At 38.1% G+C, this 288,358-nt stretch overlaps 7 protein-coding genes across 12 annotated transcripts in view; 3 read left to right on the forward strand and 4 right to left on the reverse strand.

Annotated features, from left to right (window-relative positions):
• Positions 1–2,496: 2,496 nt before the first annotated feature.
• Positions 2,497–6,905, reverse strand: LOC307174242 (Rieske domain-containing protein-like). Of its 4 annotated transcripts, XR_013823966.1 has the most exons (7): positions 6,717–6,845; positions 6,560–6,650; positions 5,969–6,177; positions 5,481–5,515; positions 5,072–5,378; positions 4,456–4,547; positions 2,817–3,010 (listed from the first exon to the last, which is right to left on the reverse strand). XR_013823966.1 is itself a non-coding variant. In XM_079897974.1 (5 exons), the coding sequence occupies exons 1-4, from the start codon at positions 6,565–6,567 to the stop codon at positions 5,097–5,099; spliced, it is 534 nt and encodes a 177-aa protein (XP_079754100.1). In that variant the 5' UTR covers positions 6,568–6,896; the 3' UTR covers positions 2,497–3,010; positions 5,072–5,096. The 4 variants fall into 4 exon arrangements, 3 of the variants coding, with proteins under 3 accessions (XP_079754100.1, XP_079754101.1, XP_079754099.1); XM_079897974.1 differs by lacking the exon at positions 4,456–4,547 and having other exon boundaries at positions 2,497–3,010; positions 6,560–6,896; XM_079897975.1 differs by lacking the exon at positions 2,817–3,010 and having other exon boundaries at positions 4,093–4,524; positions 6,560–6,905.
• A 2,829-nt stretch (positions 6,906–9,734) lies between these two features.
• Positions 9,735–53,184, forward strand: ncs1b (neuronal calcium sensor 1b). 2 transcript variants are annotated; one of them, XM_079897038.1, is made up of 10 exons: positions 9,735–9,891; positions 11,748–11,865; positions 12,690–12,837; positions 30,067–30,091; positions 40,076–40,214; positions 44,434–44,512; positions 48,101–48,189; positions 48,297–48,374; positions 49,592–49,714; positions 50,320–53,184. In XM_079897038.1, the coding sequence occupies exons 3-9, from the start codon at positions 12,774–12,776 to the stop codon at positions 49,688–49,690; spliced, it is 573 nt and encodes a 190-aa protein (XP_079753164.1). In that variant the 5' UTR covers positions 9,735–9,891; positions 11,748–11,865; positions 12,690–12,773; the 3' UTR covers positions 49,691–49,714; positions 50,320–53,184. The 2 variants fall into 2 exon arrangements, with proteins under 2 accessions (XP_079753164.1, XP_079753163.1); XM_079897037.1 differs by lacking the exons at positions 9,735–9,891; positions 11,748–11,865 and having other exon boundaries at positions 12,290–12,837.
• Positions 53,185–58,354: 5,170 nt separating this feature from the next.
• Positions 58,355–149,907, forward strand: hmcn2 (hemicentin 2). The gene is made up of 81 exons (XM_079897114.1): positions 58,355–58,928; positions 61,369–61,439; positions 62,692–62,850; positions 63,074–63,196; positions 70,545–70,716; positions 70,842–70,948; positions 71,065–71,185; positions 71,415–71,678; positions 73,109–73,253; positions 74,019–74,140; positions 75,366–75,638; positions 76,524–76,665; positions 76,994–77,121; positions 78,100–78,213; positions 79,121–79,279; positions 80,718–80,912; positions 86,656–86,751; positions 86,836–86,963; positions 87,070–87,214; positions 87,835–87,947; positions 88,447–88,606; positions 88,702–88,861; positions 94,567–94,694; positions 95,779–96,024; positions 96,765–96,848; positions 103,300–103,497; positions 105,024–105,154; positions 105,672–105,819; positions 106,049–106,175; positions 106,263–106,420; positions 107,351–107,629; positions 107,703–107,845; positions 108,671–108,821; positions 108,911–109,144; positions 110,607–110,720; positions 110,846–111,033; positions 111,209–111,305; positions 115,049–115,210; positions 115,302–115,415; positions 115,502–115,698; positions 116,211–116,292; positions 116,409–116,540; positions 116,642–116,785; positions 116,901–117,060; positions 124,889–125,013; positions 125,093–125,276; positions 125,388–125,485; positions 125,894–126,172; positions 126,317–126,510; positions 126,612–126,693; positions 130,955–131,091; positions 131,171–131,312; positions 132,803–132,947; positions 133,039–133,166; positions 133,261–133,417; positions 133,608–133,729; positions 134,022–134,186; positions 134,301–134,408; positions 134,520–134,654; positions 135,227–135,361; positions 135,489–135,758; positions 136,221–136,411; positions 136,504–136,717; positions 136,799–136,933; positions 137,116–137,306; positions 137,910–137,991; positions 138,090–138,260; positions 138,770–138,922; positions 142,164–142,301; positions 142,437–142,558; positions 143,520–143,760; positions 143,856–143,915; positions 144,018–144,137; positions 144,394–144,528; positions 144,759–144,878; positions 145,855–145,980; positions 146,063–146,191; positions 146,377–146,688; positions 146,817–146,936; positions 147,065–147,191; positions 148,476–149,907. Exons 1-81 carry the CDS (start codon positions 58,673–58,675, stop codon positions 148,852–148,854), a joined length of 12,642 nt encoding a protein of 4,213 aa, XP_079753240.1. The 5' UTR covers positions 58,355–58,672; the 3' UTR covers positions 148,855–149,907.
• A 7,590-nt stretch (positions 149,908–157,497) lies between these two features.
• Positions 157,498–171,432, reverse strand: LOC307174170 (uncharacterized protein; the record flags this gene model as incomplete). The annotated part of the gene is made up of 2 exons (XM_079897884.1): positions 171,368–171,432; positions 157,498–158,829 (listed from the first exon to the last, which is right to left on the reverse strand). The coding sequence occupies exon 2, from the start codon at positions 158,827–158,829 to the stop codon at positions 157,498–157,500; it is 1,332 nt and encodes a 443-aa protein (XP_079754010.1). The 5' UTR covers positions 171,368–171,432.
• LOC307174172 (uncharacterized protein) lies at positions 166,564–171,996 on the reverse strand. The gene is made up of 2 exons (XM_079897886.1): positions 171,707–171,996; positions 166,564–169,616 (listed from the first exon to the last, which is right to left on the reverse strand). The coding sequence occupies exon 2, from the start codon at positions 169,614–169,616 to the stop codon at positions 168,285–168,287; it is 1,332 nt and encodes a 443-aa protein (XP_079754012.1). The 5' UTR covers positions 171,707–171,996; the 3' UTR covers positions 166,564–168,284.
• Positions 171,997–189,902: 17,906 nt separating this feature from the next.
• The window catches only part of ralgps1 (Ral GEF with PH domain and SH3 binding motif 1), a 114,570-nt gene continuing 16,114 nt past the window's right edge, over positions 189,903–288,358 (reverse strand). The window contains exons 6-21 of the mRNA XM_079897883.1: positions 277,869–277,952; positions 274,369–274,458; positions 271,403–271,495; positions 262,831–262,957; positions 211,237–211,374; positions 210,075–210,168; positions 205,161–205,228; positions 201,152–201,278; positions 200,293–200,447; positions 199,891–199,939; positions 199,684–199,764; positions 199,413–199,518; positions 198,382–198,474; positions 196,412–196,517; positions 192,793–192,884; positions 189,903–192,706 (exon numbers count right to left, since the gene is read on the reverse strand). Of these exons, the coding sequence (XP_079754009.1) occupies positions 192,677–192,706; positions 192,793–192,884; positions 196,412–196,517; positions 198,382–198,474; positions 199,413–199,518; positions 199,684–199,764; positions 199,891–199,939; positions 200,293–200,447; positions 201,152–201,278; positions 205,161–205,228; positions 210,075–210,168; positions 211,237–211,374; positions 262,831–262,957; positions 271,403–271,495; positions 274,369–274,458; positions 277,869–277,952 (1,533 nt within the window). The 3' untranslated portion in view covers positions 189,903–192,676. The remainder of the gene's footprint in view (positions 192,707–192,792; positions 192,885–196,411; positions 196,518–198,381; positions 198,475–199,412; positions 199,519–199,683; positions 199,765–199,890; positions 199,940–200,292; positions 200,448–201,151; positions 201,279–205,160; positions 205,229–210,074; positions 210,169–211,236; positions 211,375–262,830; positions 262,958–271,402; positions 271,496–274,368; positions 274,459–277,868; positions 277,953–288,358) is intronic.
• Positions 240,012–260,499, forward strand: angptl2b (angiopoietin-like 2b). Of its 2 annotated transcripts, none has more exons than XM_079897039.1 (5): positions 240,012–240,823; positions 250,452–251,313; positions 257,173–257,366; positions 258,486–258,756; positions 258,852–260,499. In XM_079897039.1, exons 2-5 carry the CDS (start codon positions 250,464–250,466, stop codon positions 259,049–259,051), a joined length of 1,515 nt encoding a protein of 504 aa, XP_079753165.1. In that variant the 5' UTR covers positions 240,012–240,823; positions 250,452–250,463; the 3' UTR covers positions 259,052–260,499. The 2 variants fall into 2 exon arrangements, with proteins under 2 accessions (XP_079753165.1, XP_079753166.1); XM_079897040.1 differs by having other exon boundaries at positions 240,183–240,834; positions 258,852–259,923.

Below are 288,358 nucleotides of genomic sequence, written 5' to 3' on the forward strand. Positions count from 1 at the left end.
TCATCCTAGGTGTATATGGCATTCTTCTTTCAGATGAAAACAATCGAAGTTATATAAAAAAAATGTCCTGGCTCTTCCAAGCTTTATAATGGCAGTGAATGGCCGTTTCTGTTTTGTCCATCAAAGTGCATCTATCCATCATAAAAGTGCTCCACGCCGCTCCGGGGGGTTAATAAAGGACTTCTGAAGTGAAGCGATGCTTTCGTGTAAGAAAAATATCCATATTTAAAACTTTATCAACTAAAATAACTAGCTTCCGGCAGACAGCCGCATCGATTTACGGTGAAAGAGTAACCCTTGACCTGACGCATGACGTATTGACCATAGACTGTAAAAAATATGGACAAAGCGTCTGTGACGCCACCCATAGACTTTCTGAAGAACGGTTTTGAAGCCGTTTATGGGGGGTATGGGTGGCGCCATCTTGGAAAATCTTGGGAAATCCTAACCCCGCCCACCTTCTGGCCAATCCATATATGGGTAAAGGACGCGAGTCCGGTTATTCTGCAAATGGAACAGCGCGCGTCACTCAGCTCGCTCTGCTACTCCGGTTATCTCTGTAACGTTATGTATATTTTAGGCAACAATAAAACGAAATAAGTTATAAAACACCACACTGCCTCTTTTCGTTTTCATTTAAAGAAATCTTAAACATTATAGCCACACAAATGTGGTTCAGGCAACGCGTATTGATTATATTCACTGCATATAACGTTAATATAAAACTAACCCTGCCTCTTTTCGTTTAAATATAATATAAAAATATTAAACATTTTAATATGGTCCAGGCAATATCTGCATTTGTACTAAACAACAGATGTTGCAGTAAACAACATTACAGATCATCTTCGTTGTATTAAAATGACAAAACTCAACCCAGTCTCTTTTTGTTAAATTTCAGTTTTATCAATATTAGCCATTATAATAGTATAAGTAAAAGGTACAAGAAGCTATACAAATAAAGCAAACAGTTCAGTCAAACATACAAAGTCAGCGCTCTAGTCTAACCATACAACGGTAACGTTAAAGTTAAATAGCTTATAAAGTTATGACATTTCACTCAACTTAGCCCTCAGCCAAAACGATTGGCCAGGGAACAAATTATAGATTCACGAGACCAAAAATCGGCCCCGTTAGATATACACAAGACGAATTATATCTCATGTTTAACCACTACAGAGACGCCAGAGTCAGCGGCAAATGTCAGAACGACTAGCCGAGGAAAGGCTGTTCCAGGCGGGGTACATGAGCGCCGAGCGCCCGGTGATCACCTGCATCTCACAACCTGGATACAAATTTCATAAATCTTTATAAATAAACCACAGATTTGAGCTTTAAACAACTACATTCTCGCCTGAAAAACTCTTAAAACTACATTTCATGATACAAAAACAGTAGTATTATATTTCAACTGTATATTAAAAAATGGCGCTTCTTATGTTGTCATTCTCCTTGGCGCAGCCCATGCTCGTTATCAGCTGTTAATCAAGCTGTCAATCAAAGTTAACCACGCCCTTATTTGGCATATATTTTATATCTAAATACGATCTAAACTAACGAGTTAGAAAAAAATTCACCCCCCTCACAGTTGTCAGGCACTCGTAACCTATCGAAAAATACAGTAAAAGTCCATGGGACCAACCTGTAAAAACATGAATTTATGCTGTGAAAACGGACATTTTAACATGGGGTCTATGGACATTTGCTCCCTTTTGGGACCTGCCCCTAGCGGATTTTCGATGTATTGCAGTTTTTCGCACTTCCGGTATAGGCTTCATTTTTCAGATTAGAATGTTGCCCCTTGGTATTGACGAACTCAGAAGCGCAGAGGATAGAGCGAAACAAAACACCAGTCACAAATTAGAAGTCTAAAACGACAATTTTTAAAGAGAAATGTTGGAGGAGCTTGATGCCCAGCCCTGTTTGTTTGAACAGCGAGAGGCGTCAAAGCTTACGATACTCCTTCATCTTACATCATATGTCTTCACTTCAGAAGGCCTTTATTTAACCCTCCAGAGCCATGTGGATTACTTTTATCATGGATGGATGCGCTTTTATAGACTTCAAAACAGAAATGTCGATTCACTGCCATTGTAAAGCTTGGAAGAGCCAGGACATTTTTAAATATAACTCAGATTGTATTTGTCTGAAAGAAGAATGTCATTCGCCTAGGATGACTTGAGGGTGAGTAAATCATGGGCTAATTTTAATTTTTGGGTCAGCTATCCCTTTAAACTGTGTAGATGACCAACATGTTCATTTGAAAATAAAGACAGCCTGGTTTGAAAATGGAAATTTTGTCTTGAAACTTTGTTGGAATCAGCAGATTGTTTTCATAAGTACAGCTGGGAACTGAATGCCATTACTTGGGGCTTTATAGATCAAGACAGATAAGGATTAAGTCAAAGGTTAAAGACTTTACGTACTTTATACATTTGGGCCATGACAAAGAATATTTTGTTATATCGGTTTCATTTAAACATTGAAACAAGATTTTAAAGCAAGATGGTTTATTTAAACAAGACTTTTTTCTTCTCTCTAAACACCCACAAAATTTGCAATATCAAATCCAAAAAAAAAAAAGGAAATTGCAAAGAATGTAAACAAATCACTTCTGAACTATTAACAAATACTAGAATATTGCTTTCAAAATCATCACTTCTCAGGTTAATGAAAGCACACAATTTTATATCTCAACAATGAATTCAAACGCTCATCAAAAGATATTTAAAGCTGTATTTAGGGCATATGGTCTCATTTTAAGGAATGAAGTATCACATTCAATATCAATATATTTTTTAATCTTTTGTGTTCATCTGTACCACTTACAGTATTGCCTTGCATGGTCATTTAGACATTTATCAACAGGTAATTTGTTATGGAAACCTGGTCTTCACAGCAAGCTTCTGCATGAGTGGCAGGAGTAAAAGCTTACAGTCATCCTTGAAGCCTTCGACCCCTGAAGAGTGAAGCCTTAATAGCAGCGGTGTCATTTTACATACGTTACCCCCTGAGGATTGAAGAAAAGTTTGTTTAAACTTGCAGTCTTTGGGTTAAACAAAAAAGTATGCATTTATTTTAAGGTGTGTTTAAGTTGCTATACTCTTAATTTTCCAGGATGTTCTTAAAGCATGAACAAATTAAAAAATATAAGAGTCCTATAATGTGCATCCATTCACTGGGTGAGATTTCCTTTCATCAAACCTGCTTAATAGAAAATAAATTACTTTCTGCTTTTTATCCTATTTTGTAATTTAACTACAGATCTTTTTTTGGTAAATGGTGTTGCTGTGGAATGTTATCTACGCTTAAGCACTCTGCCACCCCCAAGGCTAACTTAACTCCTATTTACACAATTACGAACCCCTTTCTCTCATTCAAACACCCATGTTCACATCCATCATTGGTTCATCATTTTTTCAAGTCACCTTTGACCCCCTGACTCACCCCACCTTTAGTTCACAAACTGTCATCACTAACCCTAACTCAGAAGACAGCACTTACATTGAACCCCCACTAAGACCGCCCTTCTGTTCACAAATCTAAAAATATTAATTAAAGGTACTGAACACAGAATCTAAGCAAGTACTGTTGATATTCTTTATTTATACACTACGTATTTTGGCCCTCTAGCGGGTAAAAAAAAAAAAAAAAACTGCATGCATTTTGCGAAAGAACATTGTTTTGGTTGTGTTTCGGCTCTGTTGTGGATGAATATGGAAATTCAAGAATCATCTGGGCAAAAGTGCAATATTTTATGCTGTTGTTGACTAATTGGGAACACAGGTATTTTTAAATTAATGACGTTACAAAAGTTATCAAGACGATTCTCAGTCTTATATGGCCAAACGTTGCATTTTTTTAAAATATCTGATATTCTGGCCACAGAGAGAGAGATTAAACCCTTACGGAACAAAAATAAATATACTGCAAAATATAATGTGATATATTACATTATACATTTCCATGGGGAAACTAATGCATGTATTTTTCAATATACTGCAATATATGCATTGACCATGCATATTAATACATATCAAATATTTATAAATAAAATATTTATTATAAATGAAGACAAAAATAGCATTACATGTAATATTCACAAAGTTGTATTCTTTATTGTGTATACATTGCACATACATGTTCCCATATAAATGTGAATGTATGTTCACACACACATATATATACACACACATTCATGGAATGAGTTACAACAGTTTTCTAGTTCCCAGCATGCTTTGCTTCTATTTTAAGGGAGAGAAATTGTTAAAATTAAGTGTTATTTGATGTGTTTTGCTCAATGTTAATATAGGGGGAGTTAGTTTTCTGGTATGTCTGAGTTTTTGGGGTTACCATTGTGCTGAAGAGTATAGAGCCTGTGGTTCGGTTGACTTGGTTGAATATCATCAAGACTATAATTATTCTATAGATTATTAAACAATTCTTCACACATACCAGCGAAAATCCCCCTTTGGATACTTTTTAGGTGTCTGTTCCACTAAATGTCTTTTTCTGTCTGTGCACCTATCACCAAACCAAAAGAAAATCTGATGAATAAAAGCCAGGAATTCCATGAGATTGCATACAAGTGATCTGATACAGTGATTTAATGACAATAATTTACTAAATAAATAAACAAAAAAAGATGTACATCATTTAAGCATTTATGAAAATTCTATCAAAACATAAATAAATAAACTGTCCATTACGCAAGAACACTTAAAAAGTACTTGGAAAGCACCAGAGTGCATTGGAAAAACTCCCAGACCAGTTTTAAAAAGGACTTTAAGATCAGAGACTGAATCTGACACCCCTGCTGGAAAGACTGAAAAACTGAACTGTTAGCTGTGTTCTGGGACACTGTAACTAGTTTATAGTTGGTAGACTACCATACCAAGGTGGTCAAGCTGGTTTTTGAAACATGCTGACTGCAGTCTACTTGAGCTAATGAACAGCATAGACCAGCTAGACCAGCTTAAAACAACTTAACTAGATTTTCCAGCAGTGATAGATGAAAACAGTCTCAGCTGAACACATTCAAAGCCTTCTGCTGATCAGAGCAGACACTCACCCATCTCATGTCTCTTCCTGTGAGGTCAATTTGTTTTCTTCCGGCCTTCTTTCAAGATGGTGTCTCTATATTTCTCAGTTTGATAGTAATCAGAGTCAATGGCCCCTGGTGAGTTGTTTAAGGTGAGGAACACGTCTCCATTAGACTCCGTCACTGTGTGGATTCTTTGTTTAATGCCTTTAGAGCACCAAGTTGGTTTCAGAGGCTTCACAGAAGGGTCCACTGCCTGATAGAGACCCTCACCCTCACCTAATGTAATTTTATACTTATGCCATGGGCACACTATGCATGGCCGTCCATCAAAGTCCTTCAGTGGAAAAAGAGAAAATTTAAAGTTGAAGCAGATTTGTGGCATACAGATATAAATAGGAAGAGAAATTGCCTGATGAAAGGCTTTACAACAACCCACCTCTATATCTCCTTCCTGAAGTGGACCTCCAGAGTCTGCAACAAAATAAAAGCATAATGGAAAGCATAAAAGCAATGTAATGTAAACATATGTCTGATAATGTCAAATATTAAAGGGGGTGGGAGGACGCGCATGGCCTTCAATCTGTATAAATTCTGAGTAAATAAAAGAATTAAACACTATTTGAGTATGGTGAGGAAAAGAAAATGATATGGGATTGGAATAACATGTAGGGCGGGACTCGATTTTATCCATCCTGAATTGATTGGATGGTTGTGGTTTGCTATTGCTGTGATCTCATGGGAGTGACAGGTTGTCCCGCCTTCATGCCAGTAAACATGTCATAGCAAGAAGGAAGGGACGTTATTCTGATTAAAGTTTACAAGGGCACAAATGATGCCCTCCAACGATAAATCATTTAAGAAATATAATCCCAAACAAACAATAATTGTCAAAATTTGATTTCATGGTAGCATGCAGAAGCTTACGGTAGCAACGTGCATCAATAGCATAGAAGTCCCCCTGGTGGTACATCACTAGAACATCTCTTCCACCAACTGACTTCAGCACTCGTCTGGCTTGAATTATGTTTTCTTTCTTCCCTATAAAATAAGGTCTGGATGCAGCCGCCACCTCTTCATCAGAGCTCATGTTTTCCCCCCACACTTTTTCTGCACTCTTCGACACATCGTCAGAACTGTACAATAATAATACAATAAGATAAATAAAAAACACACAATAGTGCTATGTGATGAACAATCTTAAATTGCAATCTCTATTCAAGTGAAATAATTGAGAAAATAATGGCAGAACTGTCATTTCGGGGGTGAACTAGTACCAAAAAGTACCGAGAATGGCCAGATCAGGATTCTTTCTCTGGCGCCATAAAGCATTATGGGGTTTTGCAAAGCCACAACTCATCATACATCAGGAATTCTTTTAAATCTATTCTTTATTCATTGGTTCGTGTTTGCGCTGGTGCGTGCATTGACACGTGACTTTGGAGATGCCCAGCTGGTTAAAAGTTGTAATTACGATTTCTACGAGGAGGACGTACAAGTTAAAATTACGGTACTTACGACGACATGGCGCAAATGACGTTTACTCTCTCCAGCGGCCCGATTGTTTACATTTGATGAGATCCTGTGGTAGTTTTAATATCAGTAAACTCTCCTTAACTTTGTCAAATGTGAAAAATCCAATACAGGTAACTTAACGTTAGCCAGATCATCACACATATTGTGCGTAACTGTTTAAGCATCCAGAGACTCCAAACGAGTATTTAAAATTTTATCTCAACATGTGATAATCTACTTTGACATATGTCTCTATTTTTTGCTTGTATAATTTTAAAAACAAGCGATTAGGTAAGTGGAATCCACGAAACGAAACCGTGGATCATTTCCGGTCATATCCAGCTTTTGCGTTTCAAAATAAGAGTTTAGACCATATGAGAGTTTTTTTTTTCTTTCTTTTTTCTAAACGAAGATCTTATACAGTGATTTAAATGATTTATGTAGAAATTATGAAAGACATAATAGATGGTGCTGTAATTTTAAAACGCTTAAATTGATAGCAGTAGTTGACAACATTCTTTTGATCATAATGCTTTCAACAGACTCCATTTCTTTAAAGCTGTATATATATATATATATATATATATATATATATATATATATATATATATATATATATATATATATATATTAAACATTTTGCCTTAACCAGTCATTTTCAAAGTACAAACTGTCTATAGACTATAGTCTCAATTAATATGAGGTAATAAATGCTGCATACGATTGGCATATACAATTTTAAATTGAGTAGCCTATAGTAGGCTATGTCACACCACAGGACATGTCATCTATCCCTGGTATTTCATGTCAACAGCCCGTATAAATAAATAAGTAAAAGCTCAAAACACCGAACAATATTAAACAAAGTGTAACGTAAGACCTTTAGGGGGTGCTGTTGATACGCATTAAAATGCAGTTCAACGACTTCAATTAATATTGAAGTTTACAAAGCTTCTTTCTGTCCAATTATAGTGTTTTATGTTTTCTGAGAAATCCATTTTTATTTATTTTAACAGGCCGACTGTAAGAATAAAATTCGAATTCTAAGGCAACTGGCTTTAGATGGCACATAAAATAAACAATAAATACAAACAGTAAAAAATGCAACACATATAGGCTCGAAATATAGCATATAATGGATATGCAAAGGCCTAGCACATTTTAATAGGGAGAGAATGAATTGAATAGATAGTTTGGGTAAAATTTAAACCTATTAGATTTCAGTCAGAAGATAAAAGTTTAGACTAATGTAAAAAAAAAAAAAAAAAAAAGAAAGCTCAGTAACACAGTGACTTTTTCTAGAATGAATCTCCAACACAGGCCAAAACAGATGTTTACAGTTGGTAATAAATGAACAGTTGCAGCCAGCACTCAAGTTTTCGGAAATTATAAATGTACAAGGGTTTTAAAAAAAAAGGTCATTTATTGTAAGTTAGGGTGGCAATATCCTCTGCCGTGCCTGTTTCCCCAGTAATCATGGGATACATCTGCTCTAATCATTCAAAAACAACAAAACAATAAAACAGTCTTCTTCAAATAGCAGATGGCATAATTTTAAAATGCATTTCATCATTTGACCTGATGCGTTTGGGTATAAACATTTAATATTCATGGAAATTAAGTGCAGTATGTTTTTATTTACATCAGAGAGCAGCAAAAGTGATAAATAAGTTTGCACCCATTCCCTGAAACTGATTATCCATAAAAATAGAAAAATAAAGTACAGGTATACAAATGACAATATTCCATTGTAGACCTCCTATTCTTTTCCATTGAACTGTATTGCTCCACGTAACCATTAGTATACAGTAAATCTAGAATCTGTGTAAAATTAGAATCTGTGGAATACTTAATGGCACAGGCAATCTTGAATAGCAATTAAAAATATAAATGAGGGTGCATTTGTAAATATAACTGCGCAGCTAATTAATGCTTTTGGTTCATGTGAAACTGTGAACTTGCTATAGCCAATAACAAATGGCAAAGGGGCCGGAATCCACACAGTACACATGGCTTGGCAGTTGTAACTTCACAGGCTGCCGTGCAGCCCCTCAGTGTTACTAAATGGCTTTCCTATAAACAGGGAGCCAAAACGTACGTTCATTCTCAAGATGCTACAGTAGGAGGTGTTATGAAATAGCTTTAGCTCATCCATGTTCGGGCATCTGCTGCTACTTTAAAATCATGTAATTAGTATGTTGCTTTGAATTTAAGCCATAATATATAGCATTTTCCACTAATCTGGACAAGTTAGCATTTATAGGGCTCATGTAGTCCTCACACACACACACACACACACACACACACACACACACACACACACACACACACACACACACACACACACACACACACACACACACACACACACACACACACACACAGTTTTTTTCCCAAAATAACCAATTAGATAAAGTCAATATATGTTTTTGTTGTTGCTATGGACTAAATTGACAAGAGTGATGTAGAAGTATTCACTGTGAATCTTACACTGGTGACGTACCTGAGAGAAATCCTATTTTACAGTAAGTGATCTAACTTTCCCCCCACTCTACCCTACCTTTTGTGAAGAATAGTCTATTAGTTTTAGTCATATTGAAAAAAAATGTTCAAAGGAAAAAATGAATGTACATGAATAATAAAAGGTACTTAAAGTCAATCTCAATCTTCATTTGCTTTACATGTTATACACTATAACACAGAATAGTGGTGTAATTTATGCTTATTTTGACACAATAATTCACAACACTTGCTTATGCAAGACTGTATGATATTATAGCCTATTAAACACATGGTACAATAGGTGACAGTCCTCTCTCTCATTATCTGAATATTTTGAAGCCTAATAAGCAAGGCATAGGATGAGACATTTTTGTTCTGTATTAAATAGCAGCTTAACCTGATTTCCTGGTCTGGCTATGTAGGTCTCTCTCTTTTCTTCTTTTTTTATCCAGGTTACAGACGACAGATGGTTCTCAGTAAGAGGTGAGCAGCATTTGCTGGAAAAAAAAAGAAGAAAAAAATTTGTATATATATATATATATATATATATATATATATATATATATATATATATATATATATATATATATATATATATAGGCTACACACTGTAGTATATTATTATTATAGCATTTAAAAGTCCCCTATGAAGAAGTGAAGGTTCTCTACACCAAGAGAAGCACAGGGGTTAATGGAGAGTGGTGAGTTTAGTTTGTCCAGCCTCTGGAGAGTCTGCGGGAAAAGTCCCGTCTGACTAAAGGTAACAAATACTCAGAGAGAGCAGGAGGAAAGCCAAACACACGCTTGACGATCTATGAAGAAGAAACGTCTCGGTAAGTGTCATATGACGTCGACTTTCATTCAAAAAACATTGCGTTTGGTTTCAACAGATAGACACTGGAGAAGGACGACACGTAGCTTGGATGGCAAGATGCCCTTATTCACCGTGCTGGTAGAGTTGTTCGTATGGTTACAAGTCATCTATCAAGTTTAACAGCTAAAAAGTTTAAGCTTTCAGTGAAAGAAAATACAAGGTATCGGTTTATTCAGTCCAGTTATGTTTTAAAGATAACGTTTGTTCACTATACCAGTTGTTGATGTGATAGCGGTCGCTGGAACACCTGTCAAAACGTGTCCCGTAGGCTATTATCGTTTTAATGACTATAAAAGTGTAAACATACATCGTTTCATCAATAAACCTCGGGTTGTTGTTAAGTCAAATCCCAGACTTCAGCATGAGAGCGCCCCTTCCAACAAAATTGCCATGGGCCAAGTAGGCTATTCAGCAAAAATAGGCTAAGTTAACGTTACCTTATTTAGACTATAGGCTATATAGCCTAACTATAAATCACAATGTAGTATGTTCTTCAGACAGTATAATACAGTTTTGTCATTTATTTATTTAGATGTCATTAGAATTGCAGATATTGTGGAAAATATGCCATAGTATAACATTGAAGTAAAATTGTAATGTCACCATGATTGCTTTATTATGTTAAAAAACTGATGTGTCATGAATTTAGGCATGGGCCATGAACACGGAGACACACACCTCTTTTACCTCGAACGTTGCTCATTTTCTTTTTACAAGAGTGAGAGAAGAAAGGGAGAGCTTGTCACACACGTGTGACGTGTCACACACATAATTCACAGCTGGTGATCATACAAAGATGCATTCCCAAAGCGCTTCAGCGCAGCACTTTTGAAAGGATAGACTTGCTAAACCTTTTGCAATGACATTTCCGTTTTTGTATTGCATACATGTTTGTGTAAACCCCATTTATTATCATTAAATTGTATTGTGTATATTGTGTGTGCTATATCGGCGTAAGCCATTGCGTTTTCTATTGGTATGTATCACTAAATGGCCATTACAAACCCATATTGCTTGACAAAAAAAAAAAAGAAAAAAAGAAAAGAAAGAAGACAGCAAGTCATTTCAGCTATGTTGTTTAGTTTTATTATTTCTCCCCGATGTCACAGAAATTAAAGATGCACAATATTTACATGCTTTATAAAGAAATATAGCTATTTATTATTTCACTTTCTCAGTTAATAAGGTGAAGATCTCTTCACCCAGCTACAAGATTGTTCCAGCATTTTATGGGTTGTGCCGGCAGTTATCACACACTGTAAAGAGTTTAAAGTGATTGTAGCAGATGTAAGGAGGTTATTAGCTTTGGTGCTCAGTGTTGCATTGAGACTGTAATGTAATATTTGGTCTCACCACTTGTTTTGGTTGGCATGTGTGAAATTATTTTATGTGAACTATTTCTGTTAGAAATATCTGATTCATGATTGTTTATCACCTCTTAGCTCCCAGAACAAGCAACATTTTATTGTTTTAAACATACTGTAGTTGAATCAGTAACTGAACTCTACAACTCTTAACCAAATATAGAATCCTTCAGACTGCTTCTAACATAATTTGACTAATTCAGTTTGACCCCGGTTTAGGATATCGATGCACTTGCAGTGCTGGCAGAGGAACAGTGCATTGTGCCATCCTTACACAGGCTGAGGGATAAAATCATTCTCATGAAAGTCAAGTGTGAGAGTTATTTGCATGTAGAGTGTGTGGTCAGCGATTTCCCCCTCATCTCTCAGTGGGTCTATCAAGATTGCTGGTCTCATGACACTGTTGTTATCCTCCAATGCAGTCTGACCTTGTTGCTGTTTGTTCCTGCAGTGTTTGGAGGTTTCCCTGGACAACCAGACCTTGGCGAACAAAAGTTGCTGCTTTGAACTACAGAAGGTGTGAGGAAGAACAGGCCTGGAGATAAGCAAACAGCGGTTACTAGGAGAAGGTGAATGTCTTTTGTCTGATAGAGTGCCATCAGCTGACTGAGACACTGAAAAATTGGTTATCTCCAGCTTCCATGTATTGTCTGATGTTGTTAGTGACGGAGGATCTGAGCAGCCCTGTTCACCATATGATTTCGATATAGCTTTTTTGCCATCTTTACAATATTTTCACTCAATAATCACAGCCAGGGTTTAGTAGGATTGTAGATCCTTGTTGGCTTCTACCAGAACGACATCAAAGCGTGAAATGCTAAAAATAAGCAGGAATAAGTTTGTCCTTCTCTTTTAATTTTACTAATTCCCTCATCTCAGCTGCCAAGACAACTAGAGCAAGGGATCTCCTTTAAGAGTCTATCAGAGCTAACAAGACAGGCGTAGGGAGGGAGTAAAAAGAAAAAGAAAAAGAGGAGAGGGAGGGTGGGTGGAGAGCCAGAGAGAACTGGCGCTCAAGTGTGAGTGAGAGAGCAGGCAGAACACAGCGGGCGAGGGTCTCCTGTAACCATTGGCACTTTGATACATTTCAAAGCCTTGCTTTCTCCACTGAAGAATCAGACTGAATACGGTTAGCATCTGAGACTCGTACTCATGATGGCAGCCGAATGAATGGCTTTTTTTTTGGAGGATTGATACTTGTCAGAGGCGGCCGTAATTGAGGATGGATTTTTGAGAGACCTGCTGGGTAAGAGGGATCCTAACAGTGACTTTAGATCTACAACAGCCCACAAAGTCAAAAAAGGAGAGGAAAATTCACAATGGATGGATTTCCTTGGATTTGTTGGCAGTGCTGATCTGTTTTTCACTTTGTTGATGTATTTGGGTCTCTAAGATTCTGCCTTAAGTGGTAAGGAGTTCAGGTATACCTCAGCTCCACGCTGGACCACACAAACTATCTTGAGGAGGTCTGGAGAGCATGGGGAAATCAAACAGCAAGCTCAAACCAGAGGTGGTGGAGGACCTGACCAGGAAGACATACTGTAAGTACTTTCTGATTACACCCTTAAAAATAAAGGCTCCAAAAGTTTTTTTTCTTCTCCCTATAATGATGCCTTTAAAGAACCAATTTGGGTTCCCCAAATAACCTTACTTGGAACTTTTGTTTTTTTTTAGTGTGAAGGTGTTTTAATAATCTGAATAACCTTGTTCCACTAAATAACCTTTTGTGGAATGGAAAAGTTCCGTGGATGTTTAAAGGTGCCGTAGGTGATTCTCTGCAGAAATTGTTTTTTTGTTAAGCTGGTTGAAAGTCTCCTCATATCCTGATAGCAATCACTCTGTTAAGGGGTCTAAATGTATTTTTATGAATATATGTCATCTGTGGAAGGCGTAGGACCATATAATGTTCGTTCAATCGTATCGTTTGGTCAGAACAGTCCTATAGCATGTGTCCCCTGTCGGTCAATGTGTGTTTGCATACCACTGCGCAGGCTGTTTACGCAGACATATGTCAACAGCGCGTTCACATACGCTGTGCAGACAGAGTGAGAATGGCAGGCAAGCAGCAACCACATCCAGACTCTCATCGTGGAACCCCTGGCATGCAGGAAATATTAAAATACTCTGATAAGTTTTGCTAGTTAAAAAACCCAAAAACTTGCTGCATCTAATTCCGTTTTTAAGAAGTTGTTTACGTTTGGTATTGTAGTACTGTTATTCACTTTACTGTAAATTTTTCTCACCGGTGAATGACACATGATGTATTGCAGTAACGTCTACGGTCTTCTGGGCTGTGCTCGTTCATGCTTTCAGGAGGCTGTCCTACTGCACATTTAAGGTTCTTCATGGAACCATAGATGCCAATAAAAACCTAATTTAAAAAAAATGTGTATGTAAAAAAAAAAAAGAAGCTGTTTCATACCTATTTGCATGTTGTTTATTAGTGTTAATTTGTTCTGCATTGTTACCGTGATCTTTATTTTTTTTCAGCTTTTGAGGGAAAAGTCCATGTTGGCTATATTAAAAGTGATTTGTATTTATCTGTTATCCACTTGGGTCCAGCACATGCACTAATTAATAGTGGAGAAAAATGAGCTAAGTTGTTTGAAAACAACATTGTTAAACTGCAATCAAGATCCTGCGGCTGATACCACATATGTTTGATCACAAGAAATCACAATTCTCGTGACATTGCAAATTGTGATTAGCAGATGCCTGGAAGTGGGCCAAATCAGCATGTTTTAAAAGCCCCCCAATTGGGACTCAAGCTTTATGAATATGCAAATTGGTCGGTCTTGAGATATGCAATCAGGCTGGTGGTTGCCCAGAGAGATATCAGAAAGCTTGCTCTCTGCCAGTGAAGCAAATTGTGTTTCCATGGATGCATAGGCTATATATGTAAACACATTGAGTCTTGATTCTAAAACTAGCGCAGTGAAATGACAACAGAATGGACTAAAACAAAGGACACAATTCACTGTTAACACAATTCATTAGTTTGCACAGTTAACAGTTCATTAGTCTTTTTTTGTGGAAATCAATTGTTATTCATCTTATTTCTACGGTGGCCGAGAAAGCTCAACACTGCAACTAAAGAAAATGCATGCAAATAGAAAAAACCACCAGCAAATTAAGACAACATCTTCATCGGTTTGACAACACATGCGCTGCAAATACTCACATAGCAACCAAATACAGAAACGCGCTGCAGATACTCTCAATGCAACTAAAAACAGAAACCCGCTGCAAATAGCACAGCTCAGCGTGCTGCAACTGAAGAAAATGCATGCAAATAGAAAAAAAATAAACACCAGCAAATTAAGAAAACATCTTCATTAGTTTGATAACAAATGCGCTGCAAATACTCACCATGCAACTATATACAGAAACTCGCTGCAAATACTCACAACGCAAACAAGTACAGAAACGCGCTGCAAATACTCACAACATACATATGATCAGGATGTTCAAATAATTAAGATTTTACCATTTATTTATTATTTACAAACTGATGAAGATGTTTTATGAATGTGCTGGTGTTTTTTCTATGTGCATACGTTTTCTTCAGTTGCAGTGCGTTGAGCTCTCTCGGTCACAGTATATTTCTCTTAATTGCTATATGCTGGCATAAAAACCATATCAACCAAATCATACTTTAGCAACTGTTGCCATCCAGAATATTATGAAACAAGTTTTGCTATTTGCTAATCTATGGAAGCTCTCTTTTGCTCTTTGCAAGTTCTTTTGTAATATAAGCATGTGCATGACGTCATCGTATTCACAAGTTCGCGTTTTTGTAGTTTACACAGAGATGCTAATGTTATCGAATGTTATAGTTTTTTTAAAAACTTGCACTTTGAAACCTGTTTTCAGCCCCCCAAAACGCTGTTGTCAGTTGAGAGCACAAAGTGTTTAACATTCCATACTTGGATATTTCGAACACATAACTCCCATTTTTTTTACTACAAAAAGAGTAGTGCAAAAGTATGCAAATTTGGACATACCAGTGTAACCAGTGCACACCTGTATAAGCTTCAATAGAAATTTAAAATGTTACTCAGTATTGATTTACAGAAAAATTAATCTACGTATGTAACATTACTGTTTCAACCCATGATTGGGTCAAATATGGACACTGTTCCAAGACACTGTTAGTAAATACTGTCTGTATTAATAAGCCTAAATGCAGTAAAGTAGGCAGTGCTGGTTTGAAGTCATGCAGATAAAGAATGGGAAGTGACAGCCAATGGCTTCCTAATGATGGTGTGTGCTGTGCATTGGGCTCAGTGGTGGGCGCTACATGGAAAGGCGCTGGGCAGGAAATTGCAGCATGCAGGGAAATGTGCCTCCATGCTGGGATGAACTTCATGCCCCTCGTTTTCTTTCTTTCTTTCTTTCTTTCTTTCTTTCTTTCTTTCTTTCTTTCTTTCTTTCTTTCTTTCTTTCTTTCTTTCTTTCTTTCTTTCTTTCTTTCTTTCTTTCTTGTCATGCTCTGTCCCATTTCTTGTCATGCTCTGTCCCATTTAATTGCCTCTCTGTGAGCATGGAATGGAATACTGTAATTAAGGCCTTATCAGCTCTGCTTTGCAATGAAGGACATTGCATTTCTCCTTCTATCCATGTATCCCTCTTACCTACCCCTCTCTTTCCTTAGCAGTCCCTTATCTTTTGCCTCTTTCTTTTTTTCTTCTCATCCCCATTTGTAACCTTTATCAGTTTCTTCTCCCTTTGTTCCTCCACGTCTTTCAAGTTTCTATGTGCTCGGCTTAAAATTACGTTTTAATCAGAAAGAAGTCTTCAATTGTCTATTTTTAGGATTGCCTTAGCTCTATTGTCTGTGACTACTGTAAGAAGGTGAAGTAAAGCTTGAGAATGGAACATTCAGGCTTTAAATACACTTGTTTTTGCAGTATAGGATGACCAGGAAAGAACGATGTTGATAAAAATGTATCTAAAAAATATATAAAAAAAGGACAGTAATATTGCAACTTATGATTGGCTTATTTACTGCAAATTATGACGGTGCTTGTTAATGGACGCGCACGCTCGGGTTGTTATTCACTGCAATGTCCACACACAGGTTAATATGCTTACATTGTAGATTTATTTTACCGTGACTGCCTGGTATTAATTTCTGGTAAGCAAGAGTCCAACAAACAGTCAATAAATCCACAGTTCCAAGACCTTCACCAGTACAGATTTCCTCTTGCACAGCGTGGCATAGCATAACTTAGCTTGGCATAGCATAATTTAGCATAGCGTAGCGGTCAAAAAACTGTGTGCAGCACCTGTCATCTGAAGGAAGGTTCCCGCCTATATTCAGTAACCAATTACCCAAAGAGAGACCCCTGCTGGACACACACTTAGGCCCTGTCCCAAATGGCGCACTTCATGTGGACTTTCGGTCTTGTGGACTTAAATTGCGCGTGCTCGCTGAGGCTATGAGTCCGTAGGCTGTCCCATTCAGCATTTATTTTATATTACAGAAAATATTATGGTTTTTATGACCTAGATGTACATTTTACCAGTTGTTACCCACAGTTTATACAAACATTATGGTCATTGAGCAGTGGTTGATGTCTCAAACATAATAATGGCGCGTGGAATAATATGATCGCATTATGATTCATTAAATAAATAGAACTGAATGTCAGGGCTTTACTGAGTCATATGTAAACATAGTATGAATATTGAAACCTGTAAATTCATCTGAAACTCATGCATTTTCATTATGTGTTAAAATTGTAATCTTAGTTCAAATGGAACATTATGTATTATTATGTACAACTGTATACATCATCTAAATAAGCATGATGTATCTGTTGTCTAATGCCCAGGTGGCATGCACAATATCAAAATATAGAACTGTAAAATTAGGCTGTGTAGTTGACATGGAGATAAGACGTTGGATCGCAAAAAATTGATTTCTCCTGTCCAACAACAACCAGACCATTATTTCCGGCGTGACGATCGAGTCTGTCCCAAAAATACCTCTTAACGCACCCTCGTGGACTCGTCTGCACTACATGACGTCGCCAAAGTGTGGACTCTGAGGAAGTCCACAAGTCTGGAGTGTGCCATTTGAGACAGGGCCTTACATAACTAAAAAAAAGTTTTTTATTTTTATATTTTAAAAAATTAAAATAAAGACAAAATGGCTCTTACATACCGGCCTCTAATTGGTATGAATCAAACATACCAATTCGCGACACATAACAAAGAGTCACTCATAAATACAAATAGTGAGCACAATAAACACACATGATGCTTATAACAAAACCCCTTAGCCCATAGACTTGTGTAAAAAAACAAAGCTTTCCTACAGGCCTGTCAATAACACTGGTCTTTATATTTGTCCTTGTGTTTATGTGAATCATCATAATAAAACCTGATATAGCCTGGCAGGAGTTCATATGGCGGGGGAACACAGGACCTTTATGTTCCAGAAACTTCCATTTGGAACCATATTTTTTGGCTTTCTTTTTCCTTCCAGTGGAATCTTTCTTTCCCTTTTTTCCTTTTCTTCTTCTCATTCTTCACTTTTACCTTTTTGGGCTTGTGTTACTCATCTTCATCCCGCACTCTCTTGAGTGACTTCTCAAGTTTGATGGAGTGATGATAGCCATTATCCTCTTCCACTTTAGTTGACGGTGATCTTACAAAGTCATTTTATTTATCTTGATATTTCCCATCAGAACTATGGAACTTTTCGCTTTTCTTTATGCTTAAGTTGCTCTTTTTCTATCTCTTGATGCTTCTTCTCTGAAGAGCTTTTGTGTTCGCTTTTGCCGTTCTTTGAATTTTCCTGCTGTTTTGCCACAGAGAAATTGTTAGGAAGATACACATTTTCCTTTTTAAATGGCAACTTCAAGACATAATGATTGTTCTGAAGCTTGGCAGAACTCTCTGCAATCTCCAAAAACCTAATAGCCTCTCTTGACAATCCTTGCTCTTCTGCAGCTCACTCACTGAAGTCATGGTTGTATTGTTTAAACAACATCTCCTCCAATCTACACACAGAACTCCTTTTAACCACTGCAGAACAGTCTTCAGCCTCAAAGCTGCCTGCATGCAAAGGACCATTAATGACCCAACCTAATGCCGTTTTCATAGCATAAGGGCCATCCCCATGGCTGTTTATGACTTCCCAAGGCTCCAACATCTTAGGAGCGTCCACTTAGACAAATTTCCTTTAGACACAATGTTGTCAGAACTTACAGGCATTTGTTTCTGTGTGAGCGTCTGTGGAAGCTGATATAAGATGTTACCATCAATAGCAGACACTTCCAAACCTGAGAGTGCGTATGCTGATACAATTCTTTCCTGTTCCATAGTTTGTAACAGAAACGGAGTTCCTCTACCAGGAAGATTAAGCCGCTGCATAATACTTTCAGTACAAAAAGTCGCAGAACTGCCAGGATCCAGGAACGCATACGTCTGGATTATCTGATCTCCTTCACTGGCCTTGACTTGAACTGGTAAGATAGAAAGCAGACAGCGATCTTTTCCGGCCCCTGTATGACCACATGTTTCGGCAGATCCTAAGAATTTGCATACCTCCGCCTCCTCTGAATTGGCCGTATATCTGTCAACATGAAGCACAGTGGGATGGTGCTGACTAAGTCAGCCGCTTGCCACAATTACGACTCATGTACCCAGCACTTAAGCAACCAAAGCAAAGCTCTTTCTCCTTTAGAAAGTCCATCTTTTCCCTTTGCTTCTTCCTTTTTAATTGTTGACAGTACTCCAATACATGATGCTTAGCACACCACACACATAATGGAATCTCTTTAGAATTGTTTGGTGGCAATTCTGTCCTCATATTCTTAGAGGTTTCCCCAGATTCCACTGGTCCATTAGTGGCAATAGCCTTGGTCTATTAACAGGTCTCGTGATAGTTGGCAAATCCCTAATAATAATAATAATAATAATAATAATTCATTACATTTATATAGCGCTTTTCTAGGTACTCAAAGCGCTTTACATGAAAGGGGGAATCTCCTCAACCACCACCAATGTGTAGCATCCACTTGGATGATGCGACGGCAGCCATATTGCGCCAGAACGCCCACCACACACCAGCTTACTGGTGGAGAGGAGACAGTGATGAAGTCAATCAGTATATGGGGATGATTAGGAGGCCATGATGGACAGAGGCCAAGGGGCAAATTTTGGCCAGGATGCCGGGGTTACACCCCTACTCTTTTTCGAAGGACATCCTGGGATTTTTAACGACCACAGAGAGTCAGGACCTCAGTTTAACGTCTCATCCGAAGGACGTGCTCATTGACAGTGTAGTGTCCCCATCACTACACTGGGGTGTTAGGACCCACACAGACCACAGGGTGAGCGCCCCCTGCTGGCCTCACTAACACCTCTTCCAGCAGCAACCTGGTTTTCTCAGGAGGTCTCCCATCCAGGTACTAACCAGGCTCAGCCCTGCTTAGCTTCAGTGGGCAACCAGTCTTGGGCTACAGGGTGATATGGCTGATATTACCAAAACAAGGGATCCATTAGGATGCCAACCTGTCTTTCAATAAATTCCACAAGATCTTTGAACAAAGCTCTACATTGAGTAGTTTCCAGAATGTCATGTGCGCCTCCACCGCCTAATATTTTTAAATATAATTTATTCCTGTGATTGCAAAGCTGAATTAGCGGCCATACCGATCTTCAGTGTCACATGATCCTTCAGAAATGATTCTAATATGCTGATTTGGTGCTCAAGAAACATTGCTTGTTACTATAAATGTTAAAATCAGTTGTGCTGCTTAATATTTTTCTGGAAAGCGTGATACTTTTTTCAGGATTCTTTGATGGATAGAAAGTTCAATGAATACCATTTATTTGCATTTATTACATTTATTTATTACATTTATTAAATAATTTTTTTAATAGAATTTTTTTTGTAACATAAATGTCTTCACTGTCACTTTTTATCAATTTAATGCATCCTTGATGAATAAAAGTATACATTTTTCTCTTTTTTAATCTTAAACCACAAATGTTTGAATGGTATCATTATGACCGCCGCTAGCGTAGCTAGCGAAAGCGGTCATATAGGGATTGTCAAAGTTTTTTTTTTTTTTTTTTCCCGTCACCTTACTGAATTTTTCGTCAACGATACCAGGGACACCGAAGCACCGGGGAACATGAAATTTGGTGGGCATGTAGCCCCACTAGACTTCTAAGGAAAAATTTCGTTTGGTCCCCGGGGGCCACTCCCCCCCCGCGCTGGGCCCCCCCAAACCCAAAAAAATGCAGTTTTTCCTAAATAACTACCTGAACCGTGGCACCGAGGATGAAGAAATTTTTATGGTATGTTGGTCTACTAGACTTTTACGGAAAAATTTCGTTTGGTCCCCGGGGGCCACTTCCCCCCCCGCGCTGGGGCCCCCGTAAATTTTTCGTCAACGATACCAGGGACACCGAAACACCGGGGAACATGAAATTTGGTGGGCATTTAGCCCCACTAGACTTCTAAGGAAAAATTTCGTTTGGTCCCTGGGGGCCACTCCCCCCCCGCGCTGGGCCCCCCCAAACCCCAAAAAATGCAGTTTTTCCTAAATAACTACCTGAACCGTGGCACCGAGGATGAAGAAATTTTTATGGTATGTTGGTCTACTAGACTTTTACGGAAAAATTTCGTTTGGTCCCCGGTGGCCACTCCCCCAGCCGCTCTGGGGCCCCCGTAAATTTTTCGTCAACGATACCAGGGACACCGAAGCACCGGGGAACATGAAATTTGGTGGGCATGTAGCCCCACTAGACTTCTAAGGAAAAATTTCGTTTGGTCCCCGGGGGCCACTCCCCCCCCCGCGCTGGGCCCCCCCAAACCCAAAAAAATGCAGTTTTTCCTAAATAACTACCTGAACCGTGGCACCGAGGATGAAGAAATTTTTATGGTATGTTGGTCTACTAGACTTTTACGGAAAAATTTCGTTTGGTCCCCGGTGGCCACTCCCCCAGCCGCTCTGGGGCCCCCGTAAATTTTTCGTCAACGATACCAGGGACACCGAAGCACCGGGGAACATGAAATTTGGTGGGCATGTAGCCCCACTAGACTTCTACGGAAAAATTTCGTTTGGTCCCCGGGGGCCACTCCCCCCCCCGCGCTGGGCCCCCCCAAACCCAAAAAAATGCAGTTTTTCCTAAATAACTACCTGAACCGTGGCACCGAGGATGAAGAAATTTTTATGGTATGTTGGTCTACTAGACTTTTACGGAAAAATTTCGTTTGGTCCCCGGGGGCCACTTCCCCCCTGCGCTGGGGCCCCCGTAAATTTTTCGTCAACGATACCAGGGACACCGAAACACCGGGGAACATGAAATTTGGTGGGCATGTAGCCCCACTAGACTTCGACGGAAAAATTTCGTTTGGTCCCCGGGGGCCACTCCCCCCACCCCCCCCCCCCTCGCTGGGCCCTCCCAAACCCAAAAAAATGCAGTTTTTCCTAAATAACTACCTGAACCGTGGCACCGAGGATGAAGAAATTTTTATGGTATGTTGCTCTTAAGGGCCCACATCAACCTAGCCCATAATCACTCATTTGTGATTTGCGCCCCTCCCATAAAAAATAAAAATGCAATATTATTCTGCTTTAATCGCCCCTATCTTCAGTGGAGATGTTCAGAACTGCACCATATTTCATGTGTATGATTAACTTGACATCCTCTGGGGGTATCCTCTGCTAAGTTTCGTAGAATTTCATCCATGGGGGGGTATAAAATAAATTCATTTATGTGCACATTTAGTGACTGTACACTCATCGGCCTGTAGATGGTGCTGTTGAGCGAAGGGTTGCTGGTTTAGGATGATACTGTCACACACACACATGCAGGAATACAAACAAACGCAAGCATGCACACACACTGACATCCACACGCACAGACACACACCCATACACACACATACAAATCCACATGCACAGACACACACACACAAACACACACGCGCACACATGTACGCACACATACATACACGCACAGACACACACACACACACACACACAGACACACACATACACAAACACACACACATACACACACACACACACACATGCACATACTACTACTTTTTTTAGGTATATACATAAACACGCAATACAGCCAAATTACTCCACGTCATTTATTTTTGTGGATTTATTTTCAGTGCAGGCCTGAGCGGCGGTCATATTTTGTACCGCGATGCGGTACATCTAGTTGTTAATGTTTCCACAAAAATTGTAATCAGCAAAAACTGTTTTTAATATTGATAATTATAATAAATGTTTTTTTGAGTAGCAAATCAGCATATAATGATTTCTGAAGGAGCATGTGACCCTGAAGTCTGGAGGAATGATGAAAATTCACCTTTGCCGTCACATTAATAAATAACATTTTTGGTTAAATAAATGCAACCTTGGTGAGGATAAGAGCTTTATTTTTTCACAAAGGCAAAAATAAAGTACGCTCTGAATATTGGAACACTAAACATAATTTGGCTTATCTCTATTTAACTCGCAGTTTAGTCTGAATGTCATTTTAACTAAGAAACCACTAAGCTGGTTTATATTGATTCACCATGATTTATCCATGTAAATCTGGGCTGAATAATAAGCAAATATTGTATGTAAAACATGTTTAAGAAGCTGAAATCATCAGTTCCATACCATTTTTTATTTTTTTTATTTTACACAAATTTAACAGCTGGCCTCGGTCTCTCTCTCTCTTCATTGCCATCCCAGATGTAACCGACTGATTAAATCTACGGTTTCAGCCGTTTCACGTCTGTATTTTGCACATGTTTATGGCAATTAAAGGACAGCTTAACTTGTTTTACAGCTGTGGAGGCTTGCTGCTGCAAGTGTTTATTTCTCATGAGTGGGCTACATGATTGAGTTTTTTTTTCTTTTTTTGCGTGGCGAAGAGCAAAGGGAAGCGTGCATGAATAAAGACTAGATTTTAATGTAGGCAGAAGAATTTTCGTTCTGCCAGGAAGAACTTGATTAGTCAGCTCACTGGCTCGTCTATTCAGTGTTGTAAAACAGATTGGCCATGGAATTTAACAACAAATATGAGGCATATCTCTTCTGTCGGGTTATGTAACATTGGTTGATGGCATTTTCATAGCAATCATTAGATTATTTCATGGAAGACATATCTCTTGGTATTGATCGAATGTAAGCTATTGTAGCAGCTCTATGGAGAACTGTAGCTTCAAAGAACTTGGGCATTAGAGACCTGAATGATTTAATGAAGCAAATTTAAACTAAGGCCTATATCACAGCCATTTCATTGCCAGCTCACATCTCACTGAAGTATTAGGCTCCAGTAGCGCTTTCTTTGGAGAGATCCTTAAGCGCTTAGAGCAGTAGCGCAATAGCCCCATTAAAGATTTGCCCTTTCAGTTAGGAGATTTGCATACAATTGACATTTTAGGTTCCCTTCAGAGTTTTAGTGGCTATATAGTTCAAATTAAAAATGAGTGTGTGAACTCTTAAATGACTAATTTACCAGAACGAACCAAATGAACATTCTATCATCATTTACTCTCATGCCCTCATATGACCTCATATTCCTTCTTCTGTTGAACTCAATACATTTTAAATCATACACGGGTCACTCTTTTCTGTGCAGTAACAATGAAAAAGGACTGGAGTTCTCAAGCTTAAAAAACAAAACAAAACACAAAAGGACCTTAAATCTATCCTAAAAGTATAGTGCAAATAAATGAGTTGTTTCCTATATTCTATGGGGTGTGTTCATACTTGGCAGGTTTGGTTTGATTAAAACGAACTCTGGTTCAATTGCATTTAAGTACATGTTAACGCTTCTATCTGAATCCTGGTGTGGACCAAACAAGCAGACCGAGACCCATATTTTCAGGGGTTCTCAGTCCATTTGTCAAATGTTCTCTGGTGCAGTTTGACTGAAATATGAACACAGCATGGACCAAAGACATCTAAATGACAAAAACGGGATGTGATGTCACAAGATGCAGTGCTAAAAAAGACAGAATGCTCAAGGATCTTCTCATCATTAGAGCAATGTTGCCCATTACAGTTCGGTTCAGGCGTGAGAACCGTGTTTCCTTGCAGTAGATCTTCATTTGTGTGTGTAACAGAGGAATACCTGGTGCAGTTTAGAAAAATACCACCTTATATGTACATGCATATAACAAGTGTATTTTGCACACAGCAATGTTTTGGATGTTCAGAGTAAGTTCAGTTGTAAAATACACATCATAAAAGCTGTCCAATTAGGTTGTGACCTTACCTCTGATCCCTTTTTGTGTGTGTCGAACTACAAGTGTGAGCGAACATACCCTAGGTGTCCTGAAGTCACAAGATTTGTGATTAAGATTTTTTTAACTGCATTAAACTCTTCTTTTAAAAAAACTGGATTCAAAAGAATACTTTCTTTTTAATTCAAATCGAAGAGTTGAAAAATAGTTTTATAATAATTTTGGAACTGGACAGCCCTCCTTCCTCATTCTGTCCTTCCTCATTTGCTTTTATTATATTGAGTGGTCACCTTTTGTGTTCCACTGTAAACCAAGTAAATCAGTAAATCAAACTGGGTTGCAAAGTATTTTCATTGTTTGGGTAAAATGTTCCTTTAATTGCTCACAGTTATTTGTGCTGTGTGCCAGTCATTTCATTCTCCGTCACGCTTTTCTAAATCTCTTTTTCCAAAGCTTGGAAATACAAATGATTTGTGTACCCCCATCAGAACAATCCGCCTCAACAATGAGTTCCTGTGATTTTGCAAGGAGGCACATCACAATATCTGAAAAGATCTTGCCACTGTGTGGTTTCCAAGCAATTAGTGGTCTTAGCACAAAGAGAGTTTGGCTGAAGAAGCAGAAAAAGACATTCATAAAATGGAAGGACGGTTGTTTGAGTGGTTTCGGTATAAAGCAAGAATCCAACATGAGTTCACACAATTTCCACTCAGCAAACCATTTAAAAATGTGTAACGTTTTAGACATGCAAATGTTAATGTTTAATAGTGACACAGGACGGTCTGCACACATTGGCTGTGTCTGAAACCTGAAAAATGTTGACTTCTCAGGCAGAATACTGGTAAGAAGACATCAAGGCAGGTTCGAGACCAATGTTTGCATAACATCCTACTAAAATGCCTCCATCTGGTCGATTTTTCTAAGGGCAGGATTAGATGCATCATTTGTTGACTACAGCAGTCCCAGCAGGATTTCGCCGAGCTTATTTCTAATCATTGCTGCCCAAAATCACAGTTGGCTGTGGCTTTTCTCAACAATTCCAATTTGCTTGTTGTTGTTATGCAGTGAAAACTCATGAATAATCATTATGTAATTGTGAAAATAGTGTAAGTGACATAACCTTTATACAAAAACATGTCTGACTAATGGGCCAGCAAGGCCTGACTATTGAGTGACGGCATAAGGTATTGGCTCTATAGTTTCTTCAATTGGTAAAGGATCGCCCACTTAGGTAGGAAGAGGCCTTCTGACTAACATGTAAAGCGACCAATAACAATCTGAATTAAAAAGCATACTAAATTAGTTTGAGATGTCTGTTAAGTTTGTGTTCAGATTTTTGATCCCTCTAAAATTAATAAGCACTAATTGTCTCAATGGTTTGCATTTCGTCAACAACTATCTCACACACTCTTGGTATACGTCTGTTTGGAGCATGTCTCTAGTTCTCATAAGCCATTCAGGTTATCCAAAAACAACACAAAATTTTCAGGCTGTGAATATGAATCAAGAAAGAGCTGTCAAATTGCGGGTGATATTACTTTTGGCTCATCTGTCGCATTGGAAAGGAAAGTTGAGCACATTGCCTTGTGGGAGACAATATTCCATGCAGCAAGCTCTGTTCACGTTATCTCAGTGTGCTATTTGAATAACCAAGAGAGTTCTAACTGTTTTTCCAGACACAAGGTGTCCACGTCTCTTGTACTTTGTCTCTCTTAATCTCTTACTCACTTTCTCTTCATCTTTTTCTCACAAACATTCCCAAAGGAGTTTTTAGAGAGATAGAATGAGACAGACATTGCCTACTCGAATTGTCAAATGCTTTTCCTGCCTCTGTTATAGACTTAAGCCCCTCACTGCATAAACAGCCATATTTTGCTGTTAATGATTATCAACAAACAATTAATTCCCTAACCAATTAAATAGAAAGTAGTCAAACATGACAGAAGAAGTAAATGTATAATTTCTTGCATGCGTTGCATGCATTTAGCATATCTAAACTAAACCCATGTTGTGCTGGATTTGACATCCTGTTTCTGGCTATGTGTTGTGTCATTGTGTTGGTTACGTTTTTTGGTCATTGTTTTCAAGCTTCTAGGTTACTGCTGTTTCCCAGCAACAACTGTGCTATCTCAGCACTAGGGTTGTGTGGGTACAGTTTCATATAGCCTACTCCTTATAATGCTTTATCCAGAATGACATCTGTTACATGAAGGAACGTGTATTTTTGACAAATCCCTGCTCTGTTTATGAGGTTGCCCACGTCTGTACTCAATCAGTCAAATATACTTGCCTGTTCTATAGAGGTGGGATGCCCAGGGAGAACAGGAGGATTTGCCAAGTGAAAACAAGAATACTTTTTAATTTGTTTAATTTGTAAGAAACTACAGTATTACGATTTAATCGATAAATAATGTAATATGGGGCTGTTAATGTAATATGTTAATTTAATAGATTAAATGTTATTAATTTGAATTAATTTAAAATTATATGCACCCTGACCCATACGTAGGGTACAATGGGGCAATCCATAGTGCATGATTGCAGAAAAAAAATACATACAGTTTGTTTATATTGAACATTTATGGAGCAACAGATTTTGTGTGAAAATAAATCATAAAAGTGGTTTATTTTGTATATAAATCTTATAACTGTATGAGGTGGCGAGACCTTTGATTAAAGGGTTAGTTCACCCAAAAATGATAATTCTGTCAGTAATTACTCACCCTCGTGTTGTTCCAACCCCGTAAGACTTTCGTTCATCTTCGGAACACAAATTAAGATATTTTTGATTAAATCTGAGAGGCACGCAGTATTATACTCACGGTGTGGTGCAGGTAGAAGACGAGGGAGAATCGTTCCAATGCAAAAGTTCCAATGCAAACTTTTACTAACAATATAATTCAAACAGGAACAGACAGAAGGCAGAAGGTTCACACACACTTAGTAGGACGGAGATCGGACGAAGACTGACTGAACAGAATGGAACTAAATATAAAAACTGATTAACAGAACACAGGTGACATAGCCTAGATGATGACTAAACACAGGTGATACAAATTAAGTGATAAAGGTTGTCATGGAATCAAATGAGTGGTGGGAAAACAGAACAAAGGAAGACATGTGACTAATACAAACAAACACTGGCATGAGACAGTACTCCCCCCTACCGGTAGGGGCGTCCTCGCGCCGTAGATAGACCAAGGATAGAGGGAGGGGACTCAGGAGGAGGATGAAGAGCAGGTGAAGGGCAGACAAAAGGCAGGAGGGACCAGGGCGGAGCAGGCTGTGCAGGCGGCCAGGGCAGAGCCGACGGAGGGAGGAGCCATGGTGGAGGCAGGGCTGACGACTCCAGGGGGCCGACTGACGGGGGCGGAGCAGGTGGGATGCCCTTTTCATCCGGGAGGAGACCCAGATGGAGCCGGAGAGCCGACGAGCCAGGGCGATGCTGAGGATCCCAAGGGACATGGCGATGTCGACGGCTCTGGCGACCGAGGCGCAGGCGGGGATCCAGAAGGCTGCGGTGGAGCCGGAGCGACAGAGGACCAAGGTGGAGCTGGAGGGAGTAAGGAGCCCAACGGAGCCAGAGGGACGAAGGGACGAGCGAAGCCAAAGGCGTTTAGTCCCGAGGCGAGGGCAGGCCGACGAGGGAGCCCGGCGGGATAGATCGACGGGCCGAGGTAGAGTCCTGGTCACGGAGGTTAGAGGCGGAGACCTGGGACCCACTAACCAGGCTGGAGCTGCTGGCTGGCAGATCCATGGCGACCCCATCTCCCCGAAGGTGGTTAGAGGAGCTGAGGGGCTGACAGGCAGTGGCGGAAGAAGGGTTGAGAGGAGGTGGGAGAGGGAGGCTGGGTGGGAATTCTGGAACCGATTCTGTCTCGGGGACAGACTCAGGTTCAGGCTTGGGAACTGACTCAGACTCAGGCTCGGGAACAGATTCAGATACAACCGAAACAGATTCAGATACTACAGGAACAGATTCAGATACAGGCTCAGGAACAGATTCAGATACAGGGTCGGGGACAGAAGACACAGGCAGGGTGGTCTCGGCGGGATGAGACTCTGGACGGGCGGTCTCAGCGGAACAAGACTGGAACAGGGACAGAACAGGTCTGGGAATATGGACAGTCCTTGGGGCAGGAACAGGTCTGGGAAAATGGACAGTCCTTGGGGCAGGAACAGGTCTAAGAACAGAACGGGGAACAGGAAAAGTTATCAGCGTGGCAGCGGCCATCCAGGCTGAGGGCTCAGGTGGTGAGGAGGCGGCCATCTTGGCTGAGGGCTCAGGCGGCGAGGTGGCGGCCATCTTGGCTGAGGGCTTAAGCGGTGAGGCGGCGGCTATCTTGGCTGAAGACGAGGACTCAGGCATGACAGGCATGACATGAAAAAGCTTTGGGTCTGGCTGTGTTCCGGATCGAGGCACAACGCTCTCCAGACACCGGATGCCGGTCTCCCTCCAGTCCAGTCCGGTGGTGTCTGCAAGGTCGATTTGATGGTTGAATGTGGCCCAGATCCGGAACAAGGTGCTCAGGCTCACGTCATCGAGGGTGCTGGTGACGGCAAAGTGGCAAAAGTCCTTAACAAATGAAAAATTTTTTTGACAATCATTTTAACCCTATCGTCCATTTTGGGCGGTCCGATCTTCTGTCACGGTGTGGTGCAGGCAGAAGAAGATGAGGGAGAATCAAAAGTTCCAATGCAAACTTTTACTAACAATTCCCTTTTCTAATTTGCCTGTGTTCCCTGTGATTATTAGTTTCCATTGCTCCTAATTAATTATTCACCTGTTTCTGTTCAGTTCATTAGTTCTCCCTTGTTTTTAAGTCCTCAGTTTCCTTTGTTCAGTGTTCTGTGTCATATTTGCTTTATCTCCTGAGTTTTGTTTCTGTTGGATTTATTAAAAGACTGTTTACTGCTCTCAGTCTTCTGTGTCATGTGCTGACTACAGCCACACACTTTACAGAAAACGGAACCGAGAATATAAAATGGACTTACCGGCTGTCCAGCTGCACTGTTAAGAGTAGAAACAACTCTAGGACCACAAGATACTTTTTAGTATGTCACTTTAGAAAAACTAGTGATTTATAAACATGTCATGTTTCATAATATTTGCATTGTTTTATTTTTGGTCTGTGGATTTTTTTGTCCAGTTTTGTTTTGAGGAGGCACTGCCACCTTTGCTTCTTGCCTCCCTTGCTTATGATAGTTGGTTAGTTAAAGGGGTCCTATTATGAGGCCCCCCCCCCCCCCCCCCCCCCCCCCTATTCTTTAGTGTGTAGTGTCTTGTCACCATGGCCAAGAGACACTGATTTTCCACCCCTGCACATGTCATGCTTGCAAAGGTGGTTCCCCTTTAAGTAGCAAATAAAAAACTATCAAATGAGACTGTAAAAAGTATTAATATTGCGCATTCCAGAAGGAAACAGGCTGAATCACATGAGGCAGTCACTATATTGATCATGTTTGCCTGACAAATCTGTTGTATTTTACTTTAGCCTTTAATTCAATAATTTGTTAATTGTGTTCTCTCCTATTTCCCCTACAGTTACAGAGAAAGAGGTTCAGCAATGGTAAGTTTATTTATGCATTATTCTATGTGTCTGTCTATCTGTCTGTCTGTCTGTCTGTCTGTCTGTCTGTCTGTCTGTCTGTCTGTCTGTCTATCTATCTATCTATCTATCTATCTATATATCTATCTATCTATCTATCTATCTATCTATCTATCTATCTATCTATCTATCTATCTATCTATCTATCTATCTATCTATCTATCTATCTATCTATCTATCTATCTATCTATCTATCTATCTATCTATCTATCTATCTATCTATCTATCTATCTATCTATCTATCTATCTATCTATCTATCTATCTATCTATCGTCCATCCTTTGTTCATCCTACACATATAGTTGTATAGTTCCTCTCCTCTCCTCTCCTCTCCTCTCCTCTCCTCTCCTCTCCTCTCCTCTCCTCTCCTCTCCTCTCCTCTCCTCTCCTCTCCTCTCCTCTCCTCTCCTCTCCTCTCCTATTGTCTTTTTTGGCACACTGGGTACATCATGCTTTTATATCTCCATCTGCTTTGGCCAGCATCATTTTGTATTTCCTCTCATCATTTGGTAGTTTTGCTTCCCAGGGGAAAAATCTCAGTGTCTTTGAAACACAGATTTGACAGTAACTTTAGTCTGTCCTTCCATTAATTTGCCCAAATGTCAGCGAGCAGGAGTGTGTAGTTTGGCACACCTCACTTAACGTCAGTCTGTGCTGGCACCTTAGCTGGCATGCCCAAGGTCAGTCCAGCCCTGGCACTGTGTGTCCCTGGGTGTTTGCCAGGCTAAATTGTTGACTCATTTCTGCTGCTGCTGCTGGTAGACTTAAAACCAGTGAGGAAGGACGTGGATGTGAGGCTGCAGTGGGACGTGAGCTTAGGTGCTTTTGAATTTCCTGACTAAGATCTCACTCCGCCTATCAGAGTTCTGTACCGTTGTCTTTTCAGTACCCATCATTCCTTTAAGGATCCTTCCTGAGGGTGAATGATGTCATTAAAGTAACACAGAGCTGAAGGTGCAAAAAGATGCTTTTATTTTCATGGTTTTAGCCACTGTACTTGTTTGATGCACAAATGTCAGAAGTGTGTGTATATATGTAGATGTAAAAACCTACAAGTATTACCATGCATACTATATACACAAGTCTCTTATGTTCACCAAGTCTGCATTTATTTGATCAAAAACATAGTAAAACTCTAATACTGTGAAATATTATTAGTTTAAAATAAATAATAACAGTTTTCTGTATTAAACTATTTTTAAAATGTAATTTATGAACTTTTATTATTATCAATGTTCCATTATCATTATGCAGTTGTGCTGCTTAATGTTTTTATAGAAATATGAATGAAACATGAAATATTAAATGAAATTAATCTATTATAAATGTCTTTACTTTCACTTTTGATCAATATAATATATCCTTGCTGAATAAAAGTTTTTGTTTCTTTCAGGAAAAAAAGACCCCCCAAACTTTTAAACAGTATATACAGTCATGTGAAAAAGAAAGTACACCCTCTTAGAACTCTGTGGTTTTACTTTTCAGGACATAATAAAAATCATCTGGTCCTTGGAATGTCTTTAACACATGAGTCATATTACTCTGTGTTATTATTTATTTAACAAAAATAAAGCCAAAATGGAGAAGCCATGTGTAAAAATCTAACAGCACCCAATGATTCAATAGCTTGTAGAACCAACTTTAGAAGCAATAACTTGAAGTAATCGCTTTCTGTATGGCTTTATCGGTCTCTCACATCGTTGTGGAGGAATTTTGTCCCGCTCTTCTTTACAACACTGCTTCAGTTCATTGAGAATGCGGGTATTTGTTTATGCACAGCTCTCTTAAGGTCGTTTTCCTGTTGCTTGACCCAATTGTGTCCAAGCTTTAGCTGTTGGACAGATGGCCTCACATTTGACTCTATACTTTATGGTTGACTCAATGACTGCAAGGTGCCCAGGTCCTGTGGCTGAAAAACAATCCCAAATCATCACCCTCCACCACTGTGCTTGACAGTTGGTATAAGGTGTTTGGGCTGATAGGCTGTGTTTGGTTTTCACCAAACATGGCACTGTATATTCTGGCCAAACATCTCCACTTTGGTCTTGACTGTTCAAAGGACATTGTTCCAGAAATCTTGTGGTTTGTTCAAATGCAACTTTGCAAACCTAAGCCGTCCTGCCATGTTATTTTTAGAGAGAAGAGGCTTTCTCTTGGCAACCCTTCCAAACAAGACACACTTGTTCAGTATTTTTCATTATACTGTCATGAACTTTAACATTTAACATGTTAACTGAGGCCTGTAGAGTCTGAGATGTATTTCTTGGGTGTTTTGCGACTTCTCTGAACAGTGCACAGTCTGACCTTGGGGTGAATTTGCTGGGACGTCCAATCCTGGAAAGTTTTGCAACTGCCGTGAATGTTTTCCACTTGTGAATAATCTTTCTCACTGTAAAATGATGGACTTCAAATTGTTTGAAATTGGCATTTTAACCCTTTCCAGATTGATGGACCGAAACAATGGCTTTTCTTAGATCATCGCTGATGTCTTTCCTCCTTGGCATTGTGTTAACACACACCTGAATGCTCTAGACCAGCAAACTGCCAAAACTTCTGCTTTTATAGAGGTGATCACACTTGCTGATGATCAATTAATCAAAGGCATTTGATTAGCAGTGTATGACTTCTACATACCCTCTTAATTCCAATGGAATCAGTAAGAGTGTACTTAATTTGTCACACATGGCTTCTCCATTTTGGCCTAGTTTTTATTAAATAAAAAATGACACGGTGTAATATGTCGTGTTGTTATTCATCTGATGTTGTATTTACCTAATTTTAAGACCTACTAAGGACCAGATGTTTTTTTTTTTTTATGTCCTGAAACGTAAAACAGTAGAATTCAAAGTGGGTGTACTTTCTTTTTCACATGACTATTTTGGTTTTATATAGGTTATTCTAATCAAGAACTCCACCCTTAGGAAGAAACCACCGGACCGACATATAAAATTGGAGTCTGAAATTAAATCTGAAATGAATTATATAAAATATTGACACACACACACACAAACATAACATATTATAGTGTTTGAATAATGGCACAGCAATGTCTGTAACTAATTGGACAGAAGAACTTTTATTAGAAATTCTGTCAGTTCAAAAGTAATAAGGTCAAGTTATTTCACACAAAACAAAGCAGATTAGACAGTTCTGGTCATGGATATCTTTAGTTAAATTGCTATTAAAGGAACACTCCGACTTTTTGGGACTTTAGCTTATTCACAGTATCCCCCAGAGTTAGATAAGTCCATACATACCTTTTTCATGTCTGTGCGTTCTGTAAGTGTTATTTGACGCACCCACCGCTAGCCTAGCTTAGCACAAAGACTGGATGTAAATGGATAATGGTAGCATACTAATCCCAATAAGTGACAAAATAATGCAAACATTTTCCTATTTACATGTTGTGATCTGTATAGTCACAGCGTGTACAAATAACAAGGCTATATGAGACAGAGACCATTTTTAATCGTATAAATACTGGGAACTATATTCTCACTAGGCGTAGGAGCACAGCTAACGTTACTTGGGCGGAGGCTACTTGGGCGGAGTGATTAGCGCAGCACACGAGACGCCCTGTTGATGGTTCCGTAAACAAAACAAACGTGACTAACTAGCTAGACGTGACTTGTGATCATGGCTGACTTTTAGGAATTGTCAGAGGAATTTTACTGTGTATCAAACCAAGATCCCGAACCATATAGTTTTGAGCCAGAATACACAGACGAGGAGTTACAAACTTTGGAAGCTGTTCATTAGCAAGTTGAATGTTACAGCCCTGAGAGTTACATTTAGCGCCGCTCATTTGTTATTGAGCGATACAGTGTGTTCATGACAACACAATAACAATAAAGGGGATACACGGAGCCCCTATTCACGTAATAGTGTCACTACTAAGTTTACATTACATCAGCATGGCACTGTTACAGTATGGCTAATGTTAGTCATCTCAAAACATAACGGAACACTTACCGCAGCAACAGGTGATCCAATTTGTCCTGTCTTTATTATCGATGGGATGGCTGTAACGTATCCTTTAGCACACGTTTCATGGTCCGTGTGGCAACTTGCATTTTTTCAAAATATTCGTCTATAGTAAAATGTTCAGAGCAAACTAAATACTTCTTGATGCTGTTTACAGGTGTGTTTGGATCTATACCCAGAACAAACTGCGGTCAGCGTTTTTGGTTGGAATTCTATGAAACATCATGGTATTACCTGGTCTCCCCTGTTTATTGTCGCAGCTCTTTATAATAAAGCGAACGCCCATGATTGTAAACTATAAATTTACTATCTAGTAATTGCTGACTCTATTACTCCAACTCTGAGTGAACTCTCTGCTCCTCACCACAGGGCGTCTTGTGTGCTGCGCTAATCACTCCGCCCAAGTAGCCACTCCGCTCAAGTAACATTAGCTGTGCTCCTACGCCTAGTGAGAATATAGTTCCCAGTATTTATACGATTAAAAATGGTCTCTGTCTCATATAGCCTTGTTATTTGTACACGCTGTGACTATACAGATCACAACATGTAAATAGGAAAATGTTTGCATTATTTTGTCACTTATTGGGATTAGTATGCTACCATTATCCATTTACATCCAGTCTTTGTGCTAAGCTAGGCTAGCGGTGGGTGCGTCAAATAACACTTACAGAACGCACAGACATGAAAAAGGTATGTATGGACTTATCTAACTCTGGGGGATACTGTAAATAAGCTAAAGTCCCAAAAAGTCGGAGTGTTCCTTTAAGTTTATTGCTAAAAACGGTGTGTTTACTTCCAGTAGTTGGATAAAGCATGTGGAACTGATGGTTTTAAACCAGTTAGCAATATTCATCTGATGATCAGTGAACGGACTGTCAGGCATGTTTGAGGCTAATCTTTTTTGTGTGATTTTAATCTTTGTCTTTCAATCTCAGAGCTGAAATGTAATGCAACTGACATGACCATCTTCCTCCCTGATCTCAAAATGAATTAGAGAACAATGACATTATCCTGGCAGAATGCATTCTCTTCGGTATTGGCTACAGCATTTATTGTCCTCTTATACTAGACCTAGACATTCTGTCGCTGGTAATTCATACAGAAATAAAATTCCCAGTATTAACCAGGAGTTCCACTCGCTATATATGCAAATAAATGGCCATTTTTATATGCGCTTATGTGTATTGATCATCCAACTATTGCCTTGCGGCGGCTAATAGTCCAGTGGCTGAATTAATGGCTGTGCATGGGTTAACCAACAGCCGTGAGAGATACAACTAAAAATATCTGAGCGATTAATTTAGTCATTTGTCTTCCCCTGCAGGAGCTAATGGACTCGTGTGTGCTGGACATCACAATGAAAGTCTGTATTTGAATATACTGCAAAGGTGGCGAAGCTTTTGTCAGCAGCCTTGCTAAACAATTATACACACACACAAGGTCATATGATAGCTTTATGTGGGGAATAGACTGAAATTTAAGTCATTATTCACAAAATAATCTTCCCCTCCAGTAGGAGGACTGGATCTGCAACCAAATCAACAAGTTAGTGATTTGAAATTGAGAATCTGTTCTGTTCAATTCGTGAAATAAATAATTTAGACTGGTTTTGTGATCTTTAGCAGCAGATTAATTCAAAAGAGTTGACTCACATTTTGCTCACAAATGAAACATTGCTACTGCTCCCACGTACTCCTGAGCTGGGTGTCAACATTTTCAGCTTATTCTTATTCAAGTTTTGGTTTTATTGTATGACTTAAGAAGACTTTTGTGTCCATTGTAAAGCTTAAAGCTTCAGTTTTTATATTTAAATGGCATGGAAAAGTGTTTACATGTTTTTTTCACCATGGCAGTCAAACCTGGAATGAGTGTTATATACAAATGTCGTTTTTTGGACTACTTTGTTGTTGACACTGACTGCTTACTATATTGCACAAAATGCCAGTTTATAGATCTGAACTTATTGTTTTGAGAAAAATTTCATTTGAGAATTGAGCAAAAGTGATTGAGGAAAGACTGTAAGTGTACAAGAACACAAACAAGTTACAAAAATTATACGCTTTTTGATACGAGAGAGAGAGAGAGAGAGAGTGAGTGTTGGGAATGCTCTATATAGTGTCATGTCTTCATTTGTGCATGTGTTTGTTCTTGACTGTGCCAGATTTGATTTATTTTTAATATTAACAATACTTGTTATATATAGTATATTTGTTACTATTTTTATTACAACCACAACAACTCCTTGAATATAGTCAATTTTTTTGTGTGTATTCCCATTTCAAGTGTGAACATTTGAAGCAAGCTCTTAGACCACTCAGATGAACACCTGATTTTTAACGTTTTTAAATGATTCAAGGAGAGGAGTAGGGTAGTTGACTCAAAAATTCTGTTATTATTTACTCACACTCATGTTTACTCTGTGGAACACAAAAAAAAATATAAATTTTGATTTTGAAGAATGTTTCAGCTATTTTTTCCATACATCAAAAGTCAATGGAACACAAAACATTCAAAATTTAGGCCTAAGCCTTTATTCATTATCAATAAGTGTATAACCAGACTACATCAAATATGATTAGCCAAACCACAAACGCCAACTGACATCAAACCTTAGTATTTGATATTGCCTGCCACTTAGACCTGCACCAAACCTTAAAAAAAAAACAGCTTGGACCATATTGGTCTTTTCAGCAGGGAAATGGCATATAATTATTGATTTTACATCAGTGATCCAGACTGTCTGGACTGATATTATAGGCTGACATTCATAGTAGTCAAAAGTGGAACTTTTACAGACAGTTCAATAATGTGTAATTAGAGAACGAGGCGACTTTTCTTAGAAATTAGAAAGTGCCTTTTAGACACTGAAATGTAAGATTCCTACAGTTCATTATTCTGTCTAAATGAAAGCCAGTGTTTGGGGACAAATTTGTTTTCATTTGAAATCAGATTTTTTTTAAAACTAGTGCTGCATTTATGCACGTCATATTTGAAGTGTACTGTAAGTGCTTTGCATTCCTCGCTTTTCAAAAAAATACCAGGCGTTGCTTTGACAACAGCGGCTCCCTCAAATTAAGCGGCAATCAAGTCGGATTAACCGAGAACGAAATGCTGTTACCCTTCTCGTTTGCTCTGTGCTCACTCTGTGCATGCTTAATACTGTGGAGAGTTTGAATTCTGTGTGTGTGTGTGTGTGTGTGTGTGTGTGTGCGTGTGCGTATGCGTGTGCATGTGCGTGTGTGTTGAGAGGTGGCAGGTTGTTCAGGGCTCACTGACAGAGCGCAATAGTCCCCTCCCAAACCACCTACAGACCCCTTTGCCAATGAATGGATAAAGCATGAATCATACTTACAGAGAACATTTTCTCCTTTCTGTTTTCTTGAAGCTTTAAAAATAGCCCAAATTGATTTGTGAATCATCCGACTATGCTTGACTGAGTGTTTTTTCCTGACCAGTGTGGTGTAATGGGGCAATTGCTGAGACATTACACAGTTGGCATTGCTCTGCATGTGGCAATAGTATGGCGTCATAAAGCCACAGGAGGCTATACAGACCAATGACCCTCTGCGAGATGCTTGTGTGAGCATGTGGCAGAAAATATTTTTGACTGGTTTTGTGGTTGTGTACAAAATCTTTCTCTGGTACATATAAATGCTGGACTTAAATGAGAAGTGATGCACTTTTTTGGGCTTCAAATTTCTTCCAGCCATTCACTCCCATTATAAAGCTTGGAAGAGCCAGGACATTTTTAATATAACTCCGATTGTATTTGTCTTAAAGAAGAATGTCATGTACACCTAGGATGACTTGAGGTTGAGTAAATCATGGGCTAATTTTCATTTTTGGGTGAACTAACCCTTCAAACACAATCCCAGCAAGCTTGCATTCACATCTGTCTCCATCCAATCTACAACCAATGATTATGATCTTTTTTAATAATCCCAAAATTGTTTCACTTGGATATACGTCACAATACAGAACACATGATCGTCTGCTACTTCTGTAACATTAAGAAATTGAGGAGTCCGATGCTTTTAATAGACCGATATACTCTGCCTATATGCACAGAGGTGGTGACAATAAAACTGATGAAATCAGTCTAAAGCCACAGTCACAGTAGACTTTCAGCACACAAATTTCTATGTAATTTGTGCATTTCTATGTTAACATGACTGCAAATCCTACGTCTTCACGTGATACGAATTTGCAAGTCAGCGTTCATCAAACTTAGGAGCACAGTGAAATTTGCTAAAGCTTGTGTTTCCTGTCTCCTGCATTTGCATGTATATGAATGGAAGTCAGAGTGTTGTGTGACTGTCCCTTAAGATTTAAGTTTTCCTGCTTCTCTTAGCAGTCTGTTGGCTTGTTTGGCTTGTTTTACTTTACAGATGGTCTAGCAGGGAAACCAGCTACAGTCCTATTTGACTATTTCATCCATTGTTTAAGGCTGTTTATTAGTTGTCTGGTACTGATTTTAGTATTGAGGTATCAGAGTCTGGAGCCAAAATTGGTATTAGTCCAAACCAAAACAGCTATGCAAACAGACCCATATGGCCTTCCGCTTGTCCTGCTCTCATGTAAGTAGAGTCTTCTTTCCTACAAGAAGGAAGTTCCTGCCACCTATCATTAGGAAAGGGAGAGAAAAATTGACAAACTGAGTAAGAGAGAGGCTGATGAGAGAGTTTGGTAACTTATGACTTATACCACACTGAATCTCCATTAGAATTTTCCCAGCGTCTCTTTACGTTCACGTCACATAACAGCATGAAATCACATTCTATGATAAGCTAAGCTGCACTAACATTCTACTTGGGTGAACTTGACATTAGTGGTTATAAATGTAATGCAGCGTTTGAGTGTGACAGGCAGCTGCACAGGTGAAAATTAGCGCTTGATTGGAAGGTGTGCATTTATGAGAGCTTAATAATTCAAAGTGCAGGTCTGTTGTACCCTGAAATGCAGCTCACCAGTCCTGCAAAGATTATCTAAAAAAATCTTGAAAAGGGAAATAAAAAGTTCTATTCTTTAAAAAAAAAAATTCACTGCAAAATAATCATATTTTTTGTTAGTCTTGTTTTCTATTTAAAATATGTAAACATCCTTAAACTGAGACACACACACAGCACACACACACACACACACACATATATATTATTCCTGTGATGGCAAAGCTGTATTTTCAGCATCATTACTCCAGTCTTCAGTGTCACATGATCCTTCAGAAATCCTTCCAGTTTGCTGATTTGTTGCTTAAAAAACATTTTTTTTTTTGTATCAATTTTGAAGTGCTGCTGAATATTATTGTGGAAAGTGTTATACATTTTTGTTTCAGGATATTTTGATGAATAGAATGTTCAAAAGAACAAAGAGCATTTGAGACAGAAGTATTTTTGTAACATTATAAATGTTTTGACTGTCAGTTTTGATCAGTTTAATGCATCCTTGCTGAATTAAAATATTAGTTTCTTTCAATAAAAGTAAAATAATAAAAAAAAACTAACTGACCCCAACATTTTTAACCATTTTGTTAAAAGTGTGTGTATATATATATATATAAAATTAAAAAAGGAAAATATAACAGAATAATTTTTTTTGCTCCTTGAAGTCAAAGTACGACCAGCAGGTCATAGTAGACAGGAGACATCTGTCTTATACCTGTAGTTTTGTGAAAGTTTCATTCTTGTTTAATGTCATTCTCAAGTCACTGGGGATTCAGGAAGCTGACAGATCTAGCCATAAATTATTTCTAACTGTCAGAAAGTGAACAGACTTCAGAGATCTCCTGAAGCAGGAGGCAGATTACAAAGGCATGAGCAGACCAGTCAGGTGCTGTGCTCACATACTTATCAGTCTTCTCTTTCTTGCCCACTTTTCATGAGTGCCTTGATACCATAACATATACCGGTAAGAGATATCAAAGACATCGTATGAAAATATAATGTTTTGTTTTTCCTCTTCCAGGTACAAGGGCTTCATAAAAGACTGCCCGAGTGGTCAGCTTGATGCCGCAGGTTTCCAGAAGATCTACAAACAGTTCTTCCCCTTTGGCGACCCCACCAAGTTCGCCTCATTTGTCTTCAATGTTTTTGACGAGAACAAGGTGAAGTGCACATCACTGTTTGGTCTTGCACAACAGATTCTTCTTTAGGGTTGGAGACATTCTTTCTATGTCTTTTTTTCTTTCTCTGTCTTTTTCTTATGTCCCATTCACATAGACAGTGATTTTATCTCTAAAGGTCACGGGTTACTTTTTTTTTTTTTTTGGTTAATAGTACATGTTTCTGCTGATAGATGCCCTAATGAACTACATAACTGAGCAAAGTTATTAAAAGAATCTGAACACAAATGAGATATATTGCCAACATCAACAAAAAAAATTAAATAATAATAATGATAAATATGTAAATAAAAGAGAAAAGTAATTTAAACAGTATAAAAAACATTTCCTTGCTGATAAAAAAAAAACATTCTGGATGGAAAAGCATTTGTGTGCACTTTACAGCAATAATGCAATCATAATGAACAATTATTAATGACGTCAGATCACTATGTTGCTGCATAAATGGCTTTTTTTACAGACTTTCATACACGCATAGGAATACATTCACAGTTCCAGCAATGATCAAAATACTGACATGAGTCGACCATGTGAAGAAGACAAAAAGTGGTTTATGACTGGATGGTGCTTGTGAGAGTGAACCATCTCTCTGCTCAGATGTTAGTGTCATTTTTAGGTGTGTTTCTGTGTATGAGCTAGGAAAAAAGATATTTGTTAAGTGTGAGATAGGTGTATGTTAGTGTAAAAATGAAACTGGTGCTCTGTCTCAAAACCTAGTGCATCATAGAAGCTCTCGACACGAATGCTGTCCCAAAATGTCGGCAACTTAACGCTGTTTTCTAGATACGCGATTTTACTAATTCTGCAAATGAAATAAGAGAAATGTTTATTATAAACATACATAATTAATTAATTAATAAATATATAAATATTGTTTAAAATATTGAATTTGAATTATTATTAATATTAAATAATAATATAAAATTTTGCTTATTTTTATGTGTATAATTATAAGTTTCACATCATTCCTGTTGCCTCACTATTGCAATCAGTTGCAAATCGAGTCTCTAATGCAGAGCAATATTTGCAGTTGATGTCTATGTAGAGTGTTCTACATCAGTCACTTATTAGGTTCGTTGACTGTTAGGATGCTGTCTAAGTAGGCGAGAGACAACAGGCTTTGCAACAGAACACGTATGAATATGGATGGGAGGTGAAAAGTTAATTATTCCCACTCTCTTGGGAATTGTGCTTGGTTCCCATTATAAATTATTTATTAAATAGCCTCGTTTTGCTATCTGTGCAATCTGTAATGTGATTAGAAGCCAGTTAGCCCAGCCAGATAAGAGTCGTCTGGCAGCAAAACCACTTTCAGAGATCACACACACAGTCAAACAAGTCCTTAAAGTTAATTTATAGGTTTTGAAAGGTATCACTGTTGTTAGTGAGACACATTAGCCCTGGCCTTTGCTCTTTTCTAGTAATCTGGACTATTCTGCAATGCATTTCACCTCAAGTTCACTTTTTCAGCCACCGGCTCATTGTCAGTGTTATGGAGATGGCATCAGTCTGGGCTTGTTAAGAGTTCCAGTAATGTCTTACAGAACAGACTCAGTAGTCTGACTGTAGAACAGAGGTCAAAGAGGCAAAACCCAGACATTAGTGCTCCAACAGTTTGACAACAGCTTGAGTTTTGTATTTTGAGTGTGTGTTTCTATGATATTACATTTACATTATCCTTTTAAAATGTGTATTATGTTACAGCTGTACGATGTAAAAATGTAGAAATAGAAAATAATTCATGTTTATTTGTTTAACTTATCAGCTTGACATGAGAAATACTTCTGAAGTAGCAGCTCCCAATTATTTAATTGCTTATACTATCATTCAAAAGTTTGGGTAAGAATGTTTTTTAAGTAATTATTAATACTTTTATTCTGCAAGGATGGATTATATTTATTAAAAGTGACTGAAAAGATGTTGATAATGTAGATTTCTCTTTCAAATTTGAATAACTTTCTATTCATTAAAGAATCCTGAAAAAATATATCATGGTTTCCACAAAAATATTAAACAGCACAATTGTTTTTAACATTGATAAGAATCAGGATCTGATCTACATAATCTGAGGAAAGCTAACTCCTCCCAGTCCACTTCATATCAATGAAAGATAAAACACAGGGAAAAATATAAGACAATTTCACACTTTTGAGAGCCCTCCAAAACAAATCCTGCCCTGGTCAAATATCTACTATAAGATAAATGACTTTTAAGTATTTGTGATGTATGCAAATTGTGTAGTTTCAGCATTCACCAGCAGGGGCTGATGGGGCCACAATGATGAGCCAAACCTCAACACCCTGTATAAGCTGGAACAATAAACTTGACTTGATCCCAACTTTGTGCAGTTTCAAGGAAACACTAAACCATTACAGGCAGATCATATAAAATGCAAGTCTGTAGGGATATAATTAATAATGTTTTACGTTGTGGTACACAACTCAGAGCACATTGAAAGCCATCCTTTAAAGTGAGATAAAAGATGGACTAAATGGCTGTCCTCCAAAACGTAGTGCTCAGAATAGTGGAAGCATTGTAAGACATTAACTATTGTTATTGTTCTCCCTGAAAGACTGCATGAGACAATGGAAGTAAATACAGTTCACAAATGGAAGGGTGGCAAGAAAGTTGAGTCACCTAGAGTTTGCCCGAGGCGTATAGGAAATGCAGCAATTTGGTTTAATGAAATTCTGTGGTCTGGTGAGACAAAAACTGAACCTTTGGCCCTCAAGGCTGTATTTGACTGAAACTTAACACTGCATGTTAGATTCAGCTCTATAGCAGGGACTGGAAAACTCATAAGGTAGAAGTGAAAAATGGATTGAGGTAATACAGAGGAATTCAGTAAGCTTCATATTCCATCAGCGAGCCAGAACACACTTGGCCACACTGTAGTGAGTTAAATGTCAAAATTAACTTATACTCTTATTATTATATTTTTACAATTATTTTCTCTTAATTTTCTCTTTTATTTATTATCTATTATTGTTTATCTTGGCATACAAAGTTTTCTTTTTGATGTTTAATTCCCAAACAAAAGTAAAGTAAAATGGAGGACGGTTGATGCATGTTATGTTGAGCTGCTTTATAGTAGAAAATGAAGTTGTGCTTCTGATGAAAGGAGACACTGACACAGTCTGAAATAATACATTGCAAAAATAAATAAACAACTGCAAATTGTTTTATTTGACAATTTTATTCATAGGAACTAAATGTTGTCTGTCATTGTTAGTGCCTCTTCAGAGGTTCCTTAAGAACACACAGTGCCTAGGCGTGAATAATAAAAATTCACACAATAAAGTAAGGTTTGAACAAGCAAGTTGAGCGTTTTCACCCCTTGAGGTTTTAAGAATTATTTTGGAAGATTTTAAACCTGTATGAAACTGCATTCATTTACCTCTCTTGCACTAGACTAGAGAGGTTTCAATAGACAAATCAGAAAATGTGTCATAACGTATCTGCTGGATATTTGGCAGCAGAATGCATCTTGTAATGGCTAGTGGTGCCAGCATGTAGCCCCAAGGAAGAGCAGGGGGTGGGATAGGAATAGCAGTCCACTGGCCCATTTTAATCTGCCAATCAACTAAGGCTTCTGGGTAACACTTTACAATAAGGTTCTATACTTTAAATTTAGCTGTGCATTAGATATCATGAACAAACCATGAACAAGCATTTGTTCTTTAATTGTTCATTGTTAGTTAATAATGTATAATCTAATGTTAGTGCACACAACGTTTAGTGTTAATAATGATGTATGGTTACAGTTTACAGTAAGGTCCTATTAGTTAATGCATTAACTAACATTAACTAATGAGTAATACATTTATTACAATATTTATTCATCTTTGTTAACATTAACAATGAACAGTATTTTGATTAACTAGTTCATGTTATCGCAGGTTCATTAAATAATATTTACAGAAACTTTTGATTTTAATAATGTATTAGTAAATGTTGGAATTAACATTAACTAAGATTAATAAATGCTTTAGAAGTATTGTTAATTGTTAGTTCATGTTAACTAATATAATTAATTTAGGTTAAATGGAACCTTATTGTAAAGTGTTACTAAATGTATTAGTGGCCTACTTTTAGAAATGAATTTCAACAAAGTTTAATAAAATCGCATGGTGTAAAGTGTTACTGGGTTTTGGGCACCTTGATGACAGGGCAATGAAATATCTTTCTTTTTTTTTCACAGGATGGACGGATTGAGTTCTCAGAGTTCATTCAGGCCCTGTCTGTGACCTCACGTGGGACCTTGGATGAAAAGCTCCGCTGTAAGCAAGTATTTGATTAATAAAAGCCCATTCAAGCGATAATCAGTCAACAACAGAAGCAGTGAAATACCTTTGTGAGATGTGTCATAAAACAGGAACCAGTCTTAAAATACTAAATCCCTGTAATTAATTTAATACATTCATTTATCTCTCTAGATAACATACAGTAGTGGCCCCAAAACATATTTGGACACTTAAGTTCCACTTAAAAAATCCATGCACTTCATTAAATAAAATATTAAACCAAGTGGCTTTTCCATACAAATGATGCTGGAGCTTTTTATTAGCAATTCTTTATCACATTATATCATATTGTCATGGTTATGTTATGTTTCAATGTATTTTTGTTTATGTTCCTTTGTTTCCTTTCAGTTTAGTTCCCATTTCCATAGTTACTAAATTCTCCCTGTTTGTCACATAGGTTACTGATTAATCCTACCAGTGTCTTGTTTAGTTCTCTGTGAATAAGTACTCACTTTTTTGTTCAGACCTCTGTTGTTTCTCGTCATGTTTTAGTGTTATTAGCGTGATTATTCTTTGGTTATTAAAGTATCTCATCATGCATCTCTTATCTACCACCATACTTGTGACAGAAAAACTAAGCCTCAAAATGAGTAAACTTGAAATGGACTGCTACTCACAGAACGGCCGCTCACTTGAGGAGTATGTGGAGGAGTTCCTGAAACATTATCACGATGCATGCTGGGACAATGAGACTTTGAAACAGCTCTTCTGGAACAGAATGGATGGCATCATCTGGCAGAAGCTACTTTTGAAGGAGGATCATCTTCCTTTCATCGAGTTCATCGATTATGCCTTGTGGGTTGCGGATCTTCCCTCACCCTGGGAGTCATTGAGGAAGACACCACCATCAACTCCGACTTTCTAGGACTCTCAAGACAACGCCCATGCTCCCACAGAACCAGAGCCCAAGCCTGTGTCCGATGCATACCACATCTACATTAACCACATAACTACATTATGCGTAACCTAAAAACTATATAACCCAGTCCCACCCAATGTCCTAACCACCCAATTGTCGCAATCCTCACCGCTGGCTCCGTCAAATTCCCTTGACATACCTGCCCTGCTGGTGCCTCTCAGCTCCTCGGCTACGCCCACGCCGCGCAGCCACGCCAGCTTGTCGGGTCCACCTCAGACCCCCTCAACACCAGTGCGACACTGTGAAACAGATCCCCTGGCTTCACCTTGGACCTCCAGTCCCATTACTCCACCTCAGCCTGTCAGCCCTTAATCTCTGCTTCGATTCTACGCTCCTTTAGCTGCACCTCAGCCCTACACCCCTTCGGCTCCACCGGGTTCCTCCTTCCCTCAGGTTCCTGTTTGGTCCTCACTCTCTCCAGTGCCACCCCGTTCTGCCAGGCCCTCGCCTCGTTCCCTCAAGCCAGCGGCATTGCCTAGAACTTCTGGGCCTACAATGAACCGTCGCCCTCAAGGCTTTGCAGGGGTCTCGAAAGTTGTTAGCTCCGCCTCTGATGATCTGCTCCAAAGCTCCTCTAAAGAGGTCCGTCATGGCTCTGCATTGGCTTCTCCCTCCTTCATCTCCACCATGGGGTTTTCCACACTAAGCTCTTCCATTTCCGGGCCCTTCACCAGTTCCTTGCCCCTCCCTCCCCTCACTCTTGTTAATGGCGCATGGATGTTGCAGTCATGCCATGTTTCATTGAGTCCCCTCACAGACGACTGTTGCACACATATGAAAAGTCCAGGCCCAGGACAGAATGAGGCCAGAGAAAAGGAGACGGAAATATGAGGAGCAACAGAGTTGCAACAATCTTGGTCTGGTTCCCGGACCCACTGGAGCTCGGTCCTCAACCAGTCAAGAGACTCACTCGCAATGCCATGCTATGGTACTGGATGTTCCTCGGTGGACAGCTAGACACTCCTCCGGCTCCTGGTGGCCGGCGATGGCTCCTCCGCTACAGCGGCCCGACAGCAAGCTCGCTCCCCGTTTCCTCGATCTGCTTGCTCCTCCCCATCATGGCAGACGGCAGCAGGTCTGGCCTCCGGAGAACGGCGGCAACTTCTCCATCCCCTCACGGACGGCAGCCACCCCACCTCGACCCAGAAAAAGTTCTCCAAGTTTTTTGTCTTAGCAAAATATCTATTGTAAATACAAGGAATGCAAGAAGTGCTGCACGGGGTGTAACTTCTGTATATCGGTGCTCTTTGGGTGTAGGGATGGTTTCACTCATAAGAAAAAACAATCCAAGGCACTTGAATATTAGTTTTTAGAAAAATATACAAATAGTATTTCATGGCTAAAATGCGTTGCGGCCAATAAGCGTTCATCAGGGTGTGAGTAACAAACACAATCAGAGCTCTTTTAAACAGCAATCAAGTAGTCACACGATGATCACCTGGTCATGCGGTACAGGAAAAACAGAAGAGAGAAAGTTTAAATATTATAAAGAAAATATATCTCACCAATAACATGACTAAACGAAGCAATATAGATATATAAAAAAAAAAAACGGTTTAAGTGTCTGAATACTTTTGTGGCCACACTTTTACACACTGGTTGGGTACTGCCCTCTTTCTCTGTTGACTCTTCACCCCAGGCATTGACCTGTGTTTGCACTCTGCATGAGTCGTAGGATTGTCTCTTTGCAGGACTCTTTGTTGTAGATGAGTGGAATGAAAAAGTGCTGTATGGGTGGGACGTGCCAGAGTCCTGGAGTGAAGAGAAAGCCATAGATGGCTAGATGAAAGAGTCGCTCCTCACTGCTGTAATTGCTGTGCAAAGATTTGGCTCATACAAAGCATGCCTTCATCACTCAATCCTGCATCCATTATTCATTGCAGTGCTGATAAGCTTACATGTCTGCACTCTGATAACATTGCACTTCAATTCATAATCAAAACTCAAAAGATGCCTGTTGGTGCTTTTTCAGGGTTTTCTATGTTGAATGAAATGTATTATGGCAAATTTAAACATGACCACTCTCGGTACAGTACACTTCATGGTCTTTATTTATTGATTTATTTTGATTTATTTTAGGCACAAATCCCACATTTTATTCTGAAGATTATTATTGTAGATAACCTCAAATAAAATCAACATAGCATGAAAAACCTGTGCTACACACACCAAACATCCTATCAGTCTTGTTTTAGTATTATTTATATACTATTATAGTATATATTCATATTTTTTTATTTTTATATTTTAAGTTTTCATTTAAATATTAGTGTTTTTTATGCTTTGCCATTTCATTTGTTTTATACATTTCTATTTAGCTTTAATTTGTTTTAATTCAGTTTTAATTTATGTATTTTTAGTACTTAAACTTATTCTACTTCAGTTATATTTTTCATTTAAGTTTTTCATCTAATATATTTTATTTCAGCTTTATTTCGATTAACGAAAACAATTTTTTATAGTTTTAACAATATCATCAATGGTCTGTATTGCTTCTTAAATTGGTGATTTTTATGTAAATGTTTAATACCAACCATTTGTTGAAAAAGAAAAAAATGTGGATGAATGTATATTTGTACTATATTTACGAAAAGTGCTATAATATTTCTACACACACTCACCATGATTCTTGTTACACGCTTTAGGGGCCTTCAAGCTCTATGATCTTGATAACGATGGATTCATCACACGTGATGAAATGCTCAATATCGTAGACGCCATCTATCAGATGGTGGTAAGTCACCATTTATTTCAGCTGTAATTACAATCGGATCATATGGCATTCGTTTAATGAGAAAAACATCTCTCAGATGTCTTATATATTAATAATATTTGTTTTAGGGAAACACAGTGGACCTTCCAGAAGAAGAAAACACGCCAGAAAAGAGGGTGGATCGCATTTTTGCCATGATGGATAAGGTAAGGATATGTTCATTTTTGTTTTGACTGCAATCTCACCGATTAAGTTAATAATCCAAACCAAAAATTAATGTTATTATGCAGGGGACTGTTTATTATATTTAATTCATGGATTTGTTTAAAGAAATTACTTTAAACTATTTGGATTGTCCAACCAAAAATAAAATTCTGTCATCATGTACATCAAAACCTGTATGACTTTCTTCTGAGGAACATAAAATAAATTATATTGAAAGAATGTTGGTAACTAAACAATTTCGGTTGTCACTGACATCCATTGTATGGACAAAAAATACAATGAAAGTCAATGGAAACCAAAAGTGTTTGGTTATAAACGTTCTTCAAAATATTTTCTATTGTGTTCAGCAGAAGAAAGAAATGCATAAAAGTTTGCAATGCCTTGAGGGGTGAGTACATGATGACATAATTTTCATTTGTGGGTTGACTATCCCTTTAGAACTAAGGATTTTTATGCAGTCGAGCACAACAGTATTAGCAATCAACCATCACCAAACCCATTTAGAAAAATCGCTCATTTATAGCTCTGATTCAGTTTACTAACCGCATCCTCATCATTAATCCAGTGCAGGACAGAACAAGGATACAGTTGGGAATACGAGCTCATTTCTGTGGTAAAGCTAGCGTCACTAACGCTGCCCTCGGGTCTATAAACGCCAGTGTGGCATGCGCTACCGCTATCATTGGAGCCTAGCATAAATGCCAGCTCAAGCCCACTTCAAGCCCTGAAAGATGACATCAGGACTTGCTAGGGAATGTTCACAGAGATTGTATGCTCTCACCATAGCAATCTCAGATCAGAATGAGTACGGTTACTCTCCGGAGTTAGATAATTGCTAATGCTTCTTCAAACAAGTACCACACTGAGCCACATAAGGTGAAAAAAGCATTTCCATTGCCTACTCTGCTATGAACGTTTCCTCAGTGGATCAGCCTGTTAGCACTTGCCCCCTGCTGGGCATGGGAAGCAACTTAAAAGTGTGAGAGTTTTTTCCTAATGCATAATTGAAAATCCTCATGGCTGTTTTTTTATCCTCTAGTTTGTAAACAGATACAACCTTCAAGTCTATTCCACATTATTTTAAAACCTCCATGCATCTGCATAAAACCACAAACAGCATTAAAATAACACATCTAGTTGTTTGTACTCAACATTTGGGACAGTTGTGATTCTAAACAATGTTTGCTTGTTTACCCAGAATGCTGATGGTAAGCTGACCCTACAGGAGTTCCAAGAGGGATCAAAGGCAGATCCCTCGATTGTACAAGCTCTGTCACTCTATGATGGCCTGGTATAGTAGCAGCATGCCTTAAGGATACAGGTATGTTGTGCTGAATAGAAATGTATTCTACTTTCAGGCTATCTGTTGGTTTTATTAAATACAGAATTATATATATTATATTATATTATATTATATTATATTATATTATATTATATTATATTATATTATATTATATTATATTATATTATATACATTTAGACTTCTTATATTGGTTATTTGATTGAATACATAACAAAATTTAATTGTGTTATTATTTTATATTTATTAGGATTAAATGGACCTATATAATAATTAGATTCAAAATTAAAATGGTGTGTATTTTGTGGTGCTTTATGCAAAAATGTAAATTGTTTTGACACTATTGAAATTTTAGAGATATTAAGAAGAATATGCTGTATGTCTTACAAGTTGAGAAAACAATTATATTCTATATGACAGGGGATAAATCATCAATGATGTAATTATTTATTTTTATTATTTGTGTTGGACTTATGACATTTCTGTATTGTGGTTAGTTTTTTAGAATTGCAATTAAGTAAATTCCTCTTCCTTTTAAATTCCATTTTGAACATCCTGTTGTAGCCATTTCTCGAATAAAATTACCCAACCTGCTGTGAGCATTTTTTTTCATGGTTGTTGTACAGGTACTGCAAAGGAGCCCGTGTGGTGCCATTCCAAAATGCCATGCAAGGAGATGAGTCTTCTTCATTTGAACTCTCATTCAGGACACTTAAGACTGAGAAGTACTGGAGAGAAGAGTTCATCCTTACCTTCTTACAACAACAAACCACATTTCGGCATACAATAATGACAGAAAAGAAGAAACTGTCCTCCTGAAACGTGTGTGTGTGTGTGTGTGTGTGTGTGTGTGTGTGTGTGTGTGTGTGTGTGTGTGAATGCTATACTGCAGGTTTCCATGGGATTTCCACAATGCTTGTTTTCTGCTGAACAAACACACTGGAGACTATATGGATGGCACTGATTGTTATAGAAAAGCACGCTGACGAACCTAAATTATAGATGTAAATATGTGTAAACATTTCATATTTTTTAATCATACTTCGCTGATATATTGTGGACGTGGCTCTTCATGTATAATTTAAGAAACTGCTGATATTTTATTTATTTCTTGTTTGCCTTGAAGTGTATGGATTGCAGCTGTTACAAGCCTCAACATTTTTAAAAGCCTCTTGGAATGAAAGACTAATCCTTTTTTCTTTTTCTTTGGAACTATGAATGTGAAAGAGATTCATCTTTTATATTTGCGTTATGCAGCTCCCATTGTGAATAGTGTGCTGCTCATCCGTTGCTGGCAAAACTCATTGCGAAGTCCTCAAGCTACTTCCTAAGCAAGGCACTGTAACCAAGCAACATGCTACACTGTTATTCCTGTACAGTTGCACCTCAGAACAGATGTAAGTACCTCTGTAATGGAGAAGCAAACAGTCCAGCATCTGCTAGTTTAAACTGCACCTCTGTCTTTGTCTTTTCCTGTGTCGTTTCCCTGTCAAACAAAGCCGTAGACTTGAACCATGACATTCTCCTCTCAAAGCAAGTAATTCGGTATGTGCTGGGCGGGTTTGAGTGGGACTCATGCTTTTATCAGTCGCTCTCTGGCTGATGATTAAATTTGAGTCACTGCATAATTGCCTCTAATTTTATTTGCCGTTGGTAAGTAAGATGGAGGTTTTAATATCTGATGTTTCCCTTTTGATATTTCAATAATGGCTGCTTCCATTCTCAGCACCGTATGGTATGTGTAGAATTGTTGTGCTCACAATCGGACAGTATTCCAAAGGTGCATAGACCTTGTATTCCATCAGCACAATGGATTCGCTGGCACTCTTTCAAAAGAATTTGCTGTGGTCAATGAATCCCTGATGTAATTAAGTCTGTCACCCAAAAGTGAAGTATAAATCAAATTCACCATACAAAACACATAAAATAGAGCGCCAGTCTCTGCATATACCAGTCTTAGAGAATCGAATCACAAAAGCATTGCACTTGCTCATTTACTTCTATACTGGTACAGTTATATTGCATTTAATACACTGCCTTGCATTTTACATATTGTTTTCTTGCAGCCTTATGCTAAGCGGCTTTAAATGACTTCTTTTCACATCAGCCTACACTCCTCACCCCATAATGACAAAGCAAAAAACAGATTTGTGACAACTTTTCAAATTTATTAAAAAGGAATAACTAAAATGAATACATTGCATAAGTATTTGTACCCTTAACTTAACTGAAACACCGTTACAGCCTCAAGTATTTCTAGGTATGATATGACAAGCTTTGCTCATCTGCATTTGTAGATTTTCTGCCATTCTTCTCTGCAGATCCTCTCAAGCCCTCTCAGGTTGGATGGGGAACATCAGTGGACAGCCATTTTCAGGTTTCTCCAGAGATGTTTGATTGGCTTCAAGCTCATGCTCTGTCCATAAGCCACTCTTGCATTGTCTTAGCTGTGTGCTTAGGGTCATTGTCCATTTGGAAGTTGGACCCTCTGCCCTGTCCGAGTTTCTGAATGCTCTGGACTAGGTTTTCATTAAGTATATACTGTATATTTTGCTGCGTTGAGATTTCCTTCTACCCACTAAAAACGGGGTGTTAACTAAACACAGCACGATGCTTCCTCCACCACGCTTTATTGTTGGGATAGTATTGGTGCTGGTGATGAGCAGTGCCTGGTTTCCTCCAGACATGATACTTGGAACTGAGGTTCATACTTTTTTTTTTTTGTGCAAATTCCAAGTGGGTTTTCATGTGTCTACACTGAGGAGAGGCTTGAGCCTGGCCACTCTGCCATAAAGCCCAGAACGGTAGAGTGTTGCAGTGATGTTTGTCCTTCTGTAAGTTTCTCTGATCTCCATGTATGTTCATAAAGCTCCACCAGAGTGACCATCAGCTTCTTGGTCACCATTCTAAAAAAAACCCCTCTCCGTCAATTGCTTAGTTTGGCCAGAAGGCCAGCTCTAGGAAGACTCCTTATTCCAAATTTCTTTCATTAAGAATTAAAGGCTACATGCTTTTTTTTGTAGTCTTCCCCAGATCTGTCTTGTCACAATCCTGTCTCTGAGCTCTACAGGCAGTTCTTTTACCTCATGGCTTGGTTTTTGCTCTGATATGCATTCAGCTGTTTGACCTTTTTTGAGAGGCGTGTGCCTTTCCAAATCATGTCCATTTAATTAAAACATCTTAAAGATGAACCTGCGAAATTGGAATACTCATCTAAATTTAAGCATACTTATGCAATTTTTTCCATTTTTTATTTTTAATAAATTTGCCAAGTTACCACAAATTTTTTTAGCTTTGTAATTATGGTATAGAGTAAAGATTGATGTGAAAAAAGTAATTTAAAGCAGTTTAGCATAAGGCAGCAACATAATGTGAAAAAAAGGAAGGGATGTGAATACTTTTGCAAGGTACTATATTTTAAAATGGCTTAAAACATGTTTAATCACTAGAGCAATTCAATGTATTCTATTGACAGCCTCAAATTTTTACAGAAAAAACAAAACTAAAATTAAATTGTAGAAAAAAAATTCTTCATCTATCACGTCACTCACAGAAGGGAACAGACAGATGGTAAGGTGAAAAGTGTTTGAGCAGAGTGATGGGACAACATGGGAACTTAATGCACGTTATCAAGGAACTCTTCAGCATAGTCCTCGATCGGCCGACCATCTTGAAAGCGGGTGAGAAGAAAGTTAACTGGGTTTACTAGGAGGATGTCCATCCTGTGCTTTGTGGTCTGGTCTTGTTACACTCACAGAATGGAACAGACAGATGGTAAGGTGAAAATGTTTGAGCAGAGTGATGGGACAACAGCGGGAACCAGACAATGGTGACTTGAATATTGGAGACTTAGCTGGTGATGACTGAAGTGGATTCCTCTGTGCAGGATGAACACGATGACTAGAGATCTGGATCAGGATGACGGACAGGAGACAGACGGACGACTTGACGATCTCAGGTGAGTGTTCAGGTAAGTCTGACTGTTTACGTAGCAGTTATGTTCATAGTAACGTTGACGAGACCAGACCCTGATGTGAGGGTGATGCAGGTTGATATAGGCTGTGTTGATGAGGGAGTGCAGGTGCAGGGAATCAGTATCTGGTGATGATCAGCAGCAGGTGTGGTGATGGCTGACTGAGTGCAGGGGGGGCCCACAAGGGATGCTGGGAAGTGTAGTGCAGACAGGTTACAGAGTTGGTGAATGAGCTGGTGACTGTGACAGTACTTCCCCCTCCCAGAAAGCGAGACCTTGCGCAACAAATGGTCCAGTGGGAAGGATCGTGATCCATGGTGGAGCCGACGGAGGGTGGAGCCATGGAGGCTGAAGGGCTGAGGACTTCAAGGCAGTGAGTGATGGAGGCAGAACCGGTGGGAGAGGATGACAGGGTGGAGACGGAGGTCTGACGGGCCATGGTGAAACTGATTCAGAGGGACATGGGGAAGTCGATGGCTCTGGCAACTGAGGTGAAGGCAGGGACTCAGAAGGGCGCGGTGGAGACAGAGGACCAAGGAGGAGTTGAAGGGATTGAGGAGTCCAATGGAGCCAGAGGGGACGAAGGAACGAGGTGGAGCCAGAGGAGTGCAGTCCAGAGGTGAGGGCAGGTCGACAAACGACCATGGCGCATCCAGGGGACGAGGGAGCCGGCGCACTGATGGGCCACGGTGGAGACGAGGGAGGTAGGAGCAAAGGCTGAGTCAGTGGAACGATGGGCAGATTTAGAATCCTGGCCTCGACAGGCAGAGTGGAAACCCAGGGATCCCCTGACTATGATAGCACTGAGGGTTGGTAGTCCCACAGTGAGCCCTCCTCTCCAAAGGTTTTTTTGAGGGTGAGATGCGGGACTAACAGTGGGCAGTGGAGATGAGGGCTGGTAGACAGGAGGAGGTGGGAGAGGGAGGTTGGGCAGGAGTTCAGGGTTCTGGAAGATGGGGACTGGAGTCGCTTCCAAACTCAGGGTGAAGACGGGAGTCGTTTCCAGACTTAGGGCAAAGGCTAGGGACCGAGGCGTAGTAGCGGCCATCTTGACTGAGGACTCAGGAGGCGTAGTAGTGGCCATCTTGACTGAGGACTCAGGAGGCGTAGTAGCGGCCATCTTGACTGAGGACTCAGGAGGCGTGGTGGCCGGCATCTTGGAATGAGGCTTTGGAATGGCGGCGACCATCTTGGGAGGCTCTGGAAGGGTGGTCTCGGCAGGACGAGACTTTGGAGCGGATTCCTCTATCGTATAAGGCGATCCACATAACCATAGACCAAGGCTGCAACCATACCTCTTCAAGGAAACTGTTGTTGCAGCTGCAGGAACTTGCTGATACAGGTGATCGTCCAACCCACACCAAAAGACAGTCTTTAATGTGTCCTCGTTCCAGGGTACTTCATGCACGTGATCAAGGAACTCTTCTACATAGTCCTTGATCGGCCGACCATCTTGAAAGCGGGTGAGAAGAAAGTTAACTGGGTTCACTGGGGTTAGGAGGATGCCCATCCTGTGCTTCTTTGTGGTCTGGTCTTCTGTTACACTCACAGAAGGGAACAGACAGATGGTAAGGTGAAAACAGTGTTTATTGAGAAGAGTGATGGGACAACAGCAGGAACCAGACGATGGTGAGAGGATAGTGACTTGATGAATATTGATGGAGACTTAGCTGATAATGACAAAAGTGGATTCTCCGCTGGATGAACAAGATGACTGGAAATCTGAATGACAGGGGCAGTAGTAACATTGACGAGACTAGACCCTGATGTGAGGGTGATGCAGGTTGATATAGGCTGTGTTGATGAGGGAGTGCAGGTGCAGGGAATCAATATCTGGTGATGATCAGCAGCAGGTGTGGTGATGGCTGACTGAGTGCAGGTGGGGACCAGAAGGGATGCTGGGAAGTGTAGTGCAGACAGGTTACAGAGTTGGTGACTGATCTGATGACTGTGACATCACACAATATAATGGGTTGTATATATAACATATACAGCTGTTTTTTGGGGGTCTTTGTCATTAAAAGTTTAAAAACCTTTAATATATAGCACCATTTTAATCTTGACTGGAGTTTCTTTCTTTTTTGGGATGCATGGCACCGCTGTCTTGAAACAATTCATAAAGCCACACACAGGTTTAGGTATCAGCAAAGTCTTGTTATGGCTTGTTTTTGCCTCTTGAAAGTTTATGTCTAGCCCTGTTGTAATTGAGCTCTCATTGTGCATCTATGGCATGTCTTCCATTTCATTACGAGGTACTCAAGGCCGGTGGCCCAGTCAACGCGGCATTTGGGGCTTCTGAATCAGCAATAACTAGAAGGGTTCTCCCTGACTAAAGTAAGACAGACCTCACGCTCAGCTCCAAGGCTTAGTTTCCAGATATAGCACTAAATCAAAACAGACTTCACACCCTAGTCACACGGGAAAGCTAGAGAATAACAGAGAGTAGAGGAGGACAGGAATGTAAGTTTTGCACAGGCACAAATTGTTACATGAAGGGTCATAAACATGGTTTTTGCAGTGAGGTCTGGATTATTTATCCCACATTGTTAAGTGCAACGGGGTGATGAACCAGCTGTTTGGAAAAATGAGAAGACTTGGACAGAAGCAGGCAAACAGTGTGTTAGAGTATTTCATTTTAACAGACACGTTTTTCTAATGGTAAACTGAAAATATGACTTTTTTTGTCTTTCGATTAACATTTTTGCCCTCAGTAATAAAATATTTTAACCACTGTAAAGTAAAAGGGATAGTTCACCCAAAATGTATAATTTACTCACCATTATGTCATTACAAACCTGACTTTCTTTCTTTCTGGGAAAGAAAAGAAGATATTTTGAAGGATGTTTCAATTTTGTTGATAGTATAATGAAAGTCAGTGGTGTCCAAACAAAACAACATTGGACCCCATTGACTTTCCTTGTCTTGACAAAAACCATAAAGGCATTTTTTTGTTCAAAATATCTTCTTTTGTTTTCCACAGAAAAAATAGTCATACAGGTTTGGAATAAGATGAATGTCAGTAAATGGTAACAGAATTTATTTTTTTGTGAGAAGTATCCCTTCAGAAAGTACTAGGTAAAGACTCCAATGGCCAAACTTTTTTAAACGACATGTCCATCCTAAAGATGAAATCATTTCCTAAGTTAAGTGTCTTTGAATTGCAGTGTGTCATTTGGCAAGGCTATTTGGGTGAGTCTTGATCATTTGACCAACCATGTGCTGACCTGAAAGCAAATGCCTTGTTGGTTTTAGATCGAATTATCACAAAAACAACATCTGTATACTGTCATAAACCCTATGCGATTAGTTTTTGGTGTGATTCCAGAAAAATATAATGGCTACCATGTAAATAGAACTAACTGCAAAATTTCTGAGGTTACAGGGTCATTGACATCCCCCTTTCCTTCCTTTTTTTGTAATGTTATGTTATCAACTTTTTCTTAACAGCATTTGCTGCCCCCATATCAAGTTAAAGCAACAATAAATGCTTGATGACCAAATGTTGCATGAGGTTTGATTGATGTATCTGAGAATTACTGATAGCAACATAATTTATCCGGATATACAAACGGGGTGAAGGCATATCCGGAGTCTTTCCTTTCAAAAAGCATCTGGGATGCCTTTACTGGAGCCTTGTCATTTATGCCGCACATTAAACCGAGTCCAGAGAACTGCATGTATATTATTAGATGTGTGGCAGCTGAGTATAAACTCACTCTATTAATAAACCTAAATTATTTCAACCCATCCATGCACTAAATATTACTCCTGAGAAGAATGTCAGGAAGGTTGGGGCTAGTTGTCACAAAAGCTTTTAGTATGTGTATTGTTTTAAGCCAAAGGTCTTGTTGTTTAGAAATGTATGTTTTCTATATTATCATTTATTTTAGTTTGAAAACCTCTTAAATTATAATAACTTTGGTGCATTCTGTCCTCTAAACTCCACAATGGAATGGAAAGTGTTTTTTATTGTGTTTAACAAGTGAACACAATAAAAACACACTGGCATACATTCTGACAAAAGTCAATTATTTTGTTTGAAATGTTTTAGGACAAGGACATTTTTCATAAATGTCAGCTCAGGGTAAGTTGTTTTAAATCATGCAAATATAATCAATTTATTAATTTATAAAAAATATTTATTTATTTATTTATAAGTTATTCATTTCATTCATTATTTTGTTTCATAATTGTTTTACTGTTTAAATTTAGTTTACAGGCCTATAATAAACGGTTTAATGGCAGGTTAATTGGTGACAACATGCCCCGCTATTGTTTCATTATGTGTTGAATGAATCTTGAATGAACAAAATTCCGAGGGAAATAACAGTGGAACCACTTTCTTGTTGCCAAAACTTTAAGGTGTGTGTAAGGTATATGTTGACTTTCAAAATCAAACCTCATCATAGCCTACATATTTACTGGAATAAATCGTGTGACAACTTGGCCCGTTTTTACTATGCAGTGTCATCAATTCCTCCAGACATTGTTATTGTAATATACAATAGTTCCATTACATCTCTGTCTCATGGCAGTTGGCACGAGTTTCTTGAGTGGCTCCCTGGTAAACTGGAGCAGGCCATGTGGGCTGGGGTTGGGAGTCACAGTCGGGTCAAGTTACACACACAAAAAATCAGGTTGTAAGGACTCCTCACACCCCTCCCCAACACTGCAGTGTTCAGCTCCAGAGGGTCCACGCGCTTCTTACAAGTTTTCTCCAAAACTCAGCCAAGGATGGGACAAGACATATGGAATTTACTCCAAGTAGCGTTTATCCAGTGCGAGTAGGATTATTTACACCGACCTTTTTATAATAACTTTTATAAGAACGACTGGATTGATTTTTTTTTTTCTTCTTCAGGAATTAACTGATTTTCTTTATTTTTCTCCCTCAATCATCGGGTTTAATTCACTTACATTTTTATCATTCATGTTACGGTGATTTTTTTTCTTCGTATGTTTGTTTGACACGTTTAAAATACTGGTCTAATGCATTTCAAGCAAGAATGAATAAGTTTCTTGCAAATTTCCTCATCTTGGCGCTGACTATCAGCGCGCGCTCCTCATCCGTTCCCCCCGCGAAGAGTCACTCCGGCGCGGATGACAGCGCTTCAACACTGGCCTTTGTCTTCGATGTTACCGGCTCTATGTATGACGATCTCAAACAGGTGATAGATGGTGCGTCTCGGATCCTGGAGAGAACTCTGAGCCGCAGAACGAGACCAATCAGGAACTTCGTGCTGGTTCCTTTCCATGATCCAGGTATTAGCCTACAAAATCCCATGTTTCAATCTTATGATTAATGTGAATTATAATTCATTCTTGTCAGTTACTTACGTTGCTTTATAAAAGTGATTCCAAAGAATGAATAACTGCTGATCGAATATCTATGCCTAAAGTTCCATATGGAGAAACGCTTGATAAAGTTTTGAGAAGTTTGTTTGGCCAAGCACTAGAATGTCAATGAACTAATTTGAACAAAGGTGTTTGGGTTGCTAGGAACATTTTCACCACCAGGGACCGCTGAAAGGTTGTGATCGGTACAAAATTAAAAGTAATTTAGAGAATGTAGAAGATGTTTTATTATTAATGTCGCGGGTAGCCCCTCATGGGTGTCGCCATTAACATCACATGATCAGCCATGATTGAGTTAGGCCTTATACCATGACAATAATAATATTATAATTATTTGTAATTTACTAATCGAAGGAATAGTAAAAAAAAAAACAAAAAAAAAAAACTGACAACCCACAGCTCCCATGTAACGAAAGGAACAAAACAAAAGATAAACAAATAGCCTAGCTTTGGTGTGAATCTTCAAACCATGTCACCATTTTTCAGTTTCTATCACTGTATGTTGTCAATGCTCATAAATCTGTTTAAATTCCACATCTGCTCACAGATGCAGCGAGAGCACTGTGTTCTCAGGTACACTTACACAATCTAGCCTGGTTCAAACCAAGTATCTGTTAGCCTTAAGGGGGTAGGGTGCCCATGGAGCTGATGAGAAGCACATGTTGTCTGGTAGTATGTAATTAACACAATCACCCCCAGTCCTCCATCCAATTCTCCGGAAGAGTCAACCCAGCCCCCCAGTCAGAGGAGAGACGTCAGTGCTAGACTGGTAGGGGGGATGGTGCCAGTCCTTCCCTCACCTTTTAATGTAGCGTTCCCTTGAGGACCTTGTAAACCGCTGAGATCACAAAGACAGTCGGTGACAGACAGAAAGGCGTGACAGCAACACAACTTAATGGCCCCTCACAGCAGAGAGAGGGATGGAGAAAGTGCAGAAGATGAAAATGAATAAGGAACCTAAACCAGCCTTAGTTGGTTTGCTGGTCTTGGCTGGTTTAAGCTAGGCTTGATGCTCTCCTAAGGTGACTTACAGATGGTTTAACTGTTTTTTCTAATGCCCTAAACATCCTAAACCAGCAAATCAGCTTGTTTACAGCAGAAAATATCATAAATACAAGTTTATATATAATATAATAAGCTGAAAAACCTTAGTTGTTTCTTAAGCTAGTCCAAGCTGATTTAGAGATGCTAACAGGTTTTATGTTTAAGAATGTCCAAAACCCCTTAAAACGTCAAAACAGACCAGCCTGACCATGCTGGGAGAGAAGGGAATCATGCTGTTGATTTTTTTTTTCAGCAAAGAATGTTTCTAAAATATTAATATTATTGTCGACACAATATTATTAATATAATATTATTTTATTATTTATAATATACTCTAAAATAATAGGATTCAGCATTGGATCAGGATTCATAGGATGTTGGCATTCAGTGCTGAAGATCATAACTTAAAAGTTTTTTATTTTTATTATTATCATGTAATGGTGTATTGATCTGTCCTATTTGCTCTCAGAAGAAGACAGACTACCCTCAGACATGGTCCAAATTTTTCTCTTCTGTCCATTCTCCCAAAGCACTGTCAAAATTGTAATCCTCCTCTTTGTCTTCTATTTTTTAATAACCTTTAAAAGTAAGTCAGAGTAATAAATAATGTGGGGATATCAGACCCATACTCTGACCATAAACAATGTATTTTGTGTATGCTGGTTCATCCATGTGCTGTATATTCAGCTCTCTAATCAATCAGATTCTGAGTGAGTCCAAATAAATGCCAAATTCAGGGAGGACACAATTCATCCTGAGACAAAAGAAAGGGAGAGAGATAAAGTAGAGAAAGGGGAAGAGGTCAGAGATTATCTAGCTGGATGATGACAGTCCTAAAAAATTAATGAATGAGGTTATGAACCCAGTTTGGTATCACATGAGGACTGCTGGAATTTTGCATGGTCTATCATTTATTTTCTCAGCTGTCAAACGTTTCAGGACAGTCATTTGTAACCGCAGATGTTGATGAGGTAGAATCCGGGACAAATGTGTTTCATGATTGGGAGTTGGCTGGGTCTGTATCTAGAAAGAGACTTGAGACACTCGTTAGTAGGGTCGTATCTGAGGAAGGGGCTTTAGTTGGACCTAATCCTCACTGTTTCAAATTCATTAATGAGGGTGAAGAAGGTTAATCTTTTCAAAACTCCTACTCCCCAGGGATTTGTTTGTTGAAGTGTTGTGATAGACTTTCCAAGCACTCAATGAAGGGCTCCAAAAGGACGGTAACCTGAACCTTCAGATTGTGCACACAGTTGATATTGTAAAATAGATGCTTCTTGATTTCTTTGTTTTTCCTCACCAGACATCGGTCCTGTTTCCATCACTACTGACCCTAAGAAGTTCCAGAAGGATCTTCAAGAGCTGTTTGTTCAGGTGGGCAACAGACTATAAAAGAGCAACTTTTCAGAGGAAAAATATCCCTATTGTAATTTATTTAATAGGGATTCACCTATGGTTTGCTGGTCTAGCTATTCTCCCAAGCTGATTTTCAAATGGTTTAACTGGTTTTAAGTTTATGCCCCAAATCCCCTTAAAACAGACCAGCAGAGAATGTTTATAGAATATAATTAATATTTATAACGCCCATTTATACGTATTAATAATTTATAACACCTTATTTGTTTAATAGAGATTAATAATTTTTATTTGATAAGGATTTAGCAGTGCTAAGAATGATTACATTATTTGATAGTAATTAACTGATATTTAAATTCAGGCTAGTATCAATAAACCGATAATTATTTTAATGGCTGATAACTGATGAATGGCCAATGTTGAAATTTTATTCTGTTTTGTCAAAATAAATTAGACATAAAACACTTAAAAAAATTGTCAAATACAAAAATCATTGTAAGTGCTACAAGGGCAATTAGACATCACAACATTATAATGTACAGTGTGAAAAATGATTAATTTCTAAATTTGCTGAAGATTACATTTAACAGTGTTATTAATTTTTTAGTTAAAGTTTTATAAGTTGAATTATTAATAACTTTGAGTGTTACATGATGGTCAACGCTGCTAAATGAAAAATAGAAATTAGATAAATAATACTCTAAATAACTGAGATAGATTGATACAATGTCAAGTTTACATATTCAAATCATCTGCAAATAATCTGTGCTCCAGTTAGCATAATTTCTTAATTTCTCAAACTGCATTAACTTGCTGAAATGATGGCCTGGCTTTAGTTATTGGTGATTACTGCAACTCAAACGCTGCTCTGCCAGCATCCGCTTCCTCTATCCAAAATGCTGCCGTCCGCTCATCTTCAACCTCCAGACCCCCCTAGTTACCTTTACTCAGGTGTTTACACTTGTGTTCTTTAGCAGCAAGAGACACAGCAGCCGTTGGCCTCTTCCTTCATAAATCATCATCGAATTATATTCTGTACTCTGTGTTCTTATTTGCTCTCTGTGGCTTCTGCTGAGTATCTTGGCTCATCTCAGCACTTGATCTGTCTTCAGCGCAAAATTTTTATTAGCAGTCTGTTCTTATTGTCCCTTTGGGCTCTAAAGTAAGTACTAGAACTTGTACCCGGGCCAATACAATATGTGCTTTTTTGTGCTCTGGTCAGTGCATAAATGTCGATGTCAACGATGAAGGCCTTGTTGTTCCCTCTCAGGGTGGAGGGGATTGTCCGGAGATGAGCATTGGGGCCATCAAGAAGGCTCTGGAGGTCTCGCTACCTGGATCCTTCATCTATGTTTTCACAGATGCCAGAGCCAAAGATTATCGCCTGAAAAGAGATGTTCTTCAGTTAGTACAGCTCCGACAGTCTCAGGTACCGACGTCAGTTTGAAAAACCTTTTTGCAGAAATGACACTTCACCTTTAAATATTGAACTTTCAGGTTGTGAAGTTATAAGCCATAAATCTAAATATCTCACAGCCCATTTTAAAAATCCATCTGCTCTTCATGGAATATACCCCAGTGTTGACATTTAATCCCAACACCCAACCCCCCAACCAAACACTCACACTCATAAACGTCCCCTCTGAATCCAGGTTGTGTTTGTGTTGACGGGGGACTGTGGGGATCGCTCCCAGCCGGGATACAGAGCCTACGAGGAGATTGCTGCCACCAGCTCCGGTCAAATTTTTCACCTGGACAAACAGCAAGTCAATGAGGTGAGACGCATGAACTCATATGACATTCATATGTATGTGAATTGCAGACACATAGGGCAGTATAGTGGTGTGATGTGTAAGTTTAGTATGGCACCATCATTTTTTTGTCTTTATTGTGCACCAAAAAAATTAATAAAATAAAAAATAAAATAAAATTAGATTTTTTAATCAATTAATATATATTTTTTGTGCTGTCAAACCGATTAATCGCGATTAATCGCATCTAACATAAAAGTTTTTTTTATATCATATATTTGTGTATGTGTATATACAGTATATTTACACACACACACACACACACACACACACACACACACATATATATAATATACTGTATATATAAATATATACACACACATATATAAACAAAAACTTTTGTGTTAGATGCGAGACAGCATTAATCAATTTGACAGCATTAATATTTTTTTATATTCACCAGCAACTGTTGCTTATCCATTGGGTTTAAACTTTTTGATTCACAAAAAAAGAAAAAAAGAAGAAAAAAGTCACAAAAAAAGTTTCTCAAGCAAAATGTTTTTAAACTCAATAGTAGAAAGAAAGAAAGAAACATTTTCTGGAAAAAAGACATTGGTTGTTTTGCTTGCAATTGTTTTGGACGCACAATAAAGAAAAAAAATAACTCCATTATCTAGAAGTACAGTGCTCATTCAGTGTGTAATGTGGCTTGGTTTCAATGATCGATGAAAGCTGCCACTCGAATGGACTGACCAGATGTGAAGGACATGTGAAGGAATTATATCTGCCACAACATTAACTGTACAGCAGTGTTTTGAATGCAAAATCCACTTGACTCAATAATCTGAAAGGGCACATATTTCTGTCTGTGTTTCATGGTATGCGGACTAAAATGAAGCATGTTCGGTCATAGTGAGACATGAAATAAAGCAGACCTTCCTCTTTGTGAGACAGTGGTATCATGCATGTCAACACAGGACATGGCAGAGCCGGAGTCTTCCAGCAACAACTATGGAAAAAGTTATCCATAAGACAACAAGGCAAAAAGGCCTGAAAAGTAAAGAAAAGCATGTTTGCGGATGTATATTTATAATTGGATATGTGTGTGTAATTGATTTATGGTCCTGTGGAGGTGGGCAGCTGATGGAAGTTGTGTTTGAGAGCTTTACCACCTGTACCTGTTGGTGAGAGTGTCTGCGCTCAGGATGACTGGGCAACCTCGAGCTGTTATCACTCTCCAACACCCCTGCTGCTCTGTGAGAATGGTCTCAAGGTCAGGGTCACACAGTTGCTCTTAGAGCTCTGACAGTTTACTTTCATCCCGCAGACATTCACCAAGAAGTCTAAAGGCCCAGGTTACTTCATCGTCCACATTCCGCTCCGGAAACAGCCTTTCAAAGTATACTACTTTGGCCATGAACTAATCCTTTAAGCTCTGTAAATTCTCTGTATATGCTACTTAAATAACTTCTTGTGTCAAATTTAAAAATCTTTTATATGGTTCGGTTACACAGTGCCCCATACAGGTTCTTCCCAGTGTTCTTCATCCCTAGTTAATACATGTTCCTAAATTCTCCGACATTTTATGTCCAAGTATGAAAACGCACTCCCATGTCAGGTGCATTTTTTACTTTTGATTAGTCTATGGGTGGGATTTTGAAAAACGAATGAAGGCAAATCCGTAAATCCGCAGAAACCTCAAGATTGCTCTCCACATCTACCCTGAATGGTTCTTCTCTGATAGGAGTTAAATAAGCAAGAGCCAAATCAAATACACACAGCGCTTTGTCATTTTTTTGGGAGGGGAAGGGGGCAAAGAGAGAGAGCAGGGCTTATTTTACTTAGTAATCCCGGATATGATCTATCATGCCTGCTCTATCCAGCACAGCTGCCTGTCCAGCGTCCAGGTTGGACATATCCAACAGACAGCTCTTTGTGGAGCTGAAGGAGGAGGCACTACTTAAACAAAGGACGGTGCTCAGCTTAATCACTGGAGTGATTTGCAGATAAAGCTTTATGAAAGCGTGTCGGTGCTTTAAAGAGTCTAATGGTTTGGCTGAAACCCCAGGCCGGCCAAAGTCAAGGTGAAGGTGGAGATTTGGGTACTTTATTGACAGAAGACTTTATTGGCAGAAGACTTTATGGTAACACTTTTTTTTTACAGTGTCCTTGTTACATGTTACATACTATATAGTAATTGCTATTTGTACATAATTACATGCAACTAACCCCAAACCACACCCTTATCCTAACCCTAACCCATGTAGTTAATTATCATTACTCAGTACTTAAATGTATATTTCACTGTAACACGGACACCTTAAAATAAAGTGTAACCGACTTTAGTATTGATGGAATATCTTGTTATGATGGAATAACTAAATCAGGGACTTTTTTCAGTTGGTGGATAAAGAGATGGAGGGAGGACACCCTGTTACATATTGAGTTTTGCATTTGAAGCCTGGCCTATATTTAGATCTGTATAGTATCAAATTTATTTATTTAAATATTGTAAAGATGCTTAATGTACATTGCAAAGCCATTAAAAATCATTGGCATCATGCAATTGTACTTTACATTTTAATTTTTAGTTGAATTGATAGAAACAATTTTGCTGAACTTTAGCTTTTCAATAGGTTTGATTGACGTTGACCCCTTGGGGTCACAGACCTGTATGAAGACCCCTGATTTTAACAATAGTGATTCTCACTAATCCACCAATTGTTCAGAAATTTGACGTAGTCACAGAAATATGCATGAATTGTTTTAGCTGAACAAAGGAAAATGTCATGTAAATCACTAAAGAGAATGGAGGGATGAGAATTTAAAGCAATAATCCCCTTGAAGCTGTGTTTTACAGTGCATTTAGAACAGCTAAGGGGCATTATTAGGCACGACGTGAAGCGGAGTAATACTAATGTAATGCGGTCACAGGTGTATGTTTGTTGAGTAATTTGCAACAGCTTCGAACGCGGCTCAACCAATCAGAATCAAGGACCGGAACTATCCGTTTTATGATTATTAATACAGTATCTCTACCTTTGCAACAGCTTATTATGCAAAACTTCCATCCAATTGAACACATTCACAGTCAAAGTGGTTCAACACCACTTAAACTAGCACATGGACATTGGCCACAGGTGTTTTCAATCGGACAGACCTAACAGCAAGAGTGTCTGTGCAAGTGTAACTAGATCCAGTCTAGTCTGGATCTCCTGCTCTGTTTTTGTCATAGGTGACCAAAGTCTTGTCTGTAATATGGAGAACCTTTGTGGGCCACCTTTGAGAGAGGAAGAAAAATGTATTGCTTTGGTGTCACAGGAAAAGACAAGCAAGTTTTAGACATTCTCCAGTGAATAGATGAAATAAAAACCATCGGAACTAAGTTCAAGACTTAATTGTCTTGGTCCCTACATTAACGCATTTGGCAGATACTTTATCTAAAGCGAGTTACAGTGCATCCAACACACACTTTTTGGTTGGATGTGTGTTTCCTGGGTCCCTATACTACAGTATATTTCCAGTAGAGCATTAAAGGGGCATTCGACCCAAAAACTAAAATTCTGTCATCATTTACTCAACGTCATGCAAACCTGCAAGACTTTTTTTCTTCTGTAGAGCACCAAAGAAGAAATGTTGATGAATGTCCTTGCTGCTCTTTACCATATAATTAAAGTGAATGCGGGGACTTGGGCTGTCAAAATAATAAAAATCAACTCCTAAATTCCTGGTATTTTTTTCACTCATGGCTTCAGATGACTGGGATCATATCGCATGATTCACATGGACTATGATACTTTTATGGTGCTTTTTTGCCATTTCAGAGTCCCCAAACTCTTAAAAAAAATGCTTCTGGGTTATTTGGCAACCCAGAGCTGGGTAAATATTGGACAGAACACATGCTGGGTTATTGACCCAGCTTATTGGGTTCATTCACCCATTTATTTTAATAAAAATAAAATAGGACAGGAGCAGTTCATATTCAATATTTTTTACGGAGTGTCTATTTACACTAAGTGCAAATAGCCCGCCTTTTTGGCAGAGGCTATTTACACTAACTCCGCCTACTGATGTCTGGTTGGGCCAAACAAAATTAAGATGATAGATTGACAATAGCAGTAATAGTGCGGGAGGTTAAAAGTTTCTGACTCAAATTGACCTGAGTTCGAATCTGCTTTTTGCCAAACTCGCTTTACTCCCTTTTCCCATCACATTGGAAAGGTATTTATTTTCAATAAAAAGGTTGAAAATATTCGAAAAGTGTAAAAAACGTGTGTTAAATAATAAAGTGTTTATCGGTTAGGTTTAGAGGTTGGTGTAGGGAGGGCTTTATTAGCCCAATAAGGTGGCATCCATATAATTTGAATAAATATGATAATTTACATTATATTTGTTATTATTGCATGCAGTTTAATGTACAACAACACTGAGGTGCAAATAGTATCTGCCACTATTTATAAGCATCTTACTACTATTTACACTTATTGTCAAATATAAATAGAATAGTAATAAAATCTAAACTTAGTGTAAATAGCAGCAATCGCTAAGAATATGCTATTTTTCACTTAGTGTAAATAGCAGCAATCGCTAAGAATATGCTATTTTTCACTTAGTGTAAATAGCTGCTGCCTATTTTTTTATTCAATGGCAAGTCAGTCTTTTACAATCATAAAATACTCTACACAAAATCTGTAGAAAGAAAATTGATATCAGTAAGCTGTTCCAATTCATTAAATGACAATCTTATATATTCATGTTTGAAAAATTACATCAAAAACAGCTTTACCTTGTGCCATCTCATCTGTCTGACATTTAAGTGAAACTTCCTGGTGGCACAGGCCACTCTTAGCTATGTTCGCTTTGAGTGTAGATCTGGTGTATGCTACGTTTGTAGAAGGCTAGTTCCAAGCAGGCGTTAGCTGTGACGTAAACAAAAAGGTAAACTGTGAGACTACAGATGTTTTCCTATTTGTACAGTAATAATTTGATAGAAATACAATGTAATACAAACCTTAATTTCATTCAGGAAATATCCCCTCAAGAAGTTTTCTCTCAGAACAGAACTACACAACATTGGGTTACATTGACCCAGTTCCAGTTCAGGTGGTTCATCATTTGTATTGACATTAAAAATGACCCAGCAGCTGCGTTACAGAAACCCAGCACCTGGGTAAAAATATTACAAATAACCCAATAAAATGACCGGGGTGGCTGAACAGGCTGAACCCAGCATTTGGTTTAAAAACATAACCCAGCATTTTTTAGAATGCATTCACTTTCATTATGAGCTGATTCTTAAACGTTGTATCCTCTTGTGTTCCACGGAGGAACAAGTCACGGAACCACATGTATGTGAGTAATTGATGACTTTTGGGTCATTTATTATTTATTTTAGGTGAACTGTCCCTTTAAACCATCAGTTATACAAACAGTGTGGGTGCTTAGTTGGAATTCGGCTGATCCTCAGCTGACCTCCACATCCTTTTCACGTATGCTTCCCGACCAACACTCCTCCACAACTAATCTTTGAAACATGACAGTTTAACTTCCAGAGGAAGCCAGTCTGTTGCCTCCCATTAAGGTTCGTCACACTGGATATGGTTTCAGGGTCCTTTTGACTATGATGTTCTCTTTTGAGGGGTACCTTTCAAACCTTTCCGGGACACACGCAGGCCGTTATCTGAACATAGTTAACCTTATATTCCTCCGCTGCTGTCTTTTTGTCTATTATCTATTACTAGTTTAATCTTCCCGACTCCCATGAGGCATCCATTGAAACAGACACTGGTGTAAGGCAGATGTAGGTCATTGGTGAGCTTTTTGCTGCTCTGTGGGGGATAGTTGCACATGTGGCACTCATTACAGCTGTTTCCAGTTGTAAACTCCGAAAGGAACCAGCTGCCGTCTGCAGCCAAAGAGAGTGAGAGAGATCTAGAGAGAAAGAAATAGGGGAGAATCTGAGTAATGAAATTATCAAAGGCTACACTCGCTCCAATTTTCTCTCTCATTCCTAAATATATAAAGATGTGTTAAATAAGCGTCATTCTCACAGGCTTACTGAAGTGATGTTTTCGTTCAGTGGTATGGACACAGAGCAGCCATTATGTCTGTAGTCAATACAAAAAGTTCAGAACAAATACACACAGCTGTCTCTAAAGAAGTTAATGGCTGAAATCTAAAAATACTGAGGAAACAGTTTAAGTTGTTTGTCTAAGGGACATAAAGTTGGTGTTAAGTGTAAATGACTTCTCACAGATCATTGTAGTGCATTCAGACAGTTGTTCTGTCAGATAATGGACATAAATTCACATTACCGGCCAAAGAAGACTCATCATCTCCTGGTGCACATTCTGCTTTTTTTTTTGTTCATGTGCACCTTGCAGTATTCAAAATGAAAAAGAGATAGCTCAAAAATGAACATTCTGCCATCATTTACTCACCTGTATGTTGTTATAAACCTTTGTGATTTTCTTTCTCTTTTGTAACACAAAATTAAAAGATGCAATACACCATAAAAGTGTCAAAAAGTGGTGCATCCAATGGCTGAGAAGGCTGAAGGCATCAGCTGGCTGAGATGACTTAGTGAATAAAAACTTAATTTGAGTAAGTTCTCCACACAAAGCTATCATATGACTTCAGAAGCATATATTGACCATTTCCATGATACTTTTATGTTGCTCTTTGTGCTTATTTTGTGATCCATGAAAAAGTCATACAGGGTTGGAAAGGCATGAGCGTGAGTAAATGATGAAATAACTTTTTTTAAACTTTCTTTTTAAGCCCTCCATGTCTATTTTTGATGCTGCTTGTCTCATCTGCAATGGTTTCAGAATGACTAATGCATTACCTGTACTTTTTGCCATGTACTGTTAATATATCTACTGTGATCCCTGTGATCGTTTAGGGTGAAAAGCAATCCTTTACTGTTTGACTGTTTGTGCTGGTCTTTGAGAGTTTTATAGCTTGTCAGCCCAGGAATAGTTTGCATTCTCTGTCTGATAGATGATCTGATCTCATTTCCTCACTGTTTAATAAGGATCTGCTTGTGACATACCTCTGTGAGACAGTCTGCATGAACAGAGATGATGTCACTGAGATCCTACCTTGCCTGCATTTAACATCTTTGAATGGATTCATGTCAGAACTTTTGGTCATAGACATGACTTTCTTTCTTATGCAGAACACAAAAGAAAATATTTAGGGGAATGTTTAAGCTGCTCTTCCCATACAGTGGAAGTGAATGGAGATCCCTGCTGTCCTTTGTGTTTTTCCACAAATAAGATTTATAATGTCCAATAATGTTATTTTCTTTTCTTTTTTTTACACAATGAACCTCTTCTTTACTTTTGACAATTCATTTGGTTTTGTTTAGGTTCTTAAATGGGTTGAGGAAACTGTCCAGGCCATGAAGGTCCACCTTCTTTCATCTGACCATGAAACTGCCCAGGAGACCCAGTGGGAGGTGCCCTTTGACCCTAGTTTAAAAGAAGTCACTGTGTCATTGAGTGGTCCAGCACCTCAAATTGAGCTCATAGACCCTCTTGGTAGGAACATGCTATTGTTTTGTATTGAATGGTTGTTCATGCCTTTTCACTTAAAGGAGTATAAGTTATTGTTTTAAGGAGTTATATTACTAAACCTTTTTAAATTGTTATTTGAATAATTATAGGCCGTATAGTTGGAGAGAGGCAGGGTCTAACAGAACTGCTCAACATCCCAAACTCAGCACGGGTGGTCAACCTAAAGAACCCTCGACCTGGACCATGGACATTAAAGGTAACACCTGAAAGCTTTGAGCAGTGATGCTAGATCATATTTAAAATTTAGGTATATACATAACACATCCTTCTGAAAAATGTCAGTGGTTGAAACCTGCTTTTTCTCTTGTCTAGGTGGGATGCAGTGGGAGACACACACTCAGAGTAACAGGTGTGAGCAACCTGGACTTCAGGGCAGGTTTCTCTAGTATACCTGTCACAGAGTTCATCAGGACCAGAGAGAGACCTATTAAAGGTATTACTACATCACCATTTGGTACATAGCCCTTTTCCACTGTTGGATGCTGGAGTGATAGTAAAAAAAAGACTAATTTATATATATATATATAATGTTTAATGTTAAAAAGTCATTTAATAATTGCTCCAGCCACATTTTGATGGAAAAAGGGTAATACTCAGTTTGTGCCAGAACTTCCTTAACTGTATTAAGAATTATATATTAAATGCATCTCATTTTCCTCCAGGTGTACCCGCTCATGTGATTTTGAAGTGTTCAGGTCTGAAGCCTCCAGGTCTGGTTACCAATATGGAGTTAGTATCTTTAGGGGGGCGCTCGTTGCGTACCATTCCTGTGCCTTTGCCTGGCGATGGAGGCTCAGGAGGTATTTGGAGCATCCCGCAGTTTCGAACACCCTCTCAGAGCTTCTTCCTCAAAGTGTCTGGAAATGATGGAGAAGGCTACAACTTTCAGAGACTGTCTAGTGTGTCATATACCAATATCATCCCAGGTGAGTCTCTTTCAACATCCCAGATGAGTGTTTTTTTTTTCCTGGGTTTTGTTTTGTTTTGTTTGCATTTAAGTTGCATTCAAAATCCATTGGACTCACTTTGAACAGTTTAGACACTGTTTAAATACTTTTTGTTGTAAATTTTTGTTTTGTTTCGTTTTGTTCGCATTCAAAATCCACTGGACTCAGTTTGAACTTTGAACAGTTTAAACTGTTTAAATACTTTTTTTATTTTGTTTTGTTTTGTTTTGTTTTGTTTTGTTTTGTTTGCATTTAAGTTGCATTCAAAATCCATTGGACTCACTTTGAACAGTTTAGACACTGTTTAAATACTTTTTGTTGTAAATTTTTGTTTTGTTTCGTTTTGTTCGCATTCAAAATCCACTGGACTCAGTTTGAACTTTGAACAGTTTAAACTGTTTAAATACTTTTTTTATTTTGTTTTGTTTTGTTTGTTTTGTTAGCATTCAAGTTGCATTCAAAATACACTGGACTCAGTTTGAACTTTGAACAGTTTAAACTGTTTAAATACTTTTTTTATTTTGTTTTGTTTTGTTTTGTTTTGTTAGCATTCAAGTTGCATTCAAAATCCACTGGACTCTGAACTTTGAACAGTTTGAACTGTTTAAATACTTTTTGATTTTTGTTTTGTTTTGTTTTGTTTGCATGCATTCAAGTTGCATTCAAAATCCACTGGACTCTGAACTTTGAACAGTTTGAACTGTTTAAATACTTTTTGATTTTTGTTTTGTTTTGTTTTGTTTGCATGCATTTCAGTTGCATTCAAAATCCATTGGACTCACTTTGAACAGTTTAGACACTGTTTAAATACTTTTTTTTGTAAATTTTTGTTTTGTTTCGTTTAGTTCGGATTCAAAATCCACTGGACTCAGTTTGAACTTTGAACAGTTTAAACTGTTTAAATAATTTTTTATTTTGTTTTGTTTTGTTTTGTTTTGTTTTGTTAGCATTCAAGTTGCATTCAAAATCCACTGGACTCAGTTTGAACTTTGAACAGTTTAAACTGTTTAAATACTTTTTTTTTATTTTGTTTTGTTTTGTTTTGTTTTGTTAGCATTCAAGTTGCATTCAAAATCCACTGGACTCTGAACTTTGAACAGTTTGAACTGTTTAAATACTTTTTGATTTTTGTTTTGTTTGCATGCATTTAAGTTGCATTCAAAATCCACTGGACTCAGTTTGAACTTTGAACAGTTTAAATACTGTTTAAATACTTTTTTATTTTTGTTTTGTTTTGTTCGCATTCAAAATCCACTGGACTCAGTTTGAACTTTGAACAGTCTAAACTGTTTAAATACTTTTTTGTTTTTGTTTTGTTTTGTTTCTTAAGATGGCATTGTTTATGTTGTGTTGTTGTTAACCCAGCTGTGATGATCCAGTTTAACCTTTGACCCCCTCTCACCTTACAGAGCCTCCACTGGTGAGTATGCCCACTGTGATAAGAGGGTTCTACATGCAGCCTGCTACGATTGACTGCTCTGTGGAAAGTGACCTGCCCTATAAACTGAGATTCACCAAAGGCGGAAGAACAATAGGAGAGGAAAGAACCTATGAGTGAGGCTCTTCTCAAATATTATCTTCTTTTTTTTTTGCTGTCCTCTTTCTCTATTCCATCTGTTTCAGTTTCTTTTGTACTTTTATTGTTGATACTTGATATTGTTGATAATCAAAATATTAACCTAGCAGGGTAACAACAATTGCAAACCTCAAATTAAGTGAAAAATAAAACAGCTGTCATAAAATGTTGTACGATCTCTTATATTTTCTAAAGGCTAAGCACCTCTTTTCAGGCCACTCGCCTTTCTCTTTCTCGCATATCTATATCTCTCTCATTTCAAACATGTACAAACCCTTTTGCAGGCATTCTCTCCTGTGATATGGCCTTAAATAAACATAATAGAGGAGATGTTAAAGTGAACATTTGCTGGGCAATTTTTTGCTCCGTTTGATACCATGTGCTGACACGGGCATTCATTTACGGTCGAAATTTAACCTAACCCAAGAAGGATTTGTGAGCTTTCACTGACATATCAATCTTGGAATGAATATGAACAGCAGGGGTTGTGTGTATTGCACAAAAGAAAGTCATCATGAAAAATTATTTCCCTATAAAGGGCACTCTGTTTTGAATTACAGTTTGAAGATGAAATAATACTGACTTATAGTGAAAGGTATTCTGTGCAAGCTAGTTGTTAGTGACATCAGAGATTTGTGAATTCACGTTATGTGAATTTCTGCGTAGGTTAAATGCATGTTTGTGATCAAAGGCTGCACTTTTGGACTCATCACTTAAACCTGCTAATTTTTTTGTAATTGAAGGTCTTCAGTTAAAGCATCATGGGAAATTCCACATGCCTCAGGCAATGATGAGGGAGCATATGAATGTGTGGCCCAGAGCACTGCAGGCATGGGACGAGCTCTCACGCAACTCACTGTTAGAGGTATTGCATGGACACACATTTTACATACTTTTTCCTGCACCATTCACAATCTTGTATTCACACCCACACCCTCAAACCTAGTTTATACTTCACACGTCCGCACAAGCACGAGGGTGCATGTGCCAAAAGTGCTATTATGTAGTGCTTCACAATGCTCTACTTCGGACCATCATGAACCACATTTTGTTTTCCAGTAAAATATTTAAACATCCTCAAAACAAGACACAAAGTAAGACTGTGTTTTCTGTTTTCAGAAGCATATATATATATATATTGGCAAATTGATTTTTCTTTGTTAAGGGGGAAAATATTTTATTTTAAAGGTTTTATTATTTTTATAAAAAAAAAAAAGGGGGTTACAGCTAAATGCAGCTGTTTTAGTAAATTGTTTTAATAGAATTATTATAATAAAATAAATAAATAAATGTATGTAAAATATTTTATATGTGAAATAAATATTAAATAAAAACATTTATTAATTATTAATTATTTTTGTATAATTAAATTATATTAAGTTATTAATATAAAATAAATACACGTATGTAAAATGTTAAATATTAAATATAAAATTATTATTATAAAATATATTAAATGTATTTGTGAAAAATTTGATATATTCAATAAAAACGAAAAATAAAAATAATAAAATAATTGTAAATATAAGAATTTAGAACCAGAGACACAGTCAGAGTATTTTGTTGGTTTCCACTTTATGTATATGACCAAAGAAAAGTAATTTACATTTAGTTTTGTTTTGTTGTTGTTTTGTTTTTTTCCTTTCTAGGTTAATGTTGACTGGGAACATGAAGTTTTCTTTTCTTCTGGCAAGGTTTATGTAAAATGTAAATACTATTTTTAACAGCTGTTTCTTGCTGGTTAAGCAAATATTTTCTGCACACTACCTTCTGTTGTTGCGGAAAATAGTTCAATGTGGAACGTGTCAAGTATAAATGCCTCTTGAGCATCGTGAACTAAGTGCACAGTCTGCAGAGAGTCATGTGAAAGTATAAACAAGGCTTCAGCTTGCTAAGGAGGGTGTAATCTCCAGAATTAAAGGAAACTGTAAATGAGAAAAGCTTTTTGCAATGAAATTGTAAGTCACTGCCAAAAAGTCTTGTATTTGACTTCTATGGTAACATTAAACTAATTAGAGATTTGTTACCTCACATACATTGTATTTTAATATCTCTTTTAAAGCATGCCATCATCGTTTCTCTTAATGTAGAGCCCCCTCCTGTTCTGCATCCTCCGGTGAATGTGACTTCATCCCCGGGGACAGTGGCAGTGCTGTCCTGCCAGGTTCAAGGCTCTGTGCGGCATAATCTGACCTGGTATCTGGCTGGTAGTGCTTTATCGTCCCACTCAGGAAGGGTGAAAGTACTGGCCAATTCCTCTCTGGAGATCAATTGGGTTCGCAGCCAGGATGCTGGACCTTACCAGTGCAGAGCCACAAACGCCCATGGAGAGAGTCAGGCTGTCGTATGGCTGGTGGTCCTAGGTATTCTACAGCACCTGGTCAAACACTCAGCCCCTGCAGCCTCATGTGTTTTCCATCACAACTCTCCAAACCACAGCGCAAGTTCTACATAGCCAGCAAGATTGAGCCCTGCATGTTTCGAATAAGCAAGATTAATGTGATTTTAGATTGGCGGTTCCTTTTGGAGACAAATACAATAACCGAACAAATGGATGTAGTGTATCTCACTGTGTGCCACTTTCAACATGTGCACCATTATTATACCATTATATAGCGTGTGGAGTTTTCATTATCTATTTGGCCATGTCTGCCGTCTGAAAGGCTTTTTGCCAAGTAATGTGTAGGAATAGAAATGATTTACTTACTTATTACCTCATGCCATTCCAAACCTGTGGGCTTTTATTTTCCCTTGATTACAATTTTTTGTTGTTTTATCTGTCTGTCTATCTATCTATCTATCTGTCTATCTATCTATCTATCTATCTATCTATCTATCTATCTATCTATCTATCTATCTATCTATCTATCTATCTATCTATCTATCTATCTATCTATCTATCTATCTATCTATCTATCTATCCATATATCCATCCATCCATCCATTCATCTGTAAAGTCTATAAACTTTTTTTTTCTATTTCAAGTTAATAATTACCATTATATCAATTGGAATTGTGAAGGCATCTCAATTCAATTATGAATGGTGCACATCATTCATCATACTATGAACTGTTACAGAAAGGAATGTAAATGTTCTTCTTTTATGTTCCATGGAAAAAAAGAATACAGCAAATGGGTTTGATTTGGAACGACATGAGGGTGGGTAAATAATGACAGAATGTTCATTTTTGGACAAACTATCCCTTTGAAAACAATGATTCACAGTTTATTTCTGTTTCCTTTACAGAGGCCCCATCTGTGGTTGTCTCTCCTCAGACACAAAGCTTCTCTCTGGGTGCAGAAGTCCGCATCTCCTGTTCGGCATCTGGATCCCCTCCTCCAAAGGTTTTCTGGAGCCATGGCAACATCTTTCTATCCAACCACCATCGGTAGTCAACCAGCTCCCCCTCCCTCATCTCACTATACATCTACACACTGTTTGAGATGGTTATTTTTATCCACTTTCCTAAAATGGATCATTTATATTTAATTTCTGTTTGAATAAACTGACCGCAAACCATTAACAGTCTGAGATTTGGTCAAGATATCAGAACAAATCTGGCATCGATGCTGTGATCAGTCAGAAGTCAGTTTGATGGAAAGAAAACACTGTTCAGTTTGAAAATACAGTTTGAAAAGTGTTAAACACAATGGTCTCTGTAATATAATCATTACATCAGCAGTCTTTGGTTAATATAACACTGGCTGTGCTTTCAGATTGAGCATCTCTGAGTCTGGCATGCTGAAAATCAGAGGAGCTGTCCCTGAGGATGCTGGGAACTATACGTGCCTGGCCACCAATGAGGCTGGCACTGCATCTCAGTCTGTTACCATCAGTTATGCAGGTGCTGGAGTCAGTGGCTCTGTTGATGAAATGAGCGCACATAGTAAATCATTCTTATATAATACTGAGTTAGAGATGGAATATATAACTGACTGACAATAACTTTTATAGAGACAGGACAGCATGCATTAAAATGAAATGAGATTTTAGGTGTTGGCAGGCATATCAAGTGCAATATACCAAAATGTTCTATAGCTGCTTCTGTTAAACTGTTTGGCACTCAATTCTTTCCGTGGAATTTTTTCAAGCCACAGAATGTCATACTTAAATCAAATGGCATACTCAACTCAACTCAACTCAGCTCAACTATATACAGTATATATGCAGTAGTCAACATTTGAAGTGGATCAAAACCTTTCATCAAAGTTATACATGAATTTTGAACAATACCCATTCTTTGATTAACTTTTTTGATCCACTTCAAATGTTGACTACTGTATTTTAGTTTGTATATAGTATATATAGTTAATGTTTTTGTGGAAACTGTGATGAATATTTTTTCAGGAGTTTAAGATGAGTAGAACGTTTTTGTTTTTTTTAAAAAGCATCAACTAAAAAACTATCTTTTGTAACATTATAAATGTGTATTTTTTGATCAATTTAATGCATCCTTGCTAAATAAAAGTATTAATTTGTTTTTTTTAAAGGAAGAAAGAAAAGTTTAATAGATGAACCAGAAGTAATGTCAGTTTTGAGGTTTTTTCTTGACTCATTATTTGGTTAGACTGCCCAATTTTTAGACATTTTTCCTTTTCATGTTTCATTTTTTATCATTAGATTAAAAATACAAAATGTTTTTGATGTGGTGATCTGATGGGGTCATGTGACAAAAATGTAACATATTCAGTAGTTAGCTAGTAGATATTCAAATGAAATCTGTCAGGAAGTAGAAACAATTTATGTGTGGTAATAAAAAAATGACATAAAGTACAGCACACAATGCTTGGTTTAATTCCTTTCTCTCTTGTTGTTGTCTCAGAGCCTCCGAGCATCTCAGTGGTACAGCAGGTGGTGATGGTCGTTGCTGGTGAAGATGCCATTCTAGAATGTCAGGCCTCTGGTACTCCTCTTCCATCAGTAAAATGGCAAAAAGGTAAACACTGCCCCTAAAGCCGGGTGCACACTGCGATTTTGGCCACGATTTTGCCGTCTGAGACCAATTTTGCAAATCCTAAAAGATTCCTCTGATCCTAGGCTAAAATCTGAAGTCTTTGATCGTTAGTTTTACATGTTCTCCAACAGCCGATTAATGGCCGTTGCGATCAAATTTGACCTCAGACGAAATTCTGGCAGTGTCAGAAGATTTTACTCACAGTCCTGCAGTGTGACTTCTCCTATGACGACCATCAAATTGTCTTTGTTTTTCAAGACAAGCCATGACCAAAATTAATGTTAGAGATTTATTTGTAGCCACCATTTCAATCCCGCATATAATGCAGCTCACTGATTGATGATGTAAAACTCCAGACAGGTTTTCTTGCGTGCGTCCATTTTTAGCGTGTCTCGACTGTCGTACAGTCTGACATTAATGACAACTCAGATCTTACAGACATGGCTTACAGCGATTATCATGTTCATACAGTCTGACAAGAAACAATCGTAAATTTCTATTATGAATCGCACAGTGTGCATCCTGCTTAAGGATAATACATGGACCCTCAAGACACCTCACATCTTTTACAATTTTTGTTGTTGTTTTTTGATGAAAATGATCATTTTTGCCAAATTTATTCATTTTTAAAAGTATTTTTTAACTAAACTGTCATAAAAATGTAGCTGACAAAATAAAATTTATAAAACATGTCAAACTTTAACCAAATGAAACGTATTAAAGATTCATCAGCATAAAGAAAATGCAACATGATATTATTTCTTCATGGTTAAGAGACTGTTTTTAATTTTCTGAGTTTTAGAGTCTGTTTAGGATATTGCGTTAGGTGTAGTGGGTTGTTACAGCAACGGCGTATGTTTTCTTTGATTCTTGCACCATCCGTCTTCAGGGGATCTGGATCTGGGAACAGTTCCATTTGCAGAGCAGGATGTCCATCGTGGAACGCTGCGGATCCGTGGGGTTCAGGAACTGGATTCTGGAGAGTATACCTGTGTGGCCTCAAACATTGCCGGGTCCACCTCTGCTGTGGTCATACTGCAGGTGGGAGGTGAGAACAAGACCTCAGCTGCATTACATGCTTATACTATATAAATATTACTGTGCAGTTTATACGGAACAGTTTCATTTTATGTGGGCTTTTATTTATTGAGCTCAATGTCGCAGTATTTCTATTGCTTTTCCAAACCTTTGAAGCACATGTAGTTCATAGCATGAATCAAAAACCTTGGACAGAACTATCTGATTTTAAGCAGAGCACACCCATAAGCCCATGGGCTTCTTAACCGCAAGAGGAAATGTTCTCCCGCTCTGTTTTAGCGTGTGAAATTTGGAGAGCGAAATTTGGTTTCAACTTGATATTTGGGAATGTGTTTTTAACAGGACTTTTAACAGCTCCTGACAGCATTCTTTGACTCTAAGTAGCTCATGGCCAGTTTATGAGCATGCTTGAATGATCCAGAACAGGGACCATAACTTTGTATAGAACTTGCCTTAAAAGTAAAATGTGTCATTTATGTGCCACTAGCATCATTAATTGTAATTGAACAAATAATGATAGAAATTTTGGTTGAATAATGATGCTGTTCCCAGAACACTCACTCTTTCTGCCATTGGTCAGACTTCCATTGGTCAGTCTCGCTCCCAAACTCACACCGTTGGCAAATAAACAGAGCAATGTATTTTCAACTTTTTGGGAGAATCAACCTACAGTACAGATGTCATAGTTAAAGTTGTTTCTGCATATTAAACTGGAATGGAAGAAAATATTTTAACATCGTAAAAATGACACACTTCAGCTTTAAGTCATAATTACTATCCTACATATAATGTGTGTGGAAAAAATAAAAATATGTTGGAAATAAATTTGTTCAGTGGAATGTTGGTTGTAAAGCGCATTTTTTTCATCTATATTTTTTTATCAATATTTTCACTTTGTTCTATAATTCAGGAGTTTTCACACTTTCTAATGGTAAGGCACCCGAAATATGATTATATCTCCCTTACGAAAAAAAAAAGACAAATATACATAACAACCCATGTATACTGTGCATGCAAAACACAAAACATGAAATTACTGTTGGCTTAAAGCCAAAACAAATTATTTAAATATTATTTAAATATTATTTGTACTAAAGTCAAAACATATTATTTAAATTGAAAATATTTTCTTTGTTAAATTTAAAGCATATTTTTTACTTCCTAATATTACACTAAAAGACGAACATTTCCAATGAATTTATTATGTATATCATCTTTCATAATAAATATAACTTCAAAGCAGCTTTACAAAAAAATAGTGGCAGAGGTGAAGAAACACCCCCTAGAAAAACACTATAAAAAGCTATTCTTGAACATATATACAATGCAAAGAAGGAGAGCTGAACATTATTTATTGTATGTTACAATACATTTTGTCCTCTTTTAGCAAACAAAATGTTACAATACATTTTGTTTTGTTTTGATGGCTTGCTTTTTTATTTTTGCAGCTGCTCCTATGTTCGTTGAGTCTCCCGTGGACATAACGGCTGCTGTGGGTGATGACATTACTCTACCTTGCATCGTCCGCGGTTTTCCCACACCTTCTCTGACATGGAGACGCCAGGACGGACGCAACATTTTTGGCAAATCATCTGGCCACGTCGGCACCTCTCAACTGCCTTCTGGTGCCCTTCAGATCCAGAGTGAGTTTCTATATCTATCTTTGAATAGATGTTTAGCGAGGTTGTCTGCTAGCACAATCCCTCCCAGATACCAAACGCGAGGATCTAACGGACATGGTCCACCCACAGGAGAATAATGAAGATGTTATTTTAGGTGTTGACACGTAGGGGAGGTGGGTCTGAAACCAACTGCTGCGATAGAAGAAATAGAAACAGTACAGCTGAGAGCTTCCTCTCTTAGAGAGTGGGCTGAGAGAAGGTCTCCTCACCCTAGGCCCCTTCAGGGGTTGGGTGGGGTAAAAAGTCAAACCGCAGGCCTCTTGAGCCTGAGCCGGAGCTTCTGGCAGAACAGGGAGCTGCATATGGACAAAGTAGCTCTAAATGTTTATAGGCTATAATGTTTTTATTGGAAGGCTGCTATAGTATTAGCACTGGGCAGTTTGTTTGTTGTTAGCTAACCAGGTTAAAAAATTTGTTCTAAGAACGTTTTGCCAACGCTGTCGTTAAGTCATGAATATGTTTTTTCTGAAAGTTCTCTGAATGTAAAAATCTTTTAAAAAACGTTTTCTCTTGGATATGCGTATGTTAAAGGGATACTTCACCTCTGGAAGGATGAATGTGTATTTAAAATAGGTCATTTATGTAGAAGAAATGTGAAGAAATCTTTGAATTTGGAGCTTTCTAGACTGAGTAAAGCCAGAAAATGTATTTTTGGCTCATGTGGATGAAAGACAACAACTCCCAGAATGCACTTGCTTCGCTGCCCTAGGAGGCCACTCCCAAGCCACGCCTACCGGTTAGAGAGCGTAGTTGAAAACAACAAGGTTAGGCTACTAGTGAGTCTCTGTGACGAGTTTGCCCGGGATTTCGAGATCGCCCAAAATGTCCGGGATTCGGCTTTTGCTTTCTACGGTCGCCATTCATCATGTTTACTGTGGCGAGCAGGACGAGGCTGAGGGGCGCGGGAGAACGGCGCGAGGCCGGTGGCGTGATTACTGTTGAGCGACACCTCTGAGACGCAGCGGTCTCGTATCTCTCACGGAGGAGCGGGAATTTTCTTAGCAATGTTAAAACGCACATCAACCGATCACTTGTTTAGCGTTCATGTAAACACTACATTCAGATTCACTAATCGGAATGAATTCAGTTAGATTGAAACAAAAGGTGTGCATGTAAACAATGAATGGTGACCGCAGAAAGCAAAAGCCGAATCCCGGACATTTTGCACGATCTCGACGGCCGGACATGTCCGGGAAAAAGAGGATGGTAACCCCTACTACTCAGCTTTCTCCACAGAACAAGAGCCTGCTAGCTTAGCTTCCAAAGAAAGATGGCTGACACTATGTGTACATTCTGTGAGTGAGATCCCACCCTCTATAGGCGGGTTGAAAACATGCGGAACAGCTCCTCCTACTGGCTGTAGTCTTTAGCCTCTGGCCAGAAAATCCTCCGATGACGCAAAATGACGATTTTTGCGTCATCGGAGGATTTTTTCCAGACAAAAAATACATAAATCTCTCATATCAGGGGGATATGAGGGTGGAAAGCACGGTAATTCGAAAATACTACAGGTTTTTACTAATACAAAGCTTAATGCTAAATCCTGATGTATCCCTTTAAGGAAACATTCTATTTAGTTTATTTTGCTAATATTATGGGAAAGTTAATTTTGAATGTTCTCTGAACATTCTAACACGGGTAGTACGATTAAAAATAACAACTAAAACGTTTCAGAAAATCTTTCACAAACGATGTATAAATAATGTTTTTATATTTGCATTTTGAGAACATTATTAAAGACCAGATAATGTCTCGGTTACTGTTGTAACCTCTTTTCCTTGTTGGAGGGGACGAGACGTTGTGTTGAGCCTGACACTAGGGGTCGCTCTTGAGAGCCCCAAACACCTCTGACGTATTCAAACACCTCTGACGTATTAGCAAGTAGAATTCGCCCGCCAGCCACTCCCCCGGACATACAGGTATAAAAGGAGCAATACACACAGTACTGTGCAGTCATCAAAAAAGAGTGCGGAAAGAGCGATACAAAAACAACACAGGAGGAGCAAAACATTACAAATTGACGGCGAGTTTAATGAGCGTTTATTCTCTTGTTGTTTCTTCATAACTTCATAACTGTTTGCAGCGGTAGAATGGTTTGCAATGGTTTGTTTGCAATACTTCCAATGGTGGAATTATTTTCTTCTCCTATCTTGGCGAGCGAATGTCCTGTTGATGACACGACTCAGTGCTGCCCTCCGATGTCATGTAGAGTATAAAAAAAATCAATTGTGCAGCGCATGTGTCGAACTCGGCCATCCGCGCTCATTCGCGGTTAAGTATACTTTGAAAGCTGTGCGTCCGGATGCAGAAATTAAAGTATACCCGGGACTTAAGGGTCCCTATACTAAACTCAACAACCAGCTGAACTGTGTTACGAGTTTTTGCGGTGCAGATGCAGGCAGGCAGGCTCTTGCTTGCCAAGTAGCAAGTGCACTCACGCTATCTTGCAGCCTTCCAATGCTCAGGGTAAGTGACCCAGAGTCTCCCATTCTCAGGGGACTTGTCCTCACAATGGGAATTGGTCCCTTCAGCCGAAGATGACCTTTTTTTTCCCCCGACCCCAGGAACCAATCGTCCAACCACGAGCAGGGCGGAGGAGTCCAACTCAAGCCCGATGCTCTTGGCCACCAGGCCAATCAGTGGCTGCCAACTTGACGTCAGCCTCAGACTGGGTTATCACACCCGAGGGTGGAAGCCCAGGCGAGTCATTCACCTCGGAAGGCATAAGCCCACCCTCCGATGCTGCGATTGACTGCTCATCTTCCTCTCGAGCCCCAAATGAGATATTAAGTTCAGCCTCAGGGTGGAACCTCCTAACTCATCCAGAAACTTGACCGGGAGACACGAACATGCTGAGGAACGAGGCCCATGGGATTCATCTGCCGGAAACTCTCCCATTGTATCCAACGTATCGCCCTCAGTGCTCACCACCCCGGGCTTATACCCCGAGGTAGAAGGACCAGTGAGAGCATGAACAAATGCTACAAATAATCCTACTAATATTTAGTGTAATATCTTCTAAACTCAGGTGATATTTATATTTATATTTATTCATACTATTTTAAAATACTGTAAATATGTTCGTAATCTGTAAATGTTTTCATATTTGTATATTTTTATTCTTAGAATTTTTATTACTATGTTTCTTGTTGTATTTGTATATGTGCACTGGAAGCTTCAGTACCAAGAAAAATTCCTTGTGTGTGCAAGCACACTTCGCAATAAAGCTCTTTCAGATTCTGATTCTGAAATGCTGTCTCAGCGTGAGCACGGCCCAGACACTGAAAACAGCAACCATGGCCATCTGAGGGAGAGAGAAATTGACAGCCCCCAGAAGAACACGGACGGAACGACATCTTTACAATGGCGCGATCCTCCATGTAGTCACTCTTTCAGAGGAAGATGCTCTTTTTGCAAGGAAATTGCCTCTTTTAGACCACCACTGAAGCACCCAAGGGAGCTCCTTGCACTTACAGTATATGTGCTCTATGATCCAGCAGCGTGTGGATGCGAATGGATTCACTTCTCTTAGCTTGAGAGATGCGATACTTCAGCTCCAAAGAACAAATCTGAATGAGTGGAGCACGCCAGCCTCTTTTTATACCCGGATGTCTGGGAAGTGGCTGGCATGAAAGTTCCACTTGCTTCATTGGCCTTTTTAAATACGTCAGAGGTGTTTGGGGCTCCCAAGAGTGACTCCTAATGTCAGTCTCGACACAACAGCAAAGTGACTGACAGATAGGTAACTTTGAACAAGCATTCAGTTAATGTTACTGGAAGAATGTTTGTTCATAACTTTAAGAGAACCTTACCAGAACATTTGCCAAAGTTCTGAGAATGTTCCCTGTTAGCTGGGCTGTTCCTGTCTGCCTCTGAGAGTGTGTGCGTTTATACAGGCCTGAAAACTTGAGATCATTCTTACTCACATAGCACTGCATATACACATAACACACACATACTTGCAAACAAATGTAATCCCACATGTAACATTGATTTATACTATTCAAAACTATTTCAACAGCTACCACTGTGTGCAAATGACTATCGTGTAAATTTCACACATGCAAAGTGTTGCACAATATTCATTACAACAGTTTTGTTGTTTCAAATAAGCTGTATATAAAGTGTGTGCGTAACGGTCTCAAACAAGAGTGGATAACAGATGAAGTCAGAACTGTCATCACAATGGAATTAATAGCTGGGTTGTAAATAGAAGCAAATCAACAATGCCATAAATTCTCTGTTTCGTCCAAAATTCCCAACATCGGCAAGAGTTGAACGAGTTTTGAACAAATCTAAAAACTCAAATGGTTAATATCTCTAACAAGCTTGCAAATGTCATCAACAAGCATTAATCATAATAGATGGCTACCACATCATCTGTAACATTCATTTTTATAGAACCATAAGGTAGAAAACTGCTGTGAAATAAAATTAGGAATGCGCCAATTTTAAAATTCTATCCGAAACAAAAATGTCATAATTATTTTCATGTTATGGCAGATGACTGATAAATGGCAGATGACTGAATTTTTAATCATGGTTCCCTGCCTGAATACATTTATTTTGTATAAATACATTAAAAATACATCACTAAAAACTAAAATCAATTAATACTCATTTTGAGACTTTATGAGACTCAAATTATTACATTTAATAATAATTTAATAACATGTAATATTTGTTGAGTCTCAGAATGAATATCAATTGGTTTTAGTTTTTTAGTGTTTTATTTTTAATGTATTTATACAAAATAAGAATGCAGTTTATCACTCATATGCCATAACATGAAAATAATTAATTAAATTAATAATTAAATCATTTTAAAATGAATTAAATTGAATAATAATGTTTTTAATATTATACATTATAAAATGTAAGACATATTCTAAAAAAAAAAATCATGTAATAATAATGATTTTTATGGCTGTTGTTTATTGTTAATAATGTTAATTTGTGTTAGATTTTGACAAAGGTAACCTCAATGTAAAAATAATAATTAAATGCATTATTACATTCTTAATTATTACATTCTTATTATTCTTAATATTATAAATTATAAAATAAATAAAATTAAATGTAATCAATAAAATTCTAAAAAGATGAAATTAAATAATAATAATGTTTTTATTGTTTGTTGTTAATTATGTTACTTTGTGTATATATATTAAAGTGAGTGTTAAATGATCAATGGTTCAAAATTGGGAAAATGAGCATCCATAATTTAAATATCCATTTTGTTATTGGTAACTACATATCCCTTGATAAATCTCTAATACCAGAAGACAACAGATATGGTTATTGTATTGTACATCTCTCTTACAAATGAGCGGCTTTATCTGTATTGCTATATGATTTCAAAATGAGTTGTCATGAGTGAGTAAAATCTTATAGGTTGTGGCTTATTATTTGTGTGTTTTGTTAAACTAGTAACATTGTTGACTGATTGTTTTGTGTTGTTTGTATTCTTTGATACTAAGGTCAAGATGAAACTTTATTAATGAAGTAAAGCCATTACCAAAAACAAAAACACACAAACACATCCATATGTGAGCTGATTACTGAGATCACATCTCTTTCACATAATTAAGCCGTAATTAAGCTTAATGCTTTGATAATGACTAAAGTATGAAATTAGATGTTTATGAGATCCATTACAAAAGAGTCTTTTATGTTCTAATCAGCATTGCTCTGATCCCTCCAGGTATTTGGGTTGATGATGAAGGTGTTTATGTTTGCGAGGCCAAAAACCAGTTTGGATCCATCAAGGCACTAACCAGAGTCACTGTTACTGGCTTAGGTATGGAAATGTGTTGTTCTCCTCATCAATATCACAAATAATCTGACCGTAAAGTCTCACTGTAATTATCTGTCCTGTTTACAGAACCACCGTTATTAGTTCAAGGTGCACCAGCTGTCACAGCGATGACCGGTCAGCCTTTGAACCTTCCCTGTATGTTATTAGATGGAATTCCTCTTCCTGAGAGAGTCTGGACACACAATGGAAAACAAGTGAGTAACGAGAGAGACGCTTCTTAGGAGCGAAATCGAAATTACCGGAAAATGTATGTGTTGTGTTCATGCTTATGTTTTTATTATATGATCATCCTGTCTCCAGGTGCGTGTTGGTGGAAGAGTCTTTCTAAGGAGTGACGGCAGTCTACATGTGGACAGAACTGTACCTGATGATGCGGGGACATATGTGTGCACCGCTATCAATGTAGCAGGATCAGCCAATATTACCGTCACAGTGGAAGTTCAATGTTAGTGGGCAGGACATTTTTACAATTGAGTATAACTGATTTTCATTTCATTGTCATATATATATATATATATATATATAACATTTAAATTTACTTGAGAAACAAAAATGTGTAACATAATAAACTTGTTTTCAGAGAATAAATCGTTTTTTTATTATTTTATTTTCCCACTGGCAGGTTTTAAGTATAAACATAAAAACATTATTGAGGTTTATACCTAATACAGTTAAGTATGTATTCTCTGAAAACAAATTATTTGAAATATTTTTATTGAAAAACATACAAAAATACTGATTAATAAAATGATTTTTTTGTTGCAGAGTTCAGATGAATATTCATACATTTACAGCTTTATATATTCTATTTATTTTTGGCTAAACAAGTCCCATCTTAAGCGTGTTTTTATTTTTACTGGAAAACAAAAGCACATATTAAGAATGTTTTGCATTACAGTAACTCATGTGGTCCCTAATGAAGCTGATATAGGTGCTAATATTAGAGTTTCATTTTTAGAAGTGATAAGCTGGATTCCTTGTGAAGTATCTTTGGCGAAGTTCTAATTGTGAACCGCTGGTTGTTAAGGCCTTGTGAACAGCTGCTATTCTGACCTACTTTTCCAGCTCCTCCTGATATCAAGGCTGGTCCCCTGCACTACACAGCCAACGAGGGCACACCCATCTCCCTGTCCTGTGAACCAAGTGGCATCCCCAAACCCACCATCGTCTGGTCCAAGGTACATCACCCTGATCACTTTACTGTGGCCCCTATTTTCAGTAATAGTGCTTCTGGCTGTGTCACCATCCCAGCAGTGACAGATAGTAACTGATTGCATTGTGTGAAGCAGTTAGCTGGAATAATTTAGCCTAATGGAAGCAGGAGAAGTGCTGATGCAGCCCATTCGTCCTTGATGCATTGCTTTCCCAATTGCCTTTCAAACGGATGTAAGCTCACGTCCGCCTGCCCCTGTCATGGGAAGTTAAGTTTTCCACCGCTGTTTCACAACACGATAGATTGGGAGTGTATTGTCCGCAGTATCCACTGTAGGCATGTAAATTGCTATTCTGGTCACATGAAAGAAGGTCTGCTAAAGCCATCTTGTTTCAGAGCAAAAAGGGGATGGGGGATATGCATGAGGAATGCCTGATTCCTGGTAACCCGAGAAGCCGCTTCAAAGGTTTTGGACAGGATGTGCATTCCAATTCAGGTTATCTGCCATTTCCTTCTCTCCCAAGGGTCGAGATCCCTCAAGTAGGCCTGTATCAGCACCTCTTGAGGCAGCTGATGGGAGTCTGTACATCCCCAGTCCCAGGGCAGAAGATGCAGGAGTCTATATCTGCACCGCCACCAGTGCAGTGGGCTACACCAGCAGAGAGATGCATCTGAGTGTTAACAGTGAGGAATCTCATGAATATAAGTTGTTTTTGATGTTTTACTCAAAAACAAATAGCTTTTTAAGAATTTTCTAACTGAGTCTCTCATTTCGATAGGCAAACCACGAATTGTTGGTTTTGACGGGTCACAGGCGACGGTTAAAATGGCCGCTGAGGTTGGATCAGAAGTCATCCTTCCATGTGAAGTTCATGGAAGTCCTACACCTCTGGTGACTTGGAGCAGAAATGGGCAGCCCATACCTCCTGTCACGGCCTGGTAAGATCATAATAACCAATCCTGTCACACATCATATTCATTACATTAATTGACAAAGGTAATTATAACATTCAGACTTATTATGGACTCCAAACTTTTGAACTGTAGTGTATTTTTTCCACATTTTCTCATTTAACCCACCTATTGTCCTGAAATACTGAGCTCACTTGTCACATTTGACTCATATTAAAATTAGTTAAAAAGTTTAATTGATGTGCCTAAACATTCACCCTAAATAGTTCATCAACAGTTTAATTCTGACATGATTTATTCACCCTCCTTTCAAACCTGTATGACTTTCTTATTACTTGAGTTTTGTCCATACAATAAAATTAATTAAAGGAATAGTTCACCCAAAAATGAAAATTCTGTCATTATTTACTCAAATTATTACCCAAAGTGTGTAATAATAGAAAACATATATATATTTAGGTACAAAATTGTGAAAGGAAATGTTAAACAATTCTGACACAGTTTGGACACAAAGCTGCCTGCTATTCTGTATGTTCTAATATTTTATTTAAAGATTTGCAAAAAAAAAAAAAAAAACTAGATAACATGCTGAAAGGCTAAAGGCCAAATGTGATGGAAGTGCTCCTTAATTGTGTTTCTAACTCTTGACAATGTCACAAAACCCAGTTCACAAAGCCAAAAATGATGTGGTATTTTTAACCGAAATCGTTTGCACGGTATTTGCTTTTAGAGCAGTGTTATACTACATAATAAATGGCAAAAATGTGTCCTGATGAGTGATGAAGTTTTCTTGCTGAGAAAAAATGGGCCCTGATGTGGTGATGTAGCCATCTATAAAAGGCTTCAGCTGTGTCAAAATTCACCCCAGCTGACTTCTCTTACCTCATTCTAACTCCCCTGGACAAGAACAAGAGCCAGCTAGGCTTCAACAAGAGCCACTGGCGCTCTGTTACAAAGGAGACACATTAGATTTCACCCTGATGGACTGATGCTTTGCATTTATTTGGCTTAAGTTAAAACCAATTCATCTGCAAGCATCTTGTCTCAGCATTTCATGTTTGAGAGTGTTTGAGTGTTTTTAATTGTATACAGAAGTACAATGATGTAACATAGGAAAGTAAATGGAGATAAGACTGTCTCATACTAGCTACAGTTGACATGTTGCCTGCTTTTAAAGGAATATTTCGGGTTCAGTAAAAGTTTAGTTTAATCAACAGTATTTGGGTTACAAAAATCTGGGTTATATGAGGCACTCATAACATTACAAAGTACTCACTGTTTCAATAGTATAGACATACGACATAAACAATATGCATGTTAACATAATTTTAGTGAGAAAAAAACACATACTAACCTTTTCTGTGCAAGTTTATATCAGTCACGGTTATCTGGACTCACTTATCTTTAGCTTTATTTTCATGGACTTCCAGTTTGTTGTCATCGGTCAAGTTTCTTTGTCTTTGTTTCCCGCCATTTATCTGTTCCCATGAACACTAATCTTCCACCACAGCTGCACATCATTTAGTTTGATACCTCTGTGTATTTAGTTCCTCTGTGTATTTAGTTCCTCTGTGTTCAATCTTTAATTGTTTGTGTGTACGTTACACACGTAAGGGTTAATGTCCGACGAGGTGTCCATTATCAGGTTTTAATGGACGACGGCGAGGCGTGAACCGTCCGACGCGCAGCGGAGAAAACCTGATAATGGACACCTCGAATGGCATTAACCCGCTTATACCATGGTCACTTGCCAAATAACACATTTTTAAAACATTAGTTTATATTTTAATTAGTTTTACAATCGAAATCTAAAGTTACAAGTTACAAACAATAACTTGGTTTCCTTGGTTACGCCTGACGGTTTATTTAGGTGTACATTATCACTTTTTAACGGACACCCTGCAGCCAATCAGAATCGAGTATTCACCCAGACCGTGGTATAAACTATTATATTTGCTACCTTCTAGTATCTAGTTTAATAAAACCTTGTTTGTTTTATACCATCTTCATCCTCTTCATCCTTGTGACAATTTCCAATTTTACAGCTTTGTTGCCTTGATTACATAAATGTAAACCCTAAAACAATAATTTAAAATGATGACATGTCAGACATAAAACTGAGATTAAAATACTGGAGTCACATGGATTACTTCATTGATGTCTTTACTTTTACTCTCTGGGGCTTAAAAGTAGTTGTTGTGTAGGCTGTCAATGGAGGGACAGAAAGCTCTCAGATTTCATTAAAAAGATCTTCATTTGTGTTCCGAAGATGAACATAATAAAAAATTTTGGGTGAACTAACCCTATAAACAGCTTTACGAGTACAAAACACGAGTGAGATAATCTTTATTGTCCTTTCACAGGGCAATTTTGCAGAATCACATATGATTCATTTCACAAACATAAAAGACACAAATAGACACAACCCTCTACAATGCGAGTAAATCACTTGCATATGGGACCAAATTTCACGAGAGGGGACTAAAAAAGTGTTTAATTAGCCAATGGCTAGTAAATTGTATGATTACCTTCACCTGTAATTGAGTTAAATAAGTTTAACGCAGATATCATTTCATTGCCTGCTGAGCTTTACATGTATGTGTGATGTGTACATTATCAGTATTGGATCTGTGCATTATGTCTTAAATTGACAGCAGCCTAATATTCTACCCAATATACTGCTGTCTGTGATTTGAATGTTAATCAAACAACAGACTCATTGCAAAAAACTTAAACTTTTTTAGCTTAATGTCACATTTACCACTGCTCAGTGAAATTTCGCTGGCGAAATATAGTCATTCTAGCTGCAATATGGACTTTTGCGTGAGGGCGAAAAGTTCCCCATGCAGATTTTTCAACAGTTTCAAGTTGGTCACATGATTTTTTCCTCTTTGAACAACAGAGAGCATCTTGGTTAGAAAGTAACTTATTTGTGAGCTACATCTCTACACTGTTAACAATAGAAAATTTTGCTGACATTTACTTATGTGATAACACCTTAACTATTGTGTCCAGATTATTCCTTTAATGGTTTCAGCTTTATCAAATTAAGATCTGACCAAAAACCTGTAAGAGCATGTGTTGGAGAAAAGTTTTTTTTTAACCCCAGTCATTATGAAGGTCCTGTGGACTCACATTTATCAATCGTTAGAGGTGCAAGGTTTAAAATCACTTGGGGTTAAATGGAAAACAGATGTAAAGTTCATTACGTCGAAGTTGATGTATTTCCGAAACGGTAAACTGATGATTACAGTGGGGCTAGAGGTGTAGGGATCAGAATTAGAGCATGCTGGGTTTTTTAGATAGAGCTGAAGAATGTTGATGGCATTAGTCAGAGGGATGCAGCAGACAGGTATTGCAAGGATGAATGGATGACAGCTTTAGGATTAGGTAATAGGGTCTATCTGTAAAAGTTGGGAATTACTGGAACATTAAGGCACTGTGTTCCTGGTAATACAAGGTATCAGACCTGTGAGTGTGTGTGTGTGTGTGTGTTTTGAGTGATAGTCACATAGGAAGAAGTGTAGCCTGCATAATGTTTGAGTCTCCAGGAGCTTCCTGTCTCATAAAACAGCATGTCAACGTCTCAGTCTGCCTGACGAGAATAACACGCCACTCCAGAGACATCTGCCACACAGGAAAGAAGATTATGTGTGGAAAGTGTGTTTAATCTAGAATCGGGTGGCTGTGGGGATGTCAGGGGGCACCAGTGCTTGCTTTAACCTTAAAGTTTGGAGCTTTAACTGTGTGAACTGCTTTAAAAAAAATGCGTTTTTTTAGCTTTCTCTTTTTTTTCTTTCTCTTTCTCTTTCTCTCCTGATTCCGTAACCGGAACTCCTGATTACCCTAATTACCCACAGTCCAAATCTGCCAGCGTGCACATGTGTTTCTACAGGCTGGTTCAGACTGCCCCAACATGGTGTACATCCAGAATCTGCTGTTTGTTGGAATTTGCTGGGGGAGTTTGAATTAATCTAAAAATAAAATGTTGTATATTGTCGTGTAACCACATATATTTAAGAAGGTAAATCAAAAAATTTTTGTCATACATGTTTTAGGTGCCAGTTGTATAGCTAAAAAATGCACAGTTTGCAAATGCAATGCATTTCATACTAGATTTTCAAGTTACCAATCATAATGGTTTGTTAAAAAAAAAAAAAGAATGAAAGAAACAGTCACTCCAAAACTGATGCTATTTTAGAAATATTGACTGTAAATTTTCAAGATGGCAGCCATAATGGTTTGTAAAAATAAAAAAGAAGAAATAATAATATTATTAATTATAAAGTTTATTTTATATACAGTAGCGCCTTTAAATGTTACTTCTCTGCTGTCTCAAAGTTAAGGAATAGTCTGAAGGCCAGAGTCAGAGGAGCGAAGAACACGCCTTGGAGTGTAAACAGTTAAGAGCGCAAATAAAGAAACAGTCACTCCAAAACTGATGCTATTTCAGAAATATTCATTATAAATATTCAAGTTGGCAGACATAATGCCTTGTACAGAAAGAATGAAAGAGAAAGTCAAAAATCTCCTCTAGACTAATGCTTAGTTTAGCATAGAATCAGAAATGATTAAAACAAAGATCTGATTTTTTTTTAATCATAAATGCTTCTTTATAATAACTGCGTTTTTCACATGATAATGTGTAGTCTGTGTAAAGCCAATCTTGGGTACAGCTCTTGACTGTGATCCACTATTTAGTGACCTTGGTGATCTACTGTTTAGTGACCTCATTAGTCCACATGTGCAAGACTAGTGAGAAAAATTGTGGGAGGTGGAGTAGTTTGTCCCAAATGGGATTTGTTGAATATAGTAGCTTGTAGTTTTCTTTCAGATTTATTAGTTGTATTTGTATTTAGGTTACCATAATAAAGTTGCTAAGCAAATGTTCAAAAGACTGCAGTCCAAATGAAACCAAGCTGATTTTCTCAATTGGTTTCAATTGTGCAAGTTAGAAAGCTGTGTGCATATACACAAGCCCACACATTCATATACAGAACACTTACATTGCATCCCAATGTGCATAGTATCCATCCTTAATAGTATGTGAGATTAGAATAAGTGTGTTCCAAAGAATAGTATGTTTAAAAGAGTATGCCAAAAGTCCAAGTGAGTCCAAGTCTATATTGCCCACAACCCATTGCGCTTGAGAGGTGGATTAAAGGGATACTTCACCGATAAGCATAAAGCTTTGTATCAGTAGAAACCCGGTAGTATTTTCGAATAACCATGCTTCCCTCCCTCATGCCCCCCTGAGACGAGAGATTTCTGTATTGTGTGTCTGGAAAAAAACCTACGATGACGCAAAAATCATCATTTTGCGTCATCGGAGGCTTTTTTGGCCAGAGGCGAGAGACTACAGCCAGTAGTAGGAGCTAGTTCCACATGTTTTCAACCCGCCCATAGGGGGTGGGATCTCACGATAAAATGGTCGATGTTGAGGGAAATGTGCAGGGTTTTTACAGTGACAAGATGATTGACAGGCCGGTTTACGATGACAGGATGCACGTAACTATATAACTAGCAATTTTATGTGTATGTCCCAAAGCTTATCTACTCTTCTGCTACACACTCAAAAGTATGCACTTTTTCTTCACAAAAAGAGTACATATTTTTGGGGCATAGTATAAGTAGTCGAATTGAGATGCAACATTATTCTTTAACAGATATGCTCACTCTAAAACATAACTCCTGTGACTTCAGAGCCTGACCTTTGATCTCTTCTTACGCAGGTTCACCGTTCTGCCGTCTGGTTCTCTGAAGATTAGTGATGTCAGGCTGATAGACAGTAAATTCTACACCTGTTCTGCTGCTAACCCAGCTGGCAACGTCTCACTCACCTACAATTTGCAAGTACAAGGTACAATCCAAAAATCGCAAGATTTATCTGTGGAAAAAACTTTGAAAATAAATGAAACGGATTAATCAAAGAAATCACAGAATCACTTAAAGGAGAACTCCGGTCAATTTTAACATTGAGCTCATTTTTTTGTACATTTGGAGTGCTGTCAATACAGAGAACAACGACAAAAATCGGTGTTGCCTACACCGTGTTATCCTCTTTTTAAAATTTGCACCCTGTTGACTTCAATGGGGCAATATTTAAACCTGCTTTTAGCCTCTTAACATCCTTGATGTTTCATTACAAGTGCACCAGCCATGTGAGTGATTCCTTTAGAGTGAACGCGAGTCAATCTGACTGCAGTAGATGTGAAAGATAGGGATAAAAATGATGTTTATTCAGCCAGCGCAAATACCTGTATTTACATCCTGTTTTCGGTCGAAGTCCATAGTAATCGATTGTCGAGTTCACGCGCATTGGTTTAGTACCTATGATCACGCGCGTGAACTCGACAATTTAAACCTCGACAGGTTTAAATATTGCCCCATTGAAGTCAACAGGGTGCAAATTTTAAAAAGAGAATAACACGGTGTAGGCAACACCGATTTTTGTCGTTGTTCTCTGTACTGACAGCACTCCAAATTTTCAAAAAAATGAGCTCAATGTTAAAATTGACTGGAGTTCTCCTTTAAAAAGTTATCACCAGAAAAATATTAAGCAGCTATTTTCAACACTAATAGTAATAATAATAATAATAAACGTGTTTTTGAACACCAAATCAGCGTATTCGAATGGTTCATCAAAGGTATAAATTACATATATATAATAATATAACATAAAATAACACTTATTTTAAATTGTAATAATATTTCACAATATTTCTGTTTTACTGCACTTTTGATTAAATAAATGCAGCTTTGGTGAGCATACAGAGGCTTCTTTAAAAAAGCTTACTGAACTCAAACTTCTGGACTGTAGTGTATAAAAACACCATGGTACCTTTTATATAGTGTGGCCTGTGTAGAAATGTATTAATTCCCTGAGATAAACAAACTACCAAACAATGAAGAAACCAGACTTTTAACTTTTTTTATCCTTACAGCTAAACCAAGGATTCAGCCTGCACCTACATCTCTTAAAGCTCTGATTGGCCAGACAGTGGTGTTGCCATGTGTGGTCCAAGGAGAGCCGAGCCCTCAGATCACCTGGTTTCACAACAGACTTCTTGTGGGCAGTGACAGGATGCTGAAGATCCAGGTGGTCCAGCGCTCGGACAGCGGGACGTACAGCTGTGTAGCCAAGAATAGTGCTGGAGAAGATACCATTGAGATCGTCCTGGAAGTGTTAGGTACGTATGTTGTGCATAACTATGAACATTTGTCATTGTACAAAGAACTCTTTGCACACCAAAATATTTAATGAAGGCAATAAATCATTATCCCTAGCCAATCTAAATGATGACTAAACATGACTTATATGTAGCCTGGCTAACGTCAGACCTAGTCTCATTGAGACGTGGTCTGGGAACCACGTGTTAATTTTCTCGTATTTGAGGCGTGGTTTACGAATGCCCAGAGCCGTTTATTGGTCTATCAAATGCGCCTGTACGTAGCTCATAGCCAGTCGTTTCAATTATACCAGATGACGTATGTAGAGCGACAGAAATTCGACGAGGAAGAAGACGAAATAAATTTGCGTTCTAAACTACTTAGAACACTATCTAATGCTGCATCAAAAGGTAACTTCGCGTCTGATTCCATGTTGGATCCATAGATATAAACAAACTGCTTCGGTGTGTCGCATAGACGTCGTCATAGTCTTGCTGCTCCCTTCCCGTTCTGTGATTGGTCCCCTCGCTGAGGCGAAAATCTGGTCCATGGAATCCAGGCTGCCTAGCAGCGTGAATAAAATCGCGCTGCGCGCAAGGCAGCATGGGGAAACCCAGGCTAACTTATATGCATGTGTAAGCATCACCAGCGGATATGGAAACAAATCCCTGTGTTCCTGTGCTCTCCTCTTTGACCCTTAAGTTGACCTTTGGCTTTGGGTCTTTTATCTTAACCTTGTGAACTGTGTATGTGGTTACAGAGGGCCCCTATTTTGAGACAAATGGAGAGACCATCATTGAGAGTGTGGCTAACAGCAGAGTGGTCATCCCTTGCCCTGCACGAGGTAGGTCATGAAGAGACCAGCATAACATAAACTAGGTCATCACCTGCATATGATTTTGGTTTTCGGATATATTTCTGTACATGCTGTGTATTTTCTTCTATGCTCCCGTGGGTTAATGTTTGGTTTATTATCATTTTGGAAGTCTAAAGGGTATTCTAAAAGACTAAATGTAATTCAAACATGAGTTGTTGGTGGTCTAAGTTTGTTTAACAAGCGAAACATCTTTTGTCAACCAGCTTTACTAGCTTTTTTAATTTTGCTGCTGAATAAGCGTGACTGCACTCGTTCACCAGCAAGACCAGCACCAATATATAATACTCTTTTGAAATTTCTATTTATTCTATATAGATAGATAGATAGATAGATAGATATGACGAAGAACTGTATTGAACTGATATTCATCGATAGAGATGATAATGAAAAACAAACAGATGTTTTGTTAGTTCTTGGCAGTGTATCCAAAGCACGAGCTGTAAAGGCACAGCGCTATTCTGGATAGGGGCGGAGAGCAGCAGGTCATTTGCATTTAAAGTTGCATGCACAAAAATGGCATGCTTTTGCTTCAACTCAAAAATGTGCATTTGTAACATGATATAATAATTGATTATTTTGAGCTGAAACTTCACAGACACATTCCTGGGACACATATTGCATCTTGTATAAAGGGGCATAATTGGTCCCCTTTAATTTATTTGAAAAACAAACAAAACAAAAAAAACACAATGACCCCAAACTTTTGAACAGTAGTGTATATAAATCATATTAGCAATTGATGAAGTAACAATAATTCAAGCAAGCAAATAAAGGAATACTTGTAATTCTAAAAATAAAATGTAGTCTGTAGTACTTATAATTAGCTTTATATAAAAGCAATAAGTTTATGGTAGTATACTCCATTTAGATATCTAAGTAAACAAATATGTGTGTGTGTGTGTGTGAGAGGGAGTGATGTGATAAAAGCTGTACTGAAAGCTGTCTTGGTTTCTTTGGGAGTCTTTTTCTTTTTTCTTTTCTGCTGTCTCTTACCATATGGTCTCTTTTTTCAGCGCAGCCTCATTTTGGCTGCTGGTGACATCCTCTTTCTGTAACACTTTGTACAGGTTTAACAACTCAATTCACATAAACAGACCTGGAGAGGAAGTCAAATGCCTTCACTTGCTTGGAGTGAGAGGTATTTGGTGTGAATTTGTGTCTGTTTATGAACCGCACTATACTGTGATATATACCCAGCTCTTCCCGTACACACTGTAAGCTAATAGGTGTTGTTTTGATGGAAACCTGCCATGGCAACCCTGCATGTCGCGGATATGACATGATGTGTGTGTGTGTGTGTGAACAGCAGCTGGAACACTACTCTTCTCCTCTGTCTCTGTGGGCAACATCTGCTTTCCTGAATGAGATGGCCCACTGGGAGAGGAATCCTAATTAGTGACTGTTGCAGGCGGAGAGGAGGAGGGCTAAGAGCGAGAGTACAGGGTTTGATGGGTCATTTTTACAGCTAGAAAAGAGGCGGTTATCAGTCTGTCTTGAATCAGAACAAAGATTGTCAAGTCATCCTTACTATTATGTGCCGAATTGGTGTTTGTTTTCCTGCATTTGTGCTGTATCTGTAATGTTGTTATGGTGACTGAGAATTTTAGACATCTGTGTTGCTCTTAATGAGAGGTACTTAACACAGATATGACAGTAAATATGTGCAAATGGCTGTGCTGTCTTGCATGTTTGGTGGCAGATGACGGAAAACATTATGCTTAGGAGAATGTGTCTGTCTGTGAAATAAGATGACGCGCCGAATAATCACACTTCACAGAAAAATAGCAAACCAAACACAAGCTTTACATTTGATTTGAACTTATTATGCTATGATCAGGGTTATAAGAGTTAACTAAAAAACTTAAATCAAAACCGTAAAAAAACATTTTTGTTTAGGGCCCAATTCTCACTATTAACTAGTTAGCTAGTTAACTAGTTTATTATCATGTATATTATTAGGATATTGGCTGTTTATTAGTACTTAGAAAGCACATATTAATGCCTTATCCATTTAGTTTAACTAAAATAATAAAACTAAAATAGAAATTAATAAAAACTATATATAATTATTTTAAAGAGATCGTTCAGAAATCAGGATTCTTTGATGAATAGAAAGTTCAAAAGAACAACATTTATTAAAACAGAAATTTCATTGTCACTTTTGATCAATTTAATGCATCCATGTTGAATAAAATTATTGCTTGAAAAAAGTCTTACACCAAACCCCAAATCTTAATTTTCTTTTGTGCTTTTTAGCATTTTTATTAAAGGTCCCGTTCTTCGTGATCCCATGTTTCAAACTTTAGTTAGTGTGTAATGTTGTTGTTAGAGTATAAATAATATCTGTAAAATTATAAAGCTCAAAGTTCAATGCCAAGCGAGATATTTTATTTAACAGAAGTCAACTACATCGAACGCCCAGTTTGGACTACATCCCTCTACTTCCTTCTTTAATGACGTCACTAGAACAGTTTTTTGACTAACCTCCGCCCAAAGGAATACACAAAAAAAGGGGGCGTGGTCTTGTTGCGCTCCAACGGAGAAGAGGAAGAGTTGCGTTTGTAGAGTGTGTTTGTCGCCATGTCGTCGAGACGCTGTTATTTTCATCCCGGAGTCCAATCACCTTTGTTTGGCCTTCCCAGGGACGCTGTACTTAGAGATCAATGGTTACAATTTATGCGCATGCGCATGCATCTCCACATTATGGTAAGAGGCGTGACCTTTCCGGGCAACGTGCGCTAAGCTGCTGTCGAATCACAACCTTTTACAGTCTATGATCACAACACAGGAACCGCGGGCACAATCAGAACTCGTTACGTATTTCTGAAGGAGGGACTTCATAGAACAAGTAAGTCATCAGCCCGTTCTTAGGACAGTGAAAACAGCGGTATACAGATACTGTAAGTAAATTGTGTGAAAAATACTGTGTTTTTTTACACGTGAAACATGAACACATGTTATATTGCACACTGTAAACACAATCAAAGCTTCAAAAACACACGAAAAACGGGACCTTTAAGGTTATGTTACCAAATTTAAATAATTTTAAGAATGCCCCCATAGTGGGCACCGGCCCCCTGGTTGAGAACCACCGCTCTAGCATCATAATGATTTTTATATGTTTGGAAATAATCATTATTTTTGCAATTCTGTTTGATGCTTTTAGTGGCCCAGACAAAAAATATTTTTTTTTAAAACATCTTTATACAAAACATGAATACTGGTTTGTTGTGTCTCAATCCTGCAGGTGTGTAAGACATTTAAAATGTGCCTAAAGGAGTAGGAGTGAGGAAGTCTGTCCTTTTCAGAACGATCCATTTAATCTGGCTCGCACTGAAAGACATGACCCCACCCAAGGAATGCGCATAAGCCTCTTTTTATAACGCGCATCATTTGAAGTATTGTTCGAGAGATTTCTGACAAATAAACTGTTCCTAATGTTATCCTGTAATGTAAACGGGACCAGCTGCACATCATTCTTTAAGTCACAAAAACAATCAATCCAAACATTATGACTGTAAACATCTGCTCTGCATCTTCCCTCCACTTCTGATTGGCTTGTTGTTCAGAAAAAAAAATGACTTATTGTATACAGTGTACAGTACCTAAAAGCATTTGGACAATTAAGATACACTTAAAATGTAAGAAAGTCTTTGAATTACGTAATAAAATATTACACCAAGTGACATTTATACGATCACACAAACACACTTTTGAAGTAAAATACTTCACCAAAAAAAAAAGATTGTAAGAAAGTGAAGACAAAAAGTATTTATACACTTTGTAGTTGTCAAACAATGATCAAGTTCATAGTTAATGTGACAAACTACACCTGTGCTTACTCTGATAAGACACCTGTGTGAATTTGACCTTAGTTGGCACCAGTTTGTTAGAAGTTATTTCAAACAAAGCTGGTTCTGAGAAAAGCTCCAGCATCATTTGTTTGCAAACCCTGGTGAAAAAAAAAAAAAATGCTAAGTATACTTGCAGCCAGACTAATTATCAGTATACTTCAAGTGTGTTAATGTTAATTAGTTAACTTGAAGTGTGCTATTTTGAAACACTAATTTTGTACTAAGTATATTTTAGTTGTAATTAATTTGTAGTAAAGCATAAATTTAAGTGTATTAGTGTACTTTTGTGTACTAAATTGGACCAACTTCAAGTATACTTAATATACTTTAAGTATATGCCTGTGTAGGGACTAATTACATGCTTGATTAGTGATATTAAAGTGTACTTTATTTGTGTTACATGTACATTACAAATTCATTACGAGTGTCTTTGAAACATACAAGCAATATACCATAAGTGTATATATATATATATATATATATATATATATATTTTTTTTTTTTTTTTTTTTTTTTGTACTTATTTTTGGCATTTTCACCTTTTATTAGGATAGGACAGTAGCTAGACAGGAAGTGAGGTGGGAGATAGAGAGGGGAGACGGGATCAGGAAAGGTCCACGAGCCGGGACTCGAACTCAGGTCTCCCGAAGCACGTCGGCGTACTTGCCCACGAGGCTATCATGGTGTGATATATTTGAGTAAAAAGTATAGGCACATTAATACTTTTAACTTATTCCAAATACTACAAATTGCATACTTTTAGTAGCTATACTTTGTACAAACTACTATTGTATACTGTTGTACTATTGTATTTTGAAAGTATACTTTCAATGCATTGTTACAATGATCATTTCCAGCACACAGTTAAAATATACCTCAAATATATTTGTAATAAAGTGCAAATAAATTCACTTTTAAAAAATAAACTGAATTTTCACTTCAAGTATATTTTTCTAAAATATATTTTTCTAAAATATACTAAAGTACAATTATTTTAAAGTGTCTTAAAAGTTCTATTGTGAAAATAGGTAAAAGCATGATGCTAATATACTTTTAATATATTTAAAGAGAGTACAATTTTTGTTAGTATATTTGCAATGGACTATTGAAAAAGGGAAAATATTTCAAATACAAGAGAATTTTTTTTTTGTCACATACAGCAAACATCTCCTCACTATCCGCTAGCTGTCTGTCCCCTGAACACACTGTAAAACAACGCGGTCTCTGTAGACAGCCCAGGCTCCACAAACGGCAACAAAAACAAACTGGGCTAACCCGCACCACGAAACATAAACTGTTCCAGCCAATAATCGACAAGAAGGATTTGAGGGGTTAGTGCGCGGATGAGGAGGAGGGAGGGTCTAGCTAGCCTCCGTTTTGTTTGACAATACTTTAAACGTCAACAAGAAGTGACATCACCCAACATCACTTAGAGCACCTTTAAACTCTCGGTTAGATTTAGTGTAGGTGGTACATTTCAAACACGATAGAGATTTAACCTTTTAGTGTCACTTACTGGACATTTCATTTGTGAAATGCTGCGATTCACACGGCAACCAATGTTGCCAGACTCAAGTTCATCAGATAAAACTGAACACTCTTTTAGCCATTCACTCGACATTTCACTTTGAAGGTGTTGTGAAACGTGCAAGCAATGTAATGTATTTTTTCAGAAATGTTGTCACCAGCACGGTTTTCCAATGAGCCTGTGTTGTCCATACAATGAAAGTCAATAAGGACCAAAACTACACTGACTTTCATTGTATAAACAGATAAACACTGATACATTCTTCAATGTATATTCTTGTAAGTGTCACAGAAGAAAGTAAGTCACACTGGTTTGGAATGACACCGTTGTGGAGTTAAGACTTTTTGGGTGAACTATCCCGTTAATCTGAAAGTCCAAACATGTCCAAATACTTTTGGACCTCTTTTTTTTTCTTACTATATTCCTTCCACCATTTTATAGACTCTACATGTCACATGAAAGAGTTTCATCTAAAGTGCTCTGCGTGAAACCAAACACAAGTAACCACTTCTCAGTGTCTGTCATTTCTGCTTAAATGGCTTTTGAGGAGGTTTAAGACATGACTGTAAAACAAGTACAAGGTCAAGAGCCCCTGCCCCCTGCCCCGTCACTTAAAGCTAAACCTAGTAAAGTTCATAACACATCTGTTAAAGGGGTCTTGGAGGCTGATATAGGACCTCATTGGTGTGTTTAAACTACTCCCCTTACTGTTGTCCTGAAGTCTCTATACTTTTGTCTTTGAGCTATAAATCTTGTGTTCCCTACGCTTGATCAGTTCTCTTCTGGCACAGTGTCTGGCATCTTCACTCAGGGTGTTTCACCTTGAAGTACAGTTTGACAGGACACTGAAATTTACTGGCATCCTCTTTGTTGTCTTGCTGTCAGATGGATGGATATCTGGTCTTATTTTTAAGCTCTGACGAGCCATGTTCAGTGTGTGTGTGGGGAATTCTGATTCTGATCGATGTCTTCTCTTTCACACAGTTTCTCTCTGTCTCTCTCAATTGCTCTTTTTTTGTTGTCATCCCTTGGCTAGGGTCTCCTGCTCCTAGGGTTCGATGGTTCAAAAATGGCCTGGAGATCCATATGGAGCGATCGGAGCATGGTGTGTCTCTGGGTAATGATGGCTCTTTGGTGATTGGCTCAGCTTCAGCCAGTCACAGTGGAGACTTCAAGTGTGTGGCCACTAATGAAGCAGGATCAGTGGAGAGGAAGACCAGGCTGAAGGTCAATGGTGAGATACTTGCAGCATTTCCAGTGGCCAATAGCTTTATAATAATACATTTGAAATGAATGTCTATTTAGTCTTATTTAGATTGTTGATTCCCAACAAGAGCTACTTGAAGCATTCCTGTCACAGGACAAAAATAATCTACTGCAAATTATAAATATAAAATCCACATTTATAAACATTATAATCTATATATATAAGTTTATATTATATTAATAATATATTAACAAATTATATTGATTAGATTTTATATATAATTTAATATATTTTAGATATATTTTTTCAATATTAAAAATTATTATGTAATTGTATAATCTTTTTTACTGATTTTTTTTTTAACTTTGAATGATTAAAAATGATGAAACTGGAGTTTTTTAGAGTAAAAAAACGTGTGTAATGCAATTTGTTTTACAAATTTGTCTGTATGACAGTCTTTTTCTCTTTAACGGGTTAGTTCACCCACAAATGAAAATTATCCCATGATTTACTCTCCCTCAAGCCATCCTAAGAGTAGATGACTTTCTTCTTTCAGATGAACACAATCGGAGATATATTAAATAATGTCCTGGCTCTTCCAAGCTTTATAATGGCAGTGAATACAGGATGGAACTTTGAAGCCCAAAAAAGTGCATCCATCCATCATAAAAGTGCTCCACACGGCTCTGGGGGGTTAATAAAAGCCTTCTGAAGCGAAGCATTTGTGTAAGAAAAATATCCATATTTAAAACTTTATAAGCTAAAATAACTAGCTTCCGACAAACGTCCGTACGCATCGATTTACTGCGAAAGAGTAACTCCTTGACCTGACGCATGACGTATTGACAGAACGCGGAATCGCAGAGGATAGAGCAAAATAAAACACCTCAATTTTTAAAGAGAAATGTTGGAGGATTTTGATATGAGAGAAGAAGAGCCCTATTTGTTTGAACTGCGAGAGGCATCAAAGCTTACGATACTCCTACATCGCATCAGGGGTTACTCTTTTGGCATAAATCGACTTGCAAAGGCCGTCTGCCTGAAGCTAGTTATTTTTGCTTATAACGTTTTTAAAATGGATATTTTTCATACACAAATGCATCGCTTCACTTCAGAAGGCCTTTATTAACCCCCGGAGCCGTGTGGATATCTTTTATGATGGATGGATGCTTTTTTTGGGGCTTCAAAATTTCATCCTCTATTCACTGCCATTATAATGCTTGGAAGAGCCAGGTCATTATTTAATTTATCTCCGACTGTATTCGTCTGAAAGAAGAAAGTCATATACACCTAGGATGGCTTGAGGGTGAGTAAATCATGGGGTAATTTTCATTTTTGGGTGAACTATCCCTTTAATAATATTCATGATAATTCTAAATATATCCGGTATAATATATGTAGGAGCTAATTAAAACATATTTCTGGTTTTAGAGTAGGTCTTACTTACAGTAGATTTATTTGAAGGTCTTTCATTGCTTGATTACATCCCTAATTAATTATATTAATGATGGATTAAATTATAATGAATGATTTCTGTGTCTACACAAATCTAGTTCCTCCAGAGATCCAAGACGATGGTCAGGATTTGAATCTGACGGTCACTCTGAAGCAGCCCCTGACACTGGGATGTGATGCTTTCGGCACCCCAAACCCAACCATTATCTGGACTAAAGATAACAGACCTGTAGGTTTCCTCTTGTAGGGGGATTTTTCATAAACATTTCGTTATATAAATATGTAGTCATTTTATCTGACCACAGAATGCCACAAGTGAACAATCAAAATTAAAGGGATAGTTTCCCCGAAAATGACAATTTTGTCATCATTCACCCACCCTCATGTTGTTCCAAATATGTATGAGCTTTTTTCTTCTGCTGAACACAAAAAAAAGGTATTTTGAAGAATTTTGGCAGTTGACAGCTGATGGTAGTAGTATAGAAAATCAAGTAGGAAAAAAAATACCATGGAAATCAATGGCAATCATCAACTGTCTGGTTACCATAGTTCTTCAAGATATCTTCTTTTGTGTTCAACAGAAAAAATAAGTGTTATTTTGTTTAGTTTAGTTTTGTTTTTCAATGCAAACGAATGACTCTCCTCCAGTGTGCTGCTGGTAGCATAGTTCCACCTTGTGGCCATGAAATTCATCACAAGTTTTGGCCGCTGCTCTTGTAAATCAATTACCCGCTCTGTGCTTCTAGGTACTGGAGACCCCAGGGGTGTATCTGCAGAATGGAAAAAGGCTTTTAAAGATTTATCGTGTTCAGCATGATCACGCTGGCCGCTTTTCCTGCACTGCCCAGAACTCTGCTGGGGAAGCCAGGAAGGAGTACACTATTGAAGTACAAGGTGAAATATAGATAGACAGGCATTGTAATTTAAAGTAACCTTGAGATAAATAAAACAAAGTGTTGTTAGGCAAAATAATAGACTTTGTTTTTGTCTTTAACTTGTAACATTTGACTCCCTTTTATTTTTTGGGGGGGGGGGGGGGGGGGGTTGTTCCAATGCTGTTAGAATGACCTTAGAGTTACTCTGCCCTGTAGTTGATTTCTCATTTATTCTTATGTATATTTAGCTCCACCAGCAATTTCAGGTTCCTCAGGAGTGCAGGAACTGACCGTCATGGCGGGGCAGGAAGTGGACATGCAGTGCAGAGTCAGCGGCCATCCATTGCCTACAGTGGAGTGGAGTCACGATGGAGAGTGAGTCAATGACACACACACTCACATGCTCCTCTTTTCCAGCTTCTATGCTCATGTGTGCTTGTATATACCCTCCCTCTCTCTCAGGGTTTTATCCCGTAATGGAGACCCTCATGTGGAGTTTCTGGAGAAGGGGCAGGTGTTGAGGGTGAAGTCTGTCAGGCCGAGGGATCGTGGCCTGTATCAGTGTGTGGCCAGTAACAACGCTGGGACTCAGACACGGCAGTTCAGGCTGAATGTACAAGGTAAACGGTAGGGATGGGAATCATAAGTAATTGAACGGTTTCCTACAAGTTTCTATTAACGATTCTTTTATTATGCAATTAATTCTTACAAGCCTTAAAGGTCACCTGAAATAAAATATAAAAATAAAATAGCTTTTAGTATGAATATGTTAGCCTTAAGGTTATGAACAAGCTGGTGTGTTCCAGAACAATGACAAAATTATAACTAGAGACATAAGCGTTCAAAACTTACAGTCTCTCATTTCTGCTAAAATGGACAGAGAATCGTCCCTTGCGCGTGATATGAGGGGAATGACAACACAAGAGGCGCCATTTTTTAATATACAGTCGAAACACAATACCGTTCCAACACAATTTGTTTTGTCTTGTGACAAAAGAGCCACATGCTGAGAAGCAAGAACAAGATCTGCTGTATGTCCTCCATTGTTGTTTACTGTGTGGGTTTCTCCTTCTTCCACACCTATCAAGTAAGGGTACTGTTGGCAGATCAGGGTTTACCGTCCCGAATCGTACTGTAGCCTACTGTACTGTACCGCTTGGTGGAAACAATCCATAAAAAGAACTGAATCATAAGAGTCATTTATTCAAGAATCAGACTACACTGGTCATGCTGTATGGTTTTTATTTACTAAAAAGACCTGAATCAAGACCCGAGTCTATTTAAGGATTGGACTACACTGGTCATGCTGTATGTTTTTGATAAAATACAAAAAAAAAAAAAAAAAAACTCTCATAAGAGTAATTTGTTCAAGAATCAGAATACACTGGTTGGGCTCTATTATTATTATTATTATATTTATTTTTTTGATTCACTAAAAAGAGCCATTTCTTTATTTAGGACATTTTTGTCCTCATTGTTTTCAAAACACCCACCTTGTCCTTATTATCCTCATTATCCTCCATTCTAATCACTATTCTGTCTTTTCACAGCTGCTCCCATGATTCGTGACTCTGGTGAGAATTCGGAGGTGACTGTAGTTCTGGGCTTCCCTGCTGTTCTTCATTGTGAAGTTGAGGGGATCCCACTTCCCACTATCACTTGGCTAAAGGACAACCAGCCCATTGTGTCCAGCCCTCAACTCACATACACACAGGGTGGACAGTTTTTGCGTGTGGCTGCGGCCCGTGGTGACGATGCTGGCGCCTACACCTGCCGAGCAACCAACCCGGCTGGAACAGCACACAGACACCACACGCTAAGAATTATGGGTAGGTAGGCATGGAACTCATGGCTGAATGTTGTTTGTTTTTGTCAGAGATTAATGCTGTGCCATTTCCTCAGTACCTCCACAGATAGAGGGGGATTCTACGACTCTCAGCTTTGGCAGAAGAGAAGAGAAAGTGAGAATTAATGGGACATTGATCTTGTCATGCCTGGCCAAAGGATTTCCAGAACCTGTCACACAATGGTTCAAAGATGGACAGGTCCGTATATCTGTTTAGTATCTCTCAGGTTCTTCCATACTAGCTCTTTTTAGACCACACTGCATAATAGTGAATGTGATATTTCTTTTATTCAGCTGTTAATGAACAAACAAGAAGATAATATTGAGTCACTTACTTTTTGTTCCTCCCACTAAAATAGTTCCAAACGAATTTAAAGCAGAATCAACTGTTGTGCATCTCTGAACAACAAACAGTAGTGGGTCCAAAACAAATCAGCAATTTTGAATGAATTGGTTTAATTAATAATTAAAAAAGACTTAAAATAAAATACAGCTCATACCTGTTGCTTTTGATGACTTGAACTCCATTAAATCTGCATATAGCGCGGGAATTGAAGATCGGATTTATATCCGTTTTGTGAAAACACATTTAAGTGACCAGGTGTAAATGGAATCGTTTTGATAAATCAGATAGCTATCCGATCTGAGAAAACACATGAAGTGGCCAGGTGTAAACAGCCCCTCAGTGACTCACTCTAAAGACAGTCCCTTGTCACCATCTACTGGCGTATTGATGTAACTGCACAAAGAGTCCATGAAAAATCTCCCCCACTAATTCACAGACTGAGAGTGCTGTTGGACTGTATACATCGAAAAGCCACCCATCAAGTCAAAGTGTTTTTTGGTAAAAACTGATTCAAGAAATGAATAAAAAATGAAAGCAATAAATATTCCTCTGAGCCACAACAGCTCATGTCCAGGGAGGGGCTGGGCCTGAAATCGCACCAGGGGTCTTCTAATCAGCTTTTGAGGAATAATGAATGAAATAGTCATGAAAAAACACTCTCTTATTCATGTTCAACAGCTATTGAATGGGAATACACACACCGGTCTGAGAGTGAACAGTCACATGCTTCACTTCGAGAATGCCATGCTATCCCATGAGGGCCAGTACACATGTGTGGTTACCAATTCTGCTGGAGAGGATAAGAGAGACTTCCACCTCACTATACAGGGTCAGTGCTAATTATACACAGTTACACAGTTTTTTACTGCTGTATTTGATTATTTAAGATTTTCATGTTTGTTTCTCAAACCTCCTCAGTTCCTCCAATCTTTCATCGGGTAATAAATGGTGCTGCTGGTTTCTCACTGGGAGAAAGAGAGGGGGATGAAGAGGACCTTGATGGCACTGAAGGGATGGTTGAAAGACGGGAGGTGGTCCTGGGACACTCCATCAGTCTGTCCTGCGAGAGCAATGCCATTCCTCCTCCTCGACTAAGTTGGTACAGACAAGGCCGGCAACTCACCAGCTCAGACGGAGTTGTGCTTTTACCTGGTGAGTGGAGTGAAACGTTCCTTTTGTACCAAGAGTCAGTATATAAGGTTTTATTTAATTCAGACAGCATGTTTTAGACATGAAATGGAGTATTAATACAACTTCTATATCCTATTTTATATTTATTTGATGAAAAACAGTAAAAACAGCAATATTGGAAAATATGATAACAATTTAAAATGTTTTTTTTTTTCTGTTTATATATATTTTAAAATTATTTAATTTATTCCTGTGATGTCAAAGCTGAATTTTCAACAGTCATAACTCCAGTCTTCAGTGTCACATGATCCTTCAGAAATCATTGGCTGCGTCCGAAATCGCATACTCTCTTGAGTAGGTACTTATTTATAAAATTATATTTCTGCATTATATATATATAATTATATTACTAAAAAAATTATGTTCTATAACGTATGAGTGTGTGTAGTATGAATGTAATCTGGACGTACTACATTCGCCATGTTGTCATTACCATGTGACCTACCAGCGTCAGTAACGTCGCTTCACTGCCATTCATAAATCCTCTCCTGTGGCCTCATGGGATGGTAAAGTGTTTATCGTATCCACACTTCAGAATCTCACTGGAAGAAGGAGGTCATCCAGGTACTTTTTGCCTAATCTTTTATGAGTACTGTGAATTCGGACTTCTTTTGTCACACACTTTTTTTTACACCTACTATATAGTAGGGAAGTATGCGATTTCGGATGCAGCCGTTCTAATATGCTGATAAATTTTCTATTATTATAAATTTCCTATTATTATCGTCAATGTTGAAACAGTTGTGCTGATTAATATTTTTGTGGCAACCATGATAGTTTTTTCAGGATTCTTTGTTGAATACAAAGTTCAAAAGATCTGCATTTATTTGATATATAAAGTCTTTATTGTGACTTGCTACTTTGATTAATTTAATTCATTCTTGCTTAATAAAAGTATTAATTTCTTTCAAAAAAATAACAAAATCTTACTGACCCTAAATTTTTTATTTTGTTTCTATATATATTTATGTTGGTATTAGTATGTCACATTAACATGTAAAACAAAAACAACAACTTGGTATTACCATCTTAACACCATGGTTATTTTTAGTTATACTAGTTAAAAACAGACTATGCAATCCATCTTGGTCTTAAAGATAAAATCTTGGTCTTAAAGGCTGTAATGATGCATGCAAAGTTGAGGAATCAAATGAAACCGTCTTTAATAATAAATCCAACAGAAACACATAGGAGAACTTCAGGAAGAAAAACACAACCATGCTACCATAAACGATACAGAACAAGGAACTAAGAAGAACTCAGGGCTTATATTCAAACTGGGTAATCAACGTAGAAACAGAACAGGTGTGGGGAACTAGTTAGCAACCATGGAAACAAACCAGTGGCGGGAAAATGAGAATATAATATAATATATACAGTATATAAAGTATTTTTGTTTGTTTGTTTGTGTGTTCCTCTTCAGGAGGGCATGTCCTGCAGATCCCAAGAGTACAGATTGAGGATGCTGGGAAATACACCTGCCAGGCTGTGAATGAAGCTGGAGAAGACAAAATGCATTATGACCTGGAGGTGTTGGGTAAGGAAGTAAATCCAACAGATAGATCTCTATGGCATTCAAATATACGAGCATCATTTGTTAGCTTTATTAATAATCAGAATGAATGATCTTCATAAACGTGACTCTTTGTGCATTTTACGCAGTTCCTCCCGTGATTGATGGTCAGACTGATGACTTCATGCAGGAAGTGGATGCCGTGGTCAACACCACTGTATCACTACGGTGTGATGTCACAGGAAACCCCACTCCAGCTGTATCTTGGCTAAAGGATGGTCTGCCCCTCTACAGCGGTCCTCACCATCAGATACTTGAGGATGGGAAACTGCTGGAGGTGATGTTCATGAGCCCAGTTTTACCCCAATTCTCCCCTTTCTAAACATAATATCAGTGAATTATGTTTGTATGTGCATTTAAATGGATCATAAATTAATCTTACATGGTTAATTAAACGATTTTGCTACTTTGCTACAAGACATCTTGTATAACTCACCTGTGCTTTTCTGTAGATACTGAATGTACAAGTGTCAGATGCAGCCAGTTATCAGTGTTTGGCGGAGAATAAGGCTGGAGCTGTCGAGAGACTCTACAGCTTGTCTATTCAAGGTAGGAGCAATTGACGGAGTTCCCACAGTCATGAAAAATCAGGGAATTTTGATTTTCAGCCCTGAAAGTATCATAGAAATTAATAAAATCTTACAGTCTTGCAAACATAATTGAAATGTATTAATAATGAATTATATTCTGCTCTAATATATTTTATAGGCTATTTGAATTACCCAATATAAAAATTCATCACCTTCATCACCATCAGCAGTTTCCCATCTTCTAGTACAGGGGTGCAAGCTCAGGGGCCGTTTACACAACAACATTTTCAACTAAAACTTTTTATGCGTTTTGGCCATTCATTTACACAACAGCGTTTATGGGCCGGAAAATACAAACTTTTGAAAACTGGTTTCAAAGTGCAGGTTTTTGAAAACGATACCATTATCTTCTCAGTGTAAACTACAAAAATGTGAATGTGAGTAAACGGTGATGTCATGCACATGCATATTACATGGTCAGACTATAAGTGCGTAGTGTTTCTTTACAAAGTTATATCGCCAACTACTGGCCTGGCAGCATAATACAGCGCTTTTATATATATTATTTTATTCAATATTTTATGTACTGCTTAATACAGCTTCTGTTTGAACAAGAATAAAGTTCAACATAAGCCTATACTATATAAATAGCAATGAAGTGGGGTCTACTTTTTTATAATTTCGATAAACATGACATAATATAACATCACGACTGCATGAAAAGAGCTTTTACTGTTACAAAAATACATATATGTGAGCATTAGTGGAACTGAATGTGTCAGAATAAACATGAAACAATCGTGGAACCGCTGTCGTCATCAGAGCTTGTGCAGCCGCTCTGGAGAAGCTGCGCCGGCTGAGTCAGCAGTCTGCTCTCGAATCGTTGCACTTTGATACCCATACGCCACACCGACGTGACAAAAGTCGGACAAAATTTGAAGCTTGCATGCACTGCTTCAAGTCAGCCTTTCGATCGGTCTGTGCTGCATGAAGTCGAACAAGCCTTTTAGCTTCAACTCTAATTAAATACACCTGATCCAGCTAATTAAGTCCTTCAGGCTTATTTGAAAACGACAGGGCTGGCTTCGAAATCGCCCTCTATTCCCTCATTCACTATTTCCTACATTACTCCACTAATGAAGTCCACTTGAAGGAGTGAATGGAAGGGCTGCTGCATTTGCATAGTGTGTGCCTGCTTCTTAACCCTCTGGTGTTCTTCGGACCAAATGGTCCCAAAATGTTTAAATAAAAAAATGTATAAAATCATAGCTTCATCGGAATGGTCCGAAATTTGGTGGCTTTGTTGGTACTTGGTATATGAACACCCAAAAAAATTGGTGACAGGATTTGAATAGTCTAAGTGGTTGTAAAAAAAATAGTCACACTCAAGGTCTTCGGGACCAAATGGTCCGCCATAGGAAATGAATGGGAAATTGGCAAAAATGTGAAAATACAGAGTTTTTTTGTGCGTACAATCTACAAATCTGCCACGATCCAGAAAAAAAGCACACAACAGTGAAGGGGTGAATCTATAAAACATCAAGAGTGCAAAACAGACACATCCACACACACACACACACACACACACAAACACACTTTTATACACATACACACTAATAAATTCAGATTACATAAATCTATTTTAAATTTTTAAAAATCGCAGCTTCATCGGAATGTTACGAAACTAGGTGACTTTTATGGTATTAGGTCTGTGAACACACAAAAAATATTGAGGTCATGATCCAAGCATGCTAAGTGGTCGTCACACTTCTGCTCTTTGGTAAAAAATGACCCCATAGGAAATGAATGGGAAATTGTCAAAAATGTGAAAATACAGAGATTTTTTTGTGCGTACAATCTCCAAATCTGCCACGATCCAGAAAAAAAACACACAAAAGTGAAGGGGTGAATCTATAAAACATCAAGAGTGCAAAACAGACACATCCACACACACACACACACACACACACACACACACACACACACACACACACACAAACACACTTTTATACACATACATACTAATAAATTCAGATGACAAAAATCTGTTTTGAATTTTTAAAAATCGCCGCTTCATCGGAATGTTACAAAACTATGTGACTTTTATGGTATTAGGAATGTGAACACACAAAAAATATTGAGGTCATGATCCAAGCATGCTAAGTGGTCGTCACACTTCTGCTCTTTGGTAAAAAATGACCCCCATAGGAAATGAATGGGAAATTGTCAAAAAAATGAAAACAGAGGTTTTTTGTATAAAACAAACAAACAAAAAAGACAAAAATAGTCTTTGAGAATCTGTTATTATATTTTAAAATCAACAACCTGAAAAAAAATTGGCCAATATGTGCAAAAATCACTAGAATTCGCAAGCCTTTCTACAGAAAGCTGTAAATCCACTAGTGGTAAAAATGTGCTATTGCGTGATAAAAATGCTCAGTGTGTCCACCAGTTGGCGCCCATCTCATTTAAAAAATTGCTTTCATGAGGCCTAGGCTTGACTCTAAAATGAAATACAGCTTTAATAAAAAAAAATAAAAAATTACATATATATAAAAATTTCTATTATATTCAATGGGAAAAAATGGGTCATAATTATTGCATAAATATTAATTATAAATCATAAAATTATCTCAAAACACCAAAAAAGAAAAGAAAAAATATTATAAAAAACAAGTAAAAAAAAAAAAATGATGATTTTTTTTTATAAATATTATTCCCACCCTCCCGGACCATTTGGTCCCGAAGGTCTTGAGTGTGACTCTGAAATGAAGGACACCAGAGGGTTAATAATCATTTGAAACTTAGCAAACTGGCTGCTCCAGTAGAAATGAAAATATATATATATATTTTTTAATGCTTTATTGTCAACAGCAGGTAGCATGTACAGTGCCATATCTCATATAACCAAAAAATATTTCACATGCCTCAACAAGGATAAAAAAAATAAATAAATAATAATAATAAAAAAGAGACGAGAGGGTACATAATCATCAGTTTACAAACAGATATACGTTATACATATAACAATTCCATAGGATATTACAATGCAATTTAAATACAGAAAATATACTTTGCAGGTCAGCACCATTTATTATATTTTATTTTTTATATTATGTGAAAATGTTAAAGGAGGAGCATATATTAATCGTTTTAATTGCTTTACTATTTTTAGATTTTGACATCGCATCTACATACATTTTAATCTCCTTTTCAAGCACCATAAAAAGAGGTTTGCCTTTTGTAAACTTGCATTTATGAATGTGAAATTTGCATAAAAATAAAATAAAATGTGTAATAAAACCAACATCCTTTAAAGAGCGATCCTTGATATAATAACCCAAAATCACATGTTAAATGAAAAGATTTATCTTGAACTCTGTCCTGGAAACTAGCATGTATAAACAATTAAACTAAAATATTTAATAATCAATTAAAAAGGATTTTTTACCTGTGTGATATTACGCTGTACCCACTGTTTGGAAAATGGATGGATGGATGATTCAGCTGAGGGCACCATCTTCTGGTGAGATGCTGGAAATATGTGTGATGCACAAGACTCTCACAATGTATTATGGGTGTCCTCTAGCCATATACATATGAAAATTTCATCTTTTAAAAAATCTTTTAAATGGCAGTGTAAATTGTGGTTGTATACTGTACAGTCTATCATCCTTATCTGTTCATGCAACAACAAATAATGTAATACATTGTTAAAAATACATACATATGTAGCATAAATAATTTTTGTTTTAATGTTAGTTCCACCAAGGATTGTGGGCCGCCGTGAGGAAGATATGAGCGTGGTGGAGGGTCACATGATCTCTCTGCTGTGTGATGTGCAGTCATACCCACCTGCTGACATCATCTGGACCAAAGATGGGCAGGTGCTGGAGTTCACCACTGGCATCCACATACTGCCAGGTGATTTGCAGTCTAAATGTAACTCTCTGTGTTTATAAACAATGATTCATGAAGCATTTATTTATGTAATGTGCCATCATCCTGTCCAAAGGTGGTCAGATGCTGCAGCTTCCCAGGGCTGGACAGCAGGATGCTGGCCAATATGTCTGTACAGCCACAAACTCAGCTGGACAAGACCAAAAGAGCATTCTCCTTACGGTTTATGGTTAGTGGTCTATAGGCTTTTTAGTTAATTAATTGCTTCAGTAGATTACTATAGCAATGAACACTTTTTGATTTGGCCCTTTCTAGCCCTGCCTACACTGGTGCCACGTATTGAATCAGAATCAGAGGTTATGACACCTCAGGTCGGGTCATCACTTATTCTGCGTTGTAAAGCCAATGGTGTCCCTGAACCAGAGGTCACATGGTATCGTAATGGACTTCAGCTGGCTTCTGGAAATGGTTTGAGGATAGAGCGCCAGCAGCTAGAGATAGTTGGTGTACAGGTAAGAAAGCACTGAGAAAACTCGTGTTTTATAAGAGACTCCAATATATAGACAACTTTAAATGCATATACAGTTATATAGCATATACACTACCATTCAAAAGTTTTTTTTTCCTTTTTGATATAAATTTTGTATTCATGAACAATTCACATCTACAATGTCAGGAGATTTGTATCGCAAATAAGTATTTTTATTTTTTTTACATTCTTGAAAAGTATAACAGTTTCCTGCTTTCAATGTTGATAATAGTAAGAAATGTTTCTTGAGCAGCAAATCAGCATATTAGATTGATTTCTGAAGGATTGTTTGACTCTGAAGACTGGAGTAATTGCTAATATATTAAAATAAATTACAATAGAAAACAGAAAATTGTGTAATAATATTTAACAACATTACTGTTCTTACTATTGAACTTTTGAATGATGGTGTGACTTTAAGTGTAAATATATGTGGTATAAGTGGTTGATTTATAATTAATGCTTTGTTGACATGGTTTCTGACTTTTTCTTTAGGTGGCTGATGGTGGGGTGTACTCCTGTAAGGTGTCCAACATTGCGGGTCAAGTAGAGCGCACCTTTAGAGTCACAGTCCATGGTGAGTCCTAAAAACCCAGCATAACTGCAACCTTTATGTAAATATTCCCTGTTTGCATATGCATTGCAACAGTTGCTGTAAGCAATTTCAGATGTTTTGCTAACTTTCATTTTTAGTGCCTCCTGTGATGGAGGGCCCTCTTCATGAGACCCTCACTCAGAATTTGGGCTCCCACATCACCCTCATCTGTGAGGCCTCTGGCGTACCTGTACCAAGCATTGCTTGGCTGAAAGATGGCTCTCCTATTGGTCAGTTAAATACCACACACCTTTAGATGTCAGTGTGTTGTTAGTGTTAGTGTGCTTTTATTTATGTTGCTGCTGTTTTTGTTGTTTGTTTCTATGTGTAGAAAGCAGTTTGCAATGGAATTGGTCACTGAGAGGAAACAGACTGGAGTTAGGCCCTCTGCAGCTTTCTCATGCTGGCACTTACACCTGCATCGCCAAAAACAGTGAAGGGCAGACACAAAAAGACTACTCACTTACTATATATGGTAAAACTGCCTTAATCAATAATCTCTGTTTCAAATAATCTCTGTCTTGTTTCTTGATTCACACTGTGTGTGATATGTAAAACTCTAAATAACCAAATGTATTTGGCACCATCAGCGTCACCCACCATTGTAGATTCTGGTCACCCATCAGAGGTCAGTGCACCTGTTGGGGAGGAACTGACTCTTGAATGTCGGGTGATGGGTAAACCGACTCCCAAAGTGAGCTGGCTGAAGAATGGAAAGACTCTTGAGAATGGACAAACAGAGCATATAGAGTAAGACTCTTAACCCTTGTGCATCAATTTAAAAAAGTTACTCATAGGTCCAAAGAGGACAAAAATGTCCATGTCAAAAAACGGTCATAAAAAGTTGAAGCTTGGGAGCACAGACTTAACTTTGGTATCATTTTAAAGAATACCCTTGGCAGATTATTGCTGAAGTTAAATTTTTTTTATAAGTAAATCCCAAAAAAAGTTATATAGGTTTAAGTTTATGAAAATTATTTATGAATATTATTTTATATAAAATATATATTTTATGAAACAAGTTGAACTCTAAAACGGCTAGAAAATCAAAGCCATAAATCTAAATAAGTTGTGTTCCAAATTTGAGGTTGATATCTCAAAAAATGAGCTTTCAGTAAGATTTTGTTTGGGCGCAGTACCAAACTTTCCCCATTGGATCCCAGCAAAACTCCTCTGGTCACACAATGATTGGCTTTGTTATTTGCAGTTGAGTTTTTCTCTATCAATACTACAAACACACAAACACATTTTTTTTTATATAACACACATACCAACCACACTCTGACATCCATACCAACACACCCACACAATTATCATTGCATAATTTATCCAGTTGGCTCTATAATAGCTCAAAATTCATGCAGTTAACAGTAACAAAAAACAAAAACTTACTCATAGGTCCAAAAGGGACAAAAATGTCCATGTCAAAAAACTCTCATAAAAATGTTATGCTTGGGAGCAAAAACTTAAGTTTGGTCTCATTTTAAAGAAGACCCTTTGCAGATTGTTGTTGAAGTGAAAAAAGTGAAAAACGTGCAACCAAATTTTTTTTATAGAAGTTTAAGTTTACGAAAAATATTTATGAACATTAAAATTAATATTTTATATAAAATATATACAAGTATTTTGTATAACTAGTGCAACATTTTTTTTTTTCAAATGAAATGGGGGTGAAATAGTAAAATTACAATAAAAATAGACACCTGTGCCAAAATTTTATGCAGTAAACATTAAAAAAAACCAAAAACTTACACATAGGTCCAAAAGGGACAAAAATGTCCAAGTCAAAAAACTCTCATAAAAATGTTATGCTTGGGAGCAAATACTTAAGTTTGGTCTCATTTTAAAGATGACCCTTGGCAGATTGTTGTTGAAGTGAAAAAATTAAAAAAAGTGCAACCAAAAAAATGTTATAGAAGTTTAAGTTTATGAAAAATATTTATGAACATTATAATCAATATTTTATATAAAAAAATATATTTTATAAAACATTTGGAACTCTAAAACTGAAAGCCATAAATCTAAACAGGTTGTGTTCCGAATTTGAGGATGATATCTCAAAAAATGAGCTTTCAGTAAGATTTTGTTTGGGCGCAGTACCAGACTTTCCCCATTGGATGCCAGCAAAACTCCACTGGTGAACACAGTGATTGGATTTTCGATTTGCAGTTGAGTTCCCTTTCGAGGGAACTCGAACTGCGTCGGTGACGACACTAGGGGAACGCCCTTCAGCGTAGCACGTCTGAATTCATGAATGAAAACTAATCCAATCCTATTGGCGTTGCGTGATGACGTAGCGTGTGACGGCATAAACGGATGTGTACAAAAGCACGCCGGCACACAGAAATGTCAGCTTTTTGCTATTCAGCAAGCGCTCTGTGTGTGTGAAACAATTCTGTCCTATTTGGTGTTGTATGTCCTGTTAACTCTGCATTTCAATACAGAATCTAGTAACTCGGATCTCGCGTTTGCCGAGGCAGCGCGTTGATTACGAGTGTACTTTGCAATAAGATTCTGTGGCTGGGATCTCGCGTTTGTCGAGGCAACGCGTAGATTTAAGGTCTGCTTTGCAATACAGAATCTAGTAGCTCGGATCTCGCGTTTGCCGAGGCAGCGCGTTGATTACGAGTGTACTTTGCAATAAGATTCTGTGGCTGGGATCTCGCGTTTGTCGAGGCAGCGCGCAGATTTAAGGTCTGCTTTGCAATACAGAATCTAGTAGCTCGGATCTCGCGTTTGCTGAGGCAGCGCGTTGATTACGAGTCTACTTTGCAGTTTGCGATACGATTCTATGACTGACATCTCGCGTTTGCCGAGGCAGCGCGTAGATTGAATGTCTGCATTGCAATACAGAATCTAGTAGCTCATCTCGCGTTTGCCGAGGCGCGCGTTGATTACGAGTCTATTTGCAGTTTGCAATAAAGATTCTGTGTGGGTGCTATAGGCATGCAGTTAGTCCCTGAAGGGTGCTGGCTGTGTTCATTGAGAAATAACTCGCCGCACACAGTGCGTTTCGGGTGTCTCAGCCGCGCCTGTTGACTTTCTTCTCGAGAGATGAAAGCCAAATTTATTGTGAACGACTCGAATCTCGCGTTTGTTGAGACAGCGCGTTAAGGGTCTGCAATAAAAGGGACACACGCGATCTGAGAAATAATACTGTTTGGGTGCGAGGCATTCACAGTCAGCTCCTGAGGGTGCTGGCAGGCTGTTCATTGTGAAATAACTCGCCGCACACAGTCGTGCGTTTCGGGTGTTTCAGCCTCGCACCTGTTGACTTTCTTCTCGAGGGATGAAAGCCAATTTGTAACGGCTCGCGTTTGCCGAGGCAGCGTGTAGTAGATCGTATAAATAAGTATTTAAACAGTATTCTGGTGCACTATCCAGTGTTTATGGCTGCATTTAATTCTGAGGAATTAAAATAATTAAAATATTATCTGACTTTAGAACTTGGTTAGATATTTTAATTCAGCCTAATATCTGAAGGAGAGTGTCGCTTCTAGAAGTCCCCCTCAAAAAAAAAAAAAAAAAAGCAAAAGCTGAGCTTGGGACTCTAGGCGGCGCTCTCGCCCAAGCCTCCTGAGAAGACGGATCGGAGGACTGTCCTTCAGGCCAGGAAGGTGTCGGGAGAGAGGTCCTAACTTATGTGAGACCTTGGAGGGCTCCCCCCCCCCCCAAAAAAGAGAGCGATCGAGATCCTCCCTCTCACCGGGCCCTCAGGAAACTGGTGTCAGCATCCCGCCGCTAATTGCGCTTCGGGACACATCAGTTTCCAGCGAACGCACGCTGCTCTGTCTGCCCCAAGAGCTTGCGGCCAGGCAGCGCTGGCGTCCGCACACCGAGAGTCGTTTTCGATTATTCCCTGTCGGTCCTCCGCTTCAGGGTATCGTCAAGGGCTCTCACAAGACACTTGACACCAACCCTTAGGGGCTGGTTCCCTTGCTGAATTTTGTCGAGGCATGGCAACGTCTCCCCAATATTTCTCCATGGGTCCTGCGCACTGTAGAAATAGGGTACAGGCTGCAGGTCCAGGCTGCCCACCAAAAAAGAGGTAAGTATCAACGGGGTGGTTTGGACTGCAGTAGACCCAGAGCAGGGTCTGGTGTTAGAACAGGAAGTTTACTCGCTGCTGGCAAAAGGGGCCATAGAGCATGTTCCCCCACCAGTCAGGGAGTCCGGATTCTACAGCCGGTACTTCATAGTTCCGAAGAAGGATGGAGGGTTGCGTCCACTTTTAGATCTGAGGCACTTGAATCGGTCTCTGAGGAGGTTCAGGTTCAAGATGCTCACTATTCCCATCATCGTGAGTCAAATTCAATCCGAGGATTGGTTTGTCACGATAGATCTAAAGGACGCCTACTTCCACATCTCCATCCTTCCATCTCACAGGAAGTTCCTGAGGTTTGCTTTCGGGGGCGAAGCTTACCAATATCGGGTTCTTCCGTTCGGCCTAGCACTTTCCCCTCGCACATTTACCAAGTGTATGGATGCAGCTCTAGCACCCCTGAGGCTCGAGGGCATCAGGGTGCTCAATTATATCGACGACTGGTTAATAATGGCCCAGTCGCGAGAGCTGGTGATTCGGCATCGAGATGTCGTCCTCGCCCGCATCCAGAGCCTGGGGTTAAGACTCAACACGAAGAAGAGCGTGTTGACACCAGCCCAGAGAACCACGTTCCTGGGAGTGGTGTGGGACTCAGTCACGATGCGGGCTCAGTTGTCTCCTGCTCGGATCGAGTATATCCTGACCACAGTGTCCAGGTTAAAGCTAGGCCAGGCCGTCACTGTCAAACACTTTCAGAGAGTGTTGGGTCTCATGGCAGCAGCGTCCAGCATGATACCTTCTGGCCTGCTACACATGAGAGCTTTACAGTGGTGGTTAAGAACCAAGGGGTTTTCCCGAGGGGAAACCCATTCCGCTTGATAAGGGTTACGCGCAGATGCCTTCGTTCCCTGTCAATTTGGAAGAAGCTTTGGTTCTTGTCCCAGGGTCCCAATTTGGGAGCGTTATGTCGCCGAGTATCTATTTCGACAGACGCCTCCCTCACGGGCTGGGGCGCGGTCATGGACGGCCGTTTTACGAGAGGCCTCTGGCAGGACCATCATTCCTCTTGGCACATAGATTGCCTAGAAATGTTGGCGGTGTTCCGGGCTCTGAGGAGCTTCCTGCCAGACCTCCATGGTCGCCATGTCCTTGTGAGAACCGACAACATGTCGGTGGTGTCTAATTTGAACCGCCAGGGGGGTCTGAGGTCGCGCCCTCTGTGCAGACTGGCGCATCAGATCCTCCTGTGGTCCCAGCGGAGACTATCGTCTCTCAGGGCGATGTATGTCCCGGGGGACCAGAATCAGGGAGCAGACGTCCTGTCGAGGCAGGGGCTGAGGCCCGGGGAGTGGAGACTCCATCCAGAGGTGGTGGAAGCCATGTGCGTGAGATTTGGCCCAGTGGAAGTGGATCTTTTCGCGTCTCAAGAGACGTCCCACTGTCCACTGTGGTTCTCTCTCAGGCATCCAGCTCCGCTGGGGCTGGACGCCATGATGCAGACGTGGCCGAGGCTGCGTCTGTACGCATTTCCCCCGATCGCTCTGCTCCCAGCAGTTCTGGAAAGGGTCCGTCGAGACGGAGTCAGTCTACTTTTAGTAGCCCCGTTTTGGCCGGCCCGAGTATGGTTTTCGGACATCATTTCACTCCTGGCAGGCCCGCCATGGCAGATCCCTCTGAGGAGGGACTTGCTGTCCCAGGCGGAGGGCTCAGTTCTCCACCCTCGACCCGAGCTGTGGAAACTGTGGGTCTGGCCCCTGAGGGGGCACAGTACCTAGAAGCCGGCCTGTCAGCTGGAGTGGTCGAAACCATATTAACTTCCAGAGCTCCCTCCACGAGGAAGTTATACGGCCTTAAGTGGAATGTATTTTCCGTTTGGTGCAGAGAGCGTGACTTGGACCCAGTTAACTGCCCAGTGGCTTCAGTACTGGAGTTTCTCCAAGACTGCTTTTCTGCCGGGCTTACCCCGTCCACACTCAAGGTTTATGTGGCTGCCATTGCGGCTTTCCACGCTCCTCTGAGTGATGGCCCGCTGGGGAGGCATCACTTGGTCGTACGCTTCCTACGTGGAGCCTGGAGGATGAGACCTGCGACTCGCACCAGAGTTCCCTCTTGGGACCTGGCTGTGGTTCTCGAAGGGCTGGCTGAGGCTCCCTTCGAACCACTGGAGTCGGCTGAGGCCAAGAACCTTTCGTTTAAGGTGGTCTTTTTGTTGGCCATTACTTCTCTGAGGAGGGTAGGAGATCTCCAGGCGCTCTCTATTTCCAATGGGTGCTTGGAGTTTGCTCCAGGCAACATTAAGGTCATCTTACATCCCAGGCCCGGCTATTTGCCCAAGGTGCCATCTAATATGGCACGGCCTATGGTTCTGCAGGCATTTCATCCTCCACCTCATGTGACGGCGGATGAGGAGAGACTTCATCTGCTCTGCCCTGTCAGAGCACTGCAGTGTTATATTCAGAGGTCCTCCTCATGGCGGAAGTCAGACCAGTTGCTGGTGTGTTTTGGGTCGCCCAAGAAGGGGCTTCCCGCCTCTAAACAGACCATCAGCAACTGGATTGTTCAGACTATTTCCCTGGCCTATCAGGTGCGCAAATTGCCTTCACCTATGGCCGTGAGAGCTCACTCCACCAGAGGCATGGCGTCCTCTAGAGCCCTCCTTTCAGGGGTTTCTATCCATGACATATGTGAGGCGGCTGGCTGGGCCACTCCGCACACATTCATGAGGTTTTACAGTCTGGACCTTCCCTCTACACCCGGTGCACGAGTGCTTTCGTCCTAAGTTGTGCCTGAAGACAGCTTCACACTAGGATGAGCGGGGTTCGTTGTGGTATAGTGGGTATCTCGTTCCCCTAGTGTCGTCACCGACGCAGTTCGAGTTCCCTCGAAAGGGAACGTCTCGGGTTACGTATGTAACCCTTGTTCCCTGAGAAAGGGAACGAGACACTGCGTCGGTTCGCCACACCTCACCCCGCCTGGAGCACTTGCTTCATAGCAAAAGCTGACATTTCTGTGTGCCGGCGTGCTTTTGTACACATCCGTTTATGCCGTCACACGCTACGTCATCACGCAACGCCAATAGGATTGGATTAGTTTTCATTCATGAATTCAGACGTGCTACGCTGAAGGGCGTTCCCCTAGTGTCGTCACCGACGCAGTGTCTCGTTCCCTTTCTCAGGGAACAAGGGTTACATACGTAACCCGAGACGTTTTTCTCTCTCAAATATTACAAGCACACAAACACACTTTTTATTTTATTACACACATACAAACCACACTTAGACATCCATACCAACAAACCCACACAATTATCGTTGCATAATTTATCCAGTTGGCTCTATAATATGCCGAAGCAGAAAACAGGAATAAAGCGAGTATTTGCTTTATAGGCCTAACCTGAAAAAATGGCACCATCTGATAAAAAATGGTAAAAATGTCAATTTTGAAGCCTTGCCAACAGAATGAAAGCCTATTAAAAAAGATTGCATAATTTTATAGTTAAACGGCACAGGGATTAAAAAATGCAGTTTTAATGGGTTTCAATGGGGACATTTTTGTCCAAAAGGCGCTGAGAGGAAGTATTTTGTGTAACTAGTGCAAAATAGATTTTTTAAAGGAAATGGTGATGAAATAGTAAAATTCCAATAAAAATACACACCTGTGCCAAATTTTATGCAGTTAGCATTAACACAGGCAAAGTGATCCAAAAAACAAAACTGAAAAGGACAAAAATGTCCTCAAGGATGCACAAGGGTTAAACTGATTCATTAATCTCTTCATTTTAATAATATAATATTATGTCATGTCACATGATACTCAAGGACACTTTACAAACATAATAAAACAATCAACATTAAATAACAATGATCATCATTACAACCTTAACTGAATGGATACAAATACAATCACTTAAAAGCCTGCCTAAAAATGAGTCTTAAGATGTGATGTGATATAATATAATATAATATAATATAATATAATATAATATAATATAATATAATATAATAATGTATAAAAAGTATTTACTGTATATAAAGAGGATATAGAGTAACTCTCACACAGAGTTGATTTCTTTCTTTTTTTATAAATATAAAAATAAGGAATTAATTTTGAAAAATCTGAAAAGAAAGAAAGAATTAAATTGTTTAATTACACTTTTTTTTTACACCTTTCACTCTGATTGTTAATCTTATATATTCTTTGTTTTGTTTAAAAATTAAATCTAAAATAGACACAAATCACTAGTGGGACTTTTTGATCCCAATGTATAATGTAATGTAATGTAATGTCATATGATATAATGTGTAATAAAATAGATTTATATCTAGATTAATATCAGAAAAATGTATTTTTATAAAAACTAATTACACTTACATCTTATATGCTTACATGCTTATAATATTATTTGCTTAGAACAATCATTTGTATTTTTCTATTAAATTGTACTTAAATCAATAGTTTTTATAAATAATAAAACAATGTTTGTTTTATGATTCACAGTAGCACTAACTGATTTGCTGATGTGTGCATGTATTTCAGTATCTCTCCAGATGGCAGCACTCTAACACTTCTGAATATAAAACCAGAGGACTCAGGAACATACACCTGCCTGGCTGTCAGCTCCGCTGGCCAAGAGAGCAAAATCTATGCCTTGTTTGTATTGGGTGAGAGCAGTTGTCTTTGTATAGTTTATTGTGCACAACACAAATCTGTGAATTGATTTTCATATTTTTTGCACTACAGTTCCTCCCTCCATAAGTGGGGAGACCAGCGTCCCCCGTGAGGTGCACACCACCCAGCACAGTGTGGTCACACTGGAGTGCAAAGCCACCGGGACTCCCCAGCCTCAAATCAGCTGGCTGAGGGACGGTCATCCTTTACTCCTATCACCACGCATACGCCTGCTCTCTGCAGATTCTGTTCTTAGGTCAGTTTTGCAAACAGAATAAAGACAATGCTGTGATTAGTTTTTTTATTCATCTGATATTTTCATTAGTTACATTAGTTTTACATGTCCTGTATCCTTGTGTCGGCACAGGATTGCATCGGTGCAGCTGTCTGATTCTGGCATCTACACTTGTGTGGCACGTAGCCGAGCTGGATTAGCTGAACTCAACTTTGACCTCCAAGTGCAAGGTAGATCAGGAAATCTTTTTAATTGATAAATATAAATAATATAAATAAAATGAATAAAGAAACAACTTAATCGCAATAAACACTTTAAAGTCACCATGAAATCAAAATGGACATTCTTAATTGTTATGAAATATTGCAATATTTATTATAAATCATTTATCCGTGCACATCATTAGTTTATGTGCCCTCATAATCTTTCATCAAAATTACTTCCCCTCCCACTAGCGTCTCGCACATGAGATCGCAGCAAAAGCATACAACAACGATCCAATCAATATTCAAAATCATGTCCTGTTTTTCTTATATTTCACTCAGATTTGAGTAAGAATAGGGAAGAAAGATTATCGCAACTTCCATTTAGCAATTAGCTACATGTTTTTAGCCATTGCTGTTTGTCTCTCTCATCAGCTCCCCCTGCTGTTGAGCGCACAGAGCCGACTGAGCAGGTGGCCGTAGTCCAGGGCTCTTCGGTAACACTGACCTGTGAAGCCCGCGGTGTGCCCCCTCCTACTTTGTTGTGGATGAAAGATGGCCAACCTCTCTCACTGCACCGCAATCTTCTCCTCGATGGACAGGAAACCCGCTTCCTGCTCTCTGATGTGGGTCCCAGCGATGGAGGCCTCTACAGCTGTGTGGCGAGCAACCAGGCAGGAAGCAGTACAAAGACTTTCAACCTGACTGTCCTAGGTATTTGCAATTAAAATGATGTATGAATGTAAACATGAGAGACTAGAGAAGGTTTTTGGGTCCAAAACAATAGTACTTTTAGGAGCAAAAATGCCTAAAATCTGATGGAAGCATTACATCTGATGATGTATTTGCACATATTAGAGCCCCCCAAGATATCCGGCTCTTCATCCCCTGAGGAGCAGCTGGTTGCAGTGGACAGTGTGCTGGAGCTGGAGTGTATCGCTACCGGTCTCCCCCCTCCTACCCTCAGCTGGCTGAAAGATGGGCGTCCACTACAGGACAACATGGCAATAATAGAGAGAGATGGGCAGCTACTCAGAATCAACAAAGTCCAGGTGCTTTGAATTTAAGGCTAATTCAAAATGTGTTTAGCTTGTTTTGCATTTCTGTGTGGCTTTGTGATTGTGCCAATATGTTCTGTCATGTTTTGGAATAGGTGGAGGACGCAGGTCTGTATACCTGTCTTGCTAGTAGCCCAGCTGGAGAGGATGGTAGAAACCACTGGGTGCGCGTACAGCGTGAGTAAAATGTTTTTTTTAAGCACTAAATAGATTACAATTTGTATGCATCACACAAGAAAAATATGGTGGAAAAAATAAATAACAATTAATTTAAGATACTGTCACGTTTTTAGTTTGTTTTTGCTCTGTTTTTCCTGTTCTGTTCATGTCTGTGTTTCTAGGTTAGCTTTCCAGTTTGTTAATTAATTCAGTTCTCCTCCATTCCCTGCCTGCTTGTTTCTATGGTTTCTGATTGATTTGAGTATTCTGTTCAGGTGTGTCTCGTTAATTTACTCATCATCTCCTTTGTTTGGCCTCATGTGTTTAAGCCCCCTGTTTGAGTCTGAGAACGGGCGGCTCTGGGACGGCCTCCGTGGCCGTGGATGGGTAAAATTCCCATGGCCATTTCTGCCCAATGCAATTTCTTCCTGCATATTGTCCGCCATGCTTATTCTGAGGTCTCGCGAGATTTTGTGAGATTTCCTGTGTTCACAGTCGAGACTCTGGTTGAAAATCTGTTCGTGTGTGGTGTGCTGTCTTTTCATGGCACACTACACACTATAGGAGCAAAACGGGGTGCTCTTAATGCAATCGTGCTGACCATCATGAAAAGAGAGAGAGAGAATGCACATAGTACTTACATCTACTGTGTTTACGGGAATACTCGACTTGGCATTTTGATATATTTCTGTGTTTATTTGGCCGTTTAGGCGCGCAACCGAAGACAAAGGCTACTATGTCCGTGTTGTGCTCGGAGCGTGCGCAGTGCGCACAGCATCCTGTCAGTAGAATTCAGTTCTCTTTCGCCACTTATCGCGCTTTTAATATTTATTTTCAATATAAAGCACATCCTGCTCTTTTCTTTCTCTTTCATTCATGTTTTGTAATTAAAACTTTAAACAGAATCGTCAACTGAAATCTGCGCGGATTATCAAAAATCTGACACGTTTATAGGACTTAAAGGGTCTCTGCGGCTCTCCAGCGGCCAGCGGGTGAAATGTTTCGAAATGTCTCTTTGCAAAGCAATAAAAGTTTCAATAAAAGGATATATTAAAGTTTATATAGTCTACTTTTACATTTTCGCTGCTGTTCTAAAATGATTTTCGCCATTACCTTAAACAATCTGCAGCTGCTTGAATCCCAGTGCAGGAGGTTACCACAGAAACGTAAGTGGTTAGTTGATTGCTGTGGTGACTTGTGAGTGACACTCGCGAACAACACTGAACACGCACTTTTTCCGGTACAACTTGAATATTATTATTATTATCATAACTTTTTAATAAGTTCGGTAGGCTGTACAACAAGGGAATTGTAATTGACTGTTTTTTCTGCAGAGAGCCGATCTCTGTTGATGCGTCTTAATTTTTTTATCGTTTGTCGGTAAAGGGTGAGAGACCTTGCGAGTCACAGGTTCCCTACCACTGGTGTACACGAATCAATAGATTAAATTACGTGACCTTTCACGAACTGCCGTGAGACTGGGCTGGTCTGACAGGGTGGGGGGCGTGGCATCACGATGGTGGCTCTCCATCGTGATGTCGGCCATCAGCACAACCCTAGTACGCTATGGGGAACGGGTGCAAAATGCCATGTTAACAGCACAGAACAGAAACCGTCCTGTGAAGCCGTAGTCCGGCAGGGACAGTCAGTGAGAAGGGGCAAGGACTTCGAATGTCCAGAAATGGTAGGCGCAGGTTCGGTGTCTGGAGTCTGAAGATATTGCTATCTTAGAAAAACCCCTGTGGGTGAAGCCCAGTCTAGGCCGACAGAACCCGTGCCTAAAGGGCTGGGACATCCAGTTTGTAGAACCCGAACAGAGAGGACCAGCTGGCCGTTGCACAGATGTCGGGCATGGATATTCCGCTAGACCACGCCCAAGAGGAGGCCATTCCTCTGGTGGAGTGGCCCCTTACTCCAATGGGGCACTGCAAGTCCAGGGATGTTTAGGTTAGTGCTATCACATCCACTATCCAATGGGACAGTCTCTGCTTCGTAACTGACAGCCCTTTAGAGCGGCCTCCGAGGCACACAATTAGCTGTTCCGATTGCCTGAATTGGGTGGAGCGCTCAGTGTATGCCCTAGGGGCCCATACCGTGCATTATGGGTGTGGTGTCTGAGAGCAATGTAACCTATGCACTAAAGGGCGTGGAGAGCACTTTAGGCACATAGCCTCATCTGGGTTTAAGAACCACTTTGCTGTCGTTAGGCCCAAACTCGAGGCCGAAACAATCCACTGAGAGAGCCTGCAGGTCACCAATTTGCTTGACTGCTTCAGCAGGAGAGCAGTCTTTAGTAAAAGAGGTCTAAGGTCGGCTGTCGTGAGTGGCCATCCGTCCCGAGACAGAATATCTGATCTCATGTTCATGGAGCCCAGCACATGCAAAGCTTATATTGAGCGGAGATTGTCCTGTGCCCACAGCAACAGGCGGTGTACCAGTCTGTTAAACGGGGCCTGAGACCGCTCTGGAGATTTATATAGGCTACGACTGTCACGTTGTCTGACCGGACCAGGACATGGTGCCCCCTGAGCTCCTGCTGAAAATCCTTGAAAGCCAGGAGCACTGCCATTATCTCCAGGCCAGCTCGACATGGGCTCTGTCCATTTCCAATCGTCGAGGTAATTCAGGATGCAAACTCCCCTCTGTCTTAGTGGGGAGAGAGCTGCATCCATTTATTTCATAAAGGTGCATGGTGCTAGAAACAGTCTGAATGGTAGGACTGTATATTGGTAAGCCACCCCCTCGAACGCGAAACATTCTAAAAGGCTGTCTCATGAGGGCGTGATTCAGACATCTCAGATCGAGAGTGGGCCTGAGGCCGCCATCCTTCTTGGGGAAGAGAAGTAGCGCCTGGAAAAACCTGACTCGCTGCATTCCATAGGAATTTTCTCCATGGCATTTTCTTCTGTACTTCGGCTCTGAGGACATGAGAACTGTCGTCTGGGACCAAAGTGTGCATCACGCTCATGAAACGGGGTTGGTCTGTGAGCGAATTGGAGCAGGTAACCTCATTCTATTATCCCCAAAATCCAACTCAACACTGGCCTGCCATGTCCTGAGTCCAGTGGCAAATGGTTGAAGTATTACAGGGTGCATCTCGCACTGAGGCAGGAGAACAACAAATGGTACAGCATTGAGAGGAGGATGAATTATCTTTTTGTGAGAAGAGGTTTGGGTGCATAACTGGTAGGGCAGGCCCAGAACCAGCAACAAACACAACGTCTCCAGCACCCAGAACTGAAGAGGGGACTGGGAGAACAGGCACGCTTTGAGGGTGGTCTGGCCTCGACGAGACTTAACCCTTTCCTCCTCTATCCTCAAGCATCAAGACTGCTTTGGCTGCACAGGGTCCAGCTCTTGGTTGGGGCGAGGCCCTTGACGCTTCAGAAATGGGTAGCGTTTGGCCGGGCGGAGGCTTGACTTCCAGCTCCGCTTTCGGGCTGGGGCTGGATGGGCACTGAGGCTGAGACACGTGGGATATGGACCGGCCTGAGCTCATCAGCCCTGCGACGAGGAGAGGGGTCCGTGAACGCAACGAGGCGAGACTTGCAGTGAGAGTGCCTGTCTTTGATGAACCTGTCTGTTAAACGGGGCCTGAGACCGCTCTGGAGATTTATATAGGCTACGACTGTCACGTTGTCTTGGCTTGGCATGGACACGGCCCCAGCCAGAGACATGCTTAGATGTGTGGCATTTTGAAACAAACACCTGTGAAAAAAGATTTTTTTTAAATAATTATGCTCTCTTAGACTCACCTGATAGCCGCAGAGGAGGAGCGTCATCAGAGTCAGCAAGGAGATGTGTATTCGTGCAAAAGCCGATAAAATCTGACTAGGTGGCCATTTCTGTGCGTCTTAAATACGTAGTCAGCCCCACCCATTCTGGCGGGCTGAAAGGCCAATTGTCTGTGAAATTCACAGATGTGAAACAATCAGTTTCCCATAGCGTACAGAGAAAACCTCTGACACAATGCTAGTGAACCATATTGAAAGGGAACCGTTATTTAAAATGGTAATATTTCTTGATTTTACTGTTTTAACTGTTCGTTTGTTTGTTTGACATGAGACACAATTTTTAATGGTAAGCTTATATTCTTTGAAAACAAATCTTAATTTTTGCTTGCCAAGTACATTTTTATTGTTTTAAATGTTGTTTAAATATTTTTACTTAAGAAATACAAATAACAAGACAGAAATGCTGATTATGATTTTTTTTTTTTTTTTCAGTGCATACTAGAACTAACAAGGCTGAATCATTTGTCTTGTCTGATCACTTTCAGTTCCACCCACTCTTCTTGGCTCTAATGACATCAGAACTGTATCGGTTCCAGCCAAAGGTCACTTGACACTGGAATGTCAAACCGACAGTGACCCTCTACCAGAGATTGAGTGGTACAAGGATGATGTCAAACTACAGGTGAGAGCAAATAAATGTACATCCTGGATGTATTTATAACTACTACATCACATTAATCTCCCTTTTCTGTCTCTCTCAGTTGGGAGGTCGAATTCAGTCCATTGCTGGTGGACAGTATCTGGAAATTCAAGATGTCCGGACCCATGATAGTGGACAGTACAGCTGTGTGGTCACCAACATCGCTGGAAGCACCAGTCTATTCTTCACTGTAGAGATTCTCTGTAAGTTTGTGCCACTCACACTCATGATGTACCAAGCACATATGAACGATTAAAAAAATAAAAAGCATATACACTACCGTTCAAAAGATTGGGTAAGATTTAAAAAAAACCAACTTTAGGAAATGTATTTATTCAGCAAGAGTGCATTAAATTGATCAAAAGTCACAGTAAAAGATTTCTGTTTCAAATAAATGTGGTTCTATTGAATTTCATCAAAAACAATATCTGAGTTTCATTTCAACAAAAAATATTAAGCAACACTACTGTTTTCAACATTGCTAATAATAAGAAATCAGTGAATAATAATAAGTTAGTAAGATTTTTTTAATGTTTTTGAAAGAAATCTCTTAGGCTGCATTTATTTGATGTAAAAAGAAAAACTATTACAACTCATTGGTTTTTTTATTTCAATAGATTTTAAATGGTCATTTATTCCTGTGATGGTTAAGCTGAATTTTCAGCATCCATTCCTCCAGTCTTCGGTGTCAAATTGTCATTTAGAAATCATTCTAATATGCTGATTTGGTGCTCAAGAAACATTTCTTCTTGTTATCAATGTTGAAAACATTTGTGCTGCTTCATATTTTTGTGGAAAGTGTGATACATTTTTTACATATAGATTTTTTTTTTTTTGATGAATAGAAAGTTCAAAAGAACAGTATTTATTTGAATTAGAAATCTTTTTTAGCATTATAAATGTTTTCTTTGTCACTTTTGATCAATTTAATGCATCCTTGCTGAATAAAAATATTAATTTATTAAAAACAAAATCTTACTGACTCCAAACTTCTGAATGGTAGTGTAGTGTCCAGAGGCTGTCAAGCTCCAAAAAGTTTTGTGAAAAATAGTCAATCAGACTATAGTGGACATGGACATAAGCATACTCCTTATGCTTTCATTTCATTTCATTGTTAAAGGTGATGTATGTAACTTTTTGATTCTACTAAAGCACAAAAATACCATCAATTATATGTTTGCAGATATTTAGGAAACATCCTAAGTTCACATACTCGTTTCTCTGAAAAACAATGCTACTGCCAGATATTCTACTTTGAAATATGCGTTCCGTGTCGGAATGTCTGGGTTTTTTTTTTTTTTGGTCTGTGTGATCCCGCCCGCTGCCAATTTACCAAATAGTAAACCCTGGGTTGCCTGCTGCGTATTGTAGCCACGGAATCCAGCAAAGAAACTAGGTCAAAGATCGCAGATTCTACCTGACCTAAAAAGCCTCGCCATCTTAAAAGCTCTATGTCCAGAGGCATATTAAAACGCTGATTAATCAACTCATAAACTTAATTGTCGCCTTCCATTGTTCATTGCGCCCGCGTGAGCGTCGAGTCTGAGGAGGAGGGAGAAACAACCCTCTCCAATATTTTGAATTTGGACAGCAGTACCCATTTCAAACACTAGCTGTCTATATTACATACTGCACCTTTAATTCTTAATGAGTCAGTCAGGAAATAAATATCTTATTGATCATGTTCACTTAGTGCCGCCGGTCATCAGAGAGGGCAGCTCACTGATCATAGCACATGTCAATCAGGATACAGTGCTGCCGTGTGAGGTGGAGGGAGGGCCTTCCTCATCTGTCTTATGGAGGAAAGATGGAGGTCCAGTCCCACTTCACAATGGCAGGCAAGTTTGTGAACAGCAGCATTTAATTCTGGCCTTAATTTATTGGTTCTCAAAGTGACACCAACTCAATTCAATTTCTGCATGCACACAGATTCACCTTGCTGTCAGAGGGCTCTTTGCGTATTGCGACAGTGCAGCTGTCCGACGCTGGGCGTTACTATTGCAGTGTATCTAATCAGGCAGGATCAGACCATCGGGGCATGGACCTTAAAGTCTACGGTACTGCAGAACACTTTTACTTTCTTTGGGTTGCATTTTCACCAACCTCCTACATTATTAACTCTGCCTTTTTTGTCCTTATTTATCCTGTCAGTTGGGCCCTCGATCAGCCCTGGCCCCTTTAATGTGACAGTGGTCACAGGTCAGAGGGCAGTGTTGAGTTGTGAGAGCACAGGCATACCTGCTCCTCAGGTGAGCTGGAAAAGGAACGGCTCACCCCTCAATATGGACCTTCAGTCTGGAGCTTACAGGTTTGAAGTGCTACTGTTTACGTTTTTTTTATTTAGTTTATTTATACTATTTTATTTTTTATTTAAAAATAGTTTATGATATTCCACTTATTAGCATTTATTTATTGACTAATACAAATTTAATTTAATCACTGACAGTTTATTTATAATATATAATAATATATCTTTACAACATGATTTTGTTTTGAAGGTTAATGTCTTCTGGCTCTCTGATCATTACCTCGCCGTCTGTTGAGGATGAGGGCTACTTTGAGTGTACAGTGACCAATGAGGTTGGAGAAGAGCGAAGGGTCATAGAGGTCATTCTGCAAGGTACTATGTAACAGGTTCATGGATGATAAGACATAAAATACATTTCCATACTCATATATTATGGCTCCAAAAACTATTTGGATAATATTTTTACATCATATAACAAACAAAAAATCTAACCAAGTGGCATTTATTGTAATAAAAGAATACACTTTTTAAGTAAAACTGTTTACAAAGAGAGACTTGTTAAAACAATTAAGTTCTTTTTGAGCACTGTAGCATATTGTGAACTTTACAGTATGTCTGTGCAAATTCATTAACTGCATTTTTATTTGTTTTTGTTTTTTTCTAGTTCCTCCTGTAATTAAAGATGATGTCAGCAGTGTCACTGCTGTTAAAATGTCCCCTGTTGTGTTGCCATGTCATGCCAAGGGACGTCCAGAGCCTATCATCAGCTGGAACAAGAACTGGATGCAGCTGGGAGCTCGGGGTGGCAGTTACCGTGTGCTGCCCACAGGTGAATCTGAGTCAAACTTCCACCATCATCTACACGTTCCAGCTATTACTGATATTCCTAAACCTATACAGTGTAGTAGTAGTTTGTAATTGTAGTTGTTTCATCCTGATGTAGGTGCACTGGAGATCTTGGCTGCAACACCCAGTCATGCTGGAAAATATACCTGCTCTGCCCGCAATTCAGTTGGAGTGGCTTACAAACACGTTACTCTTACTGTGCAAGGTTAGATCCAGAACTATTAGTGAAATCATGAAATCATCCGATGAATAAAAAGTACACTTTGAAAATGCGATTACCAGAATATATATGGTTTGATTTGGTTTGTGTTCTTAGAGCCCCCAGAGATCAGGCCCATGGCAGAGGAAGTCCAGGTGGTCTTACATCACTCGGTAGTTCTGCCCTGTGAAGTACAAGGATTCCCAAGACCCACCATTACATGGCAGCGAGAAGGCATTCCTGTGGCAACCGGTTAGTTACTAGGTTGTAGCCTAGTAATTAAAACTGGATTCGTGACAGGTTTGACATCAAACAGTGGTGACTTGAGACTATGACTTGTCTGTTGCCTGGCTGCCAAAATGAAATCTGATCATCCATAACGAGCAGTTAGTATTTACTTCTCACACTGTGAGATGCATTTGTAGTACATTACAAAAAGCTGTTATAAGCTTCACAATAGAAAATTAAACCATATCTGTTAAACCAAATTATGCACATTGTGGTTGTGTATGTACGGAGAAGCCAATATAACAATATTATATAATAATAGAGCTAATATATTTTTTATACATTTAGCCTTGACTATCTTTAAAAGGGAACACAAAAGGAAGTTATCAATGGCATTATAAAACAGGAAATATTAATGTTCATGAGCAGAAGGTCTAAGACAACATTCTGTCATTCCATTTTACATCATGTCATATTAATACTGTGAGGAAGAAATAAAGTGTGATGCATAGTAATAGAAGATAAGAATAATAGTAAAAGATCATCTGCTAAACAAATGATCTAGCATGATATTTTATTGTTGATTTTTTTTTAAGGTCATAGACTGACGGTGCTCTCCAATGGAGCTTTGAAGTTCTCACGGGTCACTCTTGGAGATGCTGGGACGTATCAGTGTTTAGCACAGAATGAAGCAGGAACAGCTATGGGAAGGACCCACCTCATTTTACAAGGTACGTCACATTTATTGGAGGAAGTATACCTCAAACTAAAGATTCAGTTACATGTTCATGTGTTTTAGTCAATGCAAGTATCACAAGATGGCTTTGTGTAATGACTATCTCACTGTTTCGATGACAGTTCCTCCAGTGTTGTCTGTGCCTCATCTGGAGTACACGGCAGTTCTTGGCCAGCCGGTCAGTCTGGATTGTACTGCGGACGGTCAGCCAAAGCCAGATGTGACGTGGCACAGGGAGCGTAGGCCAGTGGTGGAAGGTACACACTTGAGATTGTTCTCCAACGGGACCTTGCACATTACTGCCACTCAACGCAGTGATGCAGGAATCTACACCTGCTCGGCTCGAAACAACGTTGGTAGAGCCAGCCATGACGTCAGACTCATTCTGCAAAGTGAGTTCCGCACAATACAAAGAGAATCATTGTTTGTGATATCTTTCTATCACATGAAGTCGATGACTGGATTTCCCCCTTTTATTTGTTTATTTGCCTCATGCTTTCTCACTTGTGGTATTGATACACTTACAAAAAGATACATTTACTTTATACGAAACTGCATAAGAAATATACCTTGACCTAAGCTGAACTAACTTTTTTGAACTAATCTTTTTGTTTTAAGCTTTAATAATTAATGCTAATTGCAGTGTTTTGAGATTTATGCTTAAAACAACCAAAACACATTTTGTAAATGTGGAAAATCAACAAGTATTAACATTATACGACATTAAAATATATATATAAATAGACAAAAGTATTCATTAAGAAAATGTTTTTTGGCACTGTAATCTATATTTATATATATATGCTTAAATATATTACGCTTTCATAAATATCTTTATGTGCTTCTTCACTCAGCCCCACCGCATATTTCTGTTGGTCAGTCAGAGATGTCCGTCATCCAGGGATTTCAGGCACTGCTGCCATGTGCAGCACAGGGTCTTCCAGAGCCCAGGGTGAGCTGGGAGAAACAGGGAATCCTTGTGCAAAACCTGCCTGGCAAGTTCACTTTGCTGAGGTCAGGAGAACTGATTATTGAAAGGGCAGAGGTCAGTATATGTTTTTAATTAGGTATAAATGACCAGCATGCCCATTTAAAATAACCCTTGTATGAAGTCATAATGTTACAATCTGTTTGCAGCCTGGTGATACAGGTCTGTTCACCTGTGTAGCCACCAACACTGCTGGAACAGCTCGACGGGACATTCGCCTGTCTGTCAACATGAGACCTGCTTTTAAAGAGTTACCTGGTGATGTGACGTTGAATAAAGGTCAAAGTCTCACCCTATCCTGCCATGCTCAGGGAACTCCAACCCCCGCCATATCCTGGACTGCCAACAACAGGCCCTATACAGGTATGAGAGTCTGAATTTATCTTCTTTCCTTTGAAGTTTACTTTTCTAACATCACAAGAATGCTCTCATATTTGCCTACAGGTGCAAGTGTTGATGAATCTGGCAGAAGTTCAGTGATTATTGACAATGTCACTGTAAGTGATGGTGGCACATACGTCTGCATTGCAGAGAACACCGTTGGATCAATACGGGCTCTTTCATTTGTGCGTGTCAGAGGTATGCATACTTTTTAAAATCCTATCCAAAATCCATAATGTGTGGAAAAGCAGTTCAAGTTTGAGTAATGATTAATTGCGTCTAGATGATGCCTTCTGGCTGTTTAATGTAATATATTAACCTTTTCTAAATTAAACATTAGCCACTGTTTGAAAGTTTAAGCATATACCCTGTTCCTACAGAACCTCCCACGCTGAGAGGGGAAGCCCAAACTTCTCAGACTGTAGTTCAGGGCAAAGCAGCCATGCTGGACTGTGCTGTCAGCGGGGACCCTGTTCCTTCCCTGCGCTGGCACAAAGATGACCAGCCCTTACTTGGCTCTCTGCGGTTTTATCCCCTCCGTAATGGCTCTCTGGCTCTTTACAGTGCTACGGTAACCACCCATTATCTTTGTGAACAATGGCTACATTATTTAGTACTTCTGGTACATTTACATTGTATTTCATTACACTAAGGCTGCATGTCCAGCAAAGATTTTTTTAGCCAGCTGAAAACAGGCGCACTTCTGATGTCGTCTGTTGCCGTTGTACAAGCAGGATGTGGCGGTTGGTCGGTGTGGTATTTGTTGCACCTCTCCTCCCGTGATTGGATGGCTGGGTAAAAAGTAACAGTGACAAGCAATGCGTTTTATCCAAAGTCAAACATTTTTCAACTTCGTTTTTTTTTTTTTTTTAAACGGCCAGCGCTCAGCTTGAAGTATACGCTCAGCGCCTTGTCACACTGCTGTAACAATTGGAAAAATACACTAGCCTCAGGGAAAAAACGCTTTGGTGTACACACAGCCAAAGATTGCTTTTATCCAAAGCATCTTACAAAAGAGGAGCAAAAGCAATCCGTCAACCATGTTGGTATAATGTTTAAAATGCTTGAATAATATTTTAATGGCTTTTCAAGGTTTTAAATGCTTCTTGACCACCTCACCACTGCAGATTTTGATAATAGAAATGTGTTTGAGAGATAAGTGTGTGTTTTCCAGATTGGAGATTCAGGAGAGTACAGATGTGTTGCTGAAAGTGAGGCAGGTACTGCGGAAAGAACAATATCTCTGAAAGTACAAGGTAAATGATTTTATTACAGCCTATGTCATGTTTATCCATATTATTATGTTCATAAATATATCTATATATATTTTAATTCGTATTCTGTACTGTTTTAGTCCCAGGAGGCTACTCAAACTGGGAGGAGTGGGGCCCGTGCAGTGTCACCTGTGGACAAGGCATCCAGGAACGGATCAGATTCTGTAACAACCCACCACCAGCCAATGGCGGCCTTTTATGTGAGGGTCCAAATGTGGATTCCAGGAAATGTCAGGCGTCACTATGTCCAGGTAGGCTACATTTCTGCTTATGGAAATAACAATAATAAACCATGTACTTCTAAATCCTAATAGACTGATGCAGGGACCATGTATTTTTGTAGACCAAAACCCAGAAACGATTTTACCCAGAATAAGGCATTAATATGTGCTTTATAAGTTATAATAAACAGCTAATATCCTAGTAATATACATGCTAATGAGCAACTAGTTAATAGTGAGAATTGGACCCTAAACTAAAGTGTTACCCTTATTTTCTAGAATAATCCAAAAGCCTGTGGAAAAATCCCATTGGGTTTTTGTTGAGGGAACCTGATGTTCCTAGATCCAATTTACACCTTGCATTAACATGTGTTTTGTCATCAGATCACAAGTGGTCAGCCGAGAGACATTACCATTTCCAGCTGATATTAGAATGTTTCAAATGTGTCTCCTGTGACCACTTTCGATCAGATTCCATACAGCTAATTAAGGTTACAGCTAATTATCCTGACACACTGTCTTTCTTCTCTGTCGCGTAGGAGAGTCTCCGCGGCGTACACGGGGCAGTTTGATAGGCATGGTTAATGAGAAGGAATTTGGAGTGGCATTTCTAGAGGCCAATATTACAGAGAATGCCGTGGAGGGCACCAGTACCCTGGAGGCCCACGTGGAAAACATTCCTCCAAGTGTTGGTAAGTGAACTTTGCTATGTATTTGTTTTCACAGTGTAGCCTGGCCATGTGCCTGAGTGTACTAAAGCAATCAGTCACGCTTAATCAATGCAATGTTCACTCAAAGCTTACAAGAACAGCAGAAACTGTCATTCAGACAACAGTAAAAGCAACCCGATGAAGAAAACATAACAATTTTATGTTTTATATAAATTCGTCCAATTTGATTTGAATGAAAACTAAAAAAGAATTAGAAAAAACAAGCATGATAGTCCCCCCTAAACTTAACCATCAATGGGACATACTGTAAGCAGATTGTACAAAAATGTTCAAATGCTAATCAAGCGTAGCGTCAGTTCTGGCAGGTCACGTTAGTCAAGCTCGCATCAGCTGACTCTCAGCTGATCCACATCTACCTTGTCATAGATTTTTCCCTAAATCTAACTACGTCCTATAATATTTATACTCTAGCGCGTCTACAATCGACGTCGGCCGAGTCTAACCCTATACCCTAGCGCATCTACACATCGACATCGGCTGGGTGCTAATCCCTGCTCCCCTAACTAGCTTACTTCCTGTGCAGGAATAATCGACAAACAGACTTCAGCAAATGTCCTCTAAATGCTTTAATCACGGCCAGAGGATCTCTCGAACAGTTCTCAGAGAATCTCCCCCAAGAAGAAGCAAGGCCGGAGAATCTCAGACAAATTCCATTGAGAATCCCACCAGCTAACACGAATACAACATTTTTTATAGAATAGGGAGTTATGGCAAAATGATGTGAATTTGATTGGTTCTTCATATGCAAACCCTTCTGTTACTAGGTAAAGCAAACTTTGTTTTAATGATTACTTCATTGTGTTAGGGGTTAACAGTTTAGGACCCAAGGTCCAGATGTTTGAAAGAAGACCAGGAGTCAAAATTATAAAAAAAATGAAGAAAAGTTTTACTGACGATAGTTTGCAGTTTCATCAGCAGAAGTCAGCTTCAAGATTCACACAGGAGTTCGTAGGCCGCCCCGCTTACAGTTACAAAGATCACAGCAGTTATACCATTTCCAAGGTCTAAGCTACGTCATTGCTTACAGGTTGAATGATTCTCATTGGCTAAGAAACATATAAACATAGTAATTTTCCACACATATACAGATAAACTGAAGCATATCTCCATAGATTATGCAGCTGACACTCAGACCCTGAAGTCAGGCACGTCATGACCTTCCAGGTCGCAGATTTGGGTTGCTGGGTGCCAGCATGTCCCGAACAACAACTCGGTCAATCTCCAATTATGCCAGTGGTTCCTTAACCTGTAACCAAGAAGACTAACACACACATACCGACACACAGCTTTACCCAAGGTTGGATTTAGCTTGGCTCTAACTATAAACAGGAGTCTCGTCTCAAAACATCAAGATAATGCGTTCTTTCTCAAGAAGAGCTACATTTTAGTCTAACTGGAAAGTAAGGCTTTAACTGAGAAATGGTCCCTTAAACTATTGGCTTCAATGACCCCTATGTCTTTTAACATGTTGAAGACCTTTCTCAAACACAAAATATTTCCCTATTTAATTTCTTGAAGTCGGGTTAAATGAGCAAGCACTGTTACTGCATTCAGATATCAAATACTGACATTAAAGAATACATGAAAAGAACATTTAAGTAATCACACTGGGAACTTCTATAACAAAGTAATATCTCCAGAGAAGTCATTCAACTCATTTGATATTTAGAAGGAAAAATATTGATTAATACCTTGATTATAATCACTCATTACATATACATTGAAGCAGCAGTGGATTCCAATCCATCCCCTTCAGTTGTTAATCACAAGGTTCAAACTTAGTCATCTGTCTAGTTTCATTTGCCAAATTTGTTATTTTTACACTCACACAACCAAAGTCAAAGGGGTATGGCAACACAACATACAACATTCAAAAACACAGGACAGAACGTTTTAGTACATTGTGTTTCAAAGTGTTATCATGTTAGGCCTAAAAAGAGAAATAAGGTTAGATGTTAGAAACATGGTTAGTTTAATATACAGTTTACTATTTTATCTATTAAAAATCCACCACAACCTATAGTAATATGACGCCTATCACTGTATACATATATAAGCTCCTTCAGTATTATCAGCAGCTATCCGTTTCTCAGGAGCAATTTACCCTCCTCCATCCCCAGCTCCTCCTCTCATCCAATCAGGATTTGGCCTTCTGAGTGCCCTTTGAATTAGAAAAATTCTCGAATTATGTTGTACTTTAAAACCTTGAATTAATGATATCTGCAATACATTCATGTTGGTTGTGCTCTGTTTACCCTAAGAGTGGTTATTGCTGCTTTCCCTGCTCTTATCCATGCTAGGCTGCATGGATGCGTAGAGAGTTCTTGCCCAGAATAGAACCATACCGCCAATCCTAACTGTATGCAAATTGTCAATCGTATTTGACAATAGTGGTCCTGACAGAATTGTAGAAATGAATCCCAATTCACCATAATGTAAAATAGTTACAAATTATCATGGAGGTGTGTTGGTAAAAATTCATTTCGGTTTTGTGGATGTGTTGTCACAACAGATACATGAATAGCCCGTAATCGTCTTGTTAATTGTTCTGTTTCTAGAACAAAAACTGGTAACACTTTTATTTTACAGTGTCCTTGTTACATGTACTTACTATAGTAATAACAGTAAATTATGCATAAGTACAAGCTAAACCCAAACCAAACTCTAATCTAGTGATTCTCAATAGGGGCGTTCAGAGAACAACGGGGGGCGTTGGAAGCAAGATTTTTGAAAGGGTTCAGGTGTTTATGGGGGGCGTTCACGAGTTTACACCAAAGATCCAGGCAAGACTAGATTAAACATGTAATTGTAAAATAATTGCCTACAACATTCTAAAATCTGCTAGTTTAATGCGACATGTAAGCTATGTATCGTTTCTTTTGCAACGACTAGAATGGCACTGACTAGAATCCAGCGCTGACAAGAATCAGCATTCACATGCTCAAAAATGTGTTTCGCACTGACAACAATCCTAGAATCACGCAGTGGAGGAATGGAAAGTTGACTAGCCATTAAAAAAGTATTGACTTAAGAACTTTTGTAAGCAGAACCTGGTCCATAATTACATGAAAAGGAAATCCAAGAAGTACCAGCATTTCTGTTTTCAGTAACTTTGAATTGCCATTGTGTTTCTCTGCCATAAACGTTACATTAATGCAATAATATTTTTGAATCTTTTATTTAAACTCTTCCTGCATTACAGGTCCTTTGTTGCGAGTACTGGTGTCTGTATTTGCCCCGATTTACTGGACGACTGTGTATCAGTCACCGGAGACCCAGAACGGCTTCTCCCTCACTGAAGGGCAGTTCAGACAGGAATCTCAACTGGAGTTTGACACAGGTTACAGCTTTCCATACATGCTACTTTGAAGAGCCTAATTAACATATCTGTGGTTGTAAATGGGACAGAATTATTGCTAAGTGACTGCATTTCGGATTCTACCCACTGAATGTGTCTTCTGCCTTGGAATGACAGGAGAGGTCTTAAAGCTGACTCATGTGGCCAGAGGTCTGGATGCAGAGGGGACTCTTTTAGTGGACATTGTTATCAACGGCTTTGTTCCTCCTATGCTTTTGACTTCTAATCTCAATCTACAGGTTGGTTTTTCACACTCACGGACGTAAGATTTTCACACTTTATTTAGGTACAAAACCGTTTAAAGAGTTTTATGAGTTTTTCTTATGCATTTATTTGACTTATTTAAACTGTATAACAGTATTTTGCTAAATATTGTTTAATATTGTGAAATATTTTTATAATTTAAGATAATAATGTTTTCTATTTTAATATATTTTAAAATGTAATTTATTTCTGTGATAGCACAACTGAATTTCCAGCATCATCTTCAGTGTCACATGATCCTTCAGAAATCATTCTAATATGCTGATTTGGTGATCAAGAAACATTTATTATTATTGTCAATATTGAAATTGTGCTGCTTAAGGCGTAAGACTGCTGGAAGCCATGATAATTTTTTAATGGATATAAAATTTCTAAAAATAAACAGCATTTTTTTTTATAAACAATCTTTTTGTAATGTTATGTATTTCACTGTCACTCTGATACATTTGCATCCTTGCTAAATTGAAGCATCAATTTCATTCTTTCAAACAGAAAAACATTTTTTTACTCACCCTAAACTTTCAAACGGTAGTGTACAGTATGTACATTATATTGTTTGAAAAGTAGTTCATTATAATGAACTAAATACCTGGGTGTAGTTAGAAACACTCTTGAAGCCAATTCACACAGCAAAGACAAACAAGTTTGTTCTTGTTTGACAAAAGAACAAATAAGTTAGTTATTGTATTAGAATTGTATGAAAAATAACTGTTATGTTCACACTACCCCAACAGACGCCAACAAACACTGCTTGAACATGTTCAGTCGGGTGAAAACATTCCCCAACCAACGGCAACAGACACAAACAGGGGTAACACCGATCCAACAAAACCCAACAAGCGTGTTTGTTGGCGTTTGTCTGTGCAGTGTGAATTGGCCTTTAAAGGGATAGTTAACCAAAAAAATAAGTTTGTTTTATTTTCTTCTTTTCATTAGGACTTTGACGAGTCGTATGTGCAGACAGGCTCCGGGCAGCTTTATTCCTGGTCCTCACAGAATCACATATGGGACGGGGCTCCCATGACCCTGCGCTGCAATCATTCTGTGGTTTTTGAGGGGCCAGAGAATCGTCAGGGGCCCTTGCTGCAGCTCCTCAGACTGACAGGAATTAGTGGCACCTACAGTCTTTTCACTCTCAGCCTGGAGTTCAAGATGACTGCCAGCTTACTCATACCAGGTCAGTTCATGGTACAGTTTTTCATAATATACACTTTTTTTAATAAATCATAGCTCAATTCAAAATGACATAATCAATGTTTCATTTCTGTGTAGAGGGCGATGGAGAGACATGTCCAAAAGGTTTTGTCTTGGACACGGCATCTTACTGTGCCGGTATGTTCCCAAAAAAATCATATGCTGCTGCATACTTTCACCTATATTAATACAAAACTTGTTACAGAATGTGATCAGAATGATTTTTTTTCTTTTTCTTAGATGAGGATGAATGTGCTGTTGACTCTCCCTGCTCACACTCATGTAATAATATCATGGGCGGTTTCTCCTGCGCGTGTCCGTCTGGATTCACCATCTCTACCGAGTCAAACACCTGCCAAGGTCAGATCTATATTAATCATTAATTCTCCAATTTATATTAGACTTTTTGTCAAATTCACATGCAAATGATCTGTTTTAGGAGATGTTCCGTTTCAGTTCAAAATAAGCATCTGTACTGTGTGTTGAGCTTAACTTAAACTCAGTATTTTGATGGCACTATCCATAATAAAGTTAAAAGGTTCCTAGATGATATCAGCAAAATAAACTGTTATGGAAGACTGAGTGTTATGTACTGAGTGATTTTGTTTGGATTCAGATATTGACGAATGCAGCCAAGGTTCCCACTTGTGTCACCCCAACCAGCAGTGTGTGAACACTGTTGGGACGTATCGCTGTCAAGCCAAGTGTGGCCTAGGCTTCAAACCCAGTTTAGTTGGCACCAGCTGTGAAGGTTAGCTTGATAAAATTAACTGTTTTTATATGTATCAGCATTTGGTTCATACTCCCAGCATGTTTAATGGATGGAGAATGTATTACCTTTATTTACTCCTCAAGTCAACGATGTTTCCACTATGAAACTCAATATTATCATGTTTGTACATCACATCACTGAATGTAAAAGTAATTGTTCTAGATACAGGAACCATAGATGAAGGTTAACTGACAGATCTTTTCCTTCAGATGTGGATGAGTGTCAAGAATCAGCAGTGTCTCCATGCCAGCAGCAGTGTTTCAATACTCTAGGCTCCTTCCGCTGCACCTGTCACCCAGGATACCAGCTGGTGGGACATCGCTGCCTGGGTCAGTGTCACTTTGTAAAACTATATTTAATTTCACAGGTTCATTGTTGTTAGTTCCATGACATCTGTCCCTAACCTTACTCATATTCTACCTCTATGGTGGTAAAAAGGTTTTGCAATACATGAACACAATAAGAGACAGTTTTTTATTTTTTCGAATTAAGTACACCTAGTTAAAAACACATAATATACAGTGGAACCTTACTTTTTTATATACATTTTGGGGTTCTCTACATTTTGCAAAATGCATAAAATATGGAGTATTATACTTTATTGGTAGCTGAATATTATTAAATTCTAATATTAAAATTGTACATCATATTTAAAGTACAAGGGATAGTTCACCCAAAAATGAAAATTCATTCAGTCATCATTTACAGATCCTCATCTCATTCTATGAAACATAAAATCAAAGGCTGAATAAATGATTTTTGTTGGGGGGTAAACTATCTCTACATATATTTTCTATTTTCATTTTGCTCAAAATTATTTCAAAATGCAGTTATAAGGAAAATCGGTAACACTATTTGGATGGTCCACCTTAGACATTCTACTAATTATAATGAGATTTAGTTGACGTGTTAAAGTTGACAAAGTTAATTAGAGTATTAGTAGACTGCTTAATTTTTGCTAACACTTTTATTTTGATGCTCCCCCAACAGACTGACTATAAGCAACTTTGCAACTACGTCATCTTATTCTACTAAGCCTAACCCTAACACCTAAACTTAACCTAACAGTCTACTAATACTCTAATGAGAGTTAGATGACATGTAGTTGAAAAGTTACTTCTAGCTAGTAGAATGTCTAAAATGGACAATTGAAATAGTGTAACCAGAAATTCAAATGAATACACATACATAGAAGTTTTTGGATGATACAGGCAATATTGAGCTCAGTAGAAATCAACAGAATCAATACTGTAGCTTAGTAAGTTTGTTTTTTGCTTAAAATAATTTACGCTTGTTTATAATCAGATATAAACGAGTGTTTGAGGAATGTGTGTCCAGCACACCAGCAGTGCCGAAATACAGATGGAGGATATCAGTGTTTTGACAGCTGCCCAGCTGGTATGACCACAGCAGAAAATGGAGTGTGTGTGGGTAAGACGTCACTAAATTAAAACCCTGTTACGCTAACCAGTGGGAATATTTGAAATGAGACATGCCTTTCTGTTGCTCGCAGACATAGACGAATGCCAGGACGGCAGTCACATGTGTCGCTACAGTCAAATCTGCCAGAACACGGTTGGTGGGTATGGATGTGTTTGTCCTCGAGGCTACCGCTCTCAAGGCTTGGGTCGACCTTGCTTAGGTGAAGTTCATAACATAATCAAGGAATGCCACACATATACATTAACAGTGCAATGTGATATTACCAAAGAAGTGGAAGCCAGTGAATTGGCTGACACTCACAGTTAAACTATGTAAATTAACATGTACAGTAAATGTCCAGCTTTGTTGAAGTAAGACTAATTCAAGTTATTTTTGGCTTTGCAGATATTGACGAATGTGCACAGGTGCCCAGCCCTTGTGCTTTTCAGTGTCGTAATGTCCCAGGCAGCTTCCGCTGTCTGTGCCCACCAGGGTCTGTTCTTCTGGGTGATGGTCGCTCTTGTGCTGGGCTTGAGAGAGGGCACATCTTTACCAACAGTACTCGGGTACAAGCCAGGCTGCGGCCCCAGCTGGTATCCACTTTAGAGAGACCTTACCTCACTCGCCTCTCAGTCTTACCGGAGCACCTCGGATCTTCACGTCGTCCCAGGCATGAATGCCCAGTTGGATATACCAGCAAGGATGGGACTTGCATAGGTGTGTAACATAATAACTTTTATTTTGTTTTATTTATTTAATTTTATTGGTTTATTTATGCTTCATTTTTAATTCATATATTTAAGACTGTAATTTAATAGAATTTTTTTTTTAAATCTTTGTCAAAGATATCGATGAATGTGCATTTAGAAAGCCTTGCCAGCATGAGTGCAGAAACACAATAGGAAGCTACCAGTGCACCTGTCCGCCAGGATACCAACTTTTATCCAATGGCCGAACATGCAAAGGTGAGTCTTTAACATTTTTTTATGCTTGATGATACTGATAAATGATGGCTTTCATAAACTCAGACATATTCTGATTTATAACGCTTTTTACATGCAATAAACAGCCTGAAAATCTCATTTCCTTGCAGATGTTGATGAGTGCACTGTGCAAGGTGTCCAGTGTGGACCAAATCAAATGTGCTTTAACACACGGGGGGGTTACCAGTGTCTTGACACACCCTGCCCCACCAGCTACCAAAGAGGACGCAATCCAGGGTGAGAACTGTTTGTAATGTAATTACTCAAAGCCTGAGTAAAAGTATGAAATTATTGAGAAGTTGAATAAATGTATACAATATAAATGTATAAAGTGTTCAATAAGTCTCCATTTACCCTGACCCTTTGCTGCCTTCCAGTCAAAAAGTCCAAATCTATAATCATTCATCCATGATTGACATTAAATTCATTAACAAGTTGTTGTTTTTTTGCTAAAATAATGGGATTTGTTAAACGCTGAGGAGAAATCAACAAACAGTCTGGCAAAAGTACCTCCCATATCATCAGGAACAGTTTTGCATCATCCATGCCTCTTTTAGCACAATATGCAAACTGTAATGGGTCTAACTTCACTTGTTTAACTTAACCTCCCTTTCCAAGGCTTTCATAACTAATGAGGTTAATGCAATTGGCCGGGAATCATTAATAAAGTGAGACACTAAGGGATGGGGGACTATAACAGAGGTTTTCCATAGCTGAGGACCCTGATCCAATGAAGCTTGAAACAATGAGGGAAACACTTGAGTTACTCCGCACAGAGATTTACACCCAGTTTCACAGACAAGGCTTAAGCCCAGTCCCAGACTAAAATGCATGTTTGAGCTGTTTTAACTAAAAGCATATCATAAAATATGTCAGTGCCATTGTTTTGTCTCAAGATGCACACCAGTAATGTTTTTTGTTTTTTCTTAGGCACGTTTAAAAAGCTACTTAAATGCTTTAATTGAACTTAGGTCTAATCCTGGCTTAATCTAAGCCCTGTCTTTGAAACCAGGTCTAAGGGTTCTACTACTGATGCCATCTTGTCCAGGAGCTTTGATAAAAGGTGTAGCTTTCAGCTGTTTAGTCACATTAAGAACATACAATTTCAGAGAGGCAGACGGACTCAGTGTTTGTTTAAAACCTGCAATAACCGTGCTTAAAACTGGCTTCTCAAAGTGTGTAAAAAAACAAATTCAGATCATTGGCTAAGGAGATACCATTGCCTTTTCGATTTGTCACTGTAGTAGTAATTAATAGTAGTAGTAGTAGTAATAGTGGTTCCCCAAAAAACTGATATTTATGATCTAATAATGAAAAAACTTTGAAAAATCTTTTTAATTAATGGTTGTATACACACGGGATGTCATTTAGTCATTAAGTTTTCCTTAAAAATAGTAAATGTTTTTAAAACTATATTAAAACCGACCATGAATACAAAGAGAACAATTCTAAGTACTTGCCACATCCTTTTTTTATCATGGACACTCTTATTGACCATTTGCTGTCTTGCTTTGACCCCAGCACCTGCTACAGACCTTGCACCTCCAGACTGGACTGTGGCTCCGCAGGCTCTTTTCCTCTGCTCCAGTACAAGCTCCTCACTCTTCCTCTGGGCATACCAGCTCACCACAACGTGGCCCGTCTGTCAGCTTTCTCTGAGTCAGGCGTTCTCCAAGACCACACATCCTTTACTATCCTGGAGCAAGGAGGAGAAAATGGAGAGAGGCCATTTGGCATCAAGGACGAAGCAGGAAGAGGCATCATTTTCACAGTAAAGCCTTTAGACTGGCCCGGCCTGGTGCGACTTCGAGTACAAGCCACTACGCTGTCAGACCAGGGGCGCATAACCTACCAGAGTATCTTTATTATCTACATCTCCATTTCTAAATACCCCTACTGAGTGTGCGCGATTGCATACTCAGTCCCTGATGTACTGTTGCTTTATGGGACATAGGAGAAGCATTTGTAAATTAACTCAATTCCCACCTATTTATGTGTCCTGTTGTGGAGTGGAATGTTGGATTCATGAATTATCATTAAGATAATAAATACATTGCACCTTTTAATATTACTATTATTTGAAAAAAAATTATGTGCAGTTATTTCTGCATTTTCGTGATATTAGTCATGCATCCAGAATTAAATCTGCTGCAAAAATAAGCAGAAGAAAAAAAAGACAGAGAAAAATTTCTGACATTTTGGCTAGACTTCAGTTTCAGCGTTACGTGATCACTGGCTAATTTCTTGTATTAAAATTAATTACTGGTATGTTTAGATGTATTTACCTAACAATATTTTTCATACGTTGTATTGGTATGTTCTTGTACATTAATGAGTGTACTCTTATATGTAAACGAGTGTGTGTGCGTATGAATCACTGCAAGTGTGTTTGTGATGTGTATGTGAAAATGAATATGGTTGTGCCCTTTCTGCTCATGATTCCTTGAAACTTTAATGTAGATTATGAAATTCTTTAAAAAAAAAAGATATTTTAGTCAAGCAGACCACCCCTAAACATCATCCCTTTTTAATCGTTGCACAAAATATGTTAGGATATTCCTGCTTTAAAAAAGGGTATGTTTTTAATTTAATAGCCACATTTGTTTTAGATCAAGTATCAAGTATCAAACAAGTGTGCTTTTCCAGCAGTGCTGAAGGAGTGCCCATCAATGGGTTCTTGGTGGTTGCTTTCCTTTAACTATTTGATCCAACTCATGGGTGGAAAAAATTCTTGCAAAAAAAAGTCATACATAAGCACATTAGCGTTTTATTTCTCTACAAAAATGAATTACAAGCATAAGCACAGGCATTGCGAGGAAAGGGTTTTTAAGATCACAAGAAACAAAAATGTGCACAAGTTATACCTTGCAGGCTATATTTTTCAATGTTGTTGTTTATGAACATCAGAAAAAATCCACTTGAATCACATTTGCAATAAAGTCTACTCAAGCCTACTACAGACATACTCATTCAACATTACAGTTTTACCACATAATCACATGCAAATTTCAAATATTCAGCATGTTGCCACTTTTTACAGAAGCAGCCATTTTTTCTTTCCATCTTTGTGTAGAAACAGTTCTGATTAGGGTGATATATAGGGTATATATATATATATATATATATAGAATGTCCTTTGAATAGCTGGAAAGCAATTAGAATTATATGAAATTAAAAATTAGGTGAATGCCTATGTCTTCCTGTTGGAAATGTTCCTATATGTTCTGTTTGGCTTCTGTCATGTCCATGTTGACATGATAGCATCACACTGTTGCTGCAGATTTGCCGGCTGCACATCCATGATGCAAATCTCCTATTCCATCACATCCCAATGGTGCTCTGTTGGATTGAGATCTGGTGACTGTGGAGGCCAGTTGAGTATAGTGAACTCATTGTCATGCTCAAGAAACCAGTTTGAGATGATTTGAGCTTTGTGACATGGCGTGTTATCCTGCTGGAAGTAGCCATCAGAAGATGGGTACACTGGTCATAAATGGATAGGCATGGAAATACTAAGGGGACCAAAGTGTGCCAATAAAATATCCCCCACACCATTACACCACCACCAGCATACTGAACCGTTGATTCAAGGCAGGATGGATGAATGATTTCATGTTATTTACACCAAATTCTGACTACCATCTGAATGTCGCAGCAAAAATTGAGACTCATCAGATCAGACCATTTTTTTCCAATTGTGGTGAGCTTGTGCGAATTGTAGCCTCAGTTTCCTGTTCTTAACTGAAAGTTGTGGCACCCGGTGTGGTCTTCTGCTCCTGTAGCCCATCTGCTTTACGGTTCAGTGTGTTGTGCATTCTCTATGCTCTTCTGCAGACCTCAGTTGTAAGTGGTTATTTGAGCTACTGTTGCAAAAAAGATTCTTGCAAAAAAAAAGTCATACATAAGCACATTAGCGTTTTATTTCTCTACAAAAATTAATTACAAGCATAAGCACAGGCATTGCGATGAAAGGGTTTTTAAGATCGCAAGAAACAAAAATGTGCACAAGTTATACCTTGCAGGCTATATTTTTCAATGTTGTTGTTTATGAACATCAGAAAAAATCCACTTGAATCACATTTGCAATAAAGTCTACTTACTAAAGACATACTCATTCAACATTACAGTTTTACCACATAATCACATGCAAATTTCAAATATTCAACATGTTGCCACTTTTTACAGAAGCAGCAGTTTTTTCTTTCCGTCTTTGTGTAGAAACAGTTCTGGTTAGGGTGAGTACATATATATATACTCACCATGAGTATGACATGAAAGAGAAAAATGTTTTTGAATGTTATGTAACTGGGTTTATCTTAAAGGAACCGTATGTAAGAAATGTATTTCAATTAATCATAAAATGGCCCTGATATGTCACTAGACATTAAAGGACAAGTTCGGTATTTTACACATAAAGCCCTGTTTACAGATCGTTTCTGATGAAATAGAACGGTTAAGATTTAACTTTTGACAGATGCTGCTGTCGCGAGAATTTTAGGTTTATTTCGCTTCCCACCCCCCCTCAAGAATGGTAGTCTATGGGCACTGGAACAATCCTTCCTAAAACGCATTAAACTTTCATTTAAAAAGAGATGAAACTCACCGAGTGGTCAGGGGTGTTCACTGATATGCTCATACAAAAATCGCTGCAAAAGATGCTTTCCAACAGGTGTTTTACCATTCGTTGTAAAACTGTGGATCTATTTTTCCAAACGCCTCACACCCGTAGATTCTTCCGTTGAGAGCTTGAATAATAGACACTCCAGCCCAGTTGGTGGCGATAATGCACCTTTGCCAATTGCAAGCAAACTGCTGGCATTTCATTGAATACACAGAAGAAGCAGAAGAAGAAGCGGCGGAGTAATACCGTACCTCACACAGCACATTCAATACAAGTCAATGGAGTTGGACAAAAACTATGATAAAACCTGTTGGAAAGCATATTTTGCAGCGATTTTTGTATGAGCATATAGTGAACACCCTGACCACTCGGTGAGTTTCATCTCTTTTTAAATGAAAGTTTAATGCGTTTTAGGAAGGATTGTTCCAGTACGTGCACATAGACTACCATTCTTGAGGGGGGAGGGGAAAGCGAAATAAACCTAAAATTCTCGCGACAGCAGCATCTGTCAAAAGTTTAATCTTAACCGTTCTATTTCATCAGAAACGATCTGTAAACAGGGCTTTATGTGTAAAATACCGAACTTGTCCTTTAAGAAATCATGTTCATTTCAAATACTTATATCACTGACAACAGTAGTCCGGTCAGGATATTGTCATTTAAAAGTGAAGTTGCAGCCCTCAACTGATGTTGATGTTGTCATGTTGTGTTTTGGCCTGATGCGCCACCCTCCACCTATCTACCTATCTACGAAGTCAGTAGTGTTTCGGCATCCGGGTTGCCAGCTCTGCTCTAGTTACCACAGCTGCAGCTACAAACGTGTCGGATAAAAAATGTCTAACGTTACGAAACCTAAAAGACCACGTTATGAATCCGAAATACGTTAATGACAGATACCTACCGTTACAAGTTAGACTAACAGCTACTGTTCTAACAATGTACTGTCACATACGAGCGTACATCTTTATGATTATATTTGGCTAATCGCCATTTAGTAAATTTTTGCGATACATAATTACTTCGCAAAACATCTCTCATGAAGCATAAACATAATTAACAGAAAAATAAACTTACTGTGTAGGATTCGTCACTTGGGCAGATGACGTGACGCGTGTTTTTTCTGTAACTAAGTGTAAATGTTTACTGAACTGCATTTCTCAACTAAAACAACACATGCCAGTGGGGCATAGAACATCATTTTATTTTAATATTATGATTTTGGGACATAAAATGTATTTGGTGGTGTTCATATTTCAAGGTGAATAGCAAAATGTCCTGCGGTGTGACTGTAACATTGATGACTCATCAAATGTAAATATCAGTAAAATAAAGCAGATATGTTTGGAGCAGCTAATAAATGTCTTGGCATTATTTTGTATGTATTTACTTAATTAACTTAAGTTTTCAAAATGCTAAAAGTACTAAAATAATATTTACAGTACATTTAGTTTTGTAACACAAATGCTGTCCTGCAGTGTGACATAGGATATTAGATTTTTGTACTGGCAGTTACATTGACAGCCATAGGGGTTCTTTAGTCAAGACCCCTACCAGGAAGTCCCCCAGATGTTTGGATGTGCTAAGGAGGTTAAAAGATGAGTGTTAATCTCTTATTAATTTGATATATTTCATCATTTCTGTCAGACCATGAATGTGTCCATTTTTGATAGTCCTGTGGTGTGACTGATCTAGTTCGAGAAAAAATAAAAATATTGAAAAAAAAAGAATCATATTCAGGTTTAAAACAATGAACTTATTCAGTTCCTGTAATGCCCAAGGTCAGTCTTGTATAGCAATGACTCAAAATGGCTGCAAAAGTGAAAGAATCCTGTCGTGTGACGGCCCGTCCTGTAGTGTGACATAATTAAGTCAGATGTGTAGCTAGATTCTTGTCTGTTATGTTTGCAATATTAAACATAAATATAAATATATCTCTGTCTCTATATATATATATTAAACAAATATTGCAAATATTAAATATAATATACCTATATTATACATATATTAAACAAATATATATCTGTCTTCATTATACATAATATACCTATATTATACATATATTAAACTTAAATATATATCTGTCTTCATTTGTTTGTTGTATGTGTATGTTAACAGTCACTGATAATTGTTTTTAAAGTCAGTTTTAGGCATGAGCAAAGAAAGGACAAGGAGGTACAGGGAAAGGTTAGCACAGGATGAAGTCAAATTTCTCTTGTTCACTGGAAACTTTGTTCAAAGAGCTGAACTGATGATTTTAACATGCTTTTAATTATTTTAGCATGATTTTAATGACTTTCTCCTGAGAAACAAGATATTTGTTTAGTCTTTTAAGTTAAAAATAGAAATTAATGGTCTTTATGACTGGGTCTGATTTGACGCCTCCAAAATGTTAATTATTCAGTATGTCTTGTTTACTATGTTTTTATTTCAAATTCATACACTAAGTAATAAGATTGTACTGATATGTTGCATTTTCATTAATGTTCAAATAGAGATGCAAATTAATTTGTTTGTTACATAAATGTTTAATTTCATCCTGTGGTGTGACGGGATGTCCTGTGGTGTGACACCACTTCAAACACAATTAAACGACTTTTACTATGTTAACTAGCTTAAATGATTATATGCATTTGAAAACATTGCATAATATAACTATATAAAAAAATAATAAACATTTTCAAATATTTTTTCTCATTTTACACAATATTTACACTGGAGAGAGTGGTAAAAGATGGCACAAGCAAAGAATATAATCGAAAAACAGCTGTGAAAAAAATATATATGCAGAATTTTAATGATCATTCTTTAAGAATACTTGTTAAACTTGAAACATACCTGATTTGTATTTGAAATGAATAATATTTCAATATTTGAATTTTATAGTAATGTCATGTCACACCGCAGGACATATTTTGCCTGGAGTTGTGAGAAAAGCTTAATAAATTACATAATGAGAAAAAAATCTGCTAACCTCTAACAGTTTCAAAAACAACAGTATTTGAACTTTACAAATTCATACAATTCTCAAGCAATTTAGAACTTTGTTTTAAAAAATGCTGTTTCACCCTTATTTGTCATCTACCCACTTGCCAAGCTCCTTGTAGCAGCCTACGTTCCTGCTGGATCCTGCAGCCTAGCTGGCAACCTCGAGTCAGGGGGGAGGGGGAGGGGATACACCGCTCTACAGTAATTTGAAAGTGATTGCAGTACCAGTTTTGGCCACAATCTTCCTTTAAAGTCCCCCTGTAGTCAATAGTTTTATCCCTTAAAACTCATTTGATCACCAAAATGACATATTTAAACGTTTTTTCCTTGAAAAAAATTCTTCATGACTTAAAATTAGTTGAATGTAGCTCAACACCCTTGCCTCATTTAGTGGGCTCTGCAAATTAGCCCCGGCCCCAATCACTCACACCAGCTCATAGATCCACTTCTTGAAGATCACACGTTGACGTGATTGGTTACAAGGTAGTTTGTGACGTAGGAAACACAAGTGATTGCAAACCTCGTTTTTGAGACTGTCTTTGGTTCACTGCTGTTTTAAGGAGAAAATACTCATCAATGATGTTGACTTATGTATTTGCACATGGTTTGTCTTAAAGCATATTAAAAACACCACATAGACATATAAACAACATTAAAAGTTTGATTTTCACCACATGGGTACTTTAAGTAAAACATTTCAATAGGCCTAAAGTTAGGCATATTTGAAAATATAAAATTTCAATACAGTTTAGGGGTCCCTATCTTGCACCCAGTGCAATTGACTTTTTACACCAACGCATGTATCATTCCTATTTTGCACCCGACGCACAGCAGACTTTTCCCTCGACAGACGAACGTCGGTAAATTAGGGAATGAACTTGAGCTCCTGGGGCGGTTCAGCGAAAAGAGGAGGCATGTTTCGGCGCAAACGTTCCCTGGTGCTATTTTGCAGTTCCAGAAAACAATTCCGCCACAGACCAGGAAAAAACTAGTCTAGAGTCAGTGGCGCATTTTCAGTGGCGCGTTCAGATGCTATTTTAAGGGCGCATGCTTGGCCATAATGTAGCGTGTGCACAACGCGCATACACTTTGCTTCTCTCATCTACACACAGACGCAGCAGTTCCCATTTTTGCAAACCATATTACAAGGACAAATATTCCACATGAGGGAAATCATTGTGGTGTCCATGAAGATGTGAAAAAAATAGGCATAAATCTAGCTTACATATTTACCAAAATTATTATACGCCTGTTTAACCGAAGCTAATTTGGGTGGGTTTCTCCCATCCCCATACAATGTCACTATTCTGTCTTTTACAGCCCTGACGAGAACGTCGGTCAGGTGTGATCGGCCCCTTATCCCGCTGGTATAATAGCAACAGCGCCCGAGATCCGCCCACAATGTTACTTGCGCTTCACGTTTGATACTTGCATTTCAGATCGTTAAAATAGGTCTTATTTGGGTCATTCTATGGAAATGTCCATTTTTCTGTCCCTAGCCTTTACAGAAATATTACACTTAAAAAAACACTTTAGGGTTACAATTTCTTTACATTTTAAAATAAAACAATATGTTATTTGAACAATTACACCTTGATTTTTATTAATTATATAGAATTCCAAGCACCACAGAAGTGCTCGTCCCCACAGTCATGTACAGAGGGAAAATGCTTTATTTTGAGGTCAATAACAGGTTTTTACACCATTTAAAATACTGTACAATAATGTATACATAACTATCAAAATATATTATGTAAATGATATAAAAAAACAAAATGCAGAATAAATATTATAAAATTTATAATGAAAGTAGTGGTCCCCTGGAGTTGTGTCACTGGTGTTACCATTAAACAAAAATCTCTTATTTTGAAATAAAAATCACACTGATGACATCACTTGACTTCCTTCTTCCAATTTCCTGAATATATGAAGAAAAGCCCATGGTAGATCCACTGTCTCTTTTCAGTTATCAGAAATCTTCTCATTTATCTCATGATTTCATTTGAAGGTGGTATGACCTACTTTATTGTTAGGTAATTGTAAAAAAACTAGAATACAAATGGATTAAACTACTTAATTTAGTTAGTATACCATGATTGACAAGATGTGGTTTGATACCTTGCAGCAGCCATTTTGTAAAATTAATTTTTCATGAAAATTGTCACTGGTGTCACTTTTCTTATGGGTAACACCAGTAACACCAGTGACTCCCATTTATAGATAAACTTTATTCAAAGCTATTAATTTAGATTATATGCCAAATGTAACAATTTAGTCTCATCTACTTAATAATAGTTGAAGAATAAGGATCTTTGGTCTTATGTCATTGGTGATTCATTGTGTCACTGGTGTTACTGTCTTTTTTTTTTCTGTCACATTAAATACAATGTCACATGTGACATAATAATTTTACATCCATTTAATTCTGCTACACTCAAAAGTTAATATTTAAAGGATTGCATCATTACTTGATTTGACTTGACATTTTCATTGTTATAGCAAACACATGCTTGTGCAAACACATGCTTGTGCAAACAAACTAACCTCATTCAAGCACACTTTTAACAAACCTGATTAAAATAAATAAAACATAATCTCCTTATTTGATGCATTATTATTATTTTTCGGTAACTCTGACTACATGTGCTGAAAAAAATGTGAAATAATATTTCATAAAAACCTTTAATATTGCCAAAGAAGTAAGGTAACACCAGTGACAAAAAATGGTACATGCGCTCTTTAAATAAATGCACAACAAAAAAAAAAAAAAAAAAAATCATTAAGCTGTCATTTATGCATAATATCATAAAGTCAAAGGGTAATCTAATAATGTGGTGTAAGTTTAAATGTTAGAAAAATAAATCAATTTTAAGACATCTTGCCATACCAAAAGTGGATGTTTCTGTAGAATGACCCATTTACATTAATACACACATTTCAACTGGAAACCTTCAGAAGACCCGACAGCTTCAACGTCTGGTCAACGTTCGGTATCAGTTCTTGCTCAAAGTCCCAGACTTTTTTGTCTACAAACAGTTGGTCTATGGTAAGACGGCCCTGCAGTGGGACTCTCACATGAACAATCCTACATACATTAAACGGTACATGGTAACGACCTCCCATTTCTTTCAAAGTGGAATGCACTGAGGTTTGCTGCACCTTCCTTGGGTTGACAATCATCTTTGTGGGATTGTAAATGTTCTTTCGATCAGGTTCTCTGTAAATGTGCTCCATGATATTGACACCAGGAATATTATTCCATTCTGCTCGTTTGAACTTCCCACTGTCCTCAAACTGTGTTTTGGGGAATATGTGGTTCTCTATGAGGAACACCCCAACATTGGGATGAGCAGACTGAAGATCCTCCATAAGAGATGGTAAATTGGTGTGTTTGTACGGCATGATGATCTCATCAATATCGTTCAGGAGAACGTACCTGGATTGATACATGTGCCTGTAAATGCACTCGTTGAGTGTTACTAACTGACCATAATAATGGACATCGCCCTTGTGCGTCTTGATGTTCCAGCGTGAGGACGGGTTCAGAAACTTGTCGATAGGCCATGAAACAATCTCCAGTATCCCCTCTGTTTCATAATGTTTTAAGAGCTTTTCCAGGTCTGGTCCACATGTTGTTTTATAAATGACCACATGCTGTACACCCAGAAGCTTGTACATCTCCACAGTTTGAGCAAACTGCAGTACATTGTTGTAGTCACCAAAAAGGTTGGAGATGCAAATCGTGAAGTTAAACTTGAAAGTCTCTCTTACCACCTTATTTCGAATTGGCAGATACTCCATCTTGGGGTCAACTGAATCTTTCTTGTCAGTTGTTATGAGGACGTGTGTTGAATTTTGCATGTGTTTACCTTTACAAATCACATCTGAGGCACCAAACGGAAAGCTAAAATGATCTGTGTGTATCTGGACATCTGTCTGAACAGTTCTGCAGTCATGTTCAGTGCTGCAGTAAACACAGTAAAGTGGCTGAAGACTGTTTCTGTTGATTATGCTGATGACTCGAATGACCCCGTCCAGTCTGTGGTCGATAAACGCAGACACCATGAAATGCTTTGAGCCATTGATGGGCGTTATCGAATTTGAAGCCTCCAGGATTTTCTGTTTATTATTTGTTGGAGAAGCTCTTATTGTTGGAGGAGTGTAGTGTATGTAATTTGTAGGACTGTCCATGTACACCAAAACCAGCATGCCAAAAACAATGACAATAAATGGTAGTGAAAGAAGTGCCTTAAATATGTCTTTTTCCATCTGTAGAAAAAAGCAAAGAAATTAGTCAAAAACAATGCAAAATGTTAAAAACAAACAAAAACTCTTAGGTTACTGCTGATTTGCAGCAGGAGAATCAAAATGGGGCGTCAATGAAGCAACGTTTATTTTAAGTTTTATTTTCACCAAAAATGACCATATTGGTCATTAGGTGCATCAGACTGGTTTCTTAACTTAAATACACAAAGAATATGAATAAACAGAGGTATAAAGACATGCACATGTTTCCTTGTTGAATTCAACTCTCTTATTTCATCACTCAGACTAATAAATAACAAAAAAGCACAACATTTATAATGTGACAATTTAAAAATGAAATTAAAGCTTGGGATTTCACTTCTTTTCTTTTCATGGGTCATCAAACCGGATTTTCATGTTCAAACACAACTGAACTAACCACTCTTATGAGATAAAAGTATGTAGTGTCATGGTCTTGCATTGTACTATCAACAATAAACAAGTACAACAAAAAAATCTTGCGTAAAACAACTGATGAAGACTGATGATAAACAACAAAGAATAACTTCCTGAAGACACTGTTCTCTCATTATGGATTCTACAGTGGTTTATGTCATTGTCACTTCTACTGAAGTTTATTCAAGAGGAAGGAATGCATTTTTTTTTTTTAAGAAAAAAAGAAAGACATTTTGATCATTTCGAGTTAAAACATGTGTAGGTGGTTTAACTGTCTGTAAACTATTGCAAAAAAAATGTAGAGCATTTTTGTTGTCATGTGACAAGGAAACCAAGAGGCTGAGAAGAAAGACAAGTTTTGTACAGATCATATAGAAGAGTACCCTGGAAATCCAGAGTTCTCGCAAAACCACAAGTTGAATTTGCTCAGCGAGTTTAGATTTAGGTCTGTATTTCCGGATCTTAATAATCATCTCAAAATTCAACTCTAACTCAAGTATTTTTTACTTGATAGTAAATAAATGTCACATTTAGCTTCATTATTTTTTTATAAAAAACTGTTTAAACGTTGGTTTAAAAAAATGCACAAAACCAAAATGAATACAAACACCAAATTGTTGTGGCAAAAATATCTTGAACATCATCACTGCGTAAGAGACACTGAGTCAGATTGTCTTTTAAAGTAATTTATTCTCTTGCAAGAGAACGTCAGACAGTCATACAGACATTCAGAGCCTGCCTGCCTACAGAGTGTAAGACAAGGAGGAGGAGCTGTGCGACATCTTGTATATTCTTTACCAAGGTCTCCTTTAGCTGTTGCTTTTCCTAGTAGTTTTCCACTAACTTTGGCACACTTTTGCACATGCTCCTCACTACTTCTCACACTGGGACCAACAAATTTAGATGCAGACCTCTGAGGTCAGAAGGTCCCTCTTCAGCTATCCCCATCCTGTCTCACTCTGCACGGATACAGATGTACAAACATACTGTGGCGATATGGAAGAAATCCATGCCAGCTTTTCACTTTTTCTAATGGGCGGAAACCAATGAGGAAATTGAATATAAAAAAGAGCTAGAAACGGAAGAGGGGGAGCGGAGGCCAGAGAGAGTTGTCATTTGTTCAGACTCCACTGCCGCCCTGTATAGTTTGAATTCCAAAAAGTCAGTAAGAGATGATTTATTGCTTGAAATATATAGAATAATGCTGAGAATACAAAGAACTGAAGGTGATGTACAATTTGTTTGGGTCCCGGCTCATGTTGGTGTTGAGGGAAATGAAAAAGCAGATGAGATTGCAAAGACAGCGTTAAAATTAAAAGATGATGAAATAATGAAAGTTCCCTTTGGAAAAGGAGAGGCCAAATCATTAAGTAGAAAAGCAGTGAGTGACGAATGGCAGAAGAAGTGGGACACAGACACTAAAGGGAGACACTATTAAGTTTATTTCGTTTGAAGTACTTGTACTAAATGTCCCCCTAAAAAATCCCTATTACCTCTAGACTTGGCTACCGTATATAGACCGCCTGGGCCTTACGCTGATTTCCTAAAAGAGTTTGCAGATTTTCTCTCAGATCTATTGGTCAATTTCGATAAAGCATTAATTGTTGGAGATTTTAACATACACGTAGATAATCCAAATGATGCGTTAGGGGCTGCGTTTACAGATTTATTAAATTCCTTTGGGGTCAAGCAAAACGTCACCGGACCAACTCATCGTCTTAATCATACACTCGATTTAATTATATCATATGGAACTGATCCAACCGATATAGATATCACTCCACAAAGTGATGATGTCACTGACCATTATATGGTAACTTGCATATTACGTACTGCTGTAATATGTCATGCGGCGCCACGTTATCGACCAGGCAGAACAATCATTCCATCCACCATAGATAATTTCTCAAATTGCTTATCTAATCTGTCTCAGCTTCTGCCTGAACCCAAACAAACAGATGAATTAGAATAACTAACTAGCACTATGAGCTCCATTCTCTCTGGAACACTGGATATTGTTGCACCCATTAGATTTAAAAAGGTCAGAGAGAAAATTAAAGCACCATGGTACAACAATACTACACGTGTTCTAAAGAGAGAAACACGTAATTTAGAGCGTAAATGGAAACAAACTAATTTAGAGGTCTTTAGAATCGCGTGGAAAGACAGTATGTCACGTTATAAAAAGGCCCTAAAAGTGGCCAGGGCTGAGCACCTCCGCAAACTAATAGAAAATAACCAAAATAATCCAAGGTTTTTATTTAACACCGTGGCTAGACTAACAAATAAACAGACATCACCCAAACAAAATATCCCGTTACAGTTTAGTAGTAATGATTTCATGAACTTCTTCACTGAGAAAATAGAAAACATCAGAACCACAATTGTAAACAATCTTCAATCGCGCCTTATTATTCAGCCTCAATTATCACCCCGCAAGAACAATTACAGTGCTTTTCAGCTATAGAACAAAAAGAGTTAAATAAACTTATCATTTCATCTAAAACAACAACATGTTTATTAGATCCTATACCAACTAAACTATTGAAAGAAGTGTTACCTGTAGTGGAAGAACCTCTCCTCAATATTATTAACTCGTCTTTATCTTTAGGTTATGTTCCAAGAACATTTAAACTGGCAGTTATAAAACCTCTCATTAAGAAACCACAATTAGATCATAATAATCTAGCAAATTATAGACCCATTTCAAATCTTCCATTTATGTCTAAAATACTAGAAAAAGTTGTGTCCGCTCAACTGGGCTCTTTCTTGCAAGAAAATGACATCTATGAAAAGTTTCAGTCTGGATTCAGGCCGCACCATAGCACTGAAACTGCGCTCGTTAAAATCACAAATGATTTACTTTTAGCTTCTGACCAAGGCTGCATCTCAATACTAGTTTTACTTGATCTTAGTGCTGCGTTTGATACTATAGATCATACAATACTCTTAGATCGACTACAAAATTATACTGGTGTTCAAGGACAAGCATTAAGCTGGTTCAGATCATACTTATCAGACCGCTACCATTTTGTCTATTTAAATAAAGAAAAATCGATCATAACTTCAGTAAACTATGGAGTGCCGCAGGGATCTGTGTTGGGCCCTCTATTATTCTCAATATATATGATGCCACTTGGAAATATTATAAGGAAACATGGAATTAGTTTCCATTGTTATGCTGATGACACTCAAATCTATATTTCATCACGGCCGGATGAAAACGCTAAATTATCCAAATTGACAGAGTGTGTTAAAGATATAAAAGATTGGATGACGCGTAATTTTCTTTTATTAAATCCAGACAAGACAGAGGTAATACTTATCGGTTCAAAAAACCGCCCACAAAACCTCTTACAATATAACTTTAACATCGTAGGATGTCCTGTTACTTTATCCTCTACAGTAAAAGACCTGGATGTTATACTAGACTGTAACCTGTCTTTTGAAAATCATATTTCATATGTTACAAAAACAGCCTTTTTCCACCTTAGAAACATTGCTAAGCTACGAAATATCCTATCAGTTTCTGATGCAGAAAAGCTAGTTCATGCATTTATGACCTTGAGACTAGATTACTGTAATGCTTTATTAGCTGGTTGTCCTGCATCCTCAATAAACAAGCTACAGTTAGTCCAAAATGCAGCCGCTAGAGTTCTTACTAGATCAAGAAAATATGATCATATAACACCGATTTTATCATCACTGCATTGGTTACCTATAAAGTTCCGTATTATTTACAAGGTATTGCTACTGACTTATAAAGCCCTAAACGGCTTAGCTCCAGTCTATTTAACGGATCTTCTATCACCCTATAATCCATCGCGCTCTTTAAGATCAACAAATTCGAGGCTTTTGGTCATACCTAGGATATCCAGATCAACCAAAGGAGGGAGATCATTTTCACATTTAGCTCCAAAACTCTGGAATAGCCTTACTGATACTGTTCGTTGCTCAGACTCGCTCTCCCAGTTTAAAACTAGATTAAAGACGCATCTTTTCGGCCAGGCATTCATATAATATTTTTAATCTTACAGTTCAAACTACAATCCGGCCTCTAGTTCATAAATGCCAGAGGAGAACTGGCCCCCGACTGAGCCTGGGTTCTCCCAAGTTTTTTTTTTTTCTCCATTAGGTCACCTGATGGAGTTTTAGGACACCATTAGGTCACTTGATGGAGTTTTTCGGTTCCTTGCCACTGTTGCCTTTGGCTTGCTCAGTTGGGGATATTTTGGGGATATTTAATTTTATTTTATCAATCAATAAATTCCACTAGAAACAAACCTTGTTGTATTATTTTAATTTAATACTGTGAAGCTGCTTTGATACAATCTGTATTGTGAAAAGCGCTATACAAATATACTTGACTTGACTTGACTTGACACTATTACAGCATTCAGAAATCAATTAAGGTGAAGGGTTTCAAAGGGAAATATAGAAGAGATGAAGTGATTTTTTCAAGATTAAGGTTTGGACATACTGGGTTAAAATCAACGCTGTATTTAATGGCAAAATGTGTGTCTGATAAATGTGAGGTTTGTAATGTTCCTGAAAATGTCGAGCATGTCATCATGAAGTGTAGTAGCCTAAATATGATTTTGAGAGGAGCATCTTACGTGATAAGATATGTGAATTAGGACGGGGATGGAATTTAGAAGGGATTCTAGGGATGAGTGAGGAAACATGGGAGTGTTGCAAAGCTCTCTTTAACTTCCTGAAATCTACAGGATTGGACCATAACATATAGGGAATGGGTTTTTGTTTAAAAAAAAATTTATGGGTGCACTGAATCTGTAACCTGAAGTACTAAAACCTTGATTTACACACTCCGGTACAGTAGGTGGCGGTATGCACCTGAACAAGTTGGTTGCGACCCGCCATAAATATTAAAGAAGAAGAAGAAGAAGAAGAAGAAGAAGAAGAAGAGGGGGAGCGGGAAAAAACATAGACAGTATAAGAAGTGGACAGAGCCATCTCATTGGAACTCAATTGAGACAAGTGAAGCCCATTTTTAGCGATTTTTTAGGACTTCTGTTCCTGACGCGCAGACTCAAACCGACTCAAACAGAGCTTGACGACGTAGATGTGATGTGAGCAACCCGTCTGTCTTCTAGTGGCTGTGGCATGAGAAATCTGAATCATTCCCTTCCGAAACTTGCAGAGACGGAGAGTGTGAGTAGGAGGTGTCCATGAGCTTGGAGCAGGAGAAACTTTTGCTAGGTATTCTGATTAATTATTTTGTAATTTTGCCTCCATGTCCCCCTGATTGCCTGCAAGCTTCTCCTCCCATCCATTCGGTAATCTCTCTACTGTGCGACAGAGAGTCGCGTCGTTATGACGCAGTCGTTAGCCTACTTTTACAAAAACTGCTTCTACGGGGCCATAACATAAGCTACAAGGTAATGGAGCATTTTATACATTGTCGTGTTTCTTTAGAAATAAATAATGGACAAATGGAGTCTTCAAACGCCTTAGATGTAAAGTTATTCGCTGTTAAAGTGACGCCAAAATGAATGGGAGTCAATGGAATGCTAACAGCAGGTGAAGTTCTGCTACAAGATGGTGGCACGCGGCCGGCTTCAACTTCCGGTCGACTTCCTTCCCGCTTGGAAAAAACAAAACAAACGTGTGGGTTATGTTATCGGAGTAGGACACGCATGCGCTGCCTGGGTGCGATTACCAAAGTGACGGAGAAATTGAGCTCTACTGTATGGTTCACCTGCCTGGTGCAACACAATCCAGCCTGGTTCGTTCGCCTGCCTCAGGTACTAGTGGTGATGTCCATCATCTTTTAACCACCTCACGCCAAGTCTCCAAACTCTTTCCCCTTCCCTGGATTTGCGGCCGCTACACAGACTGCTTCACGCAGCCACCACACACACATACACGCTCATTGCACACGCACACCTATACACAAACACTCGGTTGGATTATTTATTTTTCTTTGTGTTTTTTCTTTTTCTTTTTTACATTTATTTTCTTTTGGTTGAAAATTGAACACGAGAAACTGAGTTTGAAAAAAGAGAGGTAACTTATACTCAGAGTCAGTTACCATGGTGACTTACTCCGTGAACCTAACCTGGTCGGGAGCAGGTTTTCTTCGGTAAACCCAGAGTTTCTTTCGGTCTCCTCCCATTTTTTAAAGAGGAAGCAGTGTTTAAACACCTCATTCATTCTTTCAGTACATTTTTATTAATAAAATTAATCTTTTATTAATAAATAAAATATTGCTATTTTTACTGCAGTTTTTTTCTATTTTTTTTAATTAGATGAAGTCAATATAACTCCTTAACTGGCAACTGAAAATACAGTAGTAGATTAGAGTTACATAATGTAGTTCTGAACAAATTCTACAGAATTAAACTGTGGCATTTACTGAAAATCACTGAACTGTTCATCTGTGCAACAGAAGTTGATGGACGGTCCTCCTGCTGTTCTTCCACACTCTGAGGGAGGGAGAGATAAGAATACCTGTTTATACTAGATTTAAACTTAGATTATCCACATAAAAATGTGAAAAAATCTGAATGTGTAGATTGTTTGATGTGTAGACACATAATATTAACATACCACTGTAGGCCTCTCTGTGGCAGCAGAAACTCTTTATACCTCTCGTCCTGTGAAGATGAGCATTTGGTTGAGTACACTTTATAACACTATTTGTCATCATTTCTGGTGTATTGAGTAGGCTACTTACAACTGCCTGGGGTTCTGTTGGGACAGGAGGCTCCAAAAGACAGATATTACCATCAGAATCTGTTGGGACCAACAAAAAACTCAAATCAAAGTAAAATAAATGGAAATATAAAATGTAAACCTCTTACATTTTATGAAGGCCCTTAGATCTTTGGGACTGGCTCTGAAGTCCGTCCAGGAATTCCCTTAGCTAAAAATGCTGCTGCACTGCTAGAAACTGGATGCTATTTAGTTATTTAATATGTCAAATGTTTGTAAAGTCAGGTAGCCTACACCTATGATATGCTCAAGCCTTACTTGATTGAATTGTGTTTTTATATTTAATTTTCCGCAGCTGCCATGTTCTTTTAATACCTGCAGGATTGCACCTACATGAAAATTAAAATTAGGTTTAATAACATACTGTTCTTCCAGTTTCACCTCAGATATTATAACAGTTACTTATACCTATACAGTAAAAGTTACTTGTATTACTAACTACAAATGACATCTTCAACAGTGTAATTAGATTAATGTAATAATGACAATCTTTAGAAAGCATTGGTTTACTTATTACTAATTACTAAATCCCATGTCAACCTTAAACACTTGAACAATACAAGGAGAGACAAGAAACAGCACTTTTAATGCTTTCAAATAAACAATATACAATTGCATGAATTATTCTTGAATTGACCAAAGTGTGTAGAGGGAGAAGGTTACATTAAAAATATACCTTTTAAAAATGTATGTTAAATATACAGAATTGTTCTATAGTCTAATGCAATTACATTAGATTTTACTTTAAATTACAGAAGAATTAAGAGTAATCCCTTTAATTAAATTACAGTATTAATGTTCTAATACTGTAAAATTACAGTAATAATGTTCGTACTGGTGAGAAATATGAAAATATTGGTCCGTCAATGAAGCAACATTTATTTTAATTATTCTTAACATTTATAAGTTTTATTTTCACCAAAAATGACCATATTGGTCATTTCATAGGTGCATCAGACTGGTTTCTTAACTTAAATACACAAAGAATATGAATAAACAGAGGTATAAAGACATGCACGTGTTTCCTTGTTGAATTCAACTCTCTTATTTCATCACTCAGACTAATAAATAACAAAAAAGCGCAACATTTATAATGTGACAATTTAAAAATGAAATAAAAGCTTGGGATTTCACTTCTTTTCTTTTCATGGGTCATCAAACCGGATTTTCATGTTCAAACACATCTGAACTAACCACTCTTATGATATTAAAGTATGTAGTGTCATGGTCTTGCATTGTACTATCAACAATAAACAAGTACAACAAAAAAATCTTGCGTAAAACAACTGATGAAGACTGATGATAAACAACAAAGAATAACTTCCTGAAGACACTGTTCTCTCATTATGGATTCTACAGTGGTTTATGTCATTGTCACTTCTACTGAAGGCTATTCAAGAGGAAGGAATGCATTTTTTTGTTTTTTTTTTGAAGAAAAAAAACAAAACATTTTGATCATTTCGAGTTAAAAAATGTGTAGGTGGTTTAACTGTCTGTAAACTATTGCAAAAAAAATGTAGAGCATTTTTGTTGTCATGTGACAAGGAAACCAAGAGGCTGAGAAGGAAAGACAAGTTTTGTACAGATCATATAGAAGAGTACCCTGGAAATCCAGAGTTCTCGCGAAACCACAAGTTGAATTTGCTCAGCGAGTTTAGATTTAGGTCTGTATTTCCAGATCTTAATAATCATCTCAAAATTCAACTCTAACTCAAGTATTTTTTACTTGATGGTAAATGTCACATTTAGCTTCATTCATTTTTTTTAATAAAAAAACGCACACCTATACACAAACACTTGGTTGGATTATTCATTTTTCTTGTTGTTTTTTTTAATGTACATTTATTTTCGTTTGGTTGAAAATTGAACACGAGAAACTGAGTTTGAACCCCCCTCATTACATATATATATTTTTTTTATTATTGACAAGTTTTGACTTGTCTGGTGCCCGAACAATTTAAATTAAATTAAATTTTATTAAATCAAATTTGATTTGGGGCAGCCACCGTTACAATACATATATCATGTTCACACCACAATATAGACAATAGAAACATGTGACACATTACTTTGCAATATATGTTGAAGATCAATGAAAATCAAAATTTTCCGTTACAATTTACAAGTAGATTTAAAAAAATATTTCCCAGCAAAGAGAAAAATGTTTCTGAATGTCATGTGACTGGGTTTATATTAAGTGAAAACTTCAATAGGCCTACAGTTAGGCCTATTTGAAAATATAACATTTCAATACAGTTAAAGGCTTAATTTACATTAATACAAACATTTCAACTGGAAACCTTCAGAAGACCCGACAGCTTCAACGTCTGGTCAACGTTCGGTATCAGTTCTTGCTCAAAGTCCCAGACTCTTTTGTCTACAAACAGTTGGTCTTTGGTAAGACGGCCCTGCAGTGGGACTCTCACATGAACAATCCTACATACATTAAACGGTACATGGTAACGACCTCCAATTTCTTTCAAAGTGGAATGCACTGAGGTTTGCTGCACCTTCCTTGGGTTGACAATCATCTTTGTGGGATTGTAAATGTTCTTTCGATTAGGTTCTCTGTAAATGTGCTCCATGATATTGACACCAGGAATATTATTCCATTCTGCTCGTTTGAACTTCCCACTGTCCTCAAACTGTGTTTTGGGGAATATGTGGTTCTCTATGAGGAACACCCCAACATTGGGATGAGCAGACTGAAGATCCTCCATAAGAGATGGTAAATTGGTGTGTTTGTACGGCATGATGATCTCATCAATATCGTTCAGGAGAACGTACCTGGATTGATACATGTGCCTGTAAATGCACTCGTTGAGTGTTACTAACTGACCATAATAATGGACATCGCCCTTGTGCTTCTTGATGTTCCAGCCTGAGGACGGGTTTAGAAACTTGTCGATAGGCCATGAAACAATCTCCAGTATCCCCTCTGTTTCATAATGTTTTAAGAGCTTTTCCAGGTCTGGACCACATTTTGTTTTATAAATGACCACATGCTGTACACCCAGAAGCTTGTACATCTCCATAGTTTGAGCAAACTGCAGTACATTGTTGTAGTCACCAAAAAGGTTGGAGATGCAAATCGTGAAGTTAAACTTGAAAGTCTCTCTTACCACCTTATTTCGCATTGGCAGATACTCCATCTTGGGGTCAAGTGAATCTTTCTTGTCAGTTGTTATGAGGACGCGTGTTGCATTTTGCATGTGTTTACCTTTACAAATCACATCTGATGCACCAAACGGAAAGCTAAAATGATCTGTGTGTATCTGGACATCTGTCTGAACAGTTCTGCAGTCATGTTCAGTGCTGCAGTAAACACAGTAAAGTGGCTGAAGACTGTTTCTGTTGATTATGCTGATGACTCGAATGACCCCGTCCAGTCTGTGGTCGATAAACGCAGACACCATGAAATGCTTTGAGCCATTGATGGGCGTTATCGAATTTGAAGCCTCCGGGATTTTTAGTTTATTTTTTGTTGGAGAAGCTCTTATTGTTGGAGGAGTGTAGTGTATGTAATTTGTAGGACTGTCCATGCACACCAAAACCAGCAAGCCAAAAACAGTTACAATAAATGATAGTGAAAGAAGTGCCTTAAATCTGTATTTTTCCATCTGTAGAAAAAAGCAAAGAAATTTGTCAAAAACAATGCAAAATGTTAAAAACAAACAAACAAAAACTCTTAGGTTACTGCTGATTTGCAGCAGGAGAATCAAAATGGGGCGTCAATGAAGCAACATCTATATAAGTTTTATTTTCACCAAAAATGACCATATTGTTCATTTCATAGGTGCATCAGACTGGTTTCTTAACTTAAATACACAAAGAATATGAATAAACAGAGGTATAAAGACATGCACGTGTTTCCTTGTTGAATTCAACTCTCTTATTTCATCACTCAGACTAATAAATAACAAAAAAGCACAACATTTATAATGTGACAATTTAAAAATGAAATAAAAGCTTGGGATTTCACTTCTTTTCTTTTCATGGGTCATCAAACCGGATTTTCATGTTCAAACACAACTGAACTAACCACTCTTATGAGATAAAAGTATGTAGTGTCATGGTCTTGCATTGTACTATCAACAATAAACAAGTACTGACAGGGTGGTGTGGCGCAATGGATAAGACACCTGCCTTTGGTGTGAGAGACCCGGGTTCGAATCCACTGTGAGACACCAATGTGTCCCTGAGCAAGACACTTAACCCCTAGTTGCTCCAGAGGCGTGCGACCTCTGACATATATAGCAATTGTAAGTCGCTTTGGATAAAAGCGTCAGCTAAAATGAATAAATGTAAATGTAAATGACTGAGAAGTACAACAAAAAAATCTTGCGTAAAACAACTGATGAAGACTGATGATAAACAACAAAGAATAACTTCCTGAAGACACTGTTCTCTCATTATGGATTCTACAGTGGTTTATGTCATTGTCACTTCTACTGAAGGCTATTCAAGAGGAAGGAATTATTCTTTTTTATTTGTTTGAAGAAAAAAAGAAAGAAATTTTGATCATTTCGAGTTAAAAAATGTGTAGGTGGTTTGCAAAAAATATTTAAAGCATTTTTGTTGTCATGTGACAAGAAAACCACAAGGCTGAGAAGACAGACAAGTTTTGTATAGAATAGATCATATAGAATAGTAACCTGGAAATCCTTAATAATCATCTCAAAATTCAACTCTAACTCAAGTATTTTTTACTTGATGGCGAATGTCACATTTTAGCTTCATTCATTTTATAAAAAACTGTTTAAACGTTGGTTTAAAAAAATGCACAAAACCAAAATGAATACAAACAGTACATTTACAAGTAGATTTTAAAAAATAGTTCCCAGCAACACTTTACAATAAGGTTTCATCATTTAACATTATTTAATATGAACTAACAATTAACAACACTTCTACGTCATTTATTAATCTTAGTTAATGTTAATCTCAACATTAACTACAAGTGTTTTAAAAATCAAACATTTTATTTAACATTAATTAATACACTGACAGCAAGAAAAGTTAATAAATGCTGTAAAAATAGTTTGTTCGATGTTATAGTTCATGTTTCCTGATGCATTTATTATGAGACCTTATTGTGTTGCCGAATTCTCTTAAAAACATTTTTTTTTTATCATCTCACACTTCATTATTTGTCATTAATCAAAATATATTTATATAAGCCTACATAAAAAAATAAACAGTGTTCAAAACGTATCATTAGGCCTACGCTGTAGGCTAAACATTAGTTGCATCCTTAATCTAAGTTTTGTTTGACTTGCCTCACCGAAGTCAACAAAATTGCAGAATTATCCCTGGTGATGATAATTACTCATAAATTAAAATTGAAAAATAGACGAAATAGTAACAGTACCTTTACGATAAGGAAACGTTGTCGTGTAGCCTATGATGTATTCTGTACAGAGGTACGAAAAATGAGCAAACACAATTCGGTAGGCTACTACAAGATGGAAAAACAAAACAGGTTCCTGAGTTAAAGATCCACGTAATTGAAGCCAAATAGCATTCGGGAATCTGTGACTCGTTCATTTGATGCAACAGCCCTTTAGTTCCTTAGCCTACTACTGATTGAAAAGTATGCTACACGATACAAATTAAAGCACTTATAGGCAAAATTCGCTAAATACAAATGGCATACGTCGCTAACATTATACGCACTTATAATTGTATATATCTGCAAACAATAGCATACCTGTAACTGCGTGCGACTTTTAAAACGTTACATTATTCCCCTACAGATATGGCTGAAGTCCAAGTAAATGACGGTGCAGCGGTGAAGTTCTGTCTGACTGCTCAGGATGAGATGCTCCCAGCTTCCCCAAATAGTAGCCTGAGGACAGTGCAGCAATGCTATAGGCTACTTGAAGCTAAGCCATGCGTGAACACATTCCCACCTTCTCTTTTTCCATAATAATATTTTAATAATCTCTCTCTCTCTCTCTCTAGTAGGGAGAGGCTGCAGAGCCGGTTTATATACGCCCCAGGCAGTTTTATGCCCCAGGCAGTTTTACGCCCCTGTTGTTCCTGATGCGTCAGGAGGAGGAGGTAGCCTATGTTAAATAATTAACTTGTTGTTTAGCAATGATACAACATTTATTATTTATAAACGATTAGCTATAGATATCAATGAATTTCTATATGTCAATAGATGGTTCTATTATTTATTTTGAGAGACAATAAAAGTAGCCTACTTGACGGTCAGGTTGATGTTCTGTCTGTCTCAAAGTTAGCTAACCATGTAGCTTCCCCTTCTATTCTCTTTACCCGCTCTGTCTCACTCACTTTCAAAAATAATTTTATTTTTAATTTTATTTTGTTGTCTGTCTTTAGTTTGCGTGAGATGGCCTCTTCTGTTAAGACCCTGTTTGCTCCTTGCATTAAAACATACTCCACATGGTTTCTGGAGCAACATTATAGTAGATATTGGAACTTGTTTTTTTGGTCCCATATGGTTTGAATGTAGGCCTACTGTAGACTTTGGTTTGAGTTGTTTCTTATAAATGAGATGATCAAATTATTTCATTTATATCTTAAAGTGATAGTTCACCCAAAAATGAAAATTCTATCATTGTTTACTGTTCTGTAGCTGTAGTGCCAATGGTGACCGATAGTGAATAGTACAGCAGATATTTAATCGAGGATCCATATGATTACACGGTATGTCTATTGGGCTAAATATGGTTAATATCTAAATGTAACTTTATATAAATTCACAACAACATATATCACCCGGTCTCCTATATATAAAAACCTATGGTGAATATAACTATTCTACAGAAGGTCATATATCATTATTTGTCCATCTGATCCAACTGTGTGTATTTTTAATTTTTCAATTCACAAAAACAAATATCTTCTGTAGGCTGAGTGAAGAGAGTGAAGCCCAACTGAACATTTTAAACTGTAGTGCAGATCATTCCACTGTCTATTGATACACTGTCTACACTGTAACGTTTATAATTAACAAAAAACACTAAATTAGTCAATGGACGGGACTGTTATTAATGTGTAAGTTTCGAGCGTCGATTTAATGATGTTATTTCGCCTTATATCCTCCCCTGCTGGACGCATCAGGAACAACAGGGGCGTAAAACTGCCTTGGGCGTAAAACTGCATGGGCCGTATATATATACCGGCTCCAGGTCTGCAGCCTCCTCGACAGTGCAGCTCTTCAATGCTATAGGCTACCTTCCCTTTTTCTGTAATAATATTTTAACAATTTATCTAACGAATAGCCTATTATATTTATATATATATATATATATATATATATATATATATGTGTGTGTGTGTGTGTGTGTGTGTGGCCGTGAAATGACTCATGGCCGATTCAACAGTAACAATATGATGCGCAAAGTTCAAGGGGCAAAATTTGGATTTCGTTAGTCCATGCCATAGGCTATCCTAAAGTCTGTAGGCTATGTTTGGTGGCTAGAATGGCACCGCAAAATCGGTTGATTACGCTCATAAAAATATAATGGTAGCCTACAGTATAGGCCTAACTGTTGTTGGAAACTTTTCCTTCATCAAAGCAGAGACCAGGAGACGTTGGGATATCTTTCAAGCAGAAGTTACTCTTTATTGAGAACTCGCTGTGCGTTGCTGTAGTCATCAAGTCTCACTAGGGCAGTAGACATTGTAGTTTATATACATTTCAAGAGGGAGGGATTTACATTGAGGTGGATACACTCGGAACAAAGCATGTAAATAAAGTATACAGGTTTAGGAACCCGCCCTAGACTCTAGAGTGTTACCAATCCTAATCCAATCAGCATAACTATTCAAATGCATAGATGCTAACCCAATCAGCCTAACTATTCAACGACTGGGACTGGGTCTCGGTCTCCAAGAGCCATTAAGGCCAAAGTGAGAATCTCAGTAATCTGACTCATTTAACTTACAATAGAGAAAACAGGTCTGGCAGGAATCTCTTGCTGGAAACTCGATAATCATCATTTATACCTCAAATGCTAAATTCAGTCTACTAAACTTTCTCAGTTTATATACTATTGTATTGGAACCTAAATTAAACATTTAATAAATTTGTAATACAACACTGTTCAAAATATGGCTTTCATTAGTCCATTGCCACTAGTAGCCTTGAGCCTGTAGGCAATGTTAGTTTGCCTCTGGGTTTAGAAACGGCACCACAAAATTAACCACTCTGTATTGGCCCATAGGAATGTCACGGGTTCAGGGAAATATTTTGGTAGGCCTACTGTAAAAACCCTGATTCGGTTGTGGCTTGATTCCACTGTGTTGTTAATTTATGTTTGCCGTTTAAATTTCATTGTGTTGTGCACAACTGCCACATACATTGTAGGGCAATTCCGCGCAAAACTGTCACATCCATAACACCAACACAATGCAATGGTATTTAGTTGGCGTTATGGATGTGACATTTTTGCGTGGAATTGCCCTGTAGCTATATAATTATCATTATTATTATTGTTTTACTCTTTCCCAAACAAGAAACAAGTAGGGGTAGTTCTCTTACGAGAGGTCTCTCGTACTGCGTAATATCTTACGCTAGGGGAAAACCTCTTTTCCGCAAGATATTGAAGCCAAAAATTATCCTAAATTTTGTAATTATGCAAAACGCGTTGCGGCAGCATGCAGACATAGGCGAGACGGCTCGCGCGCCCATTGACTGCCCTGCGGCAACTGCAGCAGCATATCGAGAGAGGCCCCTCGTGACGTCAGATCCAATGAGGGTGCTTCGCGCCCACTGCGCCATGTCCCGCCGAAAGGCTTGGGCCTATAAATATAGCTCGACAGGCTGTGAAATCTGATTTTTCATCTCTTCAGCGAAGCGCACGCATCGCTGGATCCCGAGAGGAAGAAGCCGCGCCGTCTGGAAAAAGCCTTCTGCGGGACGAGCCTTTACACCTGAAGCCGCTGGCCGACAACTCGCTGCCTTCAGTCGGCGTTCCTGCTACGCTATCCGGCGTCTATATCCTTTTCTCTCTGCTAGTGTGTGTTCGCCGCCGCGACTCACACTCTCTAAAAGAGCCGAGCGTCTTTTTCAAGATGTCTCGTTCCTTCTGTGGCTTGTGCCAAGCCCCACTCCGTGACGGGGACCGCCATGTCATCTGCGTTTCCTGCCTGGGTGAGGATCACACAGCTCTCGCGCTCGCTGACGGCGCCTGCCCTCACTGCGAGCTGATGCCCATGGTGACTCTGAGGACTCGCCTGGCATCTTTCACCGAGTCTGCACCTCCACCCGCTGCGGTGCCGCGCCGTAAAAAGCGCCGTGCTCAGCGGGTCCCGGAACCTCCTCCAACCCGCAAAAGCTCGCCGGTTCGCCCGCCAGCTTCGCCGCCTGCTTCAAACGAGTCCCTTACTGCCGGACAGCGGCCGCCGTCTGCCGCCGCTTCCGTCATGGATGACGACGAAGAAACAGCGTGTGTGGAGGATGATACCTGCTCTCTCCTGGCGTCGGGCAGTGAGGACTGGCCGAGCTCTGTGGATCTCACCCCCTCTGTTCCCCAGCCTTCTGGGAAGAGAGCAAACATTGAAGCAGAGCTCATGCGTCTGCTCGATCAAGCCGTTTCAAGCCTCGGCCTTGAGTGGTCTATGCCCGAGGAGCCTGCGCACAACCGGCTGGATGGTTGCTTTCTGCAACGAGACCGCGCTTCGCCGCGCTTTCATCCTGAGCTTCATGAAGAAGTCGCTAAGTCTTGGAAAGCCCCCTTCTCAGCCAGATTGCGTTCCTCTGTCTCAACAGCATTCTCCGTGGTGGACGGTGCTAAAGACAAGGGGTACCATTCTCTTTCCCCCGTGGAAGAAGCTGTAGCGGCCCATCTTTGCCCGCCCTCTGCTGGACGGCATGCTAAGACGGCACTACCGTCAAAAGCCTGCCGCACGACTTCAGCTAAGCACGGTCGCGCTTACACCGCCGCCGGGCAGGCTGTGTCAGCGCTGCATTCTATGGCCATCCTGCAAATCTTCCAGGCCAACCTTCTCCGTAAACTGGATGAGGAAGGACCGGAAGCTATCAGCGTGCCGGACCTGAGGAGCGCTACGGATCTTGCCCTTCGCGCCACTAAGTCCGCTGCACAGGCCATAGGGCGGAGCATGGCCTCTCTCACTGTAGCTGAGAGACATTTGTGGCTAATGCTATCCGAGATGTCGGACTCGGAGCGCACCGCGTTCCTCGATGCCCCCATCTCCTCTGCCGGCCTCTTTGGATCATCCGTCAAGGATTTCGCGGATAGATTTGCTGAGGTGCAGAAAACGTTCAGACTGGAGTGCAGACTGGACATTCAGCGCATGACAGAATCCTTCCGCTGCGGCACTTTAGTCCCGCTCAGACAGTTTCAGAAAATGCTGGGTCTCATGGCCTCAGCGTCACCTGTACTCCAGTTGGGCCTGCTTCGCACGCGCCCACTGCAGTTCTGGCTAAAAGCGCGAGTACCGCGCCGAGCGTGGACTTCCGGTCTGTTCCGCCTCAAGGTCTATCAGAAATGCGTCTCAGCTCTGAAACCTTGGAGGGAGACCGATTGGTACCGGTCAGGTGTAAGCCTGGGGACTTCCTCGAGTGTGAAGGTGGTGTCTACGGTCGCCTCCACCTCGGGATGGGGAGCGCTGCTCGAGGGCAGACCGTTCTTCGGCCAGTGGTCAGAACAGGAAAAGCTTCTACACATAAACTGCTTGGAAATGATGGCAGTCGACAACGCGCTGAGACGTTTTTGTCCCCAGATAAAAGGACACCACGTTTTGGTCCGTTCGGACAACATGTCGGTGGTAGCCTATATAAATCGCCAGGGTGGTATCAGGTCCCGAAACCTCTACAGGTTGACGGAGCGCCTCCTGGTCTGGGCTCAGCACCTGAATGTGGGACCAGACAGACTGTCTAGGAACATGTCTAGGAACATCACGCTCCTACCTCAGGAATTAGAGCGAATCAGGGAAAATGGACGCTCAGTGCTACTTGTGGCTCCGTTCTGGACGAACCAAGCTTGGTTCCCAGTTCTGATGCAGCTGACGAGCACTGCCCCATGGCCAATACCAGTGAGGAGGGACCTCCTCTCTCAGGCCAAGGGCTCGATCTGGCATCCTCGCCCAGAGCTTTGGTCCCTACATGCGTGGGCCATCAACGGGTACCCGCTAACCTACCGGTGGGAGTGTTAAACATGATCACGCAGGCTAGAGCCCCGGTCTACTAGACGGCTCTATTCCTCGAAATGGTCTGTGTTCTCTAGCTGGTGCACAGCTCGTGGCTGGTTCTCTCCTTCCTGCAAGAGCTACTGGATAAGGGCAGAACCCCATCCACGCTCAAGGTCTATGTGGCGGCCATAGCAGCGTTCACTAAACCGACGCTTGGCCAGTCACTTGGAAGGAACGATCTGGTCATTCGCTTCCTTAGAGGAGCTAAGAGGCTGAATCCTCCCAGACCTCCCTCAGTTCCCATGTGGGACCTTTCTACGGTTTTGGAAGCCATGAAAGGTGCCCCATTCGAGCCAATTCAATCAATAGATATCAAACACTTGTCTTTCAAGACAGTGTTTCTTCTGGCTCTCGCTTCAGTAAAGCGTATAGGGGACTTGCAAGCGCTCTCAGTGAGCGCGACGTGCATGGAATTTGGGCCAAATGACTCGAAAGTCATACTCAGACCAAGGCACGGGTATGTTCCAAAATCCCTCAACACACCGTTTAGGGCTCAGGTGATTTCCCTGTCGGCCCTGCCGGTCTCCAACGAGGAGAAGGACGCGAGCTTCCTTTGCCCGGTCAGGGCATTAAGGGCTTATGTGTCTCGCTCGACTGTCTTCAGACAGACGGAGCAGCTCTTTGTTTCGTTCAACGGACGTTCTAAGGGACTAGCCGTGTCGAAACAGAGTATATCCAGGTGGATAGTTGATGCTATAGCACTGGCTTACACTTCTAAGGGCCTGCAGTGCCCGATAGGTGTCAGAGCGCACTCCACAAGAGGCATGGCCTCGTCGTGGGCTTGGTCTAGTGGGATTGCCTTGCAAGATATCTGTATGGCGGCAGGCTGGGCCTCCCCATCTACATTTATAAGGTTTTATAACCTAGAGGTTCCCGCCTTGCAGGCTAAGCTGCTTTCGGTCTAAAAATCATTACTGTCTGCCCGATGCTATCGGCTCAGAATACTGAAATTGCTCGAGCGCCGCTCTCTGATCGATTAAATAATTGACATTTATTTATTGAAGAGGAATAACCCTTTGAGATGAGCCATCTCGTTTTCGAGGGGGTCCTCGAGTCCAGGTACAAAAATTGACATTGACCTTACAGCGGCAGTCAAATAAAACAGAAAACACATATACACAAATGAAACAGAAAACACAATATGATAATGGTAAGTGCAGAAATACATAATTCATACAAACAAGACATTCACTCATACAAGACTCTCTAAAAAGAGGGAACGAGTACTGCGTATCTTTGCCGTGCATGCATCATGCTCTGGTTCGCTTCGGCGATGAAAAACCAGATTTCACAGCCTGTCGAGCTATATTTATAGGCCCAAGCCATGCCTGTTTCGGCGGGACGTGACGCAGTGGGCGCGAAGCACCCTCATTGAATCTGACGACATGAGGGGCCTCTCTCGATAGGCTGCTGCAGTTGCCGCAGGGCAGCCAATGGGCGCGCGAGCCGTCTCGCCTATGTCTGCATGCTGCTGCAATGCGTTTTACATAATTACAAAATTTAGGATAAAATTTGGCTTCAATATCTCGTGGAAAAGAGGTTTAGATATTACGCAGTACTCGTTCGCTCTTCTAGAGAGAACCGAGGTTACGTTAGTAACCGAGTACGGTTTCTTAGAATGTTTTTTATTTTTTTTAAGTTGCCAGCCACAGCCAGCATTTTTTAGCATTTTCACAAAACTTACATGGCCCTCAAAATAATTTGTTATATGAATATCTGAACATGCAATATATGAAAAGAAAAAACAGAGCCTCTACTTTTAAACAAAAGAAAAACGTTTTATTCTAGCTTTATGCATTCCTTTTTTTTAACCAACACTTGAATGTGGGCGTTTCATTAAAAAAAGCTACATTTTCAGCAAAAAGCTGAGAAAATCACGTTTTTGTCAAAGATTAGCCTACTAATGGGATTCAGAACGATGATCAAACCATAGATGCCATAGATCGAGTCCATCTACACCCCAAAGCTTCACAGTCCCATCACAAAACTTCACAGTCCCATAGCATAGTCCTGGGTCAACATTTCATTTGGTAATGTTAGGCAGTTTTGATTTATATGCTGTTTGATGTTGATGATTGTTATTTTACATCTACTTACCATATACTGTACTGCTGCTTACATAGGCTATAGAGGTAGGCAAGTTGTCCTAGAAAGCCGCTGTCATGTCGAGTTGGCTCCATCCCTGAAAAAACCCTCATCTGCCTGTAGTCTTGGTAATCCTGAAGATATTGATTATTTTGTTCAGGTGTGTTTGACTAGGGTTGGAGCTAAAGCTCCAGGACCGAACTTGCCTACCCCTACTTGTTTCTTGTTTCTTCTCCTGTGTTTTGATCAGGAGATTCTGTAATCTTTCAGAATATGTGTCATAGCGCCCCTTACCGTATAACAGTGAAAACACGGAAAGCCGGAAAGTTCCGTCAATTGCGGGGAAAGAGTTAACAGTTCTTACACATTTTGCTTTTGCTCCAGTATGCCACTTGTGTTTGTTCACAGCAGGCTACAGCTGTTTAGACCATCTGTCTTTAATCAAAAGTTCTCCATAACTGTAAAGCCATTCGTCTTTGCTCTACAGTGTTGCTCAGTCACATGCCAGTTTCATATGAGCTCAAAAAGGTGATGGGAGTGTATGATATATATGCCTTGTGCTCAAGCCTTGTACTGCATAAAGCTTGCTGCAAAGCACTGGCAAAAGTAGTATTTTTTTAAAAAAATATATTTTTGATATAAAAAAAGTCTCAGATTTACAATTCTGTCCATTTTACATACCGTAATCTGTATCATGTCTCATGTAAAATGGCATTTTCAGTTTTTGAAAAGAGAAAAAAGGCTGAACACTCTTAATCTCTTTTAATTCGGCCAAAATGTGTTGATTGAATCCAATGTCATTCCTTGTCCTTGTCGATGTTGTTGCCTCCCTGCTTGATTCCTAGAATTGGTAAACATTTGTTAGTACAGTTTGTATGTAGTTATTAAAGGGGTAGTTCTGTCAAAAAATAAAACTGGCTGAAAATGTACTCAACATCAGGCCATCCAAGATGTAGATGAGTTTGTTTCATCATTGTAACTGATTTGGAGAAATTTAGCATTACATCATTTACTCACCAATGTATCCTCTGCAGTGAATGGGTGCTGTGAAAATAAGAGTCCTGTGAGAACTTTATTAGTATAGCTTTAATAAGAATCAATGTATAATTTATACAGTGAAGTCTATGTAGTGTTTTATTTTTATATTTGTTAATTTCATTTCTTTCTTGAATGCTACTGTTAAATACACCTACTGTTACTGAAAAAAAAGCAATGTTTATTTTATTTGTATATTATGTTGTGCATATGTAATGTGTATCTTTGTTCTTATTTTTTAAAAAACAAGAAAATAATGACAAAGATTTTTATCTTCACCACTTGGCCTAAATGTCTGCCATTCTTTTTTATTTTATATTTTGTTATCTTGTAAGGCTTTGTTTTTTAAATAGGGACATTAGTTTGGCTGTAATGCTCAGTCACTTGCAAAATAGTAAAAGCAACATGAAAAAGAATCGTGAAATAATCGTGAATTTCCTGAAAAAAATCATATGATATTTTTGCAATATCGCCTACCCCTAGGGTTAATATAAGAAAAGGGTGCGACCAAATTGTAAGTCGGTGAGACCAACCGAGACAGTTAGGCGCACCAGTGAGACCAGTGGGAGGAATGAGTCTAGAGCCCTGATATATGTAACTTTGTTGAAGTAATCTTTTACTGCTGCAGAAAGGATCTGGCTCTTATCCTTTTGACGTGTTTACTTGTTTACTGACTGACTGTAGATAAAAGAGAATTACATAATTACAAATATAACCTACAAATTAGCTGAAAGTGGCCATCATCTGGGTCTAAGCAACAATAGCTTATCAGGTCTCGACATTATATATTGTCATGTGCTTGTCCTTTGGACAAGTAAATCGGTCAATCACTTTTAGATGCTCATGATTCCGCAAGCAGCCATTATCGGGGGCCAAGCGGAAAGAAGACGACAAACCATGCCAACATGTCTGGGAGTGTCAGACCAACTGCAAACAATGAGCAATTAAAGACATTTAGAGATGATTTTAGGCAAAATGGGTGAATAAGTATATATACAGTCACTTAAAATATGATTTAATGGTTTATCACTTTCAACCAATAGAAATATATTTCGCATATACGAAATTGATGTGGTCAGAGTGAGGTGACAACAACACATACAGTACAAAGTTTGGTGTCAATATGTCAAGGAATTGCAGAGATACAGCATCAGAGTAATTTTGGCATCATGCCTCAACTTTGTCGCTGGTGTATACGAAAAAGTTAACATCTATCGACACGAAATCCATAACTTTTTATCAGCGGACAAACGGTCTAGGTGGAGTCTAAAAAATAATGTATTGAATGAAAATCAAGATGGCAGACAGGAAGTTTGGCCAAATATGGCAAACTTGGTATCTATGTTCTTGGCATGACCCAGGACATCTATTAAGACCAGTTTCATTGGAATAGGCTAATTAATTTCCTTATAACTTTTGACCAAAAGGTGGCGCTGCCCCGTAACATTTTGAGTACTTTCAGGGCATGGTGCCGTAGACACATACAGTGTTTCGTAATGGTACACCAATGCATTCGTAAAGTGTAGCATTTAATATCATGATATTATATTGTAATAACTGGCAATTTCCTTGTTTTGTTCTTTTATAGTTCCACCACTTTTTTTGTGTGTCCTCAGAGTGCCCCCATACATAAGCGTGTGAAATTTGGGGAAAACATCTCATTTCATTTAGGAGTTATAGACATTTATATGTATGAACACATAAAAAATGACCCACACATGACTTTGATTTGATTTTTTTGCCACTTACTATCAATGTTTTGACATTTGTGCATTAACATATAGCCAGCAACCTATGTTTCCGAATTGATCTAGCGGTTTTTAAGATATTTGCTAATGTTTTTCAAGCGCTAAATCACACCGCTACACAAACCATAAGGCGAAACCTAGTATGTTTGGTATCGTTGGACTCGGCAAGGATTTAGGAACCTAAGGAGATGACTCCCGTGAAAATAAGTCAACCAAACCCAGAGTTATAAGCATTTGAAAATTAAATTTTACCACTTGGTGGTGCTGGTTCGAAACTTCTCAGGCTCCTTCAGGGCATTGTACTGATGACCCATACCGAGTTTTGTAAAGATACGTTCATGCGTTCATAAAAAACAGCATTTTAGTACAAAATTCAAAATGGCCGATGCCTAAAATGGTCGATATGGAAAAATTGGATATCCGTTGACTCGGCATGACGCCCCGAATCTAATGAGACCACTTATATGATTAAAAAAAAAAAAAAAACGTTCAGGAGTTATAAGCAAAAATAGGCATTTTTTGTATCTCTGGACCAGTAGGTGGCGCTGCGCCGAAATGCAGCATGTTGCCTCGGGTCATGGTTTGGTCTGAATACGATAAAGCGTTGCGGAGATACAGCCTTACGTCTGTTTTTGCAAGCGCTTCGTAAAATTTGTTTGTGTGGTATTGGAGAACGGTTTGATGAATCGACATGAATTTCATAACTTTTTGTCGACATGGTCTGAAGATGATCTGGTTCAATTTTTGTGAAAATCGGAGCAGCGGCCTAGGAGGCGTTCGAAAAAGTAATTTTTTTTTCTGAGAATTCAAAATGGCGGACAAATGTTCATTACGGAAAATGACGTCAATCGAATCGTCTTGAGCTAAGGAATCAGAGGAAAAAATTAATTTTGTTTCTAGCCCTTACGGTTCAGAAGTTATTAGCATAAACATGAGTGAAATTTTGGACAGTTGGTGGCGCTAGAGGACAGTCCAAACCACCACTGAACAAGGCCGGGAACGACGTCGGATAATCCTCAGAGAAGACAGGCAGAGCGATCAATGAATCCGACAGGAATTCCACGGGGGACTCAGGAAAACAGCCAGGAGAACAGACAAGAACACAGGAACTAACCCAACAATCTGTCAAACACAAGACGAATGACAATGAGTATAAATATACACAGATGATGAGTGGCAGCTGGCGGTGATAATCAGCTGAGTGGTAATCAGCGGCCACACCCACATGCACACATGTACACACAGAGCGAGAACGAGACAGTGAATTCATGAACCGTGACAGCCTCATGGCGCTCCCAGAAGAACTTACCCGTTGATTGTAATCATCAATAAGGGAGTGGATCCAGAATGTCCCTAGCAGGAACCCAACTTCTCTCCTCCGGACCGAAACCTTCCCAGTCCACCAAGTACTGAAATCCACATCCCCTCCGTCTCGAGGTGGATAAATATGTGAATGAAACACAGGCTTTAATTTGGAGACATGAAAAACGGGATGAATTCTCCTGTACGCTGGAGGGAGTTTGAGGCGGACTGTCACCGGACCAAGGACTTTGGTGACAGTGAACGGGCCGATGAATTTGGGAGCCAATAACTAACGGAGCAGAGAGGAATATTCTTGGTTGAAAGCCACACTTTTTGACCTACGACATAAACGGGGGGCTTCGACCGGTGGCGATCGGCCTTAGCCTTGGTGCGCGCCCCCACCTGGAGAAGAGTCTCACGGGCTCTGTTCCACGTGCGGCGGCACCTTTGAACGAAGGCGTGAGCGGAGGGGACAGCGACTTCGGATTCCAGACTAGGGAAAATATGTGGCTGGTAACCTAAACTACATTCAAATGGAGTGAGGCCCGTGGATGACACTGGTAACGAGTTATGTGTGTACTCAACCATTGAGAGTTGCTGACTCCAGGAGGAAGGATTCTTAGATACCAAACACTGCAACACTCTCTTGGTTGGCCCTCTCTGTTTGACCATTGCTTTGGGGATGAAACCCCGAAGACAGACTGACAGGTGCCCCCAGTCATTTACAAAACTCTCGCCAAAATTTGGACACAAAATGGGGCCCCCTGTCGGAAACCACATCCATCGAAAGGCAATGTAAAATAAAGACGTGATCTACGACAGCCACCGCTGTCTCCTTGGCAGAAGGTACTTTAGACAAGGGGATGAAATGAGCCGCCTTCGAGAACCGGTTCACAACAGTCAAAATGACGGTCTTGCCCTGGGAGGGTGGTGATAAAATCTAGCGCTATATGGGACCAAGGTCTCGAAGGGACAGACAGCGGTTGGAGTAACCCATCTGGGGGTCGATTGGAAGTCTTACCAGTGGCACAAATTAAGCAGGCCAAATCAAATCCCTGAATGTTGTGGGCCATAGCTGGCCACCAGAATCGTTGCTTAACCAAAAAACTGGTACGATTTACTCCTGGATGACAAGCTACTTTGGAACGATGACCCCATCGAATGACAGGACAGCATTTGTCCCTCTGGCACAAATAACCGACTCGGTGGGCAACCGGGCGGAGGCCGATTTGAGCTTCGACTGGATCTCGCATGTGAGTGTGGAGACAAGAGTCTCTCAGGTAAAATAAACTCGGGAGTGGACGGGCGTTCGGAACGGTCAAAAAAGCGAAACAATGCATCGGGTTTGATGTTTTTAGAACTCGGGCGGTACAAGAGAAAATAGCCGAAAAAGAGAGCCCACCGAGCCTGCCTGGAGTTGAGTCTTTTGGGGGATCTGAGTTTTTGTGATCGGTCCAGATGATAAAAGGTACCCCCGACCCTTCTAACCAATGATGCCACTCTTCCAACGCTAGCTTGACCGCCAACAACTCTATGTTACCAATGTCATGGTTACGTTCGGCGGATGATAAACGATGGGAGAAAAACGCACAAGGATGCATCTTGTTGTCCGAGGAAGAGTGCTGGGAAAGAACCGCACCTACCCCCACCTCTGACACATCGACCTCCACCACGAACTGACGTGATGGATCAGGAGCTATGAGAATGGGAGCCAAAACATAGTGGCTCTTGAGGTTGGAGAATGCAGTTTCGGCTGCACCAGACCACCTGAACGTCGTTCTGGAGCGGCTAGCTGGCTGAAATTGCGAATAAAACATCAGTAAATATTGGCTAACCCCAGAAACCTCTGTAAGGCCTTATGGGAATCTGGACTTGGCCAATTCACCATAGCCTTAACCTTGTCGGGATCCATGCGCATTCCCTCGGACGAGATGATGTGACCTAGGAAAGGAACAGACTGCGCATGAAATTTGCATTTCTCCGCCTTGACAAAAAGCCCATTCTCTAGTAACCTCTGGAGCACTCGTCTGATGTGCTGAACGTGTTGCTGGAGAGAAGATGAAAATATCAGTATGTCAATCCAGATAGACATAAATTAACTGATCTACCATGTCTCTCAGCACATCATTGATGAGTGCCTGGAAGACCGCAGGGGAGTTAGACAGACCGAAAGGCATGAACAAATATTAAAAATGGCTCCTGGGGGTATTAAACGTGGTCTTCCAATCATCCCCCTCCCTTATGCGAACCAAATGATAAGCATTGCGTAAATCCAGTTTTGTGAAGATGGATGCTCCCTGCAACCTCTAGAAGGCTGAAGACATCAACGGCAAAGGATAAGTATTCTTTACCATGATGTTGTTCAGCCCTTGGTAATCAATACAAGGTTGCAGATTACCATCCTTCTTACCCACAAAAAAGAACCCTGCCCCTGCTGGAGAAGCGGAAAGGCGGATGAACCCGGTTGCTAGAGAATCAGAAATGTATTTCTCCATGGCCTCCCTTTCTGGAGCAGAAAGTGAGTATAACTTGCCCTTAGGCGTAGACGTACCTGGCAGTAACTCTATAGCACAGTCACAGGGACGGTGCAGAGGCAGAGAAGCAGCACGGGACTTACTGAACTTCCTTCAGGTCGAGGTACTCTGCGGGCACGTTTGACAAATTCACCGACTCCTCCTGCAAAACAGAACCAGACACAGAAGAACAAGCAGACACAAGACAGGACGCGTAATACTCATCACTCCAGGCCGAGACTGAACTGTGGCCCCAGTCATCTAGGGGTGTGAACCTACACTGGTCTCACGGTTCGGTTCGATTACGATTATCATGTCATCGATTCAAGTCAAGTCAAGTCATCCTCATTTATATAGCGCTTTTAACAATGTAGATTGTTACAAAGCAGCTTTACAGAGATAAACGTATAATTTATGGTAACAGAGATTGTTTTGGCTTTATAGCGGTTCTTTAATAAAGTTATTTTTCAGCTAAAGTTATTTTTGATTCATTCAGTTCAATTCAATATCACGATGCATCGCGATGCACTGCATCCTCAATTTTCAATTTTACTTCAAAAGTGATGTGTGCGCGCGTGGTGTGTGTGCATGTGCTCGCCTGTTCGGGAAGTCGCAGTGACAGAAACAGTGACATTCCAGTTTAAGTTTCAAGGGAGTAAAGCTTGTTTATGCCATTAAGAAAAGGAAAATCTGTCAAATAAATTTTGTTTTAAAGAAATGTTAATTTAAAAGCAGCGCTCATTAAGCAGGGTATTATGTTATCATTAAAGATGCGCGCATCAACCGTCGCCGAGTCTGCATTTGAAGGTGACGATCATCCATTTATAATCACGCGTAACAACACAGAATAATTGTAATTTGACCATAATAATTTGACCGGATACTTAAATCAGAGAAAATTATTGGGGCGGGTGGATGATTTGTTTTTGGCTGCGGATTCGGGTGACGTTGGAGCTCATCCGCCTACTCTAAAGCAGTCAGACTCTGCCAGGCGTTAACAGCTTGGGGTGAAAACGGCTAACGTGGTTTATCAAGTTAGTGGTATTACCTCCTGCATATTCTATTTGTGCGTGACATGAGCGCACACAGCGCGTGTCTTCTGCAGGTCGTGCTTACCAGGTTGTTCATAAAAGTCGAAATGTGCCCAGATGTAGGCTTTTAAAGTAGTTGGATCATTTTTAATTTTCTCGCACTCGCGTCTCACCTCCCTCTGCCATTGTATGCTATTGCGACAAGGCACGTACGTGACAAATGACGTCAGAAAAGCATCAGTACATTATAATCGGTTATGGTCTATTACTGAACCGATACCGAATCGTCCTCGTCTGCATTCGACACTCCTACAGTCCACCCTGGGACTATGCTTCACTAGCCAGGGATGGCCGAGTACTATGGGGATAATGGACTCTCATAAGCAAAAAGGAGATCTCCTCTGTATGGTTCCCGGAAGTGATGAGTGTTATTAGTTCAGTGCAGATGGATGTTAGGGAGTTCTTATCCGTTGAGTGCATTAACAGTAATCTGGTGTGTAAGAGATGTGATAGGAATTTGGAGTTGTTGAGCTAGATTCAGGTCCATAAAATTACCTTGGAAGACAGGACTGACCATTGATGGAAGACAGGACTGACCGTATCGCTGCTTGGTCGACGGCTGACTCTTGAGTCTCGCTGGAACCGAGGTTTGGTGTGTTCGTGGCTCCAATCGGTGTAAGCGAGCGTCAACCCATAAAGCTAACTCGATGATTCCATACAAGTTCCTTGAAATGTCCAGCGTATAGATCTCTCTTTAGATACGGTCAGCCAGCCAATGCAGGAACATGTCCCACTGCACCTCTTTGTTCCATTGACACTCTGCTGCTAAGGTCCTAAATTCGATAGAATAGTCTGATACCAGCCTATTCCCCTGGGGAAGATCCGCGAGTATTCGGGCCACCTCGCGTCCCGCCACTGCACAATCAAAGACCCTTTTCATCTCGTCGGATAGTGCCTGGAACGAAGCGCAGCATGGGTGATGGTTCTCCCACACTGCCGTCCCCCACTGAGCCGCGCGTCCCGTCAACAGTGTCAATACGAAAGCCATCTTAGACTGTTCAGAGGCGAATGTCTGTGACTGGAGTGAGAAAAACAAAAAACACTTGTTGATAAATGGTCTGCAGAAGTTGGGCTCACCAGAATACGCCTCCGGGGTAGGCATACGCGGCTCAGGTTGGTGGTAAAGCGATGTAGGAACAGGGGGAACAGGCGGTGGAGGTGGCGCAGTGGGACCGCTTATTTGTTGGAGCTGTTGGGTGAGCTCGGACACCTGCGCTACCAAGGCTTGCACCGCGCGAACTGTGGCAACCATCTGCTCCTCCTGCTGATCCATACGAGACATGCTTCTAGACAGAAATTCTGTCAAATACGGTGCACTCACTGAATCCATAAAGGTCAGATCGTTCTGTCACATGGAATAAGACAGAGGATTCAATTGCGAGTGAAACAATAAACATTTATTGAAAGACACAGGTGAGAGAAGTTAAACAGCGTCAGACGAAGATGTGGTGCCTGGGACAGTCTGTGCCTTGGCAGCGCAGGGACTCAATGGGCAACACAGATACTCTGTGAAAGTGAGAGGAGCGATAGGGAGATCCAAACCACCACAGAACAACTAACCCAACAATCTGACAAACACAAGACGAATGACAATGAGTATAAATAGACACAGATGATGAGTGGCAGCTTGCACTGATAATCAGCTGAGTGGAAATCAGCGGCCACACACACACACACACATACTGTACACACAGAGCGAGAACAAGCCAGTGAATTCATGAACCGCAACACATAGTGACTGAACAAGCTTTTTGTTTGACAGGTTATGGGCTTGATCGCCTCAAGTGATGTGTTGTTTTGTTTTTGCTCTGTTGATGCAATCAAGCTTTTGTTAAAATGCAAATCAAGTAAAGCAAGTTGAGTTCCCTGAAAAGGATGGTTCTGTAATACAATAGAAAGCACATTTAACCTGAGCTACCCAACAGGCTTAAACAATCCTGATAATCTGTTGGAAAGTCTATTTTGAACTTCTGTTTGGGGATTTTCATCAATGAAAGATGATGGTCTTAACACCCTTAAAGGCAGAGGTCAGCCCAAAAACTGAGGTGACAGTGAGCATGAGTTTGCTGGAAACCTGGTTTTTGTTCCCCAAAGAATCTTTCAGTAAACAGTTCGTAAAATAACCATTCTTTCTTAGTGTAAAGAACATTTTAATGATCTAAAGAACATTTTTTTTCACCATAAAGAACCTTCTGTGCAATTGAAAGTTTTCATAGATGTTAAAGTTTCTTTATGGAACCACAGATGCCTTTATTTTTAAGAGTGTATGGATCTGCAGGAAGTCGGGGGTTTGACTGTGAGCAGAGTCTGACTGAAAACTGGGGAAGAACAATATTTTCTTCTTGGGCAGATAAATGGCATTTTTCTAGACTGAGTTAATATTGGGGGAAATCAGCAGAATTCTGTTGAATGGATTTAAATACAACGTTTAAATATAAGGGTAAAATGAAGAATCCTGCTTGAGACTCTTGAACCTTGATGGGCTTGATGATCTCACACTGAAGTGAAAAAGGTAAATGTAATTTGATTCTGATTTCTAAATGGCAGGGTTTTTGCATGCCATAATAAACAACATAATTAAAGACTAAAAAAAGAAACATTTTTAGAACAATGTCCACCAATGACCACATTATTCTCTGCCCTGAAATGAGAACTAATGAGAACCACAGGGCAAATGAAAAAATATATGACAAACAAATAACACATACAGAAAGTAAAACAAATATACATGTCAAAGTCACAGACAAGTCACGAGTTGTTTGTAGCTCTAAATATTCAGGAAACACAGTCCCCATAACATCACAGCTGAAATGCAAGAAGTAAAACTTAAATGTGAAATAAAAGCTCCCCACTTACTAGGATTCTGTAGACCATATCACAATGATAAAGATATTACAGGATTTTGCCATGCAAGTGTGAAATAAGTCAAAGCATTACATTTTTTTCATTAAGCATATATTTCCATAAAGACAAAACACCAAACACAAAAAGTATCGAGTTAATAAAAGGTCTATAGGTTCAGATTATAGACCATACAAAGATTCAGTGACATCATATTGTGAGAACTGAGCAGAACAGTCTAACATCCAAACTCCTCCATGAGCAGAGGACATAAAGATACAGAAATATATGTGAACTTTCAGATGGTAAGGTAACCATAAATCCAAAAACAAAAACAAAAAAACAAAGAGGAGGTAGCAACCACTGAGTAATACTTGTTGAGAACATCAGTGCAGATGCGCTATCTAACATAGTTCAGTCAGTCACAGCTGAAATGGTTGCTTGCGTGATGCAAAACCTGTGAAAGCAGCATTCCATCTATTGTCTTTAACATATGTTGTAGTTGTTTTGGCTCTTGTGTCTTGTGGTTAACCAATGGTACTGTTTAAATATTTAAAGCCTGATTCAACTTTTTCAAGATAAGTGATTCACTGTTTTTTAGTTGTCATGTCATGTAGATGTCATGCCTCAACATGTATACTGATACTGAAGTGACACAAAAACCTGTGAGTTAGTCCAAACCATCCATGCATGTTTCAGAAATCTTACAGGATATCAAACAAATTATAATCTTCTTTTGCAATTTGCAATATACAAAGCATTCTACACTTCATATTCAGTGCCTTAATATCACATTTAAGGAGGAATAAGTCTCATTCCTGTGCCTTATAAAAATTTGTGACTGCAAAATACTAGACTTTGCAAAGAACTTTACAATTTATACACGCCTTTTGATGTATTCCATTTAAAGAAAGAAAGAAAGAAAGAAATAACCAAAAATAATAATACACTGAAGTTTTAGATAATGTGAATACTGAACAACCACTCAAAACATCATTGTTGTGTCCCAAAGAATACATTATCCACCATTCAACCCATCATCTGCTCTGACCAGAACAGTTGCTTCCCTTCAGTCTCCCAGGACTTTATTTTACAACATTATGTCTATAAAACCTAAACAGCATCCATACAGTACCTATATAGTTTCTGGGTCCCGCCCACTTTATGATGTCAAGACATCACTAATTTTTTTCTCCATAGGTAAATCTGCTACAGAACCTTGAGTTGAACTACACCAAGTTAACACTGGCACTTATTTACTGATACCCGTGTGACATTACATTTATTGATCCACATTTGCCACTTAAATTACATTGTGTTACAATTCCCTTTATGTAACAAAGGTCAATTCATTGTTTCAAATAATGTACTCGTAAATATTAAAGTGCCCCTATTATTTTTCAAATATTACCTTTCATGTAGTGTGTAATATAGCTGTTTGTTAATGTAAAAGGTCTGCAAAGTTTTAAAGATCAAAGTGCATGACAAATAAAGTTATTGTCTCTTAAAAGAAAGAAACGATTCTGAACTGCTGAAATGAGTCTTCAGCAATTCCAGTCTCACTTCCTGCTACATACCTATGTAACAATGAAACAATTTTGCATAATGCATAACGCCGAGGAAGCCTCCGGAGCTGAAATTCAGATATGATAATAGGCATTTAATTTCCGACTTGTGCTGTAAGTGGTACACCAATCAGAACAGACTGGGATGTCTGACCAATCAGAGCAATGTAGGCTTGTTGAAAGTTAGTGAGTTAGTGAGAAGAAATCTTTGAATAAATCATTTTCAGACTCTTTAAGAAATAAGGTGATGTGCAATGTATACTATGAGAAAGTTAAAGTGTTTTTTGACCTTTGATGCATGTAAACCTTAATCCAGGAGACGTCCAAAACAAAATAAGAAACCTTTAAAATAGCATAATAGGGGCACTTTAAACAAATCTTTATTTTACCCACAGGAAAATGAGACAACTGTGATGTCTCTACAGTGCATCTATTTTTTTATTTCCTCTTCTGTCATTAATATTTGATGTATGTAGTAGACAAGTTATGTGTCTTTGCTCATTGTCCAGGGATTTCACTTTTGCTCTATCATCTAACATAAATGGAACATAATTCTAGAAGATTTAACAATACAAAGGTCATAATTTTGGCACTTAATCACATGAAGACATTATATAACTATTAGACAAAGTTATTTTATACATGTCATTTACAACATTTCACATGTACCTTAGGTTTGACAGGTAAAACTAACAATAAGGTTTCAATTTGTTAACAGCAGTTATATATACTGTATAAAAAAAATATATTATGAACAAACATGAATTAACAATAACCTAGATGAATACATGCTATAAAAATTGTTGTTTATTTTTAGTTCATGAAACCTAATGCATTAACTGATGTTAACAAATTGAACCTTAGGTTACATTTTATTTTAAGGTGTCATTGTTTCAGTGAAAATATACATTTAATTACTGAGTAATATTAATTAACTAAATGTACTTACTATAGGGTTAGGGATAGAATTTGGGTTTGGTTTAGGGTTAGTTGCATATAATTATGCATAATTTAAAGTTATTACTATAGTAATTACATGTAACATTTACAAGGACACTGTAAAATAAAGTGTTACCAAACCTTAATGTAAAGCGGTACAGCTAAACTCAAGACAAGACCATCCTCTCGATACAGCCGTGTCTACAATGTTTGAATGAATTTTGGACTTTTTCACCAGATACAGCTGCCATTTCCAAATATGTTAGGCCTTTCAGTCTTAACATTAACATCACCTTTGCACAAACTCTTCTACTCTAATGTCTTTCTCCATTAGGTTTGTTCCTCTCATTTGTTTCCCACTTTCCAAAAAGCAGCTATTCAAAGGACATGAGGTTTGCTGGTATCTGCGGAAAACAATGTGATATTCCTTGAATTGCTTGTTAATTACACAACTTTTTTTTTTTTTTTTTAAATACGAGAACACGCTTACCTGCGGTCTTGTACTCCTGCAAGCCTCGGCTAGATGTCTGTGCCAGATAATCGCAGAGAAACGTGATCCAGTCTGGAACTTGTAAACATTACCTGATACCACAGAATAAAACAAATGAACTTGCATGAGTTTATTCAAATAAAGTTGTGTGACAATGCAAATCTGCCATTTATAGAGTCAAAAAGCCATTTCTTGAATACATTTTATTGTAGCAATGACGAAGATAATTCATCACTTTTGTGTATATTCTGTGTGTGATTGCTGTGCAAGTTTCCGCCCCAGACTAAAATGCATGTTTGAGTTGTTTGAACTGAAAGCAACTTGCACTGACATATCATAAAGTGGAGCGGCCAAGGGGCACGTGGAGATCCCCCCGGTGGAACGCGCGGTTGTGATGCAATTGTGTCCACAAAGTGCTGCAGCCTGACGGGTTATCCGCGTCTCCCATCCAAGGCCTGTAAATTCTCGTCTATGCTTCTGGCCAAGGCTTTCAGAGCCGCTGGACATGTCGCCTCCACCCTGCAAGCCATGGCCCTCCTGCAAGTCTACCAGGCCAAAGCACTTAAAGAGCTGTACGAGGGTAGTTCTGACTCTGGGTCAGGTACTGCGCACAGTGACGGACCTCGCCCTATGTGCAACAAAAGTCACTGCACGGTTCCCTGTGCAGACTGTCCACACTTGTGGTCCAGGAACGCCATCTATGGCTGAACCTGGCAGATATGAGGGAGATCGACAAATATCAATTTCTCTACTGCAGACGGAGACCATTAAGCACATCCTGCCCCAGCAGCCAGCTGCTGTCTCCCCCCGCCACTGGCTGCAGCTCCCCCTCCTGCTCGTTGCCGAGGGCGCCCTAGCGGCTTCCACCTCCGCTCCAGCACGGCCACATCAGCAGCCTCATGGAGACGGCCGCAGGATAGCGGCACAGCCCCTGCCAGATCCTCCAAGCGTCAGGCCAAGCGGCACTCATGAGACGGGTGACCTAGTGATGGAGGGAACAACTCTTCAGAAGATGGTTACCACACCACTCCTGATGAAGAATCTTTTGTTGAGTTTAATTTCTGTTCTCCTAAATTCTCAAAAAAAGAGCAATTTCCTCTATCTCTGGGTCCCAAGAGGGTGCGGGCGGCAGTGTGCAACGCTATGCCTTGCCACTCTCATATCTCTTTTCTATCGCCAGCTGGCAACAGTATGCGGTTAGAGGAAGAGATATCTTCTCACGCACAGCCAAACCATGGAGCCAGGATAGTGTTGCACTGCACACTCAGACCTCTGTGGTCCCTCTGACCCCGCTTGGTCATACAAGCTCTGGAGGCCTGGCTAGCGCTTCCCAGACAGTCTCGCTGGCTCATTCGGACCATCAGACTCGGCTTTGCGATTTAGTTCGCCTGGTGTCCCAAGTTCAGGGGCATCCAGTTCACCTCAGTGCTGGGGCCGGTTTCACAAAGATAGACTTTGACTATGGCTTAGATATAGTAGATAGTCAGACTTCAGATAGACATCTAAATCAGACCGTTGCACAAAGCACTTAAGACTCTGACTATCTTAAGTAGGACTACACTGCAATGCATTCTGGGTAAAATAAGACACTTTTCAAAACAAAAAACATGGCGGATCGAGTAAGCGCATTCAACCGCTCAGTGCAGTTTACCCCAGCGGAAAATATGTGTTTGTTGGAGGAGTATAAATGACGGAGTATGTTTTTATGTTTCCACTGTTCGATCGCGCCCGTGCCATCTCTCTCTCTGACATACACACACACATTCCAGCATTGCAATCTTGACATCGCAGCCTGTTATTATGCAGCGTTCACACCAAACCCGAATAGAGCGTCAAATTCGCGTCTATCGCGTCTAGTTCGACGCTTGAACATTTTGAATCCATTCGCGCGTCCAAGGCGAATAGGACGCGCGTATAAAGCGAGCGTTTGAAGCGAAATAGACGGTTGAACAGTCACGGTGTATTGCATTTCACGCATCGCCCGTGACTGCGTATGAAAGGGAGCGCGTCGATCGTTGCTCGCTTTGACTATGTAACGGCCCTAACAGTTACAAGGACATTTTACTTGGGAATGTAACGTTAGTAACAAGAAGAAATGTTTAAATTATGAGCCATTTTCCCTTTTCTTTTGGCAGTTTGTAATGTAACTCATTGTTACTGCTGGTTGCCAAGGTAACATAGAGTCTTAGACCTAAGTTAGCCTGGGGGTAAGGTGTCTAATTTTTTTGGTCTAAATTAAGTCAGTCTTTATTTTTGTGAAACAGTCTAACTTGCATTAGACTGTCTATGAGCAAATTTTAGACTTGTCTAACACTATAGACCGGTCTAAAATAGCTTTGTGAAACCGGCCCCTGAACAAGGATGCTTCTGTCCTGCCCCCTTCTAGAACAATGTGCATTTACATTAACATATTTAATGTCATGCAATTACAGTGTTATTAGCTCACTAGCTTAGCCTTTTTCAGTGCATTAGGTGAGGTAAACGGATAATGTCAGTGATTATTCTTTCTTTATCAAAACACTAAAATTGGTACCGCTTTGGAGAGAAATTGGGTCTTTTTAATCTCTCTATTTAACCCATCTCATGGTGTGTGATGCTGAACACTTGTATGAGTTTTTTTAATTCTTTGCACTGTTCCGAACATTGATATTTTAACTGCAACAATAGCATGCTCCGGCTCAGTAGCCTTAAACCAAATTTTAAATCTTTTTTTTTTTTTTAAACAATACAATTTTTTTTAAGTGGTAATAGTGTACTGAGAATAACTCTTTCAGCGTCTCATCTCTGTACTAGTCTTTACATGTTGTTTTGATGCATTTTAAAAAGATGGATGATAGATAGCTTCAATCTTTCTGACAAACAACAAAATATAATGTAAATTACAGTATATGCAATGTTTTCTAAACTTTATAATTGTAGTGTACAGTGTTTACTATAAGGGGGTAGAATCCGCAGCTCAGTACTCACTACTCATGAGTACTTTAAAATAAGTAACTTTTTTACTCTTACACAAGTCATTTTTTTTGGACAAGTACTTTTTACTCTACTCAAACTACATTTTTTGGAATGTAATGATACTTTTACTTGAGTATATTTTTTCAGTACTCTTTCCACCACTGCAATCATCAGATCTAAACATCGATGGAACTTCATGGAAAAGTATAGAGTGCAAAAGCACAACCACATTTTGACTAACATTTGTATGTAGTATGAAGCAATAAAACAAAAACAAAAAAAATAACGGTAACATTTTACAATAAGGTCTCATTTGTTAACATTAGGTAATGTATTAACTAACATGAACTAACAACGAGCAATACATTTATTACTGTATTTATTAATCTTTGTTAATGTTAGTAAATAAAAATACAGTCGTGCATTGTTTGTTCATGTTAGTTCACAGTGCATTAACTAATGTTAACAAATACAACAGTAAATTTCAAAAATGTATAACTAAGATTAATAAATGCTGTAGAAGTATTGTACATTCTTAATTCTTGTTAACTAAAGAAGTTAACTAATGTTAACTAATAAAAAACCTTATGTTATATTTTTGATGAATTATATTTTAAGTGACACGTATTAAATGTTCTTTAGTGACTAGGCGAGTAAAAAGTACCTCTTTCAGGATCAGTGAGCTGGAAAATATTTGGATGTTCAGGGTTTTCTGGCAGAACCACAATCCAACCTGTCAGCGTGATCTTTTTACATGGCCTGGATTTATACTTGAGATAAAAAGCCACAATTACAAAGAAGTTATGCAAAGAAGTTCATTTAAGTGTAAACTTAATTTAAGTTTAAATTTGAAGAAGTAACACTGATAATTCCTTGAATTGTTTTCCAAATGCAGTTAGGTTGAACATAATTCATTTAAATTACGTTCTTAAAGCTGAAGTGTGTAAATAAAATAATGACTTCAAACTTAATGTTAACTTGAATGTTAACTTAATGTTAACTTAATGGGGGGGGGGGGGGGGGGGACATTTTGAAATGAATGTTTTTCTCCAAAACACACTGGCCATAATTATTGACACCCCAAGATTTTTTTACAAGAAAAATATCTCTGAAGTATATTCCCATTAATATTTACATTTTTTTAACACACCAGGGTGACTAGGAACATTTTCTAGCTATTAATTAGCCGTGACTCCACAGGAGTATAAATATGAGGAAACACAAAGTCCAAATTCCCTAAATCATTAATCACACTGAGTAAACCCAAAGAATATAGTTCTGATGTGCAGCAAAAGATTGTTGAGCTTCACAAAATAGAAAGTGTCTGTAAGAAAATAGCTAAAACATTGAAAATCTCAATTTCCACCAACAGGGCAAAAATTAATAAGATTCCAATCAACTAAAGATGTTATGAATCTGCCTGGAAGAGGACGTGTGTCTATATTGTCTTAATGCACGGTGAGGAGGAAAGTTTGAGTGGCTAAAGACTCTTCAAGGATCACAGATGGAGAATTGCAGAGATAAGTTGATTCTTGGGGGTCAGAGAGCCTAAAAAATAAATAAACAACCTCTACATCAGCACATTTTGTTTGGGAGGGTTTCAAGAAAAATCCTCCTCGCTCTTCCAAAAATAAACTCCAGCATATTCAGTTGTCAGACATGACTGGAACTTCAAATGGGACCAGCTTCTATTGTCAGACGAAACAAAAGAAAGAGCTTTTTGGCAGCAAACCTGCCAGATGGGTTTGGTGCAAACAGGGATAAAAAGTAACCCATGCCTATAGTTAAATATATTGCTGAATCTTTAATGTTGTGGGCCTATTTTTTAGCTGGAGGTCCTGGACATCTTGTTCAGATACATGGTATCATGGATTCTAGCAAATACCAACAGATAAAAAAACAAAACCTGGCCACTTCTGCTAGAAATCTTATAATGGGCCGTGGTTGGATCTTCCATCAGGACAACGATCCAAAACAAACATAAAATCAACACAAAAATGTGTCACTGAGCACGAAAATGAAGCTTCTGCCATGACCATACCAGTCCCCAGACCTGAACCCTATAGAAAATGACTGGGGTGAACTGAGGAGAAGCAGCACAACATGGATATGGAGAGATTCTGTATGGAGAAATGGTCTTTGATCTCTTGTCAGATGTTCTCCAAACTCGTCAGGCATTATAGAAGAAGACTCAGAGCTGTTATCTTGGCAAAAGGTTGCAAAAAGTATTTAATAAAAGGGTGACAATAACTATGGCCAACGTGTTTTGAAGAAAAGCATTTATTTGATAATGTGATTTACCCCCCACTTTCAGTTTTTTTACTTCAATGACAGGCTAGATTTTTGCGAATTTTTTGAATGAAAGATCAAAAGGATAAACAATGCAGATTTATTTTTACAGTATCTTTGATCATATTTACAAAGGGTGCCAATAATTCAGACCACAACTGTAAACAAAGCTCTTAATAACTAAATTGTAATGTAGATGCATTCATTTTCTGTTAAGCTGCTTTGAAACAATATGTATTTTAAAAAGCGCTATACAAATAAATGTGAATTGAACTGAACTGAACTGAATTGAATTGAACTGAACTATGTTTTCTCACTGGATTGAAGGAATAATTAATCACTTACATGTCTTCGCTCATTTGCTCTTAGAGCTTTAGAACCAAAATAGATGAGAATGGAGCCGGATAAGACAATCCAGTAGCGCTTCCAGGATGAAAGCTGGCGTAAAGAAAACAAAAGTGAAAATCAACTTAAGAGACAGATTAAGTTCTCTTCTCTATTAACTCGAACAGACATGACTATTTTATTGACCGTTTATTGAACTTTCTGGACAGGTATGATCACTGCATCCTTAAAATGTAACCCAATAAGTGTCATGTTTTCTTGGACATTAAATCTGGTAAATGACAGGATAGTCTACCCAAAAATTTACTGTAAATGTAGATGTTGAACATTATGTTGAAAGTGCCTGAAATGACCAGTTTCAAATTTCAGTTCCTGTTTCAGTCTTTCATGTCAAGATTTTGAAGTATTTACTGCTATCAGGTGTAACTAGGCTCACTCAGATTTGGCAAAACATTCTGTGTGCAATTATAAAAGACATTTGGACAATGCCTTATCCACACACACAAGATTAAGCATTCAAAAGCATTAATTCGTTCAAATATTTTAAAAGACTGGAATGAACACCAGCACACACAAGCAATCCTTTTAATAGTCAATTTCATTTAAAAATGTAAACCAAACAGGTATGAAATATCAGAAAGATAAAAAAAATGTTAATGAGAAGACAGGCATATAGGACTGCTGCAGCTTAGTGAATAAATATATTTAGCCTATTTATTATTCAGAATGCACAGTTGGAAAGAAAATATTTATAGGAACATTTCAGCAGGCTCAAGATAATTAATACAGAGATCATTATTCATTGTTTTAATCAATTGGCAGCCATAAAACATAGTGCTAATCTGCATTCTCATTGTATGTAGGTGCGCTGAACGCTCTAACCGGAAACTCCTGATATGTACATTACTAACTAGAACGCGGAAGTAGTTGTGCAAATAGTCCATTGGGATATGGGATAAAAATACCTGGTAATGTTTAATGTTATCTGTAACCTGTAAAACCTTTACAGATAAATTTGACTGCACACTTACAGTTGGTTTTTTACCCTCCTTCATCAGTGTCTTTCTCCGCAGGGGTCCTTCAATGGTTATGCTGCTCAAAGAACTGCATTCATAGCTGGATACAGACCCTGGAGTGCTGATGAGGAAGTAAGAGGATCATCTTTACAAGTCATGCAAATTATTTGCAAAAAAGGCACCTGTACTCGAAAAACCTGTTTTATTAAAATATTTAAAAAGACAACAGTATGAATTTGAGTTGTGTGCTTATGGACACACAATTAACAGCTACAAGGTTTCCTACCTATAAATATAACTTCTGCTTCTAGGAGAGTTACAGATTGGGACTCGCCAGTTTGGACCAAGTGTTGCGTACATACGACCTCTGAAAGTGATCAGGAGGAGGGATGTGTTTTTCATTTGTATTAAGAAAATAGTCACAGATAAATAACAAACATGTTGACAGCTGACATTTTGAACATTGCTACGTAATATGTGTAATTAGCCTTACCTCTCAACAGTACTTGATAATTCATCACTAAAAGAGCTCTCTCTACTGCCTGCAGAGGGACAGAGAAAAGATGAATGTCAAGAAAAACAAACTCATTCTCTTTTTTTCTTAAAATAAATTCATGAAAGTTGGTAACAGAAAAAAAAAGAGAAAGAAAATCAACAATGAATATGACAGGTCTATTTAGGAATAAATGAATGTGAAGTTTTCAAAAGGCAAAAACCCACTGCACAAAATCTTGAACACCACTCCCATCTAGTGGTGAAAAATTAAAGACAAACACAAATATTTGATGGTGGTAATAGTGGAGCACTCCTAAATTAGGACACATAAATCCTTGCACTAATCCTGTGTTAGTGGAACAAAGACTGAGATGTGTACAATAGGAATAAACTGCAGTACCCAGTGAGATGCCGTTGGTAAATACTGAATCATGTGTGTGGTTTCTGACAGGACTGTGAGACTCTAAGAAGCTGTCATCCAGTAGGTGTCGAGCCTTTTCTTTTGCAGGGAATGTCGTACTTTTACTCTCCACTACACCAAACTGGCACATCATACTGTGACGAGACGGGTGAAGTGAAACAGAGAGAGGCAGTCAGATTAAGAAATGTGTTCCCTTGTGAAAAAGCTGTGCAGTTGTATTGAATGTGTACTTGCAGATAGATAATAATATAATACTAATGAAATAAATGGTCACTTAAGTGTACTTGAAGAGAGTACACTTTTATGACTATGTTTCTTAACACACTTAAGTACTTGTTAAAAAAGTGCACTTTGTAAAAATGTCAAAATAAAAGTTTTACTTTAACTCTTTTGTCACTCTTTAAAAAAATACACTTATTTTGATGTGTTGACTAACATACTAAAACACATGCAAGGTACTTGATTATAGGTTTAACTGTAGTGTGTTATTCAATATTACATTTAAAGTTAACATATTTGAAAAGCACTAAAATGCAACTTAATTTATATTACCATAAATGCTCATCAATTCATTCATTAGTAAACTTAAAACCTATTTCCAAAGAAAATAGAACTGTGAAATGACATATAAAGATGTGCATAAGTGGGTAAAAAAGCACACTACAGTTCAGCTAATTGCATTTAATATAAATTTTAAATATAATACATTATTTCTGTTATGTATTATATATTCCTGTAATAAGCACTCTTTTTGGAGCAAAGTTATTTTCTTTTTTCTTTATTTAATTCCTTGTGTTGTGATTGGTAAACTTTTCACACAATGTACTGTGCTACTTACTTATTCCCCAGACTGTGGCTCTTTCTGTGTCGGGCAGGGGGTGGTGTTGGCAGGTGGGCAACCACTGATGTATCAGGACAGGTCGGTCGTCGGTTATACCGACTGAGGTTATACACTTCTGAGGGTCCTGTACACACACATGCACACACACGTTTTCATGTTTTATGGGGACTTTCCATAGACATAATAATTTTTATACTGTACAAACTGTAAATTCTATCCCCTAACCATAAACCTACCCATCACAGAAAACGTTCTGCATTTTCATCATTTAGTGTGATTTATAAGCTGTTTTCCTCATGAGGACCAAAAAATGTCCCCACAAGATCAAAGATTTCTGGCACTACCATCCTTGTGGGGTAATTTTGTTCCCATAATGTAGGGCACACCTGAACGGTCTTTGGTGTTTTATGCCCCCAACGTCGCCTTCCAGGCAGCGAGGGGATGGGTAGGTTTAAGGTTGAGGGTAGGGTTAGCTGCCTCTAAGGAGCCATTGGGGGCATAAAACACCATCGAGCCACCTGAACACACACACACATACGCATCCTCACATGCACGCACTCCCGCACGTACACACACACACACACACACACACACACACACACACGCACACGCACACGCACACGCACACGCACACGCACACACACACGCACACTCCATATCAAGGTTTTAAAGATCTCCTTGCTTTGTTAAAACACTGAAACTACATTGAAACATAGGTCGCTAGATTGTAGCTGCATTTGTAAAGCCTGTTCCTGTTCTGTTCAAAACAAACAACCACAAAATGCTTACTAGGCACCAATTAAAGCGAGTGGATAATTAGAAAAGCTCTGGCTCTCAGAGAGCCAACAGGACTAAAACATTTGAAAACAGTCCCATAGTTCCACTGCTGCAAGTTAGGCATCATGTCAAAGAGGACAGCTCAGTTTCTCGAACCAGCCACAGCTTTACTGGCCTGGTAAACAAGAATGTCACTCTGAAATAGCAAAAATAAGTGGACAGCCAGTGAAAATGTTCCCTTCAGTCATGTTTACAGGCCTTTTTCCACAGTAAAGTCAAACCAGAGGGGGATGTGTGGCAATTTTATAAATGAGTATTAGGAGTATTATGTTAATCATGACATTCCCTACTTTCTTTATTAGTACATTAATAAGTCTCATAATGGGTAAGAAGACCCTTTACCTAAATGAAAACAGCATTTCTTCCCAACTAACAATCAGAAGAGACAAGCTAAGTGATGCCAGTAGAGAGTGCATCATTAGAGGCCTTTCAAACACTAGATATATAGGCCAGGAAAACATAGTGGCCAAAAGAGACTTCTCAAGAGTGGCAATGGACAATAATCAAGCGTAGCGTCAGTTCTGGCAGGTCACATTAGTCAAGCTCGCATCAGCTGACTCTCAGCTGATCCGACCACGTCTACCTATAGTAATACGATGCCTATCACTGTATACATATATAAGCTCCTTCAGTATTATAAGCAGCTATCGCGTTTCTCAGGAGCGAATTACCCTCCTCCATCCCCAGCTCCTCCTCTCTTCAGTCAGGATTTGGCCTTCTGATTCCCCCTTGAATCAGACTAAATTCTCAAATTATGTTGTACATTAAAATATGAACATTAATGATATCTGCAATACATTCATGTTAATTCTGTTCTGTTTACCCTAAGGGGGGTTATTGCTGCTCTGCTAAGCTGCATGAATGCGCAGGGAGTTCTTGACCAGAACAGAACCACACCGCAAATCCTAACTGTATGCTAATTGTCAGTCGTCTTTGATGATAGTGGTCCTGACAGAAATACCAGCAAGAATTCTCTGAAATTTAGCAAAGAATATTTACACATTTAACAGCAAGAATACAATGTTCAAATGTGAAAGTGAACAACTGAATCCCTTTACAAAGAGCCCAGTCTGTTAGTGAAGGGAACATGCGATGGTCACTTCGGAAGTAATTTAATCGTTTCTGGTCATGTGACCCAGGGTGACAAGTCCTAGTGATTCATTTTAAATCTAGATATGGCAGGAGAGTTGGAGTTAACGTGTAAACAGAATAATTCAAACCGTTTTGTTTTGTTGTGATATATTATGCACATTTTCACCATGCATTCCATATTAAGTTTAAAAAGATTTAATAGATAAGAAATGTGTTTAAGCTTAATTTTTAATGATTAACTTATAAAGTTAAGAGCAGGGGTGCGTTTCCCAAAGCCAACTATGGTCGCAAGTTCTGTCGTTACCAATAGAGTTCAATGGAACTTGCGACCATAGTTGGCTAACGATGCTTTTGGGAAACGCAGCCCTGATCGGGAACACACATGCACACACAAAGCATATTTAAAAAAAAAACCATTATAAATGTATTTGCATTTATTTGTATCATATTAACAGCAATAATCAGATATTCCTGTTGTTGCTGACTAGCTTTGTCGTAGTAACGTTCCATGTGAAGCTAATAAAATTAGGAAACATTAAGGAAATGTCTTTCATTGCTCCTTTCAACAAGTGCGTTCCAAACGCTTCATTATGACACACAAGTTCCCTGCTCCCTCCAAAGTCCCCACTTCAAGGGCTCTGTAGGGCATAAGGATACTCACTTCCGATTGGAATTCACCCCTAATAATTAATAATTAACATATAATATACAACTAAATAAAATAATTTAAATAAATCATCACAAATAATGCATTTGAGTATAAAATGCAACTTGGAAACGTCTCCTCTTAAAATGCATGCATGCTTTTAGAAACAATTTCAAGCCATATACTGTAACACAAAAAGTTGAACGAGTGAGTTCATGTAGAAAAATCCAAATGAATTAAACCTGACATCCCTGAATTAAAAAAAAATATCTTGATTTTGACAATGCTTGATACAAAACATATTCTTTCCATATCCAATCTCAACCTAGATTTCTCCATGAGTTGGGCCAGTTCTGCCACAGCTGTTACAACCATAAAATGCTCAATGTAATTTGATTTCCTACTCAAATATCTGACAGTCAAAAATAGGAAACATCCTAATTGCTCAGCCTCTCTTGAGAGGAACTACCATACACCATGATCTAATTCAAACTCTTCACTAACTTCAGTTCCTTGTCTTGACGTAAAAGGACCAAAAAGGTTTTTTAAACATATTTCTACTCTGTACTGCTGTGTTCCTCCATGAGTGAAATTTGTGTGATTAAGGGTATGAAAGTGAAAACTATACTTGCACAATGGATGTTAAACAACATAACGTCATTCCTGTTAAGGTAAACGGGGGGCACTAATGGGCTATTTTTATATTTTATTTATTTTTATTATTTACTACACAAACTAAACAAGTTACAGTAATAAAAACGTAATAAAAATATGTTTTAAAATAAATAAAAATGTGTCTTTCCCAGGCACAGATCAATTTTACTCATTCAATATGTTTTTATACACAATTTGTGTTTTTATATTCTGGGTGTTTATGTAGTCTTTGATACCACATTGGGTTTTAAACTTCATGGTTGCAGGACTGAAAAGAGAAAAAGCCTTAAGCTTATGCATTTTAAGTCAAGATTTAACTTTAACCTACAAAGGTCTATCTTAAATTTACCAAAGACCACCATGATCCAGAAAGACGGCTCCTTCAGAGCCACTCTGCAGACGGCAGCTGGTTGTTATCCGCCAGACAGAAAAGAATAAGCTCATGGGAGAATTGAAGAAAAGTCGCTCTTTTTAAACAAGCGTCTGTGGGGCTGATCTAGGTTCATGGATGCTAAGTTACATGGGTCTTACTCTTTTATTGTCCCTCCAACACACACATCTTCAGAATCCCTCCAACCAACAATGATTTCCAGACATACTGCAGAATACCAGCACCTCTCCTGTCAGGTACAGCGGAAATACTTCAGCTAAATTACTGACGATCCTCCATTTTTCCACTGGTGATCATAACTCAGGAAAAAAAGACTAGAGTTAACCACTTCCAGGAGGAGTTTTTGAGAAGAGTAAACTGAACGGATGAAAGCATAACATTTTTACCTCCAAGGTCTTCTTTGGAGGATACCAGACGAGGTGAGCTGTTCCCAGGTTCAATCTTCAACGATAGCCTGTATAAAAGGGTTGTGACAGGGTTATAGTCAACTAAATATATTTTTTTGGCCACATGGTTTAAACTACAGGAACATTTGGAAAGTCTTCATTATACATTATTTTCAAGCTCAACAGTTATGCTCTGATACGGAAAAAGATAATATAGATCATTTTTACAGAAAGACTATTGTTTTTGAAGCAAAGCACACAAATAATAGCTGTAAATAATGTAGTGTGGTTCAAGTTAGTTTGTCTAGTTAAGATTAGTATTTGTGTTATTATCCTTTTTGCACTGAGCTTCATATCCCATTACCTTCCTCAAAATATTTTGAATATAACAGGGGAATGTAGTTTAGGTTCCAATACTCCCTATTAACTAGTTGGTTATAAGCAAGCATATTACTAGAATATTGGCTGTTTATTAGTAATTATAAATCACATATTAATGCCTTATTCTGCATGACTATATTCTACTTCCCTTAATCCTACCCAATACCTAAACTTAACAACTACGTTACTAACTATTAATATGCTGTAAATAGGAGTTTATTGAGGCAAAAGTCGTAGTTAATAGTTAATAGTGAGAAATGAAACCTAATCTAAAGTGTGAACACATACACACACACACGTATATATATATATATATATATATATATATATGACACAACAAAAAAATTCTGTTGGTCCGGGTACATGTTTCAAAGTTCATGAGTGTTTTAAAAAAAATAAAAAATAAAAAAAACTTTTTAGGCATAAATGGAACACATTTCTGCAAATGACCTCTTAATAGCCAGCTCCATAGAATTCGCTGTAACAGCAGTGCCAGATGGCAGGACATGCTGTAAGTTTAGGCTAATGGTTTTAAGACTGTTACCCTGGATCGCTGAGGTTTTCCAACCCAACAGACTGCCAGACGATGATGTCATTCCCCACAAACACAACTATTACCCTGCAGTCCCCATCTATTCCACCAAACCCATTCTCCTCTGGCAGCCCTGCATCCTTTGGTGTTGTCAAAGGACTCAAAGTGCCAGAGACAATTTCACATGGAGCCCAGTGACTGTCTGAATGTCTAAATTTAGGCACTTAATTATGGTGCAATGAATATACTTTCATAAATACTGTAGGACCTTTTTGGGTAAAAACAGAGTTGTCTTTTGTACAATACATTATTTTAATGATCTTTTAACCAGACACACTATTTTAAAACAGCTCAAGTTCAAGAACCAGATAAAGATTTTAAGACAAATAATTTAAAGCTTCTTTATGTTCACCTGAAATAGTGTCCCCTTGGTATTACATCTTCATGACTTCATGTCTTTCTCATTAATATGGTACAGACTCTATGTAAACACTTGGGTCTGCATGGCTTAGTTTCACTTGAGAAGTTTCATCTGATACTGAAGTAAGCCAGGCAAATAATTTTTTTAACGAAGCATGGAAAAAACTTGTGAATTATGTCACTGTGCCAAAAAGGTGTCTTTCTTCATTTTCTCAAATGGAATTGTGTTTGAAAGCTTTACCAGACCAACAGCTTTAACTCATTACTGTCGTCAGTCAGAATGGGGCTCTAGAAATGATTCAGTGAGGTAAATTACACCAAGGCAAAATAATCCTTCTTTCCTCGAAGGAAACAACTCAAGAAGATCTTTATATATACAGAATATATATCTCTAAGTATTATACAGATGTCCGGTCTTTTATCTGCCTACATAAATCATATTAGAATAAAACATATTACATTGTCACAATTATGGTACAGTTCTTTCTGTCCCTTTAAAAAAAACAAAAAACAAAACAAACATGTTAATTACTATTAGATATGTTAAATATTATATTAGACTATTGTCTAACATAAATGTGATATCTGTTTCCTCCCTTAAAATGGTGATTTTGGCCTTTCACATTTTAGAGGTCATGAAATGTACATACATAGACTTTATTTATGGGAAACATAAATGTGTCAATAATTACAAACTAACAGTAAGCGGCAAACTATCAGTTTAATTTAGGTTTAAGCCTGTTGGCATATATATATATATATATATATATATATATATATATATATATATATATATATATATATATATATATATATAATATATATACAGTGAGGAAAATAAGTATTTGAACACCCTGCTATTTTGAAAGTTCTCCCACTTGGAAATCATGGAGGGGTCTGAAATTGTCATCGTAGGTGCATGTCCACTGTGAGAGACATAATCTAAAAAAAAAAATCCAGAAATCACAATATATGATTTTTTAACTATTTATTTGTATGATACAGCTGCAAATAAGTATTTGAACACCTGTCTATCAGCTAGAATTCTGACCCTCAAAGACCTGTTAGTCTGCTTTTAAAATGTCCACCTCCACTCCATTTATTATCCTAAATTAGATGCACCTGTTTGAGGTCGTTAGCTGCATAAAGACACCTGTCCACCCCATACAATCAGTAAGAATCCAACTACTAACATGGCCAAGACACTAGACAAAAAATTGTACACCTCCACAAGGCTGGAAAGGGCTACGGGGAAATTGCCAAGGAGCTTGGTGAAAAAAGGTCCACTGTTGGAGCAATCTAAAATGGAAAAAGCTAAACATGACTGTCAATCTCCCTCGGACTGGGGCTCCATGCAAGGTCTCACCTCGTGGGGTCTCAATGATCCTAAGAAAGGTGAGAAATCAGCCCAGAACTACACGGGAGGAGCTGGTCAATGACCTGAAAAGAGCTGGGACCACCGTTTCCAAGGTTACTGTTGGTAATACACTAAGACGTCATGGTTTAAAATCATGCATGGCACGGAAGGTTCCCCTGCTTAAACCAGCACATGTCAAGGCCCGTCTTAAGTTTGCCAATGACCATTTGGATGATCCAGAGGAGTCATGGGAGAAAGTCATGTGGTCAGATGAGACCAAAATAGAACTTTTTGGTCATAATTCCACTAAATGTGTTTGGAGGAAGAAGAATGATGAGTACCATCCCAAGAACACCATCCCTACTGTGAAGCATGGGGGTGGTAGCATCATGCTTTGGGGGTGTTTTTCTGCACATGGGACAGGGCGACTGCACTGTATTAAGGAGAGGATGACCGGGGCCATGTATTGCGAGATTTTGGGGAACAACCTCCTTCCCTCAGTTAGAGCATTGAAGATGGGTCGAGGCTGGGTTTTCCAACATGACAATGACCCGAAGCACACAGCCAGGATAACCAAGGAGTGGCTCTGTAAGAAGCATATCAAGGTTCTGGCGTGGCCTAGCCAGTCTCCAGACCTAAACCCAATAGAGAATCTTTGGAGGGAGCTCAAACTCCGTGTTTCTCAGCGACAGCCCAGAAACCTGACTGATCTAGAGAAGATCTGTGTGGAGGAGTGGGCCAAAATCCCTCCTGCAGTGTGTGCAAACCTGGTGAAAAACTACAGGAAACGTTTGACCTCTGTAATTGCAAACAAAGGCTACTGTACCAAATATTAACATTGATTTTCTCAGGTGTTCAAATTCTTTTTTTAGATTATGTCTCTCACAGTGGACATGCACCTACGATGACAATTTCAGACCCCTCCATGATTTCTAAGTGGGAGAACTTGCAAAATAGCAGGGTGTTCAAATACTTATTTTCCTCACTGTATATGCAAAAGTCGTAGTTAATAGTTAATAGTGAGAATTGAAAACTAATCTAAAGTGTGCACATACACACGCACATGCACGTGCGCGCACACACACACACAAAAAAAAATTCTGTTGGTCCGGGTACATTGGGTTTGAGATAATTTTTTTTTTACAATGTTCATGAGTGTTTTAGAAAGCGATAAAAAAAAATAAAAAAAAAATAAAAAAATAATATGGAACACATTTCTGCAAATGACCTCTTTAAAGCCAGCTCCATAGAGCTCGCTGTAGCAGCAGTGCCAGATGGCAGGACATGCTGTAAGTGTAGGCTAATGGTTTTAAGACTATTACCCTGGATCGCTGAGGTTTTCCAATGTGTATATATATGTGTGTATGTGCTTTGACACCCCACTTGAAACAGTCAACAGTCAACACCTAACTGGAAAGTAACTAACACATCCACATGGAAACAGTGGAAATATGGGCATCCAGAGTTTTGCAATTCCCAATGTTGCGTTTATAAGTGTCTAGACAGCAAGAAATTGGACTGCAATAAAACCACCTGCCCTTTGTGCAAGACAGACAGACAGGACCACACAGTAGGTCTGAAGAGAACTACCGGAGGAAACAGGGAAAACTCATTTAATGATGATGAAAACATCAATGCTATGGTTGTCTTTGTAGAGGCAGAAAGCCACATGTATGTATAATGCATAACATGTGTAGCATGTAACATTGAAGCATTTCTAAAATTATACTTTTACAATTATTTTTTCATAACATTTATTTTGTCATACATCACCTAATGTGTATGGCATCATTTTTTCAGAAAACCATATTATATAAGACTGTGCTAGGAAAATACATTTTACAGGATTATGCAGCCTGAGGTAAAGGAAATAGGGATTATATTGTAGCATGAAGTCATGCCAAGCTGTTGCAGCTGTGGCCGGGAAAATTAGGTGCTTGGTCGGCCTTTGGGCCATACAGCCAAACCAAGAAGGCTTAAAGTCCACAGACAGCACATGTTTTAATAAATACTATAGGCAGCTGGGTAAAATGAAGTGTTAAAACAAGGGAGGGTCTTGATTTACGGGCGTCTTACAGATGTGGGTAGTTTAAAGTGAAAGCTGGCAAAAACATTTAAGGAATGCAATAAATTGCAGGGCAGAACGCAAAGCAAAAATCACCCAAAACAATCAATTCAGCTGAATAAAGGCTACTGAGCATTACAATGTGTTTAGGTAACTTACGTGTAATTGTCATCCTCCACAAACTTCTGAAGCTCCTCGATGTAGCGCACAGACATCAAATACTTCTGCACGTGTGGTAACATGACCAAATGATCTGTGGTGTGAATAAATGTGGAGATGAAATGTAAATGAGCTGCCATCAGCACATTTTTTTGCTTTCCTTTTTTATTTATATTACAATTTCTTATTTATTTCCTTCAATCATGTTCATGTTTATTTCTAGTTCAATCATGCAACTTTAGAGGGTGCCGGCTGATAAGTCCTTTACATGAAATCTGCCTCTGCTGATCCTGCAGCCAATGAGATTGCTTGCTCAACATTTAAAAAGTCTGGTTCATTGTTTGTTGTAAGCTAGTCCTGCAGTCCTTCAGAGTTCCTCTGAAATCCTCCACCTCCCCCAGCTCCACCTGCCTATCTGCTTCAGGATTTATGTATGACTATTTATGCAGCAGCATATCTTACATGCTAACAGCAGCAGCGTGTCTGTGTATCTGTTAGCAGTAGCAAGTGCATACTTGCTCTGCAGTAGCAATAATCAACAGCAGTAGCAGCATTAACATTAAAGGACAAGTTCAGTATTTTACACTTAAAGCCCTGTTTACAGATCGTTTCTGATGAAATAGAACGGTTAAGATTAAAATTTGGACACATGCTGCTGTCCCGAGAATTTTAGGTTTCTTTCGCTTCCCCCCCCACCTCCAGAATGGCTGCATATGTGCACTGGAACAATCCTTCCTAAAACGCATTAAACTTTCGTTTACAAAGACGTGAAACTCACCGAGTGGTCAGGGGTGTTCACTGATATGCTCACACAAAAATCGCTGCAAAAGATGCTTTTCAACAGGTGTTTTACCATTCGTTGTAAAACTGTGGACCTATTTTTCCAAACGCCTCACACCCGTACATTCTTCCGTTGAGAGCTTGAATAATAGACACTCCAACAATAGATACTCGGTATAAAATACCGAACTTGTCATTTAACATCGCCATATTCAATAACATGCTAAAACTATTCTGAGTTGTCTTGATTGAACTTTCTTCAACAACATCTTAACATTAATATGAAAAAATACTGTAAAGGAAGATGAAATGCAAAAAGTAAATCGTACTTGCAAAAATAATAATGTAATATGAAAATTAATGTCTTTTATAAGCAACGTACCATAGTTACAGGACACCTGTAAGTCGGAGATGATGCGCAGTAGATTGTTCATCTGATTGGTTCTTTGCTCAGTCTCGATGATGCTGTCAGAAGCAGGGTAGGCGGAGTCAATGTAGGTCATATCAAACAGGTAAATTCCTAATGTAAACAGAGAAGAAAAAGTGTTTATATATATGGGTTGAGAGGGAGATCGTTTCATTCATAATTTATGTTTTCCCTTTCAATTGTAACTCAAAAGGTGAAATTCAGAAAACTGTCTTGGTCACTTTTTTTCAATGCAGGTGCAATAAATGGGGACCGAAGCTTTTAAACTTAAACAATTATTTCAAAGCACCAAATAAATATCAGAAATGTAGTCCATACAATTTCTTGAATGCAATTTTTAAATGCATATGATACAAATGTAATCAACTATTCCTCTTCAGTAAGCTCTTTGTTGCATCAGTGAGTTGAAGATCAGTTCAAAATATCTGAAAAATTATATATATGTATATATAAATGTTTTATATATATATATATATATATATATATATATATATATATATATATATATATATATATATATATATATATATATATATATATATATATATAGTGCATGATTTGTAGGACTTTTATGACACTTTTATGCTAACAGTTTGAAGCTTGACAGTTCTTATTTACACTACCATTCAAAAGTCTGGGGTCAGTACGATTTTTTAAATGAAAATAATACTTTACATTTATTTAAGTTATAAATGATATATCATAATGTTAAAAAAGATTTCTGTCTATTACAATACCTCTATTTCAAATACATGCTGTACTTTTGAACGTTCCATTCATCAAAGAATCCTGAAACATTTATTATGGTTTCCAAAAATATTAAGCAGCAAAAATGTTTTCAATATTGATAATAATGAGAAATACACCAAATCAGCATATTTGGATGATTTTTGAAGGATCATGTGACACTGAAAACCAGAGGCATGGCTGCTAAAAATTCAGCTTTGCCATCACAGGAATTAACTACATTTTAACAACAGAATTACAATTTTAAATATGAAACGGTTATTTTAAACTGTAATAATTTAACAGAGCTGTTTTACTGTATTTTTGATCAAATAAACATAGCCTTGGTGAGCACAAGAGACTTCACAAGAGAATCTTACCGACCCCAAACTTCTGAATGGAATATCGGTTATTCTTCAAAACTTCACCTTTTGCACCTCATGGAATGGGTTATAAGACGTACTGTAATTGATTATTTTTTTAGGTGAAGTATCCTTTAAAGATGGGTCTACAACAAACTTCTAATGTTAAACATTTAAAAAAAAACAAAAAAACAATCACATACTATCCACACATCTGGGCACTGAACTCAGTGTTGTGAAACTTCAAGGCTTTCCAATTTCCACTCTTTTACTACATTTACACATATAGTTCAGAGAGAACTCTCTCCAGGATTCTCAGGAACACTGGTAATTGTCAGGTGACAGGGACAAAACTAAATGGCATGCAGTGTCTGGCCTGAAAAGAGTGGCCTGGAGCTATTGCCTGAATATTCTTGCTTGCTTGCTTGCTAGTTTCCTCTACAGGATTGATGAAGCAGCTTGCTAATAAGCAGGTAGAGGTTACGAGTCTGTTAATGAGTGCAGTTAGTCAAAAAACAGAAGAGTGAAGATGTAATTTACACAGCCAGTGGGATGAGTCTGCTTTCTCACGCCAAGCCTAAAGACTATCCATGGCTTAACTAGTATTAAATTACAGGAAGGTGAGAGTGGATGTTCTCATCAGTGAGTGAAGCAAGCAGGATAAGTTAGATCAGTAAAGTGAATCTGTGCAGCTAAAAACTTTCAGTAGCTACACAACTTCTCTCCCACTTTATTGTTAAACCAGATGCCACACTTGTTCTCTGTAATCATACACTTGTCAATGTGTATGATTACAAGTGTAATATTACATTTCAATACACTTGAAATATGGTCAATGTTCTGCTCAAATGACCAGAAGTGGATAGTTTTGACACCTGGTCCTGAGCTGGAATAAACTGATCTTCTTTGTGGTTGACAGCTCTCATTACTGCCCAGATCTGATGTGTATTACCAGTTCTGTCTGATTCTGTCTGGTTGAAATAGACTTTTATGGGTTTGTCATTAGCATGAAACTATGATTTCAGTTTAAATAAATGCAGGGTTAACCTTATATGGAATACTACTGGAATACTACATTACCATTCAAACGTTTGGGATCAGTAAGATTTTTTAAAAAGAAATTAAGATTTCTTTTCAGCAAGGATACATTAAATTGATCTAAATTTACATTTATAATGTTACAAAAGATCTTTATTTAAAACAAATGCTGTTCTTTTGAACTTTTTATTCATCAAAGAATCCTGAAAAAAGCATCAGTTTTCACAAAAACTTCGCAAAATGAATGTTGAAAAAAAAAAAAAAAAAAAAAAAAAATTATATATATATATATATATATATATATATATATATATATATATATATATTTTATATATATATATATATATTAAAATAGAAAACAGTTATTTTAAATTTTAACAATATATTTGACATTATAGCCGAGTTTCCACTGAAATTACCCAGAACAATTTGTCCTAGGAACTATTTCCCCCCAGACTTGTTGCTGTCTGCGTTTCCATCGCGGTCTAAAGTACCGGGAAGATTAGGCAAATAGTCCGGTGACGTAGGCCTGCGCACGACTTTCCAGTTCCCGATGGATTTCATTCTCTGAATATAAGCTTAATAAAGCCTGAACCTCGTCGTTGGTCCATCGGTCATATTTTTAAAACTCCATTGTTGATTCGAATAGCAAACAACTGTTACTGCACGCACCGCAACAGATTTAAAATAAATTTGTGATTGAAATAAAATGCTGCATAGAGTCAACCAATCAAAATGCGGCATGAACTCAAACAATCAGCATGTTCAGCACCCAAGTCCCACCCCTGAAAGTTTCTGAACTTTGAAAAAGTACTACCTCGCCAGCAGAGACTTTCGGATGGGGAAATATTTACCCAGAACTTCATTTAGACCCTGGTTCCTGCAGTGGAAACACAGAGTACCACCCCAAAGTCCCTAGTTCCTGGGGAAAGTTCCTGTGGTGGAAACGCGGCTTATTACTGTTTTTACTGTATTTATTCAAAGAAATGCAACACTGGTGAGCACAAGAAACTTCTTTCATAAACATCAATAGTACAGACCCCAAACTTTTTAATGGTAATGTCCATAAATAGGGCTGTCAAGCATTTAAAAACTTTAAATGAAATTACACGACGTGGTGATTAATTAATCTAATTAATCAGAAATTTGTCTGAGAAATCACCCCCAAAAGATCATTTAAAGTCATTATTGTGTTAAATCAGAAAAGCATCAAATAGACATAACAAAAAAACATAGAATTTTGCATAAACCTTTAGGCTTCAACAGCCATGAGGGTGATTAAATGATGACAGATTTTTAATTTCCGGGTGAACTATACCTTTAATGTTTTTTTATTAATATGGATTTGTTTTTAATGAAATGATACACTAAATAAGAAACCAAAACTGCCAGTAGGTGGCAGTAATTGTCTAAACGAGTCGTTGATTCATTCGATTCCTTCAAGCGCTGATTTATTCAGGAATTAAGTCAATGGCTCTCTTTATGAATGGGCAATTGAATCATTGGTTCACCCGACTGACAAAAAATCTGCTGCATAAATGATCTGGAGGTATAGCAAACACTACAACTGGCATTAAAGTCACAGAAATAGCCTAAAGCATGTGTCGAGTTTGCATGTTGGTCAGGGAGGTCAGAGGTCAGCTGTACAGCTGAGATTGACCCTGACAAACTTCCTGTGAGTACTGTAGCTCACTGACCTCCAGTGACCTCTAACTGGATTCAATTACAACAGCAAAACTACCCTGGTAATGAAAGTGAATGAGCTCAGCTGCCATATGTTGGTCAACTACTATGATGTTACATACACAGCAAGTGTAGAGAAATAATTCTCTAATCATCTATTAAAGATAATAGTAAGAAATTATTTAAATGTGAAATACGTGACATACAGTCAAACATGCTTAAAAATTGTGCTCAAAATAAAGCAAATATTGTAAACAAATGTTAAACATTTTTGAGGTAGAAGTAATTTTTAAACTTGACAATTAAAAAAATGTATTCAAGTCAGCAAGGACAAATTATCTGTTTTCTTGTCCGTATGTTTTAGTTACTGATTCACTGTCATTAAGACTTTATAATTAGTAAAATTACTTGATATAAAATAAAAATATTATTTTATTTTATATCAAGTAATTTGACTAATTATAAAATAAAAATATTATGCTGGCTTGACAAAATGTGGAAAAAAAAAATCCAGATATTTGGCATAAAACATATTCTAATTACAAATAATTATATATGTGTCTTCAGTCAGGTCTATTCTAGGCATTTGAGACTTTCTGGGACACAATGAATAAGAGTGAATAAGACTTCCTGGAAATGAGTTCCAAATGAAAAAAGTTCCAATGGCTGGTTTCCAATGAAACAAGGTTAAGCTCCATTAAGAGAAAGACAGAAAGAGGTAGAAGTAAACGTTTCACAGTTATCAGTCAGGCTTTGAGTGCTAAAAATGTAATAAAGTAATAAAAGAGTTTGGCAATCTTATTCTATACCTGAAGTAACTTTTCAAAACTCGCAACCAAATTTAGAGAGCCAGTATAGTATTTACAGAATTTGCTGCATGAATGGAAACTTGACTAGTTTTCTGTGATGTCATTGATGTATGTATGGAAAGAGACAGATTATTCTTTGTTGTCAATCATTAATGTTGGCACTGTCAACCTCTTTCAGGTTGTCAAAAATGGTCAAAAATAGGGGAATGTGTCAAGAGTAACCAAATGTCTCTTAATTCCATAACAATCCCTAAAAGGAGGACCTGAAAGTGATAATTGAACGCAGAACCTGATTTCATGAAGTACAACATGCTCCTGGATCAACATCTTTGTAGATCCTGGAATAACATTCCAATCAACCAATCAAATTTGAGGGACAAGTTTGAGGGACTATCATTTCCCTCTGATTTTAGGGATAACTTATGGATAGAGTTAGGTTTAGGGGTAGGGAATAAGATTAAAATTTCAGACTTCAATGTTGACAATATATATGTTGACCCAGGAAGGCGTCTAACTCGGCAAAATCAGGATGTGCATAATTGAACACCCGTGGAATTCAGTCACGGAGCAGCCGTCCAATACTGATGTCCATGAATAGAACAGAGAGTGTGGCGTAGCACTGAGTCTCCTAAAACCAGGGACCATTACAGTCCAGGACATTTACAGACTTCAGGGTTTATGCTCTTTGAAATATAACACTCGTATGTATTTCTCGAGCCAAGAATTTAAGGACACAGTGAGACTTGCACAGAGAGAGAGGTGGTATAAATCACAATGTCTGAGGAAATGTTTCACTGAAAATATCACAACAGAAATCTTGGTCATTAAAATAAATTCTGACATGTCTCAGATGATCAATGATTGATAGGGTTCACCTGTGACGTATTACTAATAATAAGTAAATATGATCACATGCGAGTTAACCACAGTGGATACTCAAAATGGGAGAGCCACAGATTTTGGTCTATAAATATCAAAAGCATTTAGGACACTGATCAGGCTGGAAGCCCAGTCAAGATCTTTGACTATATATTTATAACAAATAACATGATAAAAATAAATAAATGAATTTAAAATCAATATAGAAATTAATGCAGTGCTGTTTTCATGCCAGACAGTGTAAAAATAATAATATGCACTTTAAACCAGCTTTAACTAAAACTATTAAAATATTGTTTCCATTAATTGAAATAATCCTAAAATAGAAATAAAATATTAGATGAGTAACTTAAACTAAAAGAAAATTACAAACGTTGCCTTGTGGCTTAAAATAAGTTGAAGTACTAAAAGTAATTCAACTAAAATTGAAATAAAATATATGTAAAATATAATAAAAATAACTAATATTAATAAAACAAACTTAAATTTAAATGAAAGGTAAAAATACAATACAAAAAAATAAAAGCTAATTCAATATACAAATAGTACTAAAATAACATTACATACAGCTATGACATAAGAGGCAATTTTACATAACAAAATACACCGCACAACGTTCTACATATATGAATGTCACCGCATTTTAAAGCAGCTGGATTTGATTGGCCAAAACTGCTTTAATGTAATGATGACATTACTACTTGGTGCATAAGTTGTGCACCTATAAACCAGTTGAGGGTCGATTTGTTGATAATGACTATAGGTTACATTGCAAAAAAAAGAAAAAAGAAAGTCTTGTCAGATTGGGCTAAAATGCTTGTGCCATCAACATAACAAGAAAAAACTTCTTAAGCCAAAGAAATTTCTTAATATCATGATGCCTTAAAAAATTCTGGTGATTATCCATTCTGCTCGAAGAACTTAATTGTATAACTTTAATTATATCTTTTGCATAAGTGTTGACGTTAGAAAAATTACATATTTTTAGTACGCAAAGGTTAGTGTAAGGCAGGTAAAATACCACAAATGCAGCCAAGTATTATTCAAGTCAGTATAGACAAGCCTCATCTCTAACCTCAAAACCCTGAGGAGAACCAGCCTGTGTGGAAAACTTGACTTGTTTTAACTCAATGATGCAATGTGAGAACTATTTTGGTTGTTACTTGCAAAACGTCAATTTGCGAAATACCCAAGGGCTGTGAATGGACAAAATTTCGATTATAACAAGTCAGTATTATGTTCAGATAAACAAAGTGCACCAAAGTATAGTGCCAGATGCATTATGGTCTTATGTTGACGGCTTATGACAGTCAGAAACTATTCAGAGGCTAGCTTTTCTGTAGCTTTCACAAATTAATTAACACTTCCCATAAATCCTGATGTACTCGTTACATCATATGAAGAATGGCATCTACGCTAATTTTAGTGTCTTTTGTTTATCCCGAGGTTTTCCCGCAGCCTGCCGGATCCAGGCCGTATCCAGATCTGATGAAGGACCTGCGCCTGGACCTGATGACAACGCAGTGCTGAAGTGCCAACTAGTCTCTCCCTATGGAGGATCCCTTTACCACTCTACAGATAAAGCGTCGTCGGGAAACTCAATTCGCGTATCTACCCCGAATTGATAAAATAAAATAAAATTCTGAATCAAAACTATAAGGAAACACCAGTAATTTGTTTAGGCTTGGTTTGTAGGGAATAACAAACCTGCACACATATATTCAAACGCACATAACTATAGAACCAATTCTTAATGCGCATGTGAACGCCATCAGCGTTTCTCACAGGATCGCGTTTAAAGTCTGTGTAGAGAGAATGGGGTCGTCTTAGCGGCCCCTAATTTAATAACAAATGATCGTTGCGACGGAAGCGAATCAATCAAAACTAACTTTAGCTGGAAAATAACTTTATTAATGTCGTATTTATTATACGTTTATCTCTGTAAAGCTGCTTTGAAACAATCTACATTGTTAAAAGCGCTATATAAATGAAGATGACTTGACGACTAAAATATTACAAGGAAGGGGCTGCCTCATGGAGGCTGTGCCATGTTGAGATCACATGACCCGTTGAATACTACTTGTTTTCTCTCAGTAAACCCCCACTTATCAAATAATTTAGTTTGCAAAAACAAAGTAAATTATTTATGGCTGACAGTAGTATTTGCAGTATTTATACAATAGCATTAAACTTTTGTTTGTGTATGATGCTGCATCAACACCAGTAGGTGTCAGTATAAAGTCTATGCACCTGATATAAAACAATAGACACCTTTTTTTGAAAATATTTATTGATAATCATAGTAATATTCCTAGATTCTGATGTCTGCACAGTGATGGAGGGAACATTAAATGTGCATATTTGTGGAAAAATGTATTTTGTGTTTGACACAGTAAAGTGGTTCGAGGCCTTTAATTACATGGGCTGTCTGCAATTATAGCCTGCTATGGAAAAAAAACAGCAAACAGCTTGAAGGGTGTTGAGACTGCGGCCTGGCCAGTGGCAGAGAAACATTCCAGAGGTGTGACTTCACATGTGATAGTGAGGCTGCAGGGTGCTATGCTGCGGCTATCTCAAGGGATATGGTTTTCCCATCAGGGGCTTTCCAGAGTGCACGAACAACTGGGATGACTGAGAATGGAAGTGTTAACACCTGCCATCCGGAACTCAACAACATCAGACAGATTACTAAGGGACGAGCAAAACATCCAAGATTGATTAATGCATTTGATGATGTGCGGTTAACTTTTATGTTTTATTTAGAGCATCTGGATTTTTTCGCATCGGGATTCACGGCCAATGAATCCCAAAACACTTTTCATGAGCTGCACAGCCAAGTATGGTGCTATTACGGATCCAGAACAGAGTGTAAAACTGGGAGCAGCCAAAAGAATATTTTAAATAAACACATGGTACTGTTTCTCAAGGTGAATGCGCAGAGAGAAAGCATGAGTTTGGCTCTTGCAGGTGGCTTTAGAGCCAGGAAAATACTTTTGTATCTTCTTAACAATCTGCTCATACAACTGTAAAATGAATACAGACAGTGATGACAACCTCAGACAATTATACTGTCCATTACTACCTGAAACACAATCTGCCGAATAATGCAACCTAGAGCAGACTAAGCTTACAATGCCTCTCACCAACATACTAACTCATTATGCTGGCATGTCTAGAGATTTCAATACAGAGTTCATGGAAATTGCCACGCAGGCTGGAAAGCTTTATATATTGCATATTGAGATAAAAGATCCTATTGTGCCTTGACTCAAGGAGTGTCCATGAAACAGCCGGAGACACTGGAAAAACACTAGTGTACGAACAAATATGCACTGAGCAACTTAGAACACATAACAAACTCTCTGTCACACACACACACACACACACACACACACACACACACACACACACACACACACACACACACACACACACACACACACACACACACACACACACACGGCAAAAACACTTTACTGAAATGATAAGTGACAGCCTTATGTAAGTGTCGCTGTTAGGCTCTTTGATGTGGTGAAGACAGTAATACTCGACATAATAATACTCGAGTCTGTTGTCGCACAATTCCTCTGAGATCACTTACAATGAATATCACAGATTAAATACTGCCAGTTTTGTTCACTGGAATGAAATACAGCTAAAACACATTTAATCTGCCATTTTAAACACATGGTCCTGCATAAAATGTTGAATTAAGACAACTTTATTCTGGATGTTTGGTTGGATTTAGAGCTAAACAAAAATATCATCATCATGAGTTCATATAAAGAACCAACAGATTGTACCAACAATGCTAAAACAACATTATGAATTTATACAAGACAGTGCCAATTCAGCCAAAATTAAGAAATGTTTCAGTATCTGCAACTAGGTTTCAATATATCTCCATTAAGTCCACAATGATCTAATGTCACATTTTCAGGACATTAAAATTTCTATTTAAAATAAATGCTGTTCTTTTAAACTTTCTATTCATCAAAAAATCCTGAAAATGTATCACAGTTTCCACAACAATATTAAGTATGACAGCATTATCAGTATAAAGAGTATAATAAGCCACATATTAAGAGTTGTTTCTTGAGCACCAAATTAGCATATTCAAATGATTTCTGAAGGATCATGTGACACTGAAGACTGGCGTAATGATGCTGAAAATATACATCTTAAAATACAGAGATGACACTGAGAAAGCCATTCATTAGATTTCCCAGGAAAGTGTAAACGCTGTGGTGCTATTGTAACCTGTCCTACTCTGCTCACTCTGAGCATGATTCGAACTGGGCTCTCCGTTGTGGGAGGCAGGTGCGCTAACAAGGACGCTAAAGACCTCAGCCACTAGCGTCAATCGCTAGTGCGCATCTTAAGGTCAAGGGAGTGGGTCAATGGCACCAAATGTAACCGGTCCTACTCGACCCACTCCAAGCATGATTCAAACCAGGGTCTCTGGTGTGGGAGACAGGCACCCTAGCAAAGACGCTAAAGACCGCAGCTGTTAACGTCAGTCGCTAGCGTGCCTCTTGAGGCCAGGGGAGTGAGGTTTACACGCACAGCTCTTTCTGACCTACATCCATTACACTCACCCTCCCAAACTTCACTCCCGTCCGGGTCAACGGCACCCAAATGTTTCCAGGCCTATATTCGACCCGCTCCAAGTGGGATTCAAACCGGGGTCTCTGGTGAGAGCAGACACACTAACAAGGAAGCTAAAGCGCGTTAGCCGTTAGCGTCAGTCGCTGGCGTGCCTCTGTAGGCCAAGGGAGTGAGGTTTACACACACAGCTCTTAATGGCCTATGTCCATTACACTAAACATTGCTCTGTTTGTTTAAGAATCCCAATCTTGACACAGCAACAGTGGCACAACCAATGATGCAAGTTTGGGGTGTGGCCATCGGTAAGTCTGACCAATGGCAATGGTGGGCAGAGTGGTTAGGAAACCTGTTAGTAAACAATCAGATATCAGAATAACTGCAATACTACTCAACTGCTGTCAAGGCAGTGATACTTCATTCCCTCAATAAAAGAAGTGAGGTAAAGTGATAGCAGCACGGATCTACAGGGAGCAAAGGAACGGTGGAGCCCTAAGGATGTGGTCAGGCTACTGTTCAAAGAAGATGCAGATGTCTAGCCAAACAATGAGCTCATGAGTTTCTGCGGGGACCACAGTGGAGGGCTGGGGTGTACTTTCCATTCCTCCACTCTTCCAGGCGCTCTCAGATCCTTGTCTCTGAGGTGGCTCATTACAGACCTCGAGTGTAGCGCAGCGGTGAGTGTCAAAGCCGCTGAAGATAAAACCTCCAACCCCCTTTCTGATTAATTTCAAGAGCTTTTGCTGTACTCATCAGGATCACAAGGCTGAGGTGAACTTTCATCCTTTTGTTTTAAATTAGCTCTTTTGCTCTCATGCACCAGAAAAAACATGTCTGATATATATCAAACATGAAAAGATGAATGAGATCCTTAGAGCTATGAGATGTCCTGATAAAGAGTACAGCTTCTCTGATGAATATTATGCTAATAATATATTAAATTAAGCAATGATATCGCCAAATGTTCAAGATTGGCAGTTGACAAATGTAACCGTATGGTTATGGCCCAGCAGTTAAGTATAAAAAAAATATATATATAATGTTAGAAGGAAGAAAGTGCTAAAAATCCTGTTTTGGACCCCATTGACTTTTATTGTGTGAACAAAACAACTTCTTTTGTGTTACACAAAATAAAAGAGAGTCATTCAGGTTTGGAATCATATGAGGGTGAGTAAATGATGACGAAATTTCCACTTTCAGGTGAACTATCCCTTTAAGACAGTTAGTTCAGACCAGACAGTTTTTTCAACAAGTCCCACAAAATTGTCACAATGTTTGCTCACTTTGACAACAGCATATTGTGTTTAAATCAAGTAATTTAAAAAACATCATGTACAGTGGAAAATGGAAAAGCCCCATTATTTAGTGACCCCCCGAAACTGGCAGCAAAAGCTAGCTGCGGTTGATTGAGGCCCTTCTTTTAATCTGCAAGGTATTACCATACTTGCTGAACATGGGAAATAATAACAAATGGTGAGTCCCTCACAATGAGACACTGGGTACAGTATGTGCTTTGCTTGGAACCTCATCTCACCACACCACCGACTCTCTGAGGTTTCCAACTCCTGGATTTTTCCGTAGTGCTCAGGGTTGTAATACTGAGCCATTGTTTATCTAGTATCAATAGTTGGAAGGGGTGGAAAGAGAAAATGGAGAGTTGTCTTAAGGGACGTGGAAGTTACCTCGCTTCCAAAATCAGCATGCAAAAAAAAAAAAAAAAAATCACAAAACCTGGGTTTTCATTTATAAAATGCATCGGATTGTCGTAAATCTAATCTTATGTTAAAACTAAGAAAGAAATCTGGATTCATAAAGGCAGAAAATCACATGAAAATATATGCGCTGAAAAGCAAACATATAAATGCTAAACAAGTGTGCACTGAATGGATAAGAACTAAAAGAATTAATAAACAAGTCTGTTTTTGTCCATGTAAACATATTCTTAAAAAAGTCAGAACTTGTGATTATGTATGACTTTAGATTGAAAATCTGTTATATCTATATCTATCTATCTATCTATCTATCTATCTATCTATCTATCTATCTATCTATCTATCTATCTATCTATCTATCTATCTATCTATCTATCTATCTATCTATCTATCTATCTATATATCATCCATAAGAAAGTAACTATGAGGCCTACAGTGCAAGATTATAGGATTATAGGTTATAATATGTCAAGCTTACATTTTTGGACAAAGGAAGAGAAAGAATTATTTACAACCCTAAAAGAAGAGAACATAAATCAATATACAGACAGCCAAATGCAGTCTTACATTTAAAAGCGCTACTGGCCTACATTTTCATTCTTCAAAGCTATTGCTGAGGACACAAAAATTAATGACGATAACATATTTTGGTATATTCGGAATATGCTATTGCCATTAAACTAAAAGAGAACTACTGAATGAAATCATACATTGCAAGAATGTGACTCAAAATGTTTTTCCAATGAAAATTACACTTTAAGGCGGTTGAAGCTGTCGTAACTCTGAGCTATTGAGTTTTTATATTTTTACATTTATGTCAAACAAATATCTGGATATTACACAGACCATGATGGGTTTATTCATTTAAAAACTGTATTTCTGAAATCTGAGTGAATGTGACACCTCATATTCTGCAAGTTAGTGGAAATCATGGCTCTGAACCGGTTCAAGAAACGAAAACAAAATCAAGTTGAAATGTTCTGAACAGAAATGCTTATTTGAAATGACCATTAATCAGTTTTAATTTGGCTTTGACATTCAGCAAATGAAAAAAAAATATTTTTAAATGATTAAACACCTTGTTGTCAAAGTTAGTATTGTGGTTTTAAAGAACATTTTTTTTTATTTAACCTTGCACTGCAAATAAGCAGAGACAGTCTCCATAATGCGTGTAGGACTTCATTCACGATTGTGGTGGGTGGAGCTTCTTTATGAGGTTTTGCCGACAGTTTGAGGATCCACTGAAGTTACGAGGTTTAGTCACAAGCTCTTAGTAAAGTCCAATTCAAGCTCTGGTATAAAGAATAAGCCAAAATAAATAAAGAAAGAAAAAATAATGCTATTAATCGGTATTTTTTCTAATCAAACCATTTTCGGAAAGATAATGTTACAGAAGGAACGCATAACAGAAACGTTGAACCGATTGATTTTTTTAGGCCCTAGTGGAAATACCTCTGGTTTTCTCTCTTCTGTAAGAGAATTCCACATTTTTCCCCCCGATGGAAGAATTAATGACAAGAACTGATTCATTACACTCGTAAAATGTACAAGGCTGGTGACAAAGGGAGCAGTTTACACCTAGAGACTACACTTTTAGAAAAATAAGGAACTTTTGGAAAACCACCCAAAAGCATAAAAAAGTTTAACATGGAAATAAAATTAAGAGTTAGAGGTCACAGGGTCATGAATTGCTTCGTTTTCCATCCGCCTCTATGGTTGAAAACACCTCTCTGGTTTTCTCATTTAAAACAGGAGCCCTTCACATTTGTCATTTTAAGTGCATTTTTTGTAGTGGGTATTCAAAATGATTTATATGCTTATATGAAACAATTACAGAGAGGAATTCTGAATTGAGTCGAAACAGCAACTGAAGTCTCAATAATATTCATAAATATTTTAGCCTACTCTCAGCATTGAAACACAGAAAGCGACTGTGTTTTGGCTATTTATGCCTCTATAATGCCAGATCAGGGGGCTTATTTTCTTCTAAGCTCATTTGGATAAAAAATAAAAAGCCAAACAAATTAATTCAAAGAAAACAAAGACTCAAAGCAGGAGACTCAAGCTGCTTTTGAAAATGAAGTACCCTTGAACAAAAGCGTCTCATCCAGCTATTAGTGGCCCAATTTTCCAGTTCTGTATAAGGATGGGAATCATCTAAAAAGGGGGTGTAGAAACAGAAGAGCTGATCAAAACAGAGAGAGAACAGAAGGTGAATGGAGTATCTTGCCCCAAGGCTGAGACTTCAGCCAAGAGCCCTGAAGATGGAGAACAGTCCCTTTCTGTGTGTGGGGCTAAGCTGGTCCAAAACAAACAAGGACTCTCTTTCAAGTGTAGTGATCACATACTGAGCATCTCGCTCCTATCACCTCACCCACCACTCCTGCTCAGAGAGGAGGTCTCACCCCTGCCGCTCTCATTGACACAAAGGTCTTGAGCAATGTCACCAAAACATCAGTACAGAAGAGTTAATGGTGCATATCTGAACACATGCTACAACTCAATAGCAAATAATTTGAGGCCTAACGCCTCCAAAGGCAGAGGTCTTCAATGCCCTTGGTGTCAATACAAAGATGATAAGTTCATAAACTACTTTCAAGTAAGTCAGAAAGTTGTCTGAATGTTGGTTGTTTTATGAAACAGGTGCCTTTTTTCCAGTAAAAAAAAACAAAACAAAAAAAAACAACCCTTAATCAAACATTATATCAGATAAACAATGTGCTTAAGTATTAGCAATTTGATATTGTTATTTGAAAATATTTAGGGGCATAATTTAAGTCAAGCCAAGTCACCTTCATTTATATAGTGCTTTTTACAATACAGATTTTTTCAAAGCAGCTTTACAGTGATAATAGGAAATTAATGCAACACAGATTGTTTTGGCTGTACATCAGCTCTAGAAGGAAGTCATTGTCTAACTTAAGTACGATTTTAATTGATTCATTTCCGTTGTAAAAATGATTAGTTATTAACTTAGGGACCACTTACACAACACCGTTTTCAACTGAAAACAGAAAACTTTTAATGCGTTCTGGCCGTTCATTTACATGACAACAGCGATGACAACAGGTGGCCTGAGAATGCAAACTTTGAAGTAGGTTTCAAAGTGCAAGTTTTTGAAAACAAGTTTTGAAAGCGATACCGTTATCATCTCCGTTTAAATCTGTGAAAACGGTAACAGCATGCACATGCGTATTATATATGTGTATATGTGTAGTCTATAGGCATGCGCGTTTGAATGCGTATGTGTGCGGGTAGATTATAATAATCTAAAGAAATAACCTATAGAAAGGTAATAGTTTTACAATTTAGCATTACAAGGTGGAAGTAACGGAAGTAGCTAAAAATCTTCCGTATTTTGACACATCAGAGTGAAATGGATTACTGAAAAAGTCGATAATTTAGAGTTATTATACGATATACAATAACTTATTTTTTAAAGTTAGGAAACAGTTGAATTTTCATTTCGTGTTGACTTTAAAGATAGTAATGATTTATATTTTAAACATGTCCCCTACAAACATAACAAAACATGTTGAGACTTGATGATGAAGGACGATGACGTCATTATCACAAAGTTCATTACATCAAAAGGAAAAACATTAATAGCTGGGTTGATACAAACCTCACATAAAAAAATACATTATGTCATATAAAAATATATGATGTAGAGAGAAAATAAAGACAACATACTTTTATTTCTATTTTTTTTCATTAAAGGGACAGTTCACCCAGTCATCTACTCACATTCATGCCATTTCAAATGACAGCTAAGAAAAATCCCAATTTCTAATTACTGTATTCATTTCAGTGGCTTTGTTTGGGACGTGCTTTTGAATCTGGATTTGTGCTTGTTCCAGAGGTTTGTAATTCTCTATCGCTTTCCCAGGGACTTCTCCTGCAGACAGGAAATTATCTCACACTGATCTTTGGCCTGGCTTGAAATCAGAACAACAGGCAAAGCTTAGGCTGACATATTCAAGCTGCATCAATGAGGAAAAAATGGACAAGGGAGGACACATTGAAAATGTTGTACTGCATCTCGCTTACTCATATCTATTGAAAACTAAAGATCTGATGCCATCTAGTATGGTCACCAGACTTATCTTTTTAAATGGTTCTTTGATTAAAAATGTTTCCATAAAAAGCATTGATGTAATTGACTTAATGTGGTCCCATACTGTGGTTAAACGTATGGTCCGTCTGTTTTGGGAAAAGGCACATGCCCCTCTATTGCGATAGTGATTTGAAAGGCGTTCCTATTCTCAGAAAGAAATAAGTCATCCACTCAGCAGTAGAATGACATGTACCATGCTGTTTCTCATCGCACATGTTGCTCACATTTCACAGGATCTGAGAGTTAGCAAGACAGGATGAAACTCTGTTTAACAGCAAAGTGCTTTGCTGATGACTGGCAAGTACCCAACTGGCAATATTTCATCTTTAGATAATCTCATCTGAACAAAATTCGATTTTGAAAGACCACTTTAAATCAAAATGTCCCGACTAAACTTGCTACCATTTAGGAAATAGGAAATTAGTTTTAAAGGGAATATTAACACAAAAATGAAAATTCAGTCATCTTTTACTTCCCCTTATGTTGTTCCAAATTCATAAGACTTTGGTTCATCTGAAACAATGATCAGCGGACAAACACATAGCATTCAAATTTGGTAATGGAAGCTCAAGCATGCTTTTTTTGATGCACAAGAACCAATTAAGTTCTTTCTCGCATGTCACTCCAGCACATTTGAGCTTCTACAAGAACCAATGAGGTTTGTTGTCACCCGTCAAGCAAGTTCAACCAAAGCGATCATGTCTATTCAGAAGACTTGGATTGAATAGGGCCCTATAAAATCTGTTTTATTTTTTTCCCAAATAATTTTTTTTCCGTATTTCCTTTTTTTTGTGGTAATTTTTTTGGACTCCATTTTAATGGTTAAAGGAACACTTCGACTTTTTGGGACTTTAGCTTATTCACCGTATCCACCAGAGTTAGATAAGTCCATACATACCTTTTTAATCTCCGTGCGTGCTGTAAGTCTGTTTGACGCACCCACCGCTAGCCTAGCTTAGCACAAAGACTGGATGTAAATGGCTACAGCTAGCATACTAATCCCAATAAGTGACAAAATAACGCCAACATTTTCCTATTTACATGTTGTGATTTGTATAGTCACAGTGTGTACAAATAACAAGGTCATATGAGACAGCCATTTTTTAAACGTTTAAATACTGGGAACTATTTTCTCAGAAGGCGAAGCACTGCTACTTGGGCGGAGTGATTAGCGCAGCACCCGATAAGCGCCGTGGTGAGGAGCAGAGAGTTCGCTCAGAGTTGGAGTAATAGAGTCAGCAATTACTAGATAGTAAATGCAAAGTTTACAATCATGGGTGTTCGCTGTATTGTAAAGAGCTGCGACAATAAACAGGGGAGACCAGGTAATACCATGATGTTTCATAGTATTCCCAACCAAAAACACTGACCTGATGAATCAATGGCTACTTGCTCTGGATATAGATCCAAACACACCTGTAGACATCATCAAGGACTATCGCGTTTGCTCAGAACATTTCACTGCGGACGACTATTTTGAAAAAATGGAATTTGCCACATGGACCATGAAACGTGTGCTGAAGGATACGACCATCCCATCGATAGTAAATACAGGACAAAGTGGATCACCTGCGGCCGCGGTAAGTGTTCCGTTATGTTTTTAGATGACTAGCCTACTGTTACAGTGCCATTAGCTAGATGTAATGTACCCTTAGTGACACTATTACATGAATAGGGTGCTCACTACTATTACAGTTGTTCCCGGGCTCCATGTGTCCCCTGTAATGTTAGTATTGTGTTGTCATAAACACGCTCTATCGCCCTAGTAACAAATAAGCGGTGCTTTCAGGACTGTAGCCTTCAACTTGCTAATGAATTGGAGGGGGGGGGATGGGCAGTTTTCATTTTTGAGAAACAGTGACCTTGTTTGTGAAATAGTAGGCTACTCCGTTCTGATTCTCCCCTCGACCTCAGTCTGTTCGGCATCTTGTCTATCAGCTTCCAAAGTTTGTAACTCCTCGTCTGTGTATTCTGGCTCAAAACGATATGGTTCTGGATCTTGGTTTGATACCAAATAAAAATCCTCTGACAATTCCTCAAAGTCAGCCATGATCACGAATCACGTTCGCTACTAGCTAGTTAGTCATGTTGGTTTTGTTGACGGAACGGCGCGTCTCGGGTGCTACGCTAATCACTCCGCCCAAGTAGCAGTGCTTCGCCTTCTGAGAAAATAGTTCCCAGTATTTAAACGTTTAAAAAATGCCTGTGTCTCTGACCTTGTTATTTGTACACACTGTGACTATACAAATCACAACATGTAAATAGGAAAATGTTGGCGTTATTTTGTCACTTATTGGGATTAGTATGCTAGCTGTAGCCATTTACCTCCAGTCTTTGTGCTAAGCTAGGCTAGCGGTGGGCGCGTCAAACAGACTTACAGCACGCACGGAGATGAAAAAGGTATGTATGGACTTATCTAACTCTGGGGGATACGGTAAATAAGCTAAAGTCCCAAAAAGTCGAAGTGTTCCTTTAAATAAAAAAATTATAATCAAAAAGCATATCTAATTAATAGGGCTGTCAAACGATTAATCGCGATTAATCGCATCCAAAATAAAAGTTTGTGTTTACATAATATATGTGTGTGTATGGATATAATTATTTTCTATATATAAATACACACACATGCATATATATTTAAGAAAAATGTGTTATTTATATATAAAATATTTATATATAATATAAATTATATATAATATAAATATATATACACAGTATATACATGCAAATATTTCTTAAATATATACATGCATGTGTGTGTATTTATATATAGAAAATAATTATACACCATACACACACATATATTATGTAAAAACAAACTTTTATTTTGGATGCGATTAATCGCGATTAATCGTTTGACAGCCCTACTAATTAATTGAATTAATAAAACAACAATTTATTAATTTAAAAATAAAATTTCTAAGAAAAGTTTAACTTTAAAAGGCATAAAACATTAAATTCATTTATCTTTTGATCATATGAAATTAAACAAACTTGTATTTAAAAATAATAACAACAGTAATATATTTCTGTCACAATTTCAAGTGAACCGTACTTTTATTTTGACGGGTTGCCGTGAAGACCTTTGAGTTTCTGTGCGTTCATGATATGAAGATAGATTTTCTCAAATGAAACGGTAAAATGCTCAAGAAGTGACTCTCAGAGCGGCTCTGGAGATGAAGTTCATGCATTCATGTCCTCATACAGTGAGGCAGCAGAGGCTGAAAACACAGCGAACGTCACACGTGCTTCAGCGTGTGTGTTTGGGAAATGAAACCATTCATTTACACAGAGGCACTCAGAACATGCAGGATTCATATTTAAATAGTCTTTTTTGCAGTTTAATATTCACAGACACTAGTCTATATCGCAATTTGATTTAAGTGTACTGACCTGCTTTTTTATTTATTCATCAAAATTTTTACAAATTCCGTGAAATTCTGCGTTATACAGTAAATTCCGTTTCTATGATTGGATTCCATCCGCGTTTCCCGTATAGCGGAAATCATATGGCCCTAATTAAAACTGCATGATTCATATGGATTTATTTTACGATCCCTTTATGAACACTTTGAACCATGAATAGACTTTCAAAGGAGGGACAGAAATCTCTCAGATTTCATTAAAAATATCTTAATTTGTGTTCAGAATGAAAGTCTTATGGGTTTGAAACAACATGAGGGTGAGTAACTGTTGACAGAATTTTTTTTTGGGGGGGGGGGGGGACTTTCCCTAAATATTCAAGGTCTAAAACAATCAGCACATATCAAAAGCATTTCACTGTTGAATAAAACAAAACCCAACTCTTATAAATATCTGCAGGTGCTGATAGTTGACGTCCACACACTAGCCTATAGAGGGTCACTGACTAGGGATCACCTCCCCACTCCCACTACAGTTAACACAAGCAAACAAGGCAATATCTTAAGCATGACGTTAAGCATAAAGTCACCTGCAGTGCTGTCCACATCACTACTGATCCGTTCCCAGCAGCAACGAGCATTAAAACTAGCAGACCTGAACCCAAACAGGCATTAACAGAGCACACCTTGTTCTCAGCAGTGACTTCAGGAAAACACTCCACCAGCTTGACATCAACGCAAGTCATGCTTTATTCATGACATCAAATGTCACTCAATTTTTATAGACACTTAAAATTTAAGGACCATTCAGCATAAATATATTTTCCAAACCCGTATTACTTATTTTCTTCACGGAACACAAAAGAAGATATTTTGGAAATTGCTTTGAATGTTTTTGTCCATAGATTGAATGTCAATGGGGTTTAAAACTAGAGTTTTAGAACACTAGAACACAATGGTCACTCAGAGGTGTTTAAGATTCCGCTCAACAGCGCTCAAAGCATCACAATTTTAAAATTTCAGTACCGACTTGGTGCCGAAGTAGGTACTTTTTGACTACTCTATTTTGGACCTTTTTATTTTTATTTATTTTGTGTTTCACAGAAAAAAGAAAGTCATACAGTTTTGGAATAACATAATGAATAAATGACGACAACATTTAATTTCTTTTTTTTTTTTTTTTGGTGAATTATACCTTTAAGAATGAGCTATTTGCAATTCATTATTAAACATAATTATCAGAAATTACCATACATCAAAGGTGCTCCTAAACAGGCAATTCTCCGGTTTTCAGCTAATTTTGTTAATGGATCAAGCACATTCAAAGTGTGTGGTTTCAATTTCACAATTTTCCACAAAAGGTCAAAAGGAAAGTATTTGATTGTCAAAAGGAAAATATCTTAAGCTATTCTTTCATAGTTGATGCTTCCACTCCTCCTATGAAATAAATCTGATTTGGTTGTTATTGGCAGTTGAAAGTTATTTTTATAGGAAAAGGAAACTATCTAAAGTGCTTTGGCAGTGTTTCCAGATAACAGCCTGAAATGAAAACGGTTTATCTTGCACCTTCGATCTCCCTCAACAGTTGAACTAGATGGTTTAAGCAAAAGTGACAGCATTGAGTGACAATCTCCAGCAGATGGAATTTTGTCCATACATTCAGCTAGTTTGCTGTAAAATGATGTCTTGGAGAGAATGCCTGAGGACTTATCGTTAGTCGGATAATTACTGGAAACATTTTACCTTCGCCTTTGAAACCCTCTCTGTTTATCCTGCATTATCTCAGGAATGGTTTTGCCCTCTTATATTTTAGCCCAGCATGTCACTGGGGACTTAATGTAAGGCATCTGTTAAAAGCTTCACTATCCTCTTCCTCCATAGATTCCTTCCTTGTGATGTATAGAGGACTGTCTTGTAAAAAAAAAAAAAAAAAAATCCATATGGAAGCTGTAAGTCATGATTTTTATATGAAGTATCCACAAAAAAAACATGAACATTAAAGTTTTAAGGCGGATATGCCAAGTGTGACATTTTTAGAATGAAATTGACAGCTGAAAGATGAAGATGCATCCCTACAAAATCATCATGAGAGTTGAGAAACTGCAAGTAAAAACTAAGATAATCAGCATTTAATGCAATTAATTACAGCACAATAACAGATTCCTATTGTAAATCTAGCTGACAGCCCTTAAACTGATGTCAAGTATCTGACTGATTCGAAATGTGGAAACTTCTCATCTTCTTCAGTGACTTCGAGTTCTGAATGAAATCGCGAGTCTGGTATTCCTCTCAATTGCAAATTTTATGAGACTTAAAGAAGCCTGGGCAGGACGTGATGACAATTTCACAATAATATTCACTCCGCCAACTTTCTGACTCCCCGAGGCAATCACAAAGACATTATGAGGTAGACATTTTTATGGCTGTACAGGACTATCAAAATGTCGAAAGTGGATGTAAGATAGATTAAAATTCATATCACTCATTTTTTTTTTTTTTATCACCAAGTGCCTGAGCAATTTTTGTGGAGCTTCGTCTGTGGGGTAGCCGGCTAAAATAACTGTAAATCGCACCAGCCACATGTGGCTCGAGGGGAAAAAAAAACATGTTAGGCACAGCAGGAAAATAAAACTTAGGAAATAAGGAAAACTCTAGCATACTTTGGCATTCATAATAATTAATGATGGTGAAAGAGAGGCTTTGTATGGGGGGACTGGAACATGCAAAACCAACACTTCAAGTTCAACACTTTATGCATTTCTGTAAGAGGTAAGAATTTAAGATAAGCAATTTGTCTCCAATTAACATGAAGAGTCAACACTTTAGGAATTCCTTAGAAAACCTAAAACAGGAAAATATCCTAGTCCCTAAATGAAAGTGTCTCTCAATGACCGCAGCTGTTTCTCCTACACAAACGCACACATCATCATAGCAAACTATTGCACCCACAAAAACCAGCCCACTTTTCTATACACTCAATGTCAGACGACCAGGTGTGGAATCAATAGCCTGATCTCATTTTTCAACCAAAGCACATGTGCTCCAGCCCCCTATGAGACTATGGAAAATGACTTGAGGTAGGGCTACTGTTACAAGCGTGAACGTGTTGGTGTCAAGGAAGGTCCGTGTTCAAATATTACTCGCAGGTGAGGCAGACAGCTCTGAGTCAGCTCAGAATCAAGCCAGGACTAATAAAAGAAGCAGCTATGGAGACATTTAGCTGCATGTACAGAAATACCAGTCAAAAGTTCCATCCAAAATAAACAGTTTAAAATCAAATTTTCAGCTGCACGGTCGGTTTCATTTAATTGGAAGCTTATGGCGGATGAGAAAACAAAGTATGTCCTGACTGGCAAATTTTTGCTATTCCCCTCCACTTATAATTAGGGCTTTCAATCACATCAATCAATATTGAACTGCGATTAATCTAATTTATTTTTCATTAATGCATTTGTTTTAAGAAAATAAAACAAAATAATAGCCCTTTGTGTAATTATTCAGCAATTTTACAAAATTATGCAACAGCTCGGTTTACTCGTCTCACAAAAAATTAAACAGATTAAGATTTCCAATGCTGCAAAAAGCTAAATAAAACAAAACATTGAATAAAATAAAATTGTATTAATATAATATTTTTTTATATATAAAATTATTATTATTTAATTGGTTGACATTCAATAATCAAATTTCATCATAAAAAAAGTAAAATACTTTATTTTGATTAAATAAAATAATTGTTAGGCATTAATTTATAAATTAATAACCTGTACAGAGTGTTTTTGAATACATGACACATGCTGAAGCTCTGACCACTTTGTAGTAATGACATTTTAAAATTAATTTAAATGTCAAATTGAATAAATGAGTTAAGTTTTTTTATTAAATTAAATTAATTTTAAACATTAACTTTGACAGACCAACTTTGCATATATTATGATGATATAATAAAAAATATATATTGATATTGTTTATTGGTTATAGAATGTCTCTGTGTTGTGCTAATCAACATTAAGAACCAATATAATCATCTTTTCCACAAGTTAAAGTAAATTTCATGGTCAGTTTCTTGCTGTTGCTGACAACAAACCTCTTTTCATGGTGGCAATGTCAGTTATTTCAGAGTGGAAAGGATGAGTAATCTGAGGCCTTGGGGTGAAGAGGTCATCTGAGGTCAACGCAGGCACATCCATCATCAATGGAGACAGGAGAACACTTCAGCCTTGTTCTGACTAATGTTTACCCAGCAGAATCTGTGCGGTGGCCCTGCTTAAGAGGCTGACCTGGTTTTGCATGTTCCTCACCTCTTTCATTCCTATAATGTGTGTAGAATGGCGCAAATTAAAAGTCAATGATTTCATGGAAAAAGTTCCCCTTGAACAATGCACACAGTTCTTGTCAACATCCACTTAACAAAACTTCAATGGAATGAATGCACTTCTTACAGCCTAAATACATGAAAGTTACGCCTACGAACACATCCCCCATGATTCTTGATTCTTGCAGCTGGGATGATGTCACAGATCATTTTCTTGGTCCGGTCCACCTCCACTATAATTAGACTTTCACTTTGCAAGCCCCTTCTATCTTCACAGACACGCACAATCCATGAAAAGATCTGTGCCATAAAAACAGTGAATTAATTATCACTGCCTGACAATCATTTGCATTCACCCCCCCCCCCCAAAAAAAATCTCAACATTTCTTGAACAATAACAGCAGGAACTGTTGCTCTGAGGAACTGTCCATGACCTCAGATCCTCACTTTTTCCATGCCTGGAAAACTTGAGCGAATGGGCATTCATGCATGATCACAGCAGATCAAAGATCCGTCTTTAATCTGAGGTCAATTCAGGATCGAAATGTTGTTGTACATTTCACATCTCACTTGTTTTTCCATAAACTTTTGAACTCCTACAACCTTTTACGGATAATAGGCTATGTCTAAAGTTTACATATAATAATTGAACACGTTCTGCACATATTAATATATACCATTCAAAAGTTTGGGGTTGGTCATTTCTTTTTACGTCTCTTATGATCATCAAGGCTGGATTTATTTGATCAAAATATTCGAAAATAGTATTACAATTTAAAAGAACGTATATTTTAAAAAGTAATTTCTTCCTGTGATGGAAAAGATACATTAAAATAGTTGTGCAGCTTTTGTGGAAACTGTGATACAAAGATTCTTTGATACAAAGAACAGCATTTATTTGAAATATAAATATTTTGTAACATTATAAAAGTCTTTACTGTCACTTTTGAGCAATTTAATTCATTCTGCTGATTAAAATTATAATATCTTTCAAAATATAATAATAAAAAAAATATAATAATTATTTAATACTACGATAGATATCCCAAACCTTTGAGCAGTATATTTAAGTAATCTATCAGAATTATGTAATTTGATCTATATATATATATATATATATATATATATATATATATATATATATATATATATATATATATATATATATAAACACATGATTTAAAATAAGCTAGAATTGAATACGAACAATAAAATAAAAGTGCCTTTAAGACATTATATGTCCAAATCAGGGATTCTTTTTATAAAAGGTTTAGGCTTTTGATACATTTATTACTATTATTATTAAAAAAAATAAAAAATACTGTTGCAAAAGAAAAAAAGAAAAAAAGAAATTCTGAACTTTTTAGTTCACTAACTAAGCATAAGCAGATCAGTGACCATGTGAGCAAAAGATGCTCTTTGGAACATTCATATCATGCTGGATAACACAGATCGTCTCACACAGGCTTTTGACTGCTGAAGAAATACAAAACCTGGCATTACGAGATGGATGACATCAGGATCCTTTTGTTTGTTCACGCTGAACAGGGTACGTTGCATTAGGTATAACAGATTGGAGGCAGCAATCCTCAAGATAAACTATTATCATTCCTGTGTCCTTTGAAACTGCTTTTCAACCCTCTGATTATCTGAAGTTAACACTCTCTGTGCTCTCAAGTCACAACAGAAAGACAGATATCCCTAACTCTTCTCTTTGTGTGATTAAGTGGCTCAAAGGCCAGCAGTGCCTTGTTACCAAATACGTTTAAGAAGAAAGAACAAAGCTAACACTTTATTTTGATGGTCCCCAACAGACATTATACTGAATATAATAACTTTGCAAGTACATGTCAACTTATTCTACAAACCCTAACAGTCTGCTAATCCTCAAATGACAGTTTCTGTAGTTCGACATGACAAATTAATGTTGCCACTTGCCAGACAGCTTGCAACCCATGTTTATTTGCATCTATGAGATGTTTATGTTTGCAAGAAGAGCAAGATCTTTCATGTTGCACATTTCTGATTTATAGTGACAGTCATGGTCCTCTCTAAATTTATGACTTCAGCACTGAGCTATTTTGGTTTGTCTCTCGATTTTCTCGGGAATTAGTTTGGAGCTTTCCACTTTGTTCTGATTTGCTGTTAGAGGACCTCATCCACTTCAGTGATGTAAAATATTTGAGCATATCTAGCAACCCAAACTATTTTAATATACACATCATGAACATTTTACTTTATGCATTAATTATCGTTTTTAATTACACCTAAGTTTGCAAGAAATCAACCTAACGTTTCCTAACAAGCAACAAGCATGTTTTTAATTCAGTTATATCCCGCTGTGCTTCTTGTAAACAATATCTCAAAGAGATTTTCTTTTCAATTGAAAGTTATGTTTATGTACTGTAATTATTTTGATTAGTCAAAAGGATGAAAAACACAATGGGCCTCATTTATGAAACAAACGTATGACAAAAAACTGGGCGTACGGCCACGCAAAACTTGGCATTTCTCAATATAGACCTGAGCTACGATCAAATCTCACGTCAGGTCTCAGTTCGTGTACACAAGTTTTTAACTGTAATCTAACTATAATGAGAGCATTTTGTTCATTTAGATTATTTTCCTTACCGACAACTGAAGCTCAGTCGATTTCAGATTAAAATGTCAGCATACGAATATTTCATGAATCACACGTGAACACTGTCCTAAGATGATTTCTGCACTCGGATCTGTGCTCGTTTCTAAATGAGGCCCAATGAAACTAAATTTGAAGAGGCCCCGGGTCCCAAGAAAGAGCTTTTATTCAGAGTTAGAGATATTTTAGAACATCAAGTTAAACTAAATGAAAATGAGTAATGTTGCCTTGGAAACTAACTAAAATAAACTGAAGACCTAAGTATTCTGCTTCACAGAAAAAAAAAGACAAGTGGTCTCTCATCTAGAAAATATCTCAACAATGTCTCAAACTGAGCTCAAACTCAAACATTTCTTATCAAGACCAGATTATCAGACCAAATTATAAAACTGATACTTAATAAAACATAGTTGCAGCTTAAGCTAGAAAGAGCAACCTCTGTGCAATAAACATTTCCTCTGAGTGTAAATAACAATTAGTTAACGTGGAAAGCTATGAGCTAATGTTCACAAAGATAACATCTAACAACATATGAAAATAAACACATCTGGAAGGGAAATGATACCATGTATATAATGGGATTATTTGCAGTGGGTGGATTTGATTTAGAGACTGATTACAACCCCATTTATAGCTTTCACCTGTGTCTGTCACATAGTTATTTCTCCATTGGAACCACTGTTCGGCAACAGATGCTAATCTGATGTTTTCTTTATGAAGTGAGAGACACAGTCTGGGAACTATTCATTTGAGATCACTTTGTATTTTCCTTTCCTCACCTGAAGGGAAATCGCTAACAACCTGTGTTTTCGCTAACAACTTCAGCAGAGATTGTTATGGGATATTTATCTAGTGATAATCTTCCCTTGATTGGACTCTCATGGCCAAATTTTGTTATTGAGAAGCATTGATTGGTCATATAGAAAACAACTTTTGCTAAAATTGATGCACCTGTTTTGGATTAGCATTGGAAAGAGAAGCAGTCCACAGTTACACACTGGTTTTGAATGAAATCCAAGCACATAGTCCTTTTCAAAGAATGACAGATTAGAGAGCTCTATGTACAAACCACAGCGCTGCCTCACATTGTGAATGAGACAAAACGTACCCAAAATCATCAACACATGGATGCAGTTTTTCCCACCGCTAACATGTGGAAAACTGATGTCCACATCTAATAACACTTCTGATCAAAGATCACTTTCAAGAGGTTACCTATAAAGTCTTTTGGTCTGACACCACTACATGTGTCTCTGACATAAATAAATGTTGCCATAGTAACTGTTCTCATTACCTCATTCTGAAATTTGTGCAGAACTGAACAACTGAAATGTGCAGAATCTTTACTGCTTCTTCATGGCAAATCACATCAGGAAAATGTAGGAGTTTATTTCCAAGACATTTGGGATATCAGTTATTACATTTAATACTCTGAACTTTGGTCCAGAGGAAGATTTCTGCCAAGTAAAGCATGACTCTGTACCTAGCACCAACAAAATGGTTTTAGAGCGTACCGATATAAAATCCAAGGAATAATTTATGGATGACTTTACCCTTTTGTCTGCATTTTCTTTTCTTTAATATATAGTTAAAATGAAGTATTAAAACGGGTTAAAAAGCAGGTTAGCAACTGAACTATGCTTTCAGTACTTGCTTAAATAATTCTAAAAATAATTTAATGAAGTAACATGTGGATTGTTTCAGAACATTTCTCTGTTGGTTCAGAATTCAAAGATCTTTCTCAAGTTTCATTACTACCCTTTTTACATTTCCCCTGCTGAAACCTTACTGATAAGAGCAGAAAAGTCTGTTCACAGTCTAAAGGTAATGGATCTTGATTGATCAGAGACAGAAGAAAATGGGACACGCAGTCAGTCAATGTGTCTTACAACTCCTCAAAGGTCTCAGCTGTTCCTACTGATGAAGTAAAAATCAGGTGAGCTTTGACCTTACATGAAGCACAGTCTCTGTTCAACATCTGCTCTGAGAACACCTTGTTAGTCTTATGGAGTGTGAACGTTCCATAGAGAAACATCCCACATCAGGCAGCTTGTAAATACCCCCAAACTGACTTCCTGTTTGGGGAAATTAAGAATTTTAACAGGACCACCACAGTATGCAAGAGGTTTCATTATAGTCCATATAAAGTGTTGAGAAATGCTTATAAATATATACCCACACATTTCTTAATTATTAGCATATTTTTTTCCATTCATTTTTAAGGCTTTAATAAACAAGACGGAAATAAAGGAAATAAGACGCTGTCAGTATGAATCACTGCATCACTAAACTAAGAGATACACAGGTCAATCACTGTTATTATTACTTTTTATGAACCAACTCCAACGTAAAACCAAGAAAAAAGTCCATAATCTCATTTAAAAGTCTCCTATCATTTTGATTTTGCTACACATCATTCTAGCATTCTGTGACATCACTGAACTCCAGACAACAGTTGCAGCTGGTAGTCGACCGTCCGGAAATAGACAGACAGGGAGAAGTGAATAGCAGGGGTTGTGAATTTGGGTGGGGGATTAGAAGCTCATGCTTTTAGATCCCTTTGTGCCAAGGGGAGGAGAGAAGTGGAGAGGGGGTGGACCAACCCCAAATCCACTGCCTGCTGGAAATGAAGAGAGGGACAGAGAGAGAGAGAGAGAGAGAGAGAGGAGTAGAATAAGTTAGTGCAACAGAGGTGATGGACTTAGTCCAGTAAGACTGACAGGGAACACACAAACTCCTCCTGAGGGCTGAGAAGAACATGCTGGTGGACTTTCCTTGCCTTTCAATACCACAAATGAACAGAGGAACCTACATCTACAACACTTAACAGAGATATCTGCTGATCTTCTGAAGTCTTCAAAGCCCACTTCTCTCAAGCTCCTTAAAATACTTGACTTGCTATCTTAAAAGTCAGAATTTTTCACTTTGTTTAATATGTTTTTTACCACTTCTCTTTGAGAAGAGTTCTTGAAGAGGTACTTGTCAGAGTTCTTGAGCAAGGATTTGCAGGATTTGCGTCGCCACACAAACAGAGGTGTTTAATTGAAGACTTTAAAACTGAAGACCTTTCCACTGACACCAAGGACATACTAACAAAGAGAGACAGTGGGATATTACGACAGACAGAGTGAGAGAGAAAGAGAGAGAGAGAGAGTGAGTGGGAGAAGAGAGAGGAAAACCCCACAGAGCAATCTCCACAAGTTGTGATGACTATTCCCACAGAGGCACTTTGCACGGTTTCTCCAGGACACTGACGGATTTCAAGAAGGTGCTGTGCAATAGACTGGAATCAACTGGTAAGGTTAAGGTGAGCCCAGAGGCTCCGCTTGCTCTCTAAACATGTGTAATTGCATCCGGCTCACTACAATGCTTGTGCTAATCTTGGAATGAACTTTTAAACACCTGTTTATGTTTGGCTAAAAGCTTGCGTCACTTTTTGTAACACACTGAGTTTTATGTGCTTTGGTAATCGTTTTTAAGCTTCGCCCTCCCACTCCGATCCTGTCATGGGATGTATGGATAAGGTCTGTCGCCCTGGGCGACATCTCTTTCTGATGGTTTAAGTGGAGGGTTAATCTTTGACGGGCTGAAAGAAAGTTATATGGGGTCGTTGAGGACAATAGAAGTGAGAAATTCAGGGATGGTGTGTTTTAGCGGTTCATTTGTCATAAACACACAATGGCTGTTACCAGCAAGGGACCCCGGACGCAATTTAAGACAACAAAGCGGCTGCGTCAATAATGACGTCTGTGAGCATTCAGATCAAAAAGAGTCGTTTCCCACGTGTTGAAAGACAGTCTAGACAAGCCTATGAATACACTGAGGTGTGAATGACGGAAAAGGAATTACTAAAGTGGTTTAAAACAGCATGACAAGAAATGCGATGGGGGAGTGTTGTACACAATTTATCTTTTAGTTTTATGAATTTCAATTATAAGTTTTGGAATTAGAGAAAGGAAAGGAAGAGGGATGCAAGGCAGGGATGGAGGGAGGTAAAGTTAAACATCCCGAAATGTTTGGAAGGGACAGGATGCAGGAGAGTTGACTGTGGATGTGTCTCTTTGTTTTATTCCCCAGGAAGCTTTTTTCCATCTAGGGATCAGAACGGAGGCAGACTTCTCAATCAGGCTTTGTTCAGCCATGGTTCTGTTTGAATAAGATAGAGCTTACGAGTCTTCAAAATCAGAGTATCTCAAGTACTCTCTTTATGGACGGGCATGTCATGGCAACAAAATACACAAAGCTCATAATTGCAACTGTATACAAAGCACTCAGGATTGTTTATACAATGGTCTAGACCCAGGGTTTTTGACTAGGGGTCCCTGAAGCTACCCCAGGAGGTCCGCAGAAAGGAACAAGTAGATTTTGCTTATGTTTTAAATATACAGTATTAATGAAAATGTTTTAAATCAAAGTTATTAAAAGTCTTACCAAAATGTATCTAGATTTTTCATACTGGGGGTCCGTCTGGGTGCAGGGACCCTGGGACTGTAAAGCTTGGAAACTCCTGGTTTAGCAACCTGATCTCATTAATATCTCATAAATATTAATATTAATGTCTGGGTGCAGGGACCCTGGGACTGTAAAGCTTGGAAACTCCTGGTTTAGCAACCTGATCTCATTAATATCTCATAAATATTCATATTTGCAGGTATTCATACATAATTTTAGTACTATTAATACATGTAAGAATTATTGAAAATACGCTGAAGAGTATAATATGGATGCATTGACAGCATCTGTAAAAGTCTTTACATTTGAAAAATGTGTATTTATATTTTATTTGAACTATTCATATATTTGTAATATAATCTCACTGATTTAATACAATAAAATACATTTAATTCCACTAATTTAATATTCTATGAACCTAAAATGATTTGTAAATATTTGTATATCCCTAAACTGTTTAAATGCTTGTTTTAAAGTTGTAAATTGCTTGTAATTAGACACTTATAATGTTACATATGTTTTCTATTTCAAATAAATTATTACTGAAATAGAATGTTCATTTGTTAATTACAACTCAAATTCAGTTTGCTGCCCACACAAAGGCTTCAGAAGACTTTTTATGGTACGTTTATGGTAGCTTGACAATTTCAGTTATCAATTACTTATTGTGTGGGAAAGGGCAACTTCAACATTCTGCTAAACTTCAGAATCAACATCTCATTTTGTGTTCTACTACACAATGATGTTGGGTGAACTATCCCTTTAAATAGAACATGACACTGTAGAAAATGTACACTAATGACACAAAAAAAAGGTCCATTGTTAAATGTGCAAAGGGCCTGTGTTTAGTCTCATTAGTCTGAGTGCTCTGCTAACCTACATAGATATAACTTCACAGTCAGAGCTAATTTGTGAGAGGCACACAGGCACAAGTGTGAGGTGAGGACTTCGTCAGCCTTCACCATCCTCTCTCTCTCTCTCTCTGTGTGTGTGTGTGTGTGTGTGTGTGTGTGTGTGTGTGTGTGTGTGTGTGTGTGTGTGTGAGAGAGATTGTATGGCAGCTTGGCCTACTCTAATGAGGGGCGGAATTCAAGGAATGCCACGCTAAGGTTGAAATGAGAAGGGCAGGCGAGATAACAAGGGGATGATGGAGCGATAGGGAAAGACTGAAAGAAGACATAGAGTAGTTGTGTCCCCTTACTCCCTAATCAATGATTCAAACACTGCTATTGTGCCACAGGAAGTCAGACCAAACAATAGTAATACCAGTTAATGTAAATGACTGCACACTGCACTAATGTTATTGGTTATGATCAGTCCGTTTCAATTCATGAGTTTGACTTGGCCATAACTGGGCAATTTCAGAAAAAAATTAGTTTAACAGTTAATTAGATGATTAATTATCATAGTTGGTCAATAATTTTAAGCATTAAGTAATATATTAATAATTTAACAAATTATTATTTTAAGAATAAGTTTGACTAAGTATTCCTTTTTATTTCTTGATATAGAATACATTTTTCCTTAACTCATTATATATAAAGTTCAGCACTTTCAAAATGAATTTTTCATAACAAAACAAAACAAATTTTTAGTGAATACATTAGTAAACTAGAGCATAATGGGAAATTAAGTGGTTTCAAACAATGATTATTAATATCGTGTAATGATCTGGAAACATAATACATTGTGAATATGGTTTAATTGGTAATTCTGAATAAGGAAATGTAAAATGTATTTTAAAATTAAATTGAATTAAATTTAAAATTAAATTATGAAGAACAAATCTGCATCATGCACCTTAGTTTCAATTCAAATTCAAGAATTAAATGTTATGTTGTTATTGGTGCAAAACAAGGCAGAACTTGTTTCTATCGGTTATTGTTCTTTCTCTTTTAAAAGGTGTTTCTTTATCTTTTATAAGGCGTATGTGGAATAGTTCAATAGCAGTTCAGACATGCTGTAGCTTGTAAGTCATGCCACATCTGTAATGGAACACTGGACGAGGTAAACTTCACTTTGGCCTGTCGGGACACTTCTCAAGGTGCATGTCAGAAGGACAGACTCTGGAGGATTTTATTCCCACCAAGGGAGTAATGACAGCTCTCTGGATGAGGCAGATGTGCTTTCTCTTGCCCTGCTGCTCACACAGACATTGCACCACAGAGGAAAGCAATTCAACTGTCTCTTTATTCTGGTTGGGGAGTCCTGGCTCTTAGACTTGGGGTCTCCATTGAATTTCTTTATCACACACTCTTAAACATCTTATGTTCCACTCAGAGAAACCACAGGTATCCCCCTTCCTAGACACACACACACACGAGCACTGAAACATAGGCACATGCTCACACACCACAGTGAAACCACATACCGCCCGCAGCATTAACTCACACGAGACGTTGCCTGTTGTAATGCCCCGCTGTCCGACACTCTGTCAGTATATCCAACAAGTCGCAAGTCCAACCTATCATTATTGGTCTGTTACAGCGGCACAAGGGGGTTCCTTAGCCTCTCATGAAATACACTCTCTAGTGGAAACCATCATTATTTTTTTCCTTTTAGGAAACTTTTTTCTTTTCTTTTTCACTTGAGAGAGATTCACCACAGTTCAAAAGTTTGGGGCCGACAACATTTAAAAAAGGCTGCATTCATTTTAATGGAAAAATACAGCAAAAACAGTGATTTAATATATAACATATTTCTTTCGACTTAAATATATATTTGAAAAAAGTCATTTATTTTTGTGATGTCAAAACTGAATTTTCAATAGCCATTACTTCAGTCTTCAGTGTCACATGATCCTTTAGAAATCATTCTAATATGCTGATTTGACGCTCAAGAAACATTTCTGATTATAATCAATGTTGAAATCAGATGTTTTTTTTGTGTGAAAACCCTGATACATTTCTTTCAGGACTTTTTGATTAATAGAAAGTTAAACACGTTAAATATATTTTAAAATGTCTTTACTGTCACTCTTGATCAATTTAATGCATCCTTGCTGAATAAAAGTATTAATTTGTTTAATAAAACCATACTGACCTCTTTTAAAGAATAAGTAATATACTAAAAGATTCTGCTAAGAAAAAAAAGGTCCACTACAAAATATAAAACAATGGCCTAGCAACAAGATGAACACGTCAACATTATTATTATAATATTAATACTTAAGTCAATACCTGAGACATAAACACAACTTCCGCCGTTTGTGTGAAATAAGAGATAATCTTTAGATGGGTATTAGGAAATATCCGATACTGAATCCAATGATTGACCAATCAGAATTGATTATGCCAGAATATTAAAATCAAAAGAAACTGAATCCGATTTGATTGGAGCAGCTGTTTTTGCTAGAAAATCCAACTTTAGATGGTTACTGTTTGGAACATGGTAACTGGTTTCTAGCTGGTCATAGCTTGCAAACCATCTGGAATCAGCAACAGACCAGCTACCAGCTGGTCACAGCAATCAGTCAGTTTAGGAGGTAAGGATTGTTTTTGGAAAATTAATAACCTGCTTGGACTAGCTAATGATGAGTTTAGACAGCTACCATGTTTCAAAACACAGTTACCGACTTAAGATGGATTTTCCAATAGGCGTCTCTATGGATCCTTCTTGTCAGTCAACAGCTTTTAAAATTTCCGACAATCAATCTGTCAGTAAGATTAGTGAGACAAAGGCAGTTTGTGAGGAGCACGAGACAAGAGTCTTAATCAAACGTGTCCAGACAGCAGAATGGGGACATAAGAATGACATGTTTTCCATGAGACAGAAAACAGCAGGAAGTTTACAGTACTGTATGTCTTGCATCTTTCTTTTTTTTTTCTGTCAGGATTATATAACTTAATATCAGTGGCCGGAAATACGAAAATAATTTGGCAGGACAAATAAGACAGATACTACGTAAACAGCTCTAAAATCATCTCTCTTGTTTGTGTGCAGTTTAAACAGTAAGAACATGAAGGGTCCTGTCAAAGCTGGGAGAAAGAGAGGGATAAATACAGAGAGACAACACGAATTGCAATGCGAGCTGACTATTAGATGAATTTTTCTGCACTGTCTCAGTGGTGAAGTCATGATGTGGACAGACAGATTGCAGGTTTCCTGTCCATTTGCTGACTTCATCAGCAAAGGTCTGTTATTTTGGTAACTATGTATAAACAGCCACAATAAAATAAACAACCTGAATTGTGTTGCATCAATCCTCCACAACACAGAGACACTCGACAAGCAGAAATGTTAATACTAGCGGTAAAATGTTTCATTCAGTAAAAATCCATCCATTAGTGCTAATATTTCTAAAATCTCCCTAATGTTAACACGATTGACTCCCCTCTGGCTGTCCTCCCAGAATATGTTATAAAACAAAACTAATGAGCACTGCAATTCCCTTTTCTCCAGATAATTCCCCAAAAAACTCTGCTGTCAGCTTTGTAAGTTTTCGTGCCATGATGATAACAGGCTGAAAAGATATGTTGGACAAGCTTTTGGAGAAAAAGAGATCTATAAAGTATAAGATGCTAATTCATTTTTCTGATCCAGGTCATTGATAATTATAGCTTTTGAAATTGCTCTATTATACAACAGTTCTCTTCAAACTACTTGTCTGTGTTTGAGACAGATTGTTATACCCGTGTCTAGTCCACACCAGGCGCGAGGGGCTCGACGCAATGCGACACAAGCAAATAGAACCTTTATATTCAGTGATGCGGTCAACACTAGATGCGGCAACACAACAAATTCTTGTCAGTAAACTGATGCTCTGTTCCAGTCAAGGGCTCGCTCTACTTCTGACACAAAGAACAAATAGATTTGCAACGGTCGCTTTTTCTCGTCCACTGTAGACAGCCACAAGCTGTTGACAAATGCCACGTCCGGTGTAGACACAGTGTTAGTGTGCATTAGAAACTTTTATTAGTGACTCTTTCACAGTTTAAGTGAGTCTTTCTGCAGGTTACACTGTTAAGTCAGTAGGTGGTGACAGTCACTGAATCATTCAACTGAACACATTTATTCATTCGTGAACAAAACAAGTGACAGTCTTTATAAAAGTCAATGAATCATTCACTCAAAACCAGTTTCATTCAGGAACAAAATAACTGCCTTTGAGTGAGTCATTGAATCATTCACTTAACCGATTAATTAAAACAAAAAAAACAAGTTCATTCATGAATGAAAAAATTATTTGTGTGTCATTGAATCATTTATTCAAATCATTCATTCATACCCACTGATTCATTCATGAACGAAACAAGAGACTGTCTTTATGAGCGAGTCATTAAATCATTCACTTAATTGATTTATATAAAAAAACCTAATTAATTAACTCAAGAAACAAGTGATAGTCTTTATGAACAAGTCATTGAATCTTTCAACTCAACTAATTCGTTCAAAAACACTGATACGTTCAAGAACAAAATACCATTATTGCGTGTTGCTCGGAGATACAATGATTAAAAGGAATTGTCTCAAAAGTAAGGTACTCAATTTTATCAATAAAACTGTTGTATAAATAAATTTCATTCTATTATTCAGTTTTAAACATTATTCAATATGATGTAAGAAGCTGAATAACTTATAACTTGCCTGCATTTGTCAGAAACAACGCATGAGTAGTGAATCTGTGTATGTGTGTGCAGATCAGAGAACCTGCTCGCAGTGGGTCAGAAAGGTGTTGAACAGCGGCAATCCACAACTCAATCCACCAGCAGCGTTCAATTAAAGTTCCCAAAGATGAAGCGCTCTAGTTATATTTTCTTAGGAGATGTGTTTTCCAAAGCCTTTACAGGCATTTCTCCTTCCACACCCCAGGGCTGCTTTCCCAATAATATGCTTGCTCTCTTTGAAACTTGAGGTAAACAACACAAAGTGGCTTCATTTCATGAATATAAAAGGCCATGTGTTGTGTTATTACAGGGCTTCTAATAGTGGGCGTTATGTAACTTTTATTTTCATTGTGAATAAATAAATCAGACTAATAAATCTTGTCTTACCTTCTTGGAGACTGAATTCAAATGACAGTCATCCTTTGGAAGCAGGTGTCAAATTTGCTCTGTCTTCGCATCTATCATACCAACATATGTTATCACTCATACAAACATACCAAGCACTGCACGTTTTACGTTTTAAAGTGCCATTCACACCAAAATGTTCCTGCATTTAATATCGCAAGTGTGAAAGAACAGGTTCTCAAGTCAAGTTTCTTTTTTTCTTTTAACTTGACATGCTGTGCAGCACAAAAGTCAAATAGGTCCATCATACTGATGGATATTTATATTTAAACACAATAAGTTACATTTAAATGTGAGACGCAACAGAACGAAAAAAATAGCCCATGGTCTTGTGATGTGTTTTAAAAAAGTTGAATATCTTGAAAACTTAAGACGCTGAAAAGTAGCAAGACAAATATCAAATATGTCCATGTAGAGTATGTTTACACAGAAAACAATTAAAAAGCAGAGCAGTGGAACTCAAAAACCTGCTCTGCATGAACCGGCCCTAATGCAATATCAATTTTCTTGTAAGCTTTGTTAGGCAAGGTTTATGCACGCCTTGCACAATGCATTGTGTGTAATACATTCTTAATCAGAGTAAAATCCCATTGCTTGTATGAACTAGAACTACATCAGATTTTCCATTCTCCCTCAGTGATGTTTAAGCCTATGGCAATGTTCAGATAACCAAGTGCCGTCATCGAGAACTTCATATGGCAGCTTACCAGATCAGAGCAGACTCCTGCCAGGACACACATGCTGACCAAACAATCCATTCAGCAGCATTAAACTCTCTGTGTCACCCTGCAATTGAGGCAGCTCCATTGTTCAACAGGATATTTGATTTTGCTTGTGTGGTCAAAACTGGTCTCATTATGACAACAATGTAATTGTAACTAAAACTATTAGGAGTTGTTTTCATTCATTAAACTAAATCTGAAATATTGCCTTGGCAGCTAACTGAATTAAAATAAGTTTTAAATGTCAAAATTACAAAAACTAAACCTGAAATAAAGCTAAAAAATAAATATTTAAAACAAAAACAAAAAGGCAAAAGCACATAAAATCACTAAAACTAAAATTAAAATGAAAAGTAAAAACAAAAAAATAAAAGCTAATTCTAAATATTAATAAATACTACAATAATAATAATAATAATACTCTAATTAAATAATACTAAAATAAACACTGCTAACAAGCCATTGCACTAAAAGCGAATTAATGCTGATGTTGGATTCAGTTCTTGCAAAAGATACTGCTGTGATGAGTTGTATTTTTTAGGACATAAAATAGAGGTTTTACTTGTTTAATATACAATCTTGAACAAATAAAAAAAGTTTTTAAAAAATAACTAATTAATATAACTATAATTTTTTTTTTGGATGAACTTGAATAAATTGATTCGCAACGATGAATCATCAGACATTCCAAAAGTTTTTGAGAGAGGATGCAAAGAGAGTGTTTGAGTGAGATTCAAGTCCAGTAGCTCCAGCGAAGCCAAGAACTTACAGAATATGGGGCTGCAGAGCCTCATTATTCCTCTGCTGTGAGGGTCAGCCACACTGCTGCCTGCTTCTCCATCAGTGCTGGAGAAACATGATGGCTTGCCAGACCAATTCTCCAAGGGAAACCTGATCTATCCCCAAAGTTTAAGAGCTTCCATGACTGGGTTAGAAACAGGGGCATCCCACTGACTCTGTAGTAGTAAGCTCACTTGCATGACTGAGGTTGAGTGAGGTGTCAGATCTTCTGTCTAGATCAGTTGGGGTTGTGTTAGCTCAGTTAAGCTAGGCCTGTCCAGACAGATAGAGGAGGATATTAGCCTCATACCTCCTATACGCCTCTAGGATGGAAAAAATATATCCTTATACCCTTAGGATTGTGGTATTAAGTAAAGATTTAAAGGATTACTGTTCCAATGGTTCCGGCAATGACTTAAGGAATTATATGCACAAAGGCAACTTTAATTGTTGTGACCTGAGGGTCAATGAAAAATAAGAATGTCCACTAAAAAATTGTCAATAGTGTAGTGATGTACGAAGCACAACTCACACTAAAGTTTAACCAAGCAGCTTTATGTTGGTCAAAGTGATGAATCCACAACATCAAATACATTTTTTTGCAAAACATGCATTGAAAAATCTTTCATCCGTACGTGAAATTCCTGATCGTGTGGATTCCTTTTGAAATGACTGGATTTCGCTCACGGAAATTTGCTAAACAATGGTAAAAGTAAAAGAAAAGGTCAAATATATTTTGTTATTCCAAATATCATGACTTATTAATTCATAAATATTATGTTGCACCACGTTATATTATAACCTGAACTAATCTTGTCATAAAAAGGTCAAATTATCAGATTTTAAGAGACTTACTGAAAAAAGATCATGGCAAACAGCTTAAGGTTCTAAAAAAATATTATTTTTAATCAATCAAAAAATGAATGTCATTCTTCCTTCTCTACTGATGTATTTCACAGGTGTGTGTGGCTATGGATGTTCCTGTGCTAGTATGGCTGGTGTTGCTTCTGGCGAGTAGACGGTTTCCTGAAACGGATTGCAGCACTCAGGAGTTTGACAGCAGTGATGAAGGTCCAGAGGTTGAATTCCTATCGACCTCTCGCACACGGCGGGCCCCCGAGCCTCCTCCGCAGGACAAGTGCTCCTACACCTTCATCGTACCCCAGCAGAAGGTTACAGGAGCCATCTGTGTGAACTCCAAGGCGCCTGAGGCCATGCTGGAGAACCGTGTCAATAAGCAGGAGCTGGAACTTCTCAACTCTGAGCTGCACAAGCAGAAGAGACAAATCGAGACTCTGCAGCAGCTTGTAGAAGTCGACGGCGGCATCGTCAACGAGGTGAAGCTTCTGCGCAAGGAGTCCCGTAACATGAATTCCAGAGTGACGCAGTTATACATGCAGCTGCTGCATGAGATCATCCGTAAGAGGGACAATGCGCTGGAGTTGTCGCAACTGGAGAACAAGATTCTCAACCAGACCTCCGAGATGCTGCAGCTTACAAACCGCTATAAAGATCTGGAGCATAAGTATCAGCACCTCGCCTCACTGGCCAATAACCAGTCGGCGCTCATTGCCCTTCTCGAGGCACAGTGTCAGAGGGGACCACCGGTTGTGGTCCCCAGGGTACCAGCCCAGCCTCAGCCTCAGCCCCAACCACAACCTCAACCCAGACCCTCACCACCCCTCACTAAGCCTACGTTTAACCGAAACAACCAGATCACCAACGAGATCCAGAGCGATCAGAACCTCAAAGTGTCACCCGCCCCTCCTCCCACCATGCCAGGAGGAACTCACAGCCCGTCCACCACCAACAAACCCTCAGGTGAGTCGCAGCTTCATTCCTTCAGTGGTGCATATACTATTTGAAGGGAAAAACTGAAATGAAACGAAATACTTGCATTTTGAGAAAATAAGATTATAGGTTTTACAAAACTTTCCAACAGAACACATTTACCATTCAACTTTACCACTGAAAAAGTTTGTGGCCAGTAAGTATTCAGGAAAGATGTATTAAATTGATCAAAAAAAGTGACAGTAAAGACATATATAGTAATTCAAAATATTTCCATTTCAAATAAATGATGTCCTTTTGAACTGTCTAATAATCAAAGAAGCCTGGAAAAATGTTTTCAACATTGATAATAAATATACATATTTCTTGAGCATCAAATCAGCATATTAGAATGATTTCTGAAGGATCCTGTGAGACTGAAGACCTGGTGAGCATTAGAGTCTTCTAAAAATGCTAAAAAAGGAAAAATAAATTATTATTACCGACCCCAAACTTTTAACGATGTGTCATTGAAGTTGTTTCAGGTTCATCTATTGCTATCATGGTTTAGACCATTTTTCAACACTTTTAGTAATAAAAAAATCATCTAAGAATTTTAAATAGCAAATAGCTTTAATAGCAAAATTGCTGTATAAATGTCAGAATGAACTTTAATGGTTATTGACAACAAAAAATGAAAAGCACAATGTTTCCATTTGATGACTCCTATCCTTGTTTGGTTTTATCTATCATTATTCAGCACTGCCTATCAAAGTTCATTCATCTCAAATTCTCTCAACATAGCGACTCCCACACAGAGATGTGACAATAAACCATCTGTTGTTGTCTCAGCTTTGAAATGCCAACATCCAGTTAGTAAATCTGGTCAGATGATGAATATCAAAAAAATATTTTGTGTTGAGTCACACACATTGTTGTAGGAGGACCAAAAAAAAAAAAAGTCAAGATCAATTTAATGCAATATATCTAATTTCAGACTGATTGCAATTTTTTTATACATGCTTTTAATACTCTAAAAAGAGAAAAGCCCAATTTTTGTTTGAGTGAAATAATGTAGAAAAAATTAAAAGTTTACTTCTCCCCCCCCCAAAGTTTAACGTATACTTTTGTTTCTCTGATTGCAGTGAACATAAGAATATCATGATATAATGTTTTGTTTATATCATGTAATGTAAAACTAGTCAAGACAGTGAAAATTAAAGCTTTCAGTGGCTGTATTTCCACTTCATCTGGTGACATGAGCAATTTCCTGGCTAGGTCTGCCTGCATTAATAGCAAAAGGTTACACAAACTCTCCTCAATGAGAGTCAAGCTTTCACAATGAGACTATAGTACGAAAAAGAGCTCTGGAAGGAAATAGAAAGAAAGATTCTGGACAGAAGTCAAAAAAGTGAACGAAAGATGGTCAGAAAAAGTCTAAAGTAGAGTTGTGGATGAGTCTGCATTTACACTATATATGTGTGTTCACAGTATGAGGCGTATGGCAATTTCACCCTCTAATTTATGTTAATTTATTTCAAAAAATTGCTTGAGACATCTTGCAGCTTTTACTTTGCTTAGACATACATAGATACTGTAAATGAAAGGGTATTTAAAAAAATAGATTCAGAAAAAAGTAGTGCTGTCAACCAACTAAAAAAATTGAACTAATTAATCACACGTTTTTCTGTTATTGCGATTAATCACTCCTAACAAAGTTTTTCATGTATTTTTATATTGTAGTAATTTCACAATTAATCTCCAAATTAATGTAGAAACAACATATTTCAAATATTTTATCTAACAGGTAGGAAATATCCAGAAATATCGTTATATTCACTTGTAGTTAGAGATATAGAATCACTTTATCAAACACTTCATATACTTCACTGCATGATTTATAAATTAAATATAGATACATTTTTATTAAAGCTACAAAAGTTATTCATTTAAGAGCAGTGAGTGATTTTCTATTTGTCTTTTGTTCTTTGATTAACATTAATGACAGACAGCAGCAGGTTTATTAGGCTGCTGTCACTTTAAGATCTGACACACATGACGCGGATCTGACTGTGATTTTGGTGTAATGGTGTGGTCACATTTATCATCATTCAGGGAATTTTAAAGAGCAAAATCCAGTCATTTCAATAGGATTCTAAGATTTTTTTCTAGGGACTTTATGAGGGTGCATGAGGATGAAATATTTCCCCACACAGATTTCACAACAGGTTCAAGTTGGAAAGCAGAAAAAGAAAGCTGCTTGGTATAAATGTGACGTCTGTGTGATCTGTGGTTCATGGCTACACTTCTGACAATAGAACATTTACCTTTTTGGCATGATTAAATTTCACTAATGTGACTGCACCTTAAAGGAGAACTCGGCAACTCTAGCGAACTCTAGTCACTTCTTCGCTGATTTTTCCTTTTGTTGTCGCATGCTTTCCCCACGAGCTCCCCCTACAGCTGTGGGGCGTATATTTCACAACACGGTCGTAAAAAACTCAAAACCTCCCCCTCTCTACCGCTGCTCATGTGCGTTTGTTTTGATCGGAGCAAGCCAACTGTATCGTGTGGAGCTATGTCGACCGAGGTGTGTAATCTGGTAATACATCATACTTGCGTGTGTGTTTATGGCGAATTGCCGTAAAGCAATTCGTGTTTCGCGCTCGTTCTCGTTCTCGCTTCTCACGAGACTTCCAATTTCTATCTTGCCGGGACGGTAGTCCCCAAGTTGCAAGGTTGGTTTTCCGCCTGGGAACGCTGGGGGGAGCGGGGAAAGTCACCAATATCACCAGAACAGGTTGTTTAACCATCCAAATGAATTCTAGACAGTTTTATTAAGTTCTCCTTTAAGATTTAGAACCACATGTGAAAGTAGTCCAAATTGGAAATCAAAAATCCAATCTTGATAAGCAATTTCTGCTGTTTACAAACACGCAACAAGACTCAATCTGACAAAAATAGAATTGGTTGACAGTCTAAATGCTGTCGTCAAGACAATTAAGTTGCAGTGATGAGAAAGGAAATAAGAGGATAGCAGAAAGAGCAGGGCAAGGAGGGAAGCAGCACTCTGTTGGAGTGAAGTCATTTATTCCAGTGTTACCAGACATGGGTGACCCAGACATCCCACACAAAGCTCAGCGCTCTATCAGGTCTGGGTCTTCCTGCTGGAAAGAAATGGCCTGCTGATGGATTTGCCAAGTTGTTTTAACAAGACCCACACCACTGAAAATCTGTAAGGCCTCTCCATTTCCTCGTCCTCCCTTCTTCCTACCATATCTCCTCTAAAGTTCACTTGACTTGATGGATTTGTGTTCAACCCCAGTTCATCACCTCATTCATCTCTGTGAATGTTAGCTAGAGTCTTTGTAGTGAAAAGCAGATTTTCTTTCCCTGTCTGCCTTCTCTGCCATTAGACAGTTTTTGCTTACAAAGTGTGAGTCTGTTCTTTCACAGCACTGTCTTTTTCCATCTCTCCCTCATACACAACTAATCTAAACTGTGTCCCTTTGTCTGCCAGATATAACAGCTGCCTTGGACTAAACTTCTATAAAGCCCCATGAACAAGTACACCAAAATATTGTCACTGTAAACCAGAAACAGTTAAGAAGTGACTCACCTACTCACTAAAATAATTGTTCAAATTAGAAACAAATGCTTCAAAATATGTACTTCTGAACCTGCTTTTAGCTGTTATGTTCTTGTCGTGATTTCTTTCTTTTCTTCAAATACTTGTTCTTGGCACTAATTTTGCATTAAGTGGCAAGTTTCCATGGTGTAAAATGTTCTACGACCAATTAAACAGAAGGGGGCATAAAGGGAAAGTTTGTAAATTGCTGACAAGCAAACTTCTCCAAGGGAGAGCAAGAAATTGGTGGCTCCGAGATAATGAGGCAAATTATGTGGAGTGAGGTGCTTTTATAAAGGTAAAAATAAAAATTAAAACTAAAACTCTAATCCAGAATTAGTTTGGGATGAATAAACCAAACCACAGTCTGTTAATGTTATTAATGGTAATAATAATAATGTAATAAGTACTGTACAGGTATACATAAAATAAATTCCCACTGGACCATCGGTTTAAAAGGGATCACATGGTCAATTCAGTGACCTACAAAAAATAACGAATCATTAATATTTCGTTTTCATTTTACAATAGAACTTTTTATGTTGGAACAATGCATTGCATAAAATAGTGTCTATTAAATTTGTCTATGTGAGGCATGTCTCTTGAGATTCCAAAAAATCTACTGATCCAATAAAGAAGCAAGTGGTTTAATACATGCTCCTCCTGGGATTGGGAATGCTGGAATGGATTCAGTTTTGTTCACGGTAAGGGGCTAATGAGCCCCGTCTGCGTTGTTATCTTAAATTTGTCAGGTAGTGTGATGGCTCTTACTCTGGCATGCTGTGAAAATCAGCCAGCCAGAGAGATTTCAGAAAAACAGACAAAATCTGTCCCAGTGGAATGTGCACTAGAGGCTATAAATCCAGCGGTCTGAGGTCTGTTATCATAAATACAACCAGAAATATCTAAATTGTAAGTGTGTAAATTCTAAGTACTAAAATGAACCATTTTAAATACTACAAGTGAAATGCAAGAAAAACCGACTGGAGCAACATCCTATGTTTCGGTACAAGACACATCCAGCTAATTTTTAAACGTACCGACCAGAGTGATGAAGGGGTTGGAGTGGCTGTGAATGAGGGCCAGCCGTTGGGCATGAGGCCTGCTTTTTATAAGCTGCAAGATGAGAGTAAACACTAAAATGTTCCAGACTACTGTAAGTAAACCACAAGGCCTCAGCAGCGCTTTAAGACGGAGATGTAAGATCAGACCTAACAGTAAGGAGAGCAGTTAAAATACACAAATAATAAATGGAACATATGAGATCATGTGCTTTGAGAGCAAAACTTTAAGTTCATGTCTCAGGTTGTGTTTAGGTTTGACTACTTTCCCTACAGAAAAGACCATAATTAACAACAATTGGTTTCACCAGCTAGGTTTTGCTAGTGAATAGCATATTTGTGCTGCTCCATTAGATAGACCACAACCAAACCAGCATAAGCCAGCCTAGACCAGCATGGAAATTTCCCCCTTTGCTGTTGTTAGTAGCTTTAAGATGGTATAAAGCAATTAAGCTGGTCTCAGCCCGGCCAAGATAGTTTAGTTCCCAAAACCCCTCTAAAACCAGCCAGCAGACCAGCTTAACCAGGCTGGGAGACCAGCAAACCAGCATAGTCTGGTTCAAGATATATATTCCCCATTAGCAGGGTAGTCAACCCATCTAGATTTTACCATTTAAAACTGAAGATCAGAGAAAATTTGATTTTGAAGACAACTAATTTATGGATGGTCTCTTACTCTGCTTTTCATTGGAAAACTTGGGAAATTGGAGCCATTCTTGACATCCCTATAAAAACACTACTCTATGCCCAGGGAACCTTGGAAGTGCTCTCTAATCTACTTGCTACTGCATTATTTAACAAATGGGCCTTTCTTTGGCGTTCGTGCCAGCATTATGTTTGGCTGGAATAGCAGAGGCAACTTCCCAGGCCAGAATGGCAGCCAAGGTCAATCCTCTTCTTACGTTAAGCGCTTTTCCAGCTGTGCCACGGATGAACAAGAGACCTAGCGGGAGTAGATACAACTGAGAACGGTGTTCAGGGGGATCCTGAGACTGGCTTTCATGGATTATGCAATTGTTTCAGCTTTGCACCTGAATTTCCCTTCAAGTATCTCAGTCTGTCACAGTGTCATATTCCCAGTATGAGATTTGACAGCAACAGACAGAAGACTTCCTATAAAAAGACTTCTCTGAGAATTGAGTATGAGGGGATATATCTTGTTTAAATAAGCTGGGAGTGACTGAGTGGAGTAAATACTGAATGATTTTCCCCTCCTCTTAGGTCCCTGGAAGGATTGTCTGGAGGCTCTGGAGGACGGCCACACTAACAGTGGCATGCACCTAGTGAAGCCAGAGAACACCAACAAGCTGATGCAGGTGTGGTGTGATCAAAGACATGACCCTGGTGGCTGGACGGTCATCCAGAGAAGAATGGATGGCTCCGTCAACTTCTTCAGAAACTGGGAGACATATAAGGTGAGCCAGGAAGATAAATTCTGGCCAGTAATTAATTAAATGTTATGACCGATAAATGATAAATAGCTGATAAATATGAAAACTATAAGAAACAGTATGAAATTGGCCTTTATGCTCACCAAGGCTGCATTTATTTGATAAAAAAACAATGTTAAAGTATATTAGTACATTTTATACATAATATTAGTAAATATTATTACTATTTAAAATAACATTTTTCTATTTTCATTCTAATATGCTGTTTTGGTGCTCAAGAAACATATTAGTATTATTATCAATGTTGATTAGGGTTTATTAGTTTTGTGAAAACCATGAAACCATGAAAAGAACAGGATTCATTTGAAATCCAAATCTTTTTAACAGTATACATATGACAATTTAATGCATCCTTGCAAATGAAAAAGTATTAATTTCTCTCCCTCAAAAAATAATAAAAATAAAATAAATGCTGACCCCAAGCTTTTGAAAGCTAGAGTACAATTAACAGTGTTATTAAATTGTTAATGTTTTTAAAGATTACATTTGAACAAATTGTTCTTTACTTATTCTATTATAGAGAATGTTTATAAAAACAGCTTTGAAACCCGAATAAGAAAATTAAAGAAGGGTTTTTAAAAGAATTTTTTTTTTCCATTGTGTTCCATTGAGTCATCTGTATGGAAACTTATGGAAACTTATTTCCGCCATTGAATAAAAAATAAAAATATCCCACAAAATATCCCAGACTTTTTTCCTCGCAATTATAAAGACTTTTTATACAAAGTGCAGAGAAAAAAAACAAGTAAAACAAAAGCCAGTCATCTGAATCCTCATAAAAAACAAAAAACAAAAAAAAAACAAATCTTCAAAGCCCTGTAGATACAGTATTAAACACAAGTAAAGTTGGAATTACAAGTGCTTCATGGGCTCAGAAAGATGTCTATTGATGCAAAGAATGTGCTGGCAAATGAAAGCAATACCAGTAAAAAAAAAAAACGAGAGAGAAGAACAAACCCTGCAGCAATTTTTCAGCCTTAATGACATGACAAAATAATACAGACTAAGTAATGTACACTAAAATAACTATTTTACATGGTCCATCTAATACTCAATGTCAGGCGCTCCTCTGTTTTATTACAGCAAGGCTTTGGAAACATTGATGGAGAGTACTGGCTGGGTCTGGAGAACATATACTGGATAACCAACCAGGGGAACTACAAGCTGCTGGTCACCTTGGAGGACTGGTCTGGACGCAAGACGTTTGCAGAGTATGCAAGTTTCCGCCTTGAGCCTGAGACCGACTTCTACAGGCTCAAGGTGGGCCGTTATCATGGCAATGCCGGTGACTCCCTAACTTGGCACAATGGGAAGCAGTTCACCACTCTGGACAGGGATCATGATGTATATACAGGTATCAGTCAATCAATTACAGATTGTCAAAATGTTTCTATAAGCATATAATAATATATAATAATATAAATTAATATATAAAACGTTTTATCTCAGGCAACTGTGCACACTACCAAAAAGGAGGCTGGTGGTATAATGCCTGTGCCCACTCAAATCTGAACGGCGTGTGGTACAGGGGAGGGCACTACCGCAGCCGCTATCAGGACGGCGTGTACTGGGCTGAATTCAGAGGAGGCGCCTATTCCCTCAAGAAGGTCGTGATGATGATACGACCCAACCCGAACACCTTCCACTGAGAAGCACATAAAAACAGGGAACGAACTGACAATTGCTCCCACATGGTCGCCATCCACCATATAAAGTGCAATTCGTTTAGACTGTGGTTTTTAAATTGTTTTGCTTCCTACATGCATAGATATGATAGCAAAAGGACAAACAGGGTCTTGGTTGACGTAACTGAGAAGGAACACCAATTTATCAAACACTACAAAAGGAAGCTCTATTAAGTGCTATTTACATCCATTATCACAGAAAATGAAGTGTCTGATGACTTGGCCTGTTTTCAATCAGTCACCAGGAAGTCATCTAAAAAATATAATGAAAATGATGTGCGTTTCCACTCTAGTTCAATCAAATCAAATGAAACCTGTTCATCTTTAAATATTTAGTGCAATTGTGAATCTGTTGTGAGCTGTTTAGATTGCTTTTGTTAAATATGTAAAATAACTGATTAGTACTCATTCGTTGTTACAAATAAGACACAGGACATCCAATCCAGTGATAAACAGCTTACGCATCCCTAGTTTATTCAAAGCTAAGAGAATATATGTTTCCTGATGAGATGAATGACTCATAATTTATTTCAGGGATATCATTTTTAAAATTCATATAAAGGTTGCAGTGTAAAATAATGCACAATTAAACATCTTAAAACAGTCATCGATTTCTCAATCTAAACTGTATTTACTGTGTAAATTAGCTGCTGGTGTCAAATGAAGACCCAACACATTTATGTACATATACACGTAATATTATTGAAAATAATGTGTAATTTGTAATATACTGTAACTGTAACATTTTCCCTAGTATTGTCATACTGTTGCAATAAAATATGTACAGCCACGTGCTTTGTCCGTGAATGGATTAAAAATCAATCTGCCACAGCTGCAGTTCTACTGAGAAAGTTTATGTGCCAAAGTAAAGGGACAAACAATTAATTAAAAAATGCTACACAGACTCAAACAACAAAATAGCTCTTCGACCGTATAATAAATGGGGTCGCACTCTAGTTTAGGGTCCAATTCGTTCTATAAACTAAGACTTCTGCCTCAATAAACTCCTAATTAATTACTGCGTATTAATATTTAGTAAGGTAGTTGTTAAGTTTAGGTATTGGGAAGGATTATGGGATGTAGAAAATGGTCATGCAGAATAAGGCATTACTTTATAAGTACTAATAAACAGCCAACATTCTAGTAATATGCATGCCAATAAGCAACTAGTTAATAGTGAGAATTGAACCCTAAACTAAAGTGTTATCATAAATGTTGTGTATATATATATAAAACAAGCTCCACTGAGATTATGTATATGTGGCTTGCTGTTGAATAACACAGAAAATAATTTTAGTTGTTAATAATTTAATAACTTGCCCTGTCTATGGTAATGCACTTACAATGGAAGTCAAAGAGGTCATAGTATTTTAGGGTTTAAAACCAGAAATACGAATATTTTGATCTACATGAAAAAAAAAAAAAGACAAAAAAACTTTTATTTAAAAAAATATATATATATATTTTATCTCCAGGTCATTAGATCTAGAATTCTGTCCATTCTAAATCAAAGTAGTGTGATACAACTACATTTATTTGAATGAATCGACATACATTTTGCTTTTACAGAAAAAAGGTCCATTACCCAGTGTCAATTTTGTAGTGATGTATGATGCACAGCTCTTACTTTCAAGTCATTTTAAAATCAAGGAGCTTTCTAATAGTCAACATGGTACAGTAAATTTGTGTGACCTACTTGAACCCGTTGCAAAATACGCATAGGGAAAAAATTCACAAGCGCATCGATTCGTACAGGTTTCGACTGGGTTTCGCCCAGCAAAAAGTCACCAAAGAGCGGTAAATGTGAAACAGTAATAAAAAGCTGTACAAATATTTGGAAAGCAAATTGGATCAGAGTCCTCAAGCTTCATTAAGGCTAATAGTTGTTAAACGCCACATTTCCATTGTTAGGGAAGTTATGGCTAGACTCTCTAAACATTATCATTATTTTGTTTGACTTAATGTAGTGCACTCTTCAAATAGACTCCTATTCTAAGTGTAAAGCAGGATATACCTGAGGTTTCTATATAAAGAAATAAATAACCTATGGCTCTAAGAATACTTTTTTGGTACAAACTGAAGGTATGAACTCTTTTTTGTATTAAAACCAATAATACAAGTTCTATTAAATACATCAAAAGGCATGAAAAGAGTGTTTGACAAAATCCCAAACCATTTAATTTCCTTTTTCCTTTGTCCCAATGGGAAATGGAACGGGCCACTGGAGAAGCGCAGTGGAAACTGACAGATTTAAAGTGACAGCCTGCACAACCTCAGCCACGTCAGACAGTCTTTCCGTCCCTGCGGTTTCAACTGCCTGCTGCTCAGGAATGGGAATATGTTCCCGGAGTTCCCTGCAACTAAACCACAAGGTACCGGCACCAGGTACAGTGGTTTCTTTTTCTGTGACGTCTGAGAGAGCCATGTGATGAGTGGGACGTACAGTAGTTTACCGAAACTCTGATGCAAGTGGAAGCAGACACTCAGTGTGGATTATGTAAAGGAAATTCGGTTAATGAGAAAGATGTGTGCGGCTGGGACGGCATGCGTCAGCTCTATCCACATGTTTACCTTCTTAAAAATCACAGTGACTTGCTGTTTGTGCATTTCAGACCTCTAGAAATGAACCAGCCCACAAGTTACAGACCAAGAGATAATTTGAGTTACAGCTGACTGAAGTTATTTCGGAACGGTCTTTTAGTTATTCGCATACCACAATGACACAAGAGCACCTGGAAAACTGTGACCATGGGCTCGGGCCTCAAGCATGTGGCAATGACGTACGGTCTATGTCGTGCAGTTCAAAATCAAACAACCTCATCTTAAAAAGTACATCTCGTAAAACAAGACCGCCAAACATCCAAAACGTCTCCTAAACATAAAGCCACAAGATCCCTTTCTGATCAGGTCGGGCTCTAAGGCTAACAGCTGGATTAGTCATCCAGACCTCACTGCAATGAAAGATCTGGACCATGTTGGACAATCCTGAGGGAGGTATCCATTTCAAGTGCTGTCAGTGCCTTTAGAGAAGACTGATGTATGTGTAAATAATTTCTCACTGGGCTTCTGCAACATCCATGAGAGTCTTTGACAGATGTCTTTTCATGAGAGAGAGAAAGTGGCTACCAATGTACCAATCTGGATTTCAATATGATTTCATTGTAATTTCCATCTTACAAAAATGGTCAGGAAGTCAAGGAGCTTTTAAGTTCAGTGACAGAATATTTGAGCTTTAGCAGAAATCCTAAAACCCCCTGAAATGGTTTGACGAATGTAATTTTCTTTCCTGTGTTGATACCTAAAACAGGATATGGCACATTTCTCAATCATTCCTGAACTGGAGAGGTGTATTGATATGCCCTCTGCTGGACACTGGAGAATGTGCAGATGAGACAAGGCCAAAAAAAAAAAATTATAATGAGGTGTTCACAGCCAACTTAAAATGAACCCTGCCATCACCAATCATCTACATGTCAAGAAACAAGCAATAAGCCATTATACTGAAGTAAAATGTGTTTGCTAGCATTAATTGAGTCAATATTGCAAAGCTGGTTAAGTCCAGTGACCCATTCCTCTCTCTGACCAAAATGTTTCTGTTCAAAAGGAAGCATCTTATGCTTTAGTTATGGCCTTATTAATAAGCAAACTTTTAATTTTTTTAAAAATGAACTTTTAAAAACAATCCACAAAGCCTCTCAAGCCATTTCTGACTGAATATTGTCATGCCTTTTATTAACACTCACCTAGGTAGGGGATGCAGGGAGCCATTTTGAGGGACCTGGTGTACTCTCTCATCCGATTGTAATTCTCTTCCTTTGACGTCAGAAAGTCAAGCTTCTCAAAGGTGGCCTTGTCCTTTCGACTGATCAACTGTTAAGAACAGAAACCAAACAAGACACAAATAGTTCATTCAATCAGAATTAAATTAGCAACACCTAATGGCTAATTCTCAAGTGTGAAATATAAATCAGAGGTATTGAATTCAAGTAAAAACAAAAATATTAATCTATACAATTTGAAGTGTATTCAAAGGCAACAAAAATTAGTATTGTAATATTTTTGTTATGTTAGTTACCTGTTAATTAATTTAAATAAGATTAAAAAAGATGATACATATTTAAATGAATATCAATTTAAAATATTTTCAAATTTCACTAAGAAAACTTTTCCAGTTATGCCTTTGAATACATTTTTAATCAATTTTAATGTATTAATTATTATTTTTACTTGGCAAATTGATCATCTTTTTATAATATTTGAATGAATTAATAGAGGTATCTGAGATGAAAAACATTTGCCAATAATTATATTAAGAATAATTATTTTATTATTTTTAATGAGTGTTAAACTAATAATAACAATAATAATAATTATTATTAATTTTTTTTTTATCTCAGCTCTGCCTCATTCACTTAAATATACAGCTCTTGAAAAATAAACAGAGTTACTCCCCAGTTGGCCACTAACTTTAGTAGGGGGACTTGGGGAGGCGCAGTTTTGTTAAGTTTGTCAGAGGGGAACCCCACTCAGTCTTCTGATCTAAATAAAGCTATCTGCAAATATGATAAATATGAAAAACAAGAAAACCTATTGGGAGACTAATGAAAAAAGTTCCCAGAGCTCAAACTCCAAACATATGCTATCGGCACTGGACATATTTCTCATTTATGGAAAGCACATGATCACATGAAACAGGCTCAGTGTCTAGAAGGTCTTTATGAGTGACATAAATTCACCCAACGCTTCCTTGCAGCACATGTGCTATTGAAAAACATCAGTAGGGATGACCATGTGCAAAACCCCTGTTAGGATTAACGAAAAGCTCATTAACTCAAAAATTCCATCACCCATGGCTTTATCACATCAAGTGCTGCACAAAGTACTTCAACATGTTCCTCTGGTATTAGACAAATACACATACTACTATCCAGTCTGTTCACACTTTCATAGGTTTAGTCAGAGAGGAGATTTTGTTCAAACAATGTAAGCAACAGTTGCTGAAACCACACTGTTGGCAGATGAACTTCTAGCAGTCTCCAGAGGTGAAAATCATTTCATCAGTCATTCACTTTTTAATCTTCACATCTTGTTAAACACAGTGCGTATAATAGTATAATACAATCCATGTCTTCTAGCATAATGTTAGATTATGTTACTCTTTTAGTTTTTAGTTGCTTTAGACTAAAAAAGTTGGTAGGAAATAGTAAACATTTTAATTGCAATATCAAATTTTGAGTGAAGTGCATTATTTAAATATCACTCTTCCATACAATGAAAGTGATGGTGACCAGAGACTGTCAAGCTCCAAACAAGACAAAACAAACAAACGATTTCACTTTCATTGAAAAAAAAATCCAGCAAGGAATTCATGTGGATTGAGTAAAGCAAAGATAGTAAAGTAAAGAGTAAAGACATGGCGGTGAGTAAATGATGATAGAATTTTCATTTTTGTGTGAACTATTCTGAAACGAAACAAAAACAAAACACAAAATACATGAAGGTGAGTAAATGATGACAGTTTTCAGTTTTGGGTGAACTACTCCTTTAAATAATGAAACGGGGGAAAAAAAATCTACCTGTATGAAAGCGTATTGATAGTTGATATAGATAGTTGATCGTTACATAGATATATCATGCATAAACACTGAGTGACTGTGACAGATTATACTAGTCATTTACAAGCCGAGTTGCTCTAATCAACATGACTTTTGGATACATTTAATTTACAACAGCTTCATACTCAAGCAATACAGTTAGGGAGTGGAAAGCATTTAGATGCTAGCCTAAAATTTACCTGAATAATTTAATGAACCACAGCAATGTCAACAATGGATTCTTCTCATCACAGAAAAGTGATTTTTCCCTCCCTTCTTTTATTTGCCAAAGGAAGCAGTATGAATTTGATTTTAAACGGTGCTGAGATATTCCATGGCAGGGAAGTTAGATCACAATACCATCAATCAGGGACCCTGGTGTGGAAATAATAATATTATGACAAAGATTTGAAGAAATACTGCGAGCTAAGTGAGACTGCTTATGATATTTTAAGGAAAAACTAATTACAAAGCTATTACAAATGATGAACAGGGATGGATAAATAAATTATAAGAGCACCGGCATATTTCAGTCAATGTGATTTCCATGTGTGCGTGTATGCGTGCACCATCTCAGCAGCTACTCTAGTCATTTTCTGTCTGCGATAGAGCAATCAAATGCCAAAACAAAACCTTTTTCTGATCTTCATCAAGCCTCCATCACCCGCCACCACGACCACAGCAGCACACAGGGACTTAAGCGCCTGCCACACTGGCATTACTCATTTCCATAGACACATACAGCGCTAAACAATCCCTCCGAGGGCGATGAAAGTGAGGGGATTCCTTCAACCACTAACATCTTTATTTTATTTTGCAGTAACACATGACTTACTTTGATTACAGTAGTTCATGAAGGCCATTACTGTGCTTTAGCAGTTAAAGCCTCCATACATCAAAAGCTGTAAAGACGGAGCAGCATTGAGCTCAGGGACACATTCGGAACAACTGCGGATGCGGTTCTTAGCTATAGGTGCAATGTTAAAAAATATTGTCTTTTTATTTATTTTAGAACTGGAAAAAGAGCGGAACAGGGGATCAATTTAAAGTAAATGGAAGTAGGAGAAAGAATTGTGCAAGAAAAAAAAAGGATGGGAAAAGAAATGAAACGGTAGTATGTGCTATGTTCCAATCCCATATAAAATTAATGGCCAACTGGTTTTATTGATTAGCCAAAGCCAAGTTTTGACGTGTATTTGGCAGTTGGCGAGTGTTGCAACACTGGGAGAATGCTGGGATACATACTCTGGAATCAAGGGGCCATCTGTCTTCACTGTATATAAGCTCGCCCTTCTGCATCTCATCTCTTCACCAAAAGCTTTACATCTTTCCTTCATTTCAGTGAACATTATTATTATTTGACTTCCCTTCTCCAGTATCTTTCCTCTTGATGCTTGTCTCATCTTAATACTCCCATACTGTATACAGTGGGCTCTCAAAGTCTGAGACTTCTACTGAAAATGATGCATATATTTTGCATCATTTATCATGAATCATAAGAATAACAATAAGCAGAAGAAATAAATGAATGTGTTCAAAAGATTTGAAGGGAAGTAAATGACAAAATAATTTGAATTTTTTGGGGTAAATAAATAAATAAATCATGCATTGAATAACCATTTCTGTTAAAAGTAAAATAAAATAAAAAAATCCACAAAATTCCCCAAACACCACAAGTATGTCTCATACCTGATCATGTTATCCAAAATGATCATTTTGCATTTGAATGTCTTTACAAAGAATCACGATTAATGTCACAAAACTATTTAATTAGTGACCAACAAATAGTGCCGAATTATTAGTTTATTTTTTACAATGAATCTCTTAACCTGAACTTTCCTTTGTTTCAATTTTTTCAAAATCCTAAAACTTTGATTATGGCTGCTCTAGGTAAAACAAATACAAGATTTTTCAAGTGATCTAAGACTTATGAACCCCACTATATGCATTACTATTTACGCTTGACTGACAGGCAGCATTCACTGCATAAAGCAGAACAGACTTATAAACCTAAAAGTGCTGAAAATAATGATAAAGTCATTTCAAATCTGTATCTTCGTATATAATGTGCTCCAAAATGTATACCAGCGAGCACCGAATTCGTCCTAATTCATTGCATGCCTACTGGGAAATCAGCAGTTAATCTTCAAATAAGTGGAAACATGGCCTTGAAGTCAAGCGGTTCAGAAATTGGCTGGAACAAATGACATAAAGAATTACTCACTCCAGTCTGTGCCATGGGCAGTGAAACATAAACCATTTGCACAGCAAAACCGAAAACAGTCATTATAGTCAGGCAGAACCGTCAGCAAATACACGCAAGTGCCTTTTCATTATGAACAGGACAACAGATGAAATGCTTCAATCTATAATTAAAACAGAACCATAGTTCAAATGTGCAGATTTTCTCGAATACAAGCTTCAGGGTTCTGGGACGCATGGAAAAGAAACCTCTTAAAACAGGGCCGCAATGAATCAGAATTTATCCCTGTAGATGGTGTGCAGGCACACAGTGTCTGGCAATGTGACATGCCTGTCTTTAGTGAGACTTGAAGCATTATGTGATGCAAAGAACACTGATTAAGGTCTGTGACCTGGCATTGATCCATCTGGACCTCATAGCACTCATAACAATTGTGTGATTGTATGAACTGGTGTGACTGTAACACAAAGAAAGTTTTTGCAAATGCATGAAATAAAATCAATAATTCAGCCACAATGCAGTAATAAAAAAAAATAAAAATAAAAATAAAAAAATTTAAAAAAAGGATTTTGTTATGTGTATCAAAATGTCTTTCTCCTTGTTCAGGTTTGACTGTAGTAAAATTAATGCGAAAACTGACACTTCAAATCAACATAAAAAAAAAAATTCAACATAAAAAGTAGTCTTTCATAATGTCTAAATATATATCCAAATCCACAACTTAATAAAAAATTTTATGTCTAAAAAACAACTAGAGAATTTATAAGCCTTTTTTATTTAGAGCTATATCGGAACCTAGTGGTTACACCAGGGCAATACGTAAGTATTTATTTTTTTACTCCCACCAGACGCCACTAATCTGCCTTAAAATATTGGATTTTAATATCATTGTCTCCATTTTAACAAGAAATACAGTTTTAATTGAAATGTACCACACAAAAATAGATGTCAACGTGTCAAATTTCCCACATTGCCCAGAGCATCACCCTCCCTTCACAAGCTGGTCGTCATCCCACAGTGCATCCTAGTGCCATCACTTCCCCAGGTAAAGGTTGCACACGTACACGGCCGACTCACCAGACCAGGCGACCTTTGTCCACTGCTTCAAGGTCCAGTACTGACGCTTGCGTGCCCATAGGCACTCTGATTGGTCTGTGGCTATGCAACCCCATATGCAGCAGAGTGTGATGCACTGTCTTTTGTGATACATTAATCTCAAAACCATTATTAAAATTTAGTGTGACTTGTCCCTCAGTAAACTTTCTTTTGGCTTGGACCAGACGGGATTCCTTTGTGTCCCTTGTGCATTGATGAACCTTGGGCGCCAAACACCCTGTCGCTGGTTTGTGGTTTTTCCCTCTCAGACCACTGTTGGTAATTTCTCACCACTGCTGACCAGTAACAACCCACAAGTCTTGCCGTTTCAATCTGGCCCTTGCCAAAGTCGCTCAGATCTTTACTCCTGCCCATTTCTCCTGCATCCAACACGTTGTTTAAGAGAACTGATTGTTTGCTTACCATCTAATCTACCCAGACCTTAATATGTGGCCATATAAGGAAATGATCAACAATATTCACTTCACTTGTGACTGGTCATAATGTTTTGGCTCAATCAGTGTATGTCTGTGTGTATATATAAAAATTCAGTGTTGTGATGTAAACAGAACCAATAGCAGCTTTTCCAGCATCAGGCCAAACCGCTCTCTTTGCTTAAAGGACAAGTTCGGTATTTTACACTTAAAGCCCTGTTTACAGATCGTTTCTGATGAAATAGAACGGTTGAGATAAAAATGTGGACACATGCTGCTGTCCCGAGAATTTTAGGTTTATTTCGCTTCTCCCCCCCACCTACAGAATGGCAGCCTATGGGCACTGGAACAATCCTTCCTAAAACGCATTAAACTTTCGATTACAAAGACGTGAAACTCACCGAGTGGTCAGGGGTGTTCACTGTTATGCTCACACAAAAATCGCTGCAAAAGATGCTTTCCAACAGGTTTTATCGTAGTTTTTGTCCAACTCCATTGACTTGAATTGGATGGGCTGTGTGCAGTACGGTATTACTCCGCCGCTTCTTCTTCTGCTTCTTCTGTGTATTCAATTAAATGCCAGTGGTTTGCTTGCAATTGGCAAAGGTGCATTATCGCCACCAACTGGGCTGGAGTGTTTATTATTCAAGCTCTCAACGGAAGAATCTACGGGTGTGAGACGTTTGGAAAAATAGGTCCACAGTTTTACAACGAATGGTAAAACACCTGTTGGAAAGCATCTTTTGCAGCGATTTTTGTGTGAGCATATCAGTGGACACCCCTGACCACTCGGTGAGTTTCACGTCTTTGTAAACGAAAGTTTCATGCGTTTTATGAAGGATTGTTCCAGTGCCCATAGGCTGCCATTCTGTAGGTGGGGGGGAAAGCGAAATAAACCTAAAATTCTCGGGACAGCAGCATGTGACCAAATTTGAATCTTAACCGTTCTATTTCATCAGAAACGATCTGTAAACAGGGCTTTAAGTGTAAAATACCGAACTTGTCCTTTAACCATTCCATTCCGAGCCGATCCGGACCAGCCGTTACAGTTTGATTTTCCACTGTGGTGCTGATAACAGAGCTTTTTGGAATGTAATACAAATGCGTCAGTTGGTGCCTTGGTAACGCAAGAGTTTACAGACGATGTGAGGTGTAAATAGTGACCGCATTATGGAGGATGATCAGATATTTCTTTTAATTTCATTATTAATTTGTGTTTGTGTTGCTCAAACAGCGCGCTTTGGCAGCTACAGAGAAACTGGTAGCCAGGCAACAGAAAAGTGACCAATCCTGAGAAGCGATGTCACTGAACGCATTCTACCAGCACGGTTTAGCACGGTTTAGCACGGTTAGCCGAACGTGCTGAGAATTCCGGGCCGAGAGTGGTTTGTAATCGTGCTGTGGCTCAAGTGGAAATATAACTGGAACCATTCCTTACCGTTCTTAGAACTTTTCGGCCCGATTAATGAAATACACTGATAAATTGAATAAACCTTGTTGTCAAATATAATATTAAATAAATTACTTTATTAAACAGAATATTATGTAGTATTATATATATTTAACTATGTTATTGTCAAAATTCCCCTGTGGCAAAGCTAAATACATGGCAAGGAAGTTGAGCTTGTGGTATTCGACAAACGGCCCTGCCGCAGTTACTTCTAAACAACACGCTCCCTCTTTTTCCATCTTTTCTCAATTTGCAGAAGTGCTGTGGCCAAATGTGGAATGTTAACTCTGGAAGCTGCTTACATCTCATCATCAAGGTCCCAAAGCGAGTCTGAATTCTCTCTACCACTGACATCTCTCAACAAAATAAGTAATGAATAGGAAAACTGCCTAATTTGTCTCTCGAAGAGTCAATTACTACCTTAAAAACTACTGCACTGAGCTTCCTTGGATCTTTATTTGTTTACACTGTTTACCCCTTTTTAATATCATGATTCTCAAAGTAACATGCATGTAAAAAGTAATGAGACAGAAGTTAAATGAGTCATCAGTTTAAGTATGAAGAATGATTTTAAATAGAATCTGAAAGAAGTGGCATATCCGCCATACAAATTAAGAAGCTTTTAATGCTTTTTAAAGATATGCCGACCTAGATCCTACAGATAAAATATAGATTGAGCATGAAAAAAAATATTTCAAATAATTATTATTTAAACTGTAAATGTTGCTTAAACGCATTTTGTTTTCTACAAGTCTCCTGACGTACCCAGCTAATTAAGTCTACTCAATGAGGGCTGGTTGTAAGTGTTGTCAGTACAGCATATAGAGTTTAGCCCTTCTATTTTTCCCCTCAAGAAAAGAGGTCAAAAGGTTTTGGACCTAAAACTGGGGTAATGCGAATACTTATAAATAGATTTAAAGCTTTTGCAACATTAAACTAGGTCTCAGAAACAGCACTTTCAAAATTTTCCAAGCCACTTAAATGTTCAAAAAGGGATCCGATTATTTCACTGTCCTCATGCATTCAGACGGTCTTCTCATCTGCATCTCTGCAAATAAAATCAAGGGAAATCGAAGAGCACTAGGGCTCCCAGGAGAAATAAAAACAAACACTGCATTGTCAGCTTATTAAGCATTTGGTGGTTATATACAAAAAAATCCCCTGCAAGTCAACAGAATATTAAATGAGAGATCCCCCCCCCCCTAAACAAAATAGAATGGAAAATTCCTTTAGTATGTGCTGCAGAGGCTATGATACTCTAATACTATATCACAAATTTAAAACAGTTCAGAATTTATGTTCATAATCAGGTATATCACTACTAAACACTAAATTTCCATGCAAGCTATATTTATCATACTTAAAAACCTTTTATTTTATGGCTTATACTTTATGAATTTCTATTTAAATACATATTATTTAAACTGTTGACTAGATGTATAAATAAAAAAGTATAAATATAAATATATATAAAAAAAATAAAATTAAATAAAATTAAAATAAAATAAACCACCCAAACCTTGCATAGGTCTTGCTTACCGCCCAGGACTTGCTCAGTCTGAAGATGGGTGCGCTCTGAAGGGCTGAGACCACCGAAACCAGAGAGTGCAGGTTATTCAACTCAAGCAGTTTCTGTAAAAACACAGAAGACACAGTCTTAATAAACATAACCCACTTACATGACTTATGTAAGACAACTGTAGTCTTCATAGAAGTCAGGACCCACTAAATTAAAAGCCTTCTGATTTTCATAACCTCTGATGCTCTTTGCCCATTTTTGACTGAACAATTTTAAGGTCTGGTGTTTTTTTTATATATATATTTTTTTTTACTTCATCCTAATGGTACAAAACCTGATAGTGACTGACTGACAATTCTGACTTTTTTCCCTCGCAATTCTGATTTATTTTCTCAGAATTGTGAGATATAAACTCACAATTGTGAGTTATAAACTCTGAAGAAATTCTGAGGAAAAAAGACTGACTTTTTTTTTCTTTTTCTCACAATTCTGGAATTCATCCACTTCTCACAATTCTGACTTTATATCACACAACTCTGAGGAAAAAAAAGTAAGAATTATGAGATAAAAAGTTGCAATTACCATTTTGTAAACAAGCTTTCACATTTTTGTGCATTTTTCATAACAATAAAAAAAAAATTAAGTTAATTTTTTAAATATTTTTTCTTCTTCATCAATAATCTACCAAGTGTCTTCTTTAAAAACAGACCAAACTTAAGTCAAGTCAAGTCACATTTATTTATATAGCGCTTTTTACAATACAGATTGTTTCAAAGCAGCTTTACAGAGATAACAGGAAAATACAAGAAATAGCATCACAGTCCAGCTTAAGTAAGTTCAGTGATGTTTCATTTTGTTGTAAAAAAGTTATTAATTTAGTTCATTTATATATATATATATATATACAGCTCAGTTCAGTGTTTGTTCACCCCCCAGGCAGCATTATAGGTCAGAAGTCAGATTGGATTGGAACAATTAGAATATTATCCAGTTCCATCTGGTTGAAAATCGGATTCATCACGGGTATGGAGACGGGTTTGTTGAGGATCGATGCCGATGGATGTCGTGTCGATGAGGCCTTCACAGGGGAGAGTCTAGTTGACACAACCTCTGCTGAATGTCTGTGCTCCAAAACATTCAATATTTATGACCGCTTTAGTTGTAAATTTCATTTTCAAGTCTACACTCAAAAAGGTTAACAGGTAATAAATGGATTATAACTACTGTATAAATATCATTTAATACCATAAAATCCCCTAAAACACTAAATATGAAATAAAAAAACATTATCAAATTAAAATATAGACCGTACATTCATTTCATTGGAAAAAAAAGGTCATTTTGACTGGCATGCGAGAAGCACCAGAGGGTTTAAGTCAATGTACACTGATTTGTTTTATATCCATTTATATTCGGTCTTCACTCAATGTTTTCCGGTCTGGTCCTGTCACGCTAGTCTCATTCTTCTTCTTTTTTCTTCTAGGCTGACCTCTGTAAAGCACTGTTTCACCCACCTTTATGGAATAAAGGAAAGCAGCACTATTTCATTTTTTTTTTTTAGTCATTGGCTGATCTGCTTTATCCATTAGCGTAACCGTTAGCGTAGCCCACTCAGGCTAACTAGGGCACGTCCGTCGGTAGCAGGGTATGCAGCTCTTTCAGCTTTGGCAGGTAGAGTAGGGTGAGTGTTCAACCATAAGGAGTCATTCAGCGGGTTTCCTGTATCATGGTACATTGAGTTTCAGGAGAGCATGTAGGCTGATTGAATTCACAGCAGTCTGTGGCTCTCTGTTTGTGTGACTGTTGGCACGAATGGCAAGATAAGCTTCTAAATAACTGCATGATGGTTTGGGAAATTTCTCAAGTTTCATTTCAATAGAAATATTTCTTTTTAAATGTTTAAAATTGAAGTTTTTTTATGCCTTTATTAAAGCAAAATATCCTATCTAATAAGGACATGCAGAATAAAAACAAAAAATTACTGAATTTTATGAGACATTCCAATCAAAATTTTAAGTGATAAACTCAAAAGCAATAAATTCCATGCTACTGTCAATTTAAAGATTCAGTAAGTAAAGTAATTTACTATGAACAATAGGAGTGGACTGGAAATATAAAACCACAACTTTTCATTTTAAAAAGTTCATTTTAAAATGTAATTTTACAGTTCATTCACAACATTTGTTTTCAAGGCAACTCTGCTATCTGTAATAAATTACATTTTAAAAGCAATTACAAGACAGATGGAAAGTCAAATTTGCGTGAAATGATTTGAGAGAAGTTATTAAGAATAGCAGTTATACTGAACTGTGTAGTTAATCACTTTCAGATGAGAAAATAGCTGTGATGAGAAATTACAGTATTTGGTTTATTAGTAACAGTGATGACATATTTGACACTACAGGCACTTTTGACACTATTTGATAGTTTTTATATTCTCCCTGTGTTTTTTGATATCGTCATTTGAAGATCATTAAGAAATCGAATGGCTCCGTCTTTCTAACAGTTGAAGGCAAAGGAAAAACTGACATACTGAAAGCTGTTTAAACGGTGTCTGAGATGAATCACAGTCAGATTAAGACCTTTTTATTGCTCCCATTCTCGATTCATGCCATAAACACTTACCACTCCTGTACAACCCCTCTACTCGTTCTCATTGGTCAAAAACAGAAGGCTTTAATCCATCAAGACTTGCATAACATCATTAAAATTGGCTATTGTTAAAGGACACGAAAACCTTTATGTTTAATGAATTTCTAATAACAAAAGTTATAGTAACGCCAGTGCCAAGGACAATTACCAGGATATCAAATGCAATTCAGATGTGAATACAAATATTAATAAATGTTTTACTGAACTTGATCAAAGTTATAGGGTTATATTTCTGCTGCCATGGCAACAAGCATAATGCAAAGATAACTAATGATAAATAAAGTAACCAAGCTGCACTGTCTGAGGGAACAGTGAAAACCAAAGACTGTCTCACCTTGGCAATTTTGATGAAGTGGCCCAATATTTCTGCTCGAATTTTCAGTGTTTGAGCCGTCAGTATCTCCCTCACTGCCCAGAAACTGACCTAGGAGAAGAAAAGGTCATATGTAAATTAGTGCTGTCAACGTTAACGCATGCGATACATTTTTGTCCAGTCTAACGCATAAAATTATTTAACGCAATTAACGCAGCATCCGATTTTTCTGTCATCCTTTGGCTAGCGTTACATTATATGATCACGCTCTTTTTCATGCAAATGCTTTTTTAAACCATTCAAGTGCGACAAGAAGAGGACGCAGTGCCTGTGAATGTCCTGACACACACACACACAATGCTATGGCAAGCCAAACTATTCATATATGAATATGAGTTCAATATGAACCCTGGTCGGGCATCTGATTGCACACTGACCCGTCAAAGGCATGCGATTTGACAGGAAAACGCACGTCCTCGACGTGTGATTTGCCATAAAAACGCGTGTTCTTAACGTACGCTTCGGGGTCACAAAAAACGCGCATCGGAAACACACGTCCTCATCATGTGATTTGCTAGAAATACGTGCACTTTGGAGTCACAGAAAACGCACGTTTTTGACAGTGACACTGGCCTCATGAAAATGGTGCCATTAAACAAGTATTTTAAATATACTGGGCCCTATCTTGCACCCAGCGCAATTGACTTTGTACACCGACGCACAGCGGACTTTTCCCTTGGCAGACGCATGTCGGTAAATTAGGGAATGAATTTCCCGGGTGCGGTTCAGCGAAAAGAGGAGGCGTGTTCCGGCGCAAACGTTCCCTGGTACTATTTTGCAGTTCCAGAAAACAATTCCACCACAGACCAGGAAAAACCTAGTCTAAAGTCAGTGGCGCGTTCAGATGCTATTTTAAGGACGCATGCTTGGCCATAATGTAGCGTGTGCACAACGCGTATACACTTTGCTTCTCTCATCTACACACAGACACAGCAGTTGCCATTTTTGCAAACCATACATAATTACAAGGAAAAATATACCACATGAGGGAAATCATTGTGGTGTCCATGAAGATGTGAAAAAATAGGCAGAAATCTAGCTTACACATTTACCCAAATTATTATACACCTGTTTAACCGAAGCTAATTTAGGTGGGTTTCTCCCATCCCCATACAATGTCACTTCTCTGTCTTTTACTGCCCTGACCAGAACGTCGGTATCCTCGGCTGTGAACCGCTCCTGGCGAATCCGCCGCTATCGGCCGTTATCAATCCGCCATGGAACAAACACGCCTGCTTTTAAAGGGAATGTGAGATGACGCTCTGATTGGTTTATTTCACGTTACGCCCAAACCACACCTATGAGTAATGCAGCTACTTCAGACCAACCCATTTTAGATTTGCATCGGGCGCAAGAGTCATTTCGAGATCCGCCCACAAAGTTACTTGCATTTCGCGTTTCATACTTGCGTTTCAGATCGTTAAAATAGGGCCCACTGTCTTTATGTTGTTTCTACATTAATTTGGAGATTAAGTGTGAAATTATTACATTATAAAATATCTTAAAAACATATAAAAACTTAAGTGTTTTTAATCGTGATTAAATCACAGAAAAATGTGTGATTAATCTAGTTTAAAAAAAAATTAATCGATTGACTGCACTCAAGACAAGAACTGAGATCCATAATGCACTAGTAGGAATTCCCACAATAGTTGTCTCTGCACAATAGAGTTAGGAATCAGAACATTTATTTAAAACTACTTTAGTGAAGGCAGAGCCTGAAGGTTTACATAATTTATAGCTATATGTTATGTAATTGCTCTTCTGACAAATACCAAAAGTTTTCAGCAAACATAACTCAAAATGGACGCAGACAGATTAACAATAAATAAATCATAAAAAATAAAGCAAATCTATCTAAATTTATGAGGAAAAAACTGTGAAGAGACAGTATTTCCTTATTCACAAGCTTGCCAGAAAACCTTTTTAGAATAAGACTAGGCAGCAAAACTGAATCTTTTCTTCTTTCCTGGAAAATAAGACATTTGTTGTTAATGATGACATTAAAAAGACCGAAATGGCAAATGTAATTGCAGACCTCAAACGGCCACTTCTAAGACATTTAAGCTCTTTCAAAATGAAATGCCATGTAAATAAATCTCATATTCATTCCTATTGTATACTGACCTTCATAAGCCGATATTTATAGCCTTATTTTCAGAACTGGGGATAAAGAAAGTGTTGTGCATTTACAGTAAAGGGTGTGGGAATAGATGAATTGGTCACGTCATTATAATGTGTGTGTGTGTGTGTGTGTGTGTGTTTCCGATAGTTTAGTAATAATCATACATTAGGTATAATTTGAAAGCGTAAACACTCAAAATTAATCTTGTCAAAACGGTTTTGAAATTGGACATTGGGTTACCATGCAAACGGTACTTTAAACTTTTTAGCTTTCTCAATTTTAGAGTCCAAATTATTTTGTACAATTTAGATTTTGTATAAAACAAAAAAACAATTATTAGCTCAGTGCATTTGGTTTACAGTAAACAAACTTTTTTTTTACACTTTCATTTTTTGAAGTGCTTCCACTTATGCAATGTCTTCTTTTAAAAGAGAACAACCTTAGGTCTGTATTCCAAAGCATTCATGAATTACAACCGTTTGAACCAGTTCAGATCTACTCCAAGTTTGCGCTCAAAGACCTGTCAATTTGCTCAATGCTGAAACATTTTTAGGGAAATTGTTGTTGACTAGGTGGTTCTTGGATGTTGTTTTGATTTTTTCAAAAGATGGTGTTCTGTCTGAACATTTAAGATCCACTGTTGTTAAACAATAAAGTAATGCCTTTAATGTCCATGAGCGTGCCACTGTAGCAGACACCTAAAAGTAGAAAGAGAAGTGTGGATGCCATTAGTCTGGAAAAAAAAAATGGAGAAAAACCCATCAACAGACACTTCTGTTGGATGTTTCCAGTTCTGTTTCTTGTATATTCTGTTATTTAAAGGAGTTAATGCAGCAGCTCCTGGATGAATTAACTATATGGACCAGAATTTGTCTATCTGAAGCACCTGTTGACCTCCATTATATGTTTTATTTCTGGTGGTGCTAATGGACCCAGGTCTTAGACCCAGGATAGGGCGATACATGAATAAGAGTGTGCTGAACAGCTCTAAATATACACCTCTGATCAGCAATTTTACACTCTATACCTCTGTTAACTGCTATAAATAGGTCTTTCAAACTGCTATACAAGGAAACAACCCTGAGATCTTGTTGAAATGACCAATATTTCAGGAAACTACCAGTGAAATGTTTAGTATTATCTAAATCACAAACAAAATACCTTAAAATTACATTTCCTTGTGCCAGAATTACACTTACAGCAGGATGTTAGTCTTTAGCTCCAGCCACCACCAAGTTTAGCAAACAGGGAATTAATATCGCAGTGAAGTTAAGCGTGTAATAAATAATCTTACAGTGCACCTGTTGGCTACGATGACAAGTGCAGATTTGCTTACCTGGTTAAATCTCCGTGTGAAGGCCACAACGTTGGGTGAAAGGCTGTGCTTCTCTTTCTTGTTCCATCCACAGCTAGCCAGCTCCTAAACAAACAAATAGTCAATTAAACCTTTCAACAGTGTTGTAATATTTAAGTCTAAGATGTGCAAGTGACATAAAACTACAATGTCATTTTATCTACACTACCGTTCAAACGTTTGGGGACAGAAAAGCTTTGTTTTTATGTTTTTGAAAGAAATCTCTTATGCTGCATTTATTTGATCAAAAAAAAAGTTAAAACAGTAATATTGTGAAATATTATTACAATTTAAAACCAATGTTTTCTATTTTATTATACATTTTGAAATACATTAATGTAATGTATTAGAGTGATGCAAAGCTGAATTTTCAGCATCATTACTTCAGTCTTCAGTGTCACATGATCTTTCAGAAATCATACTAATATGCTGATCTGGTGCTCAAGAAACAGTTCTTATTATTATCACAGTTTAAAACAGCTGTGCTGTTTTATATTATTGTGGGAACCATGATTATGCATTTATTTATTTATTTTGATATATAGAAAGTTCAAAAGAACTATTCATTTCAAATAGATTTTTTATAACAATGTAAAAGTTTTTACTTTCTCTTTTGATCAATTTAATGCATACCTGCTGTATTGATAAAAGTATTAAAGGGCACCTATTATGCAAAATTCACTTTTACATGGTGTTTGAACATAAATGTGTGTTGGCAGTGTGTGAGCAAAACCACCCTAGAATGATAAAAATCCACCCAGTGTTTTTTTTACAATCTCAATAAATCATAAGCACTGTCTCAGAATGAGCTGTTCTCAGATTCGGCGCAATGTGACGTAGAATTGAGCAGGCCCCTCCCACGACTGTTGAGTGACACTTCAGTTTGAGCCTAGACCCGCCCTGAGTGAGCTGGACACAGAGTCCGCCATTGTTCGACGCTTGAGCAGCTTTAGACAAGAATGTCTCCTAAGCGATTGAGGTGTGTTGTTGATGGATGTAAGAATGAACATAGCAGTTTTCATTTAATCCCGTTGTTACTCAAGGATGGATCTGTACTGTTTGTGATCAAGCTTACACTCTCCGGAGCAACAGGCCTAACGTGACTGGACACGGAAGAAATGAAAGTGCGAACGCGCTCTTTATGACAGCTCTTCGAGTCATTTTACGGATATAAGGTTTACCAGTTTATTTAGCACCCACTGAAAAGGTGTGTATATTTGTTTACTGTTAGTTGTAACGAGTGTTTTGTGTACTTCGCTGTGTATGTTGTTGATAATGAAAGGGAGAGAGAGAGAGAGAGTTTATGGATAAGACTTTAATGCGCACTTCTTATACTACGTTTATTCAGCTCTTACAGAGATTCTCTTGTGTGATGTACAATAAACTTCACTGAACTCGTCAGTATATTTTGGTCATCATTCGGACGGGTTTTGCTACAGCAGGCTTGTATTAGTGGATAAAAGCAGATGACAAATAAGTTATAACCATAATTAAACTAAACTATACCTGTTCTATGTCCATACAGCATATATGTGACCAGTCACGGAAAGTAGGGACACAAGTCGGTTCTGGGGCATTTTGAGTTATTCACATATTCTGAAAGTGTAGTATTCAAGCTTTCCAACGATGTGTAACACATGGAAATCTGATAATATTTGGAGAAGTTATGGCCATTTGAAGGTAGGCACTCAAAAAAACTGAAATGGTAGAAATCTGCTTCTAAAGATTGGCGAGTTCTCACCCTTCTGGGAATGACAATAGGGCTCATTTACATCTCATTTAGATAAGTCATACCCCCTGTAAAGCTCCCCCGTCTCCTCCTCCCCCCTGAATGTACCAATTCTACAAATTCTCTAAATAAAACATCTCCAGTTAACTGGCAGAGCATTCATTTCGTTCGTTTTTTAAATAAGATACTAGCGCTGAAATGTGTTTTTTTAAATCAAGTGATCAAAGTGCTCGTTGCCGCGGCGATCAGTGGCGCAGATACAGTGTGTGTTTACTCGTGCGGCTCGCGCACACACTCGACGCGCGCTTCAATCCGTTGCGTTGCTTGCGGATACTCTCTATATTCGTTCTGTTGAAATAACAAAATAATTAAAACGTTTGCGTGTCCCTGCTTGATATACAACCACTGATGAACATAATCGTTTTGATGAGAGAAAAAAACTATACGAGAAAAAAAAAACCTATACCAGGGTGGATTCGAACTCTCAACCTCTGACACGGCTAGCGAATGCTCTACCACTGCTCTACCATTATATTTGACACTGACAACATATATTAGGCTACATCTCATTAAACGACAAATTAAACCCCATGTAACCTACTATTTAAATCGATTGCTGGACATCGTAATGTTATTGGCGTCCATCTTCATTGATTTTTTAAATCAGATAGAGCCAAAGAGTATAGAATAGAGCCGGCCAGAGCGCTGCATAATAAGTAGCCACGCCGGCTTCAGTATGTAAATACACACCGACAATGACACGCCCCTACTGCGTGCTAGAATCTCCAAAAAACAAGCTGATTTCAACATCAAAATGTACGCTTTTAAATATACCAATACTGCTATCTCAAACATGGAGAGGCTTCTTCGTGATCTCAACTAACAGATTCTGCAAAAAAACGAAAATCACCAATTTTGAAAAAAAACGCTTCTTTTTCATTTTGCTCGAAAGTTGTGCTGCCGACTTGTGTCCCTGGTTTCCGTGACGGGTCACATATTCTCTGGCTCTGTGGGCATTATTGTCCGACTCCGAGTCGAAATAAACACCGCAACTGAGAGTTTCTGTTCTGATATTATCAGATGAGATTGTCCTGACTCTGAGCGCGAGCTCGTGAGGCTCCGCCCCCTGTGCCGTGCAGCAGCAGTTAATTTGCATTTAAAGGGCACACACTAAAACAGCGAGTTTTTCTGAGCCCCCAAAAATGACAATTTAAACATGCTGTAAAAAATGATATGTTGGGTATTTTGAGCTAAAACTTCACATACATACTCTGGGGACATCAGAGACTTATTTTACATCTTGTGAAAAGAGTCATAATAGGTGCCCTTTAATTTGTTGAGCATAAGACTGTCCGACTAAGAAAGGCATAAAAAGTAAAATACTATACACACAATAGTTAGAGCACCACAATTTTTATCCTTTTAGCATTAGTGAAATTTACTGCACATTTTACCATACTTTATTTGTTATAGGCCTTTGTTACAGGCTTATTTAGAAATTCTTTCTAAGTGAATTATAGGAATATTACATTTTGTAGAATAGAAGAGAAAAGAATGCACAGAACAAAACACACCCACTGCCTTCATCTCTTTGACATAAAAAGCTTTGCATGGGGACTTTATATGCTTCTAAGCCTCCTTAGGTTCACAGAGCTATGAATACTAACACTTTTATAGTATCGTGCAGACTAAGAGCAGATGGAAACATTCGAAGGCATTTCAGTTTCGACATGGACTGAGTGGAGTGGAGTTTCCATGTGAATAAGCAGCTCAGTCTGGGTACATTACCTTACCAAAATAATTTTGGGTCTGTTTGCTAAGTCATCACTTAAAGCCGCACATTTTGTCGGATTGAACAGTCAGGGAGTGGGACACAAGAAGTCTTGTTTGGTTATATACTACCATTCAAACATTTGGGTTCAATAAGATTGTATTTTGTTTTATACTTAAAAAAAAAAAAAAAAAGTATAATTTTATGCAACAAGGATGCATTTAAGTAAAAAAAAAAAAAAAAGTAAAAACTTGTACGTGTAAAGGATCCACTGGAGGCAAGTATAAATGAGAACCCAAGTGCAGTTTATTATAAACAAAACCAAACATGAAACAAAAACATGGCGTGGCATGAAAACTCAAAAATCAAGACATGGACATGGACATGGACATGGACATGGACATGGACATGGACATGGACATGGACATGGACATGGACATGGACATGGACAAACAGTGGTCTACAGGAAACAATACTTGACAAAGACACATGGCAAACATGAGGGCTTAAATACACAGACTAATGACAAGACAAGGGACACCTGTGAACAATGAACAGATGATTAACCAATGACAAGACACATGGCAGGATCACATGACAAACAGGGAATTACATGACAGACATGGAAACATGACATGAACAAACCCAAAACGTGACAGTACGCTGTTGCAAAATATTTCTATTTTAAATAGATTAATACTATCATGTGAAGAATCCTGGAAAAAAGGGTTCACGGTTTCCCTATTAAGCAGCACAAATGTTTTCTACATTGATAATAAGAGATGTGTCTTAAACATCAAAGAAATTGACCATCAAAGAGCATAAGCATATTCAAATTATTTCTGAAGGATCATGTGACACTAAAGACTGGAGTAAAGACTACTAAAAATTCAGCTTCACCATCACAGGAATAAATTACAGCTTAAAATTACATTTTATAATACAAATAATAGAAACATTTATTTTAAATTGTAATAATATTTCAATATTATTTTGATCAAATAAATGCAGCCTTGGTCAGCATTCTTTCAAGAACATTAGAAAATTGTACTGACCTCAAACTTTGATTAGTAGTGTATATTAGTTGTACATTTAAATTATTATTTAGCAGTTTTCAGTTTTCCATTATCATCATCTCTGACCCTAAGTATAATTTTATTTTATACATTTCTTTTTGCTGCTGGCCCTTGTGAAACACCCCTACAATCAACTCCAACACGTAGATGTTATAACTACACCATTCATCACATATACTTTAATTGCTCCATCCTTCAATAACAGCCTCTTTGCAGAGTCAGCATTACATTGTGACAGGATCACCAAACAATCCCACTGAAATATAACTGAAATGATACCTTGTTAAAAATAAACTTTAGAGCGGCATGTGCCATATATACAGCACAAAGATTAATGAATTATGCTTCATTTTTCTCTTATATCACTAGTTCCACTTATGATGCAAATTCTACAAACCTTCTGACTATCATTTCTTTAAAATGTCTGTAGCCAAAGAAAACTGTACAGCACACCACTTTAAGCAAACAGACTCTGTCTGCTCACGCAGCACTAAAAATGTAGAGGTTCTAGAACCGACGTACATCTGAAATCTATTAATCCAGATGCCCGTGTCAACTTCACGAACATCTCCTTTTAGAATCCGCAATAATCCCTGAAGCATGCAGCTGAAACATTGATGAATGAATGTATGTGCATGTGGTCGAACGCAAAAATGTACTTATTCTAGTATTTCCACAGGCCAATGGAACTTACAGGCAAACGGCTCAACAATAACAAGACCACTTACATTGTTAAATATGTCAGGGTCGGAAAGACTGAGTGTAATGGACGGGTCCTGAATTAGTGGCTGGGGAGGTCAAACTCAGCATTTTTAAAATTAGCTCTTTTCCAGTGGGAACTTCTGCTGTAGGGATATTAATTCAATGTGTTTCACACTCTAGTCCTCTTCAGAGAAGGAATACCATTATAGATATTTTGTTACTTTTTATAAAATCAATCAACTGAAAAATGTATGTGTGCAGAAAGCTGCCGCAATGCAAACATGTCTAAAGGAATGAAGGGGGAAGATTCATCTTGACATAAATCAAGTTCATACTCCACAAATCAAATAATTTCCCTCAACACCAATTAAAACCACTTTGAGTCAAGAACTGACATTTTTCAGCAATAAAACCATTGGCAACACCTTGTGTACAAGAAGGTAAACATGATAGCGCTGTCAGCTGTAGAAAAAAAAAAAACATTTTCACCCGTGACTGAAGAGACTCTAGAGGGAGGATGAGGTAAAATACTTCTTTGCTGTTTCCAATCTAGACGAATGTTTTGGTGCCAAATATCCACACATTCAAAAAAAGCAGTTAGGCCTTTTTAAGTATCCTTTCATTTAGATGGGTTTAGATGATACAGGGAGAAGAGCAATAACAGTGTGCTGCTGGAAATACATGTTATTGAATAAATCTCAATTATTTAGTGAATTGTATTATGCTGCCACATCTGTCAAACTTTAAAACTTGTACCCAAAATGAACATTAATAAATGGCTACACTTTATTTTAAGGTGTCTTTGTTACACTGTAATTTTACATTTAAGTACTGAGTAATATTAAGTAACTACATGTACTTACTATAGGGTTAGGATTAGGGTTTGGTTTAGTTTAGTTTAGTTGCATGTAATTATGCATAATTTATAGTTATTACTATAGTAACTACTGTACATGCAACGTATGTAACAATGATACTTAAAAAAAAAAAGTGTTACCCAATTATTTTTCTCTGTTGCTCAACTACAAACCTGACACAAGGTCTCAAATTAGCTAGCAACTAGTGACAGCTTCATTAAAAGGCAGCTGTGGTTGCCAGAAAAATTGAGTAAAAATACAATAAAAAAAGTAAGCATATTCACAGAACAATCTGTAAATATTACAGTTTAAAAAAAATAAAAATAAAGTAAATCCTACAGCCTTTTTCTGATGAACTAGCAAGACCATGTTGCTACTTAAATATATGTAATATTTTTGTAATATGTAATATGTAATATTTTTGTAATAAAATATCCAAAAATCACTTGCACAGTGTGATATATTTCCTGCAGTTGTGTACTTACAATATCCCAAAAGTTCCCAAAGATTTTTAATTTCAGAGAAATTCCAATTTTAAATAACTTGTCCCACTTGTCACCTGTTAATGACGTAATATCTGCGTTATCCCTGTTTTCCTCGTACTGCCATAGTAACCATGGCGACAGACGTGGACAACTGCGTTACAGAGTAGGGGTGTAACCCAGGCATCCTGGCCAAATTTGCCCCTTGGCCCCTGTCCATCATGGCCTCCTACTCATCCCCATATACTGATTGGCTTCATCACTGTCTCCTCTCCACCAGTAAGCTGGTGTGTGGTGGGCGTTCTGGCGCAATATGGCTGCCGTCGCATCATCCAGGTGGATGCTGCACATTGGTGGTGGTTGAGGAGATTCCCCCATCTATGTAAAGCGCTTTGAGGTCTCAGAAAAAGCGCTATATAAATGTAACGAATTATTATTATTATTATTACATCTAGCGGCACGCTCACGCTGCTGTTGTTTCGTTCAAACAATATGGACCATGGCAAGTCAAGCAGACTTTTGGGACAAAAGGAGAACTAAAACAAGGATCAGTATCAGCATGGCGTTTTCGAGATGCCGGCGCAAATGTAGAGGTGAGCAAATGTACATAAAACTAATCAATGTTATATAGCTCAACATGATGAAATGTTAGAATATGATCAGTATGTTATTCTAATGTTGATCTATCTTACTGCTAGTCTCATACAGATAAACTAACACATAGAATAACATTATAACTTTCAACACACTCAAATGCAGTTTAGTGTGATAGTGTAGACCAAGTGAAACAGCGCTGCGTTACCTCACAAGTTTCATTCGTCTAATAAACTGACCTGTGTGAGTATTATTAAAGGGGCACTTCACCCATTTGCATTAAGCTTTGCATTGTTAGAAACCCAGTCATACTATTGAATGGTCGTGCAACACTCTTTCATTTTTCCCTGATACGGGAGAAATCTGTTATTTACCTCTTACACTTCCTCCTACAATGACGCAAAAATCGTCATTTTGCGTCATTGTAGGAGGAAGTGTAAGAGGGGGGGATTTCTGTTGAGACTACAAGCACTCGTTCCTCATCTCTCCCAGGGGGCGGGACCCGCTCACGCTACAGACCTATTACAGATCAGTGGGTGGGACTTTACTCTCTGAAACTGAAAGCAATATCCTCCATCTTGTTTGAAGCTAAGCTAACAGGCGCTGTGGAGACAGATGTAAAGTTATGACAATAGCGGAGGAGAGTGCTCAATATGATATAGACTAGAGGAAGAGGATTTCGGAAGTCGGATGCTTGAATCAGGTGTTTGTGGCTACCTTTACAAGCCGCATTATAGCGAAGAGCAGCCGAGGCAGAAGACCTGCCTGCCGCGGACGAGGAGCCCGGACTGGCTCGAGTTAGGGCGGACTGGTGGCGCCGGTGATCTCACTATGCAACTACGAACCGCTACGAACACAGAGATAGAGTCCGTCTGCGGCAAAGAATTTCAACGATGACAATTTCTCCTGGACGAAATCTCTGAATCAGACGAGGACACGGACGTTTGTGTTGTGAACTAGTTTCCTAGTTTCGCACCGCATAATGTTCTGACTGAACATCCAGGTACCATGCAATAATTCACCTTTTCGAAAGAAATACAAACGAGGAGTAATGCACTAATGAGTTCGCCAACTAACTAGACATTTTGTGTGAATGTGAAATTAATTTCAAGCTCTGGTGGTAGCTAGCCTTGTAGACGGAAGAGTGATTTCTCTTATAGGCAGATATGCGCTTTCTGGATTAGTGGGAGTGGCTTGCGGAGCTGTGCAATGTGGTGCATTGTGGGAGTTGTTGTCTTTCATACAAATGCGTCCTGAAGTTATTTTTTGTCTTTTCTCGGTCACAAAGGCACCAAATTCAAAATTTCTTTTACATTTCGACTACATATATGACCCACTTTAAATAAAAAACAATGTTCAAATGGGTGAAATGCCCCTTTAAACTGACCAGGTAAGTTAGTTCGGTAGAATGAAATGTCCTTATTCCATTATATCCGCGGGACTCGCGTGTGGCGCTGATGTCTGTCTCTCATTAGCAATCGTGCCCTCATTAGCAATCGCGCCCGCGACATTTTGAAGTATCGTATCAGAAATGAGTGATAGAAACGCCAAATTTAAAAAATAAAATAAAAAATCCCTTAATTTGCAAAAAAATTATTATGCTCGCTTGAGATGTTTTTTGACTTTTGAAAAAAAAAAAGTTAATTCGAATAATGGAAGATGGAATCACATTTGCTGAATAAATTCTGACGTAGCGAACATTAAACCCACGTGACTAATCGGCTATTTCCGCTAATTATTCTGTTTACTGTTGTTTACTAGGTTACCAATACCAACGTCATCCGCTTTCTTTTTTTTTTGCGAACTTTGAAAAGATTTGCTTCACATTTGAATGGAAACCCAGCTACTGTTAACCAATAAACATTTTTTTACTCTCACATTTTAACAGTATTTTACCATTAAAGTGTATTGTTAGAAAACACAAATCCAAAGAAATTTAGATTTTAAATATGTATATAGACTGTGTTGCAAAAATATACACTACCGTTCAAAAGTTAGGGGGATTTTCTAATGTATTTGATAGTAGTCTCACCAAGGCTGCATTTATTATGTAGCCTATTTTTTCCTGAGATGGCAACACTGAATTACACGAGTCTTCATTGTCACATCTTCCAACAGAAATAATTCTACTATGCTGATTTAGAGCTCAATAAACATTTCTTACTATCACAAATGTTGAAAATTTGTGGATTCTTTCATGAACAGAAATTTCAAAAGAACAGCATTTATTTGAGATAGAAATCTTTTGAAACACTGTAAAATGTCTTCACTGTCACCTTTGATCAACGTATCCCTGCTGAATAAAAGTATTAATTTCTTCCAAAAAAAAAATCTTACTGACCCTAAATCATTGATTGATAGAGTATAATTAAATATAAAAAATAAATCAGATTTTGATTAAGCAAGCACTGAAGTTTCTGGCTCTTTTTTTGTCTCCTATACATTTAATCCAAATTCTCAACAGACCAAACCAACCACACAGCAATGGTTGCTGAGAACTCATAACGCTACCTAATAATGTGGCTACGTGGAAAAACAATAAATAACAATAAACCCACGGTCTTTTAAATGGATCCATTCTGGAATATCTGTGGCTGTCAGTGAGAAATGATTCCAACAAGAGAACTCAAATCCACACTGACTCACAGAGATGATGTCATGTTAACTAAGGCCTGCAAAGATGTAGGTCAATCACCATCCAACTTTAACACTCACATCACTCAAGCTAATTCATACTCTGGATAAAGTTTACACAACCCTGACTCATTCTTACTAAATGTTAAGATCCATGGGCTAATTTCTCTGAAAAAGGCCAGAGATTCACACCAAGGTCACCATGAATGGAAACCAAATGATTCCAGACTTCACGTTAAGAAAAGTAGCTTGGTTAAGACTAATTGGCAAACAGACTGCCAAATCATTCTCTGCTCAAGCATTACGCCATCACTGGGTACACTGTCTACACGGCAGTGACCTGAAAGAAGCCTGGCTAATATTTCTTAATGATAAAATGGTAAAACTGTTTTCTCAACATACTCCTATAAACCCTAAAATGTGAGCCAGACTATCCAATTTTTTATGTTATGTAGTCTTTTCATTTGACATTCCACAATTAATGTGTCTTTGACCATGTGATGCAATTGGTTTCCAGTTTAATTAGATGTTTTTTATTTTAAAAAGAAACATTAGATTTTTTTGGTTTTAAGTATTTTTATCCAATATGATTAAGATAATATGAATAATTATTATTAATATTATTTG

This window comes from Squalius cephalus (genome assembly GCF_949319135.1).
Source record: "Squalius cephalus genome assembly, chromosome: 16".
Taxonomy (NCBI): Eukaryota; Metazoa; Chordata; class Actinopteri; order Cypriniformes; family Leuciscidae; genus Squalius; species Squalius cephalus.

What these genes read in the sequence shown, in the direction of transcription:
- LOC307174242 (XM_079897974.1), bottom strand. An exon ending in TATTGATGCACGTTGCTACC is followed by an intron (nt 5,516 to 5,968) that starts GTAAGCTTCTGC and finishes ATTTTGTTGCAG; the next exon opens with ACTCTGGAGGTCCACTTCAG. An exon ending in TTCAGGAAGGAGATATAGAG is followed by an intron (nt 5,379 to 5,480) that starts GTGGGTTGTTGT and finishes TTTCCACTGAAG; the next exon opens with GACTTTGATGGACGGCCATG.
- ncs1b (XM_079897038.1), top strand. Translation starts at nt 12,774, where the DNA reads ATGGGGAAATCAAACAGCAAGCTCAAACCAGAGGTGGTGGAGGACCTG. An exon ending in CCTGACCAGGAAGACATACT is followed by an intron (nt 12,838 to 30,066) that starts GTAAGTACTTTC and finishes TTTCCCCTACAG; the next exon opens with TTACAGAGAAAGAGGTTCAG. An exon ending in CTTGGATGAAAAGCTCCGCT is followed by an intron (nt 44,513 to 48,100) that starts GTAAGCAAGTAT and finishes TACACGCTTTAG; the next exon opens with GGGCCTTCAAGCTCTATGAT.
- hmcn2 (XM_079897114.1), top strand. Translation starts at nt 58,673, where the DNA reads ATGAATAAGTTTCTTGCAAATTTCCTCATCTTGGCGCTGACTATCAGC. An exon ending in CTTCCACCTCACTATACAGG is followed by an intron (nt 108,822 to 108,910) that starts GTCAGTGCTAAT and finishes AAACCTCCTCAG; the next exon opens with TTCCTCCAATCTTTCATCGG. An exon ending in CAACAACAGGCCCTATACAG is followed by an intron (nt 136,718 to 136,798) that starts GTATGAGAGTCT and finishes ATTTGCCTACAG; the next exon opens with GTGCAAGTGTTGATGAATCT.
- LOC307174172 (XM_079897886.1), bottom strand. Translation starts at nt 169,616, where the DNA reads ATGGAAAAATACAGATTTAAGGCACTTCTTTCACTATCATTTATTGTA.
- angptl2b (XM_079897039.1), top strand. Translation starts at nt 250,464, where the DNA reads ATGGATGTTCCTGTGCTAGTATGGCTGGTGTTGCTTCTGGCGAGTAGA. An exon ending in CACCACCAACAAACCCTCAG is followed by an intron (nt 251,314 to 257,172) that starts GTGAGTCGCAGC and finishes CCCTCCTCTTAG; the next exon opens with GTCCCTGGAAGGATTGTCTG. An exon ending in GAAACTGGGAGACATATAAG is followed by an intron (nt 257,367 to 258,485) that starts GTGAGCCAGGAA and finishes GTTTTATTACAG; the next exon opens with CAAGGCTTTGGAAACATTGA.